Here is a 286,967-nt window from a genome sequence, read left to right as displayed (position 1 = left end):
GGAGACTGTGGCTTTAGGGCGGCTCCTGGGGCCTCCCATTCATAGGAACTGAAAGGTTTGGAGTCTGAGCCTTGCCCTCAGACAAATCTGGATTTGAGTCTGAGGCCTTGCTGCTTCCTAACCATGTGTAAATGTGGTAACAACAGCAGCCACATCACAGGATTACTGCAAGTTACATTTATGACATGTGATGGTCATTGAGCCTGGGCTGGCACTGAATTGGTGTCCAGCAGCCATTCGCTGTGGTCAGTAGGAACCACATTGAAATGCCCAGGAATGTTGCCACTCAGGCAAACCCAGTCCATGTGGGACTGTGTCTGGCAGGGATGGGAAGGAAGGTGGGGGTAAGGCAGGGTGGGCCAGGGCCAGTGATCTAGAGGTCAGAGGTCAACAGGGATGTCACCTGCCACCATCAAGTCCTGGCAGGGAACTCAGTTCACTCTTGGCCTTCCAGGTTGTTTAGAAAGGCATAAGACAGAACATGTTAAACAGTTGGCAAAATTTATAACTCTTAAGTATGCTATGTGGGTCTTTTGCAGTTTCACCTTAACCTAGGCATTGAAAATTTAGAGGTGGGCCTGACCCTAAGTTCCAGACTCTATCTTTGCCCATGCTCTTCTGTCAGTCAAGAACACTTGTTTCCTTGGAACTTTCGAGAGCTGTCTGAACACCACTGTAGTCATTGTAATTGTGGACGTGTGAGCCCAAGGAGGTGGAGATGGGTTTTGAGGCTGAGGATCCTAGAAGGGGCTGTTCCCAGTCCAGGAGGAACATGGCATTGGTGAAAGGCGGCTGTTTTGTTTCTGGAAGGAGCTTATCTTGGCTGAATTCTCCTAATCCTCTTGCAGGATTAAGGAAACTCAATGCACGTCCTGGTGATAATGCCCTTTAAGGATTTAATAGGATTTTGGCTTTCTAAGAGAAAGCCCTGGATGAGGAATTTAAAGAACTTATTTAGGCTCCACACTCTGCTCCTAACTCACTGGGTGACCTTGATCTGTGGTTCTGTTTCTCCACCTGTAATAAAAGGGGCCAGACTCTGCTCTTAACTCACTGGATGACCTTGATCTGTGGTTCTGTTTCTCCACCTGTAAAAAGGGGGCTAGAGGTGGTCTGTGGGCCCTAAATGGCTGTGTGGTGGAGGGGGAGGGCTGTGGTCGCTACAGTGCATGTCAGTTTGGAAGGCTCTCTCCTACCATGTGCTGTCAGCCACAAAGCATCATGGAGGCCAGTCATGAGACAGCACACATGGAACTCAGAGATGGGTCAGGGAAGGTCTCAAGACACAAGCCTAGCCCAACAGAGCCTTCCTCAGAATTGCTGCTGGGTCCCCTGGATGGCTTTCATTCATGGCTCCTTTTAACTTGGGAAGATAAGATGAAACTACTGTGGCCACCTGTCTATTGTGTGCCCAGCACCCATGTGCAGAAGGAAGTTTGGAAAGATAACAGAAGAAAAGATGGAGAGAGAGGCAGAGTGGTGGCAGCATTATTTGTGATGCTGGATCCAGCCTTACCTGACACTTACCCTGTCAGTAAACTTTCTTTTTAGCATAAAGGTGTTTGAGTGGTATTCCTGGGGCTTTGGACTGGAAGGGTGAGGGTGCACCTATATCCAGGAGGAGAACTCAATGAAATCTATAAATTTCATCAGATTCTCAAAGGAGAGAAAGACTTCCCCAAAGAAGATTCCCCAAAGACTAAGAAGCCCTGCTGTGGTTTGAATGTTTGTCTCCTCCAAAACTTATGCTGAACTTTAATCCCTGGTGGGCCAGTATTGAGAGGTGGGGCCTTATACAGGTGATTTGGTCATGTTCATTCATGGATTAATGGAATAATGGATTAGTAGATTAATGGATTATCCTGGGCGTGGGACTGGTGGCTTTTTAAAGAAAGGAAGAGAGGCCTGAGCTAGAAAGTGGGTACTCTGTGTGCCTGGGGGCCTTGAAGAGAGTCCATGCCAGCAAGAAGGCCCTCACCAGATGCAGATCGTTGACCTTGACTTCCCAGCCTCCAGAGCTGTCCAAAATAGATTCTCTTTCTTTCTCCTCAAACTATCCAAAATAGATTCCCTTTCTCACTCCTCAGTCCTCTTAGCGGATGTCTTCATTGGAGGCCATTCTGCACCTAATGCAGGATGATGGTGGCCTCAAAGAAGATGAAAAAGTGGCTGAAGCCTCGGCACCCATAGCACAGTGGTTACGGCTCCAGCCACATACACCGAGGTTGTTGAGCTCAAACCCAACCCAGGTCAGTTAAACACCAATGACAACTACAACAAAAAAATAGCTGGACGTTGTGGAGGGCGCCTGTAGTCCCATCTACTTGGGAGGCTGAGGCAAGAGAATTGCTTAAGCCCAAGAGTTTGAGGTCGCTGTGAGCTGTGACACCATGGCACTCTACCGAGGGCAACATAGTGAGACTCTGTCTCAAAAAAAAAAAAGTTATTTATAGCTTTCATACGAAGGCTATAACCCAATCTCAGTACAAGAATATGGGGAAGGGGGCAAGGGAGGGGAACGGAGGGGGAAGAAAGGTGGAGGGAGGGTGATTGGTGGGTCCACACCTAGGGTGCATCTTGGAAGGGTGCAGGTGAAGTTTACTAAGTGCAGAGTATAAGGGTTTGAACACAATAATTAAGAAAATGCCATGAAGGCTATGTTAACCAGTTCAGTGAAAATATTTCAGACTGTATATGGAACCAGCACATTGTACCTCATGATTGCATTATTGTACACAGCTATGATTTAATTTTTTTAAAAGTTGCTGGAATTGATCAACTCAAGGCTACAACTTGTCATGAAAAGTGGAAAAAGTGTGTGCTGGGGTACAGGCAGACTCTGAAGATCAGATAAGGCAAAGAGAAATTGGTGATCCTCGCCAACAACTGCCCAGCTTTGAGGAAACAAGAAATAGAGTACTATACCATGTTAGCCAAAACCTGTTCATCACCATAGAGGCAATAATATTGAATTGGGCACAGCATGCGGAAAAGACTAGAGTAGGCACCCTGGCTAGCCTTGATCCAGGTGACTCTGATGTCATTAGATACATGCCAGGACAGACTAGGAAAAAGTAAATCATGCACATTTTTTCTTTAATAAAACTTGCCAGAGCTTTTTTTTTTTTTAAATAAAATTAAAAAACAAAATAGATAGATTCTTTTCTTTACAAATCACCCGGTCTCATATATCCAGTTTCAGCAAAAGAAAATGGAGGATGACAAGCCCTAAGGTAGGTTTCTTCCAGCTCAAGGTACTCAGTTCTCTCTGTAGCTGCTGGTCAGTATTACCTGGCTGGAGGTGGGGTGGGGGGTGTCATCATCACACTGTGTAGGGTGCCACCTTCCATCTATCTGCTTCCGCCATCTGTAGGTTAGCGCCCCTTTTCAGCCTCCACTTGAGCCCATCTCAGTGTTCTTGGGCTTTTAAGGGGCGTTTAAAAACTGATAATGGTACAGCTGTCGATGGGAGCCGAGGGCGATTTGGGTTTCCCACAACTCTGGGACTTTATTTCCTGGCACCTCCACCGTGTGGCCTTGAGCACTTGGTCCTCATTTCTATGAAACGGGATGAGGCTGGGTGTGGTGGCTAACACCTCTAATCCTAATACTCTGGGAGGCCAAGGCAGGAGGATTGCTTCAGCCCAGGAGTTTGAGACCAGCCTGCGCAAGAGCCAGACCTGGTCTCTAAAAAAGTAGCTGGGCATTGTGGCAAGTACCTGTAGTCCCAGCTACCAGGGAGGCTGAGGCAAGAGGATCTCTTGAGCCCAAGAGTTTGAGGTTGCTGTGAGCTATGACACCATAACACTATACTGAGGGAAACAAAGCGAAACTCTGTCTAAAAAAAAAAAAAATAAAAATTTAACAAAACAAATGGGCCAAGTAGTTGGCAATTGTGATTTTCCAGGAGGAATCATCAATCAGGGATGTGCCGCTAGCAAAAGCAATAGAACAGGCTTGTGAGGTGACTGCTGTCCTGAGCTGTGAAGAGTTACAACTGACAATTAGCTTTCCAGCCCCAACACAGCAGTTGCCCCTCCCTCAAACGCCTGGGCCCATCTCTGCTGTGCTTCCCACCTGCTCATCAGGCCACTGTCTCTGGACTGTCTGTCCCTCTTCCGTGTCTTCACCAGTTCCTCCTTCCTATTTCCTATCTCATTTTCACCAACTCCTGGTGGCCCACTCCACACACATGTAGTGTCTGTGCTGCAACTCCCAAATGCCCAGCTCCAGCCCAGCTTCTCCCTGGACTTCAGGGATGCAGAGCCAGCTGCCTTTTGGTCAGAAACTGTGGTGGGGGCCAGTGCTCTCCTGCCAACCTGCCTTCTGCCACCTGGCTTCTCTGGTTGGCAGAAGGGTGCCAGGAGGAGCTGATTACAGCTCTCTCCTCTTGTACCACCATTCCAGTTAGCATGGAGCAGGTCAATGGGTCTCCTGTCAGTCCCCTGTTGAGCTAACAGGGTTCCAAGGGGGTCTTAATGAGGAACTAGAAGTGGGCAAAGAAGGGCTGGCCCTATATTTAATCATTTATTCCACCATCCATTTTATTACAAATGTTTACCTAATGCCCATTCTGCCAGTTAATGCTGGCATTGGAGGGTGGAACTGTTGCTACAGAGAGTGTGTGCTACTTGTCTCTGCTGGAGGAGCCCCCTGCCGCCATGGTATCTATATCTTCCCACCTAGCTACCACTGTGGATACCTGGCAGGCCAACCAACTGTGATACTCCAACCAGAGCTGGATGATTGGCTCAGTAGTGGCCATGTGACCCTTGTGGGACCAATCAAACCCTTCCCTGAGCTTTACTATACAAACTTGGGGAAGAAAGGGCAGCTCTCTTGCTCAGGAATTGTGAGTTACTAATAGCATAACCATAGCCCTGAGGGTGAAACTGGCTACATGGAGAGGGTGATAGATGGACAGAACCACAGAAGCCTGGAGACCTCAACTGGACCTCTCAGTTACACAAACCAACATATCCTCACTTTTGCTTATGGTAATTTGAGTTAGGTTTCTAAAACTGAAGCAGCTAAAAGATTCTGATTCATCCAGACAAACTAGATTCCTCCCCTTGAGACATGTATAGTTGTGGGTGAGACAGCCCACCTGTGTATCATTCTAACTTGTGGTTCATGTGGATAATTGTGGTTTCATGTAATGGGATGGTTGGTCAGTGAAGGCTCCTGAAGAGGTGACCTTTGGGTTGAGATGAATTGGAGCCAGGAAAGCTGGGACCAGAAGTTGGGAATGAAAAGGGGTGTGGTGGTGTAGATCCCTGATCAAGGGTTGGGGAGTTTCCTGGGACACAAACCCAGCTCAGAGGAGTTTAGACACAAAGGGAAGTCTACTAGTTCATGTAGTCAAATTGGGGCTAGGGCCCAGGTAAGTCTGGAACCAGGGACAAGAAAGCTCCAGGGCCCTCTCTGTCCCTGGCCTCTGGCCACCTACAATCTCTGGCTCACAGCATCCCACTTCCACCTCCCAGGAAGGCCTGAGCCCTCTCTCCTGGTCACAGCAATGGGAAACAATCCCTGGGGAGAATTCTGATTGGCCTGGCTTGGGTCATGTGGTTGCCAGGGATAAGGGGGGGGGGGCATCAGGACAGCTGCATGGGTACGGGAGGAAGGGCTCTTCCCAGAAAGAGGGCATTTATCTAGAACAAGGAGGGCACTGGCATTTGGGGTGACAGAGGGTCATGCTGCAGCATCTAGAATGTTCTTCAGAGGGAGGAGAGAGCCTGAAGTTTAGGGAGAAAAGGATGCCAAGAGCTAAGTGGGAAACAGCTCTTCTAGTCTATTCTTGTCCCTTTGATCCTTATCAGTATTGTCAATTCCATGACAACGGGAGAGGAGCTAGGAGCGCTTTTAAGTAGCAAGTGATTTTTGTAAGCAACAAAGTTTGTATTTTTATCACTCTGAATCCTCTCCAGTTACTGCTTTCTCAGGGCCATGGCAGGGTCTACCCGGGGTACCCCAGTGGCCTTGGGATACCCCGGAGGTGTTGACAGGCAGCCTGGGCTCTGCTCTGTGACTTCATCTTTACTGTTGGTGCTGCCCTGTCTGGCTCCTGCCTCTGCCTCCTCCACTGGCTTCTTTGCCTCCTGAGGACATTTGCAAGTAAATTGGAGCTTTGTAGTGGTGAGTGTCAGCCTCAATTTCACTTACCAATAATCTTCAGTTTGAGAGGCCACACAAAGGGACACACACTGAATCACACACACAGAGAAGCACATATGCACAAATCATAGACACACACATAAACACCCCAAAGCAATCACCCTCTGACACACACATACACGCATAATAGACACACATGTGCATACATGAAACATACTCTCAGACGTGTGCCAACCCACATCTCTGACACACACAGAGATTCAGACACGACAGAGGCAGACAAGGAAACATATAACGGCATCGTACAGACCCACACACCCAGATGCACACATACAAAGACACTTGCCCGTAAACCCACATAAACATGAGCACACACACACTCAGTCTCATGAAGACACACACCTGTCAGTCAATGGGGCACTGGATAATATTTAACCACCAGCCTTCTGATTTGTAGCATTTTGCAGTTTCTATGGTATAAATATCCCCACCATGGCAGGTTTGAAGCTGCCATTGTGACGTCCCTGAACGTGGAACTGGGAAAGGAGCACATGTTAGCTCTGAAGCTGGGAGGAGCTGGCTCCAGCACCCTACTGATACTGACAGGCACACACAGAGAGGACACACACACACACACACACACACACACACACGCACACAAGCTCTGCTGGCGAGTCAGTCCTGGATGCAACTCCTGGCTTTAACCGTTGGCTTTAATGTGTGTCTTTGATGACACGTCTCGACTTCTCCGAGCCTCAGATTTCTCATAAAATAGCAAAAGCCTAGCGAGTGCTGATGGAAGGAACTCCGACATGGAGTTTGCTTCAGGGCTGGCTGTTTGGCCTTGTGAGTAAGAGTGAATGCCCTAGGACAATCTGCACATCCTGGAGTCTAAGGCCCTGGGCTGACACAGATGTCTGTCCAGCTGCCAGAGAGCCAGGACCATGCCTGGTATGCGCCCACCAGCCCCTTGGGGCTTGGGCTGTAGGTCTCTGTTGCTCTTGAGCAGGACTTGGGATGTGTCCATGGGTACAGTGTGGGGCCTCTCAGCCTCTGTCACCTCCTCCACACACACTTGGATTTGTGCCCCGGGCTCTGCATGTCTGATCTGTCTGCCTGGAGAGTCCACTCACCCTCCCCTTTCTCAGCCATCAAAGCCACTTTGTCAGCTCATGAGAGTGGCCCCTGACATCTGCCAGTGCCCCACAGCAGAGTCTGGAAGTGCTTGTTCAATTACCCAGACTATGAGGATTGCCAAGGAGCAGAAGCTGCCTCAAATCAGTCTCTCTGACTAGAGAGATCATGGGCTTTTAAAGGAGAAGCAACGTGCCTGGGGCAGGTCACCATGCACTGGGGCAGAGTGTGGAGGTTGGTGAATCTTGGCTACAGGAAGTCTTGCCCTGGGCCCTTCAGAATCTCAGCGCCTTTGTCTGGCAGAAAATCCTGTCTTTCTGGGAAACAACTCAGAATATCAGGTAGGTAGTTAAGGGAGAGAACTATATAGGGGTTGTTGAAATGCATTCAGTATTCAGCATGTGTTACATATCCCCCCACGCACTGTACTGGGTTGTCTCTCTTTCTTTTTTTTTTTGAGACAGAGTCTCACTTTGTCTCCTGGGTAGAGTGCTGTGATGTCACAGCTTACAGTAACCTCAGGCTCCTGGGATCAAGTGATCATCTTGTCTCAGTTTTATTATTTTTTATTAGAGACAGGGTCTCACTCTTGCCCAGGCTGGTCTGGCACTCCTGAGCTTAAGCAGTCCGTCTGCCTTGGCCTCCCAGAGTGCTAGGATTACAGGCGTGAGCCACTGTGCCTGGCCTTGGGTTGTCTCTTTTTCTGCTTATCTCTCTAGAAAGCCCTTGGATCCTGGGGACAGAGCCTGACACTGTGATTGGCACACAGCAAGTGGAAAGTGTTTTCAGGTTGGATGCAATAGCACCCAAGACTTGGTGCCCTGAGGAGGTGCAGGTGGGCTGTGCTGGGGCTGTGCCCAGCCCTGTGCCAGAGGTGCTCGGTGCAGCTGCTGCAGCAGGAGCATGAGGTCTCAGGATTGAGGGTCCTGGGCGTGAGCCGGGAGGCCACTGTTCCAGCACCCATGAGAGCATTGCGCACACCTTGCCATGCTCCCCATCTTATGGGAAGCTGCATTTTTTTTTAAGAGGTGGTGTTAGGGTGGAAAGCTCAGTAAGGTGCTCTGCTCAGGACAAGAAGAGAATTTCTCTAGTCTAGACCAAGACTAGGATATAAAGGTATAGACTTTTTTTTATCTTAGAAAGAGAGGGAGTGAGAGAGGGAAGAGTGGAGAAAGAGAAGAGATCAGGGAGATGTGGCATCCTGAAGAAAGAAGAGGACAAGGAGTTAGCTAAACTTAAGGGGGGACCCAAAAAGGCAAATGCAGCCAAATTCCCGAGGTCTTACAGATGTGAATACTGCATCCATTTGTCCTCCAGGAAGATTGAAGATCGACATTGTTCCAGGCGTTTCCAATCCTGAGACCTGATGTTCATATCCCGTTGTTTGGGACACTCAGGAACCACTTGTGGCTAAAGGAACAAATTCTAAAAGACAAAGGAGCTGGTAAATGTAAAGAGAAGAATTTATTTTTCAGTTTTGCTTGCTGGGCTCCTCAGTGGTTTGTGAAAGCAGAAAGCCACAGGGTGCTCAGCTAGAGAATTAGTAAGATTGATCTCTAGCTGTTACTAGCAAGTTGTAGCATCAGGTGTTTCCCTGTTATTTTTGTAAGACCTGCCCCTTTTAGGAGGTCCTGCTCAAGTGTGTGTCCTGAGGGAGAGCCCAAGCTACTGAGCAGACCATCTCTTGAGATTGTGCACCTTGGCCATGGGCGTGGCACACCTTTCTCTCTCTTGGACTTGCTTTCCGGAGATGGGTCTATACCTGCAGTCCCCAACATGGTAGCTAGGAGACACTAGCTGGACATGGCCGTTTACATTTAAATTAATTACAGTTAAATAAAATTGGAATTTCAGCTCTTTTCCATGTTCTAGTCACATTTCAAGTGCCCAGTAGTTTGCATGTGGTCAGTGGCTCCTGAATTGGGCAGCCCAGATCTGGAACATGGCATCCGCAGACCTTGAGGGGTACCAAGGAGTGGTCTGGGTTCTGAGCAAGGTTGCTGTCCTCAAGCTCCTCCCTTCTTGGCACCACTCCCTAAACTTGGAGAGGAGTCACCTTTCTCGCAGGAAGCCAGTTAAGCTCACTATCTCAGTTCACTCACACAGCAAAGCGCGTAGCTCTGTTGCCTCCACATCTCTCAGTGATAACCCACTGGACATTTTACAAAAATGGGTAATTCAAAGCAGAAATTGGCCAAAAAAGATAAAAGTGGTAAACTGAAGTTGAAATTTAAATCAAACATGAAGTTCATAGAAGCAACAGCTGACCATGGGATCGTCGACACTACTGCCATTGGAGAGACACTGGGTGCTGCAGCCTTGGGGATACAGTGAAGGCAACTTACCATGGACTCACACAAGGATGAAGGCATCCCAGGGAGTGATGCCAGCAAAAATCTCACATTAAAGGAACTCTTGAAGATATTTCACAACATTGAAATCACAAAGGATAAAATGTTGGAAGTTAATCCAAACTTAGAGAGGAGTATGGAAATTCACGATGGCATAGAAAAGATGCCAACCCCATGTCTCATATTACATGACAAGATGAAGAAGGCAGCCGCTGTGCAAACTACTCTCGGTAAATTTTTAATTCTCAGTTTCCAAATGTAGTAAAGGGCAATGAACTGAATAGATCTTAGTTTCACTCTTTTTTAATTCCACTATAGATTTTTTTTTTTTTTTTTTGTAGAGACAGAGTCTCACTGTACCGCCCTCGGGTAGAGTGCCGTGGCGTCACACACTCACAGCAACCTCTAACTCTTGGGCTTACACGATTCTCTTGCCTCAGCCTCCCGAGCAGCTGGGACTACAGGCGCCCGCCACAACGCCCGGCTATTTTTCTGTTGCAGTTTGGCCGGGGCTGGGTCAGAACCCGCCACCCTCAGCATATGGGGCCGGTGCCCTACTCACTGAGCCACAGGCGTCGCCCTCCACTATAGATTTATAACAAATAGAGAGAAAGTTTATGTTTTGACAACAATTTCTTTTTTTTTTTTTTTTTATTGTTGGGGATTCATTGAGGGTACAATAAGCCAGTTACACTGATTGCAATTGTTAGGTAAAGTCCCTCTTGCAATCATGTCTTGTCCCCATAAAGTGTGACACACACTAAGGCCCCACCCTCCTCCCTCCATCCCTCTTTCTGCTTCCCCCCCCATAAACTTAATTGTCATTAATTGTCCTCATATCAAGATTGAGTACATAGGATTCATGCTTCTCCATTTTTGTGATGCTTTACTAAGAATAATGTCTTCCACTTCCATCCAGGTTAATACGAAGGATGTAAAGTCTCCATTTTTTTTTAATAGCTGAATAGTATTCCATGGTATACATATACCACAGCTTGTTAATCCATTCCTGGGTTGGTGGGCATTTAGGCTGTTTCCACATTTTGGCAATGGTAAATTGAGCTGCCATAAACAGTCTAGTACAAGTGTCCTTATGATAAAAGGATTTTTTTCCTTCTGGGTAGATGCCCAGTAATGGGATTGCAGGATCGAATGGGAGGTCTAGGTTGAGTGCTTTGAGGTTTCTCCAGACTTCCTTCCAGAAAGGTTGTACTAGTTTGCAGTCCCACCAGCAGTGTAAAAGTGTTCCCTTCTCTCCACATCCACGGCAGCATCTGCAGTTTTGAGATGTTGTGATGTGGGCCATTCTCACTGGGGTTAGATGATATCTCAGGGTTGTTTTGATTTGCATTTCTCTAATATATAGAGATGATGAACATTTTTTCATATGTTTGTTAGCCATTCGTCTGTCATCTTTAGAGAAAGTTCTATTCATGTCTCTTGCCCATTGATATAAGGGATTGTTGGCTTTTTTCATGTGGATTAATTTGAGTTCTCTATAGATCCTGGTTATCAAGCTTTTGTCTGATTGAAAATATGCAAATATCCTTTCCCATTGTGTAGGTTGTCTCTTTGCTTTGGTTATTGTGTCCTTAGCTGTACAGAAGCTTTTCAGTTTAATGAAGTCCCATTTGTTTATTTTTGTTGTTGTTGGTTTTGACAACAATTTCTAAAGGTCACATAACAATCGTAATTCTTCCCATTGATTATTAAGATGACTCTGCTGGGTCCTTGTTATAGTCCTGCAACTGTGAAAGGAAGGATTGCTTGCATTTACACCAAGGGAATCATCAAACGCTGCAAATCTGGGCTTCATTTATTACTATTTTTTTTTGGTTTTTGGCCGGGGCTGAGTTTGAACCCACCACCTCCGGCATATGGGTCCGGCACTCTACTCCTTGAGCCACAGGCACCGCCTCATTTATTACTATTATTATTATTATTATTTTTTTTTTTGAGACAGGGTCTTGCTCTGCTGCCCAGGCTGAAGTGCAATTGCACAATCATAGCTCACTGTAGCCTCAAACTCCTAGGCTCATATGATCGTCCCACCTCAGCCTCCTGAGTAGCCAGGACTACAGCTGTATGCCACCATGCTTGGCTACATTTTAAAAAATTTTCTTTTTTTTTTTTTTTTTGTAGAGACAGAGTCTCACTTTATCACCCTTGGTAGAGTGCCGTGGCGTCACACAGCTCACAGCAACCTCCAACTCCTAGGCTTAGGTGATTCTCTTGCCTCAGCCTCCCAAGTAGCTGGGATTACAGGCGCCCGCCACAACGCCCGGCTATTTTTTTGTTGCAGTTTGGCCGGGGCCGGGCTTGAACCCACCACCCTCGGCATGTGGGGCCGGCGCCCTACCCGCTGAGCCACAGGCGCCGCCCCTTAAAAAATTTTCTTAAGAGACAAGTTCTTGCTGTGTTGCCCAGGCTGGTGTCAAACTCCTGAGTTCAAGGGATCCTCCTGCCTTGACTTCCCAAAGTGCTGCGATTATAGACGTGAGCCACTGTGCCCGGTCTGCACTTAGATTGTGTTGCCGTGTCTAGACTTAAGAAAGTGATAGAGGAAACATCAACGTAAATAGAATGTGACAGTGTGTGTTTGTAGCTATTATACTGTGAATGCACACACAAAAATATGAGATTCCCCCCAATATTTGAAAATTAGAATATTATACAATGATTAAGGAAATTTCTTATACCATGGGTGAGGGAGTAACATTTTGACATGTATTTTTGTCATTTTGTTTGCCTTACTCAATAACGTGAATGAATATGTCAGTTACCCATTCATGGCGAGCTATGCTCAGTGAGCTGGTGGGTCAGCATCTATTTCTGACCACTGCCATCCCTCCCACACTCTGTAGACCCCAAGCAGGATGCACACATGTGGAGCTGGTGGCCATGGGGCCATGAGTTCACATGATGAGGAGCTGACATGTGACCTGGCTCTTCTTCAGGACCCAGAATCTTCCAGGCTGTGGACTAGCCTTGGTAGAAGTGGTCAGTGCCAATGTCTATGTGGTTATAGACTGGGTCTGGGTGACTGTCCTTTGACTAAGGAAGAAGGGACCCAGTTACAGTCCTAGGTGACTATCTCCAGTGGAGGTGGGGATGATATCGGGATATCAGGATATCACAGGATATCAGGTGGCTGCCCTGGGAAGGGTGTGATGACCATGGCAGCTGCAGAGAGAGGCTCAGATTGAGCTGGGAAGCCCTTAGAAGCCAGCTGATGGGGAAACTGAGCCCCAGAATCTTTTCCGCATCCCCTGAAGAGCCAGCCTCCACATCATGAACTCTTCCAGACAGACCAGAAGGTTCCTCTCTGTCCTGGCATCTGCTGGTCCAGGAAGCACACCAAATAGGCCACTCTCTGACACTCCTACACCAGCTGGTATCCTGCAACTCAATTAAACTCTGATGTCGTCCACTGTCTCTGTAGTGCAGGCCCCATAGTGTGAGGCTCAGACCCATAAGACAGCCCCCTCATTAGACACCAATAAGCCCAGGCCTCCCACACATCTGACCAACAGCCGTAAATCAAGAAATCCCACAGCTCCCTCCTCAGGTTCAGTAATTTTCAAGGGACCCACTTTACTTACTATCATAGTTTATTATGAAGGAGTCAAATGAACCGCCGGATGAGAGGTACGCAGGGCCAGGTCCACAAAGGTCCCGCGTGCAGGAGCTTCTGTCCCTATGGAGCTGGGGCATATGCCACCCTCCCAGTATGTGGCTGTGTTTACCAAATTGGGAGCACCCCAAAGCCCGTGGTTTAAAGGATTCTTGTGAAGATTCCATCACCTGGGCATGAATGACCCAATCATTGGCTATTGGTGATTGAACTCCATCTCCAGGGATCCAGGGTGGGCCTGAAAGTCAGACGGTTTGTTCCTCTGGCCACCAGCTTCCATCCTGAACTAGTCAGGGGCCACTGAGTGTTACCTCATTAGTATAAACGCAGGTGTGGTTGAAAGTGGCTCATCAGGTTGTCATAAATAACAGAAGATTCTCCTCTTATAGTCCTCCAGGAAGTTCCAGGGTTCTAGGTCTGTGCCAGGAACCAGGGACATACACCTAATGCCTATTATATTTCCTGTTGGCCTACATTACTAGTTCCCAAGCCCTTCCAGAGAATTGGCTCTGAATTGCCAAACTGGGGACAGACACGGACAGTGGGGGACACTCTCGGTGGGCCTGGCTTCCAGGTGGATACAGTCCAGAGGGTACGCAGAAGGGGGATGCCCTTGTCCAGGACAGAGGAGGGAGGAAGGCGATGGGAGCTTCACGGACTGCAGAGGTCAGGTCTGAGTTAATTGTATCCCTCAGAAAGACAGATTCCAGTCCTAAACCCTGGTACCTGTGAACGTGATCTTATTGGAGATAGGACTGTTGGGAATGTAATCAAGGTATAAGTTAAGAAGGGGCCATCCTGAGCAGGGTGGGCCCTCATCCAGTCACTGATGTCCCCATAAGAAGAGGACAGAGGGGCAGGCACAGAGGTGAGAAAGTGACGTGAGGACGGAGGCAGAGATTGGAGTGGTGGTCTGCAAGTCGACCGTGCCAACGAGGTCAGCTGCCAGAAGCAGGCCAGGTCAGGCCAGGAGAGATTCCCCCTGGGACCATGAGAGGAAACTCAGCCCTGCTGACACCCCCATCCCGGACTGCTGGCCTGTAGAATAAATTCCTGTTGTTTAAACCACCCAGCTGGTTGGCATGGTCTGCCCTTTATATCTATCTGCAGGTTCCACGTCTGCAGAGACCACTGACTGTGGATCAAAAATATTTGGGTTGAGTTCCTATGAAAGTTGGAACAGGGACATTTGTCTATCACCTATAATAGCCCCTGATCATAAGAGCAAGTAGTAAGTCAGTTGAATGTTTGTAACTTGGGGACTTATTGTAATATCCTCCATTTGGAAGTACGAGTTGTACGTAAGTCGGATGTTTGTAACTTAGGGACTGCCTGTATATATTTTTGGAGGCAGAGTGTCATAGTCATCACAGATCACTGTAACCTCAAACTCCCGGGCTCGAGTGATCCCACAGTCTCTCCAGTGGCTGTGATTAAAGACATGCACCACCAAGTCTGACTTAGTTTTGTATTTTTTTAGAGACACAGTCTCACTCTATTACCCGGGCTAGAGTGCAGTGGCCTCAGACTCTCTCACAGCAACCTCAAACTCCTGGTCTCAAGTGATCCTCCTGCCTCAGCTTCCCCAGTAGATGGGACTCCAGGCACGTGGGCCACCGTCCCTGGATAATTTTTCTATTTTTAGTAGAGATGGGGTCTTGCTGTTGCCCAGGCAGGTATTAAACGCCTAAACTCAAACAATCTTCCCACCTCAGCCTCCACCTACAGGTGTGAGCCATTGCGCCCAGCCCAAAAATATTTTTTATAAAATGAGTTTCTTCCCATCTCCAACACAAACCTGCTGAAGAGCTCAGATATGTGCTCAGATATACTCCATGGTTTTCTGCTATATTTGTGTGTGTCTATTTCTGGGCTTGCTATTCTGTTCCATTGATTTATCTGTCTTTTCTTTCACCAATACCACACTTTTGTTTTTTTTTGTTTTTAAAGAGACGGGGATCTCACTCTGGTGTTCAGGCTGGAGTACACTGGCTTTTTATAGGCACCATCATAGCTCACTGCAGCCTTGAGCTCCTGGGCTCAAGCCGATCCTCCTACCTCTTGAGTAGCTGGGGCTACAGGCTTAACATCATGCTTGGCTATTTTTTAATTTTTTTTTTTTTTTGAGACAGGGTGTCACTATGCTGTCCAGGCTGGTCTTGAACTCCTGGCCTCAGGCAATCCTCCTACTTCAGCCTCCCAGAGTGCTGGGATTATAAGTGTGAGCCACTGCACCTGCCTACACAGGGTAAATCTTTTCTTTCATTCTTGTTCTTTTTATATCCCTCTGGAAAATTTTGTAATTATTCACTCCTTTAACAAGTGCTTCCTGAGCAGCTCCAGACACTGAAGCCCTTTTTCATATCAATCCTACTCATTTCATTCAATTAATTACTCAGTATCTTCTATCTTTGCTACTATTGTGAGTGATTTCCTGTGACTATTTCGGGGCTTCCCTTCACCACCATATCTTCTAATCAATTATTGCTGGTGTGTAAAAAACGGTATTGGTTTGTATTACCTTCAGGACCAGACACCTACTCAAGCCTTATTATTGGTTCTCAGTCTCCTGTGGGTTTTCCAGGTAGACAGTCATATAATTTGCCAATAATCACAATTCTGCCTCCTTGTTTCCAACATTTTTTTAATGTTGTTTTTAATTGTGGCAAAGTAGATACAACATAAAATTGACCATTTTAGCCATTTCTAAGTGTATTGTTCAGTGGCACAATTTGCAATGTTGTGCGACCATCTGGTCACAGAAGTTTTTCATCATAAACAGAAATTTCATTCCCATTACTCAATCTCTCCCCATTCCTCCCTCCCCCGAGCCCTGGGAAGCACCCAAGCTTCCTGCAGGGGTCAAATATCCAGAGCCTTCTTTGGGGCTGGTGGCTGGAGTTGTTTCCTCCCTTTCCACCAGGCAGCTCTTGGTTGACGTTTCGAGCCCTCTCTCTTTCTGCATCTCACATAGAGTTTCTTCATCTCTAGATGAAGTCTCCCCCTGTGTGAACGTTACCAAGCTGGGGCCTGGATTGGGGGTCCACACTCCAGGCCATGGGACCATAGCCCGATCTTCCTGCCTAGCCTTTGAATTTCTCACATGTGAGAATTTGCCTTTCTTTCTTTTGAGCTCAGCTATGCCTTTGCATTTATAGCTATGGGATCTGTGTCCACCAAGTTCATTCCTGTTGCTAAAACTCCCCACGTTTTTTCTCACCATCCCACATAGCTTCATGACAGTAGGGTTTCCATTTACAGAGCAGAAATAACGGCGCCTCCCTCCCCCATGCAGGAGCCGAGGCTGTGGGAGGGGTGCCTTGCTCCTGAAATGAGGATGCTGAATATATGCAGTGACCAGTTTAAACATCAAGTCAGGCGACTGCTTAATAGGATTTGAGGGCTGAACGCGAATTTTAAATGACTACTAGGTAAATCACTAGGTTTTATTTTAAGCGCTTCAGAGCCTTTGTGTTGCTATTGTGGACCTTTGTTCATAGCTCTTTTGCAGCCAAGCTCTCCCCCGGCTTATGCAAATATGAATCCCCCAGAAGGCAGCCCCCACACCGCATGCCATAGAGACAGTGAATTCCACAGGCAAGTTCTGGGTTTCATCACTATCAGGAGACACAGGCCTGGCGGTCAGGGCGGAATGGAGCATGAAGTCTCTTACTGCATTGCCACTGCCTACTGTGGCCCAAAGTCAGCTCTTCCAGCAGAGTTGGTGCACTCCTTTGGACAAAGAGTACTTCTCTGGCTTTTAAAATATCTGAATGTATCAAAGATGTTCAGTGTAGCCAGGAATGGGAAAGATGTGAGTCTACCCAAACACTCACATGTTGCAAGTAGAAGTAGAAACTGGAACAATGTAAGCAGCCTCCAAAGATGGCTGCTATCCACTCTTTCCCTTCCTGTGTCCCAAAATGCATATACCTGGCACCAGGAGGACAAGTCTATCTCCTTTTCCCCTAAACCAATCCTGAGTTATGACTTATTTTGGCCAAGAGAATGAAGTCATAGTGACACTGTGCAAGATCTGGGCCTAGTTTTTAAGATACCCAGGCAGCTTCTGCTTTCGCTCTTTGGAAGTGAGCCTCCATGTAAGGGATCTGACTGCCAGGATGCCTCCATGATGCAAGGAAGCCCAAGCGGTCACATGGAGAGGAAGATGTCTGGGCATCCCACAGCCATTCAAGCCTCAGGCGTAAGGAATATCCTTTCTTTGAATGTTTGAGCCAGTGGAGAGCAGCAGGGTCCAGCCAGACTGCAGGGTTGTGAGAAATAATAAACCATTATTTTGAACCAAGTTTTTGGGGTGATTTGTTAGGCAGCAGTAAATCTCTCAATCAGCCATTTAGAAAGCAAGTGGATTGACCCTATCTCGTAAAGCTAAACTTTTGTATACCAGATTCTTTTAGTTGCTCCAGCAAATTCACTCATATGTATTAACCCCATAGGAATGCCCCAAAATACATATTCAGAAATGTTCATAGTGATGCTGTTTGAAATAGCCCTGAACTGAAAATAGCTACCTGCCCATCACCAGCATAAACGAAGGGTGTTGCCCCCACACAATAGAAAACGACACAGCGTGAGAACAAAGTACTAATATACAAGGGTGAGGTTCATAAACGTAAAGCTGGGTAGATGTGCCAGACACAAAAGAGCACGAGCTGTTGGGTGTTTATGTTTTCATAAAGCACAAAGCAGGAAAATGTCAGGTATGAGGTGTCAGGTTCCTGCTGACCTTTGAGCTTTGGAGAGTTAGAGCCTGGGTGGGGAGTGGCTAGGAGCAGCTTCTTTTTTACATATATATGTTTTACAAACATATAAAAAACATATATATATACACACATATGTGTGTGTATATATATATGAAAAATATATATCTGTGGCATGATGTCAGGGCTATTGGGGTTCACATCCTGGGGGATTGACCTATTTTTGGAACCATCAGGTGTCCTCAGGATTCACCATGGACTGGGTGCTCTGGTGGCAGGACAAAGGAGAAAGGGACAAATCACGTGTTCCCATCTCCGGCTCCTGCACACCTGATGCTGTCACACCTGCTCGCATGTTTGTTCTGGTCCTGTGATATGCTGAGTCAGCTTGCCTTGGCCTCTCCTCCTCTTGGATGCCCCCTGCACTCCCCAAAGGTGCTATCCTCCCACATAATACCAGCTCCATGAAGGTCTCGTCCTCTAGGACGCTGTCCACCTGCCCCAGACCTCACATAGACTATTCAAGCGACTGCACCTGAGGCCTGCCCACCCTGCCTCACCTTGCTTCACCCTTTCTTTCCCTAGAACTGCAGTAAAGGCTCTTGCTCATGGCCTGGCCCCTCTGCCCCCACCACCGGCACTCTGCCTTCTTACTGACCAGGGGGTCCTGGGTGGCCCTCATGACACAAAGTGTACCCCTTCCTCTTGGTATCTGCAAGAAGCAAACTGTCTTTCTGGTTTTTTCTTTTTTTTGAGATAGAGTCTCATTTTGTCATTCTGTGTAGAGTGCTGTCATAATAGCTCACAGCAGCTTCAAACTCTTGGGCTTGAACAATCCTCTTGCTTCAGCCTCCCTAGTAGCTGGGATGATAGGTGCCCGCCACAATACCTGACTAGTTTTTCTATTTTTAGCAGAGACGGGGTCTCACTCTTGCTCAGGCTGGTCTCAACGTCCTGAGCTCAAGCAATTCACCCACCTTAGCCTCCCAAAGTGTTAGGACTGCAGGCATGAGCCACCATGCCCAGCCAGCAAACTGTCTTTTCTTTTGGCTGGGACTGGGTTTGAACCCACCACCTCTGGCATATGGGGCCGGTGCCCTATTCCTTTGAGTCATAGGCGCTACCCCAGCAAACTGTCTTTTCAGTCATCTGTCTCCCAACCTGTTGGCCTTCCTGTACTTGCAATTTTCTATTCACACACTGTATTTTATTTATTTATTTATTTATTTATTTTTGAGACAGAGTCTCACTATGTTGCCCTTCATAGAGTGCTATGGTGTCACAACTCACAGCAACCTCAAACTCTTGGGCTTAAGCAATTCTCTTGCCTCAGCCTCCCAAGTAGCTGGGACTACAGGTGCCCACCACAACACCCAGCTATTTTTTTGTTGTAGTTGTCATTGTTGTTTAGCAGGTCTGGGCCATGTTTGAACCTGCCAGCCCCAGTGTATGTGGCGGGTACCCTAACCACTGAGCTATGGGTGATGAGCCTGCACACTATATTTTAAAACAAAAAAGTCCCTGAACCACAAGCAGCCAGACTTGGTATGAGCCCTGGATTTGTTTATTTATTCATTTATTTATTTTTCAGGCAGAGTCTCACTATGTTGCCCTTGGTAGAGTGCTACGGTGTCACAGCTCACAACAACCTCAAACTCTTGGGCTTAAGCGATTCTCTTACTTCAACCTCCCAAGTAGCTGGGACTACAGGTACCTGCCACACACCCGGCTAAGAACCCTTGGTTTAGGGTCACGGCCACCAGGATCTGGATACTGGCTCTGGCTCAGTGGGTCTTGGGCTGGGGACATCTCTGGGCCTCACTTTCCTCCTCATTCCCACTTGGCAGGACTGAGATCTGGGACTCCCAGGAGAAGCAGGGGGTTCCTGCAGCCTCTCCTCCCAGAGCAGGGTGAAGTTGTATCAGAAAATGTGTCCTTGAGGAGGCAGGTGGACCAGAAGAGAAGCCTCCTAGGACATGTCCCAAATGACAGCCCAGTCCCTGCTCCGAAAGCTGCCACAGAGTTCTCTCCAGCTTACATCCTGCCTGGTATGTGTTATGGCTGAGGTTAGGGGTTCACCTATGACAACAAGGCAACTCAGCCTCCTCCGCTTTCAGATGGGGGAGCCTGGGAGGACTCTTGGGCAGAGTCCTGTGAAATCTTGGAGGCAAAAGGCACTCTGCTCTGGTACCTCATGCCTGTGGCCCCACTGCTGACAGGGGTGGGGAACCTGCAGCCTCGGGACCACCCGTGGCCCTCTGGATCCTTGAGTTTGGCCATTTGACTGAATCTAAATTTTATAGAACATATCCTTCTACTAAAGGGCCTCCTCTTCAAGTCTCCTAGATCCAGGCCATAGAGTGGTGGTTACTGGCTGTGAGTCTTCTTACAGCAAACCACGAGACACGAGTGGCGTTTCGCCACAAAAACAAAGTGCACAAAAGGCCTCTGCTCCCACCTTCTACTTACATCGCCCTGGCGGGAGCCAATCACCTCACCAAACCCATGTCAGTGGATGGGCAATGGGCTCCACCCTCCATGGGTCGGTGCAGGGAAGGGACTGAAGAATCCAGAACAATGAACACAATCCCCCTCAAGAGGACTGAGTGACCCGCCAAGGTCTGTGTGGGATTTGTTGGAGTCCGTGTCCTCACGGCCCTGCTGCCAGGGACTCCAAGGAGGCCTCTCCCTACTGGGGTCAGAGAGTGGCCTACAGTAGGAGGAGGTGGGGGTGGCTCCTCTGTTCCCAGCCACGGCTGGGAGGCCTCAGTGAGCAACTGCCCCAACTAAAGCAGGGGTGGGGGGCCCTATGCCAAGCTCCTTTTATTATTATTATTATTATTATTTAGAGACAGTTTTATTTTGCCGCCCTTGGTAGAGTGCCGTGGCGTCACACAGTTCACAGCAACCTCCAGCTCTTGGGCTTAGGCGATTCTCTTGCCTCAGCCTCCTGAGTAGCTGTGGTGCCTGCCACAACGCCCAGCTGTTTTTTTTGTTGCAGTTAGGCCAGGGCTGGGTTTGAACCCGCCCCTTGGTATATGGGACCGGGTCCTACTCACTGAACCACAGGCGCCACCCCCAAGCTCCTTTTTTGATAGCTAGCAACCCAAAGGGGAGGGTTAAACCAGAGGGTAAATCTTACCTAGAAAGGTGCTGCTGAACTGAGGTAAAGAGTAATTTGTTGGTTAAAGAGAAGGAACCATTTCTGCTGGCAAAACGTGTATACGTCCCCCTACCAGCTAACTCCTCTCGGCTCCTCTGTGTACCCTGTTGCCTTTGCCCATGCTGTGTCTCCCCACCACCTTGGGCTGCCTTCCCTCTTATCTGACGCCTTTCAAGCAACCACTAAGCACCTGGCACCATACCAGACCCCCTTTGTAAACAATTTTCTAGCCAACTTTCTCTCAGCCTTCAATGCCTCTCACATTGAGTGGTTTTGCCTTCATTTTCCTTTATCTTGGTTGGAATGTGAATTCAATGGCTGGAGCTCCAGCAGCTGTCTGAGAGTATGAGGTCAGAAGGCCTCATGCTCTCATGTGGTAAGGATGGCAGAAGAAAAAGGTAGGGGCTGGCAGCACCTGTGGCTCAGTGAGTAGGGCACTGGCCCCATATACCGAGGGTGGCGGGTTTAAACCCAGCCCTGGCCGAACTGCAACAAAAAATAACCAGGCGTTGTGGTGAGTGCCTGTAGTCCCAGCTACTTGGGAGGCTGAGGCAAGAGCTGGAGGTTGCTATGAGCTGTGATGCCACGGCATTCTACCGAGGGCAAGGGAATGAGACTCTGTCTCCACAAAAAAAAAGGTGGGGGGATCACATAGGGTTAAAAAAAAGAAAAGAAAAAGGTAGGGGCCTTGTCTCCTGATGACTGCATAGAAATGCCCCCTCTGAGACTTCTTTTACATGAGAAAATAAACCCTAATGTTTTAAAGCTACTGTGGTTGGGTCTCCCTTTCTAGCCACCAAATGCAATTCCTCACAGACATGAGAGACAAAGATGGAAGCAGAAAGGCTGACTAGGAGACCTTCACAATGTCCAGGAAAGGAGACAGGTTGATTTTCAGGGATGAGCCTGTTCACTGCTCCCCAGGACTCCACTCAATTGCCAGGGCTTTGCTGAGCACCGGGCCTGAGGGAGGGGGAGACAAGGGTGCCCACCCTGCAGCCTCTAGAATAGATGCCTCCAGGGTGGAAACCAACCAAAGTGCCCTAAGAGAGGAGAGTCCATGGGAGAGAGGTGCTGCTTGCAGGAGGGGTTGATGTTTTGGGGAGATGGGGTGAGCACAGGAGCAGAGGGAAGCAGGAGGCGAGCTCCTTGCTGGGCACCACAGTGGAGCTGACCGCAGGCTGTCTGCAGGACTATCTGGCTCCCTCGCTTTCCAGCTGTTTGCTGGGCTGTGTTTGCAGTGCTCTCGCTTCTTTTTGAGAACAGGGGTTCTCAAAGTGTACCCCCCCCCACCAGCAGCATCAGCATCACTTGGGAACTTTCTAGAAAAGCAAATTCTCCACCCCAGCCACGCCCACTCCCTTAGTATCTCAGAGTGGAGCCCACATCCTATATTCTAATAGTCAAGTGACAGGTGCGTACTCATTTTTGAAGCAGTTTTAGGGCTCACGTGGTGAGAAAAGAAAATGTAGCCACCTTCTGCCTTGTATGTGGTTTGGGTCCAGGAAGCTTTCGTGGTAAAAGAAAGTAACAATTATCACATGCTGAGGGCTAAGGGCCAAGCCAGGAACTTTTTTTTTTCTGCTATGGCATCACAGCTTACAGCAACCTCCAGCTCTTGGGCTTACGCGATTCTCTTGCCTCAGCCTCCTGTGTAGCTGGGCCTACAGGCACCCGCAACAACACCCGGCTATTTTTTTGTTGCAGTTTGGCCGGGGCCAGGTTTGAACCCACCACCTTCGGTATATGTGACTCACCCTCACTGAGCCACAGGTGCCGCCCAGGCCAGGAACTTTTTGTACAGCATCCTAGTAACAGGTGACTTGGAGGTGTGAAGATGTATTACTGTGACCATTTTACCTGTGGGAGAACTGAGGGTGGGGGCTTGACTTACTTCATTAACAACCTATGGACTAGTGTGTCCCCCAAACTCATGTCCACCTAAAACCTCAGAATTTGAGTCTATTTGGAAACAGGGTCAGGGCAGATGGAATTAGTTAAGGATCTTGAGGTCATATTGGTTTTATGGTGGGCCCTAAATCTGATGACAGGTGACCTTATAAGAAGAGAAGACACAGAGATACACAAAGGTGGCCATGGGAAGATGGAGGCAGAGACTGGAGTGGTGCAGCCACAAGCCAAGGAATGCCTGGAGCCTCCAGAGAACCTTGGAGGGAGCAGGGCACCTCAATTTCAGACTTGTGGCCTTCAAAACTATGAGAAACTAAAATTCTGTTGTTGAAGCCACCTAATCTGTGTACTTTGTTATGGCAGCCCTAGGACACCAAGCCAGCTGGTATATAGTGGTGTGGGAATTTTTTTTTTTTTTTTTTGAGACAGAGTCTCACTCTATCTCTTGGACTAGAGGCCAGTGGTGGCAGTGGTGTTATTGAAGCTCTCTGCAGCCTCCAATTCCTGGCCTCAAGTGATCCTCTTGCCTCAGCCTCCTGAGTAGCTAGGACTACAGGCACCCGCCACCACTCCCAGCTAATTTTTCTATTTTTAGTAGAGATGGGGTCATGCTCTTGCTCAGACTGTTCTCGAACCCCTAACCTCAAGAGATCCTCTCTTCTTGGCCTCTCAGAGTGCCATGAGTACAGCTGTGAGCCACTGTGCCCAGTCATGGTATTGGGATTTGAACTGTGAAAGCTGATTACATGAATTGGGTCATTTGTGTCACACCCAACTAAAACAAGAGTCCAGAGGCTGGAGGCGGGGAAGCGTTTAGGATACTTACTGTTGCTCCAAGAACATGATTCTCTGCGAGTCTGGCTGCTGAAACTGCCTGCTGTCACCTGCGACCAGCCATGTCCACAACTGCTGAGACACCCTGCTGAGGCTCTAGGACTAGTTGGTCCATTGCTATCACCCACCAAGTGGAGCACCAACCCTTCTTAGCGCCCATCCACTTTCTCAAAGAGTGAAACATAACATTTCTCCTTTTAGTAAAACCTCCAACCTCTCTTTGTTTTCTGGACATACCAACCACCTGGTTGGTGTGGGTGCCCTGAATTGCAATTCCTTCGTCCCAAATAAAACATTTTCATTTTAGAAATTTGTTTCTGCATTTTTATTTTGACTTAAAAAATATCCTGATTTGCCACATCAGAGTGGACATAAGCCTTGTGCTCCTTGATGCTAAAAGCCCTAAGAATTGAGCTACTGACCTTTGCAACACCTCAGGTGAGATTTTCTACCCTTTTCAAATAGTCCAGGGCCCCAAACTCAGCCCAGCAGGCCCAGGCATCCCTGTCTGGGCCTGGTTCACTGATGGGTCACAGGGCCATGTGTGGGCAGGAGGGCAGGGACTCAGGCTGAGCCTGGTTTTTCTCCGCAATTCAGAGTGAGGTCTGGATTCACCGAGGCTGAGCCTACAGGCCTTTCTGTGACAAGCTGGCATGTGGCCAGCAGGCTCCCAGGAGGCCCTGCTGGGTGGTGCTTGAGAGAATGATAAATAGAGAGGACTGTTATTGATCCTGCTGGGGCTTTAGGGATGGGAACTGACTCTACGGCTGCTGCTGCCTACATAGGAGGGACTCTGGACCAGATCGCAGCTCAGCTGCCGTTGGAGCAGTTACTGTTGATGCTGTGGCTGCCACTGCCACCCCACAACCAGGCCTCCCTCAGTCACGGCCACAGCTAAGAATCACACAGGCTTCAGTGTGCCTTTGCTCAAAGGCCCCAGGCCACCAGGTGTCATGTGACCAGTTACGGGAGTGGCCTTGGTCTCTGTGTGAAGGATTCTGCCTGTAGCACCATCTGCAGACTCAGCAGATTCAGGGGCCCTGCTCAACCTGCTCCAGAAAGACCAGTGCCCAGGAAGTGAATTTTTAAAAAACTGCTTTATTGAGACACAATTCACATACTCTACAGTTCCCCCAGCTGAAGTGCACAATTCATCCGTTTTTATGTCTATTGTATTTTTTACAGTTTATTGGTTTTTAATACATTCAGAATTGTGCATCCACCACCACAGTCAATTTGGGAACGTTTTCCCCACTCCAAAGAGAAACCCTACCATAGCCCTGCCACCCTGGGCCTGGCAACCAGAACCAACTTCCCGTCTCAACAAGCTTCCCAATCCTGGACTTCTCACATTGGACTGATGCTGCAGCAGCACGTATCCACTTCTCTCACTGAGCACCGCGTCACCAAGGTTCACGGTGTGGCCACAGTGAGACTGCTTCGCTCCTTATGGACAAGTGCCCTGACCACGTGTCCTTTCTTTACTCTGCCTGTCCACACTTCTCCAGCCGGCCTGAAACACATCCTTGAGAGCGACGTAGGCCACACTTAACTTTCCTAACTCCTTTCCGACACAGGGCTCCTCTGGGAATATTAATTATAGCAGAAATGGGACATGAGGGGAGAAGAGAGCACAGGCAAGAATTCTCAGGGTGCTGCCTGGCAGGGTCCTGGGCCGTCTCCCATGATCTTGCTTTCCATATTTTGCGTCATCCTGGTCTCAACTAGGATGGTGGCATAATCATCATCACCATTTGTTAAATGAGTACCATGAAGGTTCTCTCTGTAGTCACCACCCTGCATGGTGGGTCTTCCCAGCTGGATAGATGCTGAGGCTCGGGGAGGTTAGGATGCACAGGAGACGAGGGTGAAGGGTGGACATGGGTCAGACCCAGGTCTCCATGTCCCACATGGCCACTCTTGGCAGATCCTCCACATCCAGCCACACCCTGCAGTTCAGCTGGTCTTGTTGTCCTCGTAGTTATGTCCAAAAAAGTCACCACCAAAACTGGGTTAGCAAATACTGAGCCATTGCTCTGCAGGGAGATACATGGTTAGGTTCCGTTGAGCCTTTGGCAACAACAATCTCATTGATGCACCAATATGTAACCTTGTCTCATGTGTGTTTCTCTTTAAAGATGCCTTATGTAACCTGTATGTTGAGTCATTCACATTGAACTTGGTGGCTAGCAGCGTTGTAACTCACACCTGAACACCACCACCTGCCTGGCACATGCACCTGCTTGCAGCTCCGCTGTGCCCGGGGAGTCACCAACAGGAAAGGCCAGCAAGGCAGAAAGGTGGCTGTAGGCAGGTCATGAGAAGGACACTTGCTCACAGCATGGAACAAGGACACCACACATTTTCAGTTCATCCTCAGCTGGGAACAAGTGCATCGGGCACCTCAGACTTTTCAGCATTCTGTGCTTGTTTGCAAATGACCATGAAAGCACCAGGAATATTGATTTGGGGGATACAGATTAACTTTAGTGGCAGGTGAATTCATACTGGATGGTGAGGATGGACTGGACTTCCTCTAGGACAAGGCTTCTCAACCTCCCCACTGGACATTTGGGGGCTGTCCTGGGCATGGTGCCACATTGAGCAGCACCCCTGGCTTCTCTCCCAACGGTGGCAGCCAGTAATGTCTCCAGACATTGCCAGATGGCCCCTGGGTGGGCAGCAGAATCATCCCCTTGCCCCAAATTAGACAACCAGTCTCAGGATCCTTGCTTTCCCCTGGCCAGTCCTGAGCCTTCATCACAAAAAGCATCTGGAATCCTCTGCCAAATTGGAATGTGTAGATGGTTTGTTACTTTGCACCCAGAAGCAGCTGAGTTCCTGATATTGGTGTCATCTTTGCCACCTCCTGAGGCCACCCATGGGGACTTGTATGCAGGACAGAGGAGGGTGGCAGGCTGTGCAGAGTTGCTGGCTGACAGGAGACATGGCAATGACAGACAGGGTTCTTCCCTGCTGACTTGGATGTTTAATCAGAGTGAGGCTGCAGGGTGCACAGGGCTGCCGCTGGGGTATAAAATGCCCTCAGAGCCAATTTCTGCAATGAGGAAGGTGTCAGGCCAAATGGAAGAGAAAGAAAATTGCCAGGTTCCCTGGGAGATGACTGTGCTCAAAATAAAACAAACAATCCTGATCAAAAAGAGGAGAGGAGAGAGAGTGGATGAGGTTGGGTTTTGAGAGGCAGCGAGAAAAGTTAAGTCCAGATTTTGCACGAACAACCTGAGTTACACTGTGAACATGACACATTATAGGCATTTTCTGAAAACCCAGGGCAAACTATAGTTAGATGTCCTGTTGTAACCGTATCTTTTAGGACAGTGTGGCTGTGTCTGCAAAATTTGACAAGAAACCTTTTTTTCCTTTATCTGTTCTCAGGTTCTATTAAATATTTGTGGACCATAAATACAAAGTTTTCTGCACTTGAGGAGTGAACCTTGAAGGGCATCCCTCCTCTGGGCAGGAGGGGAGCCGAGGGACAAGCCACAGGGTGTCTAGAGAGAGGAAACAGCCCATGAAGCTGAAAAAGGACAGAAAGGGAAAATATAGCAAGCACAGCCTTTAAAACACACATTAGCCCAGAGATGACAAGGACGGCCTGCAGTGACCTCACGGACGTAAGTGCCATGGCCAGGCCTTACAGGAGGAAGTGGTCTGTTGGGCTTTATGTTCAACTATCCACAGCCACTTAGGACCCAGGCCAGAATCCTGGCAGCTGGGACAAAAGCCAGTGATCATTCTGACACTGCGTGCACAAAAATCACAGTGTGTCGGCTCGGCACCTGTAGCATAGCGGTTACGGTGCCGGCCCATACACTGAGGCTGGCAAGTTCAAATTTGGCCCAGGCCAACTAAACAGTAATGGCAATGGCAACAACAACAACAACATAGCCGGGCATTGTGGCGGGTGCCTATAGTCCCAGCTACATGGAAGGCTGAGGCAAGAGAATCACTTAAGCCCAAGAATTTGAGGTTGCTGTGAGCTGTGACAACATGGCACTCTACCGAGGGCGACATAATGAGACTCTGTCTCAAAAAAAAAAAAAGAAAAGAAAAACAACTCGAAGGAAATGCACTGCAGTGACCTGGGGACCATTGGTGGTCTTTATTCCCTCTCTCCCATCCCCTAAGAAAGTCTTCTCAGGACTTTCCACAACAAGCCTCTTACTGTTTATAATCATGAAGTGTTGTTAACGTTTATGTCTGCATTATAGTTTCACTGAAATTGTGCTTGTCTTCACCTGAGGTGACTCCCAGCTCCTTGCATGTGAAGATGTGTGTCACACTCCCAAAGTCCCTGTATCAGTGTCAGATTCGGGGGCAGATTAGAAAAGTGGGGGGAGCCACAGGACCCAGGCCCAGGCCTGGAGCCATCTGGGACAGGGGAGGCTGGGCCTATGAGAGCCCAGCACAGCTGTCTGCAGTGCCACGGGGTGGGTGTCTGCTTGCAGCCAGCCACCAGCCAAATTCTGCTTCCTGGGGTGGCCATCTGGGTCTCTGCAGGGATGGTCCATGCTGCCCACTCTGCTGACTTCGCCTTTCTCCACAGGGGCTGGTTTCTTTCTTTTTTTGTAGAGACAAAGTGTCTCACTTTATCACCCTTGATCGAGTGCTGTGGCATCACAGAGCTCACAGCAATCTCCAACTCCTAGGCTTAAGCGATTCTTCTTGCCTCAGCCTCCCGAGTAGCTGGGACTACAGGTACCCGCCATAATGCCCGGCCATATTTTTGTTGCAGTTTGGCCAGGGCCGGGTTTGAACCCGCCACCCTCAGTATACGGAGCTGGTGCCTTACCCACTGAGCCACAGGTGCTACCCCCAGCGGCTGGTTTCTGCTCCCTGACCAGCCAGGGCCAGGCTGAGCCCAGGTCTGACCGGCCCTGGTCTGTACCGACCGACTGCCCTGGCCCTGCAGTTCCATAGTCTCAGCCACGGGCCTTCTGCCACACATGCTTATAGCTCTCTCTCAGGGGTTGACCCTTTTCTGCCAATTTCTCATCAGCCTTAGTTGACACCTCCAGCAAATTCAGCATTTGGGAGCCTGGCCCAGTCCCACAGGCTGAGGGGTCCAGCTGGCTGCCCGCTGCCCTCCCAGGGCTGGAATATTGTGCCTTTGCCTTGCCCTGAGAGAAGGGAGATGGCCCCGGGAGAGGCCAAACTGGGCTCTGTGGCTCAGGGCACTAGGAGGTAGAATGGGCTGGGATGCCTCCTCTCACCTCTAGAGTCCCCAGTGCCTATAGCAAGGACAGAAGCCAATGCAGGCCAGGGCTGGAATCCCTTCACCTGGTTGTCAAGGGTCCAAGCCACGCAGCGCAGAGCCCCCTCCCTCTAAGAACACACTCTTAGCTCCTTGGGACCCTTCTCTCCTTCCTGCTCTTGCCTCCCTCCTAGGCTGCTCCAGTGTAGCCTCAGAGGACGATGGGAAGCTGAGGGCTGGGTCCTGTTATCTGCCACCTGGACAGGAATGGACAGAGAGGCCTCATCACCTCCTTGCGGGGCTGAGTGGGAGAGGCGGGGGCCCTTCTATAACCTGGTGGTGGTGGAGGGAACAGCAGCCTGTGGGGCAGGAGCATGGGGAGGAAGGGGCCAGGCTGGGGTCCGCCTGGAGGGACAGGGTATGTGCTGGGTAGGGCTGGTGTAGTCTTTACAGCCCCACATGGCATTTATGGACTCCGTGTCCCTGGACAGGTTCCCCAGCCACTCAGGGTCTAATGTACACCCGAGGACATTACCATCCACCTCTGGCAATTGAATGAGAAAGGCCTCTAGTGCCAGCACACTGCCTTGTACACGGCAGGTGCTCAATCAGTGGGGCCAGTGTTAGGCATACACCACCCTTGTTCTGATGTCAACATTAGTCCCTTGTACTCCACTGTTGTCTTGGTGGCTGCAGACCAGAGTCAGAAGGGCTTGGAGCCTGGGGTTAGCACAGCCTGTGCCCTGCCCCTTGGGGAGTGCAGGGGACTCCTCAGCAGCCTTGAGGGCCCCACGGGGCCTGTCTGCCCAGGGGAAGGGAAAGCGCCTTTCGAGCTTGCCCTGGGGTGCAGTGAGGCAGAGCCTGGCCTGGGGGATGTAGGAGCCGGCCTTAAGGTGGCGGACAGCAGATGGGAGCCAGTCACTGCCCACAGGATGATCTGTGCATGACATCACCACCTAATTCCTTATGAGGAAGGGACCTGGGGACCCCTAACAATAGCCTCACCTTCCGCATCCTCAACACTCTGTTATAGGAACTGCCTAGTCACCATGTAAATGCCGTGTGGTTCTGTTCTCAGGAGCCCAAGACCTTCTTGACTCACAAGTGTTTCATCCTGCTTGATGGCCCTGCCTGCTCCCATGGGTGTCGCCAAGACTCTGACACACTGCTCCTGGAGGTGAGGGTGGGAGCTGCTATCTTGAACTTCATCCCAAAGGAGCAGAAAGTAAAAAATGTGCAGAAAAGCTGATTTCCTAGAGCCTGGAGCAAAGGTACTCATTTGAACTAATTGAGGTTCTTCTCCTTGACCGGCCAGGCTGTAGCCATCACCTCTTCAGCACTGTCTCCAGACCCACCTTAAGCAAACAAAACAATTCTGCTAGCCACAGGGGCATTTTGCATTCTCTAGCTTTCAGGATGGAACAGTACACCCCAGAGTGCCCCATTATCACAGCTGAGGACATGCTCAGGAACGATCTTCAGCTGCCAGGTGGGCCAGGTTGGGCTCTAGGGCAGCGGCCAGGATCCCCATAAAAGCTGATCCTCAGCAACTGGAAAGCCGTGCTTACCCAGGAAAAGTCACTACAGGCTGCCACAGTGGAGATGAGCTGGTCTGGGATATCTGGCGGACGGATAGTCCAGGGACCTGCATCTCTGCATCTCAGGAGGTGCTCAGGGGAGCTGTGAGGATCCTGGCCCACCCCAGGGAGGTGGCCCTGGTCAGTCCTCAGCCCATTCCCAACATCCCTATGAGGAGGAACTGAGCCTTGCCCTTTCCAGAGTTGCCAGGTGGGACCTTTACTCCCAATGGCCACTCCTGCTTTGCCCCACTTGCCCCAAGGGTCTGATTTGGGGAGCAGCTTCCTGTGGACAAACTGCCTCAAAGCAGGATCCCTGTCTAGCCATGAGCCATTTCCTTCATTCTGAAACATTACTTAGTCATGAATTCCCATAGTACAACGTAAACAAATGTCAGATGGGAAGGAACGGTCTTGGAATGAGTGGGTCATGTTTTCTCTGGGTCAGAGCTTTATAGTTCCCATTCATTCCCTGAGAACCTACCACAGTGGCATGCTGCATGGTGTGTCCCCACTGGACGGGGGAAACTAAGGGCTTCTTGGGACCCTCCTCATGACAATCCCTGGCTTAGGGTACTCCTTGTTTTCTTAGAAAGGCGTAGGACTCTTGGTAGCTCCCTGCACAGAGATTGGCCAGCCCTCCTACCACCCGCAGACAGCGCAATGCTGGCTGCAGTGCAGGGGCACTGCTGGTTGGAGTCTGCATGGGGGCATGGCTGGCTATCTCAAGTCTGAGGCCATGAGCTCAGAGTCACAGCAGCTTGCCAGGGGTGATCCTCTGACCTGTCCTTCCTCGCCTGACCGACTGAGACAGGCACACTGTGGCTAACTTTTCGAAATGGTGCTAAACCTCATCTCCCTCTTGGGGTGTATAGGACAGCCCATGAGCAGGTAGCCTTCTGGGTGGCAGGCTGTAGAAAAGGAGGGAGCCAAAAATGGAGTGTGACACACTGTTCCAAGGTCACCCTGTCAACTTCCCCACTCCCCCCATGGAGGTGTCCTCAGAAACAAACACTTGGATCCACTTGAGGTAACAATAACATGCAAAGCCCTTTCCATTGTGGAGGGGAAGGATCCTTTCAGTATGTTAGAAAACAACTTCTTTCTGCCATTTTCCTATTGAGAGTTCTTTCCAACTAGCACATCAGCAAAGCTTCCGGAGCTTAACTGCCCATCTGCAGGGATGCCAGCCTGGCCAGGGCACCCCATGTCTCAGCCCAGCCAGCCCCACTGAAGCCTGCATGATTGCAAGACTCCGCCACCTTGTGGCTATAAGAAAAATAGCTCATCCCAGGCGCAGTTCAGCCCTGGGGAGCATGTAGGTGCCTCCTAGATTTGGTGATATTGAGGGAACTTGAGACAATGAGGGCAGAAGGAGGACACCTGGCCTGCCAGGCTCCCCGCCCCCCCCAACACAAGCCCACAGGTCACGGCTCCTTTATCCTTTATAGGACCATTACTCACCTGCAGGGCTCTGATGACCACACACCCGTGGAGTCGTCTTCCCTTGAATTCCAAGGAAGAATTTGTAGCTGCAGCATAATTGTAAACTAGAAGAGGATGTTAGTATTTTCAAAGATATTATTAGCATTTTTAATTTGGGAATGAGCACAGCTATTGAAAGCACCAGTGTGCAGGGATGAGTTGGTACGTAATCAGGTAGACTCTACCTGCAATAGGATAAAAACGCTAACGTTCAAAAACAGTGAGTTAATGATAAAACGTTTTCACTTCCCATGGCTCTGCCCAGTTTTGTGACAGAAGATATGAAGAAAGGTCCCTTGGAAGATGGCAACAAACTGTGACACAGTGACAAAGCCCCCATGTTGCCCTGCCCTGAGCCACCCAGTACCTGAGGCTGGATCTCCCCACTGCCCTTTCAGAGGTCATGCCCTCCCAATACTCCTCAGCAGATCTAGTGATGATGCCAACACACCTTGGCACTTCCACCAAGGAGATCCCTCCACCTCTGCCAGGCCACGGGATGAACAAGGGACAAGGGAAGCCGTGGATACCAAGACATCAGGGTGGCAGCAAAGGGAATTAATACAAATGGGAACTGAGTGCTATTCTAAAAGGCACCTTCTATTTGCCGCCTGCACCATTACTCTATGTTACTGCAGGACTGCAGTGAATAAAAGCAGGCAGAAAAGAATACCTCCAAGGGCTTCCTTTAAAACTCCCACTTTAGGGTGGCGCCTGTGGCTCAAGGAGTAGGGCGCCAGTCCCACATGCTGGAGGTGGCGGGTTCAAACCCAGCCCCGGCCAAAAACCCACAAAAACAAACACACAAACAAACAAACAAAAAAAACAAAACTAAACTCCACTTTACTTAAGGGCTTATTTTAGGGCTCACTCTCTCTGAAAAGCTGGTTTGAACAGGACATCTCAAGGGCATCATTTCCAAAGGTGGGGGCTGGAGTTTGTAATATTCTCTACTTAATGTGTGCTTGCCTTGTCATGCCAGTTCCTTAATCCCCTGCAGGATCAGCTCAGCGTGCAAATGAGCCAATTCCCCAACTGGGGGCTCTGCTGCCCACGGTGGACTTTGATCTGAACTCCTGTGTGCACTTAGTCGGTCCCAGGTGGGCTAGGGGAAGGTTGAGAGTACAGGGACCCTTTTGAGAGAGAAAACAGGCAGCCCACCACCCCACATTGCTCGCTCTCCAGGTCACCTGGCCTTCATATTCCCTCGAGGAAAGCACTTGTCTGTTACAAGGAACTCAGGAACATCTTTATGTTGACCTGCTAAAAAACAAATGCAATAGGATAAAGCCACTTTAGAAACAGCCACTGAAACCAGAATGCGCAATGGAGTCTCATTTGTGACCCTGACAAATGACGTGCTGCGTCGGCGCCTCTCAGACAAACACAACGTTGGCTGTGAAAAGCCAACTGATGGAACCGGCCAGCCCAGACAGTCAGCTTTGGAGACTCCATGCCACCTGCGAACAGCTCACTGGTCAATGCCGCAAGGGCCTCATTTAGGAGGAAGTATAAAAACTGGCAATGCTTGGCCTTTGACGTGTGAAAGAACGAACTCTCCAGGCTGCCAGGGAATTTGTGATGAGGCAATTCAGTGTGGAGGAATGTGCTTCGAAAAGCAGCTGCCAAGCCAGCATTGCACTTACAGTCACATTTTAATCAAAGTGAGCTCTGGCAGGCGTGCAGGCAGAACAGGCTCATCCTGCCCCAGCCCCAGCATAAGTAGGCCACCAAAACCATCCAGCCACAGGGACACCAAGGGGACTTCCTTGCTTAATCTTACTCCTCCTATGAGACTCAGGTTTCTACTGTCTATGGCAGTGTTTTTCAACTTTTTTAATCTCATAGCACACTTGAAGCTATAGTTAAAATTTCTGTGGCACAATTGAACTGTGTTGATCAAAAAAAAAAAAGTAAAGAAAGAATATACTTATGTGTTTTTAACTTCTTTCAAAAATAATTTAATTAATGGTCTTTAAAATTTGTCATGGCACACCTAAGATACGCTCATGGGACACTAGTGTGCTGCAGTACACTCGTGGAAAATCATTCATCTATGGGATAAGGTAAGGCCAAGAATCCTGTTATAAAGAATTATAAAGTCTATTTCACAAAAGAATAAAATCAATTCTGGATGAAAATCTTTGTAAAATTTTAGTCAGGCTTCAGGTATTTTTGACATGATATTCTAACTACAATTATAGTATAGTACCAAGTACATGTTTGGCCTATGAGCAGGTAATGAATCAATGAATAAAAAAAAAGAATACAGGTAAAAAAAAAGGAAGTGATCTGGCTATGTTGCCCAGGCTGGAGTGCAGTTGCAGTGAGCTTCTAGACTCAGGTGATCCTCCTGCCTCAGCCTCCCAACTAGCTAGGACTCCGGGTGCATGCCACCACCCCCAGCAGGTTTTAATTTCTTAATCTAGTTATAAAATGCTGATAGCAATGGGCTTTCAGTCAGATTTGGTGAGAAATGTAGTCAGCGAGCACATTTCCCTGTGGCCCAGACACACTCTCTCCTCCCCACAAAACACCACCAGCACCTACAACAGCTTCACCTAAAACGGAACTGTGAAGAGGAATAGATTTAAATTGCAACTCAGTAAATAAAGAACACAGGCGTGAGGAATCAAAACAGTCCCTTTAAATTTTGATTAAAAGATTTAATTAAAATGAAAAAGATTTAATTTTTCCAAATTAGAGACTTTCTTTGCCAGATGCCAGGGAAAGAGAAGAACTGATCATGCCTCAAAATCAGAGATTTTTTTTTTTTTTTTGTGCTTCACAAAATCCACAAAATGAGAAGGTCCAAGGTAAGCTGAGAATTATTAGGGCTTGGATAAGGGCTGAAATACACATCAGAACAGTCCGTCTGCTTGGCAGACAGCTATTACCATATACCTGCAATAAGAAATGCGTTTTTCACAAAAAAAGGAGGATTCTATATAAAGCATTCTTCCCAAACATACCAATGGCTTCAGTGCACTTCCTTTACACATCTTTGACACCACAGAATGAAAACCAAGTCTTCAACCTATCTTGAATTTAGTTATTAAGTACATTTGCAAAATAACATGTTTGGGTTTTCAGCTTTGCTAGTGTCACATGTACATTTGAAACAAGTGATTTGGTTATTCCCGGTATATGAAGGTAGCATCTATACAGGTTTGGGGGCAGGGACAAAGAAGCCAGGCCCAGCATGGCTCACATAGTCTTTGGAGCAATGGGGGTGGAATAGTGGCGGGAACGTTTCCCATCACCTGTTGTCCCAGGTTTTCCATATGTGGCCCACGGCTGGCTGTGGAAAAGAATATTCTTTCTCTCTTCTCTTGCCCAAATGAAACGGAGTGGGAAGAGTCACCAAACCCTTCCCTTGGCAAGGTGCAGCTGCCATGAAGCTCCGTGGGTCCCTGACGAGTGGCAGGACCAGGCTGCTCCAGGGAAGCAGAGATTTGCTCTAGGATGAGAGTGGAGACCCCAGGGCCCTGCGGACTGATCCAGAGCTGCGGCAGCTCAGCATGGCCACAACAGGTAATGCTCTAGCAAATCTCCCAACCACCACCTCAGAGACTGACTCACACCATTTGCTCATTATTCTCAGTATTAGAAATTGGGAAAGGCAGGAGTAAGAGATCTGTGTGTAATCTTGGATATGAAATATTCATTGTCATCACTTTCACACCCAGCTTTGTATTCAGGAACCGTAATTGAACAAAAACCATGTGTTTAACTACAGAAGACCAGTTCCTGTTTTAGCATTTATTGGGTGCCCACCACCAGCCAAGCCCCGGGCTGAGTGCTCAGAGCACACCCACTCACATGGTACCTCACAACAACCCTGTGAGGTAGGGATGGTACCTATTCAACAGTCCAGAGAACAAAGCTCCAAGGTGACCCAACACGTCTGTCCACCTGCTCATAGCTCCTCAGGTGGCAGAACAGGGACTATTCTTAAGAGACAGGGTGTTGCTATACTGGTCAGGCTGGAAAGCCTCCAGGGAAGAGGGATCCTCCACAGCCTGTGCCTCAGCTGGGACTACAGGCACATGGCAACATGCCTAGCTGAATTTTCTTTTTTACTCCAGGTTCAATCCAACTCTTGGTTTCATTGTTAGAGACTATAAAAAGGTTTGGTCCTAATCCAGATCCCATTAAATAAGTTTCCAGGTTTTGTTTCCAATTTCCCATCCCCATCTTTTCTGAACATTGAAAAAATATGATGTAATTAAAAAATTAACATTGGTGTATAATTTAGAGTTCGGCATATCAGTACAGTTGTTTGGTTGAGTCCCTTCTCGTTTCAGCTGTTGGCATGGCAGTAAGAGTTCTAGTGACATTCTCGACAGCTTCCCTCTCCTGACTCCTGTCACTCCCTTGTGCCGAGGCCTGCTGGCCACACTCCTATTGGTCCAAGCACAGAGGAAGAAGTGCTGGGGGCAATGAAATAGGCAAAGGAAAAATGGCGGGCAGGTAACCTTCACACGATGGTTTACATAAATTCTTCTGGTTTTTCTCAACTGAGAAGTCTCAGACCTCCCTTCTCTGGGCCCATAGGCTAGATCTGACCCAGGCAAAAGGGGTTCCTGTGGTCTGGGTGGGAAAGGATCTGCCCATCCCTCCCAGGGCCATGAAGGGGACAGCAGGGGCCATCCTCCCCTCAAAGTGTAAGCAATCAAGGCAGAAAGAAGGAAGTGAATTCCCAACATCTTGTAGAAAGATGCTGATCCAAAAACAAAAGAAACCTGGTAAAGTAGATCTGAGGTCCCAAACCACCACAAGTGTAAAAGTCAAGGCACCAAAACTAGTAACATTTTTAACACATAACTTGAAGTACAGCCCTGTTCTTTGGTTGTCATAAACCCTAGCTCAGGGTTCTAAATCTATCATGTACGCTTTCAACAATTTTTCTCCCAGTAACATTCACTGGCCAAACACACTTCAAGAGACTGAGTCCATGACTGCCCTCTAGAGACAGAGAGGACCCACTGGGGGGTCCTATGCCATAAGCCTCTGCTGCATTCTGCCACAGCCCCTCACTCTGACTGGCATATGCCACTGCATCAGACTACATTCCCAGGGTCTCACCTGCAGGGGAGCTGGGATAGACATGCGTCTGATGAACACATACCCTGAGCCTATGTCCAGCTCCTCCAGCGATGTCTGTGCGGTCAGAATGGGCCCAAGCACTCTTGTACTGGAGTCTCCATAGAGCCACTAGACCTGCCCAGAAGTATCAGGAGCATCTCGCCATAGTCACACGGTGAAGCTGACAACTCCCTGTGGAAGCTACTCAACTGCTACGGCCTGAAAGCAGGAGTCTCTCATCCTTCCTGTTCAAAACCTGGGAACCTGAAAAGGCAGGTCATAGACAGTATTTTTGCCTTTTTACTTCTATCCTTAGCTTTTACAACTCCAAAGACTCTAAAATGATCTTCCACACCATTAACTCCACTTAGATGCTCCCAAAACTTGCACAGCTATACATCTTGGTTTGGAATGCAGAGTCTGAGGTATCTGAGGTTGTTTTAACTCTGTAAAAATGAAAGGGAAGCCAGGTAAATACTGAAACTTGCGGCTATAATCTCTCATCACTTTGCTGAACAAATTTTCTAAGATTAAAATAGTAAAGGCACATGTTCCCTGGTCCAGTAGGTGTCCAAAGCTGCCTTCTCTCCCATGTTGCTATCTATGGTCTACTATTCCTGATACAGGGAAGAGCCCCTGACAGACAGTGGAGCTCGGGATGAGAGGACAATTCAGACACACTCCTCACAGTTGAACTCTGTGCTTTCTGAGGCTTAAGAGTAGCCACAAAATTTTCTCTAAAAAAAAAAAAAAAGTCACACAGTTATTCCACAGAAAAGTAAAGCAGAAGAACAGATAATTTAATTATACAAATGAAATCACTTTCCTTTGCTTCAGGAATCCAAGTAAGTTCACTTGCTGTCAGAAAGAAAGGTTTTTAATATCAGAAACAACCTCTCTTAGTTCTAATAACCCACAAAGAAAACAAGATCAGAAACAAAAGTCCACCATGGAAGAAATCCCAGAATAATCCAATTTGGAAAGAATTTAATTAACAAAATAAAACAGAGGGAGAATGGTCCAGATGGGGCTCTGGGGAAAAAGAACCCCTGTCTGAGGCTGATGTCTGCCAGCACACTGGCAAGCCCTGAGTGGGCAGCCCTTGGACCTGTCACTGCAGAACCAGCCTTGACAACCACTCTGTACCATGCCACAGTTTCCTCACACACGCTGGTCATTATGTACAGATATCAAAAAACCAAACAATTGCAGTTATGAAGTGGCTTCTAGTTCTCCTATGCTGGCTTGGCACATTCATGCATGCAAAGCAAGGAGGTTTCGTGGGCCTCACCAAACAGTTAAATTTTGGCAAAAAGAGAGAACAAAAATCTAAAATTCATTAGCAGGATTAAAGCCACTGAAGTGAAAACGGTGTATTTTTTCAACAGAATGGAGGAGTTAGACTACCACTACAATCTTTTTTTTTTTTTTTTTTTTTTACAGTCTCTGCCATCCTCTCCCCAATTCAGGTCAAAGTTCATAGCAGCAATGCACAAAGTCCTCTGTCAAACCAGTGTTCTCTGCTTCCAGGATCAGAGGTCACAGGTCAAGTTCAGTCAGTCCGAAGAATCATGGGAGGATGCTCACTGTCCTCATCCAGGCGTAGGGCACTGGCTTCATCCTCCAGACAAGCACCACCCACTGCACCCAGGTCATCTGTGTAGGCTGCAAAGACATAATGAAATCATCCTGTAACACTATAACTAGACTTTGGAAACAACAGTCTGTGTTTATAAACTGCAGTCCACTATTAAGACATTGCAGAAATTAAGACATTCTGAATTTTAACTGCTTTTCTAACAAGGTCTCTGCAGCCTCAGGCAGCTCAAGATGATGTTATTTTCCAAAATTCATAAATTTCGGAACAACACCTGCATAGTAAGCAGAGGCTTTCTAATAAACAGACTGCAAATAATCTTTAGTGAACAGAGAGTGAAAGCATAATAATTAACAAACTGGTTATACAGGACATTAGAAAACAGTAATGAGACATTCAGGTGGTTTTCTAAACTCACAGTGCTACTTCAATGGGAAATACTTCCATGGGAAAGAGCAATGGGAACACAAAAAGGATCTGATGCCTGAGCAAAACCACAGATCTCCCAGTAGAGGTCATCTTGAGATTTCTGAGGAAGATGGTTCAGTGGGAGTGAGATGGCCACAGCTGGGATGACCTCATGTCTGTCTGTGTACTGACTGTCAGCTTCTGCAGCTGGGAGCCCCATGGTCTCATTCATGCTGCCACCTCAGTCCCCTGGTACAAAGGGGTATGTTCAATACATTATGTGGTGCACGGGAGAAGGGGAGGGAAAGACTGAGGCCAGATGCTTGGCCGTGCTTTTTGGGAGCACTTTAGCTTTGTCACCCTTGGTAGAGTGCCATGGTGTCATAGCTCACAGCAACCTCTAACTCTTGGGCTCAAGTGATTCTTTTGCCTTAGCCTCCCAAGTAGCTGGGACTACAGGCACTCACTACAGTGCCTGGCTATTTTTTGAGACAAGGCCTCAGACAAGGCTGGTCTTGAACCCTAGAGCTCAGGCAATCCACCTGCCTCGGCCTCCCACGTGCTAAGATTACAGGTGTGAGCAACTGTGCCTAGTCCTGAACTCAGTTTTGAAAGGCCTTGGAAACTCCACTTACACAAGACCTCTACATACTCCTCTCAAACTATCACTTCTCTTTCTCAGTGAAAAGTGAAAAGGGGGAAGCTCTGGTGAAAGCAAAGTGTGAGGACCCCATAGGAGGTGGTGGCTTTAATTACCTTCGAGGTTTGTGTCATGCTCCTTACCAAGTCTTGTCGGTGATGAAGGCACATAAGTACCTTTTGCTACAGCTGTACTGTATGTCTGAGTTACTAAGGGGCAGTCATGAGAGGCAGAGTCTAAGATTTCACTGGCCGTCTCCATACTGCCATCCAACCTGGAGAAAGGAGAGAAAAACAAACACAAAATTCAGGGTTTCCAGAGAGGCCAGCGGTGAGTGCCATCACATCTGCCCTATGGGAAACACATAATGCTACATCTGCAGAAACAAAGGCAAAGGGGCCACCATCAGAACACTCAGTATTCCAAACATAGTAGCCATTTTCTAAAACCTCTTGTGAAGTTGTTCACTTTTTTTTAAAGACAGGGTCTCACCCTGTTGCCCAGGCTGCAGTGCAGTGGCAGCACCATGGCTCACGGCAACCTCAAACATCTGGGGCTCAAGTGATCTTCCTGCTTCAGCCTCCTGGGTAGTTGGGATTTCAGAGGCCTGCCACAACACCCAAACATCTTTTTCTATTTTGTTTTAGAGATGGGTTCTTGCTCTTGCTTATCTTGAACTGCTGGCTTCAAGGGATCCTTTCCATCTCAACTTGCCACAGTGCTGAGATTACAGGCGTGAGCCACCTTACCTGGTCTGTTCACATTTCCACATGAAGATTTTTATGTGGAAAGTCTGATGAATAGGTCACACCTAGTGGCGCACTCTTATTTTTTTTTTTTTTTAAATTATTGTTAAATCATAGCCGTGTACGTTAGTGCAATCAAGAAGTACAATGTGCTGGTTTCATATACAATCTGAAATATTCTCATCAAACTGTACAACATAGCCTTCATGGCATTTTCTTAGTTATTATATGTAGACATTTGTATTCTGCATTTAGTAAGTTTTGCTTGTACCCATTCTAAGATGCACCGTAGGTGTGGCCCCACCAATTACCCTCCCTCTACCCAAACCTCCCCCCTCCCTTGGCCCTTTCCCCATAGTCTTGTGCTATAGTTGGGTTATAGCCTTCATGTGAAAGCTATAAATTAGCTTCATAGTAGGGCTGAGTACATTGGATACTTTTTCTTCCATACTTGAGATACTTTGCCAAGAAGAATATGTTCCAGCTCCATCCATGTAAACATGAAAGAGGTAAAGTCTCCATCTTTCTTTAAGGCTGCATAATATTCTATGGTATATATGTACCACAATTTGTTAATCAATTTGTGGGTCGATGGGCACTTGGGCTTCTTCCATGACTTGGCAATTATGAATTGGGCTGCAATAAACATTCTGGTACAGATGTCTTTGTTATATTGTGATTTTTGGTCTTCTGGGTATATACCTAGTAAAGGAATTATAGGATCAAATGGCAGGTCTATTTTTAGATCTCTAAGTATTCTCCAAACATCCTTCCAAAAGGAACGTATTAGTGTGCATTCCCACCAGCAGTGTAGAAGTGTGCCCTTTTCTCCACATCCATGCCAACATCTCTGGTTTTGGGATTTTGTTATGTGGGCTACTCTTACTGGAGTTAGGTGATATCTCAAAGTAGTTTTGATTTGCATTTCTCTGATGATTAAGGATGATGAGCATTTTTTCATGTTGTCTGTAGATCGTACATCTGTTTTCTTTAGGGAAGTTTCTCTTCAAGTCCTTTGTCCACCCTGAGATGGGATCACTTGTTGATCCCCCTCCACCCCCACCAGTTTTTGGCCAGGGCTGGGTTTGAACCCTCCACCTCCGGTATATGGGGCCAGCGCCCTACTCCTTTGAGCCACAGGTGCTGCCCACTCTTACTTGATTTTTAAAATGGAAGATCGTAAGATAGAATTTGCCATTTAAAAGAAAAATCACCTCTAACTTTTACTCAGATTTTAGTACTGTGGCAGGGGCAGAATGGCTTTAGCTGGGGAAGTGAAGCTCCTACACAGCACAAGCCACGCTGGAATCTGCCCCTTTGCATCACAGGCTTTCAAGGAAATGCCTCAGTGCGGGAATGCATGGAGAAGTGGGGCCAGCAGACTCACCGGTGCTGCTTCATGAGGGCGCACTCACCCCCCTCTTGGGGGTCCAGGTTGTACATGTACAGGTACCCGTCAGAGGCCCCTACCAACAGCCGGGGGATCTTCTGAATTCTAGTGAGAATTAAAAGCAACCAAATGAGAGACCTCAACTTTCACAAAACTTACAGTAGTAGCTTCACCTTTAGCTGTGCTAGGAAAAAACCCCCACCAAAATTAGCACACATTTAGTGTCGTGAGCCTGATGCATACATCTACGAGCATAAGGACCACATGTACTGCCACTATGCTACTGGGGGCTCACATGTCAAGGCCAAGGATGTACTCAGCGTGAATGAGTGCTGGGTCCTAAAGGGAGAACAGTACAGAACCAAATGGTTTTGTGGTTTCTCTGACTACTAAGGGTAGTGTTTTCATAGAACTTTTTCAACTATGCTATTCTGATAAATAGCAAAGGTGGAAAAATGTTTATAAAACTCATAGAATCACAAAGATCTGCTATCACTGAATTTTTTCTTTTCCTTTTTCTTCTATGACACCACAGGGCCAGATATCACCAAATTTTAAAGACAATATATTCCTACACAGCAACACTTCAGACCATCCCAGTGAAGTCTGTAAGATGCCATGGGCACTCTGAACCTGTGCTCAGGGTCACAAACCATTGTCTATAGCAGTAGAACCAGAAACCGATTTCATGGAAGATTTTGTCCACGGACTTGGAAGGAGAGTGGTATGGTATTGATATATGGTATGCAAGCAACTGATTTATTATCGTCTCTGTGTAGTCAAACCTCTCTGCTAACAATCACTGGTATTTGCAGCAGGTCCCCAGAAGTAGCATCACCACCTCAGTTCCACCTAAGATCATCAGGCATCAGATTCTCAGAAGGAGTGTGCAACCTAGATCACTTACATGTGCAATTTATAGTAGGGTTAGAGCTCCTCTGAGAATCTAATGTCACAGCCAATCTGATAGGAGGTGGAGCTGAGGCAGTGATACAAGCAAAGGGGAGTGGCTGTAAATAACAAACGAAGCTTCACCTACTCACCTGCCCAGCCCAGTCCCTAACAGGCCATGGACTGGTACTGGTCCTTGACCTGGGGATTACAAACCACAGGTCTTTGGTGCTCTGCAGTAGGTCACTCTGACTCAACTCCTCATCCGAAGACACACAGGGCTGAGGGGAAGGGAGGAGGTCATCTCTACTCACGTGGCCAGTGAACAGATGTTTTTGTGGCCGCAGAAGGGTAGGCGGACTGTGGCAAAGGCTCTGCCCTGGTTGAACATTTCTGTCACTTGAGAAGGCAGGTAGCTAGTGGAGGCCATGAGCACCTTCCCAAAGTACCCAGTCCAAGTGGTGGGTTCCTCTGGAGGTCTAGAAAGAAATAAATGACACCAGACATACGAAGTTGGATTCTTCCCTGTGAGAACTACCACATGCTATCCACATAAGGAAAAAACAGCTCCAAAACCCGAGGATGATATTCTCCATATTTCATGGAAAAAAAAAAGAGGGTTGGTGAAAACACAGTGCGACTTGAGGCTTTGGGACACAGCGGGTGTGGAAGGGCCTCTGGCTCCTCCAGGAGGTATGTTCTGCCGGGTGACCAGGCTCCTGTCGCAGTAAATGTGAGGATATCTAGGGCCTGATGACCACTGCCAGATCTTTGTAGTAGGGTGTTTCCAAAAACATTGAATATAAACCCTACATTATTCTTTTCCTATGGCCTATTTTTGTTGTTCACCTTTTATGTTTTGTTCTCATAAATACTCCTTTGAGTAAGACATAGTATGAACTGTACTAATCCTAGTGGAATGTCCTTTTTGAAATTTAAGGAGAGAAAAAACAAGATGGCCCCTGTTTACCATACATAGTCACTGTAATAATACATAGTTTAATCAACTGCTTTAAAAGTCTTTTGCTTACCTGTGGGCAGGTTAGAGACCCAGTAATCATTCCAGTGGGCAATCTAATCCCAAGTGCTTTTGTTTTCAAGGGGAGTGTGAAGAGGGCACATTTGCACCGACTATAAGATGTCCATCTGGACATTTATGCTATGCCTCATTCTCTAGCGTGATGATGGAAGGGACAACATCACTGCTGAGCCTGGCTGTGGCAACACTTGGCTGGCAAACAATGCTAAGGGCAAGACAGTTCTAGCTTATGTTTTCATCCTGCCAATAATGGGAACAAAGCGTTTTGTATTTTTTTAAACAAACGTGCAACTCACTTTTCCTTCACAGTCTCGAGTTTGAAGATGTGCACAGTCTCAGTGTTGCTAGATGCAGAGAGGAACATGCCATCCATGCTGAAGGCCAATGAGCAGATGCTAACACACCTGGGGAAGACAGTGCACATGTGAAAGGAGGGCTGCACTTCATTCACCACCAGTAAACACTGCGAGATAACTAGGAACATTTCTTCAGGGATATTTAACTGAAGTGACCAAGAAGAAAAGCTCTCATCACAGCATACTTGGGTCTCTGATGTATATATATAGGTATATATACTTGTATAAAACTTGTATATATATACATATATAAAACGCTCAAAGAAAAGTAATGAGGGTGGTGGACTAGTCCTGTAGGTATTAAAACATTATAAAGACATATAATTGAATGGTGTAATATTGGTGCATTGGTGCATAAATTGACTGTGAGGAAAAGAACTGAAAACGCAGAAATGGATGCCATTACCTAAGGAAATTTAGTATATTATAAAGGTAGCATCTTGAATGACTGAATAAAGACAGACTTTATTAGACTGAATAAAGACAGAGCGATGTATATATGTATATATACTTGTATAAAACTTTGAGCATTTTCTTAGCTATTCCTGCTCATTTGTTTTTATAAATGAACTTTTATGATGTATATATACACAGCATACTTGGGTCTCTGATGTACATGTGTATACATGCATATATGTATATGTATATACACACACACATATATATATATACTTTTTTTTGGTTTTAGAGATAGAGTCTCAACTTTGTCGCCTCAGTAGAATACCGTGGCGTCACACAGCTCACAGCAACCTCCAGCTCTTGGGCTTAACAGATTCTCTTGCCTCAGCCTCCCGAGTAGCTGGGACTACAGGCTCTTGCCACAACACCCAGCTATTTTTTTTGTTGTTGCAGTTTGGCCAGGGCCAGGTTTGAACCCACCACCCTTGGTATATGGGACCGGTGCCCTACTCACTGAGCCACAGGTGCCACCTGGGTCTCTGATATTTTTTATCCCTCTCCAGCTATGTTCTCACAAACTTTCTTGAGAGGAAAATGTTTGAAAGGCGATACCGAGTAAGAGCAGTTCTTTAATATTCTTAAACAGCCCATTTTCTTTGCCAGCCCAAATAACAAAGGGAATCAGGATTTCATTAAATCATTTTCAGCTGAGTTAGGATGAACCTTCAGCCCCAAGACTAGTAAAAAACCCAGTAATTTAAATTTAAATTACAGCAATTCTTAATAAGTCAGAGGGTAATTCAGTAACCTTGATAACACGAGAATAGTTTTTTTTTTTTGAGACAGGGTCTTGCTCTGTCACCTGGGCTGGAGGGGCACCATAATAGCTCACTGCAGCCTCTAATTCTTGGGCTCAGGTGATCCTCCTCCTGCACTGACCTCCCCAAATTCTAGGATTACAAGGATAAATAATCATACCTGGCCTAGTATATCTTAAAAATCACTGTAAAAACCTGAAAGCTATTAAATTAAATGTGAGTTTCTTCATAGCCCTACAACCAGAGACTTTTAGCCCTGTCAATTACAATAAGGAGTAATTCAATAAAATATTTGCTGAGTGTTTACCATGTACAGAGCATTGCACTTGAGCTGTGGGGATTAATTAGACAGGAGTGGGTTCCTGCCCTGAGGGAGCTTACAGTGGGGATATAAGTGGGGAGGGGTAGCTATTAAATTGCTACACACGGAAAACACTGCTAATAAGCAGTGAGAGTGCAGGGTCAAGGATAGTCTCCTGGACAGAGGTGCTGGACTCGGACACAAAGGACTTGAAGAAGCTGGTCAGGCAACCAGACAAGTGTCCCAAGCACAATGTATGCACAACTCCAGTGAAGAAAAGAGATGTGCTTTCCTGAGGAACTCAATATATAGCAGGGCTAGAACAGGAAACAACAAGGAAAGTGAAATAAAGTAAGGGTGGAAAGAAAGGGCCAGATGCCAGAAGGCGTCAGGAACCATGGCAAGGAGTCTGGAGTTAATCCCACAGGCAGCAAGAGCAACAAGATATTAGGTGGGGTGTGATTTCATTATACTTAGACCTTCAAAGAAAAGCCTGGGTTCACATACAAGAATGACCTGTCTGTGGGGACACCAAGAGGGTGCGAGGTTGGATGGTGAAGTGAGCAGGGAGGGCAGTGCACAGGAAGATGCAGAGTAACACCTTGGGCAACTGAATCCACAGATGGGAGGAAGAAGCAAAGCCAGGTTCCTCTGGCCTGGGCATCGGGAAGGTGGCCAGGGGTGACACTGACCAAGAGGGTAATAAGTGGACGGAGGCATATGACAACTTGATGGTCTGCAGCACCCAGTGTCAGATGGGCAGGAGAACCATGGGCGAACCCCACGAAAGCAGCTGTGGGGGCAAGACAGCTGGGCTTGCAGTCAGCAACACACACAGCCCACAGGGTCAGGGATGCTGTGGGTTGACACAAGGCTCTGGGGTCAACCAGGCGCAGGAGGAGAGATCTGAGAAGGAGCACGAGGGGAAACTAGGATGCAGTGACTGAGGGGCTGCAGCATTCTGGGACACAAAAGGCACAGGACATGATAGCAGATGGTGGGAGAGTCCCTGAGAAGTTGGGTGGGGGGCATTACAAGTTACTGAACACACACTTCCTAAGCCAAGCCCTCTTCTGTGTGCCGGACCTCAGGGGAGGGAGGCACAGCTGATCGTGGTTCAGTTGAGACAAGGAACCAGAGACCCAGAGTCCTGGCTCCAGAGCCTGAGTCTCCACCTGTCGTATTCCATGTGGAGGGACGTTCCTGCCTCTAGAGCAAGAGTGAGTGCCAGGCACAGAGATGGGGTGTCTACAGGGGAACTCCAGGTGACTTCCTGGTTTTAAAAAGAGTCTAAGTCATTAGGGGTGACCAGGAAGTTGGATGTAGGTTCTCAGAGAGTAAGGAACCAGAAAGGAGCATTGCTGACGAGGGGAGGACATTAGGCTGCAACCAGATCAGCCTGAGATGCCATAAGGCCTGGCTTGGTTACTTCAGTTTTTCCAAACTTTTGGGCTTTCTGGACATCACTCTATATCCAGGTGGGGTCAAAAGCAAATGGAAATCTAGTTTGCTTTCATAAAAATGTTCTTTAACTTCTATGATAATAATGATTGCAAAATCTCACTTGGCAATCCAGTTTGGTTGCAATGCTTTTGTATTTAATTGGAATTTTCCCTGTGTTTCCTTAAGTTCCCACTTGTTTGGTCATAGATAATATAAAACTAAAATCCAAATATTAATACAACCTCCAGAATCAATTTTAGAGATTTAAATACTTTACCTCTTAACTCCTCTCCGGAATTCAAAGAGTTTTTGTCCCTCTGGAATGGAAAATACCCTAATCACGGTCCCCTGTGACAGGGAAAGAAAAAAATTATTTTAGCTGAGTAAAAATAGACTTTCGCTATTTCTTTCACTCCTTAGACTACAAATGAACTGTGTGATATGTTTTCAGCAACAGCTCAAAGCTGGGTCAACAGGGAGCCTAGAAGTACCCTCCTCTGCGCCTGAGCTCTCCAGGGGCCCCGAATACACCATGACCATGCTCTGTGCCACAGGCATACGAAGACACACTGGGTTCTACTATTTACTCACTATTAAATCTTCTCTTTCCAGCAACCTATTTTAACTTACTATTTAAACACTAATAGCCTTGAGGTCAAATGTGAAATATAATGCATTTTAAACTATTAATAAAAACCTAGGCCAAGCCCTTCACAGCAGGAAGAACTGCCAAGCTCTGTGGTCTGAGGCGGCCTCTGGTGCCCATTGAACTCCTTCCCACCGCTTTCAACTGAGTTATGATCAAGAGATCCAATTAATTGAACATTCCTTAACCCTTAAAAGGATTAAATCCACACTCATAAAATGCTAAGACACATATAATACTAAGCAAAAGAAAAGAATACATGGTGTGCTGTAGTGCCTTGCTTTGAAATGAAGTAACCTGAAGATTCCAACTTCCCCCAACACTCCCCCTATTTCCTTCTCCCAGATAAGTTAATAGGGATCTATAGATGATGAGACAGAATGAAAACATCTGGGTGAATAATGAGACAACAGCCAAGAAAATAAAAATGAATAGGACTTTCAACATTTGAATATTAAAAGACTACCAAATGACAGCATTAAAACAGCATAAGAAATAAAAAGGAAAACCTTAAATAAAACAGGTAGCATTTTAAATCTGTAGTGTATGAAGAATTATTTAACATTTAAATATTTTAAAGTTCAAACTGTTAAATATGAATTAGGGATATAAAATATTTCACATCCATATATAAAAATAACCAAGGCAAAGGTTTTATTTTTTATAGTCTAAACTTTTAAATTGTTTAATGCCATATCTACCTCATAATACTAATTAAGAGATGATGCCATTACATGACTGCAAGATCCCTGAAAGTAGGATTAAGTCATTTACCTGGGTGGACCCAGTAGGACTGAGAAGGCAAGATACACTAATCTCACAAACTAAAAGGATTCTGTGTAAAAGCAAATCACATCTTTGCTTTTATAGTTCAGAACAAATGTATTCTATTTTTATTGGCCTTGAAATTCCATTTGGTATTTCAGGGTCTTGTAAGCTAATAAAAAACGTAATGATGAGATTTTGATTAATCAGGAAATAAATGCAACTTCATGGCCATATCAATACCCCCAATGCAAAAGATAGGGACAAGGTGATGCTGTGATAGTCTAGCAGGATCAGAAGCCAAGGTAGGCCTGGAGTCTAATCCCTTTGTCACTGCCCAACTGGGTGACCCTGGGCACATTATTCCACCTCTCTGAGCTCTTGACATAAAATGGAAAACGTCTTCCTTGCCAATGGGGAACCAATGAGATAATGAGGACAAAGGACCCAGTATAATTCAAGGCACAGAAGTCATCCATAAATGGTAACACCATTCTAAAAGAACTTGGGTATGAGATTCCAGAACAAAGACCCATGCCAGAAAATTAAAGTGAGCCGACTTTTTAGTATATTTTATTTGATTTGTAGGTTAGAAGAGAGGTGACTTTTGGGAGATTTAGGATTTCAGGTAGAAGCAAAATTAAACCAAAATCAAAGTCAAATTCCTCAGTGGGCAAGTGAAGAGCAGGAAGAGATAAAAAAAGGCAAGAAATTAAATTAAAATTAAAGCCAAATTCCTCAGTGGGCAAGTGAAGAGCAGGAAGAGATAAAAAAAGGCAAGAGTGGAAGTTCCATCAAGTGGCAGAAGAAATAAAAAGGAAAACCTTAAATAAGACAAGTAGCATTTTAAATCTGCAGTGTAGGAAGAGGAACAGAAAAAGAAAAAGAGGGAGTGGCCATGTAAAAATAAGAGGCACTGTTGGTATCCTAGGGGCTGAGGGGGCCCTGAGCACTCTGCATGGGAACAGGGGGTTTGGGGAGACCATGCCCCATTAACCCAGAAATTCTAAACAGAATCTCTTATGTTGATAATTAGAAATACACATAAAAGATGGGCAACATATTCAGAAACAATATAAATGTCCTAAAATGGTGATGTTTAAGTAAATCACAATCGGATATTGTACAGCCATTAAGTGTCATACAATACTGTGTAAAGTGAAAGAGGAGATAAGTTATACTGATAATAGGATTTTAATTTTGTTAGAGAATGAAAGGAAATATACTGGAATGTATTCAGATTAGCTGGAGAGTTGAAACAGCTCTTTTCTCTTTTACATGTGAGTTTTCTACCACAGCATGTTAGTTTCGTAATTAAAAACCACACTAGGCAAGGGGCATGGTGACAAGTGGTGTTTCCATCTGCTCTGTTTCTCTATACTCCACAGATGTGTTAGCTTCCTGGTTTGACAATGGCACAATGTATGCGCAACCCTCCACAGCAGTACACACCATTGGTGTGATCTTTGCTTTTCTGTGAGTTGACTGGTATAAAAACTTGTTTGTAACTTGGCTGTGTGAACTAAACTGAAAAGTCTGTTGAACTTTTGAACTAGTCTTCTCCTGGGCTACTGCAGACTCACCTTCTCAGAAGCAGTGGCAAGTTTGGTTCCACTTGCATCAAAAGCCAATGCTGCTAAAGGACTGTCATGAGCCGGGATCATGTTTGCAGCTCTCTGAAATGGGGAAACCAATGAAACATGAGTGAAATGCAGTGGGAGTCTGTGCCCTGTGCCAACATTTAGTCATTAGGCTAAAAACACACTATGGGCGGCACCCGTGGCTCAGTGAGTAGGGCGCCGGCCCCATATACCAAGGGTGGCAGGTTCGAAGCCGGCCCCAGCCAAACTGCAACAAAAAAAATTGCTGGGTGTTGTGGCAGGCGCCTGTAGTCCCAGCTACTTGGGGGAGGCTGAGGCCAGAGAATTGCTTGAGCCCAAGAGTTTGAAGTTGCTGTGAGCTGCGATGCCATAGCACTCATTGAGGGTGACATAATGACACTCTGTCTTGAAAAGAAAAACACCCACCACCACCCCCTTCCCCCAAAACCCCCCCAAAAAAACGCACTATGGAGAAGATTGCTTGAGGCAAGGAGGCCAAAACCGGCCTGGGCAACTAGTGAGACGTTGTGTATACACAAAACTAAAAAGTTAGCCAGGTATGGTGGCACATGCCTGTAGTCTCAGATATTCAGGAGGCTGAGGTAGGAGGATCACTTGAGCCAGGAGTTCAGGTGAGCTATGATAATGCCACTGCTAGCCCAGGCAACACAGCGAGACCTCCTCTCAAAAAGGTATTAATGAATAAATAAAGAGCTACCCAAGTAGAAAAGAAACCTTACCAAATTAATTGTATCGAAGACCTGCACCTCTCCAATGGTTGCACTCCCTGGGTATGCCAAGTAACAATTGTCATTGTTTATTGACAGTGCACACAAGCCTGTGAATAATACCCAGAGAGCAAAATGCAAAGTCTGAGAGGATGTCCTTCTAAGTTGTTACATATAATTTAACATTTAATTAAAGCATGTAAAAATCAAAAACAGCTCTGATATAACTTTGCATTTGTGTATTCAAGTTCTGTACCCCTAAACCACCACCTTAGGTAACACCTGTATAGATTATAGGCCTTTGGTCTGAAATGATCAGTAACCTCAAACTTGAAAGTTGATCAAACCAATCAGTTTATATGGTTTACAAGACCAGCATTAGTAGGAAGGAAGGTTGGTTTAAGATCAATACTTTTAAAATCCATCTCATCTGTGGAACCTATAAAGAGAAAAAAGTGTCTCACCTATAGCTACCTTTAAAATGCAAAATCAGAAAAATGGAATTCTCTTCTCACAAATTAACTCACCTGCAGGGTTTGGAGGGGTCTCCCTGATCGTATGCAGTACCTTCATGTCCCGGATGTTGTGTATATATAGAGACTCTTCCAGGCATACTATCAGCCTCTACAAAGGAGAGGTGAAAGACAAAACCAAGTATGAAGAAACATGCAGTACATCCACACCCCAATCTCTACTTAACCGACTCCTAGACGAAGGTGGTCTCTATTCCTTCTCCAGCATCATGCAGACTGGGTATAGGAGGTGCAGAGGATACATAAGTTTCCACTACTGCTCAAGTAGTCCAGAGCCTACAGCACCCGCTCCCTGCCAGTTCTACCAGAAATTTTAACAAGGTGATTTAATTCAGTACTATACAAACTGATAAAACTGCAGCTAAGGAAGGTATGCTTTGGATAGACTTAGCAAAGGTAAGCGCTTTTAAAAACTGATATTGAATGATGTACAGGTAAGACAAAAATAAAAATTTAGAGATTTGTTTTTTCCTGAGTCAGGTTCTCTCTCTCTCTCTTGCCTGGGCTAGAGTGTAGTGGCATCCTCACAGGTGTGAGCCACTGCACTCAGGTGGGATTTTTAAAAAGCATAAAATTTTGGCTGGGTGTGGTAGCTCACGTTTGTAACCCTAGCACTCTGAGAGACCCAGGCAGGAGGACTGCCCAAGCTCAGAAGTTTGAGACCAGCCTAAAACAAACTGAGACCCCCGTCTCTACTAAAAATAGAAAACTTGGCTAGGGGTGCCTGTAGTCCCAGCTATTTGGGAGGCTGAAGTAGGAGAATTGCTTAAACCCAGGATTTGAGGTGGCTGTAAGCTAGGCTGACACCACAATACTCTAGCCTGGGGCAACGGAGTGAGACTCTGGTCTCAAAAGATAAAAAAGTATAAAACTTTATTTTGCACTCAGATTATTTTGCAAGTGGTTGCTCCATAGGAAATGAATGTAAACTTGTAGATGATATATCAAGAGGATTATTTATGCAAGAAAGATGCCTTAGCACGCACATGGTGCTGCATTAGATGGACATGAATGTACATTTGTATGTTTTAAATGTAAAAATGTTCATGGTACTGTGTCCTATAATTTCTCATTTTAACCATCTTTGTCAGTTAACAGACCAATTCCCAGTTTTAATCACGTACACTAGGAGGGCCGCACTACAACTACTCTGTCCAGTTACCCCGTCCCAGCACACAGCTCTGGCTGTTACAGCATGCTACCAAACACATTCTGTACCAATGCTTATTCCACTGGCCCCGCTTAGGACACTGTTGTGAATAGAAAGTGATGAAGGATCTTGTGGATAATGCTGTTATTCTGTGAGCCAGGATAAGCTAGGAGGAGGCAGTCTCAGGAAATAAACTCCAGTGCTATTTACTAACTCTCTACTTTGTGCCAGATATTCTTGTTAGTTTTGGGGAACATTAAGAAAAATAATAAATCTTTCACCTTAAATTAAAAGTTACATTAAAAATTTTAAAAAGGAAAAGAATCTAACAGGTTTTTAAAAATAACATTTATAAAGGCAAAAGAACGTAGTAAGTTAAAAGCCATGCTATCAACCCTAAGGATGATCAGACGAATGCTTGCATGGAAATAGTCCAGCAAAGGCAAGGGCATGAACAGAATGTTTCACAGAATGGTCTGGGCAAAGCTGGTATGACAAGATAACAGAGAAGAGCAAGGTGGTGGGAAGAAGGATTAGTGGCGAGCAACATGGGGCAGGCAACATCGAGGTGGCTGAGATGGGGCGTCACTCACCTGCCTGTTGAGCTTCACAGCCAGTATCGTGTTGGAGTAGCTGTAGTTGCAGATCTCGGTTCCCTTCTTAAAGTGGCAAACCTTTAGCTTCCTTGGGGCTTTGAGGCTAACGATGGCCACTAAGCTGCTTGAGAACAATCTTTCTACAATGCACACATCTTCAGTATCAGCTGAAATGAGAAAAGTACATACATGGAGAAATGTACATATACACACAGGCAGAATCTGCTCACAGACAAATGCGTGCTGAAATAACAGAACAGAGCCCTGAGGGTGCCCCAGGTCCCATCAGAGCAACACGAGACAGCCTAGGGAGTCTAAAGTTATGATCACCTGGAGCCTATGGAATGTTTCACCACATAAAAGGATGTCCCTACATGAAAGACAAATTACAGAGTTACTTAAAAGAATTCCTTTAAATAAGCTGTTGCTGGATTTTAATGATGTAACTTAAAAACACACTAGTTTAGGAACCAAACTGCTAGATAAAGTGAAAGACTAAGATAAAAGGGCCCGCACAGATCTGACAGCCCAATATGGTGAGTACCAGCCTAGGTATTAACACACTGACATCAGATAAAGAGTTTATATCCCCGCTTAAGCCCAGGAGTTGGAGGTTGCTGTGAGCTGTGTGAGGCCACAGCACTCTACAGAGGGCCATAAAGTGAGACTCTGTCTCTACAAAAAAAAAAAAAAAAAAGAGTTTATATCCCTAACATGGCATAACACAATTATTTAAAAAAATTGTAAAATTCTGCTATTAGTCATGTGCTACTTAACACTGGGCTTATGTTCTGAAAATGTGTCGTTAGGGCAATTTTGTCACTATATGAACATCAGAGTACACTTAGACAAACCTAGATGGTCTAGTAAGTTACACCTAGCGAGTATGGGATAGCCTACTGCTCCTGGGCTAAAACCAGCACAGCACATTACTGTGCTGAGCACTGCAGGCAGTTCTAACACAATGACAAGGATTTGTGCGCCTAAAAGAATGTAAACACAGAAAAAGGACAGTAAAAGTAACAGTATTATAACCTTACGGGACCAGTCATCATCTGAAACGTTATGTGGCATGTGACTACTCAGAACAGATGGTAACAAGTACATAAGTCTAAGTTCTTCATAGTAGTTTATTCACAGTTGCTTTTATCAATCGACATATATCTTTTCTCCTACAATAGCAAGCAAATCTATATTTAAAAGGAACAAAAGCAAGCAACTGCCACAACGTGGGAGATGCCAGAGGTGAGGGATCCAAAGAGGTCAGGGACCCAGTTTGCAGCTTCTCTACCTGGCAACATCTCAGAGGGAGAACCAACCACCCCCCACTTCGACCCCCACCTTTCCGAATCAGGAGGTACTGCCAGCATGCAGAGGTGGGGCCTCTGCCTGCTTCTATCAACAGATGCATCTTAAGCTCTGGGAACAGTGCTGGGTACACAGTAGTGCCAGAGCCTGGACTAACCAAGTTCAAGAAACAGATATATAACCCAGTAAAAATAATCTCCTTGAGGACCAGATCAGGCCTCTCTTCCCCTCAGGAGAATGACGCAGACACCAAGCCACAAATAAGGATCTGCAGCACGTCAGAAGGAGGGCTGGAGGCAAACTCCATGGCCGTGCCCACACGCTACCAGGGGCCCGAGTCCCTCCCTCCATTCGCTACCCAGCCTCTCACCCTTCAGTCTTCCCGTTCTCAGTGTTTGGGCTGCACTACTCAGCTGCATCCTACACTTGGGATCTCTAGCAGCCACCACAGTTACTGCTGAGAATCTGGGCAGTGGTTTAGCAAAAGAGCTACCTGCTAGGCTGAAGGTCCCAGGACAAGTGTGTTGGCCCGTTCACAGCTATACTCTTGTCTAACGCTGACTGGCCCAGCGGAAGAGCTCCTTATATTCTGGGTCAGATGGCTGAAAATGGACCTCATTGAGTAGATTTGGGATATTCTCCAAATTCTTCAAAACACCATTAAAAAAAAAAACTCTTAAAAGAGGGTCATATCTAAAATATGATTCTCCTTTGTGAATCACTGAAGAGACATTGTCCCCAAGTGCTATGTGTTAAGTATTAAAACTGCCCTTAGTAAAGTCCAACTGCACTCGTTCCACCAGATGCATCGGGCAAACACTCAGTACTGTGTACCATAGTCCATGGTGAGAGCTGGGGACATGACAGTAACCCAGAGATGTGGGTGCCTCAGGAAAGTCAGCTTAAAAATATCATTCTGGTGTCAGCTCTGCTGTCATTAGTTATAAGACCTGGTACCAACTTCCTTAATGACAAAATCAGAACTGGACTTACAGCTTAATTCAAGGACTGAGTTCTACAGGAAAACCTGACATAGACAAAATTGGTGCTCTGACTAAATATGTAAATTGTGTTTAATCCATGGGCCCTCTAATCAATGGTGAACTTATTTCCAGGTATAGTGGAGCCTCATTATTCACACATGCTGTATCTCTGATTCTGCCTACTAAAGTCACAGTGTTTCCCCAGTTGTCAGTGGACATGCATGTGGTGGTGACAAAGCTGAGCTGCATGCACATTCTGAGGTCCTACTGGCAACGTTCCCTTTTCACACAGAAACAATTATCTTTTTTTTGTGGCCTACTTAGTGTTTACTTTTCACATATTTGTGCTTTTTATTGGTGATTCTGCTGTTTAAAATGCCCCCACCCCCCCAATCACAGTGCTGCATACTGTCTAGTGCTCCTAAGCATGAAGACTGTGGTGGATCTTATGGAGAAAATACGTGTTTGAAACACTTTGCTCTGGTATGAGTTACTGTGCTGTTTTTTTTTTTTTTTTGTAGAGACAGTTTCACTTTATGGCCCTCAGTAGAGTGCCGTGGCATCACACAGCTCACAGCAACCTCAACTCCTGGGCTTAAGCGATTCTCCTGACTCAGCCTCCCAAGTAGCTGGGACTACAGGCGCCCGCCACAACGCCCGGTTTATAGTGCTGTTTGGCCAGGAGTTCAATGTCAATGAATCAACAATATGGATTTAAATAAGCTGTTTGTAAACAACAACACACATAAGACAAGGTTATGTGTTGATTATTTGATGAAAATGTGACCAGTGTGGGCGGCGCCTGTGGCTCAGTGGGTAGGGCACCGGCCCCATATATACCGAAGGTGGTGGGTTCAAACCCAGCCCTGGCCAAACTGCAACAAAAAAATAGCCGGGCGTTGTGGCAGGTGCCTGTAGTCCCAGCTACTTGGGAGGCTGAGGCAAGAGAATCGCCTAAGCCCAGAAGCTGGAGGTTGCTGTGAGCTGTGTGATGCCACAGCACTCTACTGAGGGCGATAAGGTGAGACTCTGTCTCTACAAAAAAAAAAAAAAAAGAAAATGTGACCAGAGGCTCGAGAGAACCTAACCCTGCACTTTGATGGGCGAGTCATTCACTAATTCAGTGTTCATATAGACTGAATAACGGGAATTGACTATTTTTTCTTCTCCAAAGAATAAATTTTTACTGCTTTGCCTGGTACATCTTTATTTACTTACCACACCCATTTACCACATACATGCACCTGCTATCTCAAGACAGGAGGCTGAAGAAAAATGGGCCAACGCCTTGGGCAGCAGTGGACAGTTAAAGGTCAGGAACAAAAGGAGGAGCCAGCTAAGCAGACTGAAAAGGAGAGAGACCATGATCCTATATGAGACAGAAGCCACAGCCACCCCAGGAGAGGGTTTCTGAAGAACAGCAAGTGGTCAACTGCATCCAGTGCTACTGGGTAGCTAAGATGGATCAAGACACATTCACTCAATCTGGTAACATGAAACTTACCTGGAGACGTTGACAAATCTGATGGTGGTATAGAGGCAGAATGCTTTGAGCTAAAATGTGAAAGGCAGGTGAGGAAGTGAAGAAGTATCTCAGGCAACTACCTAGAGAGGCTGTCTCATGAAGAAGCAGAAATGTTGGCAGGGACAGGAGGGATATGCGTGGTCAGGGGAAGTTTATGTTTTCAAACATAGATGCTACTAGATACACTGAGAGACTGACGATGCAACAAGGACAGGACAACTGAAGAAGTGAACCTCTTATTACACTGGATGTCAATGTAATCCAGCAGGATTGCTTTCAATAAGAGTCCCTTCTCCCTGTTTGGATGAGAGGAAGAGGAAAAGCTGTGCAGATATAAGGGTGTGTTGGTCATTTGAAAGAGGAAAGAAGAGAATTCCATGCTCAGCACCAGCTTCTCTTTGAAGCACTAGTAGGTGTTAGCTTGAGGGGATGGAGGTAGGAGGTTTAACAAGTGAGGATGGTGTGAAAGCTAATCCTGGGCTCAAATGATCCTTATGCCTGAACCTCCCAGGAAGGTAGAATTACAGGTATGAGCCATCACAGCCAGCTCCTAAAACAAATTTATTTTATTTTCAAGACAGAGTCTCATTTTGTTACCTCGGTAGAGTACCCTGGCGTCACAGCTCGCAGCAACCTCAAACTCTTGGGCTAAAGTGATTCTCTTGTCGCTGTCTCCCAAGTAGCTGAGACTACAGGCGCTCGCCAGAACACCTGGCTATTTTTGTTGTAGTTGTTGCTGTTGTTTAGCTGGCCCAGGCTAGGTTTGAACCCCCAGCCCCTGTGTATATGCTGGCACCCTAAGCACTGAGCTACAAGTGCCAAGCCAATACTCAATATCGTTAAGCAATCAATTTTCAAATTCATCTGTAGGCCCAATCTCACCCTTTTCATAATCATGGTAGGATTTCTAATAGATATTAAAAGCTAATTTTAAACTTTATATGGAAAAGCAAAGGACCTAGACTATCCAAGGGTATCCTGAAAAAGAACAAAGTTGAAGACTGATAGATTAATATAAGAGAATAAAGAACCCAGAAATAGTCCCACACTTATAGAATTGTTTTTAAGCATCAAAGTGTATCTGTGAGAGAAGAAAAATCTCCAACAAATGTCAACAGGAATTCATAAAGAAAATTAGCCTGAACTCATACTTTATAACATACACAAAAATTTGAGGTGACCACCAGCCTAAACATTAAACCTTTGCTTTTTAGATTGTAGGAATATGTGGCTTTGTCAACCTTTGTTATATACAACCTTCCTTATATCTCTTCATGCACTGCCCCAAAATATAAGACAAAGTTGTACAAATTTCTCCACTAAAAACAAAGGACTGGTGCTGTAACCTCCGTAAAAACAAAACCAAAAAACCCCACAACATTTCAGCTTTTATATATTTAAACTATAAAACTTTCAAACAACACAGAAAAGTATCTTCATGATTTGAGGTTAGACAAAGGATACTTAGAACACACACAGTAAAAATCATTAAAAAAAAACAAAACACAAATCAGAACTGCATTGATTTTTTTTCTTTTTTTTTTTGACAGAGCCTCAAGTTGTCGCCCTGGTAGAGTGCTGTGGCATCACAGCTCATAGCAACTTCCAACTTCTAGGCTCAAGCGATTCTCTTACCTCAGCCTCCTAAGTAGCTGGGACTATAGGCATCCACCCCAACACCTGGCCATTTTTTAGTTGTAGCTGTTGTTGTTGTTTGGCAGGCCCAGGCTGGATTCAAACCCGTCAGCTCTCGTGTATGTGGCTGGTGCCTTAGCTGCTTGAGCTATAGGCGCCGAGCCAGAACTGCATCAGAATTAAAAACATGTGCTCAAAAGACAAGGAAATAGGCAAGCCACAGATTGAGAAGAACATACCTGACAAAAGACTGGTATCCAGTATATCCAAAGAATTCTAATAACTCAATACTAAAAAGACAAATAAAAAGGGACAAAAGACTACAACAGAAATTTCACAAACAAAGATATATAATGGCCAATAAGCACATGAAAATGTTCAACATCATTACTCATCAGGGAAATTCAAATTAAAACCACAGTGAGTTATTACATCCATCAGAATGGCTGAAGTGAAAAAAACTGCTAACACCAAATGTTGGTGAGAATATACAGCAATCAAAACTTACACAGCACTGCTGGAACAACAAATGGTACAGCCACTTAGGAAAAGGGTCTGAGAGCTTCTAAGAGTAAACACATCTACCCAGCTATTCTATTAAAATATTTACCCAAGATAAATGAGAACATATATACACACAAAAAACTTGTACAAGCAGGTCCACAGAACTTTATTCATAATAACTAAACTAGCCAGATGTCCATCAATAAGAGGAGTAAACAAGCTGTCATATATTCATACACTGGGCAAATCTCAAAAACATGAAGCTAAATGAAAGGAATGTTATTGAAAAAGTAGATGCTATGTTTATATGAAGTGTGAGAACAGGTAAAACTAATAGGAAAAACCTAGAACACTGACTACCTCTTGAGGGTAGAGGGAGCAGAAGGGAGCTGGGAGAATGGGGAACCTTCTGGAATAATGGTGAACCTTGATAGGGTTTTAGTTTGTTAAGACATAGGCATTTGTCTACATCTCACAGAATGTTTAATTAAGATTTGTGCATTCTATTGTATGTAAATTTTACCTTACAAGGAAAAAAAAGCAAACACTGAACTCTGCTTAGTAAAACCAGATCTATGTATTCCTGGATCCCAAAGCCAAAGTTGCCAGTACCTGAGAAGTTATTTTTTCTTACTCTTACACCTTTAGATCTTTCTCTAGGATTTCTTCTGCCTTGGCCCCTCTGTGCAGTAGACTGTAATCTTCTCATTTCTCTTAATGCCAAAGGATCTGAAGTGTATCTAGCTTTAAAAACACAAGGGTCTGGCCTGTGAACTACTCCAATACCTTGGCTGCCTAGGTCAGTCTGCCTCTACACCCACCCCCCACCGTATATGGAGGCAGAGGCTTCCAGATACAAAGTTCCAGCATGGAGTTCTCCGTTTCAACTTGATCCTGCCCCATTATGGGAAATGGAAGACAGCTACCACCTGTATATAATAAATACTATCTTTCTTTTTTTTTTTTATTGTTGGGGATTCATTGAGGGTACAATAAGCCAGTTACACTGATTGCAATTGTTAGGTAAAGTCCCTCTTGCAATCATGTCTTGCCCCCATAAAGTGTGACACACACTAAGGCCCCACCCCCCTCCCTCCATCCCTCTTTCTGCACCCCCCCATAACCTTAATTGTCATTAATTGTCCTCATATCAAGATTGAGTACATAGGATTCATGCTTCTCCATTCTTGTGATGCTTTACTAAGAATAATGTCTTCCACTTCCATCCAGGTTAATACGAAGGATGTAAAGTCTCCATTTTTTTTAATGGCTGAATAGTATTCCATGGTATACATATACCACAACTTGTTAATCCATTCCTGGGTTGGTGGGCATTTAGGCTGTTTCCACATTTTGGCGATTGTAAATTGAGCTGCAATAAACAGTCTAGTACAAGTGTCCTTATGATAAAAGGATTTTTTTCCTTCTGGGTAGATGCCCAGTAATGGGATTGCAGGATCGAATGGGAGGTCTAGGTTGAGTGCTTTGAGGTTTCTCCATACTTCCTTCCAGAAAGGTTGTACTAGTTTGCAGTCCCACCAGCAGTGTAAAAGTGTTCCCTTCTCTCCACATCCACAATAAATACTATCTTTCTGTCATTTAGTTTTAAATAATATTTTTCTATTTTCTCCCCTAGAGACGGGACAGGATCTTCTTTCTGCCCAGGCTGGAGTCCAGTGTCATCATTGTAGCCCCCTTCTAGGCTCAAGGGATCCCTCCCTCAGCCTCCTGAGTAGCTGGAACTACACAACACTGCAACCAGCTCTCAACTGTTTTTTCTTTACTAAAGTTTTGAAGAGAACTCATCTTGACAGTCTTCCCCTAAATACTCCACTAAGCCCTCTAAATAAATAAGGATATAGGAAAAATGTCTTTTCTGGTCACAAAATAGAAGTGGAAGATTTCTTACATCAAATAAGCTCCTGGAGGATCAAGTGCTTAATGGAAAACATGACATAAAAGTATTAGAAGACAACATTAGAAAATGTTTTTAGTAAGAAATCTTTCTAGTATTCAGAAGCCTTACACAAAAAAGACCAATATATCTGAGTATAAAAAAAAAAAAATCAAGACTTTAGAATGGCAAAAAGAACCATAAACAAGGTCAAAAAGCAAATGACAGTCAAGAAAAAAATATTTACAGCCAGGTGCAGTTGATCAAGCCTGTAATCCTAGCACTCTGTGAGGTTGAGGCTGGAGGATTGCTTGAGCTCATGATTCCAGACTAGGCTCAGCTAAGTGAGACCCTGTCTCCATTAAAAATTGAAAACTTAGCTGGGTGTTGTGATAGGAGCCTGTAGTCCCAGCTACTTGGGAGGCTGAGGCAGAAGGACTGCTTGAGTCCAGGAGATCGCGGTTGCTGTAAGCAGAGCAAGGCTAACAGCACAGCACACCAGCTGGGGCAACAGAGTGAGACTGTCTCAAAAAAAAAAAAAAAAGAAAGAAAGAAAGAAAAAAGTACACCCCATTAACAACTGGCTAATTAGCTTTAAATGAGTAAGAGACAAGTAACCCAACAGAAAAACAGGTAAAGGACAGAATCAGGCAAATAGCAAATGACCACCCACCCACCCACCCACCCACACACACACACACACACACACACACACACACGAGGTTAGTTTCAGTTGGTTTAAGAATTGTTAATAATTACAGCAAATGAATATATTTTAAAATCTTAGATTCTCTCAGCTCAGCGCCTATGGCTCAAGCGGCTAAGGTGCCAGCCACATACACCTGAGCTGGCGGGTTTGAATCCAGCCCGGGCCCGCCAAACAACAATGATGGCTGCAACCAAACAATAGCTGGGTGTTGTGGTAGGCGCCTGTAGTCCCAGCTACTTGGGAGGTGGAGGCAGGAGAATCGCTTGAGCCCAGGAGTTAGAGGTTGCTGTGAGCTGTGATGCCACAGCACTCTACCCAGGGCGAAAGCTTGAGGCTCTGTCTCAAAAAACAAAAAAAACTCCAATTCCTGAAAATGTTTTTTTTTTTTGAGACAGAGCTCACTCAGTTGTCCTGGGTAAACTGCCGTGGCATTGTAACCTCAAACTCTGGGGCTCAAGCCATCCTCTTGCCTCAGCCTCCCAAGTAGCTGGGACTATAGGCACCCACCACAATGCCCAGCTGGTTTTTCTATTTTTGGTAGACATGGGGTCTTGCTCTTCTCAGGCAGGTCTCGAACTCCTGAGCTCAAGCAATCCATCCACCTTGGCCTCCCAGAGTGCTAGGGTAACAGGCATGAGCCATGATGATTGGCCATAATGCGAATTAGCATTGGTGGGTGTGGGAAATAGTGCTCTGTTAATAGAACATAAACTGGTACTATCACTTTTAAGGGCAACTTGGCAATCAATGTCTATCAGTTTTAAAATATGGTTATCTGTTGATCCTGTATTTCCAACTCTAAAAATTCATCTTATAGGGGTGTACTCAACAAGTGGGCAAAACAAAGATGTTCACCCAGCAATTCCACTCCTCTAGGTACCATATGCAGGCACAATAACTTGTTAGGTTTCCTAGCAGCATTATTCACAATGGCCACAAAATGGTAACAACCTAAATGTCCATCAAATGATGAACAAGACATAGTATTATTCAGCAATAAAAAGAAATGAAAAACTGATACATGCCATACCATGGATGAACTATGAAAACACTCTAAATGAAATTCAGTCATATAGGATTCCATTTATCTGAAAGGTCCACAGTGGCAAATTGATAGAGGCAGAAAGCAGATTAGCAGTTGTGCAGGGCATGTTGGGAGGTAGATGGGAGGAAGCAGGGAGGGGCTCCTAATGGACTCAGGGTTTCTTTGAGGGGGTGATAAAAATGTTTTAAAATTAGATTATGATAGGTTGCACAGCTTAGCAAACACAGTAAAACCCACTGAATTGTATACTATAAAGTGGTAAATTTATTTTATAGTACATAAATTACATTTTAAAAAGTAGTTTTAAAAAACGTTATGCAGCCTACTGCAGAAATTTAAACTTTGGCTAATAGTATCTAATGCAAGAAGTATGTGAAGTAAGGTAGCAGGGGACTTTGTGCATTTTGGGGTTTTTTTGAGACAGAGTTTCACTATGTCACCCTCAGTAGAGTGCCGTGGCATCACAGCTCACAGTAACCTCCAACTCTTGGGCTTCAGCAATTCTCTTGCCTCAGCCTCCCAAGTAGCTGGGACTACAGGTGCCTGCCACAATACCCAGCTATTTTTTGGTTGCAGCTGTCATTGTTGTTTGGCGGGCCCGGGCTGGATTCAAACGCGCCAGCTCAGGTGTATGTGGCTGGCACCTTAGCCGCTTGAGCCGCAGGCGCTGAGCTGAGAGAATCTAAGATTTTAAAATATATTAATTTGGTGTATGTGGCTGGTGCCATAACCACTGTGTTACAGGCGCCGAGCCAGCAGGGGACTTTGAATATCAAGTTGTGCCACCTATAAGAACATGGGCAGAGACAGGACAGAAACAAAGTGTCAGTGTAGATCACAAAGACCACATGTCCACCGGTAGGCTTCAATAGTCTCTAAAACTACTAATAATGGTAAATATCGAGTTTTCTGGAGGAAATATCTGTAACTTCCATCAGATTTCCAAAGGAGTCAGTAACCAGAAAAAGCATTAGCACTCTGGAAAAGGCAGATGAATGATTTGAACACATTTTTGTCCATACTTAAAAGCAGCAGTAACCACAATGCAAAAGAACTCAGTGCCAAGTGCCCTTTTAGTCTTATGAACCAATTTGCCAAGATTTGTTCAGAAAGAAATACACTTCTCCTAAAGCAATCTAATTTTATATGTTGTTAGTGATTTCGATTGATTGCCATTTTTCTACTGCATTATTTCAAGAAGCTCTAACATTTTTATATTACACTCAAAAGAACATTTAAACATACATGGACTCCACATACCCGGAACAATCACTTTCCACTCAACTGAAGCATAGACCATTTAGCCTCCCATGAAAACAATGAATCAGGCTGGTTAAGTGAACAACATTACAATCAAGGAAAAGCAAAAGAAACTAGGCTGCACTTGTGTAATTATTCAAGATGGCATGTTACCAGGACACGGTTTCTAGGAAGCACTCAGGCTGACAGAAAGTTTGAACATAAACTTCAGTGACCTCTAATGTCAAAGGCCACACTTTCAAGATTCACTCTAGGTGGCTTCCACCACAGTTTCTGCCAAACGCTCTTCTTAAGAGACTGACTACCTAAAATTTAAGCAACTAATTACTTGATTTAAGAAGATGTTATTTTGCTTCTGTTAACACTGTGTATAGCTAGCAATGATAAAACTCCTTAAGTGGGAAGGTAAGAGTGAAGCCAATAAATAATCCACTTCCATAAGTGCCTCAAGCTCCAGGATTTAAGTTAGGAGCCCAAGGCTCCATCACACCAGATCCAGAGAAAGCTTAGAAGAGATTCTCCTCTGTATGATGCATTACTATAAATCTCACTGAAATTAACATTCCACCCAGTGCCTGGCCTGTCAAATAGGAATAAGGCGAAAAAGCACCATTTCTCATACTTTAAAATGCAGATGATAGCCCGTAAAGTAAATGATGATTAGTTTCTCGGTTAGGCAAGAAGGTTGAAAAAAAGGTGTTATATGTCAATGGATGCATTTCTATACTCAACGTACGTTCTAGTCATTTCTGCTGAGTTAAAGAACAGTCTGCTTCCATTGAGTTTCAGAATTAAATGCTTAAGTTATGTTTTCCTAGCTCAGAAAAAGCAAAGAAAATACACAACGTAGAATTTGAAAAAGCCAACTTCTAAACTTCTGTGGTATTTTACAAATAATAAATCCATATCCTTCATTTACTTTGCCTAACAGCACAGAATATTGTTGCCGTAATATTTTAGGAAAGAGAGACCACATAATTGTGAATTTTATGTCTTTAAAACAAGAAATCCATACAGAGATAAAGAACAGTAAAAATATAGGGCATACATAAGAAACGGGCAAAGCATTACCTGGGAGTTCTTGCAACTTTCAAGTTCAAAGTTCTAATTGTATAAAAAGAAAATACAGCAGAACATCTACAGTTGACCACCTCCTTAAGGTGACCTAATTTTCACAGACATGTCAGTACAGTAGGTCTGGCTCCTAATGCGGACTACCTCCATATGCTGACCAGTTTGTTACAGTCCCTCCAGTGGTCAACTTACAGAGATTTTACTGTATCTTCCAATGTTGCTAGGCAAAGGGTTTTTGTTTTGTTTTGTTTTACTGAATAAATGAAAGAAGAATAAGTAGTTGACAATCACGTTTTTCTCTAAAACCAGATCTGGCTCATTCTTTCTGTAGTAGCAACTGTGGCTGATAGCAATGATCTGATTTTATGATGGATTATTCAGAGTTATGAGGGTATGAGCTAATACTAAGTCTAACTAAATATTGAAACATGAAGTAATAAATGTTTTTGCTCGGAGTCTACCTGCAGAAAAATGCTAGAAAACAATCTTGACATTCAGTAAAGTTTTCTAAGTGAGTCTTTTCTCTATTCAACAAAAGCATGTGAAAGACAAAAAAATAGATGTTCTAGGAACACAACAATACAGCATCAGTACTAACTTTCAAAATGTTCTTTGCCCATTTCATCTGTTTATTTGTTTATTTATTTATTTATCTGAGACAGAGTCTCACTGTGTTGCCTTCAGTAGAGTGCTGTGACATCACAGCTTACAGCAACCTCCAACTCTTGGGCTTAAGCGATTCTATTGCCTCAGCTTCCCAAGTAGCTGGGACTACAGGCACTTGACACAACGCCTGGCTATTTTTTGGTTGCAGTTGTCATTGTTGTTTAGCAGGTCCGGGCTAGGCTTGCACCTGCCAGCCTTGGTGTATGTGGCCAGCGCCCTACTCACTTAGCTACAGGTGCTGAGCTTTATCACCTGTTTTTAAGGGCCATACTTCACAAATAACATAGAAATTGATATATCACCTTACTATGTTGCTCAATAAATATACACTCTTTTTAAAAGATACTACCAAGACAGAGTATTTTGTTTCACCAAAGACCTCTGAAAAAATGAGGCACTAAAAGCCAGTAAATAAACTTCAGTTTGAGGATAGTAAAGAGCAGATTTTGGTATCCTTACATGCTTTATAAGTGCTGGGCCTCCAATGGGTGGGGGAAAGTACTACTGGATGACTATAGAGACTACATCAACAATTTAACAGTACAATTCAGGCACCTAATTTGGATACAGACTTAAATGTTTCAGTCATTTTTTTTTTTCCTTGCCATTTGTCTGGGGCTGGGTTCAACCCCACCACCCCCTGTATTATGGGGCTGGCGCCCTACCCACTGAGCCACAGGCACCACCCATGTTTCAGTCATTTGTAAAAGGCCCAAGGAACCCTTTTTCCAGTGATAGGACTATCTTCTTCAAAGAAATACCCTGCAGGAAACAATCCACGTGGGCTCATGGGTGGTAGGCAGCCAGTACGGAGACCCTCAGGAACACTGACACCCACCTGAAATAAAGCAGCTCTAGTTCCTATCTATTTTATCATCCAGATCACACCTTCCAGCCTATACCGTAGAGGAAAGGCTCTCGGGAAGATTCAATAAGCACTGGAAGGCAAGTCTAAAGACAAAAAATGGAGTATAGTCTCAGCCAGCCAGCAGGAACCATGAGTCAGGAACACTGACTATAAGAGTTCTGCTCCCTACAAAGGGCCTGGGTGCTTGCTTTTGCTGGCAACAAGAAGAAAGGGATAGTTGGGGAGAGTTAGACACACTCCACCAATAAGAGAGGAGGCCAGGGCCTGGGAAGGAGCCTGAAAGGCTCCTGACTTCCTGGTGGGCCAGAATTCCACAATTCCAAGTAATTGGCAAAAAGAAATGACTTTTCTTAAAAATTTGAGACAGAGTCTCACTCTACCACCCTAGGTAGAGTCACAGCTCACAGCAATCTCAAACCCTTGGATTTAAGCCATCCTCTTATCTCAGCCTCCTGAGTAGCTGGGACTATAGACACCCACCACAACACCCAGCTAGTTTTTCTATTTTTAGTAGAGACGGGGTCTCACACTTGTTACAGGATGGTTTTGAACTTCTGAGCTCAGGCGATCCACCCACCTCTGCCCCCCAGAGCACTAAAATTATAGGCGTGAGGCACTGTGCTCTGCCAGAAATGACTTTCCCCCAGTGTCTTCATCTCATGTCATCAGGGAGTTATCTAAGTCTTGTGTGTGCGCTTGCTATTGTATCCCAAGCCTGTTTTTGACACAAATATATTTACTTTTGGTCCTCCTACATTCTAAAACAAGTGTCATGAGTAGGAGCTTTCTGAATACTGCTCTCCAGCAGTTAAGAGTGGGGCTGGCATGTAAATGTACACTGAGTGAACAGAAACAGGAGTGAACGTGAGATGACTATTCACATTAACTCAAAGAACCTCCTCATTCAAGAGGTATCAGTAGGGGGCGGTGCCGGTCCCATATGCCGGAGGTGGTGGGTTCGAACCCAGCCCTGGCCAAAAACCAAAAAAAAAAAAAAAGAGGTATCAGTAGGAAAAGTAGAATTTCAAAATGTAACACCAAACCATAGTGCAAGCAAAGTTGATAAAACTTAGGAAGGAAATACTAGCATTGTCAATAATGAGGAAACCCACTTCCCTAAAACCTACTGTACATAATTAAAGTGATAAAGATTAACTCCCTGAACCCACATTACAGTACAACTAATTATAAGAAAAATATTAGGGGGCGATGCCTGTGGCTCAGTGAGCAGGGCGCCAGCCCCATACACTGAGGGTGGTGGGTTTGAAACCAGCCCCAGCCAAATTGCAATAAAAAATAGCCGGGTGTTGTGGCAGGCGTCTGTAGTCCCAGCTACTTGGGAGGCTGAAACAAGAGAATCACCTAAGCCCAAGAGTTGGAGATTGCTGTGAGCTGTGCTGCCACAGCACTCTACCGAGGGTGACTCTAAATAAAAAAAAGAGTAATATTATGACCACTGAACTCCTCAATCCCTGTAAAAAAGATTCTTAAACTTAGGTCAGGGCCATGGGAAGGCCCGAGTTTGTTTGAAATATTACATGCAGAGGAGGAGAAAATACTTACAAGCCACATTATCTGGCCAAAGACTACCAGAGGTCCTCAAACTTTTTAAACAGGGGGCCAGTTCACTGTCCCTCAGACCGTTGGAGGGCCAGACTATAGTTTTAAAAAAAAAAACTATGAACAAATTCCTATGCACACTGCACATATCTTATTTTGAAGTAAAAAACCAAAATGGGCACAAATACAATCACACCACCTCATGTGGCCCGCAAGCCATAGTTTGAGGACCCCTGAAAGAACTCTCAAGGCTGGGCGTGGTAGCTCATGTCTGTAATCCTAGCTGGGAGGCCAAGGCAGGAGGAATGCTTGAGCTCAAGTGATAGCAGCCTGAGCAAGAGTGAGATCCTGTCTTTACTAAAAATAGAAAAAAAGGGGGGCAGCACCTGTGGCTTAGTGGATAGTGTGCCGGCCCCATATACTGAGGGTGGCAGGATTCAAACCTGGCCCTGGTCAAACTGCAACAAAAAAATAGCCAGGGGTTGTGCCGGGTACCTGTAGGGAGGCTGAGGTAAGAGAATCGTCTAAGCCAAGGAGTTGGAGGTTGCTGGGAGCTGTGTGATGCCAAGGGCGATAAGGTGAGACTGCCTCTATACACACACACACAACAGAAAAAAAAGAAAAAAATAGCCGGTATTATGGCAGATACCTATAGTCCCAGCTACTTAGGAAGCTGAGACAAGAGGACTGCTTGAACCCAGGAGTTTGAGGTTGCTATGAGCCAGGCTGATGCTATGGCACTCTAGCCTGGGGCAACAGAGTAAGACTGTCCCCCCCCACCCCAAAAAAGGAACACTCAAAACTCAACATCAAAAACACAAAAGTCGGCAAAAACATGAAGAGACAATTCACTAAAGAGGATACACAGATGGCAAATAAGAAGGAAATGATTTTCAACATCATTAGTCATTAGGGAAACAAATTATTAACAGAACTATAGTGAGATAGCACTGCACATACCTGTCAGAATGGCTGAAAAAAATTATGATAATGGTAAATGTTGGCAAAGACACAGACAAACTTGATTACATACATTACATACAAACTTGATTCTCATACATTACTTCTGGGAATGTCAAATGGTACAGACACCCTAGAAATCAGTTTGGCAATTTCTCAACATGTAACTACTATAGGACCTAGGGATTGCACTCTTGAGCATTTATCTCTGAGAAATGAAAACTTAGGGCCACACAAAAACCTGTACACAAAATCTAGGGCAGTGGTTCTCAAGGGTGCCATCACCCTTTAATACAGTTAAAGGGTGCCATCAAAGAATACGAAAGCACTGGAAGGCAAGTCTAAAGACAAAAAATGGAGTATAGTCTCAGCCAGCCAGCAGGAACCATGAGTCAGGAACATTGATGTGACCCACAGGTTGAGAATCACTGATCTGGGGCTGGCTGGGTGCAGTGGGTCATGTCTGTAATCCTAGCACTCTGGCAGGCTAAGGCGGGTGGATCGCTTGAGCTCATGTGTTCGAGATCAGCCTGAGCAAGAGCCAGATCCCATCTCTAAAAAACAGCCGGGTGTTGTGGTGGGCACCTATAGTCCCAGCTACTCAGGAGGCTGACGCAAGAGGATCACTTGAGCCCAACAGTTTGAGACTGCTGTGAGCTATGACACTGCGGCACTCTACCAGGGCAAGAAAGTGAGACTCTGTCTCAAAACAAATAAACAAACATAAAAAAACCTGTATACAAATAACAGCTTTATTTGAAAAAAGCCAAAAACTGGAATCAGTCCATAATGTCTTTCAACAGGGGAAAAATTAAACAAGCTGTGGCACGGGCGGCGCCTGTGGCTCAAAGGGGAAGGGCACCGGTCCCATATGCCGGAGGTGGCCGGTTCAATCCCAGCCCCGGCCAAAAACCACACACACACAAAACTAAATAAATAAATAAATAAAATAAAATCTAAAAAAAAAAACAAAAACAAAAACCCTAGTACTAGATGATCCTGCTTTAAAAAAAAAAAAAAACAAGCTGTGGCACATAAAGGCATGGAATATTCTGTGCTAATGTAAAGAACAAACTCTTAACACACACAACAGCTTAGATGAGTTTCCAGGGAATTATGCTGACTGAAAAAGGTCAGTCACAAAAGGTTATATACTTGCATTTATCGACAGAGTAGCAGCTGCCAGGGATTAGGGGTAGGGTGGCATGGCGGTAGGGGGAGGGAGGCCAGGCCATTAAAAAACGGTAACAGGAGGTATCTTTGTGGTGCTGCAACTCCCTAGGATCTCGATCTTGGTTGATACAAGAATCCACACAGGTGTTAGACTGTACAGAACGCACATGCACAAATGAGTACAATTAATACCTGATACGAGTGAACAGGAGAGATGGATGTCAGTGTCCTGCTTGTGATATTTTCCTATCGTCTGGAAGATGTTACCATTGGGGGAAACTAGGCAAAGGGTACAAGGATTTCGTATTCTTTCATACAACTGCACGTGAATTTACAATTAACTTAATGAAAAATTATGTATGAGGGAAGAGTCCAGAGCCTTCCAAACAGTCTCAATGGAGACTCACAGCACCTACTACTAATTTATTCTGCAAGGACTGTTTTACACATTGTTGAGTACACACATACAAAATTTTAATCCTGGCAATGATCTTAAGAGAAGACTTATTTCTGTTTTGCAAAAAGTAAAAGTGAACTGAGGCCCAGAGATGAAGTAACCCATCTTCATGAGTGAGCAAAAAGGCAGAACTCACGGCCTACCCACTTTTCCACAATGCCAGACACCCAGGCTATTCAGATGCCATGAAATGAACTCAAGAAAATAAATCATTTCTACAGGGATTATAAAATTTTCTGTTTTCTGGAAGTCCTTTATGACTAATCTAAATGGTTTAAATGGCATTAAAAAGGGGGGAATTACAGGATAATACATATACTACGATGTGAAGTACTGGAAAAGATCACCTATAAAACAAAACTCCTTCTATATATACATTTGTATGTATGCAAATACCCAAACAGATCTGTGAGAACATCCACAGACTTGCTAGTTTTCACCTTTAGGGAAGATTAAGGTGGAAGCAGAGGACTGGTCAAGGGGTGTTTAGAAATCAAACACATTGTTTGAGTTTAAGGCTGCATTCCAATTCAAGTACAATTTGTCTTTTTTAAAAAGCAGAAAAATAAAGCAAGCACTTACTGCATTCATAGATCTGTTCCAGCTTATCCACAGAAGAAAGGGAGAAAAATTTATAACCGGACTTACTACCAACAGCTAGGGACCTGCAAAAAAGCCAAATTCAGAAATAAGAGCTGATACATGTTGACAGTGATAATGCACAAACTAGCTCTCATGTTACCAGTTACTGTCCATGCCTACCAAAAATTAGCACAGAAAATAGAATTTCACATTGTTTGTACCAGGTGCATAGCACAAGATGTTACAAGGTCAATGAAATACAGACAATATTATTTAAAACCTATACAACTTTCTTCTAGCAATGAAAGTTAATAAATATTGTATTTACACTTGAAATCTGCTAACATAATAGATCTTAAGTGTTCTCACCACAAAAAAGGGTAACTATGAGGTGATTGACATTAATTAGTTTGACTGTGGTAATCCCTTCGCAACATATGCCAAAACATCATATGACATACCTTAAATGTATATAATTTTGTCAATTATATTCCAATAAAGCTGGGAATATTTAAAAAACAAAAAACTCTATAAAACCTTAAAGTCTGAGATACAAATGAAAGGAATTTGCTCTAAATTATTGGTTCCCTCAAAACAAAACTATGGCATTTTGAGTGACGTGATATACAAGCACAGTCTGTATGAGAGCTGGAAAGCTAAAATAAGCCTGTATTTGAAATTTTAAACAACAATATTTACAATTAGGCAGGTAATTATCAGTAAGCCTTTATCAACAATGGCTCCATCACTTACATTGTGCTATGGCTGAGAAATAGGGTAGAAAAGAAATGTACCAAAAAGCTAACTTAGAATCTGGAATCAGAAGACCACATTGTTGGCTTTTAAGGAAAAAGCAAAGGATCCGTCCTGAGAGACTCATGTTTAAGATTCTGTATTAATCACCCAACACCACTGCTTCTGTTAAGAGGCTCAAAGAACTCAAGAGCTCACAGACCTTCTAGCACAGGGGATCGTGACACTAAATCTTGATCAGAGAAAATAACCTCTCGCCAGAATGCAACTGACCAAGGGAGACAGAAAGTCCAGTTTTTCAGAAAAGGATGAAAGAATGAAGCAGGAAACAATAGGACAAGGAAAGAATCAGATACTAGGATCATTTTTGTTTTTAACATCAGGGAGAACATGAAAACAAGTAGATAAACCAGAAGACTGGAAAATAATGAAGACAGACATTTCATACTTTTGAGTATTTGCACCTTAAGATTAGAGCTATTTTAATGATCAGGTTATCTATTAAAAGCTTGATTTTTCCAACTATTTTCACACATATGTGAAAGAAATATTCCAAGAAGGGAGTTGCTATAGTCACTATTAATATTTAAAAATGCATTGGTTCATCTTAGGAGCATAAAAGAATAGAAAAAACTCTACCATCTATTTTTTCTTTGCAAAAATTACTTCACTATATTCAATTAATTATATCAATTATATAAATGAATTAAGTATTACTACCTGTAAATATTGTGAAAAGTAATAAAAGAATAACAACAAAAAAAAAAACACAAGAATATCCAGAAATCTAAAAATAAAACAAATCTCAGTAAACTAGAAGTCTTAAGAAACTGACAGGAAAATATTTTCCAGATAACTAAAGATTGCTATTTTTTAAGCACCAACCTCCTCCATCCACCATTTTTGATTAAAAGGCAAATCCTTACATTGCATACTTTTCTATGTTTTCTCTCTTTTTTTTTTTTTTTTTTTGAGATAGAGTTTCACTTTGTTGCCCTGGATAGAGTGCTGCAGCATCACAGCTCACAGCAACCTCAAACTCTTGGGTTCAAGTGATTATCTTGCCTCAGCCTCCCAAGTAGCTGGGACTACAGATGCCTGCCACATGCCTGGCTATTTTTAGAGATGGGGTCTTGCTCATGCTCAGGCTGGTCTCAAACCTAATCCACCTGCATGGGCATCCCAGAGTGCCACCATGCCCGGCCTCTTTCCTATGTTCTTAAACAAGGGATGACAGATTATTCTGAGTTGAGGGTTTCATGTACACCACAGCAAATGGCCATACTGGAGTGCTGTTGTAAAAATATTTTTCTGTTTTTATTTTGCTGCCAGTTGTTAATCTTCCTAGTGACCATTCTCCCTTTTTCTAACTTCTTGTTAACTTGGAAACCAAATTACCAAGCTTATTAGCATTATGTATAAAATAAGCTTAGAGAAGGCCTCTCTCCTGGGCAAAATTAATGAGCCTCAGAACCTGGTTTTAAGTTTTGAGACCTCAGGTTCTCAGTTGAGCTCCATAGGGGTAGAATGTATTTAAAACTGGGCTCTGTCAATCAAGTTTGTTGTTTTAGATATTCAGAAACTGATTTAGCATATTAAATACCTCAGCTAGGATCAGCGCCCATAGTTTAGAGGTTAGGGAGCCAGCCACATACACCAAGGCAGGTGGGCTCAAACCTGGCCTGGGACTGCTAAACAGCAATGACAACTGCAACAAAAAAATAGCTGGGCGTTGTGGAAGGTGCCTGTAGTCCTAGCTACTTGGGAGGTTAAGGCAAGAGAATCGCTTAAGCCCAAGAGTTTGAGGTTTCTGTGAGCTGTGAGACCACAGCGCTATTGGAGGGTGACATAGTGAGACTCTGTCTCCAAAATAAATAAATAAATAAATACCTCAGCTAGAATTTTACCCAGTCTACAAAACTGTGCATTCCAACCAGTAAGAAATGGACACAAAAATGTTCCAATTTTTTTTGAGAGATATACATATATAGTATACTATAATACTATATTATACTTTATTAATAAAGACAGGCCTTTTAAAAGAATTACATTAAACATAAATAGATTTGATATTTTCATTTCAACACCAATCAATTTCACACACCCTTTGGAGACTGTGCTTCTAATAATTACTCAAGATTAGCCTGACCATATGGCAGACATATTAATGGGAGAAGCAGAGTAACAGATGAGATTTTCCCTAATAAATAATCTTACTGTCAACAAATGTTTATGTGGTTTTTAAGTTAACACAATGGGATCTCTTACTGATAAAGGGAAAACTAGCAAATTATAACCAATTTACAGTCCCCTACGTTACTATGACCTCCCCACTCTGCTGTGTCTGGTGTTCAAATCCAGAGCCCCTGTTCTACCCTTTCCAGAGACTAGCATGTTTCTTGCTAGGGAGGAAGAATGAGGGAGTGTCTCTTAAACACACAGTGAACCACTCCTCTTTATTTTTATCTTACGTGCCCCTTTTCCCCATACTTCTAGGTATGCCCTGGTCTGCCAACTCCTGAGCCTATCTGGGATTCTGCAGTTTCAAGTAGGCTGGTTCTCTGCTTTCTCTATTAGCAATTTGACATCCAGCTTCCTTTACCACGTGCTAGCTTCCAAATTTTGTTGCTACAACCTCCTTTCTCATTCTCCCCACCCTACAGGTTAAGCCTTTTAAAATATCTTTTTGACATTTTATTAAGGTTTTGGGATGGAGCCAAAATAAATGCCTGTGTTTTGATCCACCATCTTTAATTGAAAAGCCTTTGTCAATAAATTCAACCTGAGCATTCAACATCTAAAAGACAGTAATTTCCACTAAAAAAAAGAAAATGCGAAACTGAGTTGTTTTTTTTTGGGGGGGGGAGGGGAGACAAAGTCTCACTGTGTTGCCCCAGGTTAGAGTGCAGTGGTGTCAGCTCAGCTCACAGTAACCTCAAACTTCTGGATTTAAACCATCCTCCTGCCTCAGCCTCCCAAGTAGCTGGGATTGTAGGCGCCTGCCATACCTGGCTACTTTTTCTATTTTTAGTAGAGATGGGATCTTGCTCTTGCTCAGGCTGGTTTCAAACTCCTGAGCTCAAGCATCCCTCCTTCCTCCGCCTCCCAGAGTACCACAATTACAGGTGTGAGCCACCGTGCCTGGCCCTAATGTTTTTCTTAACTCCCTTGTCTTTTCTCCGCCATGTTCCCAATCATTAGTCTATAAGGGTTCTCCCTTTTCATTGTCTTCTTCCTGAAAGAGGCATACTTGACTATGAGGGAGGAACAGTCCAACACTGTAAATAGGAAGCAACCCAAACTGGGGCTGCCAGCCAAGACTTGGCAGGCCCTGGCACCCTCACTTAGGGTATCAACAACCCCCTGCATCCCCTTCACATCCTTTCCATCCCAAAGCTCCACCTGGATATCCCTAAGGACTTTCAATGTCATTATTATCCCAAGTATGGTTCATTTTTCCCCTTGAACCGAATTCGTCACTAATTTTTTTTCCCGTGATGTTATCACTATTCACTGGAAACCAAGACAGAACCTGGGAGTCATGTAACCTTTCCTTTGAATGCATCATGCATGCACATTGGGTCACATAAGTCCTGATGACTAGTCTCCTTTCCACTGGCCACTACCATTGGATAATCTTTTCTAAATGATCTCCTGCTCTCCTCAAACATCTGCACAGCAGGCAGAATGACCTAAAACTTTAAGGTTAAAGGATCCTTAAAAACCATCTTTGATTTACACAAGGAGAGGGAGGAGAGGCAAGCAGTCAGTACTTTCCCCAAACAATGCTGTGCACTAGAAGGGACAAAGTGGAAGAAAGCAATACATTTAGAGAGATTCTCCTAATATCGCCAGACACTTCGTAACATCAATTCTATAAACAGGCTTGGAAAGTCAAGTCCTCTCTTCTATCCCTTCTAGAAATGACATTTAAAACACACATTGCCACATCACTAACTTCCCAAAAGCTGTGGTATCTAGTGGAAAAATTTAGTCCCTAATATTTCCATTTAAGACTGAAGTGATACTCTGCCACTTATTAATTGCTTAACTTCAAATGAAAAAAGCCACAAAGTTCTCCCACAAAGCCTTCCAAGGTGTTACTTTCAGAAACCAGGATACAGCGAGACGACGGGGACCAGCTGCTCTTGGTGCCCTTTTCACTGCTCTAGGTGGGGGAAAAAAATGGTAAAAAGTAAATAAAACTACATACTTTTAGGATAAGAACCATGAAAAAAATACAACATTTGAAATCATATTACTAGTACAAGAAGAAAGGTGGACAGTTACAGCTTGGTATGCAATGAATATTGTGTCATGAGGCATTTAAAAGACAAAGTGAAATGATGGTATAATATACATATATTTCATTAAACAAACTGGCTTCCAAATTTTCTCACTTAATACAGTAAATGTTAATTTAGACCAACATTCTTTGTCTTGTTAAAAATTATACTCCTCTATTAAATTCTGGATGAGAAGGGTGAGAAAAAAACCATAAACCTTTCCCCAAGAACTTTTGTATTTCTTTCAAGAATAGATTTAAGACAAATTACATTTAATCCAGTAAACTTTCACTATAATCCTAACTTACTATTCATTCCAAATTATGTTTATATTATGTCTCTTTGGCAAGTGAAAATTATGACATAAATCTCTTTAACTAATAACTTCAGGACTCACAGGGCAATAGGTAAGCAAATAATTTCCAACTGTGAAAAGGTCCTCTTTCAGGCCAAATGGAGTGACGGTGTTTGACATGTATTATATAAGGAACTTGGTAGCCCAACTGAAATGCTTCCCTAGGTTTGATTTTTAATAAAAATAACAGGGCTCGGCACCTGTGGCTCAAGCAGCTAAGGCACCAGCCACATACACCTGAGCTAGCCGGTTTGAATCCAGCCCAGGCCTGCCAAACAACAATGATGGCTGCAACCAAAAAATAGCCCGGTGTTGTGACAGGTGCCTGTAGTCCCAACTACTTGGGAGGTGGAAGCAGGAGAATCGCTTGAGCCAGGAGTTGGAGGTTGCTGTGAGCTGTGATGCCATCGCACTCTACCCAGGGCGACAGATTGAGGCTCTGTTTCATAAAAAAAAAATAAAAAGAAAAAGAAAATAATAAAAATAACAGGTAGCAAAAAACAAGTGTTGAAAAATATTTTGGAAATTCTCTAACTAATACAAGGCATAAAATCCCGTAATACAACCATTCTTTACTGGTCTCAGAATACTAAGAGCTTAAATACTAAATCATAATTGCTTTAGAATTTCCTCTTCCCTACCTGGATTAACACTGTCTATACCAACTATAACAATCTGCAACAGGTTGTCTGAACTGTTTTTGGTTCAGACCAGTCTGAACTGGTCTGAACTGGTTGCTGGTTTTGGTCACATAGAACACTATAGTATTTGATAGTTTTCCTCTTTTTTTTGGAGACAGAGTCTCATTTTGTCACCCTCAGTAGAGTGCCATGGCTTCACAGCAAACTCAAACTCTTGGACTTAAGCGATTATCCTGCCTCAGCCTCTCAAGTAGCTGGGACTACAGGCGCCCGCCACATTGCCCCACTATTTTTGTTGTTGTAGTTGTCACTGTCGTTTGGCAGGCTTGGGCAGCATTCAAACCTGCCAGCATCGGTGTATGTGGCCAGCGATCTAGGCACTGAGTTACAGGTGCTGAGCCAGTATTTGGTAGTTTTAATCTTTAAAAATTGCTACACTATGATTTCTAAATTCACTGCCTTCAGAATCCTACTCTGGAGGCAGAAAAAAAAGAGCATGACAAAGTGGAGAGAACACTGGAAGAGCTCAGGAGACTTAATTCCACTCTTGACAATTCTGGTACTAATCATATGTGCAAGCTCTGAAAGTCTGTATACTTCCGTTTCTCATCTGTAGTTGGAATAGGTGATTTGGCCCCTGGCAACTTTCAGTACAGCCCCACTGTCACTAGTTTCCCAACTTTGGGAAAGTGTTGTTGAGCACCCACCACATACCACTGATTGGGTGTTTGCCATTCTAAATTAACTTTAATTAATCAAAAAAATTTCATTTTCTACTTTGTTAATTCCTTTCAGCCAGTAAAGTAACATTCAACCAACTACTTAGTAAGATGCCAAATGACCCACTCCTCCTCTTACATCACTTCCTCTTGTTCACTTCCCAAGATGGCTCTCCTACCTTCCAGCCCTATAACTCATCTTCATTCTTCAGAAACCTCATCTTTTACATATCCTCACAGGTCATCAGAGGCAGCATATGAAGAATGACACCAACCCATACCGGTTGAGACAACGTTCAGAGAGCCCAAGGTTGGCATTAAGGTTCTCTTGCACTAATGACGACCCACCTCCTGAAGCACCAGACCATGTACTTCTGTTAACGTGTCTCCTTAGGTTAGTTTTTTCTCCAGGTCGGATGCCAGGATTATTGCTAAATTTGTTCCTTGCCAGCAGAAAACAACAAAGTTACCTGCCAAAAGGAACAGTGAGAAAGGAAAAAAAGGAAACGAAAGAGGCGGAAAGGGTCCCAAGATGATGAGACAAGAAGGGCTTGATGAGGAGAAAGAGTTGGGGGAGAGCAGGAGAAAAGGAAGCAACCTACTCGCACCGCTCCACAGGCGGCCAGGACCACAGGCCAAGGCACAAAGTTCTAATCTGACTTTATAGTAAGTGAGATCTGAAGAAAGAGCCTCCTTGCCAGCAAATGAAAATACGCCCCCCTGCCCCCCATCACGTCCTCCGCCTGGAGGACTCAGCACCAGGGCAGCGCCAGAAGGTCTCCCAGTGGACATCCCTCCCTCCGTGTCCCGGGCCCGCCCCCAGGGACGTTCCTGTCTGTCGCTGCCCGCCAGGAGGCCTAGCCTGCGACCCCGCCGAACTCGGCGCGAGCTCCGGGCGGCACGAGGCAGCGAGGCCGCCCCCGTAGGCCCGACCCCAGCCCGGCCTTACGTGTTGTCCTGGTTGAAGTTGGCGAAGAGCAACTGGCCAGCGCCAGCTTCCCCGCTCTGGCTCGCCAGGTTCATGGCTGGGCGCGTGGCGGGCGGGCGTATCGGCCCGACCGGGGGCACGCGCCCACGAGGGCGGGTCGGGGTGCGCTCAGGGTCGGTGCCGGGCCCCGCTCGTCGCCTCGGTCGCTGCCGCTTGCCGTCCCGGGATCAACCGCCGCCTCATCCCGTCCTCACTCTTGTTTATGCTCCAGAGTCTGGGCTCTACGCACGCCTGCGCGGTCCCGCCCCCACGACTCACGGTCTCTCAAGGCGCAGGCGCACTGCGGACGTCCCGCCCCCTTTACCTCCGGCCCCGGCCAGGGTTCCGGTCGAGCACTCAACGCACGCGTAGCTGGGTCTGGTTGCCGCGCATGCGCATGGGGAATAGCAACGTGGGTGATCTCATCTTAACTTGAAGAGGGCACATGTGATAACCATTACCTTAAATATTTAGGTGCATTATCTTATTTGATGCTTACTGCAACTCTATGTAGGGAGTGTCGTATCTCCATTTTACAGATTTGAGAACAGAGGCTCAGAAATAATCCGTTTGCCAAGTGCTAGCTCTGAGACTGGCAATGCCTTGTTTCTCCAAGGCCCAGGCTTTCTGGGTCCCCGGGAGATCACACTTTAGATTTATTCATTCATTCAGCAATATTTAGGAAGCATTTTTTTACGATACATATATTTGCAATACATACTGTATTTTTTTTTTACAAGAGACTTACATCCAGCATATTTAAAGAATTTCTGCCCATTAATAAGAAAAATATAGACAACTTTTTTTTAATGGGCAAAATACTTGGATACAGGCAATTCACAAAGGAGGATATCAAAATGGCTAATGAGCACCTGAAAAGGTGGTCATCATCATACTCATTAAGAAAATGCAAATAAAAAGCAAATGGGATATTATTAAGCATCCATAAAATTGGCTAAAATTAAAACAACTGACAATACCAAGTGTTGTGGGCAACAGTGTAGCTCAACCGGAATTTTCATATACTGATAGAAGTATAAATTGTTTCAACTACTCTGGAAAACTTTCTTTTCAAGTTAAACATGTATATTCCCTATGATTTCACCATTTTACTTCTAGGTGTGTAGTCAATAGCAATTAGTGTATATTTTCACCAAAAGACATATATAAGAATGTTCATAGGTGGGGTACGGTGGCTCACACCTGTACTCCTAGCACTTTGGGAGACAGAGACAAGAGGATCATTTGAGACCAGGAGTTAAAGACCAGCCTGAGCAAGTCTCTCTTCAGAGAGACACCCATCTCTACAAAAGTTAGAAAAACTAGACGAGTGTGGCAGGGCACTCCTGTAGTTCCAGCTACTGAGGTTGAGGCAGGAAGATCCCTTGAGCCCAGGAGTTTGAGATTGTAGTGAGCTATGATAACAACACAGCACTCTGTCTGTTATTCATAATAACCAAAAACTTTTTACATCCTTCTATAATAAAATAAATACATGAATTATGGTAATTCACCCAAAAGAACACTACACAGCAATAGCAATGGAAAAGACTCCAGGGATGAATCTCACAGACATAATATTGAGTGAAAAAGAACAGACACAAAAGAGCATATTCTGTATGAATTGTTTATATGAAGTTCAGAAATATGAAGAAGAGAGAAGAAATATGAACAATCTCTCCAATATGGGAGATTGGAGCAAAATAGCTGAGCACAGGAGGCCAGCTGAAGTACTAGAACTGCCCTATGTCTTGATTTCATTCTATGGGCAGATGCATATGTCAGTGCCCTTATAACCAACCACTGAAATCGAGATACAAGGTAGGAACAATATCTTCAGTGGTTAACATGGTTTCCTATGGGCTGTTATCAGACGACGTCACATAAACAGATGCTGAAGTGAATACCCTGGCTTTTACTCACAGTTCTTCTTGATCTTATTTTGAGCGGCCACTCAATTTTCCCTTGTTCATCAGAATCTATTATTACAGCCAGAATAGTAATTTCTCCTCTCTCTGTTGGTTCAGTGAATGAAAATCTACAAATAGCCAGGAAATGGACTCAGTTTCCAATTTACCAGAATCATGACTGTGTTCCTTGGGATTATAGGGAACCACTTGGGTACTATCATCTCAAAATCCAGTGAGCCCAGTGTTGTGCAGATGGAAACAAAATTCTCCTGAATGGGTTATTAGATGGAACATGCAAGGAAACAGCACCATCTTCACTCTTAGTTTTCATGTGGTTACTGCATTTTGTTGAACGACATCCTGATTTCACAGGGTGTGGTTTCTTAGTTGGTGTCATGACTGAGCCTTCAGTAGGCCCCCCCGCCATTTACCTGAGTAACAGGGCCAGGATAAACATGGTGGATTCCAAAGGCATGAGCCCATTTTCAAACTTCTTTTGCCCTAAGGTAAATTTCTTGGGTCATCAGAGCTGTGGTAGTGTATGGGACACCAAAGAGGCCTCCCCGAATAACCCTATTACAAAAACTGCACCCTTCACCCTCCCACACATTTCCTTGCTTTATATTTCTTTCTTTCTTTTTTTTTGAGACAGAGTCTCACTTTGTCACCTTTGATACAGTGCTGTGGCACCACAGCACACAGCAACCTCCAACTCCTGGGCTTAAGCGCTTCTCTTGCTTCAGCCTCCTGAGTACCTGGGACTACAGGCTCTCACCACAACGCCCAGCTATTTTTTGTTGCAATTCTCATTGCTGTTTTAGCTGGCCAGGGCCAGGTTTGAACCCACCACCCTTGGTATATGGGGCTGGTGCCCTACCCACTGAGCCACAGGCGCCGCCCCTTGCTTTATATTTCTTTGTGGCATGTGTCACCTTCCAACACACCATTAATGCCGCCTCCTGACTAGTCCCACAAGAGCAGAGTTTTTGTGTCATTTGCTCTGTGTTCTTATGATCCGCAATGGTGCCTGAGGAACTAAACTTGGAGTCTCCTTTCCTGGTGAAGCTCAAGCAGGCTGGATTTCTGCCAAGGATGTGACCTGTATACGACTTAGTAATGCACCCTCGTGTCAAAGCTCACCCAGAGACAGCATCAGCTGACAGTCATGGTGGCGTGGAGAGCAGGATGCTCAGGGGCTATCATCACTTCAGTATTCCTCCAGGCAACTGGCCTGCCTGATGCCAACCTCCGAGGGAAGAGCCTCCCTTCCTGCTGTCAACCTGACAGCAGAACCATCATCTGCAGCTGCTTCGACATTCCTTAAAGATTCTTTTTATGTGCAACCTTCAGAGCTGAGCAATCCTCCCACAGGCCAGTTCCTAAATAAACTTGTGGGATAAACAGCTGGCATGGAGGCGGGAACCAAGGGCTGGAGTGAAAGGATGCATAAGGTGAGACTGTGAGGGAGGGGTCAGATGGGCTTATTGGGGTTCAAATCCTGCCTTGGGTTCTGAGGAAGTATGTATCCTTTGGTCAGTCATCTGACCTCCCTGATCATCAGTTTCTTCAAAGAAACAGTTTCTTCAAAGAAATATAAAGGGGTAAGCTATCTCACCTCCTGAGAAGGCTATTAAGAGAACAGGAGCTGGAGGGAATGGGGAGATAATGGTTAAAAGGTATAAAATCTTAGTTAAACTGATAGGAGAAATCCTGTTTTAAGTTTTAGATCTATCACCCAGCTTGGTAAATACAGTTAATAGTTACATATTGTATATTTTAAAATTGCTAAGAGAACAAATTTCAAATGTACTCACCACAAAAAAATAAACATTTGAAGTGATGATATGTTAGCTTGATTTAATTATTCCACATTGTATTCAGATGTTACAGCATCATGTTGTACCCTAAAAATATGTCAGTTTAAATTTTATAATTGTCAGTTAAAAATTTACAATAAAATTTAAAAAGTTTTACAATAAAATTAAAAAGTTTAAAAATAGCTTGGCAAAAGAAGAAAGGAAGAAAAATAATTGAATGATTAGGAGGGAACACTCCCAAGATAGTAGAGCAAGAGTTCCTGAAAACTTACTTCTCTGCAAAAGCTGACAAATGCTGACAAAAATCATCAAAATCAACTTTTTCAGAACTAGAAATTATCTAAAGGCTTGCAACAATATAAACAGTAAAAGCAGTTAGCTTTGCAACATTTTAATTGCCTTAGTACCACCCTCCCTCCAAGATCCATGGTAGCCTTGAAAATCTGCAGGCTTATAATGATGGCAGCTGTAAAAACAAGTACACTAGCAGCTGCTGGAAGACCCAGAATGGACCTGAAGACTCCCCAAACCCCATCCTTAGAGAGCTGTCACTATTTGACTTGTCTGGCAATTTGCTGAAAAACTCCATTTTCAAAGCTTGTCTTTATTTGAACCAAGAGTTTGCCAGTATTTGCGCAAATAACCCTATTCCTAAGGCATTTATCTAACACAATCAGTGGCAATTGTTTAACATTGCAACTCTCTGAGGAGTGTTACCAGCTGGGGCTAATAATAGACTGACCAAAAATATTGAAGTAACAGGAATGTCAAGAAGTTTTGAAAGGCTCTCCATATGTTCCTGAGAGTCTAATGAGCTATGTGTATGTGTAGTGCTGTGTGTGTGCCCAGGAAAGATCTGAGAGGGTCCTAACCTCTCACCTCTGGCTGTACTTGGGGGTTTGACAGGAAGAAATGAAGGCAAAGGCTAAACTGCTTGCTGGAGTATTGAAGGGATGACCCAGCACATACACAGAGCTCAGCAAATACTGGGAAACCTAATAGTTAAAAATACTGAAGAAAATCTTTGCCCAATTATTAGCTGACCATAAAGACAACTAGGAAAATACGAGAGGTTGCATATAACAAAGGACACAGTTTTTACAGAATTAGTCCAGAAAAGTCAATGAACAAACAGATAACAACAATAACAAACAAACAACAACATCAAATGCAGGGGTGGAAAGAGGAAGCTAACATCTAGAAGTGCCATATTGTGTTATTTAAAATATTCAATTTTTAGTAAAAAACTATGAAAAACACAAAGATATAAGAAAGTATGGCTTAAAAATGGGGGAAAGCAATTGCCTTTGAAGGAGCTTAGATGGTGATTTAGTGGTCAAAAACTTCAAAGCATTTATTACAAATATATTCACAGAATTAAAGAAACCCACACTGACAGAAATAAAGGAAAGGTTACAATGTCTCACCAAATAGAAAACATCAACAAGGAGATAGAAATCATAAAAAGGACCTAATAGATGGCTGGAGTTGAAAGCATAATAACCAAAATGAAAAATTCAATACAGAGGCTTAACAAGAGATGTAAAGTGGCAAAAGAAAGAATCAGCAGACTTAAAGATGGGCCAATTGAAAATATCTATTCTGAGGAATGGAAAGAAAAAAGAATGAAGAAAAATTAACAGAGTCTCAGAGATCTGTGACACCATCAGACATACCAATAAGGAGACTCTCCAAGTTAAGATGGTTCAACTTCGCAATTTTTAAGCTTCACAACAGTGTCAAAGCGATACCCTATATTAGTAGAAATTATACTTTGAGCATTTCATATAATACATATGTTTTCAATTTTCAATAAATTATATAAGATAGTTAACACTTTGTTATAAAATAGGCTTTGTTGTTAGATGATTTTGCTTGAATGTAGGGTAATGTAAGTTTCTGAGCATAGTTAAGGTAGGCTAGTCGAAGCTATGACATTTGGTAGATTGGGTCCATTAAATTCATTTTTGATTTATGATATTTTCAACTTACAATGGATTTATTGGGATGCAACCCCATCATAAACTAAGGAGCAACTGTATGTGCATAATGAGAGTCTCAGAAGAACAGGATTGAGAAAATGGGAAAGAGGATATTTGAAGAAATAAAGGGGGAAATCTTCTCAAATTTAATGAAAAACAATCTGCGCATCCAAGAAATTGGACGAACTCCAGGTAAGATAAACACAAAAAGATCCACAACTGACAGGTCATAGTCAAATTATTGAAAGTCAAAGATAGAGAATCAAGGAAGCAGCAAGAAAAAGTAACTCATATGCAAGGGATCTTCAATAAAACTAACAGCTGAAGTTATTATCACAAAAGATGGTCAATATTCAGTTTTCTCAGCACTATTTGTTTGAAAAGTTCATTCTTTCTTCCCTTAAACTGTCTTGAAACAACTTGTCAAAAATACAAGTATCTGGACTCTTGAGTCTATTCAATTGATCTACATGACTATCCTTATGCCAGTGACACACTATCTTGCTTTCTGTAGCTTTATAGTAAGTTTTAAAATTGGAACGTGTGAGACCTCCAACTTAGTCCTTTTTCCAGATTGTTTTAGTTATTCTGGGTCCCTTCATTTCCATACCAAAGTTGGAATTTTAATAGGGATTGTGTTGACTGTAGATAATTTGGGGGAGCATTGGAATTGTAATAATATTAACGGTGGTACACAACTGTAGTCCCAGGTATTTTGGAGGCCAGGGTAGGAGTATCACTTGAGCCCAGGAGTTTAAGTCCAGACTGGGTAACACAGAAAGGCCCTGTCTCTAAGGAAAGAAAAAAAAAAGGAACCACTCTCCCCACCCTCTGCTGCCACACACACACATTATTAAGTCTCATCACAAACATGGGATATCTTTGCATTTATTTGGGTCTTTGATTTCTTTCAATAACGTTTTGTAGTTTTCAGTATATAAGTCTGTAGTTCTTTTGTTAAATTTATTCCTATGTATTTTTTTTCAGATTTTTTGTTGGTTTGTTTTGTAATAATATCTTGCTCTGTTGCCCAGGCTAGAGTGTAATGGTATAATTATGGTTCACTGCAGCCTTGAACTCCTGGGATCAAGCAATCCTCCTGCCTCAGCCTCCTGAGTAAATGGGGCTATAGGCATACATTATCATGCCCAGATTTTTAATTTTATTTTTGGCAGAGATGGGTGTCTCACTATGGTGCCCAGGCCTTAAGTGATCTTGCTCCACTCTCCCAAAGTCCTGGGATTACAAGCATGAGCCTCCATGCCTGGCCACTACTTTACTTTTTTCTTTTTTTGATGCTATTATAAATGGAATTGTTGTTAGTTTTATTTCAGATCGATCATCACTAGTACGTAGAAAAACAATTGGTTTTTATATGCAATCTTGCTGAACTCATTTATACTTCTAATAGTTTTTTTTTTAACAGATTTCTTAAGATTTGCTAAATATAAGAGCATGTCATCTGCAAATAGAAATAGGTAATTTTTTTTTCCAGTCTGGATGACTTTTATTTATTTTACTTGCCCAATTGTTCTGGCCAAAACTTTCAGTATAATGTTGAATAAAAGTGGCAAGAAGAGAAATCTTTGTCTTAATTACTTTTTTTTGTGAGACAGTTTTTTACTGTCTCTCTTTTCCTTATTTATTCACTTATTTTGAGACAGAGTCTCACGCTATTGCCTAGGCTACAGTGCTGTGGTGTCAGCCTTGCTGACAATAACCTCAAACTCTTGGGTTCATATGATCCCCCAGCTACACTGGAGGCTACAGGCACCCACCACCATCCCCTGAGATGTGGTCTTTCTCTTGCTTAGGCTGGTCTTAAACTCCTGAGCTCAAGGGATACTCCCCCCGGGCCTCCCAGAGTGCTAGGATTATAGATGTGATTATACCGTGCTTGGCCTTGCTGTCTCTTAAAAGCAAGGCTAGAGTGTGGTGGCATGATCACAGCTAGTTGCAACCTTGAACTCATGGGCTCATGCCATCCTCTGGCCTCAGTTTCTTGAATACCTGAGATTTCAGGAGTGTGCTACCATGTCTGGCTAATTTTTTGTATTAGTTTCAAACTCCTGGTCTCAAGAGATCCTCAATCCTCCCACAGTGCCCAGGTTACATGAGTGACCCACCAACCTCTTTGATTTATTCTTGATCTCAGAAGTCTTTCATCATTAAGTGTGAGGTTAGCTGTGGGTTTTCTGTAGATGCCCTTTATCTTGTTGATGAAGTTTCCTCCAATGCCTAGTGTGTTTTATCCAAGCTTTTGTCAAAAGCTTTTCTGCATGTGTTGGATAAGCATGAAATTTTGGTCTTTATTCTGTTGATAGAATGCATTACATTGATCAGTTTTCTTATGTGATATTCTCGGGATAAATACCACTGCATCATGCTGTATGACCCTGGCAGTATGCTGTTGAATTCAGTTTACTGGTATTTAAGAAATTGAATCCCCTTTCTTGAGGATTTTATGTTCATGGATAATACTGGTTTGTAGGGTTGTTTTTTTCTTTTGGTGTCTTTGTTTTGCTATGGGATCAGGGTAACACTGGCCTCATAGAAGGAATTAGGAAGTGTTCCCAACTCTCTTCTTTTTTGGGAGAGTTTGAGAAGAATCAGTATTCTTCAGATGTTTGATAGAATTTATTAGTGAAGGCTGTGTATGGGTCATGCTATCCTGTGCCTGCGTGTCTCATAATTTTTTCAGAGTATTTTAGGTAATATATTGTGACAACTCTGGATGCAACTCCCTGGCCCCACAGTGGTTATTATCATTGTTTGCTTGGTGGTTTATTTGCTTTGTGACTTGGTTAAACTACTATGGACTCATTTCTACCATCACATCCCACACTGTGCAGACTCTCATCTTCCTGCTCAGATTTTTTTCCCCTCATTTTTACCTTTTAACTTGGTTACCTAGGGGGTCATCCCTGGGTCAGCATAAGCTGCTTAATGGTTCAGGCTTGTGCTTAAGCCCCTTAGCTAGTTAGATTTTTGCCTTTTAATTGCTGGATGTGTGTGTGGCTTGGAGGCTGCTATCACAGTTCAGAGAGTTTCCTTCTTTTTGTCCCATGGTCAACCAGAGACTAGTTGCTTAGAATTCTCCTTAGGGGGCGACGCCTGTGGCTCAGGGAGCAGGGCGCCGGCCCCATATAACGAGGGTGGCGGGTTCAAACCCAGCCCCGGCCAAACTGCAACAAAAAAATAGCCGGGCATTGTGGCGGGCGCCTGTAGTCCCAGCTACTCGGGAGGCTGAGGCAGGAGAATCGCTTAAGCCCTGGAGTTGGAGGTTGCTGTGAGCTGTGTGACGCCACGGCACTCTACCGAGGGCCATAAAGTGAGACTCTGTCTCTACAAAAAAAAAAAAAAAAGAATTCTCCTTAGGATCTCTCCCAAGAGGGCACAGCTTGGACAGGCACCAGCTTCCAGATGGCCAGGGATGAACGTGGCATCATTTTAAAGTCTGGCTTCCTAGGAGTCCATCTGGGTTGGAGTAGCTTATTGTTCAGTCTGGGCTGGTGAGAGCTTATGATAAGCCCCTTGTGCCCGTGGTGTGCTGTGGGGAGCGCACAGCCCTCCTGCACCCCAGGCTGCCCTTTCCCTGATTCTCTCAAACTTCTAGGCTCTGCTGATACCCACCATGATCGTCCAGATCTCATTTAGGGTGGTGTTCTCCAGCCCAAGGTCCTAGAAGAGTCAGTTCCCTCAGGCACAGCTTCTGAGTGCCTGTCCTTGAGGCCTGACTTCTACCCGGGTAGAATCCCTGGGTTAGGCCTGCTGAGCTGGGGGCGGAGACTGGCTTTTCTTGGAGCTACACACCTGCTCTACAGAGGAACAATGGGGTCGGGTGGGGTGGGCAGCAGTCCATGGTTTTTCGGCTTGTCTCTCCAGGTGTGGAGTCTTCACCCTCTGAGTGAGCTGGGGTGGGGTGAGTGGGGGCTGCCCTAGGAGTGGGGGCTGTGTTGGGGGAGAGAGACTGTGGCCTCTGAGCCACCAACATCTGCCTGGTATGTTGCTTCTGCAACACGGGGTTGGAGTGGTAAGATATGCAGAGGGAAACTGCACCCATTATGAGAACTGGGGGCAGAGGAAGCTCCATTTCCTCAGCTGTACCAGCCCCTCCTAGTCGGTGATGTGGAGGGGGTGTGGCTCAAAGTCACAGATGCTACTGGTTTGGCAGAGATTTAATAGATTTTCTTGAATGAATATTTCTCTACTTGGTGTATGCCCTTAGGATCATTTTCAGAGAACGGAAAGATTTTTTTGTTTTTTTTGAGATGGGGTCTTGCCCAGGCTGGAGTGGTGTAATCATAACTCACTGCAACCTCTAACTCCTGGCCTCAAGCAATCCTCCTACCTCAGCCTCCTGAGTAGCTGGGACTACCGGAACCTACCACCACATCTGATTAACTTTTTTAATTTTTTGCCTCAAGTTTTCCTCTCACCTTGGCCTCCTAAAGTGCTGGATTGCTGGTGGGAGCCACTACAATTTTTTAAAAATCATGGATATTTTTACACATGCCCCAAACAGAGAGAAAAGTGTGCTGAATTTCCATGCACTCGTGACCTGGCTTCAACCATGACCAAACATATTTCTAGTCTTGTTTTGGCCATACTCTCTGACATCCTATAGGAGCGTTTTAATAGTAAATCCCAGACATCATTTCATTTCTCTCATATGTACTTCAGTATATATCTCAGAAAAGAACTTTTTTTTTCTTTAACATGGCCATCCTGCCATTATCTTACTTCACACATTAACAATTAGTCTTTAATGTCCACTAGAACACAGTCGGAGGTCCATTTCCCACTTGTCTCACAAAACTCCTTGGACAAGTTGGCTCTTTTGGACCAGGATCTGACATTGACTCTGTGTGATACTGGTTGATAAGCCCTTTCGGTTTCTTTTTGATATGTGGTCTAACCCTGTTCTCATGCCAGGCATGTGTTGGAGAGACTGAGTCCTTTGTCCTGCAATCAGTTCCACACTCTGGATTTAGCTGATTGTGTCATGGTTCCATTTTATAGGACGATGAAAATATTTTTTAACTTTTTTACTTGGAACTAGAGGAAATATATTTTGGCTGAAAGACTTTATCTTTGGTTCCTAGAGGTGGGGGATGACAGGTTAAAGGGTGTGTGCATTTTAAATTTCAACACATACTCCTGAAAAGTTTCTGTTAATTTATAGTTTCCTTACCACAGGTGAGAATGCCAGTTCCCATCCCAGCCCCAGTCAGAGCCAAGCCCCACTGTGATCATTTTTTTTTTTTTTTAACATGTGATAATTCTACTTCTGGCCACCAGAGGCCACCAAGGCCCAGCACATCAGACCCACACCTTGGCTTGGGCTTGGGCTCCCCTCTTGGGAGGCCAGGCCAGGCCAGGTTGTTGTTACATGGCGCATCTCCTATCCAGCAATCAGGAGGGAGGTGGATGTGTGTGGGGGGGACAGGACAGGGGAGGACCAGAGGCTCGGTGTCAGATCTGGTGGACAGTTCCTGGAAATTTGAACACTGAACATTTCTGTAATTAAAAATTCATAGTTGTTACAGCTTTGTGTGCAGAGAGGTGGGAAAAAGTCACACATGTCATGGGGAGTGGTTTGCTCATTTGTTCAGGGAGGATGGTGGCCAGGGGCCATTTTACCCTGGTAAACTGAGGGCACTGGGGAGCCACAAAAGGAACTCAGCAGGGACCAGTTCTGGGCTCCTCCACTTTTGCTGGACTCCTAAAACCCTGTGGGAGGTGGTACTGAGCCCAACGCGTTTATCCAGTCACTGATGCTGGGGGCCTTGGGTGAGTCTGTGAGTTCTGAGGGGGCTTTCTGGGTGTCTTTACTATACTTTAGGGCAGCATAACCCCTCTCCAGACCTGGATGTTTGTAGGACCCCAAAGAAACAGGTGCCAGGCTCAGGGCATGAGGCAGGTGGCACAATGATTAAACACCTAGTCTCTGAACCCAGATTACCTGGGTTTGCACCTGACTCCTCTATTTTGCTGTTTGATTTTAGACAAGTAATTTACTCTTCTCAGTTTCCTCTTTTGTAAAACAGGAATAGAAGCAGCCTACTTAGGGCTGCTGTAAAGATTAAATGAGTGAATGAAGCACATACCTTGCAGGTAGAAAGTACACAATTCATTCGGCTTATGCTGTGTTTCTCATCATCACATCCTTGAAATCAGGATGTGTCTTGAAATTGATGACCTTTTATTGTCAGCAGTAGCCAAACACTGGAAATGGTTCAGGTGTTGGTCAACAGCAGAATGGTTCAACAAACTGTGGTCTACCCATATCCTGGAAAACTGTTCCACAATGAAAAGAAATGAACCACTGATATACACAACTTAGATGGATCTCAAAGATGTTATGCTGAGCATAGCCTGATTCTATTTCTATGAAGTTCTAGAACACGCAAAACTAATGACAACAGGGATGGGGATTGACTGGGATAGGGCATGGAGGATCTTTCTGGGATTCTTCATCTTTTTTTTTGAGGTTGGATCTTGCTCTATTTTCCAGGCTCAAGGCCATCATTATGGCTCACTGCAACCTCAAACTCCTGGGCTCAAGCGATTCTCCTATTTCAGCCTCCCAAGTAAGTGGGACTAGAGGCATGAGCCACCATATTTAGCTAAGTTTTCTAATTTTTGTAGAGATGGGATTTTGTTCTTCCTTGGTCAGTTCTTGAATTCCTGGCCTCAAGCAAACCTCCTGCCCCAGCTTCCTGAAGTGCTAGGATTACAGGTGTGAGCCATGGTGCCCAGCTGGATTCTACATCTTTAAGGAGTTTGGTTTACACATGTGTCTGCATTTGTCAACTGTCAGTGAAAGTTTGCTCAAAATTTGTGCATTTCACTCTTTATAGATTTCCTCTGCCCAAAAGAGAAACTATAAACATATGTATTCAGCTTTAGTTAATGATATGCTCGCTGAAGTGTTTGCCAAGATGTCTACCAGCTATGTTGAAATGCATTAAAAAAAAGATGGATTGATGGATTTAGGGATACATATATGATAGGACAGGCACAATAAAATGGTAATAATAGCATCTGGGGGGAGTATATGTGTGTTCACAGTACAATTCTTTTTAAGTTTTTATGAATGCTAGACAAAGTTCATAATAAATTGTTGGTGAGATTAGTTGCCAGCAAGTTAGCTTTCCTCGTGGTACCTAAGAGAAAGGTGCATCTTACAGCTGATGGTATCTTGGTTGTTTTTTTTTGTAGAAAAAGGGTCTCAATTTCATCACCCTCAGTAGAGTACTGTAGCGTCACAGCTCACAGCAACCTCCAACTCCTGGGCTTAGGCAATTCTCTTGCCTCAGCCTCCAAAGTAGCTGGGACTACAGGTGCCTGCCAAACGCCCAGCTATTTTTTTGTTGCAGTTTGGCTGGGGCCATGTTTGAACCCTCCACCCTTGGTATATGGGGCCGGCGCCCTACCCACTGAGCCACAGGCACCACCCGGTAACTTGGGTTTGATGACATATGGTATTATTGTTAAGAAGCCAAGCCTCAACTAGGAACCTGGGCACTGGCCCCAATGACCACTCCCCTTCCCTTTCCTCCAGACCCTTCCTCCCAGAATCTTCATTTTCTGGTCCCTTAGCTCAGCATGGGGTTGCCTGAAGGGCAGGAGCACCATGCCAATCCTCATGTAGCATTGAGTGTGTGGTTCCCTCCCTTCCTGGTTTCTCCAGTGTCTGGGGATAGAGGTTGGAGGCTCACTCAGATTTTAGGAGCCAACAGGACTCCAGTCACACCCGCTGCTCCATTTGGCAGAGCGTTGCAGATATTGCTGATGGTGTTCCCTTGGCCTCTTCCTTACCCGCTGCCTCTTCCTCAGCTGCTGCCTCTGCACACCTGCTGCCTCTTCCCACCTGCTGCCTCTGCCCACCTGCTGCCTCTGCCCACCTGCTGCCTCTTCCCACCTGCTGCCTCTGCCCACCTGCTGCCTCTTCCCACCTGCTGCCTCTGCCCACCTGCTGCCTCTGCCCACCTGCTGCCTCTTCCCACCTGCTGCCTCTGCCCACCTGCTGCCTCTGCCCACCTGCTGCCTCTTCCCACCTGCTGCCTCTGCCCACCTGCTGCCTCTTCCCACCTGCTGCCTCTGCCCACCTGCTGCCTCTGATCCACCTGTTGCCTCTTGTCCTCCTGTCTATCTTCTAGCCACCTTGCAGGACTCAGCTGATAAGGCTTCCCCAATAGTCCCTACCCCCCGATACCCTCTCCTTCACCAAACTTGAGCCAGGGCCCTCTGAGCCCTTTCCTGCCTCTGTCTCAGCCTTGGCCTGTAAAGACTTGAACACACCGACACAGTTTCTTGTAGCTCAAGGCCACTTCCCTAGGGTGACCCCAGCCTTCCTAAAAGTATCTGCCTGAGAAAACTCAAGGCTGTAAGCAGAATTCAGTTTGTTCCAACTCCCATTCTTGGTGGGAGGACAGAACCTAACTTCAATAAACACCATTTGCAAACCCAGAAGGGATTCATAATAAACAACAATAACTTTCTGTGATTTTTCACTTCCCTGATCCTCCTGAACCCCTCCCCACGCTCCTCACTCCCTGTCTCCCTCTAAAACACCCAGGCAGGCCAGATGCTCATGCCTGTAATCCTAGCACTCTGGGAGGCCAAGGCAGGTGGATTGTTTGAACTCATGAGTTTGAGACCAATCTCAGCAAGAGTGAGACCCCATCTCTACTAAAAATAGAAAAACTAGATTGGTGTTGTGATGGGTGCCTGTAGTCCCTCCTACTTGGGAGGCTGAGGCAAGAGGATTGCTCAATCAGAAATTTGAGTTTGCCATGAGCTATGATGCTATGGCACTCTACCCAAGGCAACAGAATGAGACTCTGTCTCAAAAGCAAAATAAAACAACAAAACATCCAGTCACCTCTGAACAATCCAGGTTGAGTTTAGTTCACATTGGACTCCTTCTCTGAGGCACTGGGTATTACTGAATGAAACCTGTGCTGACCACTCTAGCTCATATCTGGCTTTGTTTACCTTTGAAATTCCTCCCCCTAGACCTCGCTTGCCCCTTGGTTGTTGCTTTCACCAGCCCTGTCTCCCCAGTCATCTGTGAACCCCAAGGAGAAAGGGAAGTGCCCAGTCTGAGGCCTCATCTGGACAGTGGAGAAGGTCTGGAAAAGAGAAGGGGGTTTTAGTGAGGGCAGTTTGGGTTTGAGACCCAGCTTCTCCCCTTCCTAGCCATCCCCAGCCATCACTCCGAGCCTCGGTTTGCTCGTTAATGAAAAGGGGATCATTGTCTGGTTGCTGAAAGGATGTATGAAATAATGTATATAAAAAACCAGGTATTAACTGGGACGGAGTTGAAACACATTCTTCTTAGTAAAGTATCACAAGAATGGAAAAGCAAGTATTCAATGTATGTAATACTAGTATGAAGCCAATAGATGAACTAATACATGTTCACACAAGAGAAAAACTCAATTCAATTCAAGTTGGGAGGAAGAGGGAGTAGGGAAGGAGGAAAGGAGAGGAGGGAAGGGGATCAGTGTGTTCCCACCTAATGGGCACAATGTAGGGGTATATGGCACACTCCCAGGTGTGGGACACAACTAACAATTGCAAACATTGTAACCTAATTGTTTATACCCTCATATTAATTTGAATTAAAAGAAAAAGGAAAAAAAAAAAAAGCCAGGCACCTGCTGGCTACTTAAATTCATCAACTAAATGAATGGACAAATATTCTACTCTAAGCTCTAGGTGGCCAGGGACTGTGCTTCTGTCTGTGTCCTAGCTCCTGGACACTGCTAGGCACTTAGCAGGTGCCCATTTAGTTCCTAGTGATTAGGGATTTCAGTCACCAAAAGGTAGGGGAAGAATCGGGTGAGAGGGTGCTATGGAGCTCCAGGGACACATGTCAGAGGCTGGCCTTATGGGAGAAGGAAGTCCAGAGAAGTCTGGGCTGTGGGAGGGCTTGAGCAAGCCTCCTGCTTCCTGATCTGCCCTTTCCTGAGCCAGGAGACAGCAAGTGTGGTCAATGTTTGTTTGGTAGTGCAGGTGGCTTTGGGGGTAAACAAACCTGGGTTTGGGTTCCAGTTCAGGTGTACAGTCCGCTGTGTGGCTTAACCTGGCGAGCTTCAGTTTCCTGGCCTGTGACAATGCCTACTATGTAGAGTTATGAAGAAAGTCACAGGGAAACTATGGCTTTCTGTTAACTGCGCCATTCCTGGGCTTCCTTGGGATCCTCTGGCAGTCCTGCAAGGTGGCTGTTACCCCTAGTTCACAAATGGAGGAACTGAGGCTTGTGTAGCTTGTGGGCTAGGGTATAAAGTTAGGTGGTACTGGATGGAGCCTGGCCTTGAATACAGGTGAGGATACCTTAGACTTTAGCCTCTGCGCAGCGTGGCCCAGCCTGGTGGTGCTGGTACCATCTTGGGGGTGCAGGAGCAGGGAGCAATGGTGGGATTTGGCCAGGTGTGGTTGAGGGGCTGATCTACTTATTGTGAGTTGCTCCTGAGGAAGAGGCCACAAATTCCACCCAGAAGTAAGGGCATGGCCCTCCATTCCAGGGTTGTAAAGGAGAGAGTCTTTAGTGACAAGGCTAGACAGGGCCCAAGACCACAGAGCTGGCAGGAGGGAGTGCGCTCCCAGGGGGACCAAGACATGGGGAGGGTGGCAGGCAGATATCCTGCTGTCCTTTCAGGGGCAGCTGAGCTGCCTGCCCTGCCCCACGATGCTACCCCACCTCCTCCCCCAGTCATAGTCCAACCCGGAGACTCTGAGCAGGAGTCAGGTCCTTGGTTGCCATAACAACCGATCCTGGCGGTAAAAATAGTAACTTATTTTTTATTCAACTTCTTTTGCTCTTGGAGAAAAAGAAAATCCAATTCCAGGCTTGTGTTTCAATTCAGGGGTCTTCTCCAGGGGCCCTGAAGTTCCCACTGTTGAAGGTTGGCAGCAGGCTGGAGCCAGAAGGAGGCCAGCAGCTTGGGAAGGTACAGCCCCTGCCTCCTGGGAGCTGTGGTTACCAGTGGTGCCCCAGGGCACTGTCCCCTCCAGCCTTGGGCAGCCTTTTACCTTTGCAGGGGTCACTCTGGGAATGTGTTGCTAGTACCTAGGGGCAGTTGTGTCCTACTGCAGCTGACAGTGAGGCCTGGGCCTGTGGGGTCAGAGCAACAGCAACAGAGGTCAAGATCAGGGCAGAAGACATGAAATAAGAGGTAACTCCAAGGGATTGGAGGTGCTGATCACTCAGCCGTAGCCTCACTCATTGTGACTTATGGTAAGAAGCACATTTCCCAGCCCAGCCAGGACATACAAATGTACTTATATAAACAACTGAAACCAAAATGTCCTGAACGTGAGTTAGCCTCACTATCCTCAGTTGTTTCTTCTGTCTCATTTTGTTTTAAGAGCGGCTCACCACTGAGTTGATGCCGTGATCTCACAGTGCAGTGCTGTCCCATGGAACTCTCTGCAAGGTTGGAAATGGTCCCTTTCAGTAGACACCGGCTGTATGTGGCTAGTGTGATGAGGAGCTACATTTCTTATTTCACATCTTACTGTAAATGTACAGTCCTGCGAGGCTGGTAGCTGGCATATTAGAAGTCACGGCTCTAGCAGGGGGAGATGAGCAAGTTGAAACCCACAACTCTTAATCCTTCTAGCTCTGTCCTACCAGGAGTGGCACTAGTACTCACCAGGGGTCTAGCTGAAAACCTGGGTGTTCCTCCCTGACTGCCATTTCCCCTTCACCCCTACTTCTAATCCACCTTCAGTCTAGTGGGTTTTATTTCCTAAGCACCTCTGGACCTCTTCTCCTGCCCTACCCCTGCACCTTCACCTCTGCCCCACTTCCAGCCCTGCAAGGCCTCTGAATGCCTCTACCTACACCCTCTGTGTCCTCACTGATAGTGGTGTGTGTCCACTTGTGCCCAGCATTTGGAACACAGAAATGCATTAGATGGAATCCTTTGTTTTTTTCCTTCTAGTTGTGGCTTCTTCGGGGCAGGGGTCGTGGGTGGGACTATTTTCTGAACAGTGTGGCAGGATCTCAGATGTAGGCTGGAAGCTCGGGCTTGAAACCGAAGGGAGGAGACAGACAGGAGGAGGGTGAAGGGTGTGGGACCTAGGGGCCTTCCCTTCAATTTAGGGATAGTCCTTGGGTCCCCCAGGTCGTGTCGATGTTTCCTCTACGTGGAAGGCTGTCTTTTGCCTGTCTCAGCCTCCAAAAAGTATTCTGCCTTTCACGAGGAGCTCGGTTTTCCATAGCCCAGAGCCTGGCCAAGTTCTCCTAAAGGAGAAAGCTGGGTTTTGCAGAAGGTCCGGGTTGAGGTGGGAGCAGGTGCCGGGTGCGTTGGAATCGGGGTCATGAGGGTCGGTAGAGCCATGCCGTCCAGGGCGAGGAGCATTCCCCGGGGGCCGTGGCTCTTCCCGGGCCAGTCCCTGGGGCCGTCGCGCCTCGCAGGGAGGTGAAGGCGGACAGCGTCGGGAGCTGGGAAGCCGGGTCACCGGTGGGTTCTGGGGTCAGCAACGCAGGGGGCACCTATCCCTGCTAGACCTGCTCCGGCCCTCGGGGTGCCCTCGGCTCGGTCTGGTCCAGGCTGCCTTCTGCTCGCCTAGGGACTATGGGCGGAGGGATCTGCAGGCGCAGGCTTCGGAGGTCCCCGCCGCCCCTTGTCCCCGCAGCCCCTTGTCCCCAGCCCCCAGCCCCCAGCTCTCTGCTGAGAGCAGAGGGCTGGGGGCCAGGCGCCCGGGGACTGGCAAGGGGCGGCGCGCGCGGCCAGAGCCCGCGCCCCTCCCCCACCGTCCCTCCCCGCCCCACCTCCACCCCTGCTCCCCCGTCCCGCCCCCGCCACCATCTGCTAGGGATTTGGTGGCGGCGGTCCGGGCGCCTGCGGCTCTGGCTCTCCCTCGGGCTCCAGCCCAGCCGCGCCCCCGCCGGTGCCCTGCAACCTGCTGCTCGGCCTCCCGCGCCACCTGCCCGCAGATCTGAGCGTTCCCAGGGTCCGAGCCCCCAGACGGATGCTGATGGAAGCGCTGCGATGTTCGCGCCCAGGCTGCTGGATTTCCAGAAGACCAAATACGCCAGGTGAGCCGCGGGGACCGGCGGGCGGGGGCGGCTCCAGGCCGGGCTGCCAGGACCACGGGGCGACAGGTGCACTCCCTGGCCCGGCAGGAGGAAGCCGGCGCCGAGGTAGCCGCGTCCGGGCGTTTGAGTCGGGCTCGCGCCGGGCGGTCAGCCTCAGGCTCGGGAACAGCGGGTATCCCTGAGCCTCTTCTCTCAGCCTGCCTGAACCTCAGTTTCCACGTTTACAAGATATGCGTTATGAGAATCCCTCGTAGGGTCGCGTGAGGATTAAGTAAGCTGGTCCTTGGAAAGCACTTTCCATGGTGCCTGGAGCCCAGAACCGTCAATTGGGCGCTATTGTTAAGGATAAAGGGAGTTTGCACCGCCTCTGCTCACTTCTCAGCAAGTCGGAGGGATGGGTAAGTGCTCTTTTCAGGTGGGGAAACTGGAGGCTACCTGTACATTCCGGTCTTTTCACAGTGTGAGCCTCTCTGAGCCTCGTAATGGTGTCGGCAGATCCTGCCATGGGATTGCGGAGCAGAAGTTAAGCTCCTGTTGCTTGGATTTCCGATTAGGGGGCTGTGAGATGGGGTGGGGGACTACAGTGATTAAATTTCAGTAAAATTTTGTTGAGGGGTGTGCTTGCTTCAACAGCTGCATAAAAACCCTCTCCTTAAGTTGCCTCAGTCCCAGTGACTTTTGGGGAGGACAGGCTGTTCTGGCAGGTGCAGTCCCCAGGCTCTCTTTCGGGGGACCCCCTAGCCTGCTCTGGGTATCATCTGTTGCCTCTCTCCACTTCAGGTCTCCTGCCTTCATAGGCGGAAGAGCCATGTGGGTGCTGGGGCTTCTAGGCGGTGGTGAATTTGAGACCAGTGAGCTTCATTTTTCATACTCATGGCCATGTGACACGTTATCTCCAGGAGGTTGTTGAGAGTCCATTCATGGTGTTCATGAAGTCTCTGCAAGTTCTGGGTAGACTGAACACAGCTTGACCAAGAGGCACAGGGCTAGGATGGGCCCAGGGGAGGAAAGGCTCTCCGTCTCCATCTGTCCCTACATCCCAATCCCTGGGACATTGTGTGTCCTTTGCAAGGATGGGGAATCCCACCCAGAGAAGTGATACACAAGAAGGACCTGAGGGTTAGTTCTTGCAGATTTCCTCTCTCTGCAGAGTAGGGGCCTAGCTACACAAATCCACTACAATCTTTTCCAAAGTGAGCAATTGGACTTTCAAAGTCTTGCTCTCAAGCGTTCTGGATGCTGTTGTGAGACTTACGTTGGTGGAATGTTTGCCTGGAAGGGAGAAGCCCTGGGCTCAAGGTTGCATATGCAGACACTCTGAAGCCTCTGCAATAGGGACTTGCCTGTCCTGCATCTTGGGCAGGTGTTTCAACCTCTCTTGGCCTCAGCTGGCTGATCTGTAAAGACAAGAGAGTTGGTCTAAATAATCTCTAGAGTTGGACACCCAAGTCACCCCTCTGTAACTGAAATAGAGCTGTCTGGCTGGGGGCGGGGGCTAGTCTTCCATGCCTGGACTGGTGCTGCTACTGTGGGTGATGGGTCCAGTGAGGAAATGGACTGATTGCCTCAATTAGAACTATTTTCTGTTCCCTTCCTGTCATACAATTCTTACTACTGTGCAGTCCACAAATTAAGTCCTTAATAAAAGCTTCTTGGTTGAATGATTTAATGATATAACCCAGTGCTGTCCATTAGAGATATACAAGTCACAGATGTAGTTTTAAATTTTCTCGTAGCCATTCAGTTTAATGTATGCCTAATTTTCCATCTTGTTATAAGGAGGTCAAACTAAACAGGCGAAATTATTTTTTTGGATTATATTTTAGTTAACTCTATCCGAAGTATTATGATTTTAGCATGTAATTAATATAAATAAATTATTCACGAGCTATTTACATTCTTTTTTTTCACTGCGGGTGTTCCATATCTGGTGTGTATTTTATACTTACAGCCCATTTATTTTATTTATTTATTTTTTTAAATCTTTTTTTTTAATTCTTGTTGTTGCAGTTTTTAGCCGGGGCTGAACCCACCACCACCGGTATATGGGGCTGGTGCCCTACTCTTTGAGCCACAGACACCACCCCCTTACAGCCCATTTAAATTTGGACTAGTCATAACTCCAAGTGCTCACATTTGGCTAGTGTCTACCATATTGAGTATCCTCCGTGGTAAGAGATGGCTTTTCCTATTTAAATGCTATGTGATGGCTCAGCGCCTGTAGCTCATACACTGGAGCTGGTGGGTTTGAACACAGCCTGGGCCTGCCAAACAACAATGACAACTACAACCGAAAAATAGCCGGATGTTGTGGCAGGCACCTGTAGTCCCAGCTACTTGGGAGGCTGAGGCAAGAGAATCATTTAAGCCCAAGAGTTTGAGGTTGCGGTGAGCTGTGACATCACGACATTCTACTAAGGGTGACATAGTAAGACTCTGTCTAAAAAAAAAAAATCCTATGTGATACTGCAGAAGATAGCCTCCCTCTCTGAGCCTTGTTTCACAAAGGATGGCTGGACCAGTTGATCCCTAGATTCTAACCTAGAGTCCATGATGTAAGTAACCATCCAATAAAGCAGAATATGGTTTTTCTATATCAAGAAACATATTTATCATATAGCTAAGGATAAATGTCATAAGGATTAAGACAGTGTGATGCAGCATTAGGGAAATTGCCTAAGGGAGCAAAATAGACCTGAAACAAATCCATTCATATGAAGGTATTTTATTTTTGACAGAGATGATATTGCTGATCAAACTAGGCAATGATTGTCTATTGAATAAATGGGACAGAGACAATTTATTATTCAGATGGGAACAATAAAACTAGAGCACTACCTCATACCATACAGAAAGAAGGTTTTTAGATAGTTTAAAAATGTAAGAATGAAATAAATAAAAACTTTAACACTTTTAGAATGTATAAAAGAATAACATTTAGACTTCAAGGTAAGTAAAGATTTCTGAAGGCACATAAAGTACAAACCATAAAAGAAAAGATTGATAAACTAGACTACATTAAAAATTAAGAGTTTCTATTTATCAAAAAATGCCAAGAAGAAAGTAAAAGAGAAGCCACAAACTTGAAGGACATATCAGCAACACATGTAACCGAAAAACAATTAACAACCAAAATACAGAGAGAATAAGACACAAACAGGCACTTCTTGAAAGAGAAAACACAAATGGGTAATAAACAGGTGAAAAGTGGCTCACTCTCAGTGGTAATCAAAGGAATAAGAAACAAGATACCATTTTAATATTCAGTAATATGAAGTATTATAAGATACTTCGGAATTATCTTGTAACGTTGGACACGTCCACATCCGAAGACATGGTCATTCTGTTCTGGGGTTCTGCCCATGTTCCCCAGGGGAAATAGACAGGGATCTTCTCAGTAGCCTTATTCTTGGTGAGCAAGACCCTGAGGTGTCCCAAACAGCCATCATGGGTACAGTAACAGAGTAGTATCCAGAAATGAAAATGAACTCTCACTCTAGGCTACAATATGGATAAATTTCATGGATATGTTGAGTGATGGCAAAACATAAAGGAAAGTATGAATCCAAACATAACCCTCAAGGACAGGCAAAGCCACTATATTGTTTAGAAGTGTGTAAAAAGCCAGTCAGGGTTCCCTCTAAGGAAGGGAGGGAAGAGGTTGAAATTGGGGAGAGCATACAGGGTGCTTCTGTGCCTTGGCAATGTTCTCTTTCTTGACTTGGGAGAAAAACAAGCTGGATTTTTTTGTGCCCTGGAAGGTAACACAGCTCACTTCCCTTGAGTGAGACTCACTCACATGGCCACACCCAGCTGCAAGGTTGGGGTTAGGGGACAAGTGTAGTCCAGCTGTGTGTTCATTACGGTTCCCCTGCCCCCATCCATACCCAGAATCGCACTGGGCATCTGAGAAGGTACAAGTCAAAATCTGTTGAATGGATATTGGCTACATGATACTGGCTATAATTTATGGCTATAATTGCAATATATCCTTTGTGGAGAAAATGTTCTAAATAATGCAAAGTAGGTATAAAAATGATAGCAGCAGTCACCCTTAATTCCACCACCTCAGGATCCTCACTGTTAACATTTTGGTGTGTTTTATTCCAGTTATTTTTCTATGCATTTTAAGAAATAGCTGATACTACATACCTCACATACAGTGTTGTAGCCTAATTAAAAAAACTTGACCTGCTGCGATGCTGTTTCCCTTATCTTCATTAATTACGTACAACCTCAGCCGAATGTATGCTTCATAGTCCATCTCATTGTTGTAGCCTGCTTTATTTTATCATTTTCTACTTTTGGACATTTAGGTTCTTTTCAGGATTCTACTCCTGTACGTAATGTTGCAGGGGACACCTCCGCAGCAAGGCACCAGTGTCCCGGGGAATTTGCTGTACAGAAATATTCCTGACCTGTTGTCTATTCTGGGCATTACCTAAGTCCTGTGGTTCATAAGTGAAGTTCCATGTAATGTCCACTTGCTGGCCAGTTTATAATAACCAAGTGAAGTGGCCCCCACCGAGAATGGCTGGAGAGATGAAGTTCTTGTCCAGGGCTTAAAGTTACTCCTTAGGCCCCATAGACAAAGGTCAGGTTCCAGCTTGAGCTACAGAGAGGGCCTTTGGAAGGAGCTTGAAGCTTGTGGTTTAATTTTGCCCTCACTGAGGGTGGGGTGAAGCCCATGGTGGCCCTGGCTGAGCTTCTAAAGATTTGGTTCCCCATATTACTACCTGGCTCTTTGAAGCCACTTAGAACCAGTCATACTCCAGCTAGGACTCCATTATTCTGCAAGGTGTTGGGTTCTATAAACCATTTTTGTTCTCAAGATGATTAAGATGATATATGTAAAGTATCCATCATAGTCCTTGTATACAGTTGGGTGCTCAAAGGTGGTGGTTATTGATGTCATAGTTATCATGATTTACAGTCTGTTTCTTTATAGAGAGGATTTGAGGCAGTTTGTAAAAAGCAAGTTTCTCAAGATCTATGGGGTTGTCTGAGCAGCCCTTTATTCTTGGCAAGGGTCTTTCCAACTTCAGCAGGTTTCTGCATGTGTGGGGTAGGGAGGGTAGAGAAGTGTGGTTCACCTACTTCTATCTTGTTGGGCTACTGGAGATTGGTCCCTAGCAGGGCTCACTGGGGTGGAGGAGATTAGCTCTGGTCATGTGGCAGGCCTTGTGCTGAGCACTTTCTAACACCATCTCATCTAATCATTCCCACAGTCCTGGGAGGAGGTACATTTTTTAAATCCCTATTTGGTTTGCCCTGGTCTCAGCAAATGGAGGGAGTCACACAGAGGTTTGTCTAATTCTTCTTGGTTTTCTGCCTCCCACATTGATAATGCCAAGGCCAACTGTGGGGAGAATTATAGTCGTAATAATTGACTATAGTTAACCATCACGTGATGGTTTACTCCCCACAGGATGCAGACTGAAATTCAGAGTTCTCCTTGCTGCCCAGGCCCTTGTAGGGGCTGGCCGGGCTCTCAGGACACACTACCTGTGGGTCAGCCTTCTTTATCCCTTCACTGACTGGTCCACTCCTGATGTCCACAGGGCAGGAGTGAGTGTACAAGTGGAAACCCAAATACCATGTGTCTGATGATTTAAAGTTAAAAATCAAGCTGAGGAGCTTTTCAGTGAAAGAGATTCTGTCTGCCTATGTGAAAAATATATTTCTAAATTGACAAAATTACAGTAACTGCTACATAATTGAAGACTAACCAGTATCAAAGACAACTGGTTTTGTTATTAATACATGGTAATTGTGCTGAGCACTTCTAACACCATTTCATCTAATTGTTTCCACAGTCTGGGAGGAGGCACATTTTTTTTTTTTATCCCTATTTGGTTTGCCTAGGTCTCAGAAAATGGAGGGATTCACACTAGGTTTGTCTTGGCATTTGTTGCTGGGCCAGCAAAGCTTGGATGAGTAATAAAAGAAAAGCACACATAATTTATTAATTACCATATATTTCATACAATTTATTTTTTTCTTGACTTCACTGCTGCAAAATCAATGACGATGTTATTCATAGTCACAATTATCACTTAAGTTTAAGTTCTATTAACAGTAATAATCTAAAGCTGTGCTATCCAATATGGAAGCACTAGGCAGCTGTGGTTATTTAAATTTAAATCTAAATTCATTAAAATTAAATAGAATCAGCAGGCCAGCTACTCGGCTTTCTGGCCACATTTCAAGTGCTCAGTAACCACATGTAGCCAGTGGTTATCACATTGAAGAGTATAGCTATAGGACATTGCCATCACTGCAGAAATTTCTCTTGGGGAGCAATAGTCTAAAAGAGTAAAATGTACAAAGTAAGCCGGATGAGGTGGCTCACACTTGCAAATCTAGCACTCTTGGAAGCCAAGCCGGGGGGATTGCTTGAGACCAGGACCAGCCTGTCTCTACAAAAAAACAGAAAAATTAATTGGGTGTGGTGGTACATTCACCCGTAGTCTCAGTTGCTTGGGAGGCTGAGGCAGAGGATCACTTGACCCCAGTGAGGTTGCAGTGAGCTATGATGATGCCACTGCACTCTAGCCTGGGTGACAGAAAAAAAAGTACAAAGTAACAAAAAGAAACCCCCCAAATTTAAAGTATATGTTAAGAAATGGACAAATTTAAATTACTTTTATACTAAAGTATCCAAAATGCTCTATTCAATTAAAAGGCAAAATAGAAATTAGGATTAAGAAGCATAAAAGTTAAAGTCCAAAGGTAGTTAAATAAAGCTGAACTATTTCATTTGATTTTTTTGAAAATAGGACTGAATCTTATGAAAATGACACCACTCAATGCCCGAAGGTTCAGTGTCCATCTGATTCCCAGTATAAGGAATGGGAATCATGTTTTATGCAAGTTAAGTCTAGCCTGACACATGTACTAGCCCAGTGGTCATAGGCATTAACAAATGCCATTATGGTGTTCCTGCGTACCATGCATACCTGTTAGAAGTAGCCAAGACCTTGCATGAGTGGCTCTGAAACCTGGAGCTGGGAAATGACACTTTCTTGGGAACCTATAGCATTCATGCTACCTGAGAGGAAGACTCTGACCCATGGATGAATTTGTCTTTTCTCTTTGCTGAGTACTTCTGCTGCTCAAATCCTCCCCATCTCCAGTGTCAGCCATAGTGCATCTCGTAAACCTCCATAGCATTTGTGCAATGGTTTAGTTATTGCTCTGGTAAAATACACATAATATAAAACTTTCCATCCTAACCATTTCCAAGTGCACGGTTGAGTGGCATTAAGTGCATGCACACAGTCTTGTAACCATCACCATCATCCATCACCAGAACTTTTGCATCTTCCCAAACTCAAATCCACCCCCTTTAAATACTCACTCCTCATTTCCTGTCCTGCAAACTCCTGGCAACCTCCTTTCTACTTTCTGTCTCTATGAATTTGATGACTCTAGATAACTGAAATGAATCGGAAACATAGTATTTTTGTCCTTATGTAGCTGGCTAATTTCATTGAGCATAATGTCCATATCCATGTTGTAGCAGGTGTCAGAAGTTTCTGACTTGTTAAAGCCAAATAATATCCCATTGTATGGCTATGGAATCATCTATTGTTTTGAGGACACAGGACAAGAGATGAGGAGAAATACTTCCCTGGGGCCTGCCCCGTGTCCCAGTCACAAAGTGGAAGTTTAGGATTACAGGTCAGAGTGTGGCAGTATGAGCATTGGACCCTGGGGGCCCAGGTGCTGGAGGGTTCGTGCTAGCTCATGTCTGTGTTAGGAGACCCCTATGAACCCTGATCCTTAAGGTACTGCCTGGATCCACAGCATTGGTGTTACAGGGAAACATTCTCCCTACTCACCCTGACACTGAATGGGTGGGGTTTCCACACATTGCAATATTTTAGTCCTTTGTGGGCACCAGCTAGGTGTCCTATAGTTTAATTCAATTCATCCTGTCCCCATCATACCTCCAGGGTGAGGGCAGGGTAGGTGGGTCTCTCCCATGTTTCCTGGGAACAGGTGGCACAAATGAGCATGTGAAGATGGTAGGGGTGGAATAGCACAGCTTGTGGGTTCTGGCATCCAACTGCCTGCTTTTGCATTGGGACTCCCCACTAACTGACTATGCGATCTTGGGCATGCCACATGGCCTACCTGGGCTTCAGTTTCCTGTGCTGGAAGATAGAAAATAATAATGGCAGTAACTTCATAGAGTTGACTGAGAGAGCCTCAGTGTCCTCATCTGTAAAATGGATCTGTAAGGTAGGCCTGTCACAGAGTTACTGAGGCACTAAACACTGAGCACAGTGAGTGTGTGGCCCAGAGCCTGGCACAGGGCGAGTGAGCGGCTCTCCTGCTTGGAGCCCAGAGAGGCTCACTTGGCTTCCTTGGGTGCAGAGGGGGGACCCGATGCCTGTGGGGTGTGTCCCTCTGGCCTACATGGGGGCCCTGACTGACCACAGAGTTGACAGTGACCAACTGTAAACAAAGCAGAGGGGGCCCATTCTGGGCTGCTGCTGAAGTGAGGCTTCTGGATACATCTCCCTTCCTGCTTCTTCCTGCAAGTATGTCAGCTCAGCTTGTCAGTCAAGGAGGAAACAAAAAGAAGTCATAGCGGGGCCTTTGCGGGCCCATTGCCCATAGGACCGGATTAGAGAGACTCATCTCAATGCTAATTATCTGTGCTCAGGACCTTCCTTTAAGGGAAGTAAGCACCAGACCAAAGGTGGGGTGTCTGTTCTTCATCTCCCTTATGAAGTCCCCTCTTCCCAAATATCCAACTGGAGCAGTAGCTGGGATCACTAAGGACCCCAAGAGGGTCAAGGCAGGGATGGTCTGGGTCTCCCCATGGCTCCAGTGAGGAAGGAGAAATAAATCTTATACTTCTTAGTGATCCTGAGAAAGCAGCAGGCAGCTGCAGAAGAACTCCTCTTCTAAAGATAAGAACAAACTTTACACTGAGCTGAAATAACCCTGAAAAGCAAAAGAAGAAAAAAAGACCTTGTAACTAATAACAATATCTTGGTTTCTAACCTCTATAGCCATAACTATGTAGCTGATATTGAACTGAAGAAAAAAAAGTATAAAAGTGGGAAAAAAACTGTTTCTCGGACACTACTCAGCATCTCACGCCTTGAGGCACCTGTGTTCTCGCTGGCAATTAAAGGTTCTTTCCTCTGTATTGTTGGTGTGTCTGTTTTAATTCTCTGCAACATTCTGATTCCCTCTCTGGGAAAATGAGCAGGTGGATTAGGACCAAGAGACTGTGGGGGCTTCCCCACTCCGATGTAGCACCCGTTGGGGATACTCCCCAGCACCCAGTCTGACGCCATTCCCTAAGAGCATTCCTGTGCAGATTACAAGGAGTGGGGGGGCCTCAGCAGTGTGGTGGGGAGGTCCCATGGTGGTCCTCTGCAGCGGCAGCTGACCAACAGAGGAATGAACATATGGGGGGAATAGCACGTCTGGATTTAGGTAAGAACTGGATTAAAAATGGGTATAATACTAGAAAAGCCCACTCCAGAGAGTGGAAGAGGAGCTTGATCACCTCCTTGAGGCAGGAGCCTCAGGAAAAAGGGACGGGAAAGGGAATTGACCTCCATGAGGCAGGGGGCCTCAGTAAGAGGGGTTAAAAGAAACAGGAGGAGGGAGGGGGCCTCCATGAGGCAGAGGGCCTACAAGAGTAAAAGAGATTAAGAAGAATCATTTAGCCTCTGTGAATAAGTGGTGTGTGAAAGAGTGAGTCACTCTTTGTATAGCTCCACATAGCGACATCGTAAGGCATAATGGTGACTTGCTGTGCAGCAGCAACCAGGCCCCAGGTTTATACAGGTGCACCTTAGCTAAGAGGCTCCTTAAAGCCTTGGAGAGGTGCAGCCAGGCAGGTGACTGAGAGATCTTCAACCCCCCCTTGTCTGTCTGCACCGCAGGGATGGGTTTTGCACCATCTAAGGAAACTCTCCTAGGGTTAATGGTTCAGAATTTTAAAAAGGGCTTTGTCAGGGTCTATGGAGTTACTATGAACCTAAAAGATTGAGGAATCTTTGTGAGCTAGAATGACCATCCTTTGGAGTAGACTGGCCATCAGAAGAGAGCTTAGATGTAAGTCTAGTAAAGTAGGTATAGAGAGTAGTGACTGGTAAGCCTGGAACCCTGATCAGTTCCCATACATAAACACTTGGCCATGATAACATTTGCTGACCAGAGAACTGTTGATCTCAAGGTTCCTACACCACATCATTGTTAACTGTAACTGTGCCCCAGGAAGAAGAATAGAGATTATTCATGAGGCCAGAACAAGACAATTTAGAGTCAGAGTTAATTGCTAAGTGGCCTTAGGTATGGGCAGAAAACAATCCCTCTGGATTATCCGTAAACCAGGAACCTGTGTATGTGAAACTAAAGACAGGGGCACAACCTGTCAGACAAAGGCCATATCCAACGCCCCGGGCGGCACTGAGAGAAAGAATTCAGGCCCTTTTAAACAGGCTAAGGTCTTATGGAATTATCCACCTCTGCTAGTTAGAATGGAACACCCTTTTTTGCCCATACCAAAGGCAGGGATTTCAGAATATTGTCCTGTGCAGGACTTAAGACTAGTTAATCAAGCTACTGTAACTGCACCCAACATTGCCACCTGTAAATTCTTCTTAGCTTGGTATCAGCAGAGGTTGCTTGATTCACTTGTTTAGATTTGAAAGATGCCTTCTTTACTATCCAAGTGGCTCCAGTATGTCAGAAGCTATTTGCCTTCCAGTGGGAAGACTCCCAAAATGGAGTTATTCGACAACATACCTGGACTTGGATGCCGGTAAACTCCCCTACAATCTTTAGGGAAGCACTGGTCAGAGACCTGTCAACCTTTTCTGCACAACAGTTACACAATGCACCTTACCACAATATGTGGATGATTTACCATTAGGCCATGACACTAAGAAAAGATGTGCTCTAGGAACTGATATGTTGTTAAAACTTTTTTTTTTTGAGAAAGTGCCACTATGTTGCCCTCTGTAGAGTGCTGTAGCATCATAGCTCACAGCAACCTCAAACTCTTGGGCTTAAGCGACTCTCTTGCCTCAGCCTCCCAAGTAGTTGGGACTACAGGCACCTGCCACAATGCCCGGCTATTTTTTGGTTGTAGTTGTTGTTGTTTGGCAGGCCCTGGCTGGGTTTGAACCCACCAGCTTCAGTGTATGTGGTTGGCGCCCTAGCCACTGAGCTATAGGCACCGAGCCTGTTAAAACATTTAAAGGACTATGAATATAAAATTTCCTGAAAAAAAAAAAAAAAAGCAAATGATTTGTAACCTGCTTGTTCCCAAGGCCAGGCAGCCGTTATGAGAATTTTTAAGGGCAGTTGGCTTCTGTTGCCTATAGATCCTAAATTTTACTGTGTTTGCTAAGCCCTTATATGAAGTTACAAAGAGGGGTGATAAAGAGCCCCTAGTGTAAAAGGCCCTCAAGAAAAAACATTCCAAGCCATTAAAGCATTCCTGAGACATCTGCCCAAAAGGCAGAAATTGTAGCACTTACCAAGGCTCTGGAATAAGTAAAGGTAAGACAGTCCATATTTATAGTGATGCCTTTTTAACCCTCCATGTGCATGGTGCACTGTATAGAGAAAAAGAACTATTAAACTCAGCTGGAAAACAAGTAAAGTATCACCAAGAAATACAAAACTTATTGAAAGCTATGTAGAAACCTGGCAAGGTGGCAGTAATGCATTGCAAAGGGCACCAAAAAAGGCAAAGACATGTTATTTTAGAGAATATTAAAGCTGCTGCTGAAGCATGTCGGGTAGCAGCAAGCCAATATGTATTTGCAGCCCTACCACCTTGAGTTCCAAATGTAACACCTGTATACAGTAAAACAGAATTAGAGTAGTTAGCGCAAGAGCAAGCATTAGCCATAGAGGATGGTTAGATGTGTTTACCAGATGGAAGAATAGTTGTGCCAGAATTATTGAAAACTACTGTAGTGCAGGCCGTGCACAAGTATACCCATCTAGGACACTCCACTCTGGAACAACTATTAGGAAAGTATTTCTATATAAAACATCTAGCAAGCTTGGCAAAAACAATAAGATGAAGAGGTGTCACCTGTAGCCAATTTAATGCCAAACAGAACCCCCATCTGCCACCAGGTATTCAAAGTGTAAGAACTACACCCTTTAAGGAAGAGCAGAGAAAGGGAAGAAGAGAGAGGGGTGGGACCTTGGTGTGTGCCACACCTTTTGGGGGCAAGACACGATTGTAAGAGGGACTTTACCTAACAAATGGAATCAGTGTAACCTGGTTTCTTGTACCCTCAATGAATCCCCAACAATAAAAAAAAATAAAAAAGAAAAATGAATTCATTAAAAAATCTTTAAAAAAAAAGAAAAGAAAACATTCAAGTAGACTTTACTGAAATGCCGCGAAGCAGAAGAAATAAGTATCTGCTGATATAACTCAGGATAGGTTGAAGCTTTTCCTACTCAAAGTGAAAAAGCCAAAAATGTCACACATTTTCTATTTAGAGAAATCATCCCTAAATATGGCCTGCCTTTTTACATAACCTCTGATAATGGACCTGCTTTTGTGGCTCCATCTCTGAAGTAGCAGGTAAAATACAACCTCCTGTGTATTCCACAGCTTCTGTGTCATTGGGAGATCAAGTTTAATTGCCCTACTCCACTATTTAGACAGAATCTTAAGTTAAACATCTGGCTCTTTTAACATTGTAGGCTTTTGAAGAAGCTTGATGGAGACTTTTTTTTTTTTTTTTTTTTTGGTTTTTGGCCGGGGCTGGGTTTGAACCCGCCACCTCCAGCATATGGGACCGGCGCCCTACTCCTTGAGCCACAGGCGCCGCCCTTGACGGAGACTTTTTTAATACAATTTTCTTTTCCCTAAGTTTAGAATTAAAAATAAAAAGAACCAGTTTTAATAAAGATAAAAGAAAAGAAAATAATTTTGTGTAAGAAAAAATCTTGTATAAAAACTTTTTGTCTTAAAGTAACTCGTGATTTTAAAAAAGAAAATTTAAGACAACAAAGAATTTTAAAATGTTGAAAGATGGCTGGGCACAGTAGCTCACTCCTGTAATCCTAGCACTCTGGGAGGCGGAGGCGGGTGGATTGCCTGACCTCACAGGTTAGAGACCAGCCTGAGCCAGAGCGAGACCCCGTCTCTAAAAATAGCTCGGCCTTGTGGCAGGCACTTGTAGTCCCAGCTACTCGGGAGGCTGGGACAAGAGGATCATTTGAACCCAAGAGTTTGAGGTTGCTGTGAGCTATGATGCTACAGCACTCTACCGAGGTTGATAAAGTGAGACTCTGCCTCAAAAAAATAATATATATATACATATATATAAAGATGGTGCATGTAAGTCATGAAGGTTTGTGAAGAAAAATTAAAAAAAATTTTGTATGTGATTACGTTAATTTTAATGAAAAGGAAATCTCAAGTTAAAACAACAAAGTCGTCTGGTCTTAGTTTATAAGACTTATGTTTGAAACCTCTTAAATTTCTATTCTTGTATATGTATTTGAATGAGAAAAAATACATCAAAAGTGAGAACTCAAAGAGTGAATTTACTATTATAGAGTTAATATAAAGTTTGTTAAAAACTGTTTTTCTATCTTTTTGCCTGCTAAAAACTGTGGTTGTTATGTTACGAATCGCATTGAGATAAGATATCAGCACTCAGCAGAAGATCCAAGGTCAGTTACTCATTTAGAACTAAAGAAATAAAAAGTTCCTTTTATTTTTTGAAACAGAAGCTGCTTTTCCTTCTGAACTGACATTACTCTGCCTGACTTTTACAGTAACTAAAATGACTTTATTCAACAAATTGCTACCATATTGAGAATTGACTGGAAATTGCATACTGCCTACAGGCCACAAAGTTCCAGGAAAGTTAAAAAAAATAAATAAAACATTAAAATCTAGTAGAGAGAAAATATACCAAGAGTCTAAACTTAAGGAAATCCAGGCTTTACCATTAGCATTGTTTGAAGTCAGATATACTCCTATTAAACAAACAGATACTCACCCTATGAAATACTATATCACAAGCCCCCTCCCATTTTAAGAAATTTACCAGGGACCCAGAGAGAACTGGGAAAAACAAAACTTAACTAACTTACTAACCAACTAATGTCACTAGAAAAAATAATAAAAAAAGATTTCAGAAGGAGTAAATGATAAATGTCGTAGATAGTTCATCTCTTCCAGTCCATCCCTATTCTCCAGGTAACTGGGTATAGATTAAAAATTAGAGCCTGAGCCCACTAACCATGGTTAAAAAGGCCCCTACTTAGTGATCCTGTCCACACCAACTACAGTGAAAGTAGATGGCATTCCTGCCTGGATACATCACTCGCGTGTGAAACCAGCTATTGATGAGGAGTGGGTAGGTCCAACAACAGCCAGAGCATCCCCACCACCTTACCCTGAGAAAACAAACTACAGCCCTGCCCAGTCACATACCAGGAGCTGACTGGTCTGCGTACAGCAGAAGCTTGAAGATGAGCAACAACGGCGTGGGACTGATTCTTTGCTTTAGACTTTTTTTAGCTTTATTCTTTAATCTTAGGTGTAAGACATGGTGAAAGTTGTGAAAAATATATCCAAGAAGTAACCCAAACTAGACTAACTGTCAAAACCGTGTTACTGGTTTACTCTTACTACGAATGTACAAGAAAGCCTGAAAGAACTTGCATATATACTAATACCCAATATCAGTTATGTGTGCCCCCCAGTGGGCTTGCTGTTTGCTACAATCCTTCTGAACTCCCAGAGCAGACTGAATTTGCTATGTGGTATACTGATATCTCTAGAAAGACAATAATGCGAGTTATAACAGAGAAAATACCTAAACAAGTATTACTAACCTTTGATGCATGCCAAGTTTTTAATAATGTAACGTTTGAGAAAGCATGTACAAATCCATCTTAAAGAAAGACGATATACTATAAAAGGTAAGTACATGTGCCACAGATCAAACACCTGTGCAAGATGTATGTACTGGCCTTGTATAATTTAGGCCACATGTATTAATCCCAATGACAGTAATCCAGTACATTTAATAATAAAAAAAAGCTCCTTCAGCTTGTACCCCTAGAAATTGTTACTCGTTAGATGACAAGCCTCTCCTCCCCAGTTGTAACTGGGGAAATTATAATCTATTGATACTAAATATAACCCACTCCTCTGACCCTAAATAGACAAAAAGTGAAAGCCTTGTGTTAAAAATAAATGTACATAAAAGAGACCCTATCACAGATCTAACAATTAAAAGTAAAATAACTAAAAGAAACTCAAGGCCTATGTACCAGACTTTCTATGATAAATTACAACAACTTGCTCCACACTTTCCTCCTAAAACTAAAAACATATTCCTTCACCTGGCAGAAAACATTGCTCGATCTTTAAATATAAGATCTTGCTTTGTTTGTGATGAGACAATGATAAACAGCAAATGGTCCTGAGTAGCCAGAAAAGTCGCTCCGTCAGATACTACTCCTAACGTCACTTACTAAAGGCATGCAGTGAGAGTAAGCTTTTAGACACTAAAAATGTCCATCATAGGTCAATACTGTTTAGCCAGAGAAAGAAACAACTTCACCATCCTGGTAGGGAAACTGTCATAGGCACGTATAATAAAATGCATAGTAAAAGTACCAATAGTACTACCTGGTGGAGCAAAGGCATAACTGAACTAAACCCCCTGAGTAGATTCCCAAAGTTCAAAGCTGCTTGAGACTATCCAGGGATCAGCATTAACTGGGCAGCTCCACCAGGTCTCTACTAGATCTGCGGACACTGAGCCTACAAGCTTCCTGATAGATGGTACAGAAGTTGTGTAATAAGTATGATCAAACCTTCCTTCTTCCTACTGTCCTTAGAGACTAGACAACTGTTAAGTTTTTCAGTTTATGCTTCTAAACTGAAAAGACAAAAATGTGATGTAAAAATAAGAGATTAGAGTAATAATAAATAGCCTCTCCAGCAAATAATCCAATATTATATAGTCCAGCCACTTGGGCTAAAGATAAGTCATAGAAATACAGAACCCAATATATATATTAAATCAAATTATCTGATTACAAGCAGTTTTAAAAATAATAACAAATAAGACCAGCAAAGCCTTAACCCTGCTGGCCCATAAAGAAACCCAAATGAGAAATGTGTATCAAAACCAATTGACCTCAGTGTCCTCATCTGTAAGATGGATCTGTAAGGTAGGCCTGTCACAGAGTTACTGAGGCACTAAACACTGAGCACAGTGAGTGTGTGGCCCAGAGCCTGGCACAGGGTGAGTGAGCGGCTCTCCTGCTGGGAGCCCAGAGAGGCTCACTTGGCTTCCTTGGGTGCAGAGGGGGGACCCGATGCCTGTGGGGTGTGTCCCTCTGGCCTACATGGGGGCCCTGACTGACCACAGAGTTGACAGTGACCAACTGTAAACAAAGCAGAGGGGGCCCATTCTGGGCTGCTGCTGAAGTGAGGCATCTGGATACATCTCCCTTCCTGCTTCTTCCTGCAAGTATGTCAGCTCAGCTTGTCAGTCAAGGAGGAAACAAAAAGAAGTCATAGCGGGGCCTTTGCGGGCTCATTGCCCATAGGACCGCATCCAGAGAGACTCATCTCAATGCTAATTATCTGTGCTCAGGACCTTCCTTTAAGGGAAGTAAGCACCAAACCAAAAGTGTACAAATCCATCTTGAAGAAAGATGATATACTAAAAAAGGTAAGTACGTATGCCACAGATCAGACACCTGTGCAAGATGTCAGGTGTCAGAGTCCAAGTGCCTACTATGTGCCAGGCACTATTCTATGTACTGGGGATACAGGAATGACCAAGACAATTCCCTGCCCTCCCAAAGCTCACAAGTGAGTGAAACAGACAAGGGACAGATAACTATGTAACAGCACTTTAGATAGTGACATGGCCAGGCGAGGGTATGAGGTCTAGGGCAAGACATCTTCCGTACAGATTCTTTGAAGAAGAATGTGAGGAAATGCATGTAGAGTGGCACAGCAGGTGCCAGTTCAATGATGGGGATACAGTATGGCCATCACCCTGGTGCCTGTCCCCTGGGGAGCTGTTCTTTCAGCACCAGCAGGTCTGGGCTCGTTGCTTCCTCCTCGACTGAGGAGTGGAGCTGACATCTGTGCAGGCGTAGCAGGCAGAGGGGTTTCTCTGGAAGCCCTGTATCAGCAGCAGAAACACACCTGCAGCGTCACCTTGGTGCAGCCCTCCCTTCTGGCCCAAGTCCCAGGCCTTTCTGGCCCATCAACTTGAGTCCTTATGAATTTGCAGGGAAAAGTCCTGCAGGTCCTGCATCTCTGGCCACCTCTCCTGATCCAGACCACTGACCACTTAGAGCTGGGGTGGGCTGGGGACTGTTTGAACCCTCCTTTGTTCTCTGAGGGGTCAGCGTGGTCTGCTATGTGCTGGGCATCCCAGTCTTGTCCACTTCCCATAGTTGCTTAGTTAGTTCATTGAGAGCCAGGGGCTAGGGACACAAAAATGAGTCAGATGCAGAACTAGGTCCCTCTCCTAATATCACCAATAATACACGTGGACAAATGCTGTAATCGAGATACTGGTAAATGTGCTGGAAACATGAGAATGGTTTCTGTTTGAGTGCCCTAGTGAGGAGGGGCTTGAGGGTTAATTTAGGACTCTTTTTTTTTTTAATTTAGGACTCTTAGTTATAAGTAACAGAAGCCTCCGTTTGAACCAGCTTAACACAAAAAGAAAGAACTAGAGAGAGAAAAAAGAAAAAGAAGGAAAGAAGGGGAGGGAAGGGCAGGAGAGAGAGAGAAAGGAAGAGGAGGAGAAAAGGGAAAAAAGAAAAAAGGAATAGGTGGTGTCCTGAACTAAATAGATCGGAAGAATCTCAGTTCAGGTGCAGCAGGATCCAGGGATCTCAGGAGGACCCAGAGAGCCTCTCTCCTTCTCTGGGCCCTGCTTCCTCCAGGAGCTCCATTCTCTGGCTTGATCACAGCCCTTGGGGAATGAGAGTTTCTTTTTCCCTGGAATCACATCTGTCCTGGCTTGGAGTTCATGCTTGTCCCTAAACTTATCACCAGGGCGAGGGGACAGACTATGTTGAGTCTGCATCACATCCCCTCCCTTGGGGCTTGGGGCTTGGGAGTCAGGCATGGTCTAGGGTGGGGATGGGGTACAGCTTCACCTTAATGGGAAAACAGGGGTTGCCAAAAACAAAAGCAGGGAATTCTTATTCTGTTAGAAGAATGAGGAGGAATGGATACTGCATGAGCAAAACCTACATGTGTCCACTACAGGACAGGAGAAGCCACAGATTGTTGCTCCATGTGGGTGGGTTGTTCAGGGTGGCTGTCAGAGTCAGGGAAGGAAAGGACATTTACGAAGAGGGAAGGCATGGAGGGGCAGAGTGCAGGTGCCCTGGGAAGTGTCTGGCGAGGCCACAGCACAGACTGAGCAGTGGGGAGGATGTTGGGCCTGGTCCCAAAAGCCCTGGGGTGTGGCCGGCAGCTGGTCTGTGGGTTCTGTGGCACCATTAATGGCTTTTAAGCTGAGAGTGCCAAGGTTTGGGCTCCAGAGGGAGAAACTAGAGAGAGAGAAACTACTTCAGGGACTTCCACAACAGTCAACAGGGCGGGGCTCCTCGGGCCTCCCGGGGCAGATAGCAGACAGACCCAGCCTGAGGAGGGGCCAGAGCTGCGGGTGAGCACGGGGACAGGTTGGCCCTTCATTTCTTGGGCTGTGGGAGAGTTCCCTGTGGACATCATGCCCCTTCACCCCCAAACCCTTCACTGCCTGTCTCCTTAGGACCTGGCATTCTCTTATGAAATGAAATCAAAATAAAGAAATTTAGACTTAAAAAGGAAAGAAATTCTGACACATGCTGTAGTCTGGATGAACCTTGAGGACATTATGCTAAGTGAAATAAGCCAGGCACAAAAGGACAAATGTATTATTCTACTTTTATGAGGTCCCTAGAGTAGTGAAATCCAGAGACAGACAGTAGAATGGTGGGTGCTAGGGACTGGGGGAAGGGGGTGGGAAGTGAGTGTTTAATGAAGACAGAGTTTCGGTTTTGCAAGATGAAGAAGTTCTGGAATGGAAGGTGGTGATGGCTGCACAACAGTGTGGATGTACTTAAGGACACCAAATTATACACTTACAAATGATTAAAATAGTGAATTTTATGTTGTGTGTATTTTACCACAAGAAAAACTGTTCTCCAAAAGCCTAGCTGAAGATGATAACATAGGCAGATACTTTGTTAAATGTGAGAGGAAACAGGAAAAAAGGAAATTTAACATTGGTGCAATATTATCATTGAATTGTCTTAGCCTGTTCAGGCTGCTATTACAAAATAGACTGGGTGACTTATAAACAGCAGAAATTTATTTCTCACAGTTCTGGGAACTGGAAATACAAGATCAGGGTGGATCTTTTCCATGATCCCAGTGGCCACTGACTTCCCCTTGTATCCTCATGTGGTGGAAAAGAGTGTGAGCCTCTTTTTATAAGGACACCAATCTCCTTCATTAGGGCTCCACTCTCATGGCCTTTTCTTTTCCTAACCTGTCACACTGAGGAGTGAGGATTTCAACGTATGGATTTGTGAGGGACCCAGACATAACGCTAATTAGAGTTCATATTCAGATTTTACCAACTGCCCCAATAACTGTCCCGGTTGTCCTTCCAGGAAGTCTACTGTGATACAGGATCCCATCCAGGATCATGCATTGTCTCAGCCCTTTAGCCTCCTTGGATCTGGAATTTACCCCCAGCCTCCTTCTCTCTTTCAGGCCATTCACATTTCTGGAGCATCCAGGCCAGTTGTTGTAGACTCTCCCTCGATTTGGGGGTCCAGGGATGGGTTTCTCTTGATTAGAGAGTTAGGCTGCACATCTTTGTTGGAAGTGATGGTGAGTCCTTCCCCGTGCATTGTAATGGGAGGTACACCCCATCTGCTGTCTGCAGCGGATGCTAACCTTGATCACTTGATATAGTTGGTGTCCACCTGGTTTCTCCTTTATAAAGTTACAATTTCTTTTGGTAATTAATAGCACTGGTGGGGCGGGCGAGAGTATTTTGAGACTACATAAATATTCCGTTACTCTTATAATGAAAACTTTCATTCATAAAAGTGGAGGGAATAGTGTAAGAAGGACTAGACACCCATAATTTAAAGTTAACAATTATTAATGTTTGCCGTATTTGCTTCATCTTATGCTTTTTCTCTGCCAAAAGTATTTGAAGACAAATCAGAGATGACATCACTTCAGTACACATCTCCTTAGGTAAGGACAATAACCAAGGTGTAGGTCTCTGGGAAAATTTTCCGTAACCACATTATCTGTACCACACCTGATAACATTAATCATTCCTAGTTTTATTGGGTATTCAAAATGTGGCTAGTATGACACAGGAACTAGATTTTAAATTAAATTTTAATGAATTTACATTTAATTAGCCACGTGTGGCTAGTGGCTCTCATATTAGACAGTGTAGCTATACCACAGAGGCTTAATTAGATTCAGAATTGAAACTTCTGGCAAGAAAGGCAGTGTGTGTATTTCACCTACGTCTCATGGGGAGGCATAGACATCTGGTGGACCTGCTACTGGTGGTGCTAGGTTAATGGGTGGGGACTCAAGGTAGCCCTCAGCTTCCTCTGAATATCCTGTGGTCTTGGCATCCTCTGCTGCTTACCATTGTCTGAATCACCTGCTTCATCAGGGGTTGCAGGTTTGTGAGTTTTCAAGATCGTCTCTTAGTGAAGACTGTGCTCCCTTCCCCCTGGACATCTCTGTACTCAGTTTTTCAGAATGGTTGGATTTTTATTATTTATTACCCAAGATAAAGCTAAGATTTCATCTCTTTCAAAGAAAGGCCTCAGAGGGAAACAGATCAGTCCGTATTTGGAAGGCAGCTATGGTCACCACTATACCACCAAAGCACTTCGATCATTCTGTATTTGGAACGTGGATATTCGTAGGTTGTAGAGATGGTGTTTTGGCTCTGTGAAGCCCCTGGGATTTCGTGCTGTGTGTGTGGAGGGGCACGGGTGCATGCATGTGTGGGCGAGTATCTATGTGTACACGTGTGCATGTGTGTACGTGTATGTGTCTTGCCAGAGAGGCAGGTGCAGGTCTCAGGGGACCTCCTTCTCTGAGCAGACAGCTGCACCGCTTAGAAGTGGGTGCCCGAGTCCTGGTAATGGGAAACGGGTGGACTGGGAACCAGTTCGAGCATAATATCCCAGAGCCCCTTCTGTAGAGTTTTCACAGGTCCATCTGTCTAGATGGCACCTTGGACCCATGGCCACTGTTGGGGCCAGACTGTTTGGAGTGGGGGGGAATGGGCCCCTACCAGTTTTGTTGGTCCCTTCATAGAGAACAGTACGGCACCAAGGGGATCAGACAGATGAAGGGGTTGGCCTGTTCAGGCTCTGTGGCACAGTTCCAGCGGAGGCACAGGCTGGCCTGGGTCATGCTCCTTGGCTCCAGCAAGAGTGAGGCCTTTCTCAGCTTCCCTAGTCTCTGCACTCAGAGCTGCCTTTGCTCCCAAGGCTAAAGTTTCCCTGGGGTTGGGGGTGGGATTCACTAATTTTCTTCATCAGGTTTTTCTCAGTCGATTCTACTTTGGAGTTCTCTTAGACCAGTGTCCTGGGTGCTGTCACCGTGAGGAGGAGGATGGTCGCTGTTCCATGAACTCACAGAATATGCTTCAGGCTATAATCCTGTCCTGATATCTGGGACGGGAAATCTGCAGAGCCCTAGATGTAACAAGGAGGTTGGAACCTGTTTGCCCACAGCTCACTGAGTTTAGGAGAGAGGGAGCAGATGGGCAGTGGCCAGTCACTTACAGAGGTGGTGGCAGGAGAGCTGACCCCAGGTGCCTTGGGCAGTGCTGGGAGTGCCAGCATCCCCGAGCCAGGGTCTGGATCTATCCTGCTGGCCACTTTTCTGAGCTTCCTTCTCCTCATCCTTAATAACTCCTCCTTGGAAGCTTCCACTGGCTTCAGAGAGAAGCCCACAAGCTACTTCAGTTTCATTTCACCCTACACCAGGGAAAAGCTCGGTGAACAAAGCAGACATGGTCCTCTCTTCAGCAAAATCCTGCCCTGTGCAGGTGGGGGTATGAGGGAGCTTGCAAACTGTGAAGTGCTGTACACACAAGCCTCCCTGGTTTTGGAAGTATCCACAGATGGGACTAGTAATCTTAAAGTGATACAGCTTGCTCAGAGCCCTGTGGCTAGTGTTTTCAGAGGTCAACTCATACCTGCAAGGACTCTTACTCAGAGTTTCCCTAGTCAAGGATTCAAGGGCAAGTAATGTGTTTGGGAGGTGGTCCCAAGATACTTCAGCAGTGGGTGGGGGAATGAGGACAGAGAAAGGCATGCCGCCAGCACAGCATGTATCAAGAAGTGAGCTGCCCCTGTGGAATGGAGCTTCATTTTGCTGGTGATCCCTGCGATGGCATTATTCCAGTTGAAGGCAGAGAAGCTGGGATGTTGATAGCTTCCTGCAAGTCACTGCTTGAGGCTGGGTCTTTGCAGTGTTAACTCTGGGCACTTCCTGCTACAGGGAAGTCCCCAAACTGCTCCTACAGTCAGAACAAACCCCAGGTGTAGGGTGTGCAGCCTGGGGGCTGAGTACTGTGGGCAGGGGCCTGGTGCCTCCCCATTTGGGTGGGCACCCCTAAAGAGATTGCAGAGGTGGGGAGCCCACGATCAGGGTTGCTGGTTCGGGAGGGCTGAATGCGGGGGGAGAATTTGCATTTCTAACAAGTTCTCAGGTGATGCTGCTGTTCTGGGGACCCCACTTTGAGAACTGCTGTCCTCTGGCATCCTGTCCAGGTTTTCCCTTATTGGACAGAGCTCCACAGGGAGGACAAGGTGCAGAGTCCTGTGGGGTGGCTGTGGGGTGGCTGGGTCTGTGGACAAGGGGCTGAACTTAGAGTCAGAGCTCACCTTGGTTGTATGGTACTCCCCCCAAATCCCCAGACACCCTCTTTAATATTCACCAGAGTGGTAGAGCACTGTGTTTGCTGCCTGTCAGGGTGTCTTTGGACTCCCCTGTCCTGCGTGAACCTCGGTGTTCTTGTCTGTAAGACAGGAGTGCTGTTTTGTCCTGGTGTGTGTGGCCATATGAGGATTCTGTCTGTAAAGTGACCCTTGGAGGAGGTTGGTAGCTCACTTTTTCTCATCCCTGCAGCTATAGTGCTGATAGTCTTCTGTGATCATGTTCCTGGGATGAGGGCACTAAGGGGGTGAGGGGCTTGCCTCCATGGCACACAGTGAGCTTCTGTGGGTGCTGGATAGACATGTGGACCCTCATAGTCTCTGAGGGAAGGAGTGAGAGCCAGAGTGAGAGAGGGGGAGCTGGTGACCCTGCTCTGCTGGTGGCTCACAATGAACTTGGCCTGTGTCCTCCCCTCTGGTTCTCTCCAAAGTGTTCTGGTTCTCGGCTCTCTGATGCTGCCATTAGCTCTGCACTGGCAGGTGAGAATTGCCAGCTGGAGTTCTGGCTGCTCTCCCCCACATGGGCTGCATGGGGACCATGGGAACAGCATCTTGGGCCTGTGTGGTTGACACAGGCACCTGCCCCCAGCTGCAGGGACTGCTCAGCCCCAGAGACTCCCCTCATGGCTGAGGAAGTGCTCCCTCTCCAGGCCAGCCTGCCCTTCCTGGTGAACAGAAGTGGAAACCCTGACGCTCCAATGTCAGGCAGTCCCCAAGGCCTGTGGTGTCTGCTGCAGAAGTGTCCCCTATGCTATCTCCAGCCCACAGCAGAGCCCTTACTGTACTCAGAATGGGACCGTAAAGGAGTGTAGGGAGGAGGAGATGAAATGACTCTGGAGACATGCCTTGCGCTTGGTGAGCGTGGATAAATAAGAGCAACAGAGGTTTGTCTTCAAGTCACCCTCTTCTTGGGCTCTTATTCTCACAGGCAGTTTGTGAAATATCTAGAACAGAATTTTCCAGAAGAACTGCAAGCTCAGAGAGGTCGAATGCTGTTCCCTGGTCACACAGCCAGGGCTGGATTCTGTTTGGCCACCATGCACAGTGTCAGTCTACACGCCTCTGCCTTGTAGTGGTGGGCACTGCCAGGGCGTCAGGGTGGCCTCAGTCTCCTCCTCTGTGAAGTGGGGGCACAAGTGTTGCTGCAGGACTTCCTAAGGTGGGGTCCTCGGTATGTAGGGGGTCACTTACATGGTTGTCATGGAGTCAGGACAGAAACTGTAGTGGGAATTAGAAATGCCCTTCGACCAGCATTGTGGATCATGCATCACAGAAGCACTTTTAATATTCTTTTGCTTTGTCCAAAGACTTAACGTCTGTTAATATTGCCCCTCCCCTCACCTGCCCGTCTGGGGCTTTGACTGGCTGATGATGACGTCAGAGGAATAATTGGTTGCTGATTGGTGAGTGAGAACTACAGGTGGAAGGAGGGCGCTTAGGTCCCCCGGACGGTTCACAGGGGCTAGCCCATTAGCCAGTTGGGGAGGGCCAGGTTGGCAAGTAGGTCACCCTCCATGGGGGTGTGAGCCTTCATTCCAACCCACTCACCACAGCTAGCAGTTCCCAAGGCTCCTTTTCACCCGCTGTTTTCCAGGAGCTTCCGGAGGCAGGCAGGGGTGCAGGGGTGATAGTCCTCGCTGTAGAGACGGGGACCCTTGACATCCCCAAGGGGAAGATGCTCGCTCAATGCACCTGCCCCTGCCCTGGTCAAGGCCCATGCTGCTACCTGCAGACCACGGCAGAGCCCCTTGGGTTTGGCCCCTCCTTCCCTAGCTCAGTTTCCCCTTCTTGTTCCCATCTCTCTCTCCCCGGGCATTTTGATCTCCTAACCAAGCCCAGGAGGCATCAGTCCAAGAACTGTTTCCCAAAGACTGAGCCAAAATGCCTGCAAGCCTTTCAGAAGGGCCTTGAATTCATGAATGGACACAAAGAAACAGCCTGGGGCCACGCCAGATGGGGGAGGGAGTCTCAGCAGGCCTCCGTGGGACAGACAGACAGACAGACCCCCCTTTGTCTGAGAGCCTGGGCAAATATCCCTAGTTCTGTGTACAAGGGACTCAGGTCGCGGCTGACAGGCACCGGCCCAGTGTGGGAGGGACTGTAAGGCAGCGTCAGGGCCTCGGCTCATGCAGGAGAGGTGGCCTGCTTCTCTCTGAGGGCTACAGACCCTGGCTGGATTAGGCCAGAGGAAAGGGAGGACCTGCAGAGGGAAGCTTTGAGGAGGGGGCAGGTGGGGATGGCTGGGCACAGACCCTGCAGCCAGGTCAGGACCTGAAACATACCAGGCCCTGGGAACCCCCTCGCATGCTCTTTGGTCAACCTCCACCACTGCCACAGGTAGCTACTACGCTGGCTTTCATCATTAGACTTATCCTCTCTGTTCTTGAAGTTTATAGAAATAGAACCTAAGTGTGTGTGCTGCCATTCAGCATTTGTCTGCTCCACGTCCACATTTCTGCGTGCAGCTGGAAGTCCTCCTTGCTGTCTGGTGTTCCCTGGTGCGAATATCCCACAATTTATTTATTTCCATCCTAGCGTGGGTGGGCACTCAGGTAACTACCGGGACACTCTTCAACAAGCATCTCTTCCCCCAACTCTGATAATAATGATTTCAAAACTAGACTTTAATATTAAATTTTTTTTTTGTTTGGTTAGTTTTAAAACATCACTAAAGTGGTAAATGAATACTGTAACTGGTCAAGTAACACAGAACTGCAAAGAACATAACTCTTCTCCCCGCTCTGCCCTGGTCTTTCCTCTGGTTTATTTCCTTTCATACCTTTTGCTTTTCCCAGTTGGCACCCTGGCCTTTCCCCTTGCTGTGGTCTGAATGTTTGTCTCCTCTGAAACTCTTGTTGAAGCTTAATCCCCATTGCAACTGTATTAAGAGAGTGGGAAGTCCAACTGTGGTATTTGGGAGGGGTAACCTTTGGGAGGTAATGAGGATTAGATGAAGTCATGAGGGTGGGGCATTAGTGGCTTTATAAGAAGAGGAGTAGAGATCTGAGCCAGCCCTTGTGACACCCTGTGATGCCCTGTAACACCTCACAGAGAGTCCCCACTGGCAAGAAAGTTCTCACCAGATGTAGCCCCCTGACCTTGGATTTCCCCACCTGCAGAACTGCAGGAAATAAAATTATTTTATTTACAAATTCCCTAGTCTCAGATATTCAGTTTTAATAACATAAAATGTACTAAGACACCCCTTAAAGTTTTTATGATTGGGGAAGTCATTTTGCCCTGCCTGGAAAACCTTTGTCTCAGGAGTCTGTCTCCAAAAATTCTGTAGGTTTCAAGCTGAGACTGTTTCTAACTTGTTATCTTGAATCTATAAGGACTTAATACATGTTCTGAGAAGACTGGTTGTTTATTTATTCACTGGGCATTACCTGTTGCTCACTTAGCTCTGCATTGGTACCAGAAAAACAAAGATGAATAGGGACTAGTCCCCTGAGTTTGCAGTTTAGGGGCAGAGGCAGACGCAGAAACACAAAAACAAGGCTGTGTCATATGTGCTGTGATAAAGGTCACAGAGGTGGTTGTGGAGGTTTCTCTGTTTAGGGAGTGCCCAGAAAGAAAAAGTTTAGGGATGGGAATTCAAGGTAAGCAGCAGCTTGAGCAGTGGCCCAGAGGCAAGAGAAAGCAGTTCATGACCATCATGGACAGGGTGTAAAAATGGGAGTCAAGGAAGGCTTTTCAGAGGGGGGGCCATTTGACCTGGACTCTGAAGGCTGAAGAGAAGTGCTTTAGCCAGAGAAGAGGGAAAGGGACTTTCAAGAAGAAACAATGTGTGGAAGGCCCAGAGGCATAATGACTATGGACTGTGGGGAGATCTTTCATGGGGTGAGGAGAAATTGCAGGATCTGAGTCAGGGATAGGAAATAAAGGAAGCAGTTACTCTGGAGGGACATAGTCTTCTAGCTGCTAGCTCTTTTGCTCTTGGTCTTGGCACATGTACTTGCCAGGGCTTTGCCAGGGCTTTCCAAGGCCAAGGCAGAGTCTTCATGTAGACTTTCCAAGGTCAGAGGAACTGATGGGTTTCAGAGAGACTGGGGATCATGGGCAATTTGTGCTCCAGGTGCTTTGACCCAGTGGCTATGCAGGCTGTGATTTCAGGAGCTGGGAAGGGGCTCTGTCCCTTCCCTTATTTTGCTTCCAGATCCGCGACCGCTCTTCTATCCTGGAGTGGATGCCCAGATACATGATATTACAGTATAAAAGACTGATGGCAATCTTTCCCATCAGAACCACAGACAGGCTAAAAGGGGATGTGAGTGCAGTGGAAAGTATAAACTTCTCTGAATTGCTGTGTACAAAGTGAGAATCATGATCTCTGCCCTGTTTAGCTGGCAGTGTCATTGTGAGGGTCTGAGCTGAGGAGCATGAAACTATTTGGGGAAATCTTAAGCCAGGGATGGTGGCCTCTTCCCTGCCTTATGCCTGCCCCTGCCCCAGACATTGCTAACTCATCATATCATTTATTCCCCACCACTGTTGGATTGGTGCAGAATCCTTTGCAACACAGCACACCAGGGCCACATCAACCCATTGGAGTTGGCATGTGAGTTTCAGCCTGTTTTCTGCCTCAGCTGAGTCAGGTGTTCATGTGGTCTTAGGACCCTGTGGCTTCCCTGCTGTGTGGCACGTGGAGCCATTGTCTCTTCTTTATTGTACATGCATTGATGTGTGTGTGTGTGTTTGAGTCTCTGCTGGGCTCTTCCTTCAGCCCCCTAGTTCTCAAACTTGGTTGCACATTGGAATTACTTGGAAGGTTTTAAAAACTATTGGGTCCCAGATCAGTGCCTGTAGCTCAGCAGCTAGAGCAACAGCCACATACACCGGAGCTGGTAGGTTCATACCCAGCCTGGGCCTGCCAAACAGCAATGACAACTACACCAAAAAAATAGCCGGGTGTTATGGCAGACGCCTGTAGTCCCAGCTACGTGGGAGGCTGAGAATTGCTTAAGCCCAAGTGTTTGAGGTTGCTGTGAGCTGTAATGTCATGGCACTCTACCAAGGTGATGTAGTGAGACTATGTCTCAAACAAACAAACAAACAAACAAAAAACAAACTACTGGGTTCCTTCATCATCCCCAAACCCCCAGGCCCCACCAGCCGTTCTGTGGGCTGTGGCCCAGGTGCGTTTTAGGCTCTCTCAGGTGATACATGTTGGCTGCAGCTTGCGTTCCGCCTGTTGCTCCAACCTGCTACGGAGTGGCATCACTGTGCCAGGGCAGCCTCGATTCACAAAAACAGAAAAATTGCAAGAAAAATTCAGCAAACGCCCAAATGCCAGTTGCATAGATTCACCAGGTATTAATAAGTCACAGCAACCCTTGCTCTAGTTTATTGCTCTCTCTTCTTTCTGGAGCACTTGAGGACAAGTTGCAGACGTCTTAACACTTCATCTTTAAAGGCATGGGTGTACATTCTCCTGCATAACCACAGTAGTTTCTCACCTAGACACTTCAGTGTTTGATGCAGTACTGTGATCCTCCTCTTCCCACAGCACCCTTAGAATCTTTTTTTTTTTAAGAGACAGAGTCTCACTTTGTCACTCTCAGTAGCGTAGCATCACAGCTCACAGCAACCTCCAGCTCTTGGGCTTAGTAGGAGATTCTCTTGCCTCAGCCTCCCGAGTAGCTGGCACTACAGGTGCCCGCCACAATGCCCGGCTATTTTTTGGTTGCAGTTTGGCCGGGGCCGGGTTTGAACCCGCCACCCTTGGTATATGGGGCCAGCGCCCTGCCCACTGAGCCACAGGCGCCGCCCAGCACCTTTAGAATCTTAAGAGGAAAATGTCATCTTGAATGCTCGTGCCCATGTATCTTATCTTGTGCATTTATGTTGTCTTCCTTCACTCATGAGCATATTGACCTTATTGTAATTGGAATCGCAATGAATTGTGTTTTCTTTCTTTTTTTTTTTTTTTGTAGAGACAGAGTCTCACTGTACCGCCCTTGGGTAGAGTGCCGTGGCGTCACACGGCTCACAGCAACCTCCAACTCCTGGGCTTAAGCGATTCTCTTGCCTCAGCCTCCCGAGTAGCTGGGACTACAGGCGCCCGCCACAACGCCCGGCTAGTGTTTTCTTTCTTTCTTTGTTTTTGGAGACAGAGTCTCACTATCTTCTTGGGTAGGGTGCCATAGCTCATAGCAACTCAAACTCAAGCCATCTTCCTGCCTCAGCCTCCCCAGTAGCTGGGGACAACAGGTGGCTGCCACAATGCCCAGCTAGTTTTTCTATTTATTAGAAAAGACGGAATCTCATTATTGCTCAGGCTGGTCTCAAACTCCTGAGCTCAAGCAATCCATCCGCCTCAGCCTCCCAGAGTGCTAGGATTACAGGTGTGAGCCACGGCACCTGGCCTATTCTTCCTTTTTTCACTTAATATTATATGGCAAATGTTTCCCATATAATTACACAGTTTGAAAACTTACACAAGTAAAACTTGAATATAATCTCATAAAAATTCAGACATAGGTCAAATGACAGGCTTTCTTATCTTCCAGCCAAACTTAAAAATTAAAAAGTAAGGTTGGAGACCAAACTCCTCGGAGACCAGCACCCTCAAACTCGCCTCTCTCTCCTTTTTCTTTCAGGTCTGTTTCTATGCATATACATATGTTTACTGTACATATAATCTTATCACTTGATTTTTCTATTTGATTTTTATGAAAATCCTTTAATTGTATTTAATTGTGCTTAAAGATCTTTATTTTGCAATAATTATATAAGAAGTTGCAAAAATAGTAGAGAGAACATAAGTACCTTTCCCCCACTTTTCCCTAGTGATAACATTTTACCCCACTGGAGTCCAGTATCAGAAGCAAGAAATTTATACTGGAGCCATTCCACAACCTGCAGTATACACAGCATACATAGCGTGATGTACACCATTGATATTATAGTTGTTATTTGTCAATTAAAAAATTAAATTAGGCTCGGCGCCTAAGGCACCAGCCACATACACCTGAGCTCGTGGGTTCGAATCCAGCCTGGTCCCGCCAAACAACAATGATGGCTGCAACCAAAAAATAGCCAGGCATTGTGACGGGCGCCTGTAGTCCCAGCTACTTGGGAGGCTGAGGTAGGAGAATGGCTTGAGCCCAGGAGTTGGAGGTGGCTGTGAGGTGTGATGCCACAGCACTCCACCCAGGGCGACAGCTTGAGGCTCTGTCTCAAAAAAAAAAAAAAAAATTAAATTAAGGAAATTGACTTTGGGACCATCCGCAGAGTTTATTTGGGTTTTATGATTATAATTGTGTGTGCACTGATATGTGTGTGTATGTGTGTTTGGGTCAATGCATTTTTATAACGTTTAGATTTGTAAACTATCCCTACAATCAAGATACGGAACTATTTCATCACCACAAAGATTCTTTGTACTAACTCTCACATCCTCCCACCCCCTTTCCTAACCCCTGGCAACCACAAATCTCTTTTCCGTTTTTATAATTTTGTCATTTTGAGAATGTTAGAAAAACGGGGTCGTGCAGTAGATAACCTTCTGAGACTGATGTTTTCATTCAGTATGATACTATTCGTGTGCTGGAGGTTATTCCTTGTCACTGCTGAGCCGTATTCCGTGGTGTGGATATGCCACAGTCTACCATTTGCCCAAACATTGAAGGACATTTGGGTTTTTCCAGTTTTTAGCTATTACAAATAAAGCTCTTGTGAACATTCCTGTGTCAGTTTTTCTGTGAATGTAAGTTTTCATTTCTCTATAATTAATGCCTAGGAGTGCAATTGCTGGGTCCTGTGATAAATATGTGTTTTAGTTAGTTTTTTTTTTTGAAGCATGTATTTTATTTTCAATAGATTTTTTGAGCACAGGTGTTTTTAGTTACATGGAAGAAACGTATAATGCTGAAGTCAGGGTTTTTGGTGTACCTGTCACCAGAATAGGGTAAATTGTACCCAATAGGTTATTTATTTATTTATTTTTTTTTGTTTGTTTGTTTTTTGTTTTTGGCCGGGGCTAGGTTTGAACCCGCCACCTCCGGCATATGGGACCGGCGCCCTACTCCTTGAGCCACAGGCGCCGCCCACCCAATAGGTTATTTTATATCCTATCCAATGTATGCCCATTGGATAAGATAAAAAAACACACCACTTTATGACTATATATGCCCATTGTTTAGCTCCCACTTAGAAGTGAGAACATGTGCTGTTTGTTTTTCTATTTCTGAAATACTTCACTTAGGATAGTGGTCCAGCCAAGTTGCTGCAAAAGACATTACTTTATTTCTTTTTTAATGGATGAAGAGTTTTTAAAGAAACAGATACACCATCTTCCAGAGTGACTATGCCATTTAACATTCTCTCCAACAACGTAGGAGAGATCTACTTTCACTGTATCCTCACCAGCATTTTGGATTTTCTATTTTAGCTGTTCTGTGAAGTGTGTAATGAGACCTCGTTGTGGTTTTAATTCGCATTTCCTGGATGGCTAAGGATGTTGAATGCATTTTATGTTGTAGTTATACTTGTAATGGTTGCATAATATTTATGTATATAACATTATTTATTCAACTGATATGTTAGCTACAGCTGCTGTAACAAAATACCTAAGATTGGGTGGCTGTAACAACAGAAATTTATTTCCTCACATTTCTGGACTTGGGAAGCTGAAGATTAAGGTGTTGGCTTTGATGGGAGGTGGCAATGGGCCACCTGACTTCTGTGTCTTCATGTGGCAGGTGGAGAGTGCGTGCTCTAATGTCTTCATACAGGACACTAGTCCTGTCAGGTTTGGGCCCACCCTAGGGACTTCATTTGACCTTAATGGCTTCCTTCTTCCACATGCAGTCCCATTGGAGGTTAGGGCATTAACATATGAATTTTACACTCTGGGGGGCACACAATTCAGTCCTATCAACTGGTGTATTATTAGTCATTAGGTTAATTTCTGTTACTACTTTCTGTTCAGCTCTTTGTTACTTCTGATCACAAAGCTAGTTTAGCATCTTGGGCTCTCCTTTGTTTTTTAGAGACAGGGTCTTGCTTTGTTGTTACCCAGGCTGGAGTGAGTGCAGTGGCATAGTTAGAGCTCACTGCAACCTCAAACTCGTGTCCTCAAGTGAACCTCCTGCCATGGTCCCTCAATGTGTTTTCAGATGTGAACCACGGAGCCTGGTTTAGTATAGTGTTTTCAAGGTTTGTTCAAGTTGTACCATGTGTCAGAACTTTCTTCCTTTTTATGGCTGAATAATATTCTTTGTGTACCACTTTTTGTTTGTCCATTCATCCATTTTCCAGGTGACTCCCAGCGTGTGGACAAGATCGAGAAACAATGGCCTAACTTCTCAGGCTGGGTGCTATCATCCCTTTTTTATATACCAGGAAGCTGCAGACCAGAGAAGTTAAATAATTTCCCCCAGATCGCAGAGCAGCTGAGTGCCCATGTGGGGATTTTCCACCTGGCTGTGCCTAGCTTCCAAGCCTGTGACCTCCAGTTGGAATGGGAATTCCACATTCTGTCCTTGTCTCCTGCCAGCCTCTGGCTCTATATTCTGGTTGGGTTTGGAAGTCCTCCATGAGGCCACAGTTGCATGGACCTCTGAGCATCAAGGGCTGAATAAAATATGGGGATTTTATTCTTCAGAGTGGAGGAAGAAAAGCCATTTCCATCCCCTTAGTCTAACAGTGACCGCTTGCTAGAAACATTGGCTCTTTCAAGAGAAATTTCCTACAGACTTGACCTGCCTCTCTCATGGCCAGGTCTGTTTTAAAACAGACTTGGTGGGCGGCGCCTGTGGCTCAGTGAGTAGGGTGCCGGCCCCATATGCCGAGGGTGGCGGGTTCAAACCCAGCCCCGGCCAAACTGCAACAACAAAAAAATAGCCAGGCGTTGTGGCGGGCGCCTGTAGTCCCAGCTGCTCGGGAGGCTGAGGCAAGAGAATCGCGTAAGCCCAAGAGTTAGAGGTTGCTGTGAGCTGTGTGACGCCACGGCACTCTACCCGAGGGCGGTACAGTGAGACTCTGTCTCTACAAAAAACAACAACAACAACAAAAAAAACAGTCTTGGTTTCAATTGGACAACATAGCAAGACCTTATCTCTACAAAAAATTAAAAAGCTTGCCGGGTGTGATGCTGCCACTTATAGTCCCAGTTACTTGGGAGGCTGAGGCAGGAGGATTGCTGGAGCCCAGGAGTCCAAGGCTGCAATGAATTATGATGATGCCACTGCACTCTAGCTCAGGTGACTAAGTAAGAGCCCTCTGTCTAAGGAAAAAAAGTTAAAAAATAAAATTAAGTGCGGCGCCTGTGAGTAGGGTGCTGACCCCATATACCAAGGGTGGCGGGTTCGAACCCAGCCCCAGCCAAACTGCAACAAAAAAATAGCTAGGCATTGTGGCGGGCACCTGTAGTTCCAGCTACTCAGGAGGCTGAGGCAAGAGAATTGCCTAAGCCCAAGAGCTGGAGGTTGCTGTGAGCTATGATACCCCGGCACTCTACCGAAGGCAACAAAGTAAGACTCTGCCTCTAAAATAAATAAATAAAATAAGTTTTTCTTAGATACATTTTAATAGAGAATAAGTAAATCTCTGCTTGGCCTTCAAAGCACAGGGTTTTTATTCACCTAAGAATGCACTTGGACTTTATACAATAAAAAGTTCTCTTTAAACATTGGAATAAAAAAGGCTGTATGGCCACTGTGTGCCTCCCTTTATGTGATGTTCTGGAAAAGGCAAAGCTGTAGGGGTGGAGAGCAGAGCGATGGTTCCTGGCTGGGACCAGGCAGAGGTATCGGGCACACAGGGGCAGGAGGGAATTTGGGGGATGATGGATTGTTATTTGTCTTGACTGTGGTGGTGGTTACACAATTCTATCCATTTGTCTAAACTCATAAAACTATAGTCAGAAAAGGGAAATTTTACTATCTGTAAATTAAAACATAAATTAAAAAAATTGAATTCATCATCTTAAAATGCTCTACTAGAGGTTTATGAAGAAAGAAATTAGGCCACAAGGAGTTAAAGGGGAAGTTCTTGGGTCTTCAGAGTGGTGGGAACATTGATTCTTGGGCATGTGCCCGCTGGCCCTGTCTCCGGGCCTCCCTGGTCTCCCTGCCAGCATTCAGTGGTGGCAATGTGACTGAGGGACAAGGGAGGACTTGTGAAGTCCAGAAATAAATAAATAATTGCCTGTCCCAGGTCGTCATGGCAGCCGTGACATCACCCTTGGACCCCATGTGGCTGGCACTCTGGTGGCTTGTGGGGTGTATTATAGGAGCAGGGGAAGGGAGACCAGCTGGCCATGCCTGCTGACAGGTGGAGGAGGAGAAAGCCTCAGGTGGAAACTTGGTTTCCCACCTCAGAGAAAGATGCTATTTGGTCCCTTCGCAGGTGGCCGCTGGCCCAGAGCCTGGGTGGTGGGAATGTAAATTTTCATAGCCCCCCTTGGGGGCTTCTGAGAAGAGTCCATCAAAATTGACATTGTGTGCTCATGTGTCAGTGTCCTAAGGCTGCAGTCACAGGTGACCATGCACATGGTGGCTTAAAACAATAAACATTTATCCTGTCACAGTTCTGTAGGGCAGAAGGCTAAAATCAAGGTGTGAGCGGGGCTCTGAGAGTGGGAGAATGTCTTCTGTGCCTCTCTCCTGCCCTCTAGTGGCTGTCAGCCATTCTGGTGCCCGGGGCTTGTAGGTGCCTCACTCCTATCTTTGCCCCATTATCACATGGCCATCTCTTCCTCTGTGTCTCTGTACTCACTGACATTTTCCAGTCTTTGTATCGGGGACCCAGTCACGTTGGATGAGAGGTCCTTCCTACTCTGGTGTGGCCTCATCTGAATTAATTACATCTGCAACAGTCCTGTTGCCAGTAAAGGTTACACTGTGAGGAACCAGGAGTCAGGACTTCAATATGTGGATTATGGGAGGACACAGCTCAACCTGTAACATTATTTTGTTGTTATTACTGATTATTGAATAAGCTAGTCTTGCCACTGATAATTCCCTGGGCTACCATGGGAAAGGCAGGCTGCTGGGCCATTCTGGGCTCCAGCAGGGGGGTCTTTGCTGAGGTCTCCATCTACAGGAATGGGTCCTCTATTTTCTTTGTGACCATAACCCTGGTTTTTAATCAGCCCCTGCTTGGGTGCCTGACCATGGGAGGTGGGGCACTGGCTTGGCTTGGAAGCCTGGCCCTGGGAAGTCTTAGTTTTCTTATCTGTCTAATGGGCTTACATGACCCTGGCTGGGAGTCACTTGACCGCAGAATCACACGACTGTGTAGTAACAGCTGGATACAGGCAGAGAGCAGTCATTACAGCAGTTCAGTGGGGGAGGGGGATGTGGCTTGGACCCCTGGACTCACCTAGGTGCCAAGGGGGTCATCATAGGGAAAGCAGACCCCAGCAGTCCCAGGGCAAGTCACAGTGTCAGTGGTGGGTAGAACCCTCCTCCTCCCAGTCCTATATCCTGCCCTGCTCACACCAGTATACATGAAACTGGCACATACAAAGTGCACCATAAATGCTCCAGGGCTGTCCTATCACAGAGTCAGCTCATAAAAGGTGCTCAGGGAATGCTCCAGAGACTGTCTGAGTATGGCTCCAGCACACAAAAGGTGTTCCACAAATGGTCCACGAACGGTACTCAGCATGGAGCCAGCATACAGAAGGTGCTCAGTGAACCACATTGCATCAAGTCCGTTGTTCTGAGCCATACACTCATTTCTTATTTTGTGTGTGTGTTATCCAAAGTAATAATTTGGATCTTGGGGGGAAAGTCTTTAGTGTGTGTTAGTTGTGTTCAATCTCTTCTGATGGCGTGTGCTTGGCAAGACCAGGGTGAGCTGTCCACTCAACCAGTTCTGAGCCTGGGAACTGGTCCTGCTTGCTGGCCTGAGAGCCAGTGTGTGTGGCTCCTACTCCCAGCTCTGACTCTTCCCCACCCAGCCAACCATTGCTTGCCTTCCCAGCCTGACTCATGTCCCTGTACCCAGAGTCACGTCATGGCAGAGCCAGCTTTTGAGTCAACCAGGGCTGGGTTGAACCCCGTCCCTCCTGGGGATCTCATTTTCTGACCTTCCTGACACTGTAGCTTTTCCATCCATAACATGGGAAACATCTCCAAATGGTGCTCCAGTGAGTGTCAAACAGGCGATGACACTTTGAAGATTTTCCAAAGACACCAAAAACATCAGGAATGTTTATTTTTATGATAAAGTCACCCAGCAATTCCACATATGGATCTGAGCCAAAGCAAACATGTTCATGGGCAGAGTTAATGTAACAGTCCATGCAGGAGTGTCCGATTGCAGTAGGTTGAGGAACTCCATGTGCACGTTCACCCAGGGGAATACTATTTAGCCATGAAGACAGCAATTGCTGTATTCAGCAACATGGGCGACTCTCACAAAAAACACGGTGAGCAAAACAAGCCAGTGTGCTGTGTGAGTTTGTTGAGAGCAAGTTCAAGGACAGGCAAAACTAAGGCCTGATGACAATGCCAGAGGGTGTTTCCTCCAGGGAAAGGTACCCACTGGGGAGGGGCATAGGGCACTTTCTGGGGGCCGGGAAATGAGCTATTGCTCTTCCTGGGTGGTGGTTATGTGTATTCGGATGTAAAAATTCATCGAGTTGTCCCTTTGGAGAGCTACACTGGATGTAAGTTATACTTTGAGAAAATACAAAATAGAAAATGAAGAGAATGCCACATCTTGATATTTAGTGAAGTTTTGTAACAAACACCACACTGGGATTAGGCACAAAATATTGGATGGTCCAGAAACATTTAATAATCAGAAAGAGAGAGAGGGCAGAGGAAGGGGGAGCTATTCTTTTCCTAGTAGGAGTGGGAAAGGTGTTCAGGCCTCCTGGGAATTCTAGCTGGAGCTGCTTCCCAGCTGAGCTTCCTGGAATTCTTCCTCTCGTTCCAGGTTCATGAACCACCGAGTTCCTCCCCACAAGAGGTACCAGCCAACGGAGTACGAACATGCGGCCAACTGTGCCACCCACGCTGTGAGTCTGCTCGTGGGGGGCTCAGGGCTGAGATGGGGACACTTCCAGTTGGGAGAAGGGAAGGCAGCTTCTTCACCTGTGGAGAAATTCAGCCTGTCCCAGTGGCTTGTTCCTCAGGTCTTCTGTGGCCCTCAGAAGAGTGAGTAGGATCTTGAGGGAAGGCCATTGGGTAAACTGGACTGTGGTGCTGAGCATGCCTCAAGAACCTTCCACGGTTCCCTGGTACCTAGTGCAGCATCTGGTCACTCTAGTAAGCTCCCCCCATGTCTGAGCCCATCTGTCCGCCCACCTCTTGTATCCATGCTCTTGCACTTGAACCACTGTTTCCTAACTAGAAGGGACAACTCCACGCCTTCTCACATGCTGTTCCCTCTGCCTGGAATACTCACTGTCTCCACTCCAACCTCACCTGTGGAAGCCTTTTCCTCATTCATGGTCTTCCTGAAATGTACCCCCCAAACCTACATCTTCCCAGACACTAGGAAGCTCTGAGTGTGCCCTCGCTAACCCCCAGCCATAGCAGCCCCCACTGTTCTGTGTCATGCTGAGCTAGAGAGTACCAGTCTATTGCTCGTTCATTCAGCAAACAGCTCCTGGATACCCTCAAGTCTCCAGACACGGCTCCAGACCTTGGTGATGCAGATGTGAGTTTAAACTGAATCTCTGGTGCTGGGTGTGGTGGCTCACACCTATAATCCCAACGTGTTGGGAGGCTGAGGTGGGAGGATCACTTGAGGCCAGGAGTTCAAGACCAGCTTAAGAGCATAGTGAGACCCTGTCCCTACAAAAAAATTTAAAAATTATCTGGGTGTAGAGGAGTGTGTCTGTGTCCTAGCTACTTGGGAGGCTAAGGTGGGAATAATGCTTGAGTCCAAGAATTCGAGGCCACAGTGATCATACCGCTATACTCTAGCCTGGGAGAAGAGTGAAACCCTGTTTCAAACGAACAAAACAAACAACAACAAAAAAAAAAAAAAAAAAAAAAAAAGAAGAAGAAGAAGAAGAAGGAAAAAAAGAGAAATTATTAAAAATCAGGACAAAATAATCAGGATCTACAGCGTAATGAGAACTATGTCCTTAAGTTATGAAGTAGCATGAAATTGCTGCTGTTTATTTTTTAAGGTAATGTAAGATTAATGAAAGTAATTTTTTTAAGTTTGTAATTCTACCCCCTTCATCAGGGATCCTGTCTTGCTGTTGCTGTTCAGCCTCCCATGCACAGGTTTATGTGTGGGTGGCTGATGGCCTTTTGTTAAGGAACCGGTCCCTTCTGTGTGTGCACTGCTGTGGACCGTTCCCTATCCATCCCAGTCCTGGTCCATGCAACAAGGTAGCGAGGCTGGCAGGGCACCTCCCTCCTTCTGGAATGTACTTGGGCTGGTTTTATAGATAAATTTCTTCGCAGGGAATCCTGGAAGATGTACATGGTTAGGGCTGGACTCCCTGTGTGCCCATTTCTCTTCTCTGTAAGCTTCCATAAGCTTTCTTTCCCTCCCTTTCTTCCCTCCCTTTTTTCCTTCCATACATATTCGGTAAGTGCCTACCCGGACTGATAACCTGTGTGGCTCATGTCATGTGCGGCAGACAAGGAGTGAATGAGGCTGAGTGAGATATAGGTTGTGGGGACTACCATGGAGAGAAGGCACAGGTGTCATGAGAGCAGATAACAGGAGGGACCTAGCCAGACAGGGAGGACAGAGAAGATGCTCCTACCAGGAGTTTATAAAAAATTTTTTTGAGTCAGTATCTCTCTCTGTCACCCTGGTAGAGTGCAATGATATCACAGGTCACTGCAGCTTCAAACTTCTTGACTCAAGTGATTCTGATCCTTCTGTCTTAGCCTCTTGAGTAGCTGGAACTACAAGTGCATGTCACCATGCCTGGCTAATTTTTCTATTTCTATTTTTATTTTTTTGAGACAGAGTCTCACTTTCTTGCCCTAGGCTAGAGTGCCATGGTGTCATCATAGCTCACAGCAACCTCAAACTCCTGGGCTCAAGCGATCCTCTTGCCTCAGCCTCCTGAGTATCTGAGACTATAAGCATGCACCATGACACTCTGCTAGTTTTTTTTTTTTTTCTATTTTTAGTAGAGATGGGGTCTTGCTTTTGGTTAGGCTGGTCTCAAACTCCCGATTTCAAGCAATCCACCTGCCTTGGCCTCCCAGAGTGCTAGGATTCCGGGTGTGAGCCACCATGCCCAGCTAATTTTCTCCGTTTTTTTGTAGAGATGGGGTCTCACTCAGGCTGGTCTTGAACTCCTGGCCTTAAGCAATCTTCCTACCTCGGCCTCTGAGAGTGTTAGGATTAGAGGTGTGAGCCACCATGCCTGGCTCTGAGTGATATTTTAACTGACTCCTGAAGGATGATGACCAGGAAATAGCCTCCTGACTACTGGGGGGAACAGCATGTCCAACAAGAGGGAACAGCTTGTGCGCAGGCCCTTAGACAGGAAAGAGGACAACTGGATGTGGGAACAACTGGATGAAGGCCAGGAAGGTCAGAGCATGGTGACTGAGGCACAGAGCAGGAGGAGACTGGGGACAGGCAAAGTTGGAGGGGTGAGTGTGGCCAGATCGTGCATCTCTTAAGGCAGAGGATTTGGTGATTCCATTCCCTACAGCCGACCATGACAGATTGTCTGTTACTCAAGCCCATTTGTAAGGTGAACCTTGTGCTGTTCTGGGTCGGACTGTGCCTTCGGTGCACTCCTGTGTAGGAGAGCTTAGGGACATCAGTAAGGACAGTGTGACTTGTGGCACGTCAGACTCCTCTGTGTGGTGGCTCAGAATGGGTCTGGGGAACTGGCTACTCCCTGGGACGTGGTCCTTAACTGCTTGGTGTGGGGGCCCCTTTCAGTATATGGTCAAAGATCTCAGCTTGTATTGTCCATGTCAGTAACCACTGGCCCCTTGTAGCTATTGGAATTTACACTTGAACCCATAAAAATGAAATAAAATAATATAATTCCATCTTCAGTGGACTGGCTACATTTCAAGGGCCTAGTGGCTGCCTCATTGGCTACCACGGTAAGTAGCTCAGGCTGGAGGGCGGGGAGGGGATGTGGTGGGGGTGGTCAGGAATCTGAGCCCCAGGCACTGCAACATGTGCCCTGCTCCCTTCTGCAGTTCTGGATCATTCCCAGCATCCTTGGCAGCTCCAACCTCTACTTCCTGTCAGACGATGACTGGGAGACCATTTCTGCCTGGATCTACGGCCTCGGTCTCTGCAGCCTCTTCGTGGTGTCCACCGTGTTCCACACTGTCTCCTGGAAGAAGAGCCACCTCAGGTGCCTCCCACGAAGTCCACAGGAGGGGGTGTGGCGGGCGGGGGGCCCACGGGGTCAAGCTAAGGATGAGGACTGAGCTGGGAGGGGGCTGAAGACAGGGTGACCGCTGGGCCATTGGGCAGACTGAGGCTGAGCCCCCACTGGGCAGACAACTCACATGGGTGTTCCTTGTTCAGCTCAGAGAGGACTGCAAGAGCGAGGCCCCACCAGCCACAGGGCACAGTGATCCCTCCCCTCTCTGGGCACCTCCTGGGTTCCAGGTACCCTGCAGGTGCCATTTCCTGGTATTTTGAATAATTCTGCAATGTAGGCATTAGGATCCCCAATTTTAAAAATTCTTATTTTATTTTATTTTTTCAATTGTGGTAAAATAAACACAATAGCAGCATTCAATTTACTGTCAACCTTTTTAAGTTGTGCAGCTTAACACACAATGACATGTTGTGCAAACCATTGCCGCCACCCACCTCCAGATTTTCCACCTTTCCAAACTGAAACTTTGTCCCCATTAGACAACAGCTCCCCTGTCCTCTCCCCCAGCCCCAGCACCTCCATTCTACTTTCAGTCTGGCTGGGTTTGACAACTCCAGGGGCCTCATGGAAGTGGAATTACACAGCATTTCTCCTTTTATGTCTGGCTTATGTCACTTCACATAATGCCCTACAGGCTCGTCCCCCTTGCTGCGTGTCGCATCTCTGTCTCATGGATGGCAATACAGAAGCTCAAGTCGCACAGCTGGTTGTGTCCAAACCAGAGCTGGTTCTAGGATCGTAGCCCCCCATAAAGCTGCGTGCCACCTTCTTCTGTCTACATTTGTTCCCTGTCTCAGGTCTTTCTTGAGCCCCACAGTATGAATGTTCTGAGGCTGCCATAACAAATGACCACAACCTGGATGGCTTAAACAGCAGAAATGTATGTTGTCATGATTTCAGAGGTCAGAAGTCTGAGTCCAGGTGTCTGCATGGCCACACTCCCTCCAAGGGTCTAGGGGAGGCTTCTTCATTCCTCTTCTAGCTTCTGGGGGCTCCAGTGTTCCTTGGCTTGTGGCTACGTCACTCCAATCGCTGCCTCTGTCTTCCTACAGCCTTCCTCCCTGTGTGTCTCTGTATCCAAAGCTCCTCTCTTTTCTCTTATAAAGACACCAGTCATTGTTTTAGGAGCACTAGCCAGTGCTGTGACCATGCTGAGCCTTTGTGTCCTTATCTGTGAGATGGTGGATGAAAATAATGGTGCCTACCTTGTAGGCAGAATCAAAGAACTTCGAATGGAGCTGTTAGTATGTGCCCTGTATGTGTGAGCTGTTGTTATTGTCTTAATTCTAGGAGGACACGCTGAACCCCCCCATGCCTACAACCACAATCAAATTTGTTCGTGGCTACAGTTTGTTAATGGAATCATAATTTATAGTAGTTACCTATTGCCATGTAATGAAGTACTCCAAAGCATAGTGGCTTCAAATAACAAGAAACATTTATTATCTCTCAAAGCCTCAGAGGATCAGGATTTCAGGAGCTTAACTGTGTGGTTGTGGTTCAGGGTTTCTCCTGATGTCAGATGTATGCTGGGGTAGTTGTCATCAGCAGGCTTGACTGGGGCTGGAGTGTCCACTTGCAAGGTGGCTCTCTTACCTGGCTGGCAAGCTGGTGCTGGGTGTTTGGGGATACTCAATTCTTCCCTACAGAGCCTTCTGCAAGCCACATGGGGACTTGTTTCACTCAGAGTTTGTGATCCAAGAGAACAAGCTAGTAGCTGTAATATCTTTTTTTCAGAGACAGTCTCACCTTGGGAGAGTGCTGTGGCATCATAGTTCATAGCAAACTCAAACTCTTGGGCTCAAGTGATTGTCTTGTCTCAGCCTCCTGAGTATCTGAGACTATAGATACTAGCCACAACACCTAGCTAGTTTTAGAGATAGGGGGTCTTGCTCTTGCTCAGGCTGGTCTTGAACTCCTGACCTCAAGCAATCCACCCACCTCAGCCTCCCAGAGTGCTAGGTTTACAGGTGCAAGCCACCTTGCCTGGCCTTGAAGCTGTAAAATCTTTTATGATCTAGAACAGGACCCACTCCCTGTTATTTCAGCAGTATCCTCTTGGTTCCCTGAATTTGTCCCATTTTTTTGTGGCAGAGGACTGAGCAAGGATGTGAATGCCAGGGGACAGTGCACCACTCTGGAGGCTGGAGACCTCCCTGGTCATATGAATTGAGGTCTACCATCTGCTATTTAAAGGAAGGTCATAGTAAAAACATCTCACATTTATTGTGCGCTTCTCATTATGTGCTGTGCTGGGTATTAATTCATTGAATCCTCACGCAGCCTGTAATCAGGTTGCTTTGTTCCTTCCATTTAGCAGGGAAGGAAGCTGAGACCTAGAGAGGCCAAGTCACTCATCTGCGGTTGTGTAGTCCCAAAGTATAGAGCTGGGATTCGAAACCTCGCCTCTGGATCCAGGGCCTGGCTCTGAACTACTAAGCTCTTCTAACATATGATGTGGGAACCCAGAGAGTCTTCAGGGGGCACACTGTTTAGTAGTTTTTGCCATTTTTTAAGCCACAGAATTCTTTCTTTATTTGAAACTTGTGGAAAAAGCCAAGTATATGAAATAGAAATTCAGTAAAGCTCTGGTTAAAGGAGGAGAGGGGACATCAGATCCTTACTCTCTGGGGCTGCAAGTCCTTCAGTGGGACCCAGGAAGCCAGATTTGAAAGCCACTGCTCTGGTCATTCACTCGCAGGGCGACTGAGGACCTGGGGTCCTGGCTGTGTAGAGGCAAATCAGCCTGAGCTCAGCTCCCTCCTGAATGGGGGATGGCTTTGGGGGGCACAGGCCCTTCCCTATGGCCCAGGGGCAGTGACCACCCTCCTCTCTGGCTGCCCTAGGATGGTGGAGCACTGTCTGCACATGTTCGACCGGATGGTCATCTACTTCTTCATAGCGGCCTCCTATGCACCCTGGTGAGTACTTCCTGCTGCCCAGCACAGGCGTGGCTTTCTTTCTCTTCTTTGGTTGAATTTATCTTTACATTTGGCTCAGTGATATGTTGTCTTGGCACATAAGAGTATCTGCAAAAATACTCCCTCCTCCCCATTCTCCTTCCTGGAAGCGACAACTTACTAGCAGTTTCTTGTGTATCCTTCTAGAGTTATTTTATGCATAAAATAAAAATTATGTATACATGCACACATAGACGTACACATGTATAAATATGTATTATGAACATAAGTATACATACATATATACTTTCCTTGTATATTTACAAGTATATATTTATGCTTCTTCTTCTCTCCCACTTCTAATACAAAAGGAAGGCTACTGTACAAACTATCAGTTTGCTTTTGTTCTCTTACTGCTGTCGCTGGGACATTTTTCCATATTAGCATGTTGATGATTTCCCTGTTTTTTTTCCTAACGGCGTAGTATTCCCCTGTTTATGCGTCTCTATGACACTGAGACATTCCATTCCTTGGCTATGTATGCTGCAGTGAACCTCTTTGCACATCCTTCATTTTGCACAGGAGCATATAGTGTTGGCTGGAACCATGTGAACTTGCCGACGGCCAGCCTGTTTTTGTCTGTAGAAACAGCCATTGCACATGGGTGGGCCTGATCTTTGTGGAATAAATTCCTGGAAGTGGATTTTCTGGATCTCAGGGGATGGGTGCTACCAATCTGGCTAAGCATCGCCAAATCACCCTCCACCACCATTTGTTCCAGTTTAAACTCCTGCCAGTGACAGGTCATTGATGGCGCAATGAGATAGGTCTATGCACACGCGGCTGTCGCAGGGGTCCTCAAACTGTGGCCCGTGGGCCACATGAGGCAGTGTGATTGCATTTGTTCCCGTTTTTTTTTTTATTATTAAATTATAGCTATGTACATTAATGCAATCATGGGGTACCATACACTGGTTTTATAGACCATTTGACATATTTTCATCACACTGGTTAACATAGCCTTCCTGGCATTTTCTTAGTTATTGTGTTAAGACATTTATATTCTACATTTACTAAGTTTCACATGTACCCTTGTAAGATGCACTGTAGGTGTAATCCCACCAATCACCCTCCCTCCGCTCATCCTCCCCCTCCCTCCCCTCCCTCTCCCTCTTCTCCATATTCTTAGGTTATAACTGGGTTATAGCTTTCATATGAAAGCCATAAATTAGTTTCATAGTAGGGCTGAGTACATTGGATACTTTTCCCATTTTGTTTTTTTACTTCAAAATAAGGTATGTGCAGTGTGCATAGGAATTTATTCATAGTTTTTTTTTTTAAACTATAGTCCGGCCCTCTACCGGTCTGAGGGACAGTGAACTGGCCCCCTGTTTAAAAAGTTTGAGGACCTCTGCTCCAAGGAGACATGGAGCTGCAGGGGAGCTGCAGGAAGGCTGCCTGGAGGAGGTGCGCCATTCCCAGCATCTGCACATTGGCCTCTACGGAGTGGGAGGCACAAAGAGATTTGGTGTTACATTTCTGTCAGGGTGATTTCTATCTCTGGCCATCATAAATGGAGTATTCCCATTGTGGGTTTTGTTTGCATATATGAAGGCATTTTAAAAACATTATTGATGTGTAATGTACAAGGAGAAAGTGCACAGTCATACGTGTATATCCTGATGAATTTCCGAACTGTAGCCAGCCCCCCGGGGAGGAAACAGAGCAGGACCAGCCCCCAGAAGCCTCAGCTCCTCTCTCTGGCCACTCCCCTGCAAGGGTGTCCACAGTCCTGACTTCCGTCACCATATACTAGTTTTGCCTGATGCTGCGCTTTATGTTAATGGACTCAACACTTGTTGGCATCTTGCTTCTTTCACGCAGCCTTACATCTGGCAACTCATCGGTACTTTGTGCAGGAGTTGTCTGTTCACCCTCCTTGCTGTACAGGATTTGGGGTGAACATGCCATTCTCCTGTCATTAGATGTCTGCAGAGCTTCCAGAGCTAGGGTGGCTGTGGTGGGTAATGGCCCTCTGTACAGTTCTGTACCTTCACATTTCTGTTGTATCTGTGCTTAGGAGTGGCTGGAAGGGGTTGAGGCAGGACATTGATGTGTTTTAGGTTTTGGACCAATGAGTGGCTGACTTGGGAGCAGTGAGGCTGGCGCAGATGGTGTAGGGATGAATGGTGGTGGCTTGGACAGTAGCTTGGACGGATTAGAAATATATTCAGCAGGAAGGCGGGGGCAGGGAAAAGAAGAGAAGGACTGATTTTCTCTGGGACATCAGCAACTGTAGTGAGTAGGGAGCCCCACTCTGGTCTGCTGGATAGATGACTGCTTGTGAGCCCGGGCACAGTTGGGCTCAGAAATGACTGGGACTAGCTGCCCTCCCAGTGGCTGACAGGAGGCCGCTGAGTGTGCCAAGAGCTGAAGGCAAGAGCAGCCAGAGGCCATGGAGGGAGCTCAGTCCATGCAGTGGCTTCTTGTTGGCCCCATGTTCTCTCTGGGAACCACCTGGTGTCTTTTTTGTTTCTTTTTGGTTGTTGCCAAGAAGAGTCAAGCTAAGTTTTGTGCTTGGCTGTGGCAACTATTCTTGCCATAGATTGCTAGTGCAACCCTCTGACTATCCTCCCCTGGCTGATGTAACACCTGAGTGTCTGTTCTTTACACCTGGCTGTAATTCATTTCTCTCCTGTGGAACTTACGCTCTAATAGGGGATGAAGACACTAGTGGGCACGGTGCTGTACACGCCGTCAGTGCTGTGGGAGAGGGCACAGGCACAGGTGGAAGAGGTGCCCTGGCTCGGGAGCTGCCAAGGGGGATGGATCTGAAGGACTCAGGGACTAGCTGGATGTGGGGGTGAGAGGGACAGAGGAGCTTGGATAGTGACAGGTTTCTGGCTGAGTGTATGGTGAGAAGGGGACATGAGACCAGGTGGTGCAGAATCACTTGGTGGGTATTTTTACTTGTATTGCCCTGGTTTTCAAGCCGTCTTCTGAAGAGCCCTGGATGACTCCCAGAGGACTTAGAGGGTCTAGGGGTATAAATGAGTATGGGCTTCCCCATCCCTGCCTCAGTCAGAGAACACCCATTTGTTTTTTTGTTTTTTATAGATTAAGCTTACATATACCATTCTTGCATAAAATCTTCATGTAAAGAAAGAGTGTTACATGACTGATGGAAGATCGAAAGGGCCAGGTGTGGTGGCTCATACCTATAATCCTAGCTCTCTGGGAGGCTGAGGCAGGTAGATTCCTTGAGCTCAGGAGTTTGAGATCAGCCTGAGCAACAGGTGAACTACAGGTGCTTGCCACAACACATGACTAGTTTTTCTATTTTCAACTGAACTAGTCAAGTGTTGTGGCAGGCAAATGTAGTCTTAGCTACTTGGGAGGCTGAGGCAAGAGGATTGCTCAAACTCAGGAGTTTGAGGTTGCTGTGAGCTATGATACCACGGCACTCTACCCTGTGCAACAGAGCAGAGTAAGTAAGACTCTGTTTCAAAAAAAATTGAAAGTCTGGTGTGATAGAAGGAGAACAGATTGTAGAGTTAGCACTAAGTTCTGGTCCCAGATCAGCTTCTTCTTAGCCATGTGCCCTCGGGTGAATTAAAGACTCCCTCAGAGCCTCAGTATTCTGGCCTGTAAAATGGAGACAGTGGTGGCAGCCCCTCCTCCCCTGAGCTGTAGTGAGGAGCAACAAGATCAAAGTGTGCTGTCCAACACCTTGGTCAATTAAGTTTGAGAACTCATCCTAGAAAAAGTGCTACACGCCTCATTGCTGAATATCACTATGGTCATCTTCAAAGTACTCTTCCTTGGCCTCCTTCAGCTTTTCTGCATCTTGGGACAAACACACATGTAGAATTCCCAGACTCTTCTGCTGGTAATCTACGCCATCCTCCTGTGTTGCTGAGGATGGTGGTATTGGCAGACAGAGTCAGGGACAGCTTGTCCTCACTGTCCTCCCCTCTGTGCCTCAGCTTTTCCTCTCACTGCTAGCCCTGCTGCCTACAGTGACTTCAAACCTCTTAGGAATGAAACAACTATAGGTTGGTGTGGTGGTTCATGCCTATAAATCTAGCACTCTGGGAGGCTGAGGCGGAAGGATCCCTAAGCTCAGAAGTTCAGGCCTGAGCAATAGTGAGACCCTGTCTTTACTAGAAGAAAAACAGGTAGCCGGGTGTGTGGAGAACACCTGTAATCCCAGCTACTTAAAAGGGTGAGGAAGGTGGACTGCTTGAGCCCACGAATTTGAGGTTGCTGTGAGCTATGACACCACAGCACTCTACCCAGGGCATCAGAGTGAGATTCTGAGGGAGGAAGGAAGGAAGGAAGGAAGGAAGGAAGGAAATAATTAAACAAGAGCACAAAGATGAGATGAAAAAGCAACTGACAGAAATGAGAACAGTGATTACAGACCTGAAGAACAAAACCATAACTTGATGGAATGAATTAATAAATCCAACTCTGCAAAGAGCAGTAACAAAACTACTGAAAACCGAATACCAACATAGAGGAAGGGCTTGGGATAATTAGAGAGGATACACATACTCTTAAAAAGCTGAAAAATTAAAGCAATCAGAGAGAAGCTAGTAGAAATGAAAGACAGAGACATATTCTTCAGGCACTGAGACTGAAACAAACAAATCACTTGCAAAGGGGAGAAACCAGGCTGGCCTCAGGATGTGGCTATGGCACCATTTAACGCTGACACACAGTGGAGACCCTTCTACACTTTTTCACAGGTGAACTTTGGAATAAACTGTGTAGTGTGGTTTTCATGCAGGCACAAGAACAATAGGTAACTGCTCCCATACCATGAAAGAAATCAGAGAACACAGTAGCCATGATGAGCATTTGAAAAAAAAAACTAGTTTGACAACAAAATCTAGACAGTTACGAGATTCCCCCTGAAAAGAACTGAAGAATGTTAGTGAATACTGATTCAAATAAAAAATGAACCAGCTGTGTGACTTGTAGGTGTAGAATAAGAATATTATAAACCTTGGGAATGTGAAACAAATAACATATCAGAAAAATCAAATGGTCAGTGGCAGAAAGGCAGCCGATGTTCTGTGGGGAGTCAACTGATAGCATTGACAGTGGCAGCACTTAAGTTTAAAAAATCTAAACTCCTGTGTTTCACACAATTTATCACCTTAACTGTAGAGTCAGAGGGTGAATTTTATGGTGAAGGAACATTTAAGATCAGCAGAAAAATTTGGGGGGTTCATTTTCTTCCATTAAAGCCAAATTAAAATTAATGTCGTGCTTTTAATTGAAAATGACATGTATAATTTGCTTTTCACCTTTTCTCCCTTCCCTTCATCCCATCCCGTCCCATCCATCTCTCCACTCTTCCCCTCCATCTCATTTTATGCCCGTCCTCCCTCCCATTGGACTATTTTTAGATTTGCTTGGAAGGAAATCTAGAATGATGTTCACTGATGGTTATTTAGGATAATGAGATGGGTTATTACTTTTTTACCTCTAACTTCTTCATTATTATTTAACTATTCTTTGTAACAACAGCCAGACGCTTAGCAGGTCACTTTTTTTTTTTTTTGAGACAGAGTCTCATTATGTCATTCTCAGTAGAGTGCTGTGGTGTCATAGCTCACAGCAACCTCTAACTCTTGGGCTTAAGCGATTCTCTTGCCTCAGCCTCCCAAGTAGCTGGGACAAGAGGCACCCACCACAATGCCTGGCTATTTTTTTTTTTTTTTTTTTGGTTGCAGTTGTCATTGTTGTTTTTAGCTGGCCTGGGCCAGGTTTGAACCCGCCAGCCTTGGTGTACATGGCCGGTACACTACCCACTGAGCTACAGGCACCGCCCTTTGGCAGAGGTTTTACATAAGATATTTTCAATCAAGACATTCATTCTGGAAAAAAATTCTAGAACCCCATAGCTAGGTGTGGTGTCTTATGCCTATAATCCTAGTGCTCTGGGAGGCTTAGGTGGGAGGATCCCTTGAGCTCAGGAGTTTGAGACCAGCCTGAGCAAGAGCAAAACAAGTCTCTGTCTCTACTAAAAATGGAAAAAAGTTAGCCAGATGTTGTGGTAGGTGCCTGTAGTCCCAGCTACTTCAGAGGCTGGTGTCAGGATGATCTCTTAAACCCAGGAGTTGGAGGTTGATATGAGCTATGCTGACACCACAGTACTCTAGCCTGAACCAACAGAGTGAGACTCTGTCACAAAACAAAACAAAACCTTAAAGGATCCCATTCCCCAATCATGAGCAGTATTAACTCTCCTTTCCCAGGCAAAACCACTTGGGAAGGGGTTCAGGTCTTTCTTTGTTGGGGGGAGGGTGTCAAATGCTCCTTTATTGAAATATTTTCCTTTGTACTTTTTAACTAGCTGAGCATTCCACCGCACCACTGTTGATGTCATGAGGGTGGCAGCCATCAACATTGCTGCCCACTGACTGGGCCATCCCCAGGATCTCTTTAATGGTTCCAGAGGGTTCTCTGGCTAAAGATTGGTGCTGCATCTGTCTGGCAATCTCATTAAAAGTAATATTTCCATTGTGTTTGATGTTTTTCTATTTCTTTCTGTCTGTTGGTGGTTCCTTGAGGGCTTTGAGGTTGTGGGCAGAGGCAGAAGGTATCACTTCAATCTGGGCCTATCTGTTCTGGATAGTCAGTTTCACTCAGACCCTTCCAGTCATGGGTTGCCTTGGCAATGTCATCATCAACCTTTTTTGGAGACAAACCCAGGGGGCCAATCTTGGGGGCCAGGGCAAACATGGGACTGACTTCACCACTGGTGCACCTCAGGTACACAACTTTGATCTCGTTAGTGTCAAACTTAGGTGGCTGGTGTTGGATAAACCCGGATTCAGGATGACTGAAGAAAGTTGTTCCTTGACCTCCTCTGAGCCAAAAGCCAAAAGCTCAGATCTTTTTATAAGTATTTACATGTGTTTCTTTATATGCACAAATAATATAGTAATGTTATTCTTGATTCACCCCGCCCCGCCGAAATATATTTTGGAGATCTATCCATGTTAGTACTAACAGATTGTACTTATATTTTTTTAACTGCTGTGGGTGGGGTGCAGTGGCTCACACCTGTAATCCCAGCACTTTGAGAAGCCCAAGGGGGAGAGCCACTTGAGGCCAGGAGTTCAAGACCAGCCTGGGCAACATAGAAAGACCCTGTCTCTACAAAAACATAAACATATTAACTGGGCATGGTGGCATGTGTCTATAGTCTCAGCTACTTGGGAAGTAGAGCAGAAGGATTGCTTGAGCCCATAAGTTTGAGGTTGTAGTGAGCTATGATGACATCACAGCACTCCAGCCCGGGTAACAGAGCCAGACACTGTCTAAAAACAAACAAACAGCAGGTGTAATCCCACCAATCACCCTCTGGCATGGTGCCCCATGATCGCATTAATGTACACAGCTATAATCTAATACTAATAAAAAATAAAAACAAACAAACAGCAAATAAAACCTGTTGTGAATTTTCCATAGGATGGTGTATTAGTCAAGGTACAGTCAGGAGATAGAAACCATGTTATTTGAACAAGGAAAACTTAATACAGGCATACAATAGAGTACTCTAGGTTCAGTTTCAGACCACTTCAATAAGACGAGTATCAGGATAAAGCTAGTCACATGAATTTTTTGGTTTCCATAGTGCATATACAAGTGATATTTCTACTATACTTTAGTCTGTTAAGTGTGCAATAGCATCACATTTAAAAAAACAGTGTACATACCTTAATTAAAAAATAATTGCTAAAAATGTTATCAATCATCTGAGCCTTTATCTTTTTGCTGGTGATGGCTTGATGTTGACAGCCTTGCTCTGATTAGGCTTTGGCTTAGAGAATGTTGTGGCTGGTTTGATCTTCTATCCAGACCACTAAAACTTTCCCCACATGAGCAACAAGCTGTTTCTTTTTCTCATCATTCATGTGTTCATTGGAGTAACATTGGGTTTTTTGTTTGTTTTGAGACAATCTTACTCTGTTGCCCTGGCTAGAGTGCCATGGCATCAGCTTAGCTCACAGCAACCTCAAACTCCCGAGCTCAAGAGAGCCTCCTGCTTTAGCCTTCCAAGTACTTAGGACTATAGGCACACACCACAACATACAGCTAATTTTTTTCTATATTTAATAGAGACAAAGACTTGTCTTGCACTTGCTCAGACTGGCCTTGAACTCTGAGCTCAAGTAATCCTCCTAGACTGGCCTTGAACTCTGAGCTCAAGTAATCCTGAACTCTGAGCTCAGGCCTCCCAGAGTGCTAGGATTACAGGCCTGAGCCACTGCACCTGTCCTAAAGTAGCACTTTTAATTTCCTTCCATAGCTTTTCCTTTGTATTCACTACTTGGCTAATGTGACTCTTCCTTTCACTTGTACACTTCAGAGACCATTGTAGGGTGATTAATTGGCCTAATTTCAATATTGTTATGTCTCAGGGTATAGGGTGGCCTGAGGAGAGGGAGCGAGATGGGAGAACAGCAGGTCAGCGGAGCAGTCAGAACACACATGACATTTACTGATTGTTTGCCATGTTGTATGGTGTTATAGGGTATGGTTTGTGCCCCCCAACAATTCTAATAGCGATGACAAAGATCATTGATCACAGATCACTATACCAGAAATAATCATAATGAAAAAGTTTGAAATATTGTGAGAACTACCAACATGTGACACAGAGACATGAAGTGAGCACATGCTACTGGAAAAATGGCATCCTTAGACTTGCTCGATGCAGGGTTGCCACAACCTTTAATTTGTAAAAAAATGCAATGTTGCAATCAGTGTAACCTGGCTTATTGTACCCTCAATGAATCCCCAACAATAAAAAAAAAAAAAGAGAAAAAAAAATGCAATGTCAGGGTCCTGCCCCAGGGGCAGGGTCCTGTAAGACCTATGGATTTGCCAGTGACCGACTGAAGAAATATAAATTTAGAAACAACAAGAAAGAAAGAGATAAAACACACAGAACAGAATTTTTTTTAAGTGGGAACTCAGGGACCACTGCCCGCTTGTGGGGTTCTGATGGTGGCCTCAACTGTCAGTTCCACTCAGCTTTTATTGAAGGCTATTTGTTCATTAGCCCAGAGGGCAAGTTGAGGTAGGGAACGGAAGATACTAGCAGTTGATCTGAGTGAACATATCAGCTCCTATTGTTTTTATAATCATTAACTTTAAGGGTCTGAGCAGTTTTGAGAAATCTGGAACCTGAGCCTTGGGTGGGGCCAGCCTCCAGTCTGAGGTCACACACACAGATTTCTAGGGAGGTGTTAAACTCTGTTAGTTTATTGTGGAGTATACTGCCACTGGCATCAATTTCCTCTGAAGAATTGGTGGGAGAGAGGAATTTTCCTCTCATCACCACCACAAAGGGTCTTTTTCTGTGATAAGGGATAAGCCCTCTTACCCATAAGGGACTCAAGCTGTTCCCTTGATCTCTGTACCAGCCAATCATAAATCTCCATAATAGGTATTTGTTTTGACTCTTTACCGGGCAGTAAACGGCCTAGTTAATGTATCTTTTCAGGCCTTGCCATACCATCTTCTGTGGCCATTATTTCTTTGAGTGTTTACAGACCCAACAGGGGTGTTAGTAAATTGTATCTCCACTAGGCCAGAGTTCTAAGAAAAGTAGGAAAGTTACTCAGATAAAAAATTTAGTAGCGGCTGGTTTAAAGTTAAACTAGCTGACGTTCCTTTGTTCTGCCTCACTCAAGTTACTTTTTTATTTTCCCCTTTTCTGGGGGTGTTTTCTCTTGCCAAGAATGAGGTCTTCAGTCCCCATTCTGCCTACTGTGCAATATCTGTGAAGAGCAATAATGTGAACCACAGTAAAGCGGGGTATGCCTGTAGCAAGAATTATTAACAGAGGGTTGAGATGATGGAGACTTGACTGATGAGAGTTCAAGACAATTCTGAAGAACCCACTAGTAGCAGGTGTAAGGGACAACTCCTACCACTAGGACCAAAGGTGAGATCAAGTGCCCAAGGAAAAGCCTCCTCCTCTGCCTAGGGCTGAGATCCCACCTCATCTGAAAGGGTGAGGCCTTGGCACACTGGATGGCAGAATGATAAGTCTGCTTATGTGATGTGACAGAAATTTGCCTTCCAGGCACCAGAAGAAGCCATATACAAGGGGCCATTCACAGGTACATGCTCTGTGCTGGGGAAGTTGCTGTGGTTGCTGCTGGAACTAGGAGATGGGGAGGTTTCCTTTGTGGGGACCTAGCGTGTTCGGGGGCAGTTCAGCCAATCAGCTTGTTGGACAGGAAGTCCCATGGGAACCAAGTGTGCATGTGGGGCTGAAGAGGAGTGTGGGGAGCAGTTGCCTAAACTGGGGCACAGTCTGCTCTGCCTGGGGCCCCTGGCTGTGCTGCTTTTACCTAAGTCAACAGCTGGAGAAAGCTGTGCCCTGTTGGCACCTAACACTGGAGAAACCGCTGGGTTTAATAGCGGAGAAAAAAATCACATTCTCCGGGATCCTGGTGTAAGAACCACAGGAATTAGGAAAGAACCTTTCCTCCTGCATAGTCTCTCCAGTGCCCTCTACTGACAAAACCGAACATTGTGCCTGTTGCAAAGGAAGAATATTCTTAAGACCTAGCTACATAATCACAGAGCAGGCAAAAAGGGTAAAATTGGAGCCAAAAGGCAATAAATTAGTAACCAGTACGTGTGGATACTATCTTTTTTCTCCCTTCCCCTTTTGGTAGCCATTTGGGTGGTTTCACACTTTTCCTGTTGGGACCAATGCTGTGATGAATGTCCGTATATGTCCCTTTTTTTTTTTTTTATTAAATCATAGCTGTGTACATTGATATGATCATGGGGCATCATTCACTAGCTTCACAGACCAGTGTAATGAAAGTGTGTCAAACGTATATGTCTTTATATGCACACAAAACAGCATTTTTTTTGTCCAGGTGCTGGAATAACTGGGAAAATGCACTTCAAAGTTTGATAGATTCTGCCACATTGCCCTCCAAAAGTCTTGACTCACTCATTCTCCTGCTAGTTTGAGGAGCTCTTTACTTTTGCTGTTGGACACTATCAGTTTTCCTTATTTTCCTCTAATAATCACTTGCTATTTCCATGTGCCTAGTGTTCTTTCTGCCTCTTCACAAATCTTCCTGTGAGAACCCATGTCTAGTTCCCTGTGACAGACTGGTCATGAGGGCTAAGTCCTGGTAGGCCCCTCAGGCCATGCCCTTGGCTTTCTCTCTCCCAGGCTGAACCTCCGGGAGCTGGGCCCCTGGGCCTCACACATGCGTTGGCTGGTCTGGATCATGGCCTGTGTTGGCACCATCTATGTCTTCTTCTTCCATGAGCGGTAAGCCAGGCCAGGGCGGGTCTCAGGTGGGCAGGGTTCCCCTTGGTGCTCCGGCAGGGCCTCCTCTACGACCCTGAGCAGGTGAGATCCCAGGATGACCCCGCGAGCACGATGGCATGGCTCAGGCTGGTGCTCTGGCCCAGGGATGGTCACCAGGCCCCACAGCCCAGGGGTCAACCTGAAGAGTTTCTCATAAAGACATCATAGGTCTCTAAAGCCATTGAGCTAGATCTCATGTCACCTGCCTTCCCTAAACTGTGTTAGCAGATGGTGAGGAAAGGCTCTGAGAGAGCCACACACCCTGTACCCCCATCTTTCTGAGTGGCAGAGATAGGAATAATTAGGTAGGGAAAAAAAAAAAACCAGGACTGTAGAGGTAAACGGGAATAACAGACAGCTGTAGCCTCAAGTCCCTGGGGTCTCTGGAGGTCATTTCATCCAGGGACAGCAAATACGTTTCAGGTGATGCATCATCTCAGCTTGACTGAGAGTGGCTTCTTGGGCTGTCCAGGAAAAGATGCTGAGATCAAGTCTGCCACAGGCTGAGCATCAGGACCCCCCATGGAAGGGCTATGCCCAATATTTTCAACTCCTCTTCTAGCTCCAGAATGCCATTTTATAGATGTGGAAATTGAGTTGTGTGCCATTTACAGATGTGGAAACTGAGTCTCAGAGAAGGGAAGTGCCCAAATCTCACAATTGCCAGCACCTGTTGGATGTGGCTGGGTAAAATATGAGCCAAAGAGTGTTGGACAGAGAAAGAGGCTTCTTCTCACTGCTCTGGTCAGGCTGTCCCCTCTTCCCCAGAAACAGGGAGCTGTATGCAGTTTCCTCACAGGGAGGTGGGTCCTGAGGCTGAGGTGGCTTGTCTTCCTGCCAGGTACAAACTTGTGGAGCTGCTCTGCTACGTGGTCATGGGCTTCTTCCCTGCCCTGGTCATCCTTTCAATGGTAAGTGTTGCCCACCCAGAGTGGGTGGGGTCCTAGGTGGGGCCTCACATTTGGCTAGAGGGGACCAAGAGTGTCTGAGCTGGGCCTGACTCTTGAGATTGTCAAGTCAAGCCCTTTCCTTTGTCAGATGGGGAAACTGAGGCCCAGCACAACTTGCCTAAAGAGGCAGTAGAACATAGAGGTTAGTCCTTAGCCTAGCAGATTCTCCACCGCTAACTCTGCCTAAAGTTGGGTGAATTCATTGACCTCTCTGTGCTTCATTCCTCCTGTCTAAGATTTAAATGAGAAAATTCACATACAGCGTTTGGAACAGAGTGAGTAGGTACCCAATCACTAAATTAAATCTGTAATAATAATAACATAATTGGCAATGGAGGCCAAATTTCAGTCTCAGGTCTACTGATCCCTCCCTCCTGTGTTTTTGTGTCCTGAACCGCTTCTGGACACACATGGAACCCAGGCAAAGAAGGAGCAGTCAGGTCCCTTTCTTTAGCACACGCTCTCTGAGCCCTTAGGATGTGCAGGAGACACCCCCCTAACCGCTACTCCCCCCGACCAGGTCTCACTTCCTCGTCCCAGGCGTCATTGGGCTGTTTCACAAATGAGGACACCCAGGCTCTGACAGAGGAAGTGACCCGCTGAGGCCATGCAGCCCCCAAGCCACTGAGCTGGGATTTGACTGTATATCCTCTGACTGCGAGTGTTGTTGGTATCTTTGTCCTGCGCTGTGCAGCCTTCTGAAGTTATGGCCTTTGAGGAGAAGGAAGGGAAGCAGGTGCAGTGGCCTGGGTGGGTTGCCTCTCTCTGAGCCTCAGTTGCTCCATCTGTCAAACAGGCACAGTAACCTCAGCCTGCTCACTTCCCTAGGCCAGATGACGGAGCCTTATTTTTAAGTTATAATTATTGGCAAATGATTTAAGTTTTTATGTAGTCAAGTCTAACAGGTCTTGCAAAAATTGTATGGCTGTTACCTTCAACGTTATGGTTAGGAAGATCTTTCCTCTCCTAGGTACCAGGAGAGGTACTTAGGTATTTTCTCCAGTTTCCTTTGTGGTTTACTTTTTATTTCTATATTCTGTCATTTCTTTTGTACACAGTGATCCTCCCAAATTATTAGCCAATTGTTTCATTTTTCATTTATTTATCACTTTAAAAAGCTGCTTTCATCCTAAGTTAAATTCATATGTGTGTGTGTGTATACGTGTGTGTGGGTCTACTTCTGAGGTTTCAGTTCTTATCTATCGGTCTGTCTGTTTTTATGTGAGAACCAAACTGTCTTAGTGTAGTAGATTTAATTTTTTTTTTTTTGCAATTTTTGGCCAGGGCCGGGTTTGAACCTGCCACCTCCAGTACATGGGGCCGGCACCCCACTCCCCTGAGCCACGGGCACCACCCAAGATTTAATTGTTTTTAATACTTGGCAGAGAAGTTGTGCCCCGTTATTTTTCCTGTTGAACACTTTCCCTATGATTTGTATTTACTTTTCCAGATTACCTTTTTCTTCCCTCAAATTTATTTTTATCTAAATATATAAGTGACATCTATTATAGAATAATCAATTATCTATTTAAATACATACATATACTTATCTATAGTAAATGTATTTTTAATTATATATTTGCTGCAAAAAATAAGTCCCATGTGCAAAGGTTGCCCTTCCTCCTCCCCAAGGAATCATAGCTGTGACCAATGCTAATGAGTTGTTTATCTTTTCCATTTTTAAAATTTACATACAAGTATATGTGGATATGCAGATGTACTGACTTGTTTTTCTTTTACAAAAGTGCAATCATTTTCTATGGCTGTTCTGCAGCCTGCTTTTCTCCGTAGCACATGCCATGGGCATTTTTCCATGACTGCCACACAGTGTGACACCTGCCTCGTGAGATTGTGCAAATGACATTAGGTAACTGAAGAAGGGGACGTATGACAGGGCCTGGCACAGAGTAAGTGCTAAGATATACTGGGCGTTATTAATATTATTGCATAATTAATATTCAATGATAGACCAGGTGTGGTGGCTCATCCCTATAATCCTAGCACTTTTGGAGGCTGAGGCAAGAGGATCTCTTGAGTCTAAGAGTTCAAGATTATAGTGAGCTGTGATCGTGCCACTGCCCTCCAGCCTAGGTGACAGCGAGACCCTATCTCAAAAAAAAATTCAATAATAATCCTCTTGAAGACTGAGTGAATCTCAGTAACTGTATGTGTGTACAAGAAATACTATGGAGGTGTTCAGAAGACTTGAGAGGATTTGTGTGTGGACATGGAGAGCAGTGATCTCCAGGAGACTTTCTTTAGTGAAAATCAAGTGGCAGAATGGTAGGGATGCTATGAGCCCCTTGATCTAAAAGTGATTAGTTCCTGTGCATATGTGAGAGTTGTCCAGAAAGTATCCAGCCATATACTATGAAAAATAAAGACGTGCAAGGCCTGGATACTTTCCGGACAGCCTCCGTATATTATCACATACATCTACATATATATATGAACACATATATGTATATGAAACTATTTAAATTGCACCTGAACTTTATGGCCACCCTATATATATGATGTGCTTATAATATATTGTCATTATATAGGAAATTTCTCGGAGGATACCATAAAATGCTGTTAATAGTAGTTACCTATAGGAAGAGGACCCAGGGGATTAGAGTCAAGGCTTGGCAGGTTTTTACTGTTCAATCCCTTCCTATTATGCAGTTTTTGGCCAGGGCTGGGTTTGAACCCACCACCTCCAGTATATGGGGCCGGCACCCTACTCCTTGAGCCACAGGCACCTCCCAGCTATGGGATTCTTGATACCACAAACAATTCATGCTAATGGTGCTTACCTCTAGGAGCTAGAACGACTACTTTTTGTTGTTTTGTTTCCTCTAAATTTGTTTTCTTGCCATGGACCTATAGTACGTTTTTTACTGTGGGAAAATACACATACATAGTAACACTTCCCATCTCAGTGGCATGAAGCACATTCACACTGTCGTGCAGCCATCACCACCAGGCAGCTCCAGAACTGTCTTCACCTTCCCAAATTGAAACTCTAGACACGTTAAACACTAGCTCCTGGCACCCACTGTTCTACTTTCCGTCTCTAGTAACTTGACCATTCCAGGATCTCGTAGGAGCGGAATCATACAGTATCTATCCTTTCATGCCTGGCTTATTTCTCTTGGCATCATGCAAGTGGTGGCATGTGTCAACATTTCATTCCTCTCTAAAGCTGAATGATATTTCACTTACGTGTATATCTCATTTTGTTCACTCATTCATTTGCTGGTGGGTGTTTGAGTGGCTTTTGTCTGGTGTGAATAATGCTGCTGTGAACATGGGTGTGAAATATCCGAGAGCCTGCTTTCAGTTCTTTGGGTACGTAGCCAAATGTGTTACTGTTTAGAAAAGATAATAAACTAGAAAAATATTCTGTGGGGTTTCATAAGCAATGAGAATTTCTGTCACTTGTGAAGTAATTTGGGGAGAACTGTTGATATCACATGTGAGCCCCCTGCTCTGGGAGTCTGGGCTAGCTCATCTCTGTGTATCTTTTAGTTTGGGGGAGCAGGAGAACGGCTGGTTGTTCCCCTGACCTGTGCCTACCTTGTCCTTGTCGACAGCCCAACACTGAGGGGATCTGGGAGCTGATGACCGGAGGGGTCTTCTACTGCTTGGGCATGGTGTTCTTCAAGAGTGACGGCAGAATCCCCTTTGCTCACGCCATCTGGCATCTCTTTGTGGCATTCGGTGCTGGTACCCACTACTATGCCATCTGGAAGTACCTCTATCTACCCAGCACCCTGCAGACCAAGGTGTCCAAATGAAGTGGCCCAGTCGCGATGGGTCACTTGGACTTTTGGAGCAGAGCATCAAGGGAAGTGTTTCTCGAACTTTAGACCAACGCACGGTGCTGAGGACTGCCTGCCCTTTCATTGGTAGAGTTTTTGATGGGTCTGAGGTTACTTCTGGTGACAGAAGGACCATCATCCCTTGAATCCCCAGGGAGAAAGAAAGCATTTAGTCATTTTTACAGAGGAGAGATTAACCCTGTAATGTGTTTCCAATTTTAGAAAAGTGTTTCCTAATACAACCAACATTGACATCTTCAGGAAAGGAAGCAGACATTGTCCTGGCAAACTGGGGAATGACAGGCCAATAAGTGCTTCTTAAGGTCCTGAGGAATCAGGCAGGTAGTCGGTGGCTTGTTGGTACCCAACTAGCCAGAGCCTCCCTCTTTGCTACCAAAGTCCTGGCTGGGGAATTGTCCCCTATTCAGGGAAAGTCACCCAGTATGTAGATGGGTGTGGTGAGTAGTCCAGAAGATGGACCTGCTGACTGCAGCCGTGTTCAGTGGCATCAGGCCTCTCTTCAGCACAGTTTTCTGGGCAGCCACAACCTGTGGATTCTGTTGTGATGGAACCTCTCCTGCCTCTCCTGCCCCATGTACTCTGACATGGGATGGTGACCAGAGCAGTTAAAAGTCTCCGTATAGGGGAGCAAGCCCATCTCCTTAGCTCCCTCTATGGTTTCCCTTTTGGGGAAGCTCCTGGTGTGGGCAATATGGGGGCTGTGGAGGGAGGCCGAGGCTCACACTCGGGCAATCCCTGGCATTCTGCCCCACCAGAGCTGATCTTAATTCAGAGGAGAAGTGAATAGCTGTTACTTGGTCATGTCTTTTCATCCCCCTAAATCCAGAGAAATTATGAAAGCTGCTCATTCATAAGAGGGGCCAGACAGATCCTGGGAACTTGTTCACTTGTACCATGTTTAGGGTTTGTGATGCCAGCATCCGGATTCTCTCCTGGTGCCAGTCAGTGGCCCTTAGAGGCCTCCCAGATGCACCTGAGGGAAGACACATGGATCCAGGCAGAGTGTCTGGGACACCCTTAACCTCTGAAGTGCCTAGTGGCCCAGCAGCGAGATGTCCACACAGCCCCATTCAGGGCTGGGCTGGGCTCTCTGTAAAATGCTCCCTGGACGTTCACTGGGGAGGCAAGTGGCAGGCCCAGCTCCAGGCTCTGAACTGAAATCTCAGAATCTCGGGATCAAGAGTCTGTCTCACATTAGGAGGTCCTTACTCTAGGACTCACAGCCAGAGTGGGTGGGTGGGTGGGTGGAGGGGTGAACACAGGATGCCTTATGATTAGCTCTAGCACATTCCAGGGAATTCCAGGGCTTCATCGTCTGAAATCTCACGTGTCCAAGCCAGCATTAAATCATCTTGACACATTCCTTAGTCAGATGGCTTGTGAGCTGGGAAATGCTACAGGTTTTGTCTTCTTGCCAGTGTGTATGCATGTGTGTACATGTGTGTCTGCCTAGGCATCCTTGCCCCCTGGAGACTGTTTTTGCTAGGTCTGCCCTATGGAGCTCACCAGGTGTTTCTTGCCAGTGAGGAGCAGGGCTGGAGGTCAGAGGGGAAGAGAATTTTGCAGGAGAGAAGCTCACCCCTGACTATGGGCCGGGACCTCTAGCAGGGCTTGAGGCTGGGGAAAGGGGCCATATGGGTTCTGGGGAACTTCCCAAAGCATGGCACCATGCCAAACTGAAATAAAAATCCTGGCATCAAGATGCCAAGGGGGCCGGTAACTTGGGGCTTCTTTGGTGGTCCTGTATCCCCTGCTGAGCGCCTCAGTCTGCCTTCCCTCTCTGCTCCTGGTCATTTGGTCTGACATTTCCCATGACAGCCTGCCCTTTCATGCCCTTGCACCTTCCAAGGTATGGGTCCCACTGATGAGAATTCAGTTTACTGCTCATCAACTCCACACACTCCTACTCATCCAGGCATCAGCATCCAGGAACTTCTGGCCTTCGTCTGATCTCGGGGCTCCCCTCTGCTCTCCATCATGCCCTGTGCTCACCAGCACCACAGCTCAGAGTCCTGTCCTTCCTCACCAAGGTGCTCGAGCCTGCCCCAACCCAGGAGCTCTGGGAGGAAGAGACTATGTCTTGCTGGACTCAAACTGGCATCCTCCATTTGTGAGAGCTTGGGCCAGTTCCCTAAGGTCTCTGAGTCTCAGTGTTCTCAGCTGTGAGATGAGTGTAGCAAGGCAGCACTTTGCAGGGTTGCTTGAAGATGCAGCAGGATAACAGATGCACAACGCCCAGTCGGTTTTGTTAGCAGTCCACCCGGAAGGCAGATGATAAAGATGAAACATTGCCCACGGGTGTTGGCCGAAGGAATGAATCACTACTTGTGGAATTTCCAGCTGTGGACAGGTTAGTGAGGACAGGTTGGAGGACATTCTGAAGGGTCTTGGCCAAACTTCCTCCCTTAGCTCTAATTCAGGACATGCATCCCATATACCCTTTCTCTTCCTCAGCAACATTCTGGAAGTTTCCCAGGTTTCCATTTCACCCAAACCTAGACCTTAAATCTCCTCCAAATGGATCACAAATAGTTCCCTATGCTGTCCATCTGGGAATTCTGTCTGGGGAATGTTCTAGGCCATGTGCTGGATGTGTGGGGTAGAGAGGGAATGCACTGGAATTTTAAGTGCTGGCACTCTCTTTCTGCCCATCCTGGGACCATTGCATCTCAGGGGACCCAGCAGAGCTGTTGCCATGTCTGAAATTGCTGGGAGAGTCATGCGATGGGCAGCAGACCAGCTTTTCTGACATTCTGGGCTCTTCTGTGACTGCTCCTGAGTTCAGTAGGCCCTGCCAGGGCTGGATGAGCAAAGGCAGAAGGAGGTGGGGGTGGGGGTCCCACTCAGTGGACTCAGTCATGGGCAGACAGTTGCATGGGTGGCCTCCAGCAATGTGCCGCCCACTCCATGCCTGGGAGGACTTCCCTGTAAGGTCCAGAGCGGAGCCTGGCTAAGGTTGTCCCCGAGGCTGCCGGCTCTTCGGGGAAGGATTTGAGTCTCTATCACAGGCCCGCTGCCTTTTCCACTGGCCTGGAAGCTGGAGGTGTGGCGTGAGCAGGCATGGCCTTCTCCTGTCCTTTAGCACCCGGCCCAGCTGGGGTAGAATTCCAGGAAAACACTTCGGGGTGGGAGGGATGTACAGATGAGGATGGCAAATAAATCTAAAGATCTAAAGCCACCTGGGTCATGGGTGGGGGTCTCACACTGCGGTGGTTTAGGCATCCCTGAAAACTGGCAGTACACTGTTGCAGTCCAGGGCTTCCTGTACCAGTCTGCGACAGCTGCAGAGCCTTCTCATCCAGTGCTGTCTGCGGCCCTGCTGTTGTCCCCAGGAAGTAGGATACGGACAACTCAGCTATACAGGGTGCCCACGCTGGCTTCATTCACCACAGGAGCTAAGAGGGAGCTCATAGAGCTCAGAGGGCCTGGAGAGGGGCACCTGTCAAATCTGAAATGCAGGCTCTGGGAACAGCATGGTGGGATCTGGAAAGAGCCAGGAGAAACCCAGCAGTCACTTCCAGTGTGTGTGCTGATGTCACTGGGGCAGTGTTAGGCAGGTGCAAAGGGAGGGAGCAGAAAGCTGGGGAGGCAGTGGCTGAACTCTGGCCCCTTGGGTGCTGGTCTCTCCGTGCTGGTGGCTTTTAGATGCTTCCTCCACTGTCTGATTCAGACTTCCCTCTCGGATAAGGATTATTGGCCGATCTTACAAACCAGAAGTCAGAGCACAGAGAAGCTTGGTGACTTTCTCCAGGGTACCTGGCCTCCACCTGGTGGAGCAAAGTTTAGAAGCCAGGAATATCTAATGCCCAAGCATCTTCCCTTTGACCAGGCCTTGCTGCTTCTGAGCAAACCCACTCCCCCAAGGAAGAAAGCTAAGCTTAAAAAATAATAATAATGTGTTTAAAATCTCTGGTATGTAGCCCAGTCAGTTTCCATGGTGTGCATATTCCCACTGTGGCTTATTTGTAGATACCAGGTGGCATTGCTGGACTACAAGCCAGGTCCAGCTTCCCACTGCTGCCCAGTGTGCCCCTCACGTAGCCCAGCCAGGAAGGCCAGGGGTTTGAAGTCATTGAGAACAACCCAGCCCTGAAGGATCCTTGTGCAGGGTGGATGGGTCTATCACTGAGAAGCTTGGGAGTCTGAATTTTGGAGCCTGTCAGACCTGACCCAAACCCAGCTCTGCATGGACCAGAATGCAACACCCTTGGGCAAGACCTTCAGTTCAGTGCCTCAGTTTCCATATTTATAAAATGGAGATTGCAATCAGCAAATGCTACATATCAGAGTGTTGGTTTTTTGTTTTTGTTTTTTACTTTTATAAAAAGGTCTCTTTTGGGAAGAACCCGTAGCTCACTGGGTAGGATGCCGGCCATATATACCAAAGCTGGCGGATTCAAACCAGGCCCGGGGGCCAGCTAAACAACAATGATAATTACAACAAAAAAAATAGACAGGCATTGTGGCGGCTGCCTATAGTCCCAGCTACTTGGGAGGCTGATGCAAGAGAATCACTTAAGCCTAACAGTTGAGGTTGCTGTGAGCTGTGATGCCCCAGCACTCTACCAAGGGCGACATAGTGAATCTCTATCTCAAAAAACAAACAAACAAAAAAAAAAATCCAGTCTCTTTCACTCTTTGGGGACTAAGGCTCAGAGAGTTTAAGCAGCTTGTCCAAGGGCACACAGCTGATGAATGGTGGACATGTGCTCTCCCCTTCCACTGTCTGCCTCCTGGAAACTGGCACCTCCACTCAGGGCGCCCAGACCATGAAAAGGGGCAGCTGCGATGGTGATGGGCACTGCCCCCCTGCTTCCTCTTGTTCACGTGCTCGCAAGGGTGTAACAAAGGCACATGATCTCATCCAGCACCCCTGTGCTCAGGCCAGGACAGTCATTTGGGGAAATGTATAGTCATGTGACTCCTAGTGGCTGGAAGGAGGGTGCTGGCTGCATGCTGGTGCACACTGCAGGAGATGGGTGCCCTGTTGGGAGGCTCCTGCTGTGCACAGCTGGCCACAAAGTCCACATCTCAGTCCAGCAGGCTTGGTGTGCAGGTCTGGAAAGATAGAGTTGCATGGACCTTGAATCTGAGCAGGAAGGGAAGGGACAGTAGGTTTGAGACCAGCATGGGCATGAGAGCAGGCACATGGGGCTGGGGGAGCTGGGGCTCAGCCTGTGTCTGCCAGTGCCCAGTTCAGTGTTCTTTCCCACATTCTGTTCTTTCTCAACTTTCTGGGCCCCTCTGCCCTCATCCCATGTGTAAGACAGTGGCCAACTCTGCCTGCTGCAGCGACCAGATGTGCAGCCCAGTGCCTCCTCCCACAGCCCGGTGCCTCCTGCAACCCGGTGCCTCCTCTAGCAGCCCGGCTGCATGAGGCACAGCTCCTCAAAGAGCCCACTTGTACATCTTCCTAGTCAGGGAAGGAGAAACTCCAGCCCTCCCTGGGACCTTGTGAACCATATGTGGATACAATATCCTTGAGCTCAGGGCCACCTGTGTGTGTGGCCCTTTTGTTCCAGTTTCCATATGTCCAAGCTTGGGTGGCACAGAAACAGGAGGTTTGGGGGCATCTTGGAAAAGGCTGGTGGTAGGAACCAGGAAAGGTGGGCTCTGCTTCCCACTTGCTGAGTGACTTAGGGCAGATTACTTCTCCTCTCTGGGTTTTCATCTGATCAGCTGTAAAATAGCTGATGACAGGACTGGCAGTCCTACTTAGCTGATGATAAGCTGCCAGTCTATCTGCCAGCTGTGCATGCCAGAAATAAGCACAAAGCCCACCAGGCAGGCATGGCAGGCCCCTCCCCAGCTTAAGGAGAGGTTTCTGGGGAGATGAGTGGGTTGTGGGCCCTACTTCTCCTAGGAGCAATGTGAAGACCCTCCTTCATGTGTGGACACCTCTAATCGATTCAACATGGGGAAAATAAAGAACCTCACGTGGCAGAGAACCAGTGGGCATCTGAAGGTGTTCTGTCTGTCTAATATAGCAGCTGTTAGCTGCAGGTGGCTGCTTAATACAAAGTCAACTAAAGTCAAATGAAATCATCCCACTAGCTCCATTTTAAGTGCTCAATACCCACGTGTGGCTGTGGCCACCAGCCATTTTGGACAACACAGATAAGAGCACATTTCCATCACTGCAGAATGTTCTGTTGGACGTCACTTGTGGTTCAGTGGCCTCAAGACCCCTCTTAGACATGATTGAGGATCTACCAAAGAACTTTTGTGTAGGTGGCCTATATCTATTAACATTCATTGTATTCAAAATGAAAACTGAGAATATTTAAAAATAGCTATTCATTCTTTTTTTTTTTTTTTGTACAGACAGAGTTTCACTTTATTGCCCTCGGTAGAGTGCCGTGGCGTCACACAGCTCACAGCAACCTCCAACTCCTGGGCTTAGGCGATTCTCCTGCCTCAGCCTCCCGAGTAGCTGGGACTACAGGCGCCCGCCACAACGCCCGGCTATTTTTTTTTTGTTGTTGTTGCAGTTTGGCCGGGGCTGGGTTTGAACCCGCCACCCTCGGTATATGGGGCCGGCGCCCCGCTCACTTAGCCACAGGCGCCACCCAGCTATTCATTCTTTTAAAGGTAACAAACTCACTACTTGTTATCTTAAGAAACATATTTTTCTATGAAAAATAACTGTATTTTTCCAAACAAAAAAAACAGTGTGGGGAGAAGAGTGGAATCGCTTGACATTTTTGCAACTCTATGGAGTGGCTCAAGAGGGCAGTTGGATTCTCCTGTCTGCTTTGCATTTGGTTCGGATGTCACATGTCAGGGAGTCTCTGAAAAACTTGGCTGCACAGTGATGAAGGAATACGAGGGTAAAAGACAAATAATGTCATGATATTATTATGAAAATAGTTAGGCTTCTTGACCTCCCTAAAAGGGGAGGGAGGGGATCCATGGGTCACCCAGACTAAACATTTGAGAACCACCAATCTAGAGTTTTCCCCTTCGTTTTGCAGCTGTTTCATCAGTGGCAGTTTTCATAGGCTGACACTACCCCCAGTTTAGCCATTTTAGCCTGTTTTATGCAGATCTGGAGATACGGGCAGGACAGGGAGCCAGGAGAGGTGTGAGCAATGGGATATGAGACTCTGGATGTTTGAGGGCAGGTGCCACAAGCACGGTACCCAGCTCTTAGTAGGTGCTCAGCACACATTTGTGTAATAAGCAGAGAAGGCAAACTTGGTCTTGGTCACATGGCCTCTCCACCTTCTCCTCTTCTGAGATTGGGAAGGCTCACCCAGGGCTGGGTTTGAACCCGCCACCCTTGGTATATGGGACTGGCGCTCTACCCACTGAGCCACAGGCGCCACCCAAATATTCAGGGTTTTTTGTGAGTCATTAAACCACTGGCAGGCAACGTGACATTGGCCAAGGTCGGAGTATTTACATCATGGTAACTGGCAAATGCCATGAGTCAGAGCTTAATGTTCCCTCCCCCTCAGAGCTGGTTGACCAGCACACTGCTGCCTGCACCCCATGCACACATTTTGCCTTCTACCCCCCCCACTTTATAGTACAACAGGTGAGACATACACATATGAACATGTGCGCATCCCTGTTCTCATCTATTTCTACCCCAAAACTTGGCAAGACAAAATCACTGGTTCCATGTTACATGGGGAAACTGAGGCTGCTCAGAGAGGTTGAGTGACTTGTCCAATGTCATCCAGCCAATGGGGGAGTGCTGGGATCTGGGTCATGTCCTCAGGTGTCACATCCTTCTTTTTCCATGGCACCACGCTGTTTTGCTTCCTAAGAGCTGAGATCTGGGCAGCAGGTAAAGACCATCTCCCTGAAGTCCTCCTGGCAGCCCTGTCTCCCAACTTCTGGATTCCTGGTTCTGTTAGTTTTGCCTGGGCTTTGAGAGATCTGAAGGTGCAAATGCTGATGTTCTCTGCTTCTGCCTTTGCCCAGACCACCTCAGGGAACTGGCAAAGGCGGGAACTCTCCCTGATGGGCAAGAGCACTTTGTTCTCAGAGCTTCCTGTCGGGCCTGGCAGCCCATGTGAGCCAAGCTCTGGGGAAGCCCTTTGTTGTTGGCACTCAAATGGTTAGGGAGGAAGCTGTGGGCACATCTCCTATAGTGTTCCTATCTACATAGCACCCGCAGGATAAAGGGGGCATTTAACTACTTTAATACGGCCATATTTTCTTTTAAAAAATTATGGGTGTGCACATAAGAGATGATTGCTTTTCTCCATTTGGCATTTTGAGAAGAGGATTTGGGATCCACTGAGCCATATGAAGTCACAGCTGATCATCACTGGTCTATACATGGGATTTCTCTGTTCACACACCTTTGGCTTATTCTGTTCTATTTGCAAACCTGGCTCCATTATGGGCTTTCAAATGACTTCTATCCCTGTTGCAGTGTGAGGAGGGAAAGGTGCACCATCCCAGCTGAGGCCAGCAGCCCTTCTAGGTAGAGCTGCCCTGTGTGTCCCATCACCTGCCCATTCCATCATCTGGGCTCCTGGGCACATGGCTTAGCCAACTTACTTCATTTACCTGCATATGTCAGTGTTTTCCAAATCTTTTTGATTAAGACCCATCCTAAGAAATACATCTCACACCATGATTCCAGTTTCCCCATCCATCACTGAAATAGGACCCACTTGGGTGATGTGCTCTGATATTCTAGTCTTACTCTGTTCAGTCTGCTATAATGAAATACTGTAGACTGGGTGGATTATATTCAACAGAAATTCATTCCTCGTGGTTCCGGAGGCTGAGAAGTCCAAGAACAAGGTATGGATAGATTCCATGTCTGGGTAGTCGGTGCCTTCTTCTTCTTTGTTTTTGCAGTTTTGGCCGGAGCAGGGTTTGAACCCGCCACCTCCGGCATATGGGGCCGGCGCTCTACTCCTTTGAGCCACAGGCACAGCCCAGTTGGTGCCTTCTTGCTGTGTCCTCACGTAGAGGAAGGAGCAAAAGGAGCTCTCTCACATCTGTTTTACTAGGGCACTAATCCCATTCATGAGGGCTCAGCTTCCATGACCTAATCATTTCCCAAAGGCTGTATCTCTTAATACCATCACCTTGGGGTTAGGCTTTCAACACAAACTTCAGGGGATACAAATATAGCACTATCCAATCCCATTCTTTTTATCCCATCCTTCCCTGCCCCCCACCCATCCTATTCTACCCCATGTCCTTCTTTTCAAGGTGTTGATGAATGCAGGCCAATGTTAGCTCAGGCAGGGAGGGCAGGGGACAGAGATTAGATCCACCCAAGAAAGGTGTGGACTCAATTTTGGAGAGGCTATTCTGTCTCTGTAAGAAATTTCAAAGTTTAGGCTCTGGCTTTCTGCCGAATGAACTGTCTGCCAGTCCTGTTTACATCACCAGGTTCCACTAGAAGCGTTTCCACTCCTGTGCAGGTACAGACTCTGCTATTTTCTAAGACCTCTCTCAGGTGGGTAGAGGGAGGGGAAAGGAGTTCTCTGATCGTCTTTCATACTCACTTTTATAGGCCTACAATGTCTACAATGTTTGAGAATGGCATTTGGGGCATGACTTTTTAAAAATGTCCTGCTGGTATGGACCACTTCTGTGTTTGTAAAATTGCTATTTTGTATTAACAAAGTATTTGATAAAATTTGTATTAAGAAAAAATAATACTTCTGGTGAATATTATTGTTTCCAGTGGAGTAGAACTTAAATAAAGAAAAATTTAAGATGCCTCATTCTTGATGAATTGTCTTTAAAATAAAACACTGTCAATTATTTTTATAAAAGTGATCTCTGTTTATTGTAGAAAATGGGGTACTTAGAAAAGTATAAAGCAAATTAATAACCCTGTATTAGCTATCTATTGCTGCATATAACAAATTATCCTAAAATGGTGGTTTAGCAAAGTGATCATCTTCATCTTTTGTGGTTTCTGAGGGTCAAGAATGCAGAGTCTGGTCTCAGCTGGAGGACAGGGACATTGAGGCTGGACTCCTCTGGAGGCCTGTTCACTCTTGTCTGGGGGCTGATGCTGGTGGCTGGCTGGGACTTTAACTGGAAGATTGGCTAAACATCCTGTTTTAAAATGTTTAAGTTTTATTATTACTCAGGTATGAGGCCAACAGATCAGGAGATGATTGCCATTGACAACATAATTTGTTATTCACAGATCCCAAGAAGAGAAGAAGGGGTCATGTTAGCTGGGCAGGGTCACATAGAAAGCGCTAGGATTGGTCAGGGGGTCAGGGATAGGGTGGCCATGGGGGAAATATGGACATGAACTTTTATTGTGGTTTCTGTAGAAAGGAGTGGGTGAAGTAGTGTAAGCAGGCTTAGGATTGGCTGGTTTGAATGATTTTAGCAGGCTCTGGGTTGTAGGGGCTATCCTGAATTGTCTGATACTTAGCCCTAGGGTGATAAGGGTGGGGGAATATCAGCCTGGAATATAAAAGCCCAACAGAGGAGGTGGGAAGGTGAGCTCTGGATTGGTTGGTTTGCACAGGAAAGGCACACTTGATGGCCACTTCCTAGGAATTGGCTAGCCCTGGGAGGTACAGTCTTTCCAGGGTCAGATGTCAAAACAGACTTTTTATTTTGTCAGAATAAAAATGCACGCTTAATGAACACCCACATGACCCACATGTGACTTCCCCATGTGGCTTAGGCTTCCTTATAACATAGTGGCTGGGTCCTAAGGCAAGTGTCTCAAGAGAAAGAGCTAGGCAGGAGATGCATTGCCTTTTATGACCTAGCACTGGAAGTCACACATCATCGTTTCTGCCTTATTCCATTGGCTGAGGCAGCTAAAAAAGTCCTCCCAAAGAGAGGGACTGTAGACTGCTCTCCCCAGCACCTGTTGGAGGTAAGTGCACAGTACGATGTAAGAAAAGCATGTGTAACAGAATCAGTATTTGGTGTGTCTGTCTTTGGAAATTGCAATCTGCTATGAATTCTGATAACCACTGTTATTATTTCTACCTGTTCTATTTACACCTTTTATTTTTATTAATTAATTTACTTGCTGATATTTTTAGCTCACAAATAAAAATTGTGTATATTTATTGTGCAGAACATTATGTTTTGAAATATGTATACTTGTGGAATGGCTCAAGCAATCTCATTAACCATAAACATTATCCACATACTTAACATATTTTGAGGGAGATTGTACATCTTTTATAAAACACCTTTACTGAGATGTAATTCACATACCATAGGTTATCTATTAAAGTGTATGATTCAAGGGTCTTTAGTATAGTCACAGCTATGTGCAACCATCAGAGTCAGTTTTAGAACATTTTTATTACCCCAGAAAGACTACCATGCCCCTTAAACACCATGCATAGGTTCCCACATCTCTCTCTCTAGCCTAAGAAAACTTTAATCTATGTTGTCTCTAAGAATTTGCCTATTTTAGATATTTAATTTGAAAGGAATCAGGTAACATTTGTCCTTTTGTGTCTGGCTTATTCACTTAGTGTGTTTTCAAGATTCATTCATGCTGTAGCATCTATCAGTTAGTTTTTACAGCCAGATAATATTCTGTTTATTGATATACCACATTGTGAATAATGCTTCTGTAAACATTCTTGTATAAGTTTTTCTGCAGAAACGTGTTTTCATTTGTCTCAGGACTGTATCAAGGAGTAAAATGGCTGGGTCATATGGGAACTCTATGTTTCATCATTTGAGGGCCTGTCAGATGGTTTCCCAAAGTATGTGCACCATTCCCACTAGCGATGCACTATGTATAAGGGTTCTGACTTCTCCACATCCTCACCAATATTTTATACTTTTTTTTTTTGATAGGATCTCATTATGTTGCTGAAGTTGGAATGCAGTGGTTTGATCATAGCTCACTGTAACCTCCAACTCCTGGGCTCAAGTGATCCTCTTGCCTCAGGCTCCCAAGTGGCTGTGACTATAGGCATGTGCCACTCTGCCCGGCTAATTAAAAAGGTTTATTTTTCTTTAGAGATGGCGTCTTGATATGTTGTCCAGGCTGGTTTCGAACTCCTGGCTTCAAGTGACCCTCCCAAAGTGTTGGGATTACAGGGCATGAGCAACCAGGCCCAGCCTACACATCTTTTTGAATGTGATTTTATAAGGGAGGAGTAATGTGTTATTAATTAAATTTTGTGATCTTGGATAACTTTGTTACCGTCTCTTGGCTTCAGGTCCACATCAGCAAAGTGCAGACATTGGATTAAATGGACTTTTACACATTTCTTTTCTTGGGAACTGGAGAGAAGACCAAATCTTTTCACTTCAAATTTGAAATTTCTCAACATATTAAAAAAAGTTAATACAAAGTATTTTCTTTTTGAAATGACTAAAGCAGTTCATACAACTTTATTCACATTTGAACTCCACTGGAGTCAGAGATGAAGTGTCATCTTCTCTTCCAAGAATGAAGTCTTTAGGTAATGTCTCAGGTGCTATTTGAGCCAACTGGTCATCGTAAGAATGGAGAGTCCATAATTTCTCTAATTCACAGATTTCTCTGGTTTCTAGAAGCATCAAATGAAGCATCATGCTGCCAAAACCCACACTATATCCAGTCATCAGTGTCCTTCCCTTCGATCTTAATTTAAGGCCCTTACTTTTCAGGTATTTGTACATTTTCACAATGTATATGCCATGGCATGCAAGTGTTGGGTAGAAGTTCCACTACTAAATACATAGTAATCTGTGTATTTCATTTCTGGAGGAACCTTGATTACACAAATATCTCTTGCATTTTCTTGCCTTGGTAGTTAAACCATCATATTGATGTCAAACTTGGGACCAATATGATCTGCTGTGCTAGAGTCTGGGTGTCCTTTGATGGGTATCCCCTCTACCTGCTCCTCCAGCTGGAGCTTGCTGTGCAGGCCATGCATGGGGTTGGGGATGAGGCAGGCCCAGCTGAAGGCTGGTCCTGCAGAAAGCAGTTCCACCCCCAGCAGCCGAAACCAGGGCCCAGTTCCAGCTGCTACTTGGGACAGGACTGCATGCCACAAAAGTGGCCAGAGCCACCCAGATACATAGCTGTCTGTCCCCATTGCCATTGTCTGGCATGCAAAGTATTTTATTTCATAATTCTTTTTCTTATGCATGCATCATAAACTAAACCGTACCTTCTACCAAATATTAATCAATGACAAGTCAAGTAAACAAATAAAAAATTAATATTAATGGAATCATCAGACCCAACTAATCATATATGATTCAACAATGGGTTTCTTTGGGCCACATGTGTTCTTTCGTGACTTTATGTAATGTCCACATCACATGGTCATATTTTTGGCCAATGATATTGATCTTGACTTTTACGTGGATTGAAATACATAAACTTTTCGACATTTTCCTAGTTCCAAGAGCACTAGAATTTCCAAAGCCTTCAGCATATGAATAGTTTAATACCCACTGAGGCAGATGATTTCTGAGCTCCCTCCTGGCCTAAAAGGTTTTTTAACAATTAAGTAAACGTGGTTTGAGGTTCTTCAGAATAGGTCAAACACTCAAAAATAAAGTATCTTAACACAATCCATTTTTCTGGACTGAAACCTATCTTGTGTGTTTATTTGTCTTAGTTGAACACATTCATACCCATGGCGTTGATTCCTATCCATTTGCTTATGGCTCCCTAATCAATATTTTCCACTTAAATATCTTACCTGAGCTGCAGATCCATAGTGGCAACTCCCTACTGGGTATCTATGTAAGAATATATGTATAGGCTTCAATTTCCTATCTCAAAAGAAGATCTCTCTGTACCCCTAGATTTTCTTCTCCTTCACATCCCTGTGTTGGTGATTGTGCCTTCATCTGCTTGCTTACCAAAGCCAGAAATCTGGATGCCACCTGATTCCTCCCTTTCCATCACCTTCTTCACATTGTGGGCTGGGAGATTAAATAACAGAATTTTATTATCTCATAGCTCAGTTGGCTAGAAGTCCAAGATGAAGGTGTTGGTAGGATTGATTCCTCCTGGAGGGTGTGAGGGAGAATTTTTTCCAGTCTTCTCTTCTAGCTTATGGTGGGTATATGACAGTCTTTGGTGTTCCTTGTCTTGTAGAAGGAACAATGATCTCTACCTTCATCTTTACATTGCATTTTCCCTGTGCGTGTGTCTGTGTGAAAGTCCCCCCCCCTTGTGTGAGGGCACCATATGCACAGGGTCAGAGCCTACCCTAATGACCCCACTTTAACTCCATCACCTCCTTAAAGACTCTGTTTCCAAATAAGATCACATTCTGAGGTTCTGGGGACACAATTTTACCCAAAATGTGCACCATCAAATCCTGCCAATGCTGCCTCTTGAACATCACTCACTTTGTCCAATTTTCCCCAGCACTGCTGTGTCTTTCCCCACAACACCATCACCTTTCACTCACAGCCCCCAAGTTTCCTTTTCCATTTCCAGTCTTGACCCTGTCCAGTCTTTCCAAAGCACAAAGCTGACCAGGTCACTCTTTTGCATAAAATCATTGTATGGCTCCCTTCTGTTCCCAAGGTATAGTCAAAATTCCTTTGTGGCTGCATAGTCATGCTACTTTGATTGCAAGTCATTAAGAAGAAAAGAGGATTAATAAGCTTATGACATCCAGCAGGGCAGCAGTGAGATAGTCATAGCAGTGGGGACCAAGAACTTTAGGGCTGTCAGTCTTACTTGCTGTTTTTTTGCTTCATTTTTCTTTGGGTGTAAGCTTCATTTTCTTAGACAAATTTCTCCACTTAGAGGCTATGGCCATTGCACTTTTTTTTTTGGGGGGGGGGCACATTTTTACTGATCCCTGATGCTTGAAGAGGAAAGGCTTACTCCTCATAATAGTTCCAAAAGGAAAAAAATCACAGGGAAGTATTCTGATTGGTCTGGACTGAGTCACATGATTATCTCTGAACCAATCACTGTGGCCTAGACCCATTTTTAACAGATGACCCATTGGGAACACATAGAGATAGGAAGAGGAGGGGTGGGAAGGGGAAAGAAGCACAGGCCTGACTCATGGCGACTCATGAGTGGGCAGTCACTCCAGTTTTCCTGAATCAAAACATGGCACACAAGGCTATAGCAGATACCAGTGCCTGCTTCCCAAATCCAAATCTATTGCCTATTCTCCCTGGGAACCTTGCAATGCTATGTTTCACATACTCTCTGGCAGGTGAGTGTGGTTTAGTCAATCATATGTGATCCATTAAAACTTCCTACACAGAAAAACTCTTCCTTTCCTTAACCCCTGAGTGAAGAGGATTTTGAATCCCCAGAGAGGGGAAGAGCCACAGCTTGGAAGGAGCTTGAATATGCCCATTAATTAAGAATGCTCACTTTGAACTTCATCACAGGAAGGAGAAATCTACGCCTATTCTGTTAAGCCATTAAAATTATAGGATTCATGTATTTTGTGGCTAATATTACCACAATGAATACAATGACCTCTTATGATCTGTTGTCTGAGGCTTGAATCCTGGCTCTGCTGCTTCCTAGAAATGTGACTTTCATCTAGTAAATTGTCCTTAACTCAGGTGCACTCATTTCTAAAATAGACCTAATAATGTCAGCTATAGAGATGGAGGTGTGGTGTTTAGTTCTATCTGGTGAGTTGTATTATTTATCCATAATTCTTCCTCCCTGCCCATCCTTGACATGGACATATATCTCCATGGGAAGAGTACACTATCCTGACCCACAGATATTGGGCTTAGCATGTGATTTGTTTGGCCAATGAAATGTTGGTGGATATTACATCACCACCAACATGCATATGCTTTAAATTTAGCTCAGGTGGTTTGGCTTGGGTGTTTGAACTGCTGCCATCTATGGTGAGAAGAACATGCCCCTGGTAAGTGCAGCTCCAGGGATCAGGTCTGAGTCTAAACCCAACCAATTCAAGACAGGCTCTCCAGAACCACTGGCAACCTGCAGACCCATGGGCAAGAACAATACACACTGGAGTGTTGGGGTTGTTATGTAGCGCTGCTTCAGCAACAGCTGGCCAATATGAATTTGTCTCACTGCATGAAAATGATCTGTTCATTGTTCATCAGAGTGTAAGCTTCTTGAGGATGTCTTGCTGACCTCTGCAAGCTTGGTACCCTGTACACTAATGGTGCCAGGAGGTACTAAATTGTTGCCTGAAAGTTGGTCCACATGAAATATGGGAAGAAAAATAACAATTGTCGAGTTTGAGGCTGATGAGTTTACTTGGAATAGCCAAACCAAAGTGCAGCCATTTCTTAGCATGGAATGTGTCAAGAATGGATCAAGTGACTTGTTCTGACAGCCCCAATAGGGACACTGGATGTACTGGTCCTCAAAGCAAAGGCTGGAGTCCGAGACTTCCTGCTACCATCTGCCCTTCCTCTTCTCTAGGTCCTCTAAGGGCCCAGTTCCTGTCCTTTTGTCCTTAACAAGGTGCTTTTCCTTTGGGCTCAACTAATCCTTTCGTTATGTGAGTCCCAGGACTCTGCAGCTCAACTCTCCATTTTTGCCCAGTGGATTTACAGAGACACTTAACAACTCAACAGTTTGAAAGCTTATTTTGATCACCTGCCCAGGTGCTAGGAGCTGGGATACAAAGATGAATAACTCTGGACTTGCCCTTGAAAAGCTTCCAGTTGAGGGAGGGAGTGGGAGTGGATGGAAATTTATTCATTCACTGACTCATTTAACAAATATTTACTGAGTACCTACTATGTGCCAAGTATAACATAAAAAAGACAGATAGGCCCCTGCTTTTCAGGAACACAAATCCTAGTGCATATTACATACACCGAGATAATGATAATTCTCTATGAGTTAAACAAAACAGGTAGTAAAATAGAGAATGGCTGGAGGGTGATGGTCAAGAGGTGGTCAGGAGATGAGGGTGGGGTGCAGCAGGAAGGGCTGGGTTGGTTAGGACAGCTGGAGGGAAGGTTTCAGGAGTGATAACAGAAGTTCCAAAAGGGTGAAGCTCTGTGGCACAGGAGCAGGGTTATGTAAGCCTTACTTTATTCTAAAAGTAAAAGGAAGTTATTAGAGAATTATTGGTGGAGGAGTTTAAAGAACATAGTGTGATTATTGTGGGCGTACTTAATGGAAAGGTAACAAAAGGCTACAGGAGCACAGAGGAGGGTATGCAGTCAAGTCTGGGAGACAGGACGGCCCTGCTGGATAAGGGATTGTAGTTATTTATTGCTGCATAACACACTGCCTCTGAGACTTGATGCTTAAGTCAATAGTAAACACCATCTCACGGTTTCCCAGGGTTGGGAATTTGGGACTATCTTTGCTGGTGGTAGTGGTGGTGGGGTGTCCTGGCTCAGAGTCCCTTGTTAGATTGCAGTCAGAATGTTGGTCAGCATTCTGAAGGCTCCTGTAGCTAGAAGACCCACACCCAAGAGGGCTTATTGACACAGATGGTGAATTGGTGCTATTGGTGGGAAGCCTTAATTTCTTGCCTTATAAACCTCTCTAGAGCTGCTTGAGTGTCTTCCCAACATCATGGCTGGCTTACCTCAGAGCCAGTGAGAGAGCAAGGGCAGAAACCATGTCTTTTATTATTACCTCCAGAAGTAAGTGTCATTTTGGTAATATCTTATTGGTTGCACAAGTCGAACCTATTCAACATGGGCCCACACAGGGTCATGAAAACAAGGAGGTGCAAATCACCGGAGGCAATCTTGGAGGCTTGCTGCCACAAAAGTAAACGCTCACTTTAAGATCTGAGTCTTAAAGGATGAGTAAAAATTAACCAGATGATGAATGTTGGTATTATGGGATGAATTTCATCCCCCTGAAATTCATATGTTGAAGCTTTAACTTCAACATATGTGACTATATTTGGAAGTACGGCCTTTAATGAGGTGATCAAGTTAAAACGAGCCTGTTAGGATGGGCTCTAATTCAATCTGACTGGCATCCTTATAAGAAGAGGAAATTGGACACACAAAGAATCATCAGGGAGGTGCCTGTACAGGTGAGGACACAACCAGGAAGGGCTGTCTGCAAGCCAATGAGAGAGGCCTCAGAAGAAACCAACCTGCTGACAACTTGATCTTGGACTTCTAGCCCCCAGAATTGTGTGATACAATAAATTTCTGTTGTTTAAGCCCCCCCAAACTGTGGTATTTTATTACAGCATCTTGAGCAAACTAATGCAGCTGGAAAGATATTTCAAGGCAGAAGAACTGGCCTGAGCAAAAAGACACAGAGGTGTGAAATAATGTAAAATACTATTACTAGATCCTGAGAAGGGGCCAGCGACGTTTTTTTTTTTAAAGGTCAGATAATAAATATTTTAGGCTTTTGGACTATAAAATCTCTGTTGCATGAAAGCAATATGTAAATAAATGGAGGTTGCTGTGTTCAAAGAAAACTTTTATTTACAAGAACAAATGGCAGCCCAGATCTGGCCCCCAGACTATAGTTTGCTGTCTCTGATAATAAGGCATGTGGAGAGCAGGAGATGGGCCCTGGTCATGGAGAGGAATACCTTAGGAGAAAAACCCAGGCCTAAACCCAGGCTCTCCTTCCAGCTCTGATAATTGCCTCTTCAAGGCTGCCATTGTTCATGTGCACCTGAATTGAAATAGTGAACCAGGGCATTTAGCTACAGCATCCTTAGGTAGGCAGGTGTATATGGAGGTGTCCTGTGGTCCTAGTTCAATTCTTGGCTCTGCTTCTGGTAGTCTGACCTTTCGGAGCCTCTATTTTCCCATCTGAAAAGTGGGAGTAATAACATCTGCCTCATGAGAGTTGAGGTGAGCATAGAGACGACCTAGGTAAGTCACCCCAGGACCTGGCACACAGTAGCTGTTATGTCAATGTCTGTTTCTACTCTCTTCCCCCACGCAGAATATGAGGTCACGCCTATAAATCATTATACCCCAATAGCTGTCAACAAAAAAGTTTACTCCCAGGGTCTGCATTCTGCATATTGATAGCTGAGGCCGCTTCAGTCTCTCAGGACTAGACCACAGCAGCGTGGTGCAAAAAGGATCTGTCGGTAAGAAGCATTTCTTGCAGGTGAAATCTGAACTAGAGGTCCACGGGCATGAGCCTCTTCTTAAAGAAGCTCCCAGGGAGGGCGGTAGGGGCCATAGTCCCAGGACTGACTGGTCTCTGTTTTGCATCATTTAAAGCAAGAGTGCCATGATCTGATTTGTTTTTTTTCAAACTCTGGGTGGGAGACAGAGTGTAGGGAAGAGAGAACTCACCACCCTTGTTCGGTGTTCATTAAGGCGGGGGGGGGGGTCACAGCTCTGCCCGCCCCGCCTACCCCACTCACTGGGCTACTAGAAGGTGGGGACCGAAACATAGCCCTGCCGACACCAGAGCAGAGTCCACGAGCGCTACAGGGGCTTAGCACTAGCCAGGCCTTCCTGCTCAGCTCCTGCCCTTCACTCTGCTGGAGGGTGCTGGGGGAATTAAGCAGCTGGCTTGGCGTCTTCGCACCTAACCCCACCCCTCTCCCTGAGCCCCACCCTTCCCTCGAGGCCCCGCCCCTGACGCCCCGTCCTCATCCATTGGAAGGCCAGCAGGGGGCGCCAGCATACAGTCTACCATCCCTCGCCGGTTGGCCCCGCCCCTCCCATAGGACCCCCGCCATGGTTTTGTTTCTGCCTATTGGGCGTCGAGGTGCCTGCTCACTCCCTGCCCCTTCTCGCCCCGCCCACCCCACGCGGCATCCCCGTCCGTTGTGAGGCCCCGCCTACCCTGAGCGGCCCCGCCCCGTCCGTTGGGCGGCCGGCAGGAGGCGCCGCGGTGCGCGCGGGTGCGGGCTCGGGCTAACCGCTGAGGAGTGGTGCGGGAACGTGGCGGCGGCTGCGGGCTGTGCGGGCGGTGAGTGCAGGGTGCGCGAGAGGGTCGCGGAGGCGGGGGCCGCGCCGACAGTGTGGTTCGGCGTCTGCCGGGGGCACGAAGGGCGCGGGCTGGGGGCCGCTGGGCGCGCACGGGGCACCTTTCGGCCGCAGACCGGGGTGCTGAGGGCAGGGTTGTTCAGTTGCCATGGAAACCACAGGCGAAGGCGGCCTGCGGGGTCCCGTGGGCTTGGCGAGGCTGTGGCCGCTCGCAAGCCTCGCAGCGTGGTCTTTGGCCCGGGTTCCAGCGTCCACCTCCCGGAGGAACCCGGGGCCCTCAGTTTCCCGGGCAGCCCTTGGAAGGGAACGCCTGGCTTGGGGTGCCCCGGGCAGCAAAGCGCTGGGGTCCGCGCGCGCTCCCGCTCACACTCCGTCCCTGTTTCCCTTTCCAGACAGCGCGCGCCAGCCGAAAGCGTCGTTTCCCCGCTCTTTCTGTGCCACTTCCAGCCCTGGACAAATACCACTTCTAAGAAAACACGCTGAGCCGGTGTGGCTGCGTCCTCTGTCGCCTGTCAAGTGTTTGGTTAATTTGAATTGCCGCAAGAATTTTTGCTTGCCCGTCTCTCGGGTTAGCATGAGCCACCTCTGCATTCCAGAGGGAGCCAGTCTCTAGTTCCACTGGGAGAGAAAGTAGGTCCCCTCTCCAGATGCCAGGCGCACATGAATTATGTTTGCATTTAAAGGCACGGCTCCAGCTGGAGCTGTAAAGATAGGATTTATGGAGGGAGGATAAAGCAAAGTGTGCAAAGCACTCTGCATTTTCCCTCCTGGTGGAAACGATAATGGGTTCCACATTGTCCTCCTGGACAAGAGAGGTCCCTCCACCCATGTCGTCAGCCCGGCACTGACCTCACTCCCTGCACTGCCGCTGTGACTTGAGCTTGTTTTCCATCAGAAACCGGACTCTTCCCTAAGAACAAGAGAAAACATTCTCTAAGAACAGTGTCCTGCACACTCGCTCTCAGGGCCCTGAGCTTTACCCAAGTGTTTATGTGACAGAGGAGAGAATTTAGCAGAAAAGGAAAAGGCAGGTCACACTTCCAAAAAAACAGATCTGGTTACTCAGGGCGAGCTCTGCTTGGTAGCATTTTTCTGCACTCCCCTTGGACTTTCACAAAACGAATCCCATTTTGACAAACTGGCTGTCATCTGCATTCTGTGATTTGGGGGAGGGATGTGAGCATAAGGAGACAAAAACTTTCTTGAAAGCCCTAAAACAGATAAGTTTTGTGTGAACAGGGAATCGATGGGGGCTTAAGAAGAGTTAGAGGAAAGAGATGAATCACATTTTCTCTGTTTACATTTTCCCCTTCTTTTTATGATATTGCTAACTCTGCCTTAGAATCTGCCACAGGAGACTGCTGGAAAAGAGGGAGAGGCGCTCCTAAAGTTCAAGCTTCCAAGGACCCTGGCAGTTGAATATTTGTCGTTCTCTATTTCTTTTTTATTAAAGCAGAATTGTATAAATGTCAGACCTTACAAAACTTGCCTTCACTCCTGGGCACAAGGTACCAAGTTCACTCCTCTATTGTATCTGGGGGCCTTTTGAATTTTTGTGTTGCTTCATGACTTTCCTGCAACTTGGGCTTTCTCCTGCCCAGAGATGATTTCTGCAGTTTTTGGTGTCATATTTACATTTACATTCGTACATTATCTCCTGAGGCAGAGGCTTCCTAAGCTACAAGCTACCTGTTGTACTGTGGATCACTTGGACTTTGGCTTGGGGCCCTGGAGAGTCTACATCTGAAACGATCACTATGCTAAGAGTGTCCATGGAAGGTCAGGCTCTCTGAGAGTGCATGCTGTCAGTGGCCTCTGAGGAAGGGGTTTCTCCTGAGACACGTGGGAAATTTTGAGAGCAGAGTTGTGTAACTTTCAGGGATGGTTAGTAAGAGGCTCTTGGAAGGGTTTTGTCCTCTGAACCTAAGGACTCATTTTGAAAACCGACTACAGAAGGCTCAGGTTAAATTGGGAGTGGTTTGAAGCTGCTGGCGTGGTTTGCACAGGCAGGGCCATGTGTGATGCAAGCACTACCTAAAAGTGCTTTGATTGTAAATTAAATTGAGGCCTCTGATGGGTCCATGAGGGAAGCTTTGGCCAGCCCAGGGCTTCTTAGAATTTGACAAGGAGGACAGGAGTCACATGTTTCTTGGGAGGAGAAACAGAGTCCTTAACTTACAACACCTTGATGGATTGGCTGTGTAAGGCCAAAGAAAATCTGATGCTTGGTCTGCTCCACCTTGCTGTGTTAAAGCAAGTTTAGGTGTTTAGAAAGCCAGTGCATAATGAGAGGCTCTGTGGTGATGAACTGCAAGCATGAAGTTACAGGAAAAGGACAGGTGTCAGCTGCCAGCCCATGAGGCAAATGTCAGCATTTGGAACCCAGTCCAAAGCATTTCTGAAGAGTTCTTATTCCTCTGAGAAAGTGTGCTACTGCCTGATGGGCTGGTTACTGAGGGGTCAAAGGCAGTCTGCTACCTGCCCTTATCCATGACTGATCCCAAGTGACAGGTGGCAGGGCCCCAACGTGCTAAGGCCTGGACAGTTTCATTGTTTGGTTCTTTACAGGCTGGTGGGGCTCTTTTTTCTTGAGGGATTTCTTTTGCCCTAAGCAGCCCCTTTCCTTTCCAAAAGTCTTTTCCAGTGCTTGCACAGCTGTGAGTCCAGCCAGGGAATATAAGTTGATTTCACTGAGTTTAGTGCTGACCCGAGTCATAGTGGCAGGTGACCTGGGCCACTCCTTCCACAGCCTTCTAGAAAATAGACTTTTCTCCTTGGGTCATTAGTCTGTCTGTCTTTGTTTTTGGTGGGAGCAAGAGCACAGAAGTGGGGTACGGTGATCATCAGTGTGGGTGCAGTTTTTGGAGCCTGAGGCCAAGCCTCAGGTTTTACCAAGTGGAGACCTGTCCTGCTCCTTCCCTGCCCTACTGTTCTCTCAAGAGATTTGTGAGAATGACAAAACCATCTAGAACTCTAAGCCCCTGGAGCACTAAGGGCATTAGAATTATGATTTTATGATGCACTAGAGCACCACAGAGCTGTTTTCTGCACAAGATTGTGTCCCTCTGGCCTGGAGTGGGCCAAACACCCGGCCGAAGGAGGGAGGTGGGTGGAACACACACATTCCACTCGTGCTTCCAGCTGTTCCATACGAGTTCTTTGTGTCTACAGTGGTTGTTGTGGGGACATTCTAACACTGCCCTACCTGGGAAATAGTATTTTTTTCGAGCCAGGCTGGGTCTCTTTAGCCTGGTTGTTGCATTCTTGGGGTTCGTGTTTGTGTTATGTTATTCCTCTGTTAATGTGACTGCAGTATTTTTCCCTAGTTCCACTGTTTGCAATTGATTTTCTGCAGTACAGACTGGGGTGCAGGAGATGGAGTTGATAGAGAGTTGTCTGCCTCCTCCATGCTGGGTGGTGGCTCCTGGGTGGTACGGAGCCAGCCCTGCGAAGTCTGCTCTGTGGTGCAGCCTTAGCTCAGTGTCAGTCACTCTAACGTGATATGCTCTGCACGGGGTGCACCAGGCCTAGCACTTCGCAGAAATCCGAATCCTGCAGCAGAGCATGTCTTACCATGGTGACCTCATTATGCTTCCTAGTAATGGCTTTCCTTGAAGAGCAGCTCAGCCCGTTCCACCTGCTTGTCCTTGGCTGCTGTAGGTTCTAACGGTCACATCCTCCACTTGGGCTCTGTTAGGACTGGGCCCTGGGTGGCAGGTCTGTAGGCTGGGCTGCCAAGGGGCCCGTGATGTCCACTGGGCTCTCTTGGGTCTTGCTGGCCCTCATGCTCATGATGGCTGGTGCTAACCTCTTCCTTGTTCCTTCCAGGGCACGATCTTTCCTCACTCTTTGGCTGCAGCCTTGGTTCTTGTCCATGAAGACCTGCCCACCATGTTTTATGGGACTCACTTCATCATGTCTCCACCCGCCAAGGGCAAGCTGAAGCGGCAAGGCCAGCTGTTGTCCAGTGTATTGTCCAGGACTTTGAGCTACAAGCACCGGGACCTGGACCCCACCTTCTCCAGCCTGGGTGCCAGCGATGACCCCTCTGAGCTTTCCACCCAGCTCTCAGCCCCAGGGGTCCTGAAGGTGTTTGGGGATAGTGTCTGCACAGGTACCCACTACAAGAGTGTCCTGGCCACTGGCACCTCCAGTGCCCGGGAGCTGGTGAAGGAGGCACTAGAGCGATACGCCCTGGACCCCACACATGCCAGCCAGTATGTGCTGTGTGATGTGGTGGGCCAAGCTGGGGATGCTGGGCAGCGGTGGCAGGCCCAGTGCTTTCGAGTATTTGGGGATAATGAGAAGCCTCTCTTGATTCAAGAGTTGTGGAAACCCCGAGAAGGCTTATCACGGAGGTTTGAGCTGAGAAAGAGATCAGATGTGGAAGAGCTGGCAGCCAAGGACGTGGACACCACCACAGCAGGTGAGGAAGGGATGGAAGGCGCTGGAAGAACCATGAGTCTGAATGCTGAGAGGACTGGTCAGGGGAAGATGAACAGGAATAGTGTGTGGGTGTGTTTGGGGGTCACTTGGGGATGTGTTTGCACCACGGGGGTGGCTGAAGTCTGTGTTGACGCCTTTCTCTTAAGTTCACTAGTGGAAATTGTAGTATGTCTACATTGCAGGGTGCCTGCCAGTGTTCTTCAGTGGCTGCTGATATTCTTGCAGTATTTTAGGCCAGGTCCACTCCTTTAAAGGTCTAATCAGATCATTGCCCAGTTCTTCATCCAGCATCTCATTAGCTGCAGGGAGCTGTGCTCACCTCATTACATGGGAGGTTACAGACATATGGCAGCAAGTTCCTCAGCACCGGGCACCTTGTGGGAATGTTTGGGGCAATCAAGTGAAAAGACAAGGAAGGAAACTGTCCCCAAACCCTTGCAGCCTAGCTGGGGTGCAAGGTCTCAAAGGCAATGAGGGTGTGCCCAATGAGCAGTGGATCTGGGGGCATCTGGGCAGTTGGAGACCTTTGGGGGCAGCCCAGCCTAGGGTAGTTGGCCACTGGCTAATAGGGAAGTGCCGGGCGGGGAAGCACTGGGTAACTATCTCAGGGGTCAAGAGCCCTGTGGCTTGGGGTCTGTGGCTTTGTTTCTGGTTATTATTCAATTGGTGGAAAGAAGTTGATTGTCTTAATAGGTGCACCATAAAAATAATTTTGTCAAATCCTGAAAGATTCTTTCATGTATTTCAGATCATGTTTGACTTTTTCTTAGTTTCATGTAAAAGCAGTTGCTTCACACAAGAAAGGCTTATGTGCCCAGAGTTAAGGGGGTACTTAGCAGATGCTTTGGGGTAGAAAGGGACTTCAGCCCTCACTGATGTCTTGTGTGCGTCATGGCCATTCCTTTCTGCTTCCTGGTCTGGAGAATGGGGAGAATGACACATTCCCAGCAGGGTTAATGGAGTGATGTGTGAGGAGCCCTCAGCAGGTGCTGCTGTGCTGGCATGGTTGTAACTGTTGTCAGTGGTCTAACGCGTGTTCTGTGTGCATGCACACTCCAGCCTCTTTAGGACAGGGGTGAGGGGGTGGTGTGCAGAGGGCTTGGTTTTGGCAGGCAGGAGTATTTTGTTATCGATGCTGTTTAGATTTGCTGGCACCTGGTGACAGCAGCAGACTGACTTATAGTTACTTTTATTATTATTATTAAAGTCTGCACAGATAAGCTTGCTGGTTGCCTGTACCTGGGAGCCCTCTCACCCACAGGCTGCTGCTTATGGGATTTTGTTTCCAACCTGACCCTGAATTGTCATGACCCAGTGGTCTCTGGATGGGCCAGTGATCTATTGGCAAGGAGGTGGTACCTTCCCCTCCTCATTCTGAAGGGAAGGTGTGATGTGGGCAGACGGAGCCCGTGTTCTGCACAGAGACAGAGGCTTCTTGGTGAAAGATACGGAATTTCTGCTGTTCTTCTGCAAGGGGTTGTGTACACCCAGTGGTTAGTGAAAAGCAGGCAGGACATGGTTCACTCAGGTCTATAGAGTGGTCAGGGCTGTTGCTGAGTGGCCTAGGGGCAGCCTTACCTGTCCTGAGGTCGTGCTCTGTCACCTGGGTGAGGAGGAGGCCTTGGAGATCCTTCTCTGCTTGCACAGTGATTGCTGGCAGAGGTCTGTGGGGACCAGACTTGTTGCCATAGGAATCAGGAGTACGTTTCATGCTCACCTGCCTCTTCGGAGTTGTTCCTGGCATGATGGTCAAGGGGAGAGCAAGTACAGCCTGTTTCGGTAGCCGTTTTTCAAACCTTTCAAAGAGAGAGTCGATGAAGCTGACCCATCTCACTGACACACCTGTTCTGGCTAGAGTGGGTTGTGCCACCTGCCTGGAGTGGCCCCTGGGCCCCAGGGGGCTGTCCTTCCTCACTGGCCTTCTCTGGGCTTCAGGTGATTTGAGGTGGGATGCTTGTCACAGTATGTTACTGAGCTCTTTCGTGGAGCCAGGTAGCAGGCAGGCCCTGGAGATGTCCAGGTGTGTGAGTTGGGCCCACACAGTCCAGGCTCTGTGGGGAGGCTCCTGTGGCCACCCCAGGACAGGGTTTGACATAATATCTAGAACGTTGAGGATCCTTGGGATCATGGACATAAACATGTCCACACGTGCACACACACGTGCAGACTTATACATGTGAGTTGTTCCCCTGCGTAAGGAACCCTACAGCCTTTCTGGGGATTTGGAGCTGCCTTTCCCCGTGTTTTCTTAACCCACCGCTAAGACCTTCCTCACGCTTTTGGGAAGGACAGGGTGGGAAGGGCGCTGGGCCTTGCTTGCTGCCCAGTGGCTCTGTGTCTCCCTGAGACTCAGAAACAGGGTTCGCTGTGCAGAGGTGGTGGCAAGAAGCCAGGCTGTGTTCATGAAGCAGTGTCTACAGCTGCTCCAGGCAACCCTCACCTGAACTTGGAGTAAGGAAAAGGATCTGGAACTCGACAGCCTTTCTGGTGGAGGAAGCTCTTGCCACCATTCCTGACACCTGGCCATGTCACTTACCTTACTTGTCCTCATAAAGAGAAGCTCTGCATCTCCCAGGCAGCCTGTCTGTCCTGAGCCTCCTCAGGCACTGATGAGACTACTTGTCCTGAGAGTGACCCCAATGCAGACTGTGTGTCACTGTGGGGGCTGGTGTTTGCTGCAGTGAAATGAATATGACAGAGGTGGTGTTGTAGCTTTCAGAAGGATGGCAGGATGGCATTTGTCTTTGCAGTGCAGGCTGGTGAGCGCCGGCGTGTGCTAGGCACCTTTGTTCCCTTCCCCCAGAGGACCACAGATGGCCTTCTGCCTACTTCCCAGTGAGAGTACAGTCTGGCCTCATCTGGACAAGGCAGTTAAGACGGGAAGAGATGGCTGGCCTGTGCATGTGTGTGCACGTGTGCGTGTGTATGTGTGAGTGTGCTGCCTTCCCTGTGCTCAGATTGTGGGACACTGTAACACTAATTTCCATTATTCCAGTTATTGTTGCTACAGCAAAAGCCTCACACTGATTGTGAGTAAGTTGGACTAAGGAGTTGCACTAATTTCAGACGAAGTATTGAGCCAGGGATCAGGGCATTCACTGCTGTGGCTCTCCGATGCTTCTAGCACAGGCCTATTAACTGGGACTCCGTAGTAGAAGCCAGTGGTGAAACTAAGTCAGTTGGAAACTTCCCTGAGGGCACCCACCCAGTTTCCACTAATGCTCACAGTATTGTTACGCACCCATAATCATACTCTCAGGTACGTTGGGTTTTTTGTTTTCCATAAAGGTTGCATTTTCATAGCAGCCAGTTTTCTCCTGATGTCTAGAGAATCAAATCAAATACCTGTCCTGGGAGAGAGGCTGGTTCAGGTAGGACTGTGGTCTGGCTCATGCCTTGAGGAGAGAGGTCCTGGGTCCTGTCACTGGGATGAAGATAGCAGTCACAAATGCTTACTGGGGAGGGGTGATGTCAGGGCCATGTGGTTTTTGTCAGGGACTTGGGAAGGGCCACAGAGCAGGGTTTATTTGTATTCACAGGAGGAGTGAGGCTTAGGTCAGCTCAGAGTGTTGGAGGGTTTTCTTTCCTTGCTTCCTTCCTCTCCTTCCTTTCTTCCTGATGCAAGAGTGTGTTGAGCCTAGATTTCTCGAGCTCAGCTTCAGTGGCATTTCAGGCTAGAACATCTTTGCCATGGGGGGTGTCCTGTGGGCTATCGGGTGTGGAACAGCACTCCACCCTCCTTCCCCTTTATCCTATAGTTGTAGCAGCCAAAGCTGTCCCCCGACATTGCCAGCTGTCCCCAGGAGCAGACCTGCCCTTGACTGAGAGGTACTGCTTTGGACCAGCTGACTCTGTTCAGGTGAGCACCTCACCATTGGGGCCAGGCTGCTCAAGACCATCAGGCCTGATCTGCTAGCAGCTGTGCTGGCCTTTCCCAGGCCACTCTGGAGGGCCAGGGGGTACCTTGGAAGCCCAGCTTCTGAGGAGGGTGACATGTGGCACTGCTGTTTGTGCCTGTGGAAGCTGTCCTGTGCAACCTTTGTGGCCTGCAGAGCCTTGACATTGGTGCATTCCTGGGAGCCAGTGCTTCCTTCTTTGCTTTGAGTTCCCTCTTCTTAAAAGGGAAAGCTTAGAGAGTGTATAAAGCCACAGAGATTTGAGGTTAGCTCTGCAGGCAAAACAAAGACCAGGGATACCACACCAGCAGTCACTGGGCTTTTGACTGATAAATTGCCCATCAAATGTATTCAGTAGGTGATCATTAAATTCCTGTGGTTAGTGCCCCGAGGAGAGAGAGCTCCTCTCTGTGGTCTCAGCTTCCACCTGTATCCAAGACTCTGGAGTGGGATCCATTTTCTCTGAGGTGGTTGGAGAGTGAAGTGTGGCTGCCTGGGGGCATAGACTGTGGCCACCTAAACATGGTGTGCCACCCTCCCCTCCCTTCAAGCCCTGCACAGAAGGTGGTAGGTGGGTGCAGATCTGTTTCATTGCTGAGTACCCCACTCTGAGTTTACATTTTGTCGTTATTCATGGGCTTGGTTTTCCCTTGTGACAGCCTGGAATGTGCAGGGTCCAGGAACGTGAAACTGCTGCCGCCTTCACTTGCTTGCTGTGTGCATGAATTCTGTCCTCCTGTCCTTCAATCTGTTTTAGTTGTTTTCTTTTGAAAAAGTTTTCTTCCACTATAAATCTTATTTTTAAAGAACTCTTATCTTAGTTTGAAGCAGGTGATCTGGCTTGTTTTTCCTCTTTTTATTTAGGAATAACTGTCTCCTGACTGAGACTTCCTTTCCAGTGTATTCTTAGTGATAGAATCATCATGGGAAACTTTTATTTTATGTGATTTGGCTAAAACTAAAACAACCCCAAACTTTTCTTCACCAACCTAAAACAGTAATTGAACTTTAAATTGTACAAAAAAGTGGCCAACAGGTAGAGAATCTTTTGACAAATTCTGTAATGAATAATTTGTAAATAAAGATATGTTTAGCTTTTTCCCATTTTCTGTATGTATGGTGACTTTTGGGATGCCTTGTATACTGGACTGTCAAAAGGAGTAGCCAAGGGGAATACTGCAGGGAAGAATTTCAGCCAGTGCAGGAAGTGTGTACCTGTGGTGTGGGAGAGGACTGTCTCTAAGGAGAAGGGCCATTTAGGTGTCAGGGTGAGGGGAAGAGTACCAGAGGTTTCTCACCCCTCACGTTCTGTCATCCAAGTTTAAAATTCCTGATTTTTCGTAGCATTTGCTCCCAATTTGTGATCTCAAAATGTGAGAGTGTATGGTTGTCTTGAATAACTAGTGATTTTATAAACTAAACAGCACTTTACTCATACTTTCAAAAGCTTCCTTACTGTTTTACTGAGATTTAAAAATTCTAGAGCAGTGGTTCTCAACCAGTGGGTCGCGACCCCTTGTAACAATGAAAATACATCCTGCATATCAGATATTTACATTACGATTTATAACAGTAGCAAAATTACAGTTATGAAGTAGGAACGAAAATAATTTTATGGTTGGGGGTCACTACAACATGAGGAATTGTATTAAAGGATTGAGGCATTAGGAAGGTTGATAACCACTGTTCTAGAGGTATAGTCAAAAAAATTCATTAGCATTTGCTATCCAGTTAGTCCAACAAAATGTCCTGTTTGATACCTTTTTGTATTGCGCCAAGTTTCAGTAAAATGGATCAACCTCTTCAAAGTTGTCTTGCATCATGCAGACATAAAAGCAAAATTTTAGATTTGGTTAAATAGAAATACAGACCATACTTTGTCCCATCAACACTTTGAAGTATTTACAAAGAGGTACTGGTATGTTATTACTAACATTTAAACTATGTTAATATTTGTTGGTTCTCAACAGTGACCTATAATGTTGGTTGAAAGATTTGGGGGGATGTGTTTAAGTCAAATTATGTCTTTCCTCAGTTTAGATAATATGCTAACATAGAGAATGCTAGCTGAATATTTTTCTTTTAAGAGTTAATGTGGCTCTCTCTCCCCCCTGCCCCCACTCTTTCCTCTCTCTCTCTTTTCTCCCCTCCTCAGTGCTGCTCTGCAACATCCCTCCCTTGCCAATAAAAACCTTTCGTACAAAAAAAAAAAAGAGTTAATGTGACAGGGCGGCACCTGTGGCTCAAAGGAGTAGGGCACAGGCCCCATATACCAGAGATGGCGGGTTCAAAACCCAGCCCCAGCCAAAAACTGCCAAAAAAAAAAAAAAAAAAAAAAAAGAGTTAATGCAACAGGAATGTTGCTAGGGGTTTCAGACATATACAGAGTGAAAGCAGCAAGCCAGGCCTGTGTTCACCTTCTTTGTCCTGCTGTCTTGGCACAGACTGATTGTCCCTTTGTGGAAGAGTACAGATCCTTACATGCCTATGATAGGTTTGAACAAGACAAGCAAGAGTGGAAGGGATTGACCTTATTAACACTGAGAAATGTTTTGTTTTGTTTTTCTAATTTATTTTTTTATCTAGGGTTTTTTTTTTTTTCTTTGCAGTTTTTGGCTGGGGCTGGGTTTGAACCCACCACCTCCAGCATATGGGGCCGGCACCCTACTCCTTTGAGCCACAGGTGCCGCCCTGTTTTGTTTTTGTTTTTTAAATTTTAATTATAATGAAGTTGAAGAACTGGTCCTAAGTGGTCTCTATGTCATATTGTGTGCCATGCTGGAAGAAAATGAGGTCTTTATACACTGGCAGAATGGCTATGATTAAGGAGATAAGTAAAAAATATTTGGGATTGTCTCAATTTAATTTTGCACCTATTGAAAGCAAGATGCCAGTTTGTATTTAAGATTAAGTTTGTCTGGTTTCAAGTAGAAAGTACATAGGAATTAGATTGGTACCTTATAATTTGGTATGCATTCTTTGGGATATTTTATTTTATTTATATTATTTTATTTTTTATTTTTGGGGATTCATTGAGGGTACAAGATACCAGGTTACACTGATTGCATTTGTTAGGTAAAGTCCCTCTTATAATTGTGTCTTGCTCCCAAAAGGTGTGCCACACACCGAGACCCAACCCCCCTTCCTTCTTCCCTCTCTCTGCTCTTCCCTTCTCCCACCTTTCCCGCCTTCCTTCTCTCTACAATTCCTTTTCCCTACCTCCTCCCTCCTTCTCTCTCTCTCTCTCTGCTCTCCCCTTCCCCACCTCTCACTGAGAAATGTTTTAAAAACATGGTAACTGAAACTTGTGTTTTTAGGAGCATAAAGGGACAAGTAGACCAAGAGAACAGAATGTTGAGGCAGAAACAGATCAACTACTCTGTGGAAATTTGGTGTGAGCTAGAGCACATAACAAATCCTGAGGAAAAAATTTTGTAAATGACATCATGACATTTGGTTTCAGCTATAAGGAGAAAAATACAAGCGGATCTTTATTACAAGTATATCAAAGACCAGATATCAAAGGTAAAATTATATAGCCAAAAGAAATATTTCATAAGTAAGGTTTAGAAAGTGCCAGCTATAGGGAGAAAATGTAGAAGGATTTGAGTATATTAAAATTGAAAATTTCTATTCACCCAAGGATACTATACAGATAAAAGACAGGTGGGCTGGGCTCAGTGGTTTATTACCTGTACCTAGTTCTCTGGGAAGCTGAGGAAGAAGGATTCCTTGAGCTCTGGAGTTTGAGACTAGCCTGAGTAAGAGTGAGACCCCATCACCACTAAAGATAGAAAAAAATTACCCAGGCATTGTGGCAGGCACCTGTAGTCTCAGCTGGGGACTGAGGTAGGAGGATCCTTTGAACCCAGGAGTTTGAGGTTGCTATGAGTTAGGCTGGTGTCATGGCATCTAGCCTGAGCAACAGAGTGAGACTTGGTCTCAAAGAAAAAAAAGCTGCCTTTGTTGGGCTCTTAGGTTGGGCTTTTGAGTGTGGAAAACTAAAGACTCTTGCCTAGAATTGAAAATCATATAACTTCTCAGATGTATTGGAGATTCAAAATTATATGAGTTACATGGTCTGGATAATCTTAATGTAAGGAAATTAAATTACATTGCATGAAATTTGATAGTGTACAAAGGCATCTGTTAGAAACAAAAGTATTTTTTGGGAGGCTACATCCTCTATATAGGCATCCCAGGATGCCCCACTTGAAATGCGCCCATAACCCCAAATTACAAAACACAAGAAGTAATGCTACTCTAAATGAGTCAGTAGAAAACACAGTAAAGAATCGAGATTCTCAAGGGCATTAGGAATTGGATCATTAATTATACTTATTTTACAATGCTAAACAAGTATGTTTACCATGCTTAAAGAAATAAAAAGTGGAAAAACAACCTTGAAAGAACATAATGCCATCCAAAAAGGCAAGGAAGATTCAAAAAGAGGAAGACTGCTCCTAATAAAAATAGTATTTTAGTGGATATGTCAGTGAATTTAGTTGCTTAAAAAGCAAACTAAATACGGGCGGTGGCTGTGGCTCAAAGGAGTAGGGCACCAGCCCCATATGCTGGAGGTGGTGGGTTCAAACCCAGCCCCAGCCAAAAACTGCAAAAAAAAAAAAAAAAAAAAGCAAACTAAATACACCTGCCAAGGTAACACGGCACCATCCCAAAAGAAAAATAGGTTAAGAGACATAAAAAACAGAATGAGAAGATTTGTCACATGTTTAAATGAAGAGAATGCCAGTGAGGACATATTCTAGGACATGTATGAGGATCTTCTGGAGGTGACCTCAGAAGGGAAAAGGGTGACTCTTCCAATTTGGGAATCATAGGGTATCCTCATGTAAGTAATAAAAAGAAATCTACCCCAGGACACACGGTGGAATTGCAGGACAGTAAAGACAGATTCTTACAGCTGCCAAGAGGAAAAGACAGACAAGCAGCAGTTTGTCCTGATGCAGAATTCTCAACAAGAACCAGAGAAACCAGAAGACAGCAGAATAGTGTCTTCAAAGCAAGACCAGATATAACTGCCTAGCTAAACCATCATCCAGGAACCAGTTGCAGGAAACAGGACAGGGAGCTGTGATTCTCTCCATGAAGGGATTTCTAGATTTCTAAAGGATGGTCTGAAGATGCTTCAAGAAGGATGCAGATCTAAGATATCAGAGCAAATGGAGACCAAAGAGATGGGCAAAGCTGCGTTAATGCATAAAACAGAAATAACAGGATTGAATTTGTTAGGTTAAAGGCCATACTGAGCCCTGTGCATCCCACCCTTGGGAAAGCCAAGTTTCCTGTGAGGCCTTGCAGCAGCGGCCGGTGCGCAGGCGCATGCGCGTGCGCGGTCCGTTCTAGAACGCTGCTGCGCTGGGGTCTGGGCGCCATGTTGGGGCCGAGGGGAAGGAGGAGAAGCGCTTGAAGCGGCGGGCGCGGAGCGGGAGCGGGGTTGGACAAGGGCTGGTAGGAGCCCCGCCCCTCCCTCCTCAGCGGATCATGACCCGTACAGCGGCCGTGGAGGTCGCGGTGGGGGGGGACGTGCCCTGGCGGGGCTGGCTCTAAAGATGATGCCGTTTCCGGTGACAACCCAGGGATCACAACAGACGGCGCCTCCCCAGAAGCACTATGGCATCTCCTCCCCTATCAGTCTAGCTGCCCCCAAGGACACAGACTGCACACTTACCCAGAAATTAATCGAAACCCTGAAGCCCTTTGGGGTGTTTGAAGAGGAAGAGGAACTGCAGCGCAGGATTTTAATTTTGGAAAAATTAAATAATCTGGTAAAGGAATGGATACGAGAAATCAGTGAAAGCAAGAGTCTTCCACAAGCTGTAATTGAAAATGTTGGGGGGAAAATTTTTACATTCGGCTCTTATAGATTAGGAGTACATACAAAAGGTGCCGATATTGACGCGTTGTGTGTTGCACCAAGACATATTGATCGAAGTGACTTTTTCACCTCATTCTATGATAAATTAAAACTACAGGAAGAAGTGAAAGATTTAAGGGCTGTTGAGGAGGCGTTTGTACCAGTTATCAAACTGTGTTTTGATGGGATAGAGATTGATATTTTGTTTGCAAGATTAGCACTGCAGACTATTCCAGAAGATTTGGACCTAAGAGATGACAGTCTGCTTAAAAATTTAGATATTAGATGTATAAGAAGCCTTAATGGTTGCCGGGTAACAGATGAAATTTTACATCTAGTGCCGAACATTGACAACTTCAGGTTAACTCTGAGAGCCATCAAATTGTGGGCCAAGTGTCATAATATCTATTCTAATATATTAGGTTTCCTTGGAGGTGTTTCCTGGGCTATGCTAGTAGCAAGAACTTGCCAGCTTTATCCAAATGCAGTAGCGTCAACTCTTGTACGTAAATTCTTCTTGGTATTTTCTGAATGGGAATGGCCAAATCCAGTGTTACTGAAAGAGCCTGAAGAAAGGAATCTTAATTTACCTGTATGGGACCCAAGAGTAAATCCCAGTGATAGGTATCATCTTATGCCTATAATTACACCAGCATACCCACAACAGAACTCCACATACAATGTGTCTGTTTCAACCAGGATGGTCATGATTGAAGAGTTTAAACAAGGGCTTGCTATCACACATGAAATTTTGCTGAGTAAGGCAGAGTGGTCCAAACTTTTTGAAGCTCCAAGTTTCTTTCAAAAGTACAAGCATTATATTGTACTTCTGGCAAGTGCACCAACAGAAAAACAACATCTAGAATGGGTAGGGTTGGTGGAGTCAAAGATCCGAATCCTGGTTGGGAGCTTAGAGAAGAATGAATTTATTACTCTGGCACATGTGAATCCTCAGTCATTTCCAGCACCCAAAGAAAATCCTGAGAAGGAAGAATTTCGTACAATGTGGGTAATTGGGTTAGTGTTAAAGAAGCCAGAAAACTCTGAAATTCTCAGTATTGATCTCACCTATGATATTCAGTCTTTCACAGATACAGTTTATAGGCAAGCAATAAATACTAAAATGTTTGAGATGGATATGAAAATTGCTGCCATGCATTTAAAAAGAAAGGAACTTCATCAATTACTACCTGATCATGTGCTTCAGAAAAAGAAAACACATTCAGCAGAGTGTGTGAGATTGACAGCTTTGAATGACAGCAGGCTTGACTTGTCTGTAGACAGTGACAACAGAATTTCTGTGCCTTCATCGACTAGCACTATGAAGATTGGCCCATTGACTGGCAGCTCTCAGGGAAGAAGCAGTCCTGCACTGACTTTAATGACAGCATCTGTGACCAACATACAGGCTACTGAAATTTCCTTGCAACAAGTGAATCCCAGTGAAAGTTCTGGGGTTGCATCGAGTGAAAGCATTCCTCAAACTGCTTCACAACCTTCTATTTCACCACCACCAAAGCCCACAGTCCCCAGAGTGGTTTCTTCAACATGTCTGGTAAGCCATCCACCCAGATCTTCAGGAAACACAGCAACAAACATACCTAATCCTATAATAGGCGTCTAGAGGACATTCTTACCTCATAAATAAGAAACAAGAAAACCAAAACCAAAGAGAACTGTGTAGAGTGACAAGTACAACTCTATTAGAAACAAATAATTCAGACCATGGCTTCTCTGTTGGCCTCTCAGGAAACATCCAGTACAGATCTTTCCAATATCCCTGTTCTCCCTGCAAATCCTATTCCTGTTATCAAGAATTCAATAAAACTGATCCAACGGATAAAAACAACTTCAAGGGTCCATAAACGATATCTGCCAACTCAACTGTTGTCTTCAAATACTAAAGAAGGAGAGTGAAGGGTACCAGACTAGATATGACTTGAAATAGATTTATTGCCATTTGGTAACTTCCTTTACTGGGCTAATACTGATCAGAAGTCCAGACTAGTTTGTGAAGATAGGGGTACTAATATTAATGTGTCAGATTATCAATGTGTCAGGAAGCTATATTAATTATTTCAAAGGACTACTGCCCTTGAAAAAACCTTCCAGCTTTATTTGTACCCATAATTGACATCTGGATTGGATTTAAGTTTGATGCATTGTTGGGAAAATTTGCAATACAAACTGGTATCAGAATCTCTTATACTGATGATGCACTTTATGTATATTTTTTATTAGAAAGTAGAACTAACTAGATTTTTCAACTTGATGAATTTTAGTTTTTTTCCTGAAGAGGTTTCTTCACTATTAAGATTGGATACCATTGTGTAGTGGTAACACTATACCTCAGAGAAAGCATGAAAGTACACATAGCTCAGTCCCTGTAAGGTAGCGGTCACCCTTTAAAATGAGATTCAACTTTAGGGTACGTATTTGACATCAATACAATAATTTGGATTTGATGGGACGTGATTAAGAAATGATACATTTGTTTTATCTATAGAATTATTTTAGAGAGTATATAATCAGCGATCAAACATTTTCTTTGAGCTAATATAGCTCCATATTCTCTTGTCCTTAATCATTTGTCCTAAAACAAAAAAGGCTTTTTGCCTTCCCCTCTTCTTTTAACTTGTATGCACAGGATACACCTGTATGTCATTTCATTTAAAAAACCCAGAATACTAGTATTTTATAAACCATGATGTGAAACCCATACTCCTGTGGCTACATGGCACAAAACACCAAATTTTGGTTTCATGGCTAATATTTTAGTAAAACTTTACTAAATGTAAAGCCTGTGAAACATGTTACTAGTCTTAGATGGCCATTTGATCTCTCCATATAAGGCAGTTTTGATCTCTTATGTCTGAGAAATTTTATAAATTCTGCAGAATACCTGCTTATAGGAAAATTAATTTCCAATTTTAAACAAGTAGGCAAAACAGCATTTTATCCAAGAATTTTAAGTCAATTTTAATTTTTAAATTACTTATCAAAATTTATCAGTAAATTTTATGTGTTAGAAACAAAAATAATTTCTAGCAAACACTTGACATGTAGTCAGTTTTCTACTCTTTGTTTTATCCTATAAAAATAAGGAATATTTTACTTTAAAATTTCAAAAATCTCTCATAATTAAGCAGCAGAGCATCCATGTTTAGGAACATGAGGGACAACAGATGTAGATGAATGGAAGGTCTTTCTTAATCTAGACATAGCAAATTTAACAGGCTTTCCAATTAGCCTCATTCTGACCTCTCTCACCCCTCCCCAACTGTTCCTTTCTACCACATGTGCATTTTTCATGTTAAACTGTGATTACTTAAACTCTTCCTATTGTTCTAAATTCTCCAAAGTTGGAATATAGTCTTTTTCCTTTTAGGCTCTGCAGTACTTGAGACTTTCTTTTCACTATTACTTTTTGATGTCTAGTATACAGTATTTCTGTTTTTCATATCTTTGACCTGTGCAATCACTTTACCCTTTCACCACAATAATAAATAGGGTGAAGTGTGTACCATGTTCATGTATTTTGAATAGCTATGGTATAAGGTTGAAATTGCCAGGCACACATTTAGTCTTGTCATTTTGTTTACATATTGGGGAAAAATTAGTTTATTAAACATTTCTTGTAATTGTACCTGTTTTACCGAGCTGGAAACTTGGGACTTTTTATTTCTAATATTTATTACCTGACTATCAGACAACTTTTTTCATACGATGTGCGTAGTGACTGGAGTTTGCTTTGTTTTGTAGTTCTGTACTCCTTGTATTTTCAAGCACTATTTTGAAAACAGATGATGTATTTCTCCATTAAAAACACAATAAAAATAAATGGCAAACAAATAAGCAAAGTGAAACTGACATACGGGACAATAATGTTTAAGTCTGACCGTGAGAGTTCAGATATACTGACCTTGTTCTGAAAGAGGGTACAAACTTTTTGTCTTTATTAACTATGAAATTTTTGTCTTTACTAAGTCTAGAATGTATGTTACAATGCTTGGGGAAACATGAAAAAGTTAAAATTTCAAAACAACAAAGGTAAAAAATGAAGTCAAAATATCTTAATCCAAAAGAAGGCTGGAAAGAAAGGGGGGAGAATCATAGAATAAATAGGGTGAAAAGAAAATACAATTTATGGTTGTGGAAATGAAACCAAATATATCTGTCACTACGATTAAATGGGTCAAACTTCCTAACTAAAAGATAGAGATTATCCAATTTCATGGGGAAAACCAAGTCCAGCTGTGTGCTGTTTCATTTATGAGAGACAAAACCAAAATGTAAGGACATGAAAAAATGGAAAAAGGATATGCTAATGAAAAGAAGCTTCTATACTAACAATACCATTCAAACAGATTTCAAAGCAAAAATAATTATTAGAGACAAAAGGGCTACCGCATTAATAGAAGAAGAAATCATGCACTAAGAAAATGGAATAATTTAAAACTTGTTTGCCCCTAATAAATTAGCTTCAACATAAAATAGCAAAGCAAAGATAAAAAGAAATTTCCAAATATCATAGAATATGTCAAAACAACCCTTTCCATTAATTGATACCAAGGAGACAAAAAATAGAAGGAAAACAGTTTTAAACACAATTTAGTATAGTGGTTGGTAAACTTTTTCTATTAAGGGCCTAGATAGTAAATATTTTCAGCTTCACGAGGCCATATGGTTCCTGTCACAAAGACTTAACTCTGTAGAGTGAAAGCAGCCACAGATAATACACGAACAGATGGCCAGGGGTGGATTTGTCATTCACCCTGCCAGCCATTGTTTGCCATCAGTAATCTAGTGGGCATTTATTATAGAGTCTCTACTCAACACTTGGAAAATGCCTATTATTCTTAAGTATTGGGAATGTACAAAAATTAATCTCATGCTAGTTTAGAAAGTAATATTGCACATATTTCAAAGCATCTTATTAATATAACGTTCTCTGATAGAAATCAGTAACAAATAGTTTAGAAAAGAGTTTCTTAAAGGAGACATAAAAAGACTCAAACCATAAAGGAAGAGACTGGTATAGTTAAAAGATTTTGTTCATTAAATAATGAACAGTGAAAAGAGAAAAACTGAGCAACAGACTATATGCTGGGAGAAGATTTTGTAATATGTAAAACTGACAAGTGTCGTTACTAACCAGAATATGTTAAGGATGGCAAAAAAGGTATTTAAAAAGATCAAAGAACCTGTGGCGCCTGTGGTTCAGCGGGTAGGGCGTCCGTCCCATATGCCGGAGGTTGCGGGTTCAAACCCAGCCCCGGCCAAATTAAAAAAAAAAAAAAAAAAAAAAAAAGAATTCATGCCCATTGGGCGGCACCTGTGGCTCAAGGAGTAGGGCGCCAGTCCCATATACTGGAGGTGGCGGGTTCAAACCCAGCCCCGGCCCAAAACCACAAAAAAAAAAAAAAAAAAAAGATCAAAGAACCTAGTACGAAATGGGCAAAAGAAATGCATAGGCATTTCACAGAAGAGGAAGTGGGGTGACCAGTAAACATGAAAAGATGCTTAATCTCCTTAGTGATAAGGAAAATATGAATTAAGACCAGGGAGTTGTTTTATTTATTTTTATTATTTTTTACAAAAATCAAGAAGTCTAACAACATCTAGATTTGGTGAAGACAAGGGGTAGTGAGAACTCTTAACATGGTGCCAGTAAGAGTATAAATTGTTTTGACCACTTTCAGAAACAATTTGTTCTCATCTCTAGTAAAGCTGATATGCCCACATTCCTAGTATTCTATTTGTAGGTCTCTGCCCTCATGTTGTGGGGCACTGAGGTACTTCCACTTACTGATCCCCTTAGCCCTTGGGATGGGAGACTGTGGGCCTGTAGCCATGTTCAGGACTTTATACATCTTCTAGTTCACCTCCAGTGTACAACTTGATACCACTTAAATAACTTAATTTTATATGTATTCCATGGTATTCAAAGAGTCAGGAAGCACTTGGAGATGAGTACAAGAGTGTTTATAGCAATGTTATATAATAGCTAGAAGTACAAAACACTCTCATATTGATCAATGGGGGAATGGCTAGATAGTGATGTATTCATGCAGTAAATGCTATAAAGCTGTAAAATTAAACCATAGCTACTTGGATCAATGTAGATATGTCTCAGAATATTGAGGAAACAAGCAAATTATAGGAAAATACATGGAGTGTGATACAATTAATATAAGGTTTTAAAACAAGTAAAATAGAACAGTATAATTTAGAGTTACCCAAATGTGTAGTATAACTAATAAAAAAATAAGGGAATGTTTAACACAAAATTCAAAATAGTGATTCCTTTTGGCAGCGTGAGAAGTGGGACAAGGCAGAAAGATGTGGTTGGGAGAGCTGTAAGCTGAGAAATACCTATTCTTTTTAGGTTAGATGATGGATAAAATGACATTTATTTTACATGTATTATACATCTAAATTATAGATACTTTTATATGTGTTCAATATTTTATAGTTAAACAATGTCAAAGTGATACTACATATCTTAAAATTATCAACAACAAAGTGAACTCCTCAAAACAAAATATAAAACAATAAAAAAGAAGACCACTTCAGGGCTGGTAAGGTGGCTTTCTTGGTTATTGGGGACTTAGACTTCTTCTACTTTTTGGCCCTATCATTTTTGTTCATGCTTTCCATTCTCAAGGTGACCTCAAGTTTATGGGGACCACTGCCATCCCATCTTTACACAAGGCAGGAAGAAAGAAAGAAGAGGGGGAAGGGCAAAGGTGTCTCTGCAATCCATGCCCTCCTTCTGTGGGGGTTTCCTAGAAGTTTTAATGGTAGTATCCCCTCATCTTTCCCTGTCTGTAACTTGGTCCTCTGGCCGTGCCTACATGCAAGGGAGACTGAAAAGTGTAGTTTTTATTACCTAGGTACATTACCTCACCAACAGTATAAGGATTATGCTATTAGGAAGAAAGAGAGAATGGCTATGGAAAGGCAATGGTAGCATTCTCTTTTATAGTGCACATATATTGAGAAGTTCAAAATACTTCCAAATAACTTTCTACATGTCTCCCAGGATCTTCAAGTTAGCAGTGATACATAAGAGCTCCTTTGTGCTTTGAATATTTGACTTTCTGATTTTATTTGATGTATTCATTATTTATTTAGAGATGGAGTCTCACTCTGTTACCTTGGGTAGAATGCGGTGGTGTCATAACTCATAGCAACCTAAAACTCTTGGGTTTGAGTAGTCTTCTTGCCTCAGTCTTCTGAGTAGCTGGGACTATGGATGCTGGCCACAATGCCTAGCTGGTTTTTCCTGTTTTTAGTAGAGACAGTGACTCATTCGTGCTCAGGCTGATCTTGAACTCCTGAGCTCATGTGATTCACCTGCCTTGGCCTCCCAGAGTGCTAGGATTACAGGCATGATCACTGCACCTGGCCATGAGATCTTTGCAGCTGCATGACATCTCACATTTAGCATGTTGTTTAATAACTTTTCACAAGCCAACACCAACTTGCAGGAAGTGAAATGAAAATGGCAGAAATTATCTGAAGATCCACAACCTACAAAAGGAACCGCTGTTCTTTTGAGGCATGCTGTCTCAGTGGTGTCACTAGAAAAGTCCAGATTCCTTGCCATACTGGTAACCTGTTATTGGGGATTAGGTCTCAAGAGATGACTAGGTTTAAGGGAGTTAAGACTATGCTGAAGGCAGAAAGGAAGAGTAGGACATAAATTAGTTTTTTCATCCCATAAGGCATTTGTGCCAACATCAGGGAATCCCTCCTCTTAGGAGCCAAGAGGAAGTCTCTTGGAACTAAAAGGGAAAGATGTCTTTGACATGTTAATCTAACTTTGGAGACATTCTTTTGGTGACACGTGCTCCTCCCACCCACCCCCAACAACAATGACGTGTTCTGTGTGCTAATAATATGGCTTTAAAAAAAAGTAAAACAGGGGTGGCGCCTGTGGCTCAGTGAGTAGGGCGTCGGCCCCATATGCAGAGGGTGGCGGGTTCAAACCCAGCCCCGGCCAAACTGCAACAAAAAAATAGCTGGGCGTTGTGGCGGGCGCCTGTAGTCCCAGCTGCTCGGGAGGCTGAGGCAAGAGAATTGCGTAAGCCCAAGAGTTAGAGGTTGCTGTGAGCCGTGTGACGCCATGGCACTCTACCGTGGGTGGTACAGTGAGACTCTGTCTCTACAAAAAAAAGAAAAAAAAAAAAGTAAAACAAGCTGGGCATGGTGATTTACTCCTATAATCCTGGCACTCTGGGAGGCTGAGGCGGGTAGATTGCTTGAGCTTAGGAGTTTGAGATCAGCCTGAGCAAGAATGAGACCCATCTCTAAAAAAATAGCCAGGCATTATGGCAGGCGCCTGTAGTCCCAGCTTCCAGGGAGGCTGAGGCAAGAGAATCACTTGAGCACAAGAGTTTCATGTTGCTGTGAGCTATGACACCCCAGCACTCTACCAAAGGCAACAAAGTGAGACTCTGTCTCAATAAAAAAAAAAAAAGAAAGTAAAGCATATTTTGCATTTAAAAAATACTTGATAAAAAATAGTGTTTTAGGGTGGCATCTGTGGCTCAAGGAGTAGGGCATCAACCCCATATACCGGGGGTGGCGGGTTCAAGCTGGCCCCGGCCAAAACTGCAAAAAAAAAAAAAAAAAAGTATTTCAAACTGTACAATCACTGAAAGTACACACTTAGCAAAATTGCACACACTTCACTTGGCATTTCCAGCACCTTCAGCTATGCCTGGTCTATTTTGGCATCTCCATTTTCTGTAGGGTTCTTTCCCTTCTTGCCATCATTAGCTTTCTCCTTTTCCCTTTGGGGACCTTCTTTCCTTCTTTGCAGAGGCCTTTTTAGGCTTGGGCTCTGGCTTTGGAGGAGCAGGTTTCGCAGACAACCTTGCAGATCTCGGTGGTTGTCCTTTGCCTTGGCTTGATCCCCTTTTGCTTCCTCCTCAGGCTTTCTCTTGGGCCTGGTGGTGATGGCAGCGGGATATAGGAGTTGGATGCAGGGATACAGGGGCAAGTGGGTTTTTGTAAGTCCTGGGGGTCATTCTCACCTCCCCTTTTTCCTGTATGATATTCTTAGGAACCTCATGGGCTCTATGAAGATTTCACAGGAATTCATTCCAGTGGACAAAAGTCTCATCCATAGATGTTCCCAACATAATCCCTTCTCTGTTTTTAGCTTCTGGTGAGATAGTGGAAGGACAGTGCTCTTGAACTTCCTTGAAGTCCTTTGGTTTGATTAAGAAAATCTATGAGAACACCCTTAATATTTTGCAAGGGTCTTTGTGTGGTCAAGTACTCTGATCTTTTGGTCTTTTCAGGGTTTCAGCAAAGGGTTATGTAGGCACACACTCAGTTTTGTCACACTTTCAGCAGATATTTCTGACTTTTATCTTCTTTTGTCATTTGGAGAGGCTCTTTTCAAAGTTATCCAATCCTGGTTCTCTTTTGCTTAACAATTTTTCCTTCAGTTTCTCGCTGTCCTCTTGCCTCTTACTATAAGCAGCAAGAAGAAATTAGGTAGCCCGTTCTACATTCTGCTTGGAAATTTCCTCAGTTCTATGTTCAAGTCCATTATTTATAAATTCTTTCTGTACAACTGCAGGACACATTTCAGTGAGCACTTTCCCCTCACATAATAAGGGTTTCCTTCCTCCAGATTCCAGTAACATGCCCCTCACTTCCTCTGGAAGTTTCACCGGCAGTGTAAACATCTAGATTTTGGCTGTTCATGGCAATTTTAGTGGTCTTTAAGGCAGTTTAGAAAAGTGCTTCTTGACTTTCTTCAAAAAAGAAAGAAGCTACATTTTTTTGGACCACAGTTCTATTGGTAGCCTGTTGAAAGCACTCTAAACTTTCTCTATCCAGCATTTCAAACTTCTAGCCTCTACTCACTGCCCATTTACCAAAGTGCTTTCCACAGTTTTAGTATTTGTTTACAGCAGCACCCTATTTGCTGGTACTTATACTTATTTTCTCTTGCTTAAATTTGTAGCTTACAGCAACATTTTTGAATCCTCTTCTCAGGTCTCATGTGGCTACAGTCAAGGTGTTGACTGGGCTGTATTCCTTTTTAGAGCTCAGGGGCCTCTTTCAAATGCACAAGGTTGTTGGCAGAATTGAAGTCCTTGGGGTTGTAGGACTGAGGTGTTCTCTCTCTCTTGCTCTCCCTTTCTCTCTCACTGGCTCTCAGCCAGGACCCATACTTAACTCCTAGCGGCTGCTGTCAGATTCTTGCCCTGTTGTCCTCTTGTGCACATCCCTGTCATTAGGCCCTTTTCACACTTGAAATCTCTGTGACTTCTGTAACCCGCTGGAGAGTACTCTCAGCTTTGAAGGAACAAATGTGATTAGGTATGTCCTACTTGCTAATCTCCATGTCTTAAGGTCAGCTGATCAGTAACGTTAATTATGTCTGCATAATTTCTTTTGTCATGCAACATAATCACAGAGAAATCCTGGGGGCTACCATAGTGACCTTCCATGCTTTTTTCTATGCTTATTCTACATGGGACTACTGAAAGATATACATACGCATACATATATAAACATGTGTCAGGCTTTTTTTCTTTAAGTTTGTTTTTTTTTTTAAACTAGGATCATATACCTAGTTTTCTGTATGCTACTTCTCTTACTAGACCCACTTTAGAAAGTCTCCACATTGGGTGGCACCTGTGGCTCAGTGAGTAGGGCGCTGGCCCCATGTACCAAGGGTGGCAGGTTCAAACCTGACCCCCGCGAACTGCAACAAAAAAATATCTGGGTGTTGTGGTGTGCGCCTGTAGCCCCAGCTACTCCAGAGGCTGAGGCAAGAGAATCGCCTAAGTCCAGGAGTTGGAGGTTGCTATGAGCTGTGATGCCATGGCACTCTACCGAGAGCCATAAAGTGAGACTCTGTCTCTACAAAAAAAAAAAAAAAATTTTCCACATCATCTGTTGTAGCTCTAATTCATTCTTCTTGCTGAGTAGTCCATGGTGTGGATGAAGTAATATATATATTTTGGGATCATTAGGAACAATTTTGGAACACACATTCCTTTGTTTACTGTATTTCACCAAATAAAAGATGTTGTCAGTTTTAAGATCATCGTTAAAAATATTAAAATGGAAGTAGGATATAATGCTTCCCTATTTCTTAGGGTTTTTATTTTTGTACTTACTGAGCTCTATGAAATCCAGAGATTTATTATAAATATGGATTTTAATTTATATTAGTTTGTGCATATACAAAAAAATATATATATGAGTGGAATAAATTCAGTCTCAGACTTCTTTTCAACTCAGAGCTGTCTATGTCTACATTCCCAACAGCATGTCATCCTCTGTGTCCTTGTGATGTGGCGTTTCTTACACGAGTGCTCCATTGCTGTCTCTGGACTTTCTTCAGAGCCACTGGTACTCAGTCTGCATGTTTGCTGCAGATACCAGTGAGGACTTAACGTTCATTCCTCAGCTGGTGCTTAAATGATGGAAATTTAAGAATCTCCCCCAACCCCCAGGGACAACTACGAAGTTCTCACATCACAGCTGCTGCCGGGCTGACATTTCAGAAGAATATAGGATGCTTTCCAGTTCCAGAGATGTTAAAGTGTAAAGAAAAACTGTGTAGGAATTGATGAAATAGGTCCCGTAGAGTGTGCACATTCATTCATACTTTCAATAGATTAAAAGTACATACATTTTAAAACTTTTACTTCTTTTAACACAAGTCACATGTGCACAGTTAAAGCAATATTTTCTCATTATCAATTAAAAACAAAAACAAAATAGTATTTCCCTTTTGTTCCTTTCTTCCTACTTTTGAACTCCCCAGAAGCAACCACTTTCAACTGTGGACCATTTCTTTCTGGCATTTAATTCCATATCTTTAAATCACGAATTTATTTTGCTACATGATGGTTTCTTTTGTACCTTAGATTTTATTGGCTGTGTTGAGCATCAGTATAGACATTTCAGTTTGTCCACAATTCTTAACATACGTACCCCAAACCTAAAAATCCATTTATTGTAATTCCTTTTTAAGTAGTTATTCCAGTGACTTTCCAGTTTAAAATCTGGAGGCAAATTTTCCTCAAGAGGTTGTTAATACCAGTATCCTCGAATGTTAATAAGCTGTTACGTAAGTCCCACCAGTTTATAATTTATTACCATATATGCTACATACTCAGATTTTCAGTCCTTCACAGCATGTTAACAAAGTTATTAGGAAAACAGGAGCATCACAACCAAAGATGTTACAGAGTGTACACAATTCTGACAGGGAAAGCCATGATCATAGGAGTGGTTTTCTTTAGGAAATAATTCTACTAAAAAACAACATGGGAATAGAAGTAATTTAAAATGTTCAAGACATTAAATGCAGGACTGGGACGCCACAGTGCCATTTAGTATGCTTCGTATTATAGGATATAAAAACTAAGGCCTCATCTATGGAATGTTAAGCTCACACCCAAGACAGTCAAAGCCTCCCATATTCACCATCCCACGCTGTTTTCTGGTTGTACCAAGAAATAAACAATCAGCGAATGATTTCCCTCTTAAAAAAAAGCATTTATACTTAAAAAATGGGATGAGATTCTCTCCTTCTTAAAAATGTTTTTAGAGCTAATAAAAAACTTGCATTTACAAAATAGTTGATAAAAATATTCCTCTGGGTTGTACAGGAAGGGAGACAGGGACCACTGAGAAGACACGGTGTATGATATTGATCAGACCTGGCTTCTTTCTCTCCCGCTTCATTAGAAGCTGGGCTCCCCTCAGTTTTAGTTTCTCCATTTTCTTTTTTTGAGACAGTCTCACTAGAGTGCTGTGGCATCACAGCTTACAGCAAACTCAACTCTTGGGCTTAAGCTATTCTCTTGTCTCAACCTCCCAAGTAGCTGGGACTACAGGCGCCTGCGACAATGCCTGGCTATTTTTGTTATTGTTGTTGTAGTTGTTGTTGTTTGGCAGGCCCAAGCCGGGTTCAAACCCACCAGCCCTGGTGTATGTGGCCGGCGCCCTAGCTGCTGAGCTACAGGCGCTGAGCCAGGTTCTCCATTTTCTGCAGATAAATCTTTAGTTTCTTTCTTGGTTAGGTGCTTTGGCCTGTTTTCCTTTTGCTCCCCTCTTCCGTTTTGGTTGCACTTTTTTTTATCTGGAGATTTATCCCTTGCTTCTGCCTTTTTTGGCTTCATTTCCACTTTTGCAGCAGCGGGTTTAACTGACAACCTGCCGATCTCCTCTTGGGCTTTTCCTAGCCAGGGTGACAGAGTGAGATTCTGTCTCAAAAATTAAAAATAAATAAATAAAAGCTATGTAGCTCTAGCTGTTGAAGGTCTATAATTCATTTCAAGTGAATTTTCATGTATGGATGTAAATTCATCTTTTTGTATGTGGATGTCTAATTCTTGTAACACCATTTGTTAAAAAGACTACTCTTTCTCCATAGTTGCCTTGGCACCTTTGTTGAGAATCAGTTGACTACAAATGTAAGAGTTTATTTCTGGTCTGTTCCACTGAATTATATGTCTGTGTTTATGCAACTGTCACACTGTTTTGATGATTGTAGTTTTATATTAAGTTTTGATTTTTGTGTTCTCCACTTTTTTTTTTTTGAGACAGGGTCTTGCTTTATTGCTCAGGCTAGAGAGCAGTGGCATGATCATAACTTACTACAACCTCAGACTACTGGGCTAAAGCAATCTTCCTGCCTCAGCCTCCTGAGTAGCTGGGACTACAGGTTCACACCACGTGCCTGACTGATTTTTCTATTTTTTTGTAGAGATAGGACCTTTTATTGCTCAGGCTGATCTTGAACTCCTGGCCTCAAACAATCCTTCTACCATGGCTTCCCAGAGTGCTAGGATTACAGCCATGGGCCACTGAGCTTAGCCTTCTGTACATCTTTATGTACATTTTAGGATCAACAATTTTTTTTTTTTGGGTGATTTGCAATATGGTTTATTGTTTCAAAAAACCCCAACCTGGGCGGCGCTTGTGGCTCAAGGAGTAGGGCGCCGGTCCCATATGCCGGAGGTGGCGGGTTCAAACCCAGCCCCGGCCAAAAACCAAAAAAAAAAACAAAAAACCCCAACCAAACAAAAAACTTGGAGTACAAGGTTAAGACGAACAGCTGCAGAAATTCAGTCATCTGTAGGCCAGCTCAGAAGACCATATGCAGCGAGACTACTGATTACTCTGGATTAATAGGGAGACATTCCTGAGAAATACAACCACTGGACACTGATATTTAGTTGAAAGAAAGAAACAAAATTGGAATGACAGTAAGGACAGATCAATGTAATTGAATTATGTAAGTCTGTTCCAGGACCTAAGCATGTGTACCAAGTTGTTTGCTTGCCTGTAGACACATCTTTTACGGTAGCAGTGAATACCTCTCCTTTACTATGCTTTTTAGTTAAACTTTTATGCATATACATTTTAACAGTGAATAAATTCAGTCAATAGTGAACAAATTCTCTGTCTCACCATCTTAGCCTGATTGTATAGTATTTGATGTAAAGGATTATGTCACATATTAAGGATTATGTCACATATTTCTTCATAAAGGTACCTAACAGTATATATATATATTTTTTTTTATTGTTGGGGATTCATTGAGGGTACAATAAGCCAGTTACACTGATTGCAATTGTTAGGTAAAGTCCCTCTTGCAATCATGTCTTGCCCCCATAAAGTGTGACACACACTAAGGCCCCACCCGCCTCCCTCCATCCCTCTTTCTGCTTCCCCCCCAATAACCTTAATTGTCATTAATTGTCCTCATATCAAGATTGAGTACATAGGATTCATGCTTCTCCATTTTTGTGATGCTTTACTAAGAATAATGTCTTCCACTTCCATCCAGGTTAATACGAAGGATGTAAAGTCTCCATTTTTTTTAATGGCTGAATAGTATTCCATGGTATACATATACCACAGCTTGTTAATCCATTCCTGGGTTGGTGGGCATTTAGGCTGTTTCCACATTTTGGCAATGGTAAATTGAGCTGCAATAAACAGTCTAGTACAAGTGTCCTTATGATAAAAGGATTTTTTTCCTTCTGGGTAGATGCCCAGTAATGGGATTACAGGATCGAATGGGAGGTCTAGGTTGAGTGCTTTGAGGTTTCTCCATACTTCCTTCCAGAAAGGTTGTACTAGTTTGCAGTCCCACCAGCAGTATAAAAGTGTTCCCTTCTCTCCACATCCATGCCAGCATCTGCAGTTTTGAGATTTTGTGATGTGGGCCCTTCTCACTGGGGTTAGATGATATCTCAGGGTTGTTTTGATTTGCATTTCTCTAATATATAGAGATGATGAACATTTTTTCATGTGTTTGTTAGCCATTCGTCTGTTGTCTTTAGAGAAAGTTCTATTCATGTCTCTTGCCCATTGATATAAGGGATTGTTGGCTTTTTTCATGTGGATTAATTTGAGTTCTCTATAGATCCTGGTTATCAAGCTTTTGTCTGATTGAAAATATGCAAATATCCTTTCCCATTGTGTAGGTTGTCTCTTTGCTTTGGTTATTGTCTCCTTAGCTGTACAGAAGCTTTTCAGTTTAATGAAGTCCCATTTGTTTATTTTTGTTGTTGTTGCAATTGCCATGGCAGTCTTCTTCATGAAGTCTTTCCCCAGGCCAATATCTTCCAGTGTTTTTCCTATGCTTTCTTGGAGGATTTTTATTGTTTCATGCCTTAAATTTAAGTCCTTTATCCATCTTGAATCAATTTTTGTGAGTGGGGAAAGGTGTGGGTCCAGTTTCAGTCTTTTACATGTAGATATCCAGTTCTCCCAACACCATTTATTGAATAGGGAGTCTTTCCCCCAAGGTAAGTTCTTGTTTGGTTTATCAAAGATTAGGTGGTTGTAAGATGTTAGTTTCATTTCTTGGTGTTCAATTCGATTGCAAGTGTCCATGTCTCTGTTTTTGTGCCAGTACCATGATGTCTTGACCACTATGGCTTTGTAGTACAGACTAAAATCTGGTATGCTGACGCCCCCAGCTTTATTTTTGTTACTAAGAACTGCCTTAGCTATACGGGGTTTTTTCCGGTTCCATACAAAACGCAGAATCATTTTTTCCAAATCTTGAAAGTACGATGTAGGTACTTTGATAGGAATGGCATTGAATAGGTAGATTGCTTTGGGAAGTATAGACATTTTAACAATGTTGATTCTTCCCATCCATGAGCATGGTATGTTCTTCCATTTGTTAATATCCTCTGCTATTTCCTTTCTGAGGATTTCATAGTTTTCTTTATAGAGGTCCTTCACCTCCTTCGTTAGGTATATTCCTAGGTGTTTCATTTTCTTTGAAACTATGGTGAAGGGAGTTGTGTCCTTAATTAGCTTCTCATCTTGACTGTTATTGATGTATACAAAGGCTACTGACTTGTGGACATTGATTTTATATCCTGAAACATTACTGTATTTTTTGATGACTTCTAGGAGTCTTGTGGTTGAGTCTTTGGGGTTCTCTAAGTATAAGATCATGTCGTCAGCAAAGAGGGAGAGTTTGACCTCCTCTGCTCCCATTTGGATTCCCTTTATTTCCTTGTCTTGCCTAATTGTATTGGCTAGAACTTCCAGCACTATGTTGAATAGTAAAGGTGACAGAGGACAACCTAGTCTGGTTCCAGTTCTAAGAGGAAAAGCTTTCAGTTTTACTCCATTCAGTAAAATATTGGCTGTGGGTTTGTCATAGATAGCTTCAGTCAGTTTTAGAAATGTGCCACCTATGCCTATACTCTTCAGTGTTCTAATTAGAAAAGGATGCTGGATTTTATCAAATGCTTTTTCTGCATCTATTGAGAGGATCATATGATCTTTATTTTTGCCTCTGTTAATATGGTGGATAACGTTTATGGACTTGCGTATGTTAAACTAGCCTTGCATCCCTGGGATGAAGCCTACTTGATTATGATGAATGACTTTTTTGATGATAAGCTGTAATCTATTGGCTAGGATTTTGTTGGGAATTTTTGTGTCTATATTCATGAGTGAGATTGGTCTGAAATTCTCCTTTTTGTTTGGGTCTTTTCCTGGTTTTGGTATCAGGGTGATGTTTGCTTCATAGAATGTGTTGGGGAAGATTCCTTCTTCCTCAGTTTTTTGGAATAATTTCTGCAGTACAGCAATAAGCTCTTCCTTGAAGGTTTGATAGAATTCTGGAGTGAAGCCATCTGGACCAGGGCATTTTTTAGTTGGAAGCTTTTTTATTGTTTCTTTGATCTCGGTGCTTGAAATTGGTCTGTTCAGGAGGTCTATTTCTTCCTGGCTGAGTCTAGGGAGAGGGTGTGATTCCAAATATTGATCCATTTCCTTCACATTGTCAAATTTCTGGGCATAGAGTTTCTGGTAGTATTCAGAGATGATCTCTTGTATCTCTGTGGGATCAGTTGTTATTTCCCCTTTATCGTTTCTGATTGAGGTTATTAGAGATTTTACTTTTCTATTTCTAGTTAGTCTGGCCAATGGTTTATCTATTTTATTTATTTTTTCAAAAAACCAACTCCTTGTTTCATTAATTTTCTGAATGATTCTTTTGTTTTCAATTTCATTGATCTCTGATTTGATTTTGGATATTTCTTTTCTTCTACTGAGTTTAGGCTTACATTGTTCTTCTTTTTCCAATTCCATAAGATCTCTTGTGAAATTGTTGATGTGCTCTCTTTCTGTTTTTCGAATGTAGGCATCTAAAGCGATGAATTTTCCTCTCAAAACTGCTTTTGCAGTATCCCACAGGTTTTGGTAGCTTGTGTCTTCATTGTTGTTATGCTCAAGGAAGTTAATGATTTCCTGTTTTATTTCTTCCTTCACCCATCTGTTATTCAACAGAAGATTGTTTAATTTCCATGCCTTTGGGTGGGGTTGAGCATTTTTGTTAAAATTGAGTTCCACCTTTAGTGCCTTATGGTCTGAGAAGATACAAGGTAAAATTTCAATTCTTTTGATTCTGTTGATATTTGTTTTGTGTCCCAGGATATGATCAATTTTGGAGAATGTTCCATGGGGTGATGAGAAGAATGTATATTCTTTATCTTTGGGGTGGAGTGTTCTATATGCGTCTATGAAGCATAGTTGTTCTAGGGTCTTATTTAAATCTCTTACATCTTTGTTTAATTTCTGTTTAGAGGATCTGTCCAGCTCTGTAAGAGGTGTGTTAAAGTCCCCTGTTATGATGGTATTATCAGATATCATATTGCTCAGACTGAGTAAGGTCTGTTTCAATAATCTGGGAGCATTTAAATTGGGTGCATAGATATTTAGAATGGAAATGTCTTCTTGTTGTATTTTTCCCTTGACCAATATAAAGTGACCATCTTTGTCTTTTTTGACTTTAGTTGCTTTAAATCCACATGTACCTGAAAATAAGATTGCAACTCCTCTTTTCTTCTGAATTTTTTCAGGCAATTCAATTTGCCTGAAAAATTGTCTTCCAAACCTTGACTCAGAACTTTAATTTGTCTTTTGAAGCCAGGTGTGTTTCTTGCAGACAGCAAATGGATGGCTTGTGTTTTTTAATCCAGTCAGCCAATCTGTGTCTCTTCAGTGGGGAATTCAAGCCATTAACATTTATTGAGATAATTGATAAGTGTGGTGTGTTCTATTCATCTTATTTGGTGAGAGTCCATTGCTTAGTTTTATCTTTTGCTTCAGTGTGGTGGTTAGGTTCTGTCCTTTAATTTCTGAGTTTTTACTTTGCTGCTGATCCATTGTGGTGGTCAATGTGCAGAACAGGTTGAAGTATTTCCTGTAGAGCTGGTCTTGTTGTGGCGAATTTCCTCAATGTTTGTATATCCGTAAATGATTTGATTTCTCCGTCAATTTTGAAGCTTAGCTTAGCAGGGTACAGAATTCTGGGCTGGAAATTGTTCTGTTTAAGTAGATTAAAGGTAGATGACCATTGTCTTCTTGCTTGGAAAGTTTCATTAGAGAAGTCTGCACTCTGATGGACTTGCCCCTGTAGGTCAACTGGCGCTTACTCCTGGCAGCTTGCAGAATCTTTTCTTTTGTCTTGACTTTGGACATGTTCATCACAATGTGTCTTGGGGAAGCTCGGTTAGAGTTGAGGCGACCTGGGGTCCGATATCCCTCTGAAAGCAGTGTGTCAGAATCTTTGGTGATGTTTGGGAAATTTTCTTTTATTATATTCTCTAGTATGGCTTCCATTCCCCTGGGGCATTCTTCTTCCCCTTCTGGAATTCCTATAACTCGTATGTTGGAACGCTTCATAAAGTCCCATAATTCTGACAGTGAACGTTCTGCTTTCTCTCTCTTCTTTTCTGCCTCTTTTACTGTCTGAGTTATCTCAAGAACTTTGTCTTCTACCTCTGAAATTCTTTCTTCTGCATGGTCTAACCTGTTGCTGATACTTTCCATTGTATCTTTAAGTTCCCTAATTGACTGTTTCAGTTCCTTCAGGTCTGCTATATCCTTTTTATATTCTTCATATCGTTCATCTCTTATTTGATTCTGTTTTTGGATTTCCTTTTGGTTATTTTCCACTTTATTAGCAATTTCCTTCATTGTTTCCATCATTTCTTTCATTGTTTTCAACATGTGTATTCTAAATTCCCTTTCTGTCATTCCTAACATTTCTATACTGGTGGAATCATCTGCAGTAGCTACCTCATGGTCCCTTGGTGGGGTTGTTCTAGACTGGTTCTTCATGTTGCCTGGAGTTTTCTGCTGATTCTTCCTCATGAATGGTTTCTTTTATCTGTTTTCCTTGCCCTAATTTTCCTTTCACTTCCTCTTGCTCTTTAAGTTCTCGTGCCTGTGGAAGTTGCAGGTGGGTTTAGACTAATTGAACACACGCGACCACTTGCTGGTTTTCCACTGTTTTAGTCCTCCTCTTGGGGTCCAGAAGTCTCTCACTGACTCCCTGTATCCGCGCAGGGGTGATGATAGGCAGATCCCACCAGCCAGAGATGCCTGGAGTTCTATCTCCCCAGACTCACGGTGCCCAGATGCAAGAAAGCTGTTACTCGGCTGCCATCTTGCTCCGCCAGAATTTGAAGTCTCCTTTGGTGTTCAAATCAGGAAGAGTCACCCAAGGTGAGACATCCATCCAAGGGCCAGCATTTGAGGGATGGGAGAGGGGAACCAATCCTTAAAAATAACAGCAACAATAGGATCCGGCTTTCCAAATTTCTTGTGAGGGATTTTACTGGCAGATTCCACAATCACTCGCAGCATGGTTCTTAAATTTTCAGAAAGCAAGTTTCAGCACACGAGGTTCAGACGACATGGGCGCTGAGCTCCGGGCCGCACCGCCCTGGGAGGGAATTTCTCTCCCAGTCCCGGGAAGAGGGAAGGGGGAAAGGCCAGAAATGTGTATCTTTATTTCAAAAACTGGACATTTTAGAGAGCATATTGTAGGAACTCTGGATTTTGTCAGCCTTAGGGGATTATTGTTTCAACTATTTTGTTTAGTGACTTTCCTGGAGTAATTTTGTGGTATGTCTTCCTGCAATGTGTGGTCATTTATGTCTCTGCTCAGCTTCTTTTGTTGTTATTTTTGTTTTTAAATTCTTGTTTTAATGTTTATATTTCTTTTCTAGGGCATGTAATTGGTCAGAGGTTGTGCTTAAACACCTTGCTTGAGCCAGTAAGTCCTCCCACTTTGCTCAAAGCTCAGGTGGATGACAAAGTCTGTTCTGGCTTCCCTCCTGCTCCTGCAGGACCATACCTTTGGCCAGGGACCAGCAGATGGTTGCAGCCCCGTCCCATAACTCTGAGCAAGTGCACAGCTTTGTACAATCCCACAGCCTTCAGAGATGTCTAGGAACTTGCCATGGTCCACTTGGAGATGTCTTTCCCCAGATCTCCCTGTTCAGTTTCTGTGGCTTTCCACCAACAGGCGTCACAGCCTGGGGCAGCTCTGATGTGAACCTCTCCAATTGTCTGACATCAGCCTTGCTGTTGTTTTCTACAGCACCCCAGCTGTGGGCCTCACCCTGTCCCCTGCCCCCACATCTAGCCAGGCCTCCTCACAGAATTGTGGGTCCTCACAGCCTGCCCACTGTCCTGAAAGACTGCCATGGAGCTAGGAGTGGGGCTGGGCACCCACTGTGCTTACCAGGATTCAGCAGTTTTTATGGAATTAACACTTCTTAGCTTGTATGATGTTGCTGTGTTTCCAGAGTCCTGAAATGGTTGTTTTCGATAGTTTTGTCCAGTTGCATTGTTGGTTTTAGCGAGGGGATTTGCCGAGGTCTTTTCTCAGCTGTGCTGGTGAGCTGGCTTTCTCAGATGTGTAATGAGGCTTGAGAGGGAGCAAAGGTTCGTGTCAGTGCCCAGTGTGTTCTCTCTCCTCAAGCCGGATGTGTCCATTTTAAGCTTGATAGATTTTGCCAGACTGCCTCCCACGAGGCTATGACATGCCTTGTTCCCTCTCTCATCTGTCCTCACCTTGAACTGCTGCGAGTGCTGCTTTTTGCTGTCTGCACCCTGCCAGCATTTTGTGCTGCTCTGACTGCTGACTACTTTGAGCATTTCTCACATGTGCATCGGCAGTTGGTAGTTCAGTGCCTGTGAATTGTCCATCCATGTCCCTGGTTTGTTTTTCTGTGGTTTGTATTTTTTCTTTCAACTATTTATGAGCGTCTGTCTTCACGGATGGATGTTGAAGAGAAAAGTGATGTTGTCAGATCTGAGCTTTCTGGTAGGGGAGAGAGGAGATGGAAGCAGAACTGTCCGGGTCAGCAGGAGAACAGCCCTTACTGCACTGCAGTGGATGGCCTGGGAGGCAGCATTCCAAGAGGTGACCATGTCCCTTCTCACCTCTCCTCCTCTTCCTTTTGTCTTTGCTCACTTCTGCCCTCTCTGCCAGGAGGCACCTTCACTGACTTTCAGAGTTCAGGCTGTTCTAGTTGACAGCCCAGGTCATATTATAGTGGATCATATTTCTTGGTGAAATGCTAATGTGGAGAGCATAGCAGTTTAGGGTTGGGAGGGCCCTTTTGGCATCTGCAGGGACTTGAGAAAGGCTTGCTGGCATTGGGCTTGCAGCCTGGCTTCTGCAGTTCATGGGGAGCCAGCAAATGGGGGTCCAGGCAGTGGTGGTCAGAGCCTGCAGGGCGTCTCAGACAGGAGCCTTCACAGTGGCTGATGGCCCATCTGTACTATGCATTTGTTTGACTTGTTGTAGTCTCTGTTCAGAGCCCCTGCTGGGCTGAATTGTGCCCCACCCCCCATTCATACATTGAAGCCTTAACCCCTAGCACCTGTGAAAGTGACTGTATTTGGAGACAAGGTCTTAAAAGAGGTGAATTAAAAAGGGGTCCCACCCAGAGATAAGAGTGAGACTTGTCCCTAAAAATAGCTGGGCGTTGTATCAGTGCCTGTAGTCCCAGCTACTTGGGAGGCTGAAGCAAGAGAATCACTTGAGGCCAGGTGTGGTACCTCATACCTGTAATCTCAGCACTTTGGGAGACTGAGGCGGGTGGATCGCCTAAGCTTACTGGTTTGATACCAGATTTAGCTAGAGTGAGACCCTGTCTCTAAAAAACAGCCCAGCATTGTGGGCGGCGCCTATAGTCCCAGCTACTTGGGAGGCTGAGGCAAGAGATCACTTGAGCCCAGGATTCTGAGGTTGCTGTGAGCTATGATGGTAAAGCACTCTACAGAGAGTGACTCTGTCTCAAAGAAAAAATGAGGTCATTACATTGGGTCCTATCCAATATGACTGGTGTTGTTATAAGAAGAGGAGATCAGGACACAGACACACACACAGAGATGATGCTGTGAGGTTAAAAGATGAAGGAAGCCATCTACCAGCCCAGGAGAGAGGCCTCAGGAGAAGCCAGCCCTGCTGTCTCCTGACCATGAACCTCCAACCTCCAGGACTGGAGACAGTCTCTGTTGTTGGAGCTGCCCAGTCTGTGAGACTTTATTATGGCAGCCCCAGGACACTAATACAGAACTTATAACCTTTTTTTTCTCTAAAACCTAACATCAAAATCCCTAGGTTGTAATAAATATAAACATACATGCACACTCAGAGCCAGATAAAGAATCAGGTATAATTCTGATGAATCAGAATGAATCTGAGAAGTGGTATGAATGAAGTTATTTAAAGGACAAGAATATAAAATCCATTAAAAGAAGGCTTAGAAAACTAGAAATATTAAATATATATAGAGGCTTCATCTGGAGTTTCAAAGGTGAAGACAGGATGCTGCTGTCATGACCCAGAGCGTGGCAGGAGCAGCTGGAGGTCTCTGAGTTGTGGTAGGCGGGCTCCCTGCAGCAGACGAAAGGGATTCAATTGTTTTTCTAGGTGGCCAGGGAAGGCCTCTCCAATGTTGAGAATGGAAATACTTAGTAATACATGAGAGGAGATTGTTAGTACTGGGACAACAGAACTGGTTCTCCGCCTAGATTCAGGGGATAGTATCTCACAGTGCCTTAGATAAAACAGCCCCTTCTGCAGGGTTTGCAGTGTCGGTGATTTGCTTAGCACCTAGCTGGACACAGAGAAAGCTGGAGGTGGAGTCGTTGTTCACCCCAATCCTCTTTGAGAAAGGGTTAGCCATCTCAGGGTAATCAGATACAGCCTTTGGTTTCAGCTGAGGAGGATTCCTGGTTATGCCACATGGCCCTCTTCTTGGCACAGTCCTGGACGGCTCTGCTTCCGTCTGTGGCTAACAACAAATGGCTTAAGTATTTTATCTCCTCAGTCTCCCATTATCTTAATTAGAGTTTTAACTGCTTCTCAGAGAGGGGATATTATTCCCAGTATGATGCTAATTAGTATGAAAAGGTCCAAGTTCTACCATGGAAATAATAGTCTTCAGTGCTTTAGCAAAGTAACTTCTCCCTCCTCTGAAAAATGGAACATCTTCATTGTTGACAATTTTGAAAATAAGAGAAAGTATAAAGAAGAGAGTAAAAAATCACCTGTCAGGTCACCTAGAAAGAATCACTTTGAACATTTTGGTCCTTGTCATTCCAGTCTTGTTTTAGTGTGTGCATTTATTTTCTTATATAATTTAAATCAGCCTATGTACATAGTTACATACCTCTGTGGTTTTTTAACTTAATATATTTATTTCCTCATATTGTGAACATCATTTTTAATGCTGGTGAATAGTTGTGTCTAACCATGTCCCTATTGGATTTTTAGAATGCCTCCCATTTTTCTCTATTTGTAAATAACGTTATGTAAACATCTTTGTAAAGAAATATTTGACTCCATTCTGATTATTTCTGTGGGATAGTACTTAAAAGTGGGGTTCCTTTGAGGAAAGATGGAGACATTTTGGGGGATATAGCCATACCTAATATTGTTATAGATAGCGATATCTCCATAGATATATTAAAAATTTAAAGTAGATCAGTGCCCATTAATGTTCCCACTAGATAAGAATTTCCATCTCTCCTTATCCCATCTAGCATTTGATTCTGTCATTTAAAATTTTTTTTGCTACTTTGACAGGAGAAAATGTTCCTCATTGTTTGAGTTTGCATTTCCTTTAGTATTTGTGAAGTTGAATAGTTTTTAGAATGTCCACGAGTCATTTAGACATGTATTTCTTATTCTGTAATTGTCTCTCACTACTTCCCCTTCTTTGTTTTGAAATACTTCAAGCACACAAAAAGTAGACAGAGTACTGTAAATGAGCTACTTGTGTACCCATGAGCCAGGCTGAGAAATAAGATCTTATAGACAGAGTAGCTTTTCTCCATTCTTCCTTAGAAGTTTTCATAGATCTCCTCCAGGGGAGGTGACGAGAATGCTTGGGCAACCCAGGATGTTTGTGTTTTGCCAGAGAATCAGATACCTGTGCAGCACCTGACCGGAGGACAGCTGGCATAGACCTAGTTGCTGGTTGGAACTCTAGGGGGACGAACAGCCTGTGTCAGCTTCCAGGAGGCAGAGCCTCAGCAGAATCCCTGTTACCAATCCTTTTTGTCTCTGAATCTCTATATGTCCTAAGTTTCCCCTCAGGGCATGTTCAGTAGAAAAGCTGTGTCCTCTCCACCTAGAAAGACAGGGCAGCATGGCTGTGACGCAGTGGGGTTTCTACAAATAAAATCATGTCATCTGCAAATGAAGGTAGTTTTACTTCTTCCTCTCTAATTTTGATGCCTTTTATTTCTTTTTCTTACTTGATTGCCCCGACTAGAACCTCCAGGACAGTGTTGAGTAGAAGTGACAAGAGTAGACCTCCTCGTGTTGTTTCTGATCTCCTGAGGAACACATTTAGCCTTTCACCATGAAGTGAGGTGTTGGGTGTGGGTTTTTATAGTTGCCCTTTATCAGGTTGAGGAATTTCCCTTCTATTTTTAGTTTTTTTTTTTTTTTTGTAGAGACAGAGTCTCACTGTACCGCCCTAGGGTAGAGTGCCGTGGCGTCACACGGCTCACAGGAACCTCTAACTCTTGGGCTTACGCGATTCTCTTGCCTCAGCCTTCCGAGCAGCTGGGACTACAGGCGCCCGCCACAACGCCCGGCTATTTTTTTGTTTTTTTGTTGCAGTTTGGCCGGGGCTGGGTTTGAACCCGCCACCTTCAGCATATGGGGCTGGCGCCCTACTCACTGAGCCACAGGCGCCACCCCTATTTTTAGTTTGGTGAGTGGATTTTCTTTTTATCATGAAAGGGTATTAGAATTTATGCTTTTTATGTGTTGATATTTCATGTGATTTTTGTCCATTATTCTATTAATATAGTATATTACATTGACTTTTGATGTTAAACCAACTTTGCATTCTTGAGATGAATCACACTTGGTCATGATACATAATCCTTTTTTGTATGTTGCTAAGTATCCTTCTGGGGAATTTTACATCTGCATTCAAAAAGGTCTGTAGCTTTCTTGTGATGTCTTTGACTTTAGCAACAGAGTATTACTGGTCTCATAGAATGAATTGTGGAGTGTGCCCTCTTCTTCTGTTTAGTACAGCAGTTCTCAACCTGTGGGTCACGACCCCTTTGGGGATCAAATGACCCTTTCACAGAGATCACCTAAAACCATGACATACACTTGTACAAATACAGGTGTATGAAAATAATTTTATGGTTGGGGGTCGCCACAACATGAGGAACTGTATTAAAGGGTCACGGCATTAGGAAGGTTTAGAACCACTGGTTTAGTATAAATATATTTATCTGCTTAGCTGTTAGGTAATTATTTTAATTCAATCTATAGATTTAAAAAAACATTCTACATGTCCAATCATATTATCATCAAATAACAGAAGTTTTATTTCTTCTTTTCCTTGTCTCTATCATTGCTTTTCCAGAACTTGCAGTACCATGTTGGATGGAAGTGCTGCTACTTGCTGGTGTCCTTGTCTTATTCTTAATCTCAAAGGCATTGGTTTCAATGTTTTGTCATTAACTACATTGTTTGTTATAGGGTTTTTTTTTTTAAGTTGTCTTCTATCAGATAAGAAAGTCCCTTATGTTTGTAATTTTCTAAAAAGTTTGAATAGTGAATATTAATAGATACTGAGTTTTATCAAATGCTTTTGCTGTATCTTTTGAGATGTTCATATGACTTTTCTTGTTTTAATACACCATTGGGGTGAATTATACTGAATAGGTTTTTTTAATTTTAAGCCAACTTTGTGCTCAATTTGGTCATGATGTATTTTTCTTTTTCTATGTTTAAGGTATTTTTGTATCAATGTTCATAAGTAACATTTCTCTGTAATTTTTCTTTCTTGTTATGAACTCAGTTTTTATATCCACGCTTTATAAAATTATCTCTTTTCCTAGTGTCTGGGAGATTTTGGCTAATTTTTGGTGTTATTTTTTCCTTGAAGATTTGGTACAACCCACTGGTGAAGCCACCTGGGAGTGAAGTTTGCTGCATGTGAGAAGATTGTTGACTATTGCTTCAAATTTTTTAATAGTTATATTAACAGACTATTCAGATTCTCTATTTGGGGGCCAGTTTTGGTAAGTTGGGTTTTTTCCTAGGAATTTGTCAATTTTGTCTAAATATTCATATTAATTATCATAAAGTTGTCAATAATATAATTTTGTCTTGTTGCAGTCATTGTATGGATGTAACATTTGTCATGGTATCTCTACTTTTTTATCTCACATATTATCTGTGGATTCTCTCTCTCTTTGATTAATATTGCCAGAAATATGTGATTTTATAAATCTTGTCAATGAACTAAACATTTGGATTTAGTTTGGATTTATTATGTTTACATGTTATATATTTATTTTATGTTTCATTAATTTCTGCTCAGTATAATTTCTCACCTATTGTATTTGATTTTAATTTCCTGTTTTTGGTTTAACTTCTTGAGATTCAATTAACTACCCCTTACTTTTCTCATAATGCTTTTAAGGCTATAAATCTCCCTCTCCCACTTCTGCTTTAGCTGCTTCCTACAGTATTGATGTGTAGTAACTTTATTATCACTCAATATCAAATATTTCCTAATTATGAATGGGATTTTTACTTTGACCCTAGAAATGTTTACGTTTCTTAATTGTAAACATTTGATGATTTTAGAATTACCTTTTTATTATTGATTTCTGGCTTAATTTCTTGATTTTTAGATAATATGTAAAGTCTTTTGAAATTTATAGAGATGTGCTATATGGCCCGTATATGATCCATCTTTGCAAATATTCCATGTTGTGTGCTTAAAAGAATATGTATTCTGCAGTTTTGGGCTATAGAGTTTGACAGTCTGAAATCAGGTCATTTTTTATTAGTAATGCTTAAAGCTGACCATTGCTGATGTTTTTGTCAACTTGTTTATAAGTTTCTGGAGAAAGATACATGTAACTCTCCCACTGTGATTATGGATTTGCATTTTTTCTTCATCTGCTTTGGTACCATTTTATTAGGAGCACAGACAGCAATATGCGTTCAGTAGAAAGTCTACTTCAAGCATCCATGCAGCCATTTTAGTTTTTACTTTCAATGTAGTATTTGATAAATTATGTGAGATCTTCTATTATAAAACAGGCACTGTGTTAGGTGATTTTGCCCACCTGTAGGCTAATATAAGTGTTTTGAGCACATTTAAGGTAGGCTGTGCTAGGCTGTGATGTTCTACAGCAGTGGTTCTCAAACCTTCCTAATGCCGCGGCCCTTTAATACAGTTCCTGTGGGTCACAACGCACAGGCTGAGAACTGCTGCTCTACAGGTTAGGTGTATTCAATGCATTTTCAACTTTTTGGATAACGTTGGGTTTATCAGGACATAACCTAACCTGTTGAGGAGCATCTGGTTATAGGTTGAAGATGATGTATTCCTGGCATATTGAATGTTTTATTATTATGATCCTTATCTTGTAGTCAAACATTTTTATTTCAGAGTATTTTTGTTTTCTATTAACAGTGCTACATGAGCTTTCTTTAGGCTAGATTTTTGTAATATTCTGCAAATATAATTGGCATATAGTTTTCTGTTTTTTAATCTTTCTGAATCCTTACCTTTTTTTATATGTGTTTCTTATAAAACATATGTCATTGGATTTTGTTGTTTTAGATTTTTTTGACAATTTAAAAACTTGCAGAGATTTTTCTCACTCTGGTCTCCACTAAATCTTGGCCTTGTGGGTTCAGTAATGTCCTGAGATGTTGTGGCAAGGATGAGGATGGATCTTCAGAGCAGGTGTCCCCTTGTCGCTACGCTAAGATTGCTGTGGGTTCTTGAAACTTGGACCTCAGTCTTGGTAGACAAAGGAGGTTGCATTGCTTCTCCTGGCAGGTGAGGCTCCCATTGGATCGGGGGTTCAAGCATCTCTGGTTCATTTGAGTCCACAAAATAAAGTTTAGAATCTTCTTCCAAAATCCTGTTGCTTCCTAGTCAGTGCCTTAACTTTTACACAGGAGACTAGATGAGGCTATGAATTCAGTTTACATAGTAATTCTGCCAACCACACTTATGTCTGATTTTTTAGTGAGGTTGGCACTAAATCTATGAAACATAAAAGTCTTTTAGGTTCACTCTAGAAACTTTCGGGTTGCTGTGAGGTAACCCATATGTTTAGAGGGCTAACTTTGCCATTAGCAAGGTCTGTTTATAAGTACTTCAGTGTGTTCAGAAGTATCCACAATCAGTGCTTTCCCCCCCAATTAGGAAATTTATATACTCAAGGTAATGAAGGTAATGAAGATATTTTTCTATAGTTTCTTCATAAAGCTTTGTTGTTTAACCTTTCACATTTAGATCTACCATTCATCTGGAATTATTTTTTGTGGACAGTGTGAAGTAGGGTTCACAACCCATTTTTTCACCTATGCATATAGAGTAGACCCCGCACTGTTTATTGAAAAGACCATTTTACTAACACTCCACAAAGTTTGTTATGCCCTTTCCTAGTCATTCCTCCCACCCTCTGTGGCCCCCAAACCACTGACCTGCTTTTTATCATCATAGATGAGATTTCTCTTTTTTAGTATTTCAAACAGATGGAATCATAGACTGTGGGGGGAAAAAAAAGAAAAGAAAAGACTATTTTATCTACATATGTGACATTCTCTTCTGGGACTCTCATTTCTGTTCCATGGGTCTATTTGTCTGTTCTTACACCAACACCACACTCTCTTCGTTGCTGAGGCTTGTAAGAAGGCTGCTGAGAGCACACCCTCCAGCTTTGTTTTGGTCTTCAGGATTTCCTCTGCCCTTTGTGTTTCCTTATATATTTTGTCAATTCATTCTCTCTCCTTTCCCTCTTCCCTCCCTTCCTCCATCCCCTGCTCCTCCTTTCTCCCTCTTCCCCACCCCTCCCTGTCTGCTTCTCTCCTGCTGAGACCTCAGTCAGGATTGCATGGAGCCCTATAGTCAGTTTGGGATAACTGAGTTCTTCACAATCCATCAACTTGGTGTATTTATTACATTTTCTCTAATTTCTGTGAACAGTGTTTTGTAGTTTTTAGTGTAGTGGTCTTGCACATCTTTTGCTGGATTTATTCCTTAGTTGTTTTAGTCTCAACACTTATAAATGGTATCATTTTTTCCATATCATTCTTCTCTTTGTTTTTGATATTTAAAATTATTACTGAATGTTTCATATTCACCGTATCTAGTCAACTTGCCAAATTTACTTGTTAATTCTAATAATTTATCCATCAGTTCATTTATATATTCTATATATACACGTTACTTTGCCTACAAAATACTTATAACTTCATTTTTTCTTTTCAGTCCTTATACATAGTATCTTTCATTTGTTTTTCTCACCTTATTGTACTGGCGAGAATGTTTAGTGCCATGGGAGGGGAAGTGGTCATAGCAGGCAACTTTGTCTTGTTCCTAATTGAGAAAGGGAGGTTTCAGTATACATGTTCTTTAGAATTTTTTCTCTAATAGTAGAATTAATCCTGAAAGGCAAGGCCAATATGTGCCCAGCTAGCCACAGTTCCTCTGTTTGTAGGTTAATGGTGAGAATGAAATGCAATTAAATGCAAAATGCCCAGAATAGGGCTGGCCATGTAGTGGAGAAGTACTTGCCAAATTATCCTTAAGTAGTTCTTTTTTGTACATTTTGAATGGTTTTCCTTCAGGGACTGCTCGAGTGAGTTCAAGCTCCATATCCTTTGCTGACCTAGAAAAGGGTATTTCAGCTTGCTTAAGGCAAGTCCTTTTACCTCTGTATTTTGGAGCAGCTGCTATAGAATTTACTTTGGCAGTGTATCCCCAACTGTTACTAGGGCTTACTTTAATCATCTCTTGCCAGGTGCAGGGGATGTGCCTGTGGGAACAGTGGGACACGCCTGCAGATGCAGTGGATGTGCCTATAGTTCCAGGCACTTGGGAGGCTCAGGTCAGAGGCTAAGAGTTCATAGTGCATTATAATGATGGCACCTGTGACCAATCACTGTACTCCAGCCTGGGCAATGTACAAGACCCTGGCTCTAAATAAATAAACAAGTAAATAGAATAGTCTCATTTTCTCCAATTTCAGTAAAATTTCCTGGCACAGGAAGATCTGCCAGGTCAATCTGCAGTCATAATCACCTCATTGCCAAGGCCTCTTGTTGGATGAGGGGATAAGAAACAGAAATATTTTCAAGTTGTATATATTATTTCAAACCATCAAAGTTGAGGGAGAGAAGAGGAAACAGGATCAGGAGGTAAACCCTCAGGTTGAATTTATAAAGCAACTTGGTGATGTTCAGGAAGAAAGCTTTCTTTACAGTGCTATTACAAAGCCAAAACAGAGCCTGTGGCAGGAGCTCTGATGACTGTTACCAGCTGCTGCCCAAGTCCCAGTGCCTTCCATGAGGCACACAGAGCCCTCTGCCTTCTTATCAGTGTGGGGGGTCTCAGGCACTGCCTTCCCATGGTGGGTCACCTGGACAGGAACCTTCCGGTCAGGGTGCCAGCCAGCCTCTCTGCTGCTTCCCCCCAGAAGTGTCTGTTCTGGGAGATGCTTGCCTTGCAGGGCCCGTGCTCAGCATGGTTTGGGTTCCTCTGAGGTAGGAGCCTCCAGGGCTCAAAGCTCAGCACTCCTTTCTTTAACACTTCCACTGTGAGAGGACCTTGAAGCTTGTCACAGTCCCTGTCACAGTGGCACCCTCTACACTTTCTTCTCCTTTCCAGTCCCACTGTCAAAGACAAACATCCACTGCAAGTTAAGGCCGTGGTATTGCTTCAGATTTTCCTGGTTGTGTTCAATAGGGCCTGGGGCTCTGTGCGTTAGCTAATGTTTGAGGGCAAGGCCAGTCCCACGTGTGTTCTTGAGACAGGGTAAGCCCAGGTGTCTGAGTGTTACTTGGAGTCCATCAAGTGTGGCAGCCCTCCAGGACCCTCCCTCATTCCTATGCCAAGTTTTTCTCCTTCTCCACCAGAGAGCAGGTCAGTGTTCAGGGGGACCCATGTCTGCCAGCTTTCTCTCTAGAAACAGACATTTATGAGGAGAAGAATAGAAATACAAACTAAATAGAAAATGTAGGTTCTCGATGAAGCTTTCTAGTAGTCTGAGGGCTTCCTTTTCTACCTGTAAGGAATTGCTGGAGACAGCTGGGGCTTTGGGGGCTGGGGAGTGCCCTGGCAATGGCTCCTTATCTGGCTGCTGTCTTCCAGACCCTTCTACTCAGCTTTTACAAATACAGATTCCTAGGTGTGCCTCCCACCTACAATCAAACCTCTGATCACACCAGTGTTGGAAAATTTCCAGTGATCCTTGAAGAACATGTCTAGGGGTGGTGCCACATTATTCTTTGACAGCTTCCGGGATCACCTTTTTGAGTGCTGCTTTCACATGCCCACCTCTGTCACCCTCAACCCACCAGTTGGGGAAACATTTCTGTTCAGACATGTTGAAGATTTGTCCTGGTTCTGCCCAGCCCTGAGTGACTGCAGACCCTCCTGAACCCAGCCTCCCTTGGGCCTGGTGCTGGGAAGTGGGGGGGTCCCATCTCCCACAACCTCATCTTGAGACTGAACCAAGTCACAAAGCCATGCAAGAGTGACAGGCTTTTAAAAATTCTGTGAAAAGTATAAGGAATCAGTTACATTTACCTGACACCTGGGTCCCTGCCTCCCAGAGTTGACAGGTAAAGATTTTTATCATATTTGTTTAGAGCTTTAAAACATAAGTAAAACATGATATAAATGTATTATAAATTATGTATTCTACCATGTATAGTAGCCTATATTAAATCATTCAAAGTTGAAGTCCTTTTTTCTGTCATCCCCAGACTGTTTCCTACCCACCTTTGAAATAGGCATAAGGCGAATTTGCTGTGTGCTTTTTTGTTTCCCAGAACAAGCTTTACATGCACCTATATTCATACCATGAGCAAGAGATAGTGGTGTTTCAGGTGTTTTCTTAAAAACTGTAACCCAGTGGTGTCATCCTGCATGTGTTCTGCTGTTGCTTTTCCCATTTGTGGCTCTGTACACAGCTGGCTCCGGCCTTGTCCCTCAGAGTGTCCTGTGGATGGGCAGCTCTCTGGGAGGGCGTCACCTTTTTTCAGATAGGTGCAGTATTTTGCTGATGTGGGCAGTGCTGCAGTGGTTGTCCTGGGATAGGGTGTGCACACGTGTGCATGGGTGGGAGGGTTGTGCTGGCTGTCCTGTAGCAGGGCACAGAGGAGCAGGGCCATGGTCAAGTTGCTGTCCACACTGGGTGTGCCAGTCATGCTAGTGCTGATGGTGGGTGCTGCTCTCACCCTGTCACTTGCACTCAAAAGGTGGTTCTAATCTGCTTTGGTGCGTGACAACTGCTGCTGCCCAGAGCAGAGGTCTCCCTCTGAGTCCCAACCATAGGCTGGCAGCCCTACCCCTTCTGCACTCACATGAAGACCACCTGGGACTAAGGAAGGAGACCCTGGAGTGGGCCCCCCATGTCAGCATTTCTCTTGATGTGCAGAGTCCGCCCTGGGAGGGAAGTGCAAGGACCAGGGTCTGCTCAGTGGTACAGCCCCTTGGACACTGGGCTAGGCTCTTGGGGAGCCCCTGGGAATTTACAAGGGAAGACCATCTTCCCTGGCTGGCCGCTGCCTGCAGCCCCAGGACTGCCAAGGACCATTCTAAGGTGCATCCTCTGCTGCAACCTGGTCCTGGGTTTGGGAAAAACCTGGGGACTGGAACATAAATATTTTGGACTGGGTATTTCTTTTTTCAGATCTGGCCCTGGGGTTGCGCAGGAGGCCAAGCCTTAGGGCCTGCCGTTCTTGGGAGAGTGGGTAAATGGCAGGCAGGGGTGGCCAGGCCCCACCTGCTGGGCATGCCAAGCTAGTCAGAGGCGCTGGGCATAGAGCACAGAGCAGCCTGGCAGAGCACAGCGTGGGCACTGCAGTTGGTGGCCTCCCCCTCCACCCGGCCCCCCGTAGGTTGCAGATGCGCAGCTGCCTCCGGAAGGAGCAGGAAGGAGGGCTCCGCCTGCCCTGCCTGGCCCCATCCCCTGGCTTTTGTCTGGTTTTGTATGGATTGGCTGGAGGAGATGCTGCCTTTGACCGGAATGGATCTTAACCTGAAGGCAGTGCAGGGGACTCAGCAGAGGGCTTGGAAGAGAGCGTGGGGCTCAGCTGGGACAGGGACAGCAGCTTTCACACTACAGCCTGTCAGCTTGCCCTGCAGCATCTGTTTAGAGAGCGATTCCTGAATTTACGTGTAGGAGATTTTTAAGTCTTTATGTGTTTGTTATTTCTGGGTTCTGTATGTGTGTGTATACTTGGGTGTGCATATGCATGTTTTATGTATGTGTGTTTATGTGCCTGGGGCATGTGAGTGCATGTGTTTATGTGTGCACACGTGAGGGTGCATGTGTTTGTGTACACATGTGAGCATGCCCGTGTGTGCACATGTGAATGTACATATGTTTATGTATGTGTGCATGGGACGTGGATATTTGTAAGTGTGCCTGCTTGGGCCTGGGGGTATTGAAGGCAGAAGCAGACCAGTGGCAGCCCGGTGGGCTGGGATGACATGGCAAGGTTACCACTTCCACCTTATAAAGTGGGGGTGGATGATGACCCGTCCATCCATCTTGTCTGATCAGAGCACCCTGTAGGGGAGTTTCTCCTGACGCACAGGTGGATGGGGCAGGGCTCTGGGGGTGGCTGATGACCTTGCAATAGGCCAGTGCTACCATGGGGAAAAGCATTTGGGGTTTGACCCCTGATACTGGCTGGAATACACTGAGGTGTGTATTCTGAGGCTCCTGCAAGACAGGCGTGGTGCCCTGAGCATTGGGATTGGACAGCAGCTGCCTGCTCTGTGACTGCCAGTCTGCTGGGGGTGCCACAGTGCCACCTGGCATTTTGAGGGGCATGACTAATGGGCATAGCCCTTGGGCCTCCTCCAGACCTACTTGGACAGAGCAGTGATAGGCGTTAGGAGTACCTTAGTGAAGTTTGATCTTAGGAGTTCCTGGGACCCTCTCTCCACTGGGTGCCATTAAGACTTCTGCCTGTTCACCCCTCTTGCTTCTGTTTCAGGGATAAATGCCCAAGCCCGGAGGCTGCAGCGAAATCGTGCCAAGGGAACCCGGGCCCTGGGTCCGGAAGGTGCCCAGAGCTCCCTTCCATCCCGGCTTCGCCGCACAGTCAGTGAGACCAGCCTGAGCTCAGCCACCACCCTGCCCGACGCCGCCCAGGGCCCTGAGGAGCCCAGCCAGGACACCATGCGCTTCTCACTGTACCAGTCCCCGCACCTGCTCCTCCTGCAGGGCTACAGCCAGCAGCACGTGAGCTTCCCTCCTGCGCCTGGCGCTGCCCAGTAGATGTCTTGCGGGGGTGAGGGACACCTGGCCTTTAGCCAGTTAGCCGTGAGGTCTCGTGGCTACTGCCCTAGTGGCTATGATGAGGCTGTGGAGATCAGGGGTGGAGTACGTGCTGGCTTGTCCCTGCATCCGAGCCCTTTACAGAGAACCTCTACCACTTTCTAGACTGCTTCTCAGGCCCCTTCCTTTGGGGAAGGATATGGGCAGGTAACTAGAGAAGGTGCGCCAGGTGGTGATGGGTGCCAAGTCATTACTTGGTGACTGTCTTCTCTGAGGAGGCTCAGAGAAAAGGCCGCACTGCTCCAACTGCCCCCAGGGCCAATTCTCACTAGGTAGGTCTGAGCCTCTCACCAAGAGGGAGCCCTGAGCAAACTCACTCCTCCTGCCTAGCTCTCCCCCTCCATTTCCATGAGCACTCATATGTTGGCTTCCTGCACGCAGTTCTTAGGAGACACCTTCCTCTCTTCTAGGCAGCAGGGGAGCAGCACTCATACATGGTGTTGTGGGGGTGACCTGGGGAGCTGGCCAGCTCTTGCTCTGGCTATAGAGCCAGCCAGCACTTGGCCTCTGCCATTACAAAGCTGGGTCACTCCTGGAAGACTCCTCTAGGAAGCTCCCTTGCCCAGACAGGCCGAGTGGCAAGGGGAAGGTTACCAAGGGTTGCAGGAAACTCTGGTATAGGGGTGGCTCAGGACCTGCAAAGCCCCCAGGAACAGCAGTCCTAGCCGCACGGCTTAAGTAACTTGTAATGAGAGACTGGGAAACCTCTTCCCTTGTTTCCCTTTGCTTGCCTTGCCTGAGGTGCTGTCCTGCCCCTGAGTTGTGTGTCTGTGTTTCAGGACAGCCTGGTGTACGTGCTCAACCGGGACCGGCACACGGTGGGCCAGAGGACCCCTGCTAGCAAGCCCAGCATCAGCCTTTCGGCCCCTGACATCCTGCCCCTGCACTGCACCATCCGCCGGCTCCAGCTAGCAGGCAGCCAGGCGGGGGACAGGCTGGTCCTGGAGCCCATCCCTGGAGCACCCATCTCTGTCAACTTCTCAGAGGTGGGGATGAGGACAGTGGTGCTGCGCCACGGGGACCTGCTCTCTCTGGGCCTCTACTATCTGCTGCTGTTCAAGGACCCAGCACAGGCCCAGCCCCTGCCCACCCAGGCCCTGGCCTGCCTGCAGGCTGTGCCACAGAGCTGTCGCATGTGTGGCACCGTGCTCAGCTCCTGGGGCACTGCCCACTCTGCGCCGGCCACCCTGTCCCGGCGACGGCAGTTGGTACTGGAGTTTGAGCCCGACCTGGAGGACACGTTACTGCAGAGGATCATGACGCTGATCGAGCCAGGAGGTGATGACCATAAGCTCACCCCTGCCTTTCTCCTCTGCTTCTGCATCCAGCACTCAGCCACCCACTTCGAGCCTGGCACATTCGGGCAGCTCCTGCTCAAGATAGCCAAGAGGATCCGCGAGACAGTCTGGGTCAGTGGCACTGGATGCATGGCCCTGTTTGCAGTGTCCTTGCTGAGGGAGGGGCTGGGCCTGAGCTCTGCCTGGCCCCAGGTGGAAGGCATGAGTTCCTCTCTGCTGTCTAAACAGTGCTTTGAGGCCGAGCAAAGGCTAGGCCTTCCCTGTGGTGCCTCCTGCCCCATAGGGGACCAGAGCAGCCCTAAGTCCAGGGCTTTAGCTACAGTACTGTTGGCTGGTGTGGGATCAGCAGTCACTTCCCAAGTTCTGGGCTTGTAACCCTCCCAGGGCCTGCCTTGGGCACCAGAAGTGAGCTGCTGCGGAATCTAGGTGCTGTGAGGCTGAGGTGACAGCAGGAGCACCCACAGGCCCCTGCCAAGAGCCCTAGGAGCTCCTGGCTGAGTACCCCGAGTGTTCTTCCAGGGGCAGGTGGAATGCTGCCTGCCTGTATTGTTCCCACCACAAAATCTTTGTCCTCTTGGTAGTGGAAGTATAGGGCAGTCAGTGCTTCACATTGGCAGACCTCAGCCCTAGGGACGCTGCGGGGCCGTCTTATGCATTGTGGGGTATTAAACAATATCCCTGGCTCCATCCCCTATATGCTGGTAACCCAACCCCCAACACACTGATGGCTCTGGGTATTGCCCAGTCCCAAAGGAGGCCCAAGCAGTCTCTAGTGGGCAGCACTCCCAGGTGCTTCCCACAGTCGACGCCTCCCTGCCAGTCCCCGGAGCCCCAGGGACTCAACTCCTAGGGGCGCAAAGGGAGGCTTGTAGTTACTCCAAGTCGCTCAGAGACCCTTGCTAATCTGGGTAGACATGGGAAAGAGAAACCATTTGGCTTTGTAGAAACCTGATTCATCTCTTATGTTAAAATCCATTAGTCTTCTCTGTGTCAGGCACTCACTAGTAAACAAAAAGATGTTTGAATTCTCACAACCACCCTGATGGGTTAGATGCCATATATCCCCTGTCACAGCTGAGGAAACCCAGTCCTTGCTGAGGGAGCACAATGTTGGGTATTAGACAAGATTCCATCTGTGTCCAAGTCTCTGCTGCCCAAGGCTCCTGCTGCACTCCTAGTCCACTTCCTGTAGCTCACCTGGGCCAGGTCTGCCCCTAGCCTGCAGGCTTGCACACGGAGGCACTACATGTGAACTACCTCATCTACAGTCTGGAGCCCCTAAACATCAGTCCAAATCTGATTCCACTCTGTCCGGCACCTCACTGTGAGAATCATAACACTTACCTCTGCCCCACTTAGATCCCCTGCAAATTCCACTTGCTCGCGTGTCTTCCAGGCACAAACAGGTCTTCATGGCCACTCTCCCTCATTTCTTGTTAGACACACAGGCAGGTGTATCTTACAGGAGCCAAGTCAAGCAGTTAGGGTTGTGTTTAGCCAGATAATTATTACTAAAGCAAGACTATTTCTTGATTAAAAGTGATAGCTGTGGGCTCGGCCCCTGTAGCTCAAGCAGCTAAGGTGCCAGCCACGTACACCAGAGCTGGTGGGTTTGAATCCACCCCAGGCCTGCCAAACAACAATGACAACTACAACCAAAAATAGCCAGTCGTTGTGGCAAGTACCTGTACACCTTGGGAAGCTGAGGCAAGAGAATCACTTAAGCCCAAGAGTTAGAGGTTGCTGTGAGCTGTGACAGCATGGCACTCTACCCAGGGTGACAGCTTGAGGCTCTGTTTCAGGGGGGTGGGGAAAAAGTGATGGCTGTGGCTCAGTTCCCGTAGCTCAGTGGTGAGGGTGCCCTCCACATGTACTGGGGCTGGTGGGTTCAATCCCGGTCCGGGCCGGCTACACAACAATGACAACAACAACAACAACAACAACAATATAATAGCTGGTGTTGTGGTGGGCGCCTGTAGTCCCAGCAACATGGAGGCTGAGGCAAGAGAATCGCATCGCTTTTGAGGTTGCCGTGAGTTGTGAGCTACAGCACTCTATTCAGGATGACATAATGAGACTCTGTCTCAAAAAAAAAAAATGATGGGCAGCGCCTGTGGCTCAGTGAGCTGGGCACCGGCCCCATATACCGAGGGTGGTGGGTTCAAACCCGGCCCCTGCCAAACTGCAACAAAAAAAAAATAGCCGGGCGTTGTGGTGGGTGCCTGTAGTCCCAGCTACTCGGGAGGCTGAGGCAAGAGAATTGCTTAAACCCATGAGTTGGAGGTTGCTGTGAGCTGTGTGACGCCACGGCATTCTACTGAGGGCGATAAAGTGAAACTCTGTCTCTACAAAAAAAAAAAATTATGACTGCACAGAAAATGTTGGTTCAGCCTGAATCCCTGTTGGGAAGTTTAAATATGTTTATAAATATTCAAACATGTATGCATCCATTTATTATTACTGTGGATGGCATTTTAAAATGTCTTTATTTTAAAGAGAGTATTAAAATCTTCCCTCTAATATTTGTTAAATGTTTGGCCTATTTTTACTATTTTTTAATGGTTAGTTATGTAAGCTAGAGAGGGCTGTGGAATATTCCTATTGCAGGAAACACGTAGGTCATATTCAGTAATGGAATGGGAAGATACCTAATGGGAAGTCAAATGGAAAATGTTCTTTCCAACACGGCTCAGAGTATGTCATCAGCACAGCACAGGATATCGGGGACAACAGTGGCATGTTTCATGTAGATGGTATAATGTGTATTTGAATCTGTCCCTATGTTATCCTGTTTTTCTCATATTTGCTTTTTTTTTTCTTTTTGTAGGAGAAAACCAAAGAATTAGCAGAGAAGCAGGCACAATTGTAAGTATGGTCTAGTTCTTGCACCTGCCTCTTGGCAGCAGGTCCCCCAGGGGTTGCCCTTCCTACAGAGCTAAGTCCCCAGTGGCCTCCTGATACCTTGAGGTCAGCTCTGGGCTTTTGTCAATTGTCTTTCCATCTCAGAGTGGCTTTTCTTGAATCATCACCCTGGGGGGCTCTGAGTTTGGCAAGTTTCTCCAGAGCACCCTTGAGACTGAGTGGGTGTCAGTTTCCTCCCCTCCCTGCTACTGATGGCATGTTAGAGCCATCCTGTTCTTGCTGGGAGACATATCCCCAGTGCAGAGGCAGGCAGTGCGCCACCACTCACTTAGGTCTTGTTTTCCGTGAAGGTACCATTTCTGAGGGAGTGGGGAAAATTATTTGGATCCACCTGAGACAGACATGTGAGCCTGAGGCCCACACTCCCACTCTTGAGTGGACCCCTACAGAGACATCTGCACATGGAACATTGTCACCATCCCTTCATAAGCCTGGAGTGGGAAGCTACCATGTCTCTGGGCTGGGGGCAGCGTAAACAGTGGACGCTGCAGCAGTGGCAGCAAATGACCTTCAGCTGTGGGCTGTTTCAGTGTAGTTGAATCTAAGACAATGCTAAAAAGCATCCAGAAAAGTACGTGTAATATGATTAAGCACGCGCGCACACACACACACACGTACGTGTGACATTCCCACTAAGCCACCCTGTTTAAGATACACACATGTGTGACAACTCTCTAAAGAGAGTGGAGTTGAAGGTGGAGGTTGTGATGGGCCATGGGGGAGGGGACAGGGGAGAAGGTCTGGCTCCAGTGTCGCAGCCTCCCCCAGTCAGGCCACAGTATGTGGAGGCCAGCTTCCTTTCAGTTTATACATCACCTGCTCCAAACAGTCCGCTTATAAAGCATATTGTTGCCGTGTATGCGTGCTTACCTATGTCTGAGTGTCCTGTAAAGAAAAGAGGCAGCATTGTCACCATCCCTTCCAAGGTAGGAGCAACAGGCTTCGGGATGCTGGCCTAGGGGTCCCCAGCAGGTCATCTTCACTGCCTGACCCAGGGGAGCTAAGTTTAAGGTACCTTTTACTCATAAACACTTGCTTCTGGAGTAAGGGCCAAATACTGTGCCCTGAGTCATGGGCCTCTGAAGGCTGGGGCTGTGTGGGGGACCCAGGTTTCACCTTCCAGCTTGACAGGAGGAAGTCCTAGAATCGAGGCCCTGGAAGGATTGATGGCAAGAAGGTGGCTGCGGCACAGGCACTTGGTGGTGCCCTGTGTTTTATGGGCTCTCTGTGCTGACGGATGATTGCCTGGGAGTTGGGACCCAGCAACGGGGGTGGTAGCCTCCTCTGCTTTGCTCTGGACAGTCAGAGTTCTAAGGTTGAGGTGAGAGGTGGATGTGACAGAAGCAGGACCAGCCCTAGAAGTGCCCAGGTGCAAGTAGAAGTGGGACAAGAGCCTGCGACCTCTCACACCCTGGTCTGAAGCACAGATCCAGGTGGACCTGGCCTCCCCACCCATAGGAAGAGCCCAGGCCTTTCCTCATCAGCTGTCCACTTGTTCTTTGTTTTCCAGAACTTTTATCGTTAGGGCCTAGAAACAGCCCTGTTGCATCCTCTAATGCTGGTTCTTTTTTTTCCTTTTTCCGTTTTAAAATAATGAATCACTTCCAAAATACAGAACGGTACAGACTATGTCACTCACCCGTGAACTCACACCTGGATTTAACATTATTAACATTTTTCTGCATTTGCTTCAGATCTTTGTATTGTGTGTTTCTTTTTTAATTGTGAGTGACCATTGAGTTTTACTAAATGCTGTTCTGCACCTGGGATCATCATGTTTCCCCTTTAATCTGTCAATATGGACACCACATCTGCAGGTTTTCTCATTTTGAACCAGTCTTGAGTTCCTGGGATTAAACCCTCCATGACTATTGATCTGTAGCACAGTAAGCTGTAGTGGGTTGATAAATATTTTTTAATTGACAAAATTATATGTGTTTATCATGTACAACCTAATGTTTTGAAGTACAGTATATATAAACGTGGAATGACTAAATCTAAATAATTAACATATGCATTACCTCACATGATTACCATTTTTGTGGCGAGAACATTTCATATCTACTCTTCTAGCATTTTTCAAGAATACAATATATTTTATTAACTCTAGTCCCCGTGTTGTACAGTAGATCTCTTGAGCTCTTCCTCCCATCTAACTGAAATTTCATACCCTTTGACCAACATCTCTAAACCTCTACCCTGCTCCCAAGGCCCCAGCCCCTGGTAACCATCATTCTGCTCCCTACATAATAAGGTCAGCCTTTTCATATTCCACATGAGTGTGATCGTGCAGTATTTGCATTTTCTGTGCCTGGCTTATTTCACATATCATAATGGCTTTCAGGTTCATCTGTCCTATTGAAAATGGCAGGATTTTCATAGATTTCCACTATTCATCTGTACCATATTTTCTTTATCCATTCATCTATTGACAGACGCTCAAGTTGATTCCATGTCTTGGCTATTGTGAATAGTGCTGCAATGAACGTAGGTATTCAGATGTCTCTTCTATGTACTGATTTCATTTCCTTTGGATTTATACCTAGTAGTGGGATTGCTAGGTCATAGGGTGGTTCTATTCATATTTTTTTAAGGCGCTTTCATGCTGTTTTCCATAATGGCTATACTAATTCACATTCCTACCAACAATGTGTCATGGTGACCAACACTTGCTATCGTTCTTTCTGATAACAGCCATTCTAACAGGTTGAGATGATAGACATCCCAATATCTCCTGGCTTTATTTTGCATTTCCCTGATGTTGACTGTTGATATTTTAATTAGGGTTTTCCCATCTGAATTTATTGGTGAAATTGGTCTACGAATTTATTTTTTTGCACTGTTCTTATCTGATTTTCATAACAAGGTTCACAGAAAATGAATGGGGGCTTCTTCTCTGTCCCTCCGTTCCCTGAATCAGTTTGTATGAAGTAAAGACCCGGACTTCAAGGTTTGCAGTAAGAACTCCTGGGTGCCCATCAGGGAGGGAGACCTTAGTTTGCTGATTCCTTTAATGATTATTGGTTTACTTAGTTTTCTATTTTTTCTTCCTTAATTTTGGTACTTTTTACTTGGCTAGAAAATTATCCATTCATTACATATCTTTTCAGAGTTATTGGAATCAAATTATGTTCTCTTATGACTTTTTTTTATTTTTTAGCCCGGGGCTGGTTTTGAACCCATCACCTCCAGTATATGGGGCCAGCGCCCTACTCCTTTGAGCCACAGGCACTGCCCTCTTATGACTTATTTTCATCTCTTAATATCTTTACAGTCTACACCCTCCTATTTAATTCCTATTGTGTTTGTATCTTCTTCTTTCCTCACTTTTGATTTATCTTTCCAGGGATTTGACTGTTATTAGCTATTTTAAAGAACCGATTTTGTTGTTTTTGTTTACTTTTTCTTTCATTTATATTCCATCAATCTCTTTGTTTTCTTATTGGATAATTTCTACTGTAATTTCTTCTTTGATTCATAAATTAGAAGTTTAACTTCTAAATATTTTCTGCTGTTTTTACTTTTAGCTTTGTTAAATTATAAGAAAATATGATTTGTAAGATTTCGGGGTTTTGCAGTTTTTAAGAATCTTTTGTTGGCTAGTTTATAGTCAATTTTGCAAATATTCTTTGTGTATTTAAAAGAATAGTTTATTTTTTCCACAGAGTTCAGTCTATGTCTATGAGATCAAGTTTATTGTTTATTTAACTCTATTACATGCTTTTTCAGTATAAACTTTCTGATTCTGAGAAAAATAAGTTTACATTTCCTGCTATAATTGTAGATTTGTATTTTTCTTTTAAAAAATTACCAGTTTGGCTTTATTTTCTTTGATATTTTACAGTCATGTGTACAACTTCACAGGTCTCCTTTTAAAGTAATGTCCCTCTTTATCCTAATAATTCCCATTGCCCTAAAATCTCTTTTTCCCCGTGATATTAATACTCTGGCACTTTTGACTTGTTTTCTGTTTGTTGGTAAAAAATTTTTATGCCTCTACTTTCAATCTTTTTGTGTCCTTTAAAAATTTTTTTGAAACAGTTGTTTAACCTTCTTGCTCATCTTCATTAATGGGCAAGTTTAACATGTTGGTTTATTGTAGCTTCTGATGTATTTAGACATATTTTACTATCTGTTTCTTGCTTTCTGTTTACCATTTTAAAAAATACTTTCCTATCTAGTTGGATTTTTTAAAATCCCCCTTCTGTCTTGGTTTCATAGTTATTCTCAAAATAGTAATGTTTCTATCTTTTTTAACTTTTAAAAATTTTTATTATTATTTTTTGTTGTTGTTGTTGCAGTTTTTGTGTGTGGGTGTGTGTATTTTTGGCCGGGGCTGGGTCTGAACCCGCCACGTCTGGCATATGGGACCTGCGCCCTACCCCTTTGAGTCATAGGCACCGCCCATGTTTCTATCTTTTTATTGAATGCTAAATCTTAAAATGCTTTGACTGTCATCCCACTTCTGGTTTTCATTTTATTACTTATATTATTCTAGTTTCACCTTGTTTTCAGCCCATTGTTTCCCAAATCATTATATTTTCCTTTACAATGTGTTCATTTGTGCTTACTATGCTTACCAGTGGTTTTTTTTTTTTTTTCTTATTATTTCTTGCAGCCACTCCTTTAGGATTATTTCTCTAGCTGCTGATACGTATCCTTGAATAGCTCCTTTTTTTTTGCAGTTTTTGGCTGGGGCTGGGTTTGAACCCGCCACCTCTGGCATATGGTGCCGGCGCGTTACTCTTTTGAGCCAGAGGCACTGCCCGTTGAATAACTCCTTTTATGAGGCTCTGTTGTAGCCAACCCATTTGGACTTGGTGTCTGAAAATGTCTTGATTATGCCCTCATTGTTAAGGAAAAAGTAGCTCTTTTTTTTCAAGCCTTAAAGATATTATTCCATTATTTTTTAGCGTCTATTCTGATGAGAAGTCTTGGGTATGTCTAATTTTTGTTCTGTTGTTATTAGTTTCTTTTTCTGTCTCTTTTAAAGATTTTCTCTTGATCTTTAATGTTACGCATTTTTACCACATTATTTGGCCTGCTATTATTTATCCTGTTGTAATTCTGTGGGTTTCTTCAGTATAGGAATCATTTGTTTTTGCTTTTTTTGTTTGGTTGTTTTTTGTTTTTTGAGATAGGATCTCCCTTCCCTTGGTCTTCGGAGCTAGTGTGCAGGGACTAGATCATAGCTCCCTGCAATCTCAAACTCCTGAGCTCAAGTGATTCTTCCTGCCTTAGTTTCACAAGTAGCTGTAACTATAGGCACCTGCCACAACACTGACTGATTTTTCTTATTTTTTTTTGTAGAGATGGGTCTTGCTGTGCTGCTCAGGCTGTTCTTGAATTCTTGGTCTCAAGTGATTTTCCCATCTCAACTTCCTAAAGTGCTGAGAGTATAAGTGTGAGTCACTGTGCACAGCCTAATTGTCAGTTTTTGAGAGCACATGACCATATCTGTTTTAATTTCACTATAACTCCATCCTCTAGTCACCTCCTGGAGCTCCTGTTAGCCATGATTTAGACCTTCTTATCCTGTCCCTGTGTCCCTTCACTGCTGTTACATGTTTTTATCTTTGTGTCTCTTTGCATTCTGAGATCTCTATTGGTCATTCAGTTCACTAATTCACTCCTCAGCTATGTGTAATCTACTATTTTAAAATGTTTTCTAAGGTTTTCATTGGGTTTCTTTTTAATTTAGCCAGTTCTTTTTTCCTTTAAATTGAATATGACTTGTTCATTAATTACATTTTATGGGTTGTTTTTTTTTTTTATCTTTTTTGGTCACTTTAAATTTGATGGTCATGTCTTTTTTCTTTTGGTGGGGTGATTGTCTTCTTCACTGCGTCCTCTGACTTTCCCTTACCTTGGCACTTTCACTGGTGCAGGGCATTTTTCAGTGTGAGCTCAGCTTCACCGAGTGGTTTTATTTGTTTGCTTATTTAGAGACAGGGTCTTGCTCTGTCAGGCTGGAGTTCAGTGTCATCTTCACAGCTCACTGCAGCCTCAGACTCCTGGGCTCAAGCGATCTTCCTACCTCAGTCTTCTAAAGTGCAGGGCTGCAGGCTGTGCCTGTGTACCTGGCCCAGTGGTTGGTCCTCTCTGCTGGCTTTTTGTGGGCTTGGCTGTGGAAGTCTCTGGCAGGATGGCTTTCGCCACTGCTCACCCGGGGTCCTGGGTCCTACAGGTCTGCACCTGTTGCTGGCATTTCTGGGTGTTCATTTCCTCCTCTTCACTGGCTGTGTGACCATCGCGTGGTGCGAGCCTAAGGGTTAGTTTTTCCTACAGGTGACCTTTTATTCTCTCTGTTACCTACCTACAAGGCAAGATGGCCCAGGAGGTGGAGGCTGTGGGCTTTATGCAGGGACTGAGTTCCAGGTCCTCCCTAATTTGTTCCAAGGCCACATTTTGTGTCCTCATCTGCATGTGGACACCCTAGTTCCTGGAGCCACATGGCTGAAAGCTCTGTTGGCTGCAGCCACAGCTTCTTCCTAGCCTCTGGCTTTCTCTTTGTTCTCACCCCCTAGAAAATCCCTTTCTTCTTCTTCCCTCTCATCCTTTCAAAATTTTAATTTTGATTCTTTTGCATCCAGTATTTCTGTGTGTTCATAGTGGGAGGGGGGGTTGGGCTGCTGTGTCGACAGAAGCACCTTCATAGGCTCAGGTGTGAGCAGACAAGGGACACCCGGAAGGTTCTGGCTTGTTGTGTTTGTTAGACCCAGCTGGCTTCAGAATCCCTTTGCAAATACTTCCTTTGACTCAGCCTAAATCAGCTTTAGAACCATCAGCCTCGGCCCCTTCATGTGTGTCAGTATAAAGCTTTGTGCCTGCAGTTGTGGGTGCAGTGTTCCCAGCGCTGGTGTATGTTTCCATGTGGAAAACTGAGCAGTAGGTTTGAATTTTGAGGGCCGGCAATTCTTTCTGGTCCTTCACATTCTTTTTTCCTCCACATACCATCATGGTCTAGTCCCTGCGGGACTTCAAGGAGGACTTTCTGATTCTTTTCTGAGCTCCTGGCAGTACCCAACAAGTACCTGTGTTATTCCAGCAAAGCCTCGCACGTTTATATATAAGAAATAATTTACATGTGTGCATATGAAGCCTGCAGTCCCTTATCCTTTTAAAAGAAAAACTTTCCATAAATTAAATTTAACAGGCTTTGTTTAGGAAAGAATCATTCTCGAATCGGGCAATTGCAGAAGAAGGAGAGGTTCAGGAGACTCACTCCACTCAGCAGGGCTTCACTCCTGCAACTGGCTGGGGCACAGCTCTTTAAACGGAATATTCTCCTGTCAAGCCTGTAGTGTGTCCCTCCTCTGAGTTAGGCTGTGGCCCGTGAGTTACAGTGTGTCCACCTTCTGAGTTAGGCTGTGGTCCGTGAGTTGCAGTGTGTCCACCCACTGAGTTAGGCTGTGGCCTGTGAATTGCAGTATGTCCACCCTCTGAGTTAGGCTGTGGCCCGTGAGTTATAGTGTGTCCGCCATCTGAGTTAGGCTGTGGCCCGTGAGTTGCAGTGTGTCTGCCTGCTGAGTTAGGCTGTGGCCTGTGAGTTGCAGTGTATCCACCCACTGAGTTAGGCTGTGGCCCGTGAATTGCAGTGTGTCCACCCACTGAGTTAGGCTGTGGCCTGTGAGTTGCAGTGTGTCCACCCACTGAGTTAGGCTGTGGCCCGTGATTTGCAGTGTGTCTGCCATCTGAGTTAGCTGCAGGTCCATGAGCGAGAACTCAGGTACAAAGGCAGCTCAGGCCAAATTTATTGAACAATCCACCTTTTGGGCCCTTATGTGTTTTGGGTTTTGTAATATTCTAGAATTTAGGATGGTCGGGTGCTGGGCATCAGGCAGCACCCCACAGGCAGCAGCCATCCACTCATGATGTATACATGAAGCAAGATTCCTAAAGACCCTGCAGGTACACTTCCTCATGCAAATTTCAAATTTTGCCACCAAATAAAATTGCTCCAAACAGAACGAGGATACAGGCTCAGTAGGTGGTTGAGGACATGCAGACGTGTCACTGACCCTGCAGCCTGCTCTACCAGCAAGCACGGCCCCCTCAGCATCTTCTAGCATCTGTCCTTCAGCATCAATGCCTTCCCTTTGCCACGAGAAATAATAGGTTTCTTGTCTTTGTAACATTCTGGCCTCCAGACATCTCTGGCCCAGTGCTGGCAGGTTCACCCTGCCTCTGCCCTGCCTCTCATAGCCTCAGCCTCTTCTCTCCACCCTGTATTCTCATCCTTCCCAAGAGGCTGAACCCCTCTTCCTGGTCTTTTGATGTCTGACATGGCTCTGCCAGACTCTGCCACATCTTGGACACTCTGTTCCCTTTCTCCCATGTTTTTGCCTGTCACCTGATTGCTTGTGATTCCTGCTTCACTCCATGCCCTGGTCATCTCAGCCACTGTGGCCTCTTGGTGTCCAGTCCCGCTGTCCTCAGCTCTGATTTCCTGCCCCCATGGTGTCCCCAGTGGGATTCCCCTTTTGCTGTTTACACACATTCTCAAGGTCAAAACAGGAGTGATACTTAATTACACAGGAAACCCTTCACTTCCCCCCAACCCCTCCACTTCTAACATATGTATCTTTTTATCCCTCACTTGCTCTCAGCTCTCACATTTCATCCCTCCCTTGCTCTTACTCTCTTGCTGGGGCTTGTGGGCGCGCCCCCCCCTCTTTTTTTTTTTAACCCAGTGAGATTACACCTGATGAATTGTTTTGTGGTTTGCTTTCTTACTTATGACCTCTCCACATGAGTAGATGTGCTCAACCTACGTCTTTTTTTGTGGCATGCTGTGTCTATAGCACCATCACTGTTGCCTCCTTCCTCTCCTAATGGACACAGCAGGCATGCCCAGCATCCCTGCACACCCATTGGTGCTCCCCAGGTGATGCATGTGTGTTCCCACTGCTGTGATTACTAGGAGCAGGTTCCAGTGCACTGGCCACATGTGCCATTCCCCTCCTACCACCACTCGGGAGATGTCTCACCCTTGCCCTCTCCTCCTGCCCAAGGGTGGGCGCCCTGCCCAGGCCCCTGAGTTTCTGCCCCCAGTGCTCTGTCAGAGTGCCCTGTGCCCTCTCTGCTCTCGTTTCATCAGGACTTCTGGGCTCACACAAGTTCTTCTTTTCCCACCAGGCCCTCTCCTTTGTTCTCACAGGCCCTGGCAGGCTGGGCTGACTCTCTGTCATTCCTTGGGCCCAGAGCTGGCAGGTGGCACATCCACTCAATGCTGGCCATGCTTGCATTGATACTGAAACTCCTGCTGGCAAAGCCTGGCGGCTTATTTTCTGATAGAGGCATGTCTACCCTCTGACTTCTGGGTGAAATTGAGAAGGGCAATAAATGTTGAGAACAAAATGAAATTAGGATCTAAAGAGCTGAATTAATCTTTTTTAAACTATATAAAACTCTTTATGCCTGTCTGCATACATATGTGTAATTCAAGCCAGTGTCAAGAGCGAACAGAAAGGAAAAGACACTGCTCTGCGTGAGATAAGCGTGCAGGGGTTGGCCCCTGGCAGATCCACTTAGCTGTAGATGCAGGAGAGAACATCTCAGGCCAGCTGCTTCCCTCCCCAGGAGTGGGACAGAGAGAGCGGGACATTGTGAACAAAAGTGAAATTACATCATAGAGAACAGGCCAAACCTCAGGCACCAGGGATGGTCTGGGACAGAGCCTGCATCTCTCCCCTTGGCCCCAGTGGCTGCTCAGCTAGGAAAGGAACAGGGAGGAGGAGAAAGCTTTGGTCCTTTTCTGTTGGCCTCACAAACCAGCTGCTCATAGATCCCATGGCCTTTCCTGTGGGTTTGGTTCTTTCTCCAGGACCCCCAGGTTGTGCACAGACTCCCAGTACTAGGCATACAGTAGTCACTCTGGCAACTTGACAGCTGTGCCCCAGCTTGCCCCTAAGAATGCTACGAGGAAGGGACAGTGAGGTGGTGGGAAGCCTCCGTGCCAGGCAGGGGTCAGGCATCAGGGGTGCCCTTCTCACCTTGGCAAACCTGGGTCAGCTGTGGGTGGTGTCATCTGTTTATGGATGACCCTGTCTGCTGACTGCTTGAGGGGTACACATCTCAAAAAGTATCCTCCAGATGGGCCTGTGGAAATGTATGGATGAGCGCATCGGCTGAGCTGTGAGAACTCTGCCCCAGGTGTCACCAAAGTCTGTCCAACAGCTTAGCACTGAGCTGGCACATTGAGGAGACAGTAATCTTGTGAGGGAGACATGCAGTTGGCATTTTAAAATGAGGGTACATGTTAAATCTACTAAGTGTAGAATATAAATGTCTTAACACGATAACTAAGAAAACGCAGTAAAGGCTATATTAACCAGTGTCATGAAAGTATTTCAAATTGTATATAAAACCAGCACATTGTGCCCCATAATTGCATTAATGTACACAGCTATGATTTAATAAAAAAAAAAAAGAAGAAGAAGAAAAGAAAATGAGGGGGCGGCGCCTGTGGCTCAGTCGGTAAGGCGCCGGCCCCATATACCGAGGGTGGCGGGTTCAAACCCGGCCCCGGCTGAACTGCAACCAAAAAATAGCTGGGCGTTGTGGCGGGCGCCTGTAGTCCCAGCTACTCGGGAGGTTGAGGCAAGAGAATCGCTTAAGCCCAGGAGTTGGAGGTTGCTGTGAGGTGTGTGATGCCATGGCACTGTACCTGAGGGTCATAAAGTGACACTCTGTCTCTACAAAAAAAAAAAAAAAAAATGAGGAATTGTGCAGGATTTCCACCTAACCACTCCAAATCCATCTCTCAGGTGACGAGAGGCCAGTTTAGGACAAGGAGAGGCAATTTCAAATTACAAGGTAGCCAGGTGGGCAGTGGGCAGAGATGTACCCTGGCCCTGGTCCCGTGAGATGCAGGAGTGGTTGGAGAGCTCTGAAGTCAGCCCTGGAGGTTGCTAGTGAGGGAGGCCAGTGGCCCTGACATTGACACTGTTTCCTAGAAAGGGAGTACTGAGCTAGAGGTGGCAGGACAGGCTTGAGCTCCTTCTGTGTTAATTAACCAGAGTGACAATGTATCTGAGATAAGGAACCCACTGTGCTGTGGTGGAAACTTGGCCTGGCCCCCTCATGCAGTCTCAGAGGAAGCCTCAGGGAGCTGAGTCAGTTCAGTTTGGGGTTTTCGAAAGACCCCTCTGCACCTTCCAGTAACAGGCATCACTTAGGCCTCTTGCCTCACCCACACCCACCACCCACCCATGTTACCCCCTGACTCCCACTGTAGTAAAGGTAGCTAGTCTTGCCTGTGCACCTCCCAGAGTAGTTCCCTTACTGTTTCCTCTTATAATTACTTTGTTAACTTAAATAATACCTGAAACTTATGCTTTTTGATCTATTAATAAAAACTCTGGACTGTATCTCCCCTACCCACCCACATGTGCACACACAAATTTGCACAGTCTCTCTTTGAATGTTCATGGCCACTTTATGATCTGATTTCAAGAGAGACGACTTACAGTAGTTTACTTACCAGGGTTCCTTGCTGATGGCCTTGGCAATGGCTGTCCTTCTGGTAGGTTTGTAGAAGCCGCTATTCTGTTGGGTGTCATGGATGGATGCTGAATGGGTACACAGGTGTATTTGTAACTTCTCGGCCTAGCTTTGTTAGCTTGGCAGTGGTAGTTGTTTTCATTAGTGTGCATTAAAATGAGCCTCTTTATGTGGACAAGGAAGCAGATTCAGCCTTCCTGGGAGCTGGGGCCGAGCGTAACTCAGTCTTTCTGTCTTGGTAGCCAGGAGCCCATCTCGTCGGCCAGCTTTACCATGGCTGACCTAGTTCCAGACCTGCAGCACATTCTTTTCTGGATGTCTAACTCCATCGAGCTCCTGTACTTTATCCAGCAGAAATGCCCACTCTACATGCAGAGCATGGAGGAGCAGCTGGACGTCACAGGTACGGCTGGTGCTACTGGTGGCCGCACCGGTGCCCCCAGGCCCAGTGAGCGTGATAGCTTCTCAGTGTCCTCTGCCAGAGCCAGCCTTGATAACAGGGATGAATTCGTAGCAGGGCTTTCTCAGCTTCTGGTTGGCACGTGTCAGTTGTTTGGGAGCCAGCACAGGTGGTTTGGGTGGGTCTGGGACCTCTCAGCCATGGTGTGCGGGTACCCCATCTATCCCCTCATCACATGTGCTCTGAGTGGTGGCGTCACCTCAACTGCATCCCCACTCTGTTCGGCTTGCAGGAAGGTGGGGTGGGGTGGATATGCAGGTCGTTCAGTAGTGGAGACACAGGAACTGAATGCAGCGGGCCACCGTCCCTATAAGGTGTGCTGTGATTTTAGAAAGAAAGAATGTTGCCAGTCATCATTGTGAAATAGTAAATTGTGTCAGTTCAGAGATTGAATGTGGGAAAACATGCATTTGGGGGTTTCCGAAAGATAGCAGGAAGTGTTCTAAAAGCACTAAGAGAGAGCAGTCCTGACCAGGGCAGTCTGGGAGGGCTTCACAAAGGTGGCATTGGGGCTGGGCATTGAGGCTGGGTTAGGATTTCAGTGGCTGTGTCTCCCCAGGGCTAGGCCTGGAAAAGGGCTGGAGACCTGGGACAGAGCTGAGGGGAGCACAGGACCATTTGAGGACAGGCCCTCAGGGACTTGGGTAGTCTTAGCTTTGCCCCTACATGGCTTTGTTCTGCCGTAGTCACCCCTGCCCCCCACCTCTGTGGAGCTCCAGGCTGTTCAGGCCCTTCCAGGTGCTATAGGGGATCCTGAGCAGACATGGCTCAGTGGCCCTGCCTTGGGAGGCCCTGGCACATTGAGAGCTGCCCTCAGACTGTGTCTCCGAGCCTCGAGGCATCCTTGAGCCAGATGGGACCTGGCCAAGGTGCTCAAGATGTGGTCTGCTGGAAGTGTAGTGTCTCTGTGTACTCAGCTGTGTCCCCAGGAGACAGCTGTGGCTCCAACTCAAAGAGCTACGAGCACATAAGGCCAGTGTGAAGTCCTGGGCCTGGCTTCATCATGGATGTTGAGTCCCTGCTGTGCCCCATGGAGAAGATTTCCTGAGGAGGGGCTGTTGGTGGCTAAGAGGGAGGGGCTGAGGCATCTGTGCAGTGACCACATGGTAGGAATGTGGTTAGGTTAGGATCATGCTTTGCTTCTGGGGGCTGATCCTCAGGCCCTGTGTGGGGGTGGACAGTGGGTCTTGGGTTGTGGGTTGAGGGCATGCTGTGAGGGAGGCAGAGTCAGCTGGGATCTGTCTGTGCTACTTCTGGTCAGTGGGGGGTTCTTATCCCCTCTCCACAGAGAAGGGGGTGGTGGGACCTTTCTGGGTGCTTCTAGGGCCTGGGCACCTGGGCTTCTGTGGATCATAGAGGAAAGCGTGGCTCTCAGCATGGATCCTCCCCAGTCCTGGTGGGAATTTGAGGCCTGTGGTCTTTGATATTGTCCTCTTAGGCAGATGTGCAAGGCAGCCAATGGACCTCCCAGGGAAAGGCAGCCTCTCCCAGTCCACAGGGCTAGGTCTAAAGCAAATCTTTCTTCTGGTTTCCCCCCACTCTAAAATGTGACCTAAGTGACTGCACTTGCATAAGTCTCCAAAGCAAGGGCCACATCCAGGCATCTGGCCCCTTAGGCCTCCCCCAGGGCACTGCTCCTTTCTGGAGTCCAGCACTGGTATCCTCGAGGGCCTCAGCTGCCCAGGCCAGTATTGTAGCAGCAGGAGGGTTCTAAAGTGGCAGAGACTCCCTCTGAAGTGGACATTGGCCTAGGAACACCTGGGCCCCAGCTGATCTTCCAGGGCCAAGGCCAGTTCAGGGGGACGATAACAGGCAAAATCCCTTTTGTCCTGGCTTTTAAAGAAAGATCCAGCTCAGGGCACTGGCTTCCCCACCTCCAAGACTTTTGGGTTCCACATTCTGGGCAAGTACCCTATTGACGCCCTTTCCAAGCAGCTTTATGTCAGAGATCTGTCCCACTGCTGTAGTCAGCTGAGCCTTGTCTGGGGACCTGCCTTGGCTGCTTTCCATGAGAAATGCTGCCCTGGCTGCCTTAGCCACTGCTGATGGTCTTGGGGAGGAAGTTATTTTTGGTCAGGGGCCTGATATTGTTGAGCCCAGTTGATGGCTGTAAGGGAGTGAGCTCCTGCCCACCCTGCCTTTCTCAGGAGACCACTTTTCTGAGGGATGCCACAGGGTCTGGACATCCTGAGCAAAGTAGGAGCTGGACAACCCGAAGGAAAATAGCATCCACCAGAGGGCGAAGGGGAGGTCAGTAGCCCCCGACCTTCTGCAGGAAATGTCTTGGGAAGAATTCTAAAAACATCTGTCATGTCCTGAGAGTTGATGAGATGGCTGTTATCTCATCATTCCCCAAACATGTTTTTGTCCAAAGCTGTTACCCAGGAGGCCTTATCCGCCCATCTCAGGAGGAGACGGCATTTGTTGTATCCATTTAGGATTCTCCAGTATTCTCTCCTCATGGCTGAGGTTCAGTGCCTTTATCTTGTGGGGCAGGGCTGTTTCCTCACGGCCCCGAGGGGTGCCCAATCCTAGGGTCATAGGAAGTGGAGAAGGGATTGCAGGCCTGCGGGTCCTCTTAAAGGCCTGTGGGTGTCAATGACTTAGAAATCCCGGTGGAGCTGGTGCCACAGGCAGGAGCATCTTGGAGGTTCCATCCCATGCAAGCCCTGCCTGCCCTTCCTGCCATCCCCACAGCTCCTTTCTCTCTTCCCTCAGTGTTTCCCCTTGCCCCAGGGAGCCAATTGTGGTCAGGGCACTTGCCCCACCTGTGGCCCTATGACAGGTGACAAGGTCTTGGCTCAGCTGCGGATCTGTTTGGTTGGCTTTCCTTCTGGTCAGTGGTCTGGACCAGCCTTGCATTTCTCTAAAGGAAGGTAGGAGCATTGCAGCTGGTAAAGAGCCCAAGAGCTTGTTGCCCCCCAGGCCCTGGGTCTCCTCCAGCTGCCCTTGGAGGTTGCAGGGAGCAAATGAGACTCCTTGGGCCAGCCCCTAGCAAGAGACCTGGTGGTTCTGGGGGACTGAGCCCGCAGAGTGGGCTTGGTGGATAGGGGCAGGGCAGCAAAATGAAGATAGTGGAAACATGTCCACGTGCTTTGTGTGGCTGTTGGCTGAGGCGGAGGTCAGCTTCTGCACCTCTGAGTTGCTGGTGATCCCCTAGCAATCTGCCTGGCAACAGGGCAGCCTGGTCCTGTGGGAAGGAGGCCCAGCTCAGGATGTCCTGCAGACCAGAGTCCCCGTCATGGGCCTGAAAGGAGGTCCTGATGGTTTGTCTTCTGGAAACACTTGATGGTTCACACCTCCATATAAGGAGTAAGTGAGGATCTGAGGGGATGAAGAAGCAGAGGCAGGACAGTTGGTGTCCTATCCGGGTCCGTTCCTAAGAGCCTGTGGGACCCCACCCACTGAGACCACCAGGGTGTCCCCTCACGTTCTGGAAGGCACCAAGGTGAGACTTCGTCCTGGTCAGGGCCTCTTGCTTTATGGGACCCCCTGCCCAAAGGGAAGGAATCCATTGATTCCCTCTTCCAACCCTGGTGGCAGGGCCACCCCTGAGCCCACTGTCTCAGTCTCAGCTGCACCTGCTTTTTCTACCCAGAGCCAAGCCCTATCTGGCTGGCCAAAGATTCAGCAGCACCTTCCCAGCAGTGTCTCTGCATGAGGGGAAGGTGGTATGGGTTTCTTTTGTCTTGAAAGAATGATACTACTCTAAGGAGTGACACTCTTTGCCCTGTGTCCCAAGTGCGAAGTGGGGTGTGGGGCAGGGGATAAGAACCTGTTATCCCAGGCACAGCTGGTCAGGACAGAAAACTCATTTGTACATGTGGGTTAACAAGCCTCTGACCCACTTGGGGGTCTGTGGGGGCATGGAGCTGCCTGTGCAGCATCTGTGTTCCTGAGACTCTGCCCCTCAGGAGGGCGCAGGCATGTCTCTCTGGGCACTTCCGCAGCCTAGGGTCAGCTAGTTTACCATGGCTCACCACCTCATGGAGGTGAGCTTGGTGAAGGTGTCAGTTGGTACTTTCAGGGGGACCTGGTGGATGGCAGAGTGGTGTCCGGCAGGTGTGTGCCCACTGTGGCTGGGTGTGACCATTGGTATTATTGTTTTCCCGCAGGATCTAAGGAGTCGCTGTTCTCCTGCACACTGACGGCCAGCGAGGAAGCCATGGCCATGCTGGAGGAGGTGGTGCTGTATGCCTTCCAGCAATGCGTCTACTACATCTCCAAGGTGCAGCCCTTGCACGGCTCTTTCCCAGCTTGCCCCTCACTTGCCCAATCCTGCCCCTTGAAACACATCCCCTGCCTCCCTCCATGTTTTGAGGGTCAGAGAGAGGCCCAGTGTGAGGCACAAGAGTTGTGGTGCTGCTGCCCTCCAGAACCACTGGTGTCAGAGGTGCCACTGGTCTCCTTGTCTCTGAGCAGCTGTGAGTGTCTCGGGGGTACTGAGAGTACAGGAGATGCTCTCCTGGGAGTGGCATCATCTCCTGGGCTGAGCCCCACCCCTCCAAGTGCTGCCTCTGGGTGTCTCCCAATGTCATTTGAGCCTTTGGCTTAGCAGATGCCCTGGCCATATCCTGTCTCTGCTCCCAGAAGCCCTGGGAGGCAGCTCTTATGTGCTTTCCCCACTGGACAGAGGAAGGAGCCACAGCTGGTGCAGTGGGTGCTGTGGGGTGGCGGGGTTCTTTCCCTCCTAGCTGGCAGTGCCCTGGAGAGGCTGTTGTTCTCTTGCCCCTAGTCCCTGTACGTCTGCCTCCCAGCCCTTCTGGAATGCCCCCCATTCCAAACAGAATGCAGGGAGAGCTGGAGCTCTGCCCCTGAGCTGCCTGAGGAGCTACGCCGCGTCGTGTCCGTGTACCAGGCGGCCCTGGACCTCCTGCGGCAGTTGCAGATGCACCCTGAGGTGGCCTCACAGATGCTCTCCTACCTTTTCTTCTTCTCCGGCACTCTGCTCCTCAACCAGCTCCTCGACAGGGGTGAGGGCTGAGTGCCCACAGTGGGTGGGCTCTAGGAACTCGTTCCTACAGTGACTCCTGGGGGACAGCTCTGCCATGGCTGGGGAATCCTGTTTTCTGAGGGTCTGGGGTCATAATGGGGGTGGAGGGAGGCTAAGGCCCAAAGGTGGGACATGTCCCTCAGAGCATGTCCTGTGGGAGCTATGGTCCCTTCAGGTTTCAGAAAGGCCATAGCTTAGAGATCTGCATGGGTCCCTTTTCCTGTGACAGGGAGGAAACAGGCCCAGAGAAGTCATCAGACTATCTTACAACAGTCAGAGCCAGGGTGGAACCCAAGAATATCCAGCCTTAAAGACTCTGACCTTTTATCCTGCTTTCCTGAGCTGACATTCCTCCATCACCTGCTGGGGGTCAGGGCACTAGTTACTTTCAGCCAAGGACTGCTGCTGGGAGTACAGGGAGATCTGAGCTGGTCAGTTGCCTTGAAAATTGCTACAAGTTTTCATATCTTTCCTGCCCTCAGTCACCAGAGCATCACCTTCCTGCTCTCCTTCCCTCCCAGGCCCTTCCTTGAGCTGCTTTCACTGGCCCAGAGGTGTCCAGGCCTGTGCCCGTCTGCAACAGCTGCTGGAGTGGACCAGGAGCGCTGGTTTCGAGGAGGCTGGACAGCACTTCTTCCGGAAGCTCTCCTGTACCCTCAACCTCCTGGCCACTCCCAGGGCCCAGCTTGTGCAGGTAGGAGGCACAGGTGGCTCAGGAGACGCAGTGAGTGTAGTGGGGATAGAGTCCAGGTATTTTCACAATTGGGTCACTGGCTTACAGACCAGATCAGGGGGCCAGAGACCTGGCTTTAGGTCCCAGAAAATTAAAATGCTCTATAGATAATTTGTGAAGTTGTTTCCATTCCACAGCTGTCCACCCCAGCAGTAGGCAGGATAGTGGCCCTGAAGATGTCTGTGTGCAGGCTCCAGGACTGTTGACATGTACCCATATGACCAAGGGGACTGATTGTAGATATGACTAAGATTAAGGACTATGAGGTGAAGAGAGGACCATGGATTATCTGGTGGCCCAGCCTAGCTAGTCAAGTCCATGATTGATCAGAGAAGGATGGAAGGAGGAAACGGGACTTGGCCCCTATGGCTGGCTCTGTAGGTGAAGGAGGGGCCCTGAGCCGAGTGATGTAATGGAGAAGCTGGGATGGCCCCAGCTGATAATCAGCATGGAAATATGACCTCAGTTCTACAACCACAGGAACTGAATTCTCAAAGCAAACAGATCCTCCCCCAGAGCCTCAGAAGACACAAAGATTGGCCTACACATTGATTTTGGCCCAGTGAGACCCATGCTAGACTTCAGACTCACACAACTGTGAGATGATCCACTTGCGTTGTGGTCATTTGTTTTAGCAGCAGCAGGAAACTGACATGCCCTCACCACTCCTACCTTCCCCTGACACAGTCAGCACAGAAAATCAATGGAAATCAGACTGATGACTTCTCTTCTTGCCTGTAAGACCTGAATCACGCGTTGGGTAAAGGTGAGAGAGACTATAGGAAAGACCAAGAGGAAATCTGCTTTCTGTGCTGTCTGGGAAGGTGCCTTTGAACATAAAGCTTATATAATGTGGATACTTTGCTTATTTCCAAGCAAACCCCGGAGCTGATTCCAGAGTAGCCAGCTTAACCCAAAAGTCATAAGGGCAGAATGGCCTTTTCAGTTTGGTATCAAAAACAGAGCAGTCCACTACTCAAGCATCAAAGCATACAAACTCTCACTTGCAAGTCCTGTCAGTATCATTATGAGTAATGACAAAAGATACTGTAAAGTGTTACAGACTCTGCCTGTACTTCCTCATTTAATCCCCACAGCAGCCCTCTGAGGTGGACAGAGTGTTATCCCTGTTCTACAGATGCTGAAGCAGAGGTCACAGAGCATGTGTCGTTTATTCATTCAGCAAATATCACAAATCTATTATGTGTTAGGAACTATATATTTTACTGAAGTTTTTTTTTAAAGTTACTTTTTTCATTATAAAAGTGAAGCACTTACTATAAAAAATTTCAAAAATGAGAATGTCTGGATATGTATGGCAGAGTTACATGAATTGAATTTTATTTTCCCAAGATATCACTAAACAAAAGTAAAGCAATGTGTTTTAATGGCATTAATCCATAGGACAAAGAATATAGTAGAAGAGGTGAAGGCAATACTATTTTGGAAGCTAGAAAGCAAAAAGGTAAATAGCAGCTGCTTTAGCTGATCTGAGAAAGCTGACTTGGGAGAAGCAACCCAGTTTTCAGGAAACCGCCAAAAGGCTCAAGAATTTTTAGGAGATACCTCTGGAAATTGTTGAAAAAATGGAGGCTAAAGAGAAGAACAACTTGATGGGCATTTTGAATAGTACTAATGCTTGCCTGGACTGGATAGGGATGAGCCTGTAGCTCTAGTGAGGACAACTTGCACAGCCAGAAAAAATACAAAAGTCATTTGTTTAAAGGCATCTGAGAGCTGTTGAAGGATTAGAAGTACAGATCTGCAGAGGGAGAACCACAAAGAGCTGAACTGAGATTCACTTGCTACCTTCTCCCTGGGGGCATTTGCTGTTCTGGAAGCAGGTTCTGTGTGAGGTTGAGAGTTCAAGCTTTGTCCCAGCAGGAGGCCACTGCTGGAGAAAGAGAAAGTCAAATAGCACTGGCCATCTCACAGGCTAGAGAGACAAACTCAGAGGTTTTAGGGGCCTGAAATGCATGCAAACCTTCCCCTTAAGCCATTTGCCAAAAATCTGAACCTGTAGGGCTTTAAAACTAAACAAAAAGCTTTGAAAAGCAGAGTGGAATTTGTGGTAGTTTCATAATGCTGAGGAGACAAAGATTAGAATTTAGGACCCTTTAAGTAGTAAACACCAGGCTCTCAACTCAGTAAGTTGAAACTCTGAGATAAGGATCAACAGAAGCCACCCAAGCCTCACCAAAACCTTACCTACCCCTGTGCAGCTTACCTGGCTGCATTAAGTTGATCAGCAACAATGAACTACAAAGTATCAAACCTTTGGGCTGCAGTTAAAGCAGTTCTAAGAGGAAAAGTTATAGCCATAAATGTATATATTAGAAAATAATGCTGAGAATGAATGATCATGATGTGAGAAAAAGAACAACAAATCAAAACCCAAGAACGTAGAGGAAGCGATAGATAAAAGCAAAAATCAGTAAAATAGTAAACACATAGATAGCAGAGAAAAGCAATAGAACCAAAAGTTGGTTCTTTGAAAAGTTTATTTATTTATTTTTTTTGAGACAGTCTCACTTAGTCATCCTGAGTAAAGTGCTATGGCATTATTGCTCACAGTAACCTCAAACTCTTGGGCTCAGGTGATCCTCTTGCCTCAGCCTCCCAAGTAGCTGGGACTACAGGTGCATACCACAATGCGTGGCTGTTTTTAGGGATGGGGTCTTGCTCTTGCTCAGGCTGGTCTCAAACTCATGAGCTCAAGTGATCCACCTGCTTCAGCCTCCTAGAGTCTTAGGATTATAGGCATGAGCCACTGTGCCCAGCCTAAAAAGTTTAATTTAAAAAAAAGTGAAAAAACACAGATTACTGTTATCAAAAATCAAAAAGGGGACATCATTTAGATTTTACATTAAGAATTAGTAGTAAGGGCTCAGCGCCTGTGGCTCAAGCGGCTAAGGCGCCAACCACATACACCTGAGCTGGCGGGTTTGAATCCAGCCCGGGCCCGCCAAACAACAATGACAGCTGCAACCAAAAAAAAAAAAAAAAATAGCTGAGCATTGTGGCAGGCACCTGTAGTCCCAGCTACTTGGGAGGCAGAGGCAGGAGAATCACTTGAGCCCAGGAGTTGGAGGTTGCTGTGAGATATGATGCCATGGTACTCTACCCAGGGTGACAGCTTGAGGCTCTGTCTCAAAAAAAATAAAGAATTAGTAGTAAGAAGATATCACCAACTTTATACGGATAAATCTGACATTTTAGATGAAATGGACAAATTAGAAAAAGAACACATGGTTGGCGCCTGTGGCTCAAGGAGTAGGGTGCCGGTCCCATATGCCAGAGGTGGTGGGTTCAAACCCAGCCCTGGCCAAAAAAAAAAAAAAACACACACACACACACACAAAAAAAAAAGAAAGAAAAAGAACACATATTAAAACTGATGCAAGAGGAAATAAAAAATCTTTCTTTTATGCATAAAATAAATTAAATAAATTAAATCTATTATTTTAAAACCTTCTTACGGGCGGCGCCTGTGGCTCAGTGAGTAGGGCGCTGGCCCCATATGCTGAGGGTGGCGGGTTCAAACCTGGCCCCGGCCAAAAACTGCAACAAAAAGAAAAAATAGCTGGGTGTTGTGGCAGGCGCCTGTAGTCCCAGCTACTCGGGAGGCTGAGGCAAGAGAATCGCGTAAGCCCAACAGTTAGAGGTTGCTATGAGCCGTGTGACGCCACGGCACCCTACCCGAGGGCGGTACAGTGAGACTCTGTCTCTACAAAACAAACAAACAAACAAAAAACCTTCTTACAAAGAAGATTCAAAACCCAGATGGTTTCATTGGTTAATTATTTTAAACATTATAGAAGAAATAATGCCATTATTACCTAGCTTCTTTTAGAAACTAGAAAAAGAGGAAATACCATCTCATTTTTACATATCAATCCATCCTTGATACCAAAACTTGAAAAGAGATTATAAGAAAGGAAAACTACGCATGAAAGATGAGCAACTTCATCATCAGAATTGAAATTCAAAATCTAAGTGTTTTAAGCCTCAAAGCATAGAATGTTTAAAATGAAAAAAAAAGCCCACACCAAGCATTGGTGAGGAGGTATAGCAATTCAAATAGTCACATGCATCACAGGGGGCATTATAAATGAGGGTCACCCTTGGGAAAGCTCTCTGGCAGGATCTATGGAAGCTGACTGTGTGCACCTGCTCTTTTGTAGCAGTTCTGCCTATCAAAACGCTTCACTTCCTATCTTATGGCACCCTGTCTGGGGTGTTTACAGTTACATCTTTCACAGTTTCCTCAAACTGGAACAGCACATATTCATCAACAGTGTAATGGAGAAATAGAGCATAGTAAGAAAGCAGGGAGGATCTTTATCACAGTGAAATACTCCAGAGCAACAAGGCTGAGCGAGTGTGTTACAAGGAGGTACAGCAGTGAGACTGGAGAAACAGAAAGAGGAAGCAAAGGCAGGAAGATTAAAGGACCAGCATCCAAACAGTAGGAGTCCAGAAAGAGCAGATAGGAGATGGTGGCCAGGAAGGAAGACAGCCAGCTCCAGACAGCTTCCCGGACCTAAGCACTGGTCCCCTGCTGAAGAGAGCACCTGCACCAGGACTCACATCCCAGAGTTTCAGAGCAGTGTGGCACAAGGCACCTGCAGGGTTCTGGAGGGGAGCAAATACAGGAGGCCTCCTGCAGAGCAGCCAACAGAACTGTGCACACTTCTGCAGAGCAGCAGGGGGGTCAGGAGACAGAGGAGCTGCTACCAAAATTCTGCAACCGCCTCTGGTCTGGAATTCTCTGTCAGCCAGGCTGCTAGTGAGTGTGAAAGTGGAATGAAGACATTGTTTACTCAGTAGGGCCAGCAGTTTCCCTGCAATGTACCTTTTTCTGGAAGTTACTAGAGGATCTGCCATAGAAATAAGGGAATAAACCTAAGACCAGAAGAAATGAGTTCCAGGAGATTGGGAGGGTCCCAAAGGAATGGTGATGGAGGTCCTGGTGCAGATGTTTTACATTTTGTTATTTTTTTTTTGAGGGGGAGACAGTCTCACTTTGTCACCCTCAGTAGTGTGCTGTAGTATCACAGCTCAGAGCAACCTCAAACTCTTGGGCTCAAGCGATTCTCTTGCCTCAGCCTCCCAAGTACCTGGGACTACAGGTGCCCGCCACAATGCCCGGCTATTTTTCTTTCTTTCTTTTTTTTTTTTTTTTTAGAGATGAGGTCTCATTCTGGCTCAGGCTTGTCTCGAATCTGTAAACTCAGGCAATCCACCCACCTTGGCCTCCCACAGTCCTAGGATTATAGGCATGAGCCTCTACGCCTGGCCCCAGACGTTTTAATTTCATTGGACAAATTCATCCTTTCTTTAAGTCCCTGTCCCCTGAATGATTAAAGTTTCTGCTTTTCAGCCATGTCTTTAACCTACTTGATTTCTTTTGTACCATTCAAGGTGGGGATCCAGTGTGACTCCTCCCCAGTTTGCTGCAGGGCTGTGTAAGCTAGCCCTTGGGAAAGGAGGCCATGTTCACTGGGCAGGGATTCTGTGCGCCCATTCAGCCTGTGCCAGCAGTGGCTGCTCCATGAGACACCTAGGGTGACCTGCCATGATACTGAGCTGGTTGCACTGGTCCTTGGTGTGCCCACTGCTCCCTGGGAGGAGATGGATGCCAGGCGTGCTGGGCCCGGATCCTTGCCCTGGCTGGCTATCCTCAGTACACCATGGGACAGACCCTCCCTGGGAGTGGGGCTATACCAAGGGGACATGTGGGTGCCTGGAGGTTTTTGACCATAAGCTTCTCCTTGTCACTCAGATGAGCTGGGCAGCCCTACGGGCTGCCTTCCCTGCCCTAAGCCCAGCACAGCTGCACCGGCTACTGACTCAGTACCAGCTGGCCTCGGCCATGGGCCCCGCGAGTACCTGGGAGCCGGGGGCCCGGGACAGCCCTGCCGCCTTCAAGTCAGGTAAGTCCCTGGCTCAGGGGCAGGAGCCTGAGACTGAGGGTGCATTGGCATATCCATTCTCAGGTGGCCTGCTTCTGCCCATCTGTCCCCTACCTGGGGACCTCCATGGCTAGGATCAAGGAGGGGAGTCATGCCCAAGTTCCAAACTTCAGGCTAAGGTCAAAGGTCCCCCTCCCTTCAGGGAGCCTCGGGCCTCGCCAGAGCGGCAGCCAACCAGGATGGGACAGCATCTCCTTGCAACCCATGAAGAAACGTGCCTATGTACATGTGCCATGTGTGTGCACACGCATGCCCACATCTATACACAGGGCTTGTGTATGTATGTGGGTGTGTAATACATAAATAAGGTGTGCCTTGGTAGTTATAAATTACACTTCTTGCTTCATTAGCATCACGTATATTACAACACGTAAAGAAAGCCAAGAAGTAGAGGATTGTGGGAGACACGGATAACTAGGGCTCTGATGCCATCTTTCCACCCAGCCACCTGGCAGCTGGGCCTGGACTAGAGACTGTCTCCGAAAAGGACTCTGGTTTTGCCTTTTGTGTGTCACCTCCCCCTTTACTGATTCATTTCTGGTGCTCTGTGCCGGGAGCTAAGGCTGCAGTGGTCATGAGCTTCATGTTCTAGTGGACAGAGACCAGCCTGCCCACTAGGCCTTTAGCATCCTGGGTGATGTGTACAGGGATGGAGTCAGCACAGGCCCTGGGAGCCCTGGGGAGGAGCTGAGGTCTAACTCAGCAGAGGTTGTTACCAGGGATGCCCTCAGAGCCAAGTGTGGCAGGGATAGACCTGGTGTAGAGCAGCTCAGTGGGACTGAGAGTTGGGCAATGCCACTAGAGAGTCCAGACTACAAGGGCCTGATGCTTAGTCCTGAGACATTTGGACATTCCAAAGGGATGAGAGCCAGGTTGAGGGCAGTCACCCTGGCCAGGATCCCACCCTCCTGTGTACGTGGGTCAGGGGACCTGGCAAGCCAGACAATGGGAGGGCAGCTTCTTCTGCAGCCAGTCATGGCTGACACCATCCCCTGCAGAGGATGTCCTGGAGTCCTATGAAAACCCCCCACCCATCGTTCTGCCGAGTGAGGGCTTCCAGGTGGACTTAGAAGCGGACTGCCTGGATGATAGCATCTATCAGCACCTGCTCTATATCCGCCACTTCCTGTGGAGCCTGCGAAGCAAGGCCAGCCCTGGCAGTGGGCCTGCCCAGCCAGAGGGCCCTGAGGTACCTGGGATGGGAGGGCCCTGGGCCAGGCTCCAGGGCTGCTCTGTAGAGAGCTTGCAGCAGCCCCGTGTGACAGCCAAGGTGGGGGTAGGCACAGCTCAGCTCAGAAGCAGGGTTGGGGGCGCAATCTGAGCTCTGGAATCCCTGGAGTCCTGGCCCCCTTCATGTGCTGATGGTGGGGGAGACCCCTTGTTCTCAGGGCTCTTCAGATGGCACAGGCTGCCTGAGTCCTTTGACCTCATGCTCCAGGCAGCCTGGTGGCCCTGGGATGACCTCAGACAAGGGAGCCCTCCCTCACCTGAGGGCACCATCCCACCAGCTGCCCTCCTGGGTCTGAGCTCTTTCTTTCCTTCCCCCAGGGTGCAGAGCACACCAGCCCGGAGGCTCCTAGGGACCCAGGCAAGGCAGCCCCAGAAGCTGTCCCATCATGCTCTCTTCCTTTGGCGGGGGCTCCCTGGGTACCAGAACCCCCTAGAAGGCAGCCCAGCTGCAGGGGCCGAGGGGACTCCCAGGCTGGGCCCCTGCACACTGACTCGTCGTGCCTGCTCACACCTCCCAGCACCCCCATTGGCCTCGAACCTGGGGACCCTGACTGCTCAGATCCCAGCAGCACCTGTGGAAAGGCACTCCTGGAAGGGCAGAGGAACGGGCCCAGCAGTCCCTGGGGCATAGCTCCAGATGGTGAGGACTCCCAAGCTCAGGCCTGCAACCGCTGGGTCCTGCCCTTGCCCTGGCCGGATGGGAAGGGGTGCAAGCAACTCAACCCCTGCCAAGCCACAGCTTGGTCATCTAGGGCTGACATATCTCAATAGTCACTGTGACCTGGAATTAAGAGTCTAGAAAGCTGGGTGGTGCCTGTGGCTCAGTCGGTAAGGTGCCGGCCCCATATACTGAGGGTGGCGGGTTTGAGCCCAGCCCCAGCCAAACTGCAACCAAAAAATGGCCGGGCGTTGTGGCGGGCACCTGTAGTCCCAGCTGCTTGGGAGGCTGAGGCAAGAGAATCGCTTAGGCCCAGGAGTTGGAGGTTGCTGTGAGCTATGTGAGGCCACGGCACTCTACCAAGGGCCATAAAGTTAGACTCTGTCTCTACAAAAAAAAAAAAAAGAGTCTAGAAAGCCACTGAGAATCACTCCTGCGTAGGGTGGAGGGCGAGATGCTGGGATAGTGTTACTGAGCACACAAAGGGGTCCAGACTAGGTTCTGTCACTCACCACACAAAGATCCAATTATTGAAAAAATGGAGATTGCCAAGGAAGAAAGAAATCTTAATGCAAGAAGACATCTGTCGGGAGAAATACTCAAATCCAAATCCATCTAGAGAAGGGCTTTCACAGGGGGCTGTGGGTCAGATTGTGTGGGGGCTTGAAGTCATGGGGTCTTCCTGGCGGGGAGGGGTCTGATTCAAGAGTCAGCTGCTGGTGAGGGATGATCAGTGCTGTGGAGAAGCTAGTTAAGACTGGTTGTTAGACTTCACTGGTAAAGTCAGAGGGAACAAAAAATAACTTAAGAAAGGGGTCATTTTGCAAGACTGATTATGCTGGTGTGGTTCAGTGCTCAGAGAAGATGGGCCAAGAGCAGCCAGGAAGGTCTTCTGGTAGGAGGTGGGATGGAGCCCTCTGTGGCAGGGTGCATGGGCGTCTGTGTGCTCAGTGAGTGGGCAACTGGGCCAGGCTGGGAGGGCCTGAGGGAAAAGCAGCCCCTGCCAGCCCTGGCCCAGTTGGCGTGTCCTACAGGGATGAGGACTCCTTGGTGCTCCTGTAGAATTTGGGGTATGCCTGAAGGTTGGGTTAGCTGGGCCTGAGGTGGCTGCCTGCTCAGGTGTGTGGGATACAGCTCTGGACCTGACCCGAGCACTGCTTGAGAGGCTGCCCCAGGTGCCCCAGGGCATAAGCATGGCCTAGGAGAGAGAAGGCACAGGTTTGTGGCCCCAGCGAGGCACTCAGGCTGGGCTGGCTGGGCTCTGAGTCAGGGCCTGGTTAGCAGTGGAGGCTTTAGGAGGGATGGACATGGGTCACCATCTGGGGTATGGAGGGAGCAGGGGAAGGAAGGCAGCAGAGACCACTCAGGAGGCTACACTAGAACCACACAGGCCTGGAGTCAGGAAGTCACTGGCCTGTAAGGGGCCAGCATCCCTCCCAGGCAGCCATGGGGCAGGGACCAAGGTGCCCCTTCCAGGCACGTGGGTTGTGGCCCACAGGCAGATCCTGACTCCAATTGTCAGGCTTGCTGTCCACATTCTGCCCAAATGGTGCCTTCCTGAGCTGCAGGAGCACTTCTGGGGCAACTGAAGTGGACATCCTGTCAGGTGCCAGCTTCAGCCGTAGCCCCATGCCTTCATCTCTGCCCACCTTTCCCTGCCCTCCCAGGAGACCCTGCGGCCCCCTCTAGCCACAGCTCCAGCACAGAGGACTTCTGCTACATCTTCGAGGTTGAGCTGGAGCGAGGCCCCTCGGGGCTGGGGATGGGCCTGATCGATGGGATGGTGAGTGGTCAGGGACCCCTGCAGTCTGCCTTGGTTCCTTCTGTTCACAGAAAGACTGCCATGGCTTGTGTGGTTTTGTGGCAGGAGAGGGGGTGGCCCACTATAGCTGGGACTGCAGAAACAACCTGTCCAATGGCTATTGCGGTCCCTGGTCTCCATCCTCAGGCTGGGTCTGTCCTGGACCTTAGGAAACAGTGGTGATGTCATGGCCTCACTCCAGGCATGGGCGGGCGGGAGGGGTTCTTGCAGGGGACTGCTGTGTGTCAGCAGGTTGCGGAGCCCTGAGGCTTCTGCTTCTCCCCAGCACACGCCCCTGGGCACCCCAGGGCTCTACATCCAGACCCTGCTTCCTGGCAGCCCTGCGGCGTCTGATGGACGGCTGTCACTGGGAGACCGCATCCTGGAGGTCAATGGCAGCCACCTGGCAGGGGTCAGCTACCTGAGGTACCTCCATCCCCATACCCCTGGCCCTACTCCCAGATACCCCACAGAGGGGAGGAAAGGATCAGACGCCTGCACTAGGCTTTCACCAGCCTGCTGAGTCCCACACACAGGCGGCAGCTGGGGAGGGTTCAGTTTTGCAGGAAAGGCTGGTGCTTGGGTGCCCTGCAGCAACCCCTGCCTGGGGCTCTTTGATACCAGCCTCACCTCCCTCCTCCCTTTCAGAGCTGTGGATCTGATCCGACATGGGGGGAGGAAGATGCGGTTCCTGGTTGCCAAGTCTGATGTGGAAACAGCCAAGAAGATCCACTTCCGCACATCACTGCCCTAGAGAGGGGCTGGCAGGATGCTCTACATACCTGATGCTGGTTCTACCAGGTGACACCAACTGCCATCAGGCTATTTGTATTTTTTAATTGGCTGAGTTGGGTTCCCATTCTGCCCAAATGGTATAGACAATGTCCATCTTAGTGTATATTTTATTTATATGACAGATAACACTAAGTTGTGATGTTTATTACAGAGCTTTTATGTTTAAAGACTTTAATGGAGAAGTTTAGATTCAATAAACTATCTTTCATGTTCTCATAGAGTACAGTGCTGAAGACAGTGGCCTGGGCTTGGTAGGTGTGGGCAGCTGAGGGACTGTGGTGGCTCCCTGCTACCTCTTCTCCAACGGCAGGGGGAGTCCTGGGTGGACACAGAATTGTCATGGTTGGAAGTATTTTAGCTATTATTCTTCCTCCCCCACACTAACCAGAAATGAGCCCTAAGAAACATCCCAAGCTCCCTTCCAGCTAAAAAGACCAGAGCTGCAAACCAGAGTGCAATTTGATCTTTTAATCACGTTGCTCAGCACAATCCCAAAAGAAAGGGCTTAGAAATCCCCAGAAGGTAAGAAAGGGACCAGTCTGCCCTATCTTTGAGGACACTGAGCCCTACCGGGGCTCCACTCTGGGACCTCCTCATCCAGCAGGATTCAAGTCCTCCTTGAATTCCTCTTGTCACGAATACCTGGGGCCCTTCAATACTAGCCTCAAATGCCAGGCCCTAATGCCAGGCTGGCGCCCCAGGCTGGGGTGCTTTTAATCTGCAGCTGGCATCCACTATCCCTTCACTCTGGAAGGAGGCTGGCCTCCTTCTCCACCAGCTGGCTGACCGTGCGCAGATCCATGTTGATGTGGTGGGGGGCTGCACACCTCCCCACGCGGCGTGAGCACAAACTAGGCCATACTGGGCATCTTCAGCAGGGTCAGCAACTTTGTGGCCCATGTGTAGATGACTTCCCTGCCTTCCTCTCTGTGACAGAAGCTAGGAACTGGGCTCTGGGACAGGGTCCTCATCTTTGACAGCAAAAGAGAGACTGTGAGGATGAGGGGGTACGTCCAGACAGCTGTAGATGCTCCCCTCAGAGGAAAGGTGTCTGCATGGAGTGGGCCAGCTCCTGAAGCACTCTTGCAGATCAGTCCCAAATGCTGGGCCTCATCAGCTCCATGCTGCCCTCTGGTGAGTGCCATAGTCAGTGTAGCACATCTGCCTCAGGCCCTTTGCTGCTCCCAGGCAGTGTGAACATAAGTCCCGCCTAGCTTGGACAGACTGTTCATTGCTAAGTTCCTAAATACTGGACAAAATATGTATTTTTTAAGTTATTTTACTTTGGAGACATAATCTCACTCTGTTGCCCTGGGTAGAGGCCTGTGGCATTATTACAGCTCACAGCAATCTCAAACTCTTGGGCTCAAGCAATCCTCCTGTTTCAGTTTTTCTATTTTTAGTAGAGATTGAGTCTTGGTCTAGAACTCCTGAGCTCAAGAAATCCACCCTCCTTGGCCTCCCAGTGTGCAGGATTACAGATGTGAGCCAGTGCACCAAGCCTTTAAAAAGTGATTTAAATGTATGGTTTGATTTAGAAGAAAGGAAATCCTTAGAGCCCAAAAGTTTGATGAGGGTAGGTTCAGAGTGGCTGCAGCTGGCCTAGGGTGCCAAATTATTGGTCTCAATTCTCCATTCCTCTGCTTGGTTATGATGGCCTGGATGGGGGTAGGCAAAGTCTCACCACTGGGGGATTGAACGGGGGCTCCACATTACTCCAGAGTTCCTGAAGGGCTGACCCCCCCTGGGGAAAAGACAGCTAACCACAACAGATACCCTCACATAGATACACTTAAGCACTGAGCACATCTAGCCCTTTACTGTCATCAACACATTTAATTCTCCCCAAATTCTTTGCAGTAGGTACTGTTATTGTCCTCATTTTCAGATGAAGAAACTGAAGCATGAAGAGATTATGATTTTCTACATCAGTCAGCCATTGCCATAATAATTCTAAAAGAAAAAAATCACAAAATTCAGCATCTTAAGACAAAGATTATTTATCATTGCTTAGCTCTGCTGGTAGTTGCCAAATGCCGGTGCAGCCCTGCAGGAGTTAGTACTGAGCTCTACACTGAGGCCAGCTCTGCTCCACAGACTTCCCCAGGCATGAACTGGGGCAATGGCAGAAATGCAAGGGGACAGGCCTGACAAGTACATTTCAGGCTTCTGTCACCTCTGCTGACATCCTGTTGGTCAAAACAAGTCTTTTGGCCAAGCGCTGAATTAAGGTGTGGGTGAAGACATGCCCCCAACTGTGAGGCCGTACCAAGGGTGTACATGTGTAATACTCCTCCAGAGGAAAGAGAGATTGAGATCACTCATTCTATCTGCCATTGGGAGACAAAGCCAGATTTGAACTTTGGCACTTTGACTCCAGACTGTGAGCCACCATAGAAGTCTACCCTTAAAAGAAAATGGTAAGACAGTATTTCTGGGTGGCTTTGGCTCTATGTGAAGCAGGACAAAGTATCTTCTCAAAATCTGAATTCATGGGCGGTGCTTGTGGCTCAGTGAGTAGGGCACTGGCCTCATATACTGGGGGTGGTGGGTTCGAACCTGGCTCCGGCCAAAGTGCAACAAAAAATAGCTGGGCATTGTGGTGGGCGCCTGTAGTCCCAGCTACTCGGGAAGCTGAAGAGCTGGAGGTTGCTGTGAGCTGTGACGCCACAACACTCTACCAAGAGAGACAGAGTGAGACTGTCTCTAAAAAAATAAATAAATAATTAAAATAAATAAATTAAAATAAATAAATAATTATTTTTTAAAAATATGTATTCATATGGTAGTTCTTATGCAGTTTTGGGGTCAACTTACAATGTCTGGATGATATGAGTACACACAAGCTGAGCATTTGGTTAAAAATAGTGTTCCCAGGCATCTGGCAATAGCAATAGAGAATTTCCTCTACCGGAAATTTCCTCTACCGAACACATCCTCAACCCAGGTTTCCAGGCTTCCAGGCTTCCTAGGACTCCAGCAGATAACATTGTAATGAGTGAGTTCTTTACCAAAAAAATCACAAAATGGAAATAACAAGCACCATGATCAGATTACCAGAAACAATAATAGCTGAATGAGACCTGCAAAGACTTCAGCTATTGGAAGTATTTACAGAACATAAAACGAGTGGAATATGCTTATAGAAGTGACATCAGGAGTTAGAAATGTGATCTAAGGAATAAGATTTTCCAATTGGCTAGGAAGATTTGAAGTAAATACATCTCTTAGAAATTAAAAATAACTAAGAACTCAGAAAAAATTAATAAGCAGATTGAACTGATGAAAATATAATGAGCTGGAAAAAAGAGTTGAAGAAATTCCTCTTAAAGCAATGAGAAGAGTGAGATAGGAAATATGAAAAGAAAGGTTGAGAGACAAAGAGACTAGGATAAGAAGGTGCAACTTAAGTTACCTGGAGTTCAGAGGTAGAAAAATTGGGAAGCAATATTTAAACAGATAATAGCTGAGCATTTTCCAGAATTGATGAAAGACGCAAATTGTTACAGGATGATTGATGAATCCCAGGAGAATAAAAGAAGTCTACACTTAAGTGTATTGATATGAAATTACAGGATCCCAGAGGCAAACAAGTGATTTTAAAAGCTGCCAGAAAGTAGTATAGATTTCCAGAAAAGACATTTCAACTAGATACTAGCCTCCCCCACAACAACGATGGAGACTACCCAACAGGGTAACTTCTGCAAAGGATCAAGATAAAATGTCAATCTAGAATTCTAAACCTACCCAACATGTCTTTGAAGAATAAAGATAAATTTTAAGACACTTTCAGACAAAAGTAAGGGAATTTACAATACTGTTGGACACTTAGAAACTTGCGAAAATTGTACTTCAAGAAGTAGGAAAATCATTACGATGATGGAAGGTCTGGATGTAAGTATGGCAGATAAATATATTTACAAATGTAGAGAAACATGAAGATACCATATAAAACAACAATAGTAATGTCTAACTTGGGAGGTGTTTAAATAAAAGGGTAGTGGGAAAATTCAGGACACTAAATTGCATGTAAGCCAGAAGGAAGTGGTGATAGGAGGTAAAATGTTCTAAGGTCCTTGCATTGTTTAATTTAGAGGATACTAATGCTACTGATTAACTTTAGACATCATTCAGAATATGTGTTGAAATTTGAAACCAGTAGAGCATAAACATAGAATAAAGAAAATAAAAACTCAATGAAAGAAAAACAAACAAAATGGACAGATAGGCTGTGTGTGATGGCTAATGTTGTAATTCCAGCACTTTGGGAGGCTAAGGCAGGAGGATTGCTTAAGGCAAGGAGTTCAGAAGCTATGATCATGCCACTGCACTGTAGCCTAGGTGACAGAGTGAGATCCTATCTCTTAAAAAAGTAAAGAAAAAGAAAATAAGCTGGGCACCATGGCTAATGCCTATAATCCTAGTACTGTGGAAGGGTGAGGTGGGAGGATCACTTGAGCTCAGGAGTTCAAGACTAGCCTAAGCAAGAGCAAGACCCCATCTCTACTAAAAATAGAAAAATTAGGCATAGTGACAGGTGCTTGTAGTCCCAGCTTCTTGGGAGGCTGAGGCAGGAGGATCACTTGAACCTTAGAGTTTGAGGTTGCAGTGAGCTATGATCACACCACTGCACTCTAGCCTGGGTGACAGTGAAACTCTGTCTCAAAAAAAAAAAAAAAGAATAGTCAAGTAGCACTAAGATTGTAGAAATTTATTCAAAATTATCTGGAATCATAACATGTATGGACTAAACTTACTGGTTAAAGGACAAAAGGATTGCCAAGCTAGATACAATCTAGCTTCATATGTCTGAGAAATATGAAGGATGCAGAACCCATAAAGGATGCCTAAAACAAGGATGCAGAAAGGCTAAAGATAAAAGATGGACGAAGATATATTAGGCTTATAAAGTAATTAAAAGTTCTGTTCACCAGGAAGATGAAACAATTCTAAACTTGTATGTGCCTAATCACATATTCTCAAAATATATATAGCAAAATCTATGCAACCGGAGGGAGAAATGGATGAATCCCCTATCATAAAGGAGGAGCGCTTAGCATAAATGTGTCAGTAATTGATAAATCAAGTGGGCAGAAAATCAATGAGGATAAATGCATGAACAAAAGACACAGTGTCCTTCACATCTTAGAACTTAAATTCTAGTTTTTCTAGGTTGACGATAAATAAATGTATAGGTAAATATGGAACACATCAGTGATAGATGCTGGAGAGAAAAATAATGCAGGGCACATGGGAGAGGGAGTGTGTGGGTGAAAATTGAGGATGGGGTGAAGGTGTTATTATTTCATACGTGGTGTGGAAAGGCTTAATAAGGTGTCATTTGAACAAGCAGCTTGAACTAGGAGAACATGCTACATGGACATCTAGGGAAAGAGCATTCCCAGTAGAAGGAGCAGTGAGTACAAAGGCCTGAGGCTGAGAGCATTTGTGGCCTAGGAACAAGAAGGGAAGGCTAGTGTGGCTGAAGCTGGTTACATCAGGGACGGTCCCGGGTGTCTGATCAGACAGTGTATGGGGCCCAAACCAAGAAGAGCCTCATAGATTGTTATAGGGATTATGGATTCTAGTCTGGCTGAGAAAGGAATCTATTATTAGAGGCTTTTGAGCAAAGAAGTTACAAGATACATAGTATGACTGAAATGTTAATAGAATTACTTAGGCTGTTGTATTGAGAATGTCCTAAAGAGTGGCAGGACAGAGCAGGAAAGTCAGATGAGAGGTCCTCACTTCAATCCAGGATGAGGTGTTGGTAGATTGGAGCAGGGTGTTAGTAACTCTAATTTGTGGAACAAATTCAGCTACCTGGAATGATATGGACAAAGTTTACCAATGTAATGCTGAACAAAAAATAACTCTGAAAAGGTTTATTGCAGTATGATACTGTTTTATAAGGCTAAAGGTAAATAAAAGGGAGCAATATACTTTGAGAAATTTCCTATTTATGTGGGGGGAAAACTCCTATATTTTAGAAAGCCATTCAGGATACTGGTCCAGGAGTCAGGTGGATGTGCACGAGAATGGACAGGGTAGGAACATATAGACAGATGTAGGATGTTTCTAGTGTTTGCATTCTGATAGTGGGTGGTGAGTTCATTTGTATTCATTATATTATCTGGTGATTAATAAAAACAAAAGAGGGCTATGCATAGACCAAAAATGAGAGCATGCCGGGAATCAATGATTGTGATGATTTTGGGTCTGTACACGTGATGGACAACAGCAAAGCAGATGAACTTCTAGAAGTGAAAACTAGAGTTATTGAAAAATTATAATGGCTTTATTGGGATGTAATTCACATACCATACAATTCACCAACTGAGGGTGGCGCCTGTGACTCAAAGGGGTAGGGCGCCGGCCCCATATGCCAGAGGTGGAGGGTTCAAGCCCAGCCCCAGCCAAAAACTGCAACAACAACAACAACAATTCACCAACTGATGTTGTACTGTTCAGTGGTTTTAGGATATATTATGCAACCATCACTTCAATCTAGTCATTGAAATTTTGAAGACTAGATTTAAATTGAAATTTTAAAAATCAGTGAAGTATTAAAGAAGAGATTAAACACAAAGGAGAAGATTAAAAAACTAGAAAAAAGTTCTGAATAATTTACCCAGAATTAACCATAGAGCAGCGGTTCTCAACCTATGGGTCATGACCCACAGGAACTGTATTAAAGGGCCACAGCATCAGGAAGGTTGAGAACCATTGCCATAGAAGAATAAAAAGATGGAGAAATTAGAGGGAGAAAGGTTGAACATTTCATACAGCATTCAGTAATATTACCATCAACCTCACCATTGGTTACTGGGAAGTTTAACAGCTCAAAATACACACCTCCCCAAACTCTTTCATTTGAAAGATCAGATTTTATCATTGGCAACAAATACTCTCAGTTGTTTTCCTTAAAGTGACACTTTATTCATTTCCTAGAAAATATCTGCCAAATACCTAAGTCTGAATAACCATAGCTTGCCGTTCTTTCAAGTAAAAGTGTTTGCTAGAAAAAATTGACTGGTTCAGCTTACAACTCAAACTATCATCACATAAGTGCTTTTCCTCTAAGGCAGTCAACACACTTTTTGGTGTGCAGAAGTGCTTATGATTATGTTCCATTCAGTCATATAAGATATTAAAAGGACTAGTACTCAAGAGTACAGATTTTTGGGCGGCACCTGTGGCTCAAAGTGGTAGGGTGCCGATCCCATATGCCGAAGGTGGCAGGTTCAAACCCAGCCCTGGCCAAAACCCACAAAAAAAAAAAAAAAAAAGAGTACAGATTTTTAAAGAATTGGTATTTCTTATGCTTCATCAAGGACATTCTTATATGAAATTATACTTTTTAAAAATCTGTGAGTGTGTATGTGGGAAGAATACAATGGCTATTAGTACAGTTGGTGCAACTCACCATTGCTTTTTTTTAATTTCAAATTAATATGAGGTTACATTGTTTACATTTTTAAGGTAAAGTTCAAGTTGCAGTTTTCTTTTTCTTTTTAAAGACAGCCAGAGCTTGCTGTCTTTAAAAGCCAGACCAACAGTGCAAATAATCAACATAGTTGTTCTAGGATATGCCATCAAGTCAAAAAAGGTAATTAAATATTTAGCATAACTCTGCCCTGTTTGTGTTTATTGTTATGCTTTCACATATAAAAGCATCTATGATATTAGTGCTAAAAACAAATGGATACAAGCAAAATAGCAAGGCAAATCTGTAGATTCATTTATTTGAAAGACAAAAATGCAATTATGCAGATGAGGTATTAATTCAGTCATATTTGGAGCTAAATCTTTATTTTGACATATTACTGTATTGTTTGGTGCATTTCTGTGATTTCTTTTACTGACTTTTTATCTAGAAGTCATTCAGCAATATCAACTCTACAAGGTTTTATTATACCCTTAGCTGTTGTGTGTGCTTCTATAGCAGTGCAATATGGTGACTTATCCTAACTGATGTTTCAGTGGCTTTTTGAAAAATAATTGGTGAAATGTTACGTTTTCGTTTTAGTCCCCTCAAAGTATTTTCTCCCCTGCCTGTGCCTTCTTATTTGGCTGATTGGTTATTTAAGGGTGTTAATTTCCATATCTTTGTGAATTTCCCAAATTTCTTTGTTATTTTTAATTTCCTCCCATTGTGGTCTGAGCATGTATTTTGTATCTTGGAGACTATCCCATGGACATGTGAGTTGAATGAGTAATTTAACTGTTGTTGGGTGGGGTGTTCTGTAACTGTCTGGTATGTCTAATTGGTTTATAGTGGCATTCCGGTCTTCTATTTATACTTGCTCATCTACTGCCTAGATGTCCAACATTATTGAAAGTGGGGTATTGATGTCTCCAACTATTATTATTGAATTGCCTATTCCCCCCTTCAAACATGTCGGCTTTTGCTTTGTGCCTTTTGGATCTCTGATACTTGTAATAGTTGTATCTTCTAATGGATTGATTATTTAAAATTATAAAATGTTCCTCTTGTCTCCAGTAATAATTTTTGCCTTAAAGTTTATCTTGTTTGATATTATTATAGCCAGTACTGCTTTCTTTTGGTTACTGTTTGCATAGTACATATTTTTCCATTTTTTAAATTCCTATGTCTTTGAATCTAGAATCTAAAGTGTGTTTCTTATAGGTAGCACATAGTTAGCTCATACTTTAAAAAATACATTCTCCCAATCTCTCCTTTTTTTTTTTTTTTTTGACACAGAGTCTCACTTATTAACCCTTGGTAGAGTGCTGTGGCGCTGTGGCATCACAGCTTACAGCAACCTCCAACTCCTTGGGCTTAGGCGATTCTCTTGCCTCCTGAGTAGCTGGGACTACAGGGGCCCACCACAATGCTAGTTTTTTGTTGCAGTTTGGCTGGGGCTGGGTTTCAACCCGCCATCCTTGGTATAGGGGCCGGCGCCCTTCCCACTGAGCCACAGGTGCCGCCCCCAATCTCTCCTTTTTTTTTTTTTTTTTTTAAGTTTTTTATTTTTTTTATTGTTGCAGTTTGGCCAGGGCTGGGTTCGAACTCAGGGTGGCCTCAGTATATGGGGCCAGCACCCCACTCACTGAGCCACAGGCACCACCCCAATCTCCTTTTTAATTTAGGTATTTAATCCATTTACCTTTAATGATGTTTCATTTAATGATGTTTAATCCATTTACATTTGATTAATAAGGTAGGGTTTATGTCTGCCTTTTTACAACTTATTCTCTTGAGTGTCTTGAGTCTTTGTTGCTTTATTCCTTCATTTACTTTTATGTTATTTTCTACTTTAACTCCCTTTTAGTTCCCTTTGCAATATCTTTTGAGTTATTTTCTTGGTTGCAACTAGGAACTACAATGAACACCTTAATTTAAAATAATCTCATTTAGGCGAATACCAAATTATTTTCAATAAATGCAGAAACTTTTTTCTAATATGGGTCAGCTCCCTCACCAATACTTTGTGCTATTATTGTTACGTAAACTATATCTTTCAGCATTAATTAGCCCACAAACACAATTTTATAATTATTTCTTTATTCAGTTATCTTTTAAATTAGGAGAATAAAAGAGGAAGAAATACATTTATATTCTTTTTTTTTTTTTTTTGTAGAGACAGAGTCTCACTTTATGGCCCTCAGTAGAGTGCTGTGGCCTCACACAGCTCACAGCAACCTCCAACTCCTGGGCTTAAGCGATTCTTTTGCCTCAGCCTCCCAAGCAGCTGGGACTACAGGCGCCCGCCACAACGCCCGGCTATTTTTTGGTTGCAGTTTGGCCGGGGCTGGGTTTGAACCTGCCACCCTTGGTATATGGGGCCGGTGCCTTACCGACTGAGCCACAGGCGCCGCCCATTTATATTCTATTTTATATTTACTTATGTAAATATATAACTGGTATTCTTTATTTCTTCATATGGATTTGAATTGCTTTTCAGAGTCCTTTAAGTCTAAAGAAATCCCTTTAGTATCATAGAGCAGGTCTGCTATTGACAAATCTCTTCAGCTTTTGTTTACTGGAAATATCTTAATTTCCATTCATTTGTGAAGGATGGTTTTGCTGGTTATAGAATTCTTGGTTGACAGCCTTTTTCTTGTGGCACTTTGAATATGTCATCCTGTATTGCCTTCTGCTCCTTGGCTTCTGATGAGAAATCATTATATTTAGGATCCCTTTAATGTGATGAGTAATTTTTTTTTTCTTTCTGCTTTCAAGGTTCTCTCTTTGTCTTTTGACAGTTTGACTATGAGTTCAGGTGTGGTCACTTTGACGTTATCATACCTGAGGTTCTTTGACCTTCTTAGATATGTACATTAATATTTTTCATCATATTAGGGAAGTGGCCAGATATTATTTCTTCAAAAACTCTTTTCCCCCCACTTTACCACTCTTCTTCTTCTGAAATTCCCATTTTATGTATATTAATATGCTTGATGGTGTCCTACAGGTCTCTGAAACTGTTAATTTTTCCTTATTCTTTTTTATTTCTCTTCACTAAACTCAAATGAATTATCTCTAAGTTTGCTAATTCTTACTTCTAACAGCTCAGGTCTGCTATTGAGACACTCTACCGAATTTTTCATTTCAGTTATTGGGCTTTTGAACTCCGGAATTTTTATTTGGTTTATTTTTAAAAATTTCTATCTTTTTATTGATATTCTTTATTTAGTGAGATATCATTGTCATACTTTATCCTTTAGTGCTCCAGCCATGGTTTCCTTTAATTTTTTTTTTTTTCCTTTTGCCTCCAACTTTGCATGGACAATCCTTTAGTTCTTTAAACATATTTATAATAGCTCATTTTTGCTTTGTCTAGTAGGCTTACCTTCTCTGTGTTTTTTTAACGTGAAATTTACAATATTATGTGGCAACTCTGGAAATCAGATTCTTCTCCTTCCCCGAGTTTGTTGCTTTTACCATGTCATTGTTATTCATGACTTTCCTGAATTAATCCCATAAAGTCTGTATCCTCTCCAGTGTCCATCCATTATAGTATCTACTCAGTCAAATTAGTGGTAAGCTAATGAGTAGTGAGAGATTTCCTTAACTGACTTAAACCAATGTTTTCCATCTTTTGCTAACTAGATTTGTGTGTGGTGTCTTCTAGTTGCTGACTGAATCTATATGTGATCAATGACCCGCCAGTTTACAATTTAGTTGCTTGTTGGAAAATTCTTGGCCATTTTCTCGTCAGATATTTCTCCTGCCTCTTCTCTTTTATTCCCTAGAATCTTAGTGACATGCATGTTATAGAATTGTTAAAAATGTCTCACTTGCTAGGCATAGCAACTCAGACCTGTAATCCCAGCACTTAGTACTTTGAGAGGCCAAGGTGGGTGGATAGCTTGAAGCTAGGAGTTTGAGACCAGCCTGGGCAACATAGCAAGACTCTGTCTCTACAAAAAATAGTAAAAAGTTAGGCATGGTGGCACATTCCTATAATCCAAGCCACTTGGGAGGCTGAGGCAGAAGGGTCACTTGAACATAGGAGTCTGAGGTTGCAGGTAGCTATGACTGTACCACTGCACTCCAGCCTGGTGACAGAGTGAGAAGAATGTCTCCTAGGTCTGATGCTCTGCTGTATCTGGACTAGTACAGATGGCAAAATCCTGGACTTCATCCACTGCCTTAAGGGGGGAGACTTTTGGGGAAGGGATTTGAGTGTATTTTTCAGGGAAGAGGGGTGTGGATTGTAGTGGCCAGAAGAAAGACCATGGTAATTAATTTCCAAAGTTGGCTACCAGCAGTTCCTCTGGCAAAGTGGAAAAGTTTCTCCCTGGAATTAACCCTGATCTTGTGGCTTGTTCTGACCAATAAGATGCAGCAAAAGTGATACCCTGGGACTTGAAGGCAGGCTTAAGGGCCTTTGGCTTATGCTTTCCTGCTCTTAGAATCTAGCCATGTGAAAAGGAGTTGCTTCAGGAGGGAGAGGCATGCCTAGCCCTTGGATGCTTGAGACACCCTAGCTAATGTGCAGGACTTGTGAGGGCAGCCATGGGGACATTCTGGCCCTTGCTGAGCTTCCAGGTGATAATAGTCCCAAGAGTGACTCCAGGGGTCCCATGTGCAAGAGTATCTCAGTCAAGCCCCACCCCATCTACAAAATTGTGAAAAATCACACTTCATTATGGGTTTTGGTTTTGTTTTCTTAAAAGCATTTTATTATGAAATAATTATTCATCCATAGGAATTTGCAAAAATAGTAGTTCTGAGTACCCTTCATCCGCTTCCTCCACTTTAGCATAGTAACAAATCCTAAAAATTGACATTGGTATTTACTATTGATTGATAAATTACACTTTGTCAGGATTCAGTTCACACTTTTTAAATTAATGTGAAATTCATATAAAATTTCAGTGTATTAATTCAATAGCTTTAGTACATTCACAATATCACCACTATCTAGTTCTAAACATTACCATCATCCCCAGTGGAGAACTATGCCCTTTAGGGAATTACTTCCTTCCTCTCGTGCTCCAGGACCAGCAACTACTATAATATTCTGTCTGTGTGGACACACCTCTTGTGTAGATGTCATATAAGACCTTTTGTGTCTGGATTCTTTCATTTAGCAAATGTTTCTAAGGTTCATCAACTTCTCTGTAAATCTGAAACTGTTCTAAAATTGAAGTTTATTTTAAGCCTTGCCCCTGTCCTGGCTGCCCTCAGCACACCATGGAAGCAGACCTTCCCTGGTACTAGGGATGTGTCAAGGGGCCACTGTGGGCACCTGGAGGCCTTGTCACCCAGATGAGCTGGGCAGCCCTGCAGCTACCTTCCCACCAGAGCCTGGTGCAGCTGCCCAAGTGGCCTCAGCCTTGGGCCCTACAAGTGAGTGCTTGGGAGCCCTGTGCCTAGGAGCCAGGGGTTAGGGGCAGCCCTGCCACATTCAAGTCAGGTTAAGTCCCCACTTCAGGGGCAGGAGCCCGGGGCTGAGGGTTCACTGAGGTATCCATCCCAGGGCAGCCACCAGGAAACTCTCTCTCACACGTTATGTGCATGTGTATGCATGTGTGGGTGGTAGCCTGTGTACGCGTGGGTGCATGCATCTGTATTTGTAAATCCCGTCATGCACTGCCATGGTGACATGCTCTGACATAGCCCATAAAAGCCTGCAAGGGCCAACTGTGCCTAGGTCTCATGGGCAAAGTCCCCAGGCACATACTTCCTTTCCTGGGGTGCAGATCGGCTGTGTGGATGCACTAGTGCTTGCTGGGGCTAGAACCCAGACTTGAGGACTGTGCAAGGGGGAAGCTGGGGGAAAAGGGACGGGGGCAGGCCCACTCAGATGCCCGCTGCTCTGTCCCCAGGAAGGGCAGGACCTCCCCAGCAGTGCCCACTATCTGGTTTCCCACAGCATCCATGGTAGAGTGGTGCCACGTGTGGCTGAGCCCTCCCCCATCCTAGTGGAGTTGGGGAGGGGGTTGATGTGCAGGGGTTTGGGGCTTAAGACCCCAAGGCAGCGTGATGACCTGTGGGTACAGTTGGCAGAAGGTCTCAGAAGGGGCGGGGTGCTGCTGCCTTGGCCCTCCACACCCAGCATGTGTTCCCGACTTGGATGATGCAGGTGCCTGCAGCTGCAGCATCCCACCTGCTGGGCCCTGGCTTTCCTCCCCAGGGTAGGGCCCACTGGGTGTTCCTGCATCTTCGCACTGTTCAGGAGCATCAAAAAGGAACCTGACCAAGCACACTGTCCCATGGGAGCTACCCTGTTGGTAGAGCCACACCTCCCTGCCTCACTGATCATGTGAGTGATGTCTTTTCTGTCACATCAGGGATGCTGGTGCTGAGGCAGCATGCCCTTATATACAAGGCCTGAGCTAGAACAGCCCAGGGTATTGGCTTCTGCCTGGGTTCAGGGAGGGAGATGTAACAGACTCTGCACTGCTCACACAGACACTGTGTAAGGGATATTTATTTTTGCTGTATAAAAATACTGTCCAGACATAAGGACAACAGGACAAACCAAGCAGTTCCATCCAGCCCAGGAAAAGAGCTACAGCCCAACTCAGCCACCAGAGCCAAGAGCTTAGGGACCAGCCCCAGGAGCTAAAAAAGGGATAAGTCTGCCACTGAGGGCACTAAGCCCACCTTGCCCAGGACTTGCTGAATTCCTCTTGTCACTAAAGCCAGCAGCTTGTCCCTAATACCTTGCTGGTGCCCTAGGCTCTTAATGTGCAAGTCAGTGTCCACCCGGTCACTGTCCCTTCACCCTGGCAGGAGGCCGGCCTCCTTCTCCATCAGCCGGGTGACCATGCCCAGGGCCAGAGGCAAGGCCGTGTTGATGTCACGGTGGTAGCGGGGACTACACACCTCCATGCTCGGTGTGAGCACAAACTGGGCCACGCTGGGCATCTTCAGCAGGTTCAGCAGTTCTGTGGCCCGGGTACGGATGGCTTCTGCGCCCTCTTCAACTTGTGAGCAGTTGGAAGCTGGGCTCTGGGCCAGGGTTCTCATCTTTGACAGTAACAGAGAGACCCTAGAGATGAGGGGGTCCCAGCCAGTTAGCTGCAGACATTCCTCTCAGCAGAAAGGGGTCTGCATAGAGGGCTAGCCCTCTTGGCAGTGCCCACACCACCCTGGTCAGCCCAGCTGGCATGGCGCAGCTGCCTGTGTCCACCCCAGACTCTGCACAGATGAGGCTATTTCTGGAGACTAGAACCTCAGAAGCCACATCTTTCTCTATACAAGGCCGGCGGGTTTTTCTCTCCCCACCCCCTGACCAGGCACCTGGGGATTAGGTCTTGGCTCCGGGAGGCCAGCTTAGTAAGTGTGGTCATAAGCACGGTGACAACCTGTGGTGGACATCTAGGCAGGGTGGTAGAAGGACGGGACTGGGTGACCTCAAACAGCAGGGCCTCCAGGGCTTCGAAGAACTTGTTGATCTGCTCCACAGTGCACCTCCGGTCACAGGTCACTGACAGGTACTCACCAACAGCCCACACCTAGGTCCAGGGACAGAGGCTCAGCCTCTTTTCAGACCTCCATCAGGGCGTCTGTGAGAAGCTAGTGCCTGGCCTTACCACGCTGGTGACCATGCTTGCTCTGCTATGGATGCTGCTCACACTGCCCAGGAACTCCAGGAGGTCTCTGGCCAGCTCGACCACCAGAGAGGGCTTCAGCTTGCACAGGACCAGGAACTGGGAGCTCAGCACCCTGCCCAGAACACCAGGCTGCTGGGGGCTCTCTGTATGCTTTGTGCAGACCTGAGCCTCCCAGCCACTCCATGGGTAGCAAGAACCCAGAAGTGAACAGGGAAGCATCTGAGCAGCCAAGTGAAGGCTGTACCCTCGTCACCCCCATCCCCAGGGAAGAAGGCTGAGATCAGCACTGTCCTAGGACTGGGCTCGAGTGGAGGATGCCACGCCTACAGCATCAGGCCTTTGGAGAGAACCATCCCTGGGGATAGAGGGTCTGCAAGAGGGCCCCAATCCAGCACATGGAGACCGTGGGCTTGAGAGAGGGAATGGCAGGGGATACATAGGGATGGGGAGGATGGCAGGACCTGAGGTTGCTGAGGGCCAGCCTGAAGAGTGGGGGAAGGAAGTTAAAAATCCAAGATGTGACATGCCAACATGAGGGGTAGCAACACCTGCTCAAGGGATATGGGGGTTGCAGCAGTGCCCACCTGTGCACACAGGCTTCGTACTGCGGGACTTGGTAAAGTGAGTCACTTCTCTCTAGGAGCAGGAGTGCCAGCTGGTTGGTCAGGGACCCATTGGTGACCTGGAGATCAAGAAAGCACTACTCAGCCCCATGCCCACCACAGACCATCTGGAGGGGGCAGAAACTCCTTGTCCTCTGCCCTCCTAGGCCACACTGGGCCTGGGAGGAGGCGGGTGAGAGAGAAAGCAAGCGCCTGGGGCAGACCTATGCTCCCCTGCTATGTCCCGCCCACAAGGCCTAGACGGCCTGGCCCCATTCCTATTCCCTGCTGGCCAGACAGGTTCGTAGAGCCCAGGTGGGACCAACTGGCCTGTGGTAACCTTTATTTTGGCCCTGGAGGCAGAGACCTTAGAGGTGGCAGGGGTATAAGGGACAGACTGCTCTGGCTACAGCTAAACCACTGGTCCATCCTGGGGACAGGAGATAGGACCTGGCCCTTTCCCTGTGAACCTCCCTGACCCTCAGAGTGGTCATGGACAGGTCGTGAGGCAGATTAACCTTTGCAGAGATTAAGGGTGACACCACGGTCCCTGCTCTGGGCCAGCCCTCTGTCACCAGTTGTGTGAGGCCCATGGCAATAGGGTCCCAGGCAGTAGGCTCACCTGGGTCACTGCTGAAAAGAACATGTGGAGCAGGGTGGGCACGGCCTCAGCACACTGGGCCACCCGAGCGCAGCTGGCCATGGGCTGCAGCAACTGGTAGAGTGGTGCCAACCTGGGGACATGAGGAGTGGCCCACTGAGTACCCACTCACTCCCTTGACCCAATGGCCACAGATACACTCTGAACACATGAACCCATGTGACCTCATAGGCTGATGCCTGCAAGAGGTGGAGGGGACAGACATCAGGGATTGTCACAGGTGGCCTCCCCATCACTGTCCTCAAGCCTGCAACTCGCTGTTCCGCATTCCTCATGACCACCTGCTCCCACAGGGCTCAGGAAGACCCCAATACACCAGTGTACCCAGGACAGTGGCAGATCTGGGGCACACTGAGCTGTTGGCAGTTCCCCTACCCAAGGCCCCTACCTCTCTATGGTGCCGCTGGCCTTGGGGCGCAACAGGTGCTGGAAAAGACCCTGAAACTGTGGGTCCCGGAAGGCCTCCAGGCAGCTGGGGATCCTGAGGGAGGTATCCCAGAGTGGCCTCTCGGATGCAGATGGCCACGACCTGTTAGTGCAGATGTCTGAGGCCAGGTGAGACATGGGCTTTTGGCACAGGCCACCCAGAGTCTGATTCGGGCCCTGCCTTCAAGGGCACCCATTTGTCAGGGAGAGGTGAGCTGGTGTCACTATGACACATAGCACCCTGATCCAGCCATGCTCTGGGGTGACAGGGAGGGGCAGGGGGCAAGAGCCCACAGGCAGCTCGCAGTGATTACAGAGAAGGCTGAGGAGCTGCAGGGCTCAGGGGCTGCCCCCAGTGGCTGGAGGAGGGTGTCAAAGATGTGTCCTGCCTTGGAGGGGCTGTGCAAGGGTCAGGAGTGGTGAAGAGAGGTGAACAGCTGGTTGGCTGGCACAAGGGGGGCTGGCAGAGGGTACAAGTGGGGACCTACCTGAGCTGCAGGTCTAGGGCTGCGGTCAGGCAGGGCAGGTCCAGCAGCGAGTGTAGCATCTCCACAGCTGTGCCAGAGTCCACCAGAGCTGGCAGGAGCTCCACAAACTCTGAGGTGAGGGGTGGGCTATTCCAGGCCAGGAACTGCATGGCAAACACAGGGCTCAGATGGGCCCGGCACCGGGGGCTGCAGGGGGCAGGCAGCCAGGATCCCCCTGCTGCTGTCAGTCCACCATCGCCACAGAGGCCCTGGCTCTGCCCCTCCACCACCTTCTTATATAAACAAATTAAGCACTTCTCACCCAGCATTGCTCTTCTCTAGAAATAAGATACAGTCTCTAACTGGGTTTAAAAAGCTACAGTGAAGTGCTGGTTGCAAAAGATGCATCAAAACCCAGAGCCACCAGCACCATAAGCCTACACAGGTTTTTATGAGAACTCACCAGGCCTCATGTAATTACCCTTCCCATAGGACCCGCTTACAATTTTCTCTGATGGTGACACTGTTTACAAGAGATCGTGCAGATACCCCTGGGCCCCTCACCTTACCCTGCACCCCATATTCCAGGCCTGGGACCCACTGGGCTCTATACCCACAGCCACTCTCTCCTGGAGGCACCATCAAGAGGGAAAAGATCTGGGCACCTGCCCCCCTGCACCCAAGGATGCCCAATGTGCCTTAAAGAGGTTAGGGAAAGTCAGTTTGAGGACGCTGAGATTCCCGCCAAACAGGTGCAGGTTGTCCCTGCAGAACTGGATGAACTCAAAGGCCAGCAAGGGGCTGTGGAAGCGCTCGGCCGGGACCCTGGTGAACAGGTGCTGGTAGATGGCTTCTGAGTCCACTGCAGCTGCCTCTCCTGTGAGAAATCAGAAGCCATCAGCATGCACTGCCCCAATCCACATCAGCACCTTAAACTTGTCTTGAAATGCTTCTCTCTGGCCCCTAAGAGTCTCAGGCCAAGTCTCCAGGACAACAAAGGTTCTGAGATACCCTACTCAAGGACACTGGTTAAGCCATACACTGTTTTCCATCTCCCAGAGGCCGCAGGCAGCACCTCTGAGTAATACAATCTTTGGAAGCTGCTAGCTCCTCAACATTTGGGTTTCACAGGCCAGTATCATGGCAGTGTATTTTGGGACTGATGATGTTTTATTTTGCCGTTAAAGAGTCAAAAGTTGCCACCACCTAGCGCTAGTAGTCCACAAAAGAAACGACACTCCAAAATTAAAGCCCTGGGGGAAGGAGCCATGCTCCAATATGACACAGCCGCCCCACCAGGTGTGCTCACCATGTGTCAGGAAAAAGTGGGCCAGTGGCAGCAGCACCCGCACAGAGGCCAGATCCCCACTCAGCCGCCCGTGCAGAGCCTTCAGGCAGGAGATGGTACGGTACAGGAAGGAGGGGTCCTGCCGGCACAGCACGTCCAGGACCAGCACGGCCTCCACCAGGCACTGTGGGCACACAAGGCGATGTTAGGATGGGTCTAGAGCTGCCATCTCTGCACCCCTGAACGCGTGTCCACTTACGGCCTTCTGCAGGTCTGAGTCCCCCTTCCTCAGAGCTCCTGTAGGATGGAGGAAAGACAGCTTGGCTCTGCCTCAGCCATGGAAATGTTCTAAAAGCTCTAGGTGAGGACTGGGAGAGGAGGGGCAGGGTTGGGCAGGCCATGGGGAGACTCAAGGTGGGGGTTGGGGCATAGCCTGAAGGTCCCCAGGCTGAGCCTGCAAACAAAGCAGCAGCCTCCTGCTCCAAGCTTGAGTCCAGGGTCCCCAGCGCCCCAGGGGCAGCTCGGTGGAAAACTGCTGCCCCTGAATACACCTTGGAGAGGACAGCACCCCAGGCTGGGCCAGAATTAACAGGGACTTACGTCGGGTGCTCTGCTCAATGAGGCGCTGGCAGTACTCAAAGGCCACCTCCCTTAGCCGCTCCCGGGGGGGCAGCAGGCGGCTGGTGGCAGAAGTGGCAGAAATCACTGATAGGGTAGAGCCCTCCAGCTCCGACTTGTCATCTGCATAAGGAGAAGACTCTCAGTGGGACAGTCAGTGTGTGGCTCCCCAAGCAGGGATACACTTGCTGTTCCTACATGGCAATGCAGGAGGATGTGCTCTGGCTGGTCTCCCAGGGGCATGGAGAGAGGGTCAGCATCTTGGGGTGCCTGGGCTGCCTCCAGCTTTCCTTGTCACGCAACGCCCTTCAGCGTAGTTGAGGTTTCTTCCCTCACACGTTGGTAGCAGACCAGCAGTTCAGCAAAGTTGTCCCAGTGCCGACAATCTTACTGCTCTGGCTTCTCCATGCACATTGTGATGGTCACCAGTATGTCTGAGGAGACCTCCTGGTGGTGGCCGAGGATGCCCACGACTCTGGGCAGGGTGCTCAGCTCAGCTCTGAGTCTGCAAACCTTTGCTGCTGGCCTCCTGCTGTCCCACCTGCCTCCTCCCTGTCTCCTACTCATTCAACACACAGCACACCTGCCCCAGCCCCCCAGTGGAGCTGCCTCCTGCCCTTGGCACACCTGTGTCTGGGGCACCCGGGCCCTCAGGGCTGCCGTGCAGTAGCCAGGCCTGTAGCATTGAGAAAGCCTGCACATTCAGCCATTGGTCCTCCGTAAAGTGGTGGCCCATGGACAGCACCGTGAAAAAGTCTGTGGCCACTGCCCCATCCACTTCAGTGATGGGGCCTGGCTGCAGGGAAAAGATGGGCAGGGCTGTAGGGCTTCCTGGACCAGGGCATACAGAGGGGACTAAAGCTGGGAGAAAGCTCTCATGCCACTCAGGAGGGCAGAGGAGAACCCTCTGGAGAACGTAAGTTCAAGCACAGCCCAGGGACATGAGACCCAAGATATGTGTGGCCATGCTCTGCCCTGATGCCACCCTGCAGCCTTGGGCAGCAGCCACTCTCTTCAGGATGCCACACCCTCCTCCACAGGCCCCCAGTGTCAACCATGAGCCCAGAGCCACATGAGCTGGGGGCTGTGACCTGCCTGACCTAAGCCCTCAAGTGGAGGCAGGAAATGGGGGCCAATGCCCAGCAGGGCTGCCTGGGGGAGGTTTTGGAGTCCTGAGTCCCCTGAGATCTGAGAGCAGCTCCAGCCTCACCTGCCGGGCCCTGGATGCAGAGAAGAAGCCACTAGAGTGTGGGAGCCCTTGCTGGATGCTGGCGTATCGAAGCCAGTCAATGAGTTTCTTGCTGAGCAGGGTGGTCTGGTCTGCAAAGGGAGTGGTTCATATGGAGGGAAATGGTTAAACCTGTGGATGCCCTGTGCTATGTGATGCTGTAGAGCTTTCTCAGAAAACTGGCAGCTGCTCCCACAGGCCCCATGGCCTCAGCCTTCTGGCCACCCACCTGGCCCACACCCTCTTGGACAGGGCCCACGTACCCTCCTGGAGGATGCCAGGGCTGAGGCCCACAACCTTTGACACGATGGGGAGAAGGTGCCTCAGGCTGGGCCCTTCAGGCTGCCGGCTCTCCAGGGCTCTCAGGATGTGCTGAGCCACGGTTCTGACCTCATCTCTCCTGTTGCCCTGCAAATTAAACGCAACCAGATGCCAAGTGCTGACCTGCCTCAGTGCTCCACAAGATCAGCTCTCCCTCACATTTATGGAGTGTGCAACAGCCTCCGCGGCCACCTGGTGGCCAACTTGGCAGAGACTCTGAGCCTGGATCTGCCCGAGCCCCTCCAGTGAGGTAGGGGCAAAAACTCCAACTGTGGAGGGACAGGGATCCTGCCTTGCGCAGCCAACTCATTCTAGGCTGGGGGACTACAGGAACCTGGCCTATATCCTGCACAAACACACTGCCAGGAAAGGAACAGCAAGGCCTTATCTTCAAGAGAAATGCAGCAAAGTATGGAAATGTCATGTCTGGGATTTGTTTTCAAATAATGATGGGGTATAGGGACAGAGGCCTGGGCTCCATTGTGCCGTTCCTTCTACTCTGCAATTTTACAGGTGGCCATAACCAGGACATAGTGCTACTGGCCAGCACCATGACGGCCCAAACAGCTGCCCATCCATGTGTGGCTCAGCACCTTGTTTACCAGATGGCAAGGCTGCCCCTGCCCTTCCAGGAAGTACCTGCGAGTGGGACAGGTGTGGTATGCTGGAGGCAAGCTTTCCTCTCAGGCTCATGCATCTTAGGCTGTCTTTTACAAACTAAAACCCATCTTCTCTGCTGAGCTTCTCTCACAGTGACAAGTTTGTGGACATCTAGAACAGGAACCATAAAATTCTAAATGCTACTGGTCTATTAGCCTAGCTAATGCCACCCCTATGTGTCCCTGACCTGTGGCCTGACTTGATCTTTACCAGAGTCCAGGAATGGCCACTTCTCAAGGACCACAGGAAGATAGGAAGGAGGGGTACAGGAGTAGGCATGTGTCTGCTTGTTCTGTAATTCCAAGGGCCAGGTGTTCAGCACACCTGAGATAGTGACAAAACTACTGAATGGAATGGGAACCCAAGCCAAGCAGGCCATGCGATGTGTGCTATGTGCCCTGATGCAGGCCAGCCTAGGTGCTCCTAGTCCAGGACCTGCAGAGCAGGATGGCCTACTGGAGTGGTGATGATCACGTTACCTGGGCCAAGAGCACGGAGGCCACCAGGCTCAGCTGCCAGGTGTTCTGGGTGCGGTCACAGGACAGGCTCAGGCTGTCGGAGGGTGACATCTCTTTTAGGATGGCGGCACAGAGAACCTGGAGCGGCTCGGGGCACACAGGCAGGCAGAGGGTGGACTGCAGCAGGTCTACACATGTCTTCTCCAGCCTGTAAGGTGAGACTCCAGTAGTGGTGACATGTCATGGCCCCAGCAATAGCACCCAGCAGCCCAGAAAAGCTGGCCTGTACAAAGTGTTTTATACATGAGGACCTTCAACACTGTTTAAGCACATACAGGACTCAAGACCAGGGTGCGTTTGCACCAACTGTTGGGTACAGACAAGGTCATCTTAACACTACTCAAGACCAGGGTGCGTTTGCACCAACTGTTGGGCACAGACAAGGTCATCTTAACACCACGTTAGGAGTCTGGCCCAAGCAGGGACTGTACTTACCTCCGGTTGTACTTGGTGGCTGAGACAATGAGGAAAAGCCTCCGCAGAGAGTCAATAGCATCAGGCCCCAAGTTTTCCTCTTGCAGCAGTACACTGATCCGGGAACAGAACCTCTGCAGTTCCTCATCCTGGACCTCCCTAAACAAAGAGGGTGTCAGGACCTGGGTGCTACTTGAACCACACCAGAATGACTCTTGGGCTGGGAGAAAAACCACTTTAGCAAAGAGAAAGCTGGGTGTGTGTGTGGGGGGGGAATTGTGGTCCCACTACTTACAATGCCTTGAGATAAACTCGCTGATGACCCAAACCTCTCTGCTGGGATTTGGGGATCTATCACTGCCATGATATACTCTGACAAACCTCAGTAATGGAAATGCCATGCATTCATATTTAGCTATTCCAGGAACAAACAAACAAAAACCATTTTTAAGAGCCTCATTCAAAAGGAGGAAATTTAGTCTAAAGTTGCTTTTTAAAAGATGTCTTCAGCGATCCTTTCACTTCTGGGAACAGTTAAACCTTATATATTAAAGAGTAAATATTCCAACATACTGTAAGGTAAAGCCTATCATAATTTCTTACTCTAATACTCAATTAGCTTAATTTAAAATCTATTAAGCACTGGCCACAATATCCTGAACAAAGTCTCAAAATAGGAACCTCCTTTTAGGTTTCTATTCAGTTTAAAAGGTAAGAAAAGATAAAATGTGAAGGAGCTATTGCACTGGGTACCTCTGGGAGGTAAGAAGGCCCCCTATGTGGCTGCCAGCCCCTCTGGCTTCCAGTTGCCTGAGCCGGGAACTGGGAGCCCGAAACAGGGAGTCCCAGCATCTGGGGCTGAGATTTGATGAGTGTGTAGGGCTGAGGTCTTAAGTGCCCCACCTCACCTGTTTTCTGCCTTTCCTTGAGGGTTGTAAGATAAATACCAATAATTTGCTCACCACCCTTTAGCCCTCATTTCCTTTTTTTTAACATAAGCTGGCCAGAATCATTTTCAGTCACCTAAAAAGAAAAGAACAGGTATATACTATGTGAGGAAAGAAAGAGAGGAAGACAGAGTCTAGGTTTGTGTTTAATGTTTAAACCACAAACACTAAACAAGACTGAGGAGGAAGCTCCCAGATTTGTCTTGCAATCCTCTCAATGTAAGGCTTCTTTCTAAAAATCCTAACCCTTCAATAGCTCCCCACTGCTTTCAAATCCAAACTCCTGTGAACCCTAATGTTGCTTATGTGGCCCTGGCCCTTTCTTTCTTCCCCAACCATCAAGTCCTATTTCTCTGGCTTCTGCCCCTTTGCTTATCAGGGATCCTCAAACTATGGCCCACAGGCCACATGTGGTGGTGTGATTGTATTTGTTCCCATTTTGTTTTTTTATTTCAAAATAAGATATGCACAGTGTGCATAGGAATTTGTTCATATTTGTTTTTAAACTATAGTCCGGCCCTCCAACGGTCTGAGGGACAGTGAACTGGCCCCCTGTTTAAAAAGTTTGAGGACCCCTGGAGATCCTACCTAAAACACACCCCACTCTTCCTCCTAGATACCTCCCCACCTTGCTGTGCCCTCCCTCCATACCTCCAGGCCACTATCTGTATCCCATTTTTGTCATCTTTCAGCTTACAGAGATTTTTTTTTTTTTTTATAACATTTTCCACCCTAGCTTTCCATATCTTTGATGTATTTAGAGAAACTAAAGTTCATTCTACATCCTGACTCTCACACTGTAGCTGTTTACTAGAGACAGGGTCTCCCTCTGTTGCCTGGGTGGAGTGCAGTGGTGTGATCACTCCCAGTCTTATCAAGTGATCCTCCTGCCTCAGGCTCCAGAGGACTTGTAGGCATGTGCCAACAAGTCCAGCTAATTTTTTACTTTTTGTAGAAAAATATATTTCCCAGGCTGATCTCAAACTCCTGGCCTCAAGTGATCCTCCTGCCTCAGCCTCCCAAAGTATTGAAATTATAAGCATGAGCCACTGTGCCTATCCCATAGCTCAGTGGTTCTCAACCTTCCTAATGCCGAGATCCACAGGTTGAAAACCACTGCCATACCTGTTTATTTCAAAATGCCACCAGAAATAAAGTATATTGTGAAAACTAGTAATCTCCAACTGATAGGTTATTAACCTTCTAGAAACCTGAACAGAGAAGGCCTGTATTGTAGTTAGGGCAACTCAAACATACTCTATCTTCAACATGCCCACCCAAGACTGACACAAAAACAGAAATTTAAGTAGTGAAGGCTAATTTCTTTTGCCTTTCATTCCCCAACTTTACGACCTGAGTAAAATGTAAGTGGGGAATGAAGTTCCAGTGGGTTTGTTTTTACTTGTCTCCCTGTACAAAGTACTTGTTAGTACTTTGGGGTGAACATGCTGAGTGAGATGCCAGTATTTTTTCATTTAATTCAGTCCCTGAATTTAAATAAACCACACATCTGTCCACTATTGAAAGGAAAGTAGTGGGTGGGGCTTATTGGGAGATGGTACTGCACACCTACCAAGAGATTTTCAAGTTTTTTTTCTTAAACTGGGGCTTCCGATTTTGCCCAAGCAGGTACTGAACTCCTTGGGCTCAAGCAATCTTCTGGATTCAGCCTCCCAAAGTGCTTGGGAGTACAAGCAAGAGCCAGTGCACCCAGCCTTGAGGGTTATTTTGACCAGAGACTGCTGTCCTGTCCACAGATTTTAGAACTTAAATCTACTTTCATGACTTTGCTGACTATAATTACAGCAACTTCAACCATCCTAGTCTTTCCCACCAGTTAGTCCAGCTCTGAATCCAGATCGATTGGTTTGATTTTAAGTTTACCAGGGGCTTGTAGTTCTGGTTCTGGTGCATTTTCTTCTTTAAAACAAGTAGTATCAAGTCTTGACCGTCTGGTTGGCTGTGGGACTTTTCAGTCCTGACTTACACCCTGCTTTCTCCCATGACTGATTAGTGAGGAGGGGGCTACCCACTAAGTTACTGGGAATAACAGAAACAGTCTGGCAAAAGAAAATAGTGGGTCATTTCTCAACTTAGCCAATATATATGCGCGAGAGGGAGCTTTCTAAATCAAGAAATCCGCCCAGGACTCCCCCACGCCCCACAGCATAAGCTGCCAACGTGCGTGCTCTGGAGTCTGAAGCAACCATCAGCTTCTGGCTACTGTACTTCCCGCCAGACGTGAGGTTCTCACCATTGGGCCTTTGACCAGATTGTCACCTGGTCCCACCCCCTGACTTCCTTCTATCATCCTCCCCAGCTCTCCTCAGGTGTAACGCCTCTGGGGACCCAGCTGGGCACTTCCCCGACCGCCGCACCCCATGCCGGGCCGGCGTGCCGCCTTCCTGGTCCCCCGAATCTTGGGGACCGGTCCAGCCAGGCTCCCGCAAGTCACCGGCGTCCGGACATAGGCCCGGCGCCCCTATGGAGAGGTGCGGGAGGGAGGCCGGGCCACAGCTTCTCCGCACCTGGCCTGCCGGAGCAGACTCTCTGCTCCCGCCGTGAACATGCCGCCGCTGCCGCCGCCACCCGCCACTGGCACAGCCGAACCTCGGGTGCCTGGGCCCAGCTGCCGGGTGACTTCCGGGACGCGTCACGTGCCGCGTCCACGTGGGCAGTGCGGGCAGGCCGCTGGCCAATGGGCTTCGGCGCGGAGCGTCTTGGGACGGGTCCACCGGTCTGGGGCCGGTGCCACTTCTGTTGCTGTTCGCCGGAATCCCAGATCCCGGAACCTCGGGACCCCCGAACCTTGGTACTTTGTTATTTCAGGACCACGGAACCTAGAGGCCCCGAGCTTTGGCACCTCGGAGTCCCTCGGCCTGGAACAGCTCCTGATGGAAACTGGAACCCGGAGCTTTCGAGGGCGTTTCTGTCCCTGCTGTGCCGCTGCCTGGATTCTAGTTTCTGCTTCGTAACTGCAGCTCTGTCGTGTGCTAGCCCCGAGGCTGAGGTCTACCTGAATATGTCACACAAACCCCGCGACTTGTGAGCGAGTCCAGTGGCGTCCGGCAGTTTGCGAAGAACAGCTGTGGTTCTTAGCGGTTGTTTTTTTTTTTTTTGTAGAGACAGAGTCTCACTTTACCACCTTCAGTAGAGTGCCATGATGTCACAGGACTCACAGCAACCTCTAGCTCTTGGGCTTCAGCGATTCTCCTGCCTCAGTCTCCCGAGCAGCTGGGACTACAGGCGCCCGCCACAACTCCCGGCTATTTTTTGGTTGCAGTTCAGCCGGGGCTGGGTTTGAACCTGCCACCCTCGGTATATGGGGACGGCGCCCTACTCACTGAGCCACAGGCGCCGCCCTAGCGGTTGTTTTTTAAGGTCCGGTTTACTTAGCACCACCCGGCTCTGTTGGTACTGCTTTAAAAAAATCTGATTCAGAATCTTGTAAGACCAAGAGCTGAAGGTTGCTGTGAGCCGTGTGACGTTATAGCACTCTACCGAGGGCGGTAAAGTGAGACTCTGTCTCAACTCTTATTCAGTCCTCACTGTAGTCATTGGATGTCTCTATCTCTGTTTTACCCGCCCAGGGGGAGGGTAAAACATGTTTCTATAAATTGTAAAACATGTCCTGGGTGCTAGCATGTGCTTGGCGACAAGTATTTCCACCCACCAGGTCGCGTGGGGACATAGGACACCACCTTGCAGTCACCATCCAGCGTGAGAAACGCTTTAACAGCCTGAACGGGACGGGGATCTCAGGAGGAGGGTTTCCTGAGAAACTGCAGCCTCTGGAACCGAGAGGGTGTCCAGACCCAGGAATGGGTTTAGCGGAGGGTAAGGAAGGCAGCATAGCGACCTGCGGGCTGTGGCTTAAATGTACCCGTGAGGGGCAACCAGCCCTCGGGCCTCAGGTAGAGTGGCTTAGGAAGGGAGGGTGAGAAAAGCCCTGCAGTTGTGGCCCAGGACGGGGAGATGGCCTGGGAAGTAACAAACCATTCAGGGGTAGGATTTACAGGACCTGTGATTAACACATTGTGGGCAGGAGAGAATCAAGGAAAACTCAAGAATAACAATATATTTCTGCTTTGGGCACTGGGTGGTGTCATCCCGTGGTACCGAGGCAGAAAAGGAGAGGAACACTGTTCAAGAATCATTCATTTAGGCTCCGCGCCTGTAGTTCAGCAGCTAGGGTGCCAGGCACATACACGGGAGCTGGAGGGTTCCAATCCAGCCCTGGCCTTCCAAACAACCACAACCAAAAAACATCCAGATGTTGTGGCAGGTGCCTGTAGTCCTAGCTACTTGGGAGGCTGAGGCAAGAGAATTGCTTAAGCCCAAGAGTTGGAGGTGGCTGTGAGCTGTGACACCACGGCAGTCTACCCAGGGTGACAGCTTGAGAATCTGTCTCAAAAAAAAAAAAAAAAAAAGTCATTCATTCAGTGAACAAGCAGTGATTGGGCCCTGCCAGTGCCAGGCACTGTTTTAGGTTCTGGGGAAGAAACTAGTGAAGGGAATGAGTGTTCTTTGGATAGGGCCTTGCAGGGATAAGCACTGAGAAGACTACTATGTGGAGGAAAAGAGGAAGCGAGAGGGAGACCAGGCAATTACCTGCAGGAATATGGAGATGGTTTTGAGGTGCCCTCTAGAACCCTAAAGATGCTTGAGGGCTACTGGATGCTGAGGAGGAACAGGACCCTACCAATGGAAGGCTACTAAGCGAAGATGCTAGGATGCTACCCTTAGGGTGCTCATGGAGTGCAATGGGTGCCCAGAGAAGCCTGAGGAGCTGCAGTTTGGAGAGGGAGAGAACTGGCAAAGACTACTGGCTGTAAGTAGCCTAGGGAAAGCCTAGTGCTTGCTAATGTTGAATGTAAAAT

At 45.8% G+C, this 286,967-nt stretch overlaps 5 protein-coding genes and 1 pseudogene across 18 annotated transcripts; 3 read left to right on the top strand and 3 right to left on the bottom strand.

The window, feature by feature from the left end:
* Positions 1 to 37,834: 37,834 nt before the first annotated feature.
* On the bottom strand, positions 37,835 to 79,496 carry WIPI2 (WD repeat domain, phosphoinositide interacting 2). Of its 4 annotated transcripts, XM_053555756.1 has the most exons (13): positions 79,184 to 79,462; positions 71,481 to 71,563; positions 70,634 to 70,720; positions 53,275 to 53,444; positions 51,526 to 51,622; positions 51,011 to 51,108; positions 50,253 to 50,345; positions 47,536 to 47,606; positions 44,238 to 44,345; positions 43,217 to 43,381; positions 42,009 to 42,116; positions 39,992 to 40,149; positions 37,835 to 38,895 (listed from the first exon to the last, which is right to left on the bottom strand). In XM_053555756.1, exons 1-13 carry the CDS (start codon positions 79,255 to 79,257, stop codon positions 38,783 to 38,785), a joined length of 1,425 nt encoding a protein of 474 aa, XP_053411731.1. In that variant the 5' UTR covers positions 79,258 to 79,462; the 3' UTR covers positions 37,835 to 38,782. The 4 variants fall into 4 exon arrangements, with proteins under 4 accessions (XP_053411731.1, XP_053411732.1, XP_053411733.1 ...); XM_053555757.1 differs by lacking the exon at positions 70,634 to 70,720 and having other exon boundaries at positions 79,184 to 79,496; XM_053555758.1 differs by lacking the exon at positions 70,634 to 70,720 and having other exon boundaries at positions 40,019 to 40,149.
* Positions 79,497 to 97,633: 18,137 nt separating this feature from the next.
* MMD2 (monocyte to macrophage differentiation associated 2) lies at positions 97,634 to 158,523 on the top strand. Its single transcript, XM_053556891.1, has 7 exons — positions 97,634 to 97,970; positions 134,865 to 134,946; positions 138,074 to 138,234; positions 141,114 to 141,188; positions 152,398 to 152,499; positions 153,380 to 153,449; positions 157,067 to 158,523. The coding sequence occupies exons 1-7, from the start codon at positions 97,924 to 97,926 to the stop codon at positions 157,268 to 157,270; spliced, it is 741 nt and encodes a 246-aa protein (XP_053412866.1). The 5' UTR covers positions 97,634 to 97,923; the 3' UTR covers positions 157,271 to 158,523.
* Positions 141,169 to 261,041, top strand: RADIL (Rap associating with DIL domain). 7 transcript variants are annotated; one of them, XM_053556885.1, is made up of 16 exons: positions 177,025 to 177,092; positions 177,502 to 177,739; positions 180,938 to 181,535; positions 226,188 to 226,435; positions 227,311 to 227,940; positions 230,657 to 230,694; positions 242,499 to 242,659; positions 246,832 to 246,944; positions 247,452 to 247,689; positions 248,231 to 248,403; positions 254,228 to 254,378; positions 255,416 to 255,606; positions 255,966 to 256,005; positions 257,973 to 258,088; positions 258,393 to 258,532; positions 258,755 to 261,041. In XM_053556885.1, exons 3-16 carry the CDS (start codon positions 181,001 to 181,003, stop codon positions 258,858 to 258,860), a joined length of 2,880 nt encoding a protein of 959 aa, XP_053412860.1. In that variant the 5' UTR covers positions 177,025 to 177,092; positions 177,502 to 177,739; positions 180,938 to 181,000; the 3' UTR covers positions 258,861 to 261,041. The 7 variants fall into 7 exon arrangements, with proteins under 7 accessions (XP_053412859.1, XP_053412858.1, XP_053412860.1 ...); XM_053556882.1 differs by having other exon boundaries at positions 255,966 to 256,287; XM_053556884.1 differs by lacking the exons at positions 177,025 to 177,092; positions 177,502 to 177,739 and adding an exon at positions 141,169 to 141,188 and having other exon boundaries at positions 255,966 to 256,287.
* On the bottom strand, positions 169,605 to 170,328 carry LOC128561972 (mitochondrial assembly of ribosomal large subunit protein 1-like; annotated as a pseudogene). The gene has a single exon (XR_008373359.1). The product of XR_008373359.1 is annotated as a mitochondrial assembly of ribosomal large subunit protein 1-like (transcript).
* On the top strand, positions 190,818 to 192,942 carry PAPOLB (poly(A) polymerase beta). Its single transcript, XM_053556890.1, is given in 2 exon segments — positions 190,818 to 192,893; positions 192,895 to 192,942. Coding segments are annotated over 2 exon segments (1,917 nt in total). The 5' UTR covers positions 190,818 to 191,024.
* Positions 261,042 to 272,790: 11,749 nt separating the features above from the next.
* Positions 272,791 to 285,496, bottom strand: AP5Z1 (adaptor related protein complex 5 subunit zeta 1). Of its 4 annotated transcripts, none has more exons than XM_053555829.1 (17): positions 284,616 to 285,496; positions 281,162 to 281,299; positions 280,688 to 280,874; positions 279,491 to 279,635; positions 279,210 to 279,319; positions 278,627 to 278,795; positions 277,982 to 278,122; positions 277,641 to 277,678; positions 277,403 to 277,565; positions 276,792 to 276,970; positions 276,115 to 276,257; positions 275,589 to 275,807; positions 275,162 to 275,273; positions 274,522 to 274,619; positions 273,917 to 274,049; positions 273,624 to 273,838; positions 272,791 to 273,372 (listed from the first exon to the last, which is right to left on the bottom strand). In XM_053555829.1, exons 1-17 carry the CDS (start codon positions 284,654 to 284,656, stop codon positions 273,102 to 273,104), a joined length of 2,502 nt encoding a protein of 833 aa, XP_053411804.1. In that variant the 5' UTR covers positions 284,657 to 285,496; the 3' UTR covers positions 272,791 to 273,101. The 4 variants fall into 4 exon arrangements, with proteins under 4 accessions (XP_053411804.1, XP_053411805.1, XP_053411806.1 ...); XM_053555830.1 differs by having other exon boundaries at positions 275,589 to 275,729; positions 284,616 to 285,490; XM_053555831.1 differs by lacking the exon at positions 275,589 to 275,807 and having other exon boundaries at positions 284,616 to 285,491.
* Positions 285,497 to 286,967: the final 1,471 nt, after the last annotated feature.

Source organism: Nycticebus coucang, chromosome 12, assembly GCF_027406575.1.
Source record: "Nycticebus coucang isolate mNycCou1 chromosome 12, mNycCou1.pri, whole genome shotgun sequence".
NCBI lineage: Eukaryota > Metazoa > Chordata > Mammalia > Primates > Lorisidae > Nycticebus > Nycticebus coucang.
The sequence above is the reverse complement of the archived record's forward strand: the minus strand, read 5'-3'. Positions and strand labels throughout refer to the sequence as shown.

Bases quoted from the DNA above. Each gene is read 5' to 3' on its own strand.
- WIPI2 (XM_053555756.1), bottom strand. From the start codon at position 79,257: ATGAACCTGGCGAGCCAGAGCGGGGAAGCTGGCGCTGGCCAGTTGCTC. The intron at 70,721-71,480 runs GTAAGTGCTTGC...CCCTTTGCCTAG, and splicing joins GGAACAGATCTATGAATGCA to TTTCCCCCAATGGTAACATC. The intron at 51,109-51,525 runs GTGAGTTAATTT...TATTATTCACAG, and splicing joins GACCCCTCCAAACCCTGCAG to GCTTGTGTGCACTGTCAATA.
- MMD2 (XM_053556891.1), top strand. From the start codon at position 97,924: ATGTTCGCGCCCAGGCTGCTGGATTTCCAGAAGACCAAATACGCCAG. The intron at 134,947-138,073 runs GTGAGTCTGCTC...TCCCTTCTGCAG, and splicing joins CCAACTGTGCCACCCACGCT to TTCTGGATCATTCCCAGCAT. The intron at 152,500-153,379 runs GTAAGCCAGGCC...TCTTCCTGCCAG, and splicing joins GTCTTCTTCTTCCATGAGCG to GTACAAACTTGTGGAGCTGC.
- RADIL (XM_053556884.1), top strand. From the start codon at position 181,001: ATGTTTTATGGGACTCACTTCATCATGTCTCCACCCGCCAAGGGCAAG. The intron at 181,536-226,187 runs GTGAGGAAGGGA...CTTCTGTTTCAG, and splicing joins CGTGGACACCACCACAGCAG to GGATAAATGCCCAAGCCCGG. The intron at 242,660-246,831 runs GTACGGCTGGTG...GTTTTCCCGCAG, and splicing joins GGAGCAGCTGGACGTCACAG to GATCTAAGGAGTCGCTGTTC.
- AP5Z1 (XM_053555829.1), bottom strand. From the start codon at position 284,656: ATGTTCACGGCGGGAGCAGAGAGTCTGCTCCGGCAGGCCAG. The intron at 281,300-284,615 runs GTGCGGAGAAGC...CTCTTTGTTTAG, and splicing joins AGTCTGCTCCGGCAGGCCAG to GGAGGTCCAGGATGAGGAAC. The intron at 274,050-274,521 runs GTGGGCACTGCT...TGTTCTGGGCAG, and splicing joins TACGAAGCCTGTGTGCACAG to GGTGCTGAGCTCCCAGTTCC.